The following is a 288,358-nucleotide window of genomic DNA, read 5'->3' as shown; positions in this document are numbered from 1 at the left end:
ACTTTATTATAAAATAAAGCCTTCTTATAATATAAGAAATCATCAAGGGAAATACAAATAGCATCAAATGAAGTAATTACACTATGCCAGCTGAGGGTAATCTCGATACGAAACAAATAGGAGGTCTTTAATCAGGATCACCAACAATCTATGAATAATGATTATTGCAGTCACTCTCAGAAGCATTTTGTAAAAAAAAATCACTGAACATATGCAATACGTGGTTATCTTTTGCCCTGGAGTGAAAAGAGTCCTTTTGTTTGTGATAAGTTTCTTGCATCTGATCTGAGCTCAGGAGCAAATGTGTATGATGATTCTGAAACGAGTAAGATCCCACCCTCTGAGGTCATGGACTTCTGAAGGCAGTGCTGAGAAAACAAGTCCTGGTAAGGACTAGTAACTTCTTGCCCTATTTGTGGGCTTGCCAGACCCACTTGAATGGACATTTGCTAGAAACAGGTTTCTGAATTAACTGGGCTTTTATGCTTTTAGGCTATAATTTTGTGTACCACTGAACAAATCTTACAGTGGGAGTGTCACTATGAAGGTTTAGCATCTGCAACTTACTCTGAACCACCCACTTAGCAAGTTAACCAAAAGCACATTTTGTACTTGGAACAAGATGGAGGGCTTCTGATTCCCCCTCCTCCAATTGGAGTGTCCAGTGCAGACACAGTGAGGAACGTGTATAAGTTACAAGTACTGTCTGGGCAGCACCTAAGAGTTTATAAATTAAGAGCAGTCCATCTTCCTCCTATGACTGCTCTGCTCTCATTAAATATTTGGAAACATTTTTATAAGCTGGGTGTTGTTGTTAGTGTTGTTCCAGCATGGGATGATGGAGGGGAGGGTGACTTTGAGCGGGAACGGCCAGACCTAACTAAGGCAGTTGTCTGCGGCAGCAAAGTTACCTCATCATGAAAGGGCAGCAATGGTTAATTATTGCGTATGTTATTTCTGTATTTTTCTGCTAGGCCCTTGTGGGATTTTCTGCCTCACATACTAAAATAACTTGGCTGGCTTGGCTACCAGGCAGATTGATTTGGGTGGATGATGGGCCAGCATTTGCTCCTTCAATTTGCTTTAAAAGTTGGCAAGGGCTAAACGGCAAAATGAATGGAATGACAAATAAAAGACATGAAATGGTTTGGGATGAAAATGTAGTGGTGGAATCTTGGGACATATATTGGAGATACTTTATGGGAATGATCGTGGGTTGTTGAAGAGTAGAACTGAAATATTAGCCTCTAAGAAAAAAATCATGATCAAAGTCATTAACTGTAGTGAGTCAGGAAGATGGTCTTGAGGCATATATTCAGAAACAGTTATGTAAACAAAGAGAGCAGAAGCATCCCTTAAGTCCTGGGAAGGGAGTGAACATTAAGAAGAGACTCAGCTTCCTGACTCACTGAGGCAGACTAAGGAGCAAAGGAAAAACACAATCAGACTTGCCAAATGCTGTTATTATAGCCCATCTCCATAAAACATACTATTGGAAGAAAAATCCGCCCTGGTGCCAAGCCAGGAGAAAGGCGTTGGAAATAAAATGGAGGTTGATTGGAAAGAAGGACTCTGTTTATTGATGAGCAGAACCAACAACAGCATGTAGTTCTGGGACAGCTGACAAATTAGCCTGATGAGTGCAAGGATTTTTATAGAGTTCTGAGATGCTGCAGGGGGTTGTGCAAAGATGCTTCAGGGGGTTGTGCAAGGTAGTGAGCCTGGTGCCATTTGCTATTATAAAGCTGTGGGTTAATCTTATTATGTCCTAAAGGTTATGTCCTGTCCTTCTTAATCCCATCAGCTGGAATTTAAGATGTTTTGCTTATGAATAGATTGGCTCAGATTTCCTAATCGGCATAAGATATCCATCTCTAAAGACTTCAGGCATCTGCTGGAGGCTGTTGGGACTGCTTTCTGCCTTTGTTAAGATTTTTTTTTTCCATTTGGGGAAATATAATATTCTGCCTCTTTTAATATTCCCCAAAATATTTCATTCTCGAGGTGGGGGTGGGCTTCCTACAGTTGTTTTAGTCTTCTTACTGAGCTGGCTTCCTGATCTCGTCTATCTTGTAGGACTAACATTGCTGTGAGAATCATGAAAAATGGTATGGTTACATGTTAGATAGTGTAACTGGGGAAATATTAATATGTGATTGGCCTACAGAATGACTTGTGAATTCTTTAGCTTATGACAACTGCCTCTGTACCTAAAAACTGGAAGCATGATGTTAAGATTCCCCTCTAGAACGGGAAAGATAGCAGGATTAGTTTGCTTGAGGTGTTTGGGAAGATATTTGGCAGAGTTCTGACTGAAAAGATACAAAAGTAACAATGAGCCAATTTTAGGAAGCCAATATGATGTTATGTGAGACAAAGGGTGTATAAGTCAGATTTTTGCTCTTCTTCAGGTCATTAAGAAACATATAACTGTAAGGAAAAATGTATAGTGCATTTATTCAACAATAAAGTTAAGAAATTTCATTTGCAGAATATTTTGTATGAATATGAAGTTGAAGGGAGGTTGCCAAATGTGAAGAGTGAGATACAATGAAAGTTAAGTGTGTGAGTGAAGAAATAAAATGCTCAATGAATGACACAATGTTGACTAGATAATAATAGAAGAACATTTGATGTCTCTGGTTGTTTAATGTGTTAATAAATATATAAGGAATACATGCAGTGACTTAAACATGTGTTGTTTGGAGAAGTAAATGTGCATTTAGATGATGCCATGTTAGTGGCTGAGAACCCCAAAAGCTAGAGGAAATTTTAGACCAAATATATGATAAAATGAAGAGTACAGATCTGAATATGAATGTATGAAAGACCAATGTAATTGTGTTTGACAGGGAAAATGGAATGAATAATTTCAAGTTATATACAAATAGTGGAATCTAGAAGTAGTAGATACATTTCTGCCTCAGTAGATACCTATTCTGTTATATAAAAGTAAGAATCCAGTCCAATCTCATTGGAGGCCTTTAAGAAGAGACTAGACAGCCACTTGTCTGAAATGGTGTAAGGTCTCCTGCTTGAGCAGGTGGTTGGACTAGAAGACCTCCAAGGTCCCTTCCAGCTCGATTGATTGGGTTGGGTGTATCAGGAGAAAATAATATATTTCAATGGAGCTAAGGTATGGAACAATCTTATAAGAGATAGGGTAAAAAAATGAACTGAATATAAAAAGGAATGACCAATATAAAATGAATGTTGAGGCAATTTGGAGAATTAATGAACATCAAATTGCAAATGAAATATATGAAGTATATTTGTTTATCACCCAGAAATAATTATATGATGGATATGTGCTGTATATATGTGTGTAAGTGACAAACTGACTTGGGTCAGTCCTATAAATATGAATAAAGCAGCAAGACTTTACACCTATTTTTTTAAAAGACAATTTTCTTTTGGATGCTATGCCTATCATCTCTATAGTATTAGTATCCATATTTGCTTTAGTTATTAGCATTAGTATTTTAAACCATAAATCCATATTTGCATTAGTTATTTTAAACAAAAAGGCAAATTGTTTAATTTCTTCTTTCAGCCTGTTGCAGCATGAGAATCAAATGTACAAATCATGACTTTAACCTTCAAAAAAGGTTAAACCAATTAATGGAAGCCATTGGGATCAATGGCTATGTGTGTCCATTGTGTTCCTCAGAAGGACGTTTGTTGGGAGACCAGTTGGCTTCCTTGTGAAATTGGTTGTCTACTGTGAGAACAGACTGTTTTAAGAACATTCTTAAGGCTAGTGAGAGCATCTAATCAATAAAACCTTCCCCTCCATTTTTAATGTCATTTCGATAGGTAGGTTTCCTAACATCGATAAGGACTTTGAAGAATTGGATCCCTAGATTGTCAGGAGAGCTTGATTATTAGTTTTCTGGATAGAAAAGAAGTAGAATAAATGTTGAAAAATTACTAAAAATATGTTTGGCCATGACTGTAAGTGGAAGAGAGAAAAGGGGGGATTGTAATGATAGGAAAATATGTGATGTATTTGCAAAGACCTATAAGTCAAAGAAGAACCTGATGTTACATTAACTAGAGGAAGTAGGGATGTTTAAAAACCCTTCAGTTTAGGATAAATCTTGCCATACACAGTTTGATAGTGACAGAGTTGTGAGGAAAATTCAGAGGCAAACATGACAATGGTCAAATTAAAAGATCTCTGGGGAGTATGTGCATGTAATGTTACTCTATCTTTAAAATAAACAAATTAATTAAAAAGTGTACATTGATAATCCTGTCAAGCCCTGTATTTCCACAGGTAGTCCTCAACTTACAACCACAATTGAGCCCCAAATTTCTGTTGCTAAACAAAACAGTTGTTAAGTGAGTTTTGTCCCATTTTACGACCCTTCTTGCCAGAGTTGTTAAGTGTATCACTGCAGTTGTTAAGTTAGTAGCACAATTGTAATTGAATCTGACTTCCCCATTGACTTTGCTTGTTAGAAAGTCGCAACATGACTCCGGGACACTGCAACAGTCATAAATATGAAACATTTGCCAAGCATCCCAATTTTGATCATGTAACGTGGGGATGCTGCAATTGTTATAAATGTGAAAAACGATCTTAAGTCCTTTTTTTTCAATGTTGTTGTAACTTCAAACAGCGACTTCGTGAATGGTTGTAAGTTGAGGACTATCTGTAGTTTCCATAATGTGATTTTGAGCATGTACTCGTGTTCAAGGAGCACATCAGGGATGGCTGTGAAGAATGTAAAAAGAGACTGCCAAAGACAAAAAAATGAAACCAACCCCTCCCAATCCAGAAGAAAGCACACTGGATGTTAGACAAATAATGGTAATTGCCAAGAAGAAAAGGGAAATCAAAGCCAAGGAAGGCAAAGATCACAGGAAGGAACATAAAGTCCTATATAAAAACAGAAGTTGGAATTTGAAGAAAGAAGCAGGATAGAAAGAGTATCAATGCTTGTGAATATCGGTGTTTGAGAAGACTCCCAAGAACACTATGGATAGCCAAGACAACAAAGAAATGGATTTAGAAAAAAATCAATCTAGAATTATTATTCATTGACCAAGCTCAAATTATCATATTTTGAACATTACTTGAAGATCTCTTTTGACAAGTGTATACTGTAATTTTTGGAAAGGTAGAAAAAAATAACCAGCAGCAATAGGCGAACTGTTGGAAGATCTGAAGGGTCAGGTGGGGACAGATCATTATTTATTTATTTATTTATTTATTTAATTAATTAATTAATTAATTAATTAATTTATTTATTTATTATTTATTTATTTATTTATTTATTTATTTATGTGATTTGTCAAACGCTTACAATATAATAGAAATAAGAATAAACATAAGTATAAATATATGAAATAGGTAGGAATAATTGGAGACAATAGGACAGGGATGATAGGCACGACTGTGCGCTTATGCACGCCTGGAAAAGATACAGTACTGATTTGATGGCACATAATACACACTAATTAAAACTGTTAAGCAATCTTATACTCCATAATTCAGGAAATATTATATTATTACATTTTATATGGAGTATATGTTTACTTCTATTCTGTCATGCTCTCATCATATGCTAAATAAATAATAACAATTCCATGTGACTTTCAATCAAACCCCAAAATACTCAATTGTTGGGTATTTTGAAAAATTATTAATCTGGAAGATTACCCTGAATCCCAAAAGGCATTTGTATCTCCAGAGTTAGTGAATCCTCTGGCATGTTTCTCTCAGACTATGCAGCTATTTTACCAGTGAAGTCTTGGCATATTGATTTAGAAATTTGTTATTGTACATGTTATGTTATGCTAATGTATTGATATACTCCTTTCAGATTGATTCCAATGCTAATATGATATACAGTATTTGAGTCTACAATAGGGTTGGGATTTTTTTTTAGTAAAAAGGAAGAAATCTTTTGAATTACAATATTATTTGAGAATAAAGTATTACTTGTCTAGAAACAAATGTTCCATGAAAATTTGACTGCATATGTCAGGATTCTTATAATAGGTTGGCTGATGGCTTAGCTGTAATAAAAATACATTAAAAGAGAATCTTATCATCAGGTTTCTGTTTTAAATAGAAAGACAAACTTTTATTACAAGCCGCAACACTCCCCTCCACTGGTGGATGGATGGAATGGGGGGGGGGGAGTCTGTATTTGTATCTCTTTTGTATTTATCTCTTTTTTGTGTTGATGCTCAGATTGGATGCAAAGTTTCTTCAAACGGTATGAGAGAAACCTGATGTACTATTACCTTTTAGTGTATTAATAAGCAACCAGGATGGATGTGAAATTACTGAAGGCAATGCTTTGTTCAGTTTAAATTTTTAATCAGGCTCTTATTGTAAGTGGTGTGATATAGTCACAATAAAATGTATGTAAAATCAAGAATACATATGTTGATTTTTATATTAGAAAATCCAGAATCACTTTGGATAGTAAGATAGTAAACTAAAATAAATAAACAAATAAACAAACAAATGAATATGTAAAAATGTAAAGTAAAATTAAGTGGGTAGCTATTTACAAATCTAATTGGCATTCCAATTTTCTAGTTTTTAGGAAGTGCATTACCATTCAACTGGAATTTTGCTATGAATGCTGTTTATATAGTAGGTGATGGTCAGGTGACTATAAAAGCCGCTAGACTTTGTGGAGAAATGATGTTTTTGTCTCTCTTTTATGTGTGTGTCTGTGTGTGCGTGGTGGAGGGGGAGGGAGGGAGGGAGGGAAAGAGAGAGAGAGAGAATTTTTATAAATTCTGGTTGCTGCCTAGAAGTATAAGAACTATTTTTTAAATAAAGAAGAACATAAGCCTATTTTCTAAATAGCCCCTCTCATTTCCACTTAAGCTCCCTTTCTTCATCCCATCTTTTCTATGGTAATGTTAGTGCATGCTTAATACTCAGCTGCCCTACGTGGCTTACAGATTTCATAAGTCTGCCCAGCTTGAGAGACAGTGTTATACCCAGCCTCTTTCCTGTCCACAGGAACTGGATATGTCAGTAGAGAACATCTAAAAATATCCTCATTTCCTTTAGACATCAGGGATAGCTGCTTCCTGAACGCAGGGATGCCTGTCTTTACCGCTAGGTCTATCCTATCTTGGTCTTCCTCTCTTGCACCACCCGTTATCCATCCGTTTACGGGTAAGATCTGTGAAGTCTTTGCTTTAAATCCCTCCTGTACTTTTATGTCTGGAAAATTTTGCTCATGGCATCAATATGCCAGTGCTCATTAAATAAATGTTCCAATTCTCATTAGGGATCCTGTTCTCTAAAATCATCATAGGATGACTTGAGTATGTAGTTGCCACCAAGTGTTTGATGTGCATATGAAAGACAAGCCTTCTAAGAAAGTTGCATTTTCCAGAGTTGCCAGCCAGCTGGATGTAGTCGTGGTGCTGAAAGAAGGAGGAGGCAGAAGTCTGGTCTCTCTTTCTCTCATATAAAGGGCAGGCAGGGATGTTGCTCTCAATAGTGTAGTCATATGCAGGACACATCAGGTAAATAAGACCAATCATGTCCTCCCTAAAATGAATGGATTCAAATTACTAAGGTTTTTAAACAGAGCAAACTAAAAGGTGGCATACAAAGCACTTGAAGCAGAATCGAACTAATTCAGCATCGAACAAGTCCATTTCCTGAAGTATTTTGTTTGTTTGTTAAAGCAGCTCTTTACCCCTTATTTCCCCATAATATAAAAGTTGATTTCTGTAGGCACTTTTTCTTAACATGCAGACACTGGAATAGCAGACAGCAAAATAGCCAATCCCACTCTCACTGGTGGACTTGAGAAATTTGCACACCCAGTGGGAACGTATTTATTACCTTTATTGTCAGAGTACAACATGTGTACAATGAGATTGGCTGAGCCTCCCTTCATGCACCCCCCCCAACACAACTCACAGTGAGGACAGAAGTCCCTAAACCAGTCCCAATCTTATTACACTATGTGACCTTGTTGCACAACGCGCAGGTCTATCATACTACGTTGACATGAAGTTATTTTCCGTTCAGAAGTCTGATAGCCCATGGTAGAAACTGTTCTTCAGTCAGTTGGTGCAGCTGGCTATGCTTCTATATCTCCTGCCCGATGGTAGGAGAGTGAAGAAGTGCTGACTGGGGTGTGATTCGTCTCTGAGAATTTTTCCTTACTCTTCTAAGGCAGCGAGCCCTACTGATGTCATCTAGTGGTATCAGGGAAGAGCCCACAATGTTTTGTGCTGTGCTCACCACCCTCTGTAATGTCTTTCTATCCGCAGCTGTCAAGTCAGCATACCACACCATCATGCAATATGTGAGGACGCTTTCTATTGTGGACCGGTAAAAGGAGGTCATCAGTCATTGTTCCACTTTATTCTTTCGCAAGACCCTAAGGAAATGGAGTCTCTGTTCGGCCTTTCTGACCACCTGGGTTGTGTTGATTTTCCAGGTAAGATCTTTGCTGAGGTAGATTCCTAGGAATTTAAAGGAGGAAATTCTCTCCAAACAGCCCCCTTCAATGTAAAATGGGGTGGGTTCCTGGCTGACTGATGAGAGGCTATGACAAGGAAATGGTTGCATAGGTAGTTCTCAACTTACAACAGTTCAAAGTTACAACTTCACTGAAAAAAATGTAACAGGATCATTTTTCACACTTAAAATCATTACAGCATCCCCATGGTCATGTGATCAAAATTCCGATGTTTGGTACCTGGCTTGTATTTATGATGGTTGCAGTGTCCTGGGATCATGTGATCACTTTTTTAACCTGGTTCGATCTATTCAGGGCATTCAGTACTCACTTGTGAAGGCTGGCCATGATAAAATACTTCACTAAAGATGTGATAGCCAATGAAGGAAGAGTTTTGTAGTAGTACTGTTTGATGGGAAATGTTGTTGTTGGGAGCCATTTTCTGTAAAGGCCTGAAAAGAGGCTGCAGCTCTGATGCTGAATTTGATGCTCACCAAATATTCTGAAATAATTCCTATAACTAGGCCAGTGTACTGTGATTTCTAGTTGGCAGAGGCAGGTTGCAACATCAGTATACACAGAAGAAAAATTTGCTGCTCAGGAAAAACTGCAGGAGAGAATAGAGTCATGGAGAGCTAGTCTTTGGTCACCAACAGGAAACGGTCCTGGCTCTTTGGACTGCAAGGGTCTCAAAAATTGCCCTGAAGTTTTGCTGGAAGAGCTGAAGTGGCAGGGTAACTCATGGTATTAGAATGTCCAATTATTACCCATCCGAGTAGATGAAAATCCCCATTTTCCAGTGTACAAAGAAGTTGAAGCTCCCCAACCTGAGATGCTCTAGGCCCATGATGGCGAACCTATGGCATGCGTGCTGGAAGTGGCATGCAGAGCCATCTCTCCGGGCATGCCAGCCGTTGCCCATTGCTCTTCCACGCATGGGCGCCAGCCAGCTGGTCTTCGCACATGGAACTACTGGACACCGGAAGAGCAGCTCCCTGGTACGCATGTGTGCCAGGAAGCTGAGCTTCCAGTTTCCAACATGCCAACTGATCTTCACATGCGCATGCATGCCAGAAACTGGAAGACCAGGTGGCCAGCGTGTATGCGCATGCCGGAAACCAGAACCTCAGCTTCCCAGTACGTGCATGCACAAGCAGGGGAGCTGCTCTTCCAGTTTCCGGTGCTCCTGCAAGCGTGTGCCAGGGAGCTGCTCTTCCGGTTTCCGGCACTCCCCCAAGTGCATGCCCCCCCTTTTTTGCACTTGGTGCCCAAAAGGTTTGCCAACACTGCTCTAGGCACTGTCCCCTTTTGTACTGGAAAAAATAAATAAATAGGAAATGGCATTTTGCAAAGAAGACAGGCTGTTTTTAATTGAATTTTCTCTTGAGTTCCAAGCCACAATTTCTTTGGTAAGAGTCCTTGGTATTTTGTAGAAAATGTTATAATTCAGGGCTATAGCTCTAAGGCTTTGATGGAGGTAGGAATTCCAGTCCCTTGTGGCTTCCCCAGAAAGCTTCATCTTTAAATTCCTGAGTCATGGTTTTCAATTCCTGGTCATGAGGTTTGGATTTAAGCACCATCTCTTATGCTAACACAGGGATTTTTACACAGGGAGAAAATGCCTAGCAAAGACCGAAATGTTACATTTTCCAGCCTGGGGCAAATCTCTTGGCTCCCTAGATTTAACTGCTGATGGTACTAAGGAGATGCAAGGAGTCTGGATTGTGTGATCGCTGAGCAACTTGTATCCTCCAGCTGGCAAACAAAATGGCAGGCTTTGTCTAGAGTGAAAGGGCATAAAGATGGGGGATGTGTAGCATTTGGCAATTTTAAAACTTGGACTCAGTGGCTTTATGGTAGGAGCTTTAGACAACGACATTCCATTATGGAATAAGCACAATGCCTTTTGGATTATAATTACTGTATAGCAATTTAATGTACAGCAAGACTATGTGTAACTATGTGCTTGTTCAATCAGCTTTTTTGACTTTAGAAGAGGTTGCAAAATAAAGAAATGCTGTGATGGACAGTTGTCTCTAGAGGGCTCCTGAATGCCCATGTGTTCTGACCCAAGTCATACTGGCAAGTTAAAGAGGGTCTGTTTATTGCTTATTTATGGCAGTTACAAACAACCCCAATGGTGCCGGTGAAGCTCTGCCCCAGCCCTGTTTTCCCTCAGTCTGGATTCACAAACTAAGCACCAGCTGACCTAGGAGGCAAGAGGGAGGTAACAATACTAACAAGTCCAGAGTTCCAGTGACCACAACACAATGCAAGAGTGTGAAGTCCTGGAGCCAAGTCCAGGTCCACAAGAGTCTAAGATTCAGAATCCAAATCACAGTCCAAAATTCAAACAACAGGATCCAGGGAAGAAGCACATTAAAACAAGCAGGAGTTCCCAATAAACAGATTTTCCCTCAGCGCCTTGCTAAATCACCCTTCCCAGCTGCTCCTTGTGAGGACGGAGGGACTGCTTCCTCACAAGGAACCTCGCTGATCTCCTCTGTGCCTCTTTTCGCTCTGCTCTTCACATTCGCAGATTGGAGGGGAGGGAGCTGTTCCTCATCAGAGATGGTGTGGAGTTTGTCATCTCTGCTGGCACTCTGCAGCTGCTCCACTCCTGCAAGTGGCTCTCCAACAGGTTGGCCACCACCTTCCCCCCCATTGCCAGATGGCCCTGGGACTGCCTTGTCCCTAGCGCCTAGACTCTCAACTTGTTTGGAGAGGATTGTATCCTCCCCCATCTTCCTCCTCCTCTGAACCGGGATCCAACGGAGCCATGACACCATGCCAGCCCAGATATGATCCTGAATCGGTTGCTTGTTCATTGTTCCTTTGGGGAACAGTGTCCAGCCCTCACTATTAGGCTCATATAATATAATAAGGTTACTAAAACTATTTGCATTTATATTTTAAAATGTACAGCTCTTTTTAACAATGTAAATATTTCCCCACATCAATCTTGCAAGGGGGGGGGGGGTTTAGATGGAGTGAGGATGATGGTATATATCCTGTTCACACTAATCTTGTCTCTTTACTATTGTAGTAGCTAAAGTAGAAGTACCTTGGTTTAGGAAATTATCCAGGAGATCAGGGTAAATGGCATACTTGTCTGCTGGGCAGATTATTATGAGTTCTTGTTAATATTCTGTGTGAGTATACACTTTTCCTGAAGTGTCCTACTTCCTAGAATTAGTTGCTTGCATGATGGAAATGGGACATTTCTTTAAATGGAGACCAGATTAAAACACTAATACCACAGAGTACAAGTAATCAAATGAGATTCAGAACCCGCCCCAAAAGGTTAATTCTTTCAACACATTATTTCTCTATATCAGCAAATTAGCAAATTCATTCTACCTACCTTATTCCTTCTACCTATAATATGCAAATATCATGCATCAAGTATGATGCAAATATAAAATAGACAACATGAAACCATATGCATTCTTTTTAATCTTTATATCTTTTCCTTCTCTAATGTTTGTATTATATATGATACATGCTTTTATTTTTAAATACCCCTTTTCTTTTTTCATTTTGTCTATACAAGAAACCATTTGTATGTTTATCTGTACTTACGACCTTGTTTGAAAACAGTAAATTCCAGAAAGTATCTTCTAGCAAAATAAGCATAAAGTCAGTGTAACCATTAAAAAAGCACAAAGTGTAAGTCTTACCTGCATTGTATAGAGAATCAGTTTTATATGCTACTGTTGGTTCATTAGATTATATAACTTAGTGTGAAAGGCATTTATAATTAATTCCTGCTACTTTCACATTGGACCATCCTAACTTGACTAGTCTGATTAGAGCAGTCTATAGCTATGGACCTATGGATTAATCAAAATATTCAGAGGTGCTGTTCCTACTCCAAATTTAAGGTGAATTTTTCATTTTGTTATCCTAATGTAGTACCTAAAGTATCAACATCAAACACATCATTGGCAGAGGCTACTGAGTGAAATCTGTGAGTGAAGTAGTCAACATGTCCAAAATGGGTTTTAAAATATGAAAACAGCAGATTAATTCATTGATATCGTCCTTTTCTCAACCTATGCAAATATTTGTGACTGCATGAGTAATTTGCTACTTTCCCAATACATGCATTTCAAAATGCAAATATTTTACTACATGAAGTCTTATATTTTTTTTTTCATCCAGATGGTAGACAATAATAAATGACTCAGGGTTTACTTATACACCTTCCTTCCTTGCCGTTTCAGAGATGTGATAAAAAAACTACTTTCATAGTAGTGGGAAAGTGTGTATTGAAAGAGTGTGAGAAAGAGACCTGAATGGAACACACGGAGGGCATTGTAACTTCAAGTATGCAAGGAATATGGACATCTTTATCTTGCCATATTAATATGATTTGAAGGAGAAATATAACCACTCATTTCAAGACAGTGTCATTTGTTTAGGTCTGGAGTTAAAAGTATTGCATAAAAGCTTTTGTTTGGACACAGTGACAATATTTCTGTTCTCCCAAAATGCTTTGTTTATGGAATAGACCATGCTTGTTTGGGTTCACATAAATGAGGTCATTTCCCTACTTGTGACTTTAAAGTGCTGTTGTGCCAGAATCTGAGTAGCAAGAATAGGCTTTATATTGATTCAACAATAGTTGGGTGACATTATAAAAACGTTGTAAATCATTAGTGAGGAAATGACCCAAGTCAAACATAGGCTTGTTTGGTTTTCATTAACAGGTCTATCTGGGCTCACCAGCAGTCAGTCTTTAAAAGCTCCCTTAGTAGTTTGACATGGGTGCTCAAAGTGTTGGGAGTGCCCTTTTGGATCTTCTTCATCAGGTCTGAATCTCCCTCCTCCCCCCACATGCTTGCTTCTTGAATGTGCTAAGAAAAGGCCATTCAAAGATTATTCCTGGGGTACATTACAATTACACCTACAGCAATATTGTGCCAGTGAGTAGAGGATATACCTTCTTTCCAGAACAGATGAGATTGCAATGGTGTCTGTGGAAGGGGAGGGAGGAGAGAAAGGAAATTGCAGGGCATGACAGTGCTATCACAATCACTTATGACAGGCCACATGGGAAGCTTCTGGGAATCTTACAAGATAAATAAAGACCATCACTTTAAATTAATTCTGTGCAGAAGCCAATAGACTGGATTTATTGGAGCACAACTGAAGGAAATTGTGTAATCAATTAGGCTGATATTTTTTGCATTTTCACGTTTCTCATTGTTTTGCAAACTAGACTCCTTCAACAAATAGAGGGTCCAACTATTTCTAGGGTAGAATGCACACAGTAACAACTTTCCTTAGCAGCAACAATAGAAAATTGGCAGGATTTCTATGGCCTGGCATTTGGCCAAAGGTCAAAATGAGTGTTAGAATGGCTGTTGCTCTGAACCTCTTTCCCTTCTCTTCCTTATAACAAGGTGTGACATGCTATCCTTAGACAATGTTTTTGTCCTGCCCTCACTCCACCGCAAACTATGTTAAGTAGGGATCAGGAGGCATACAATGTGGTGACATCACACAGGATTGTTTTAAGTTTTTAACTTCCTCATAAAAAAATGAGGAAAATAGAGATGAGATGCAAAATAATGAGCCACTCCCAGCGTCTTTTAAAAAATAGTTTGGCCCCGTAATGCCAAACCAGTGCTTGCAAAACAACAACTCCTGCCAAGTTTTAATTACTATGCCTAGCATGTAGGTCATCTTATTTGGATAAGAAATCACTTTCCTACATAACTGATAAGGGAACAGTGGCTAATCTGAATTAGGATTATGAAAAACTCTGGAGGACAAGCATATTTATAAAAAGGAAATTGCGAGACAGATTCCTGGAAATCAAATTTAGGTTTGCAAACTCATACCTCTTCTGAGGGTATAAATGGGATTACCTTTTGAATTATATAGAAAAGGGCCCAAAACATGCATTTTGGGCAACTGTTAAGTCTTGCTGAAGCCATGCTCAAAATTTCTCTCCTGGCCCGTTCTTAGGAAATACAAGTAATTTGCTTGTGCTAATTGTTGATTTAATAAAAATTCAGATTCTGAGTGTGTGGGTGGAGAGAATTTATCTTGTTTCTGAATCCCAAGGCAAGATTTCAATGAAATCACAAAATTATAATCAAGATCAAAACCAAACAACCTAAATCCCACAACTTTCAACCTTAATTCTTAAAGAGCTCATTATTAAAATAAGTTACCTAGGAAATTCAACCAAACTTCCCCCCCAAAAAATTGTTGGTTATTTTTTCTTCATTTTTCCCCTTCCTTTTTTTTTTTTTTTAAAAAATTAATGCTTGGAACATGATCTTACTGAGCCATTAACTTGGAAGTGCCCTGTGATACATGTGATACCTTTGTGACATAAAGTCACACCCAGACAAGTTTGAAAACTAAAGTGAAAGCTCTAAATTTAAGGTTTATATTTGGCACTTCTAGCTTGCCATGAGATTTCTCGTTTAAATTTCAAATGCCTTGAAATGTGATAGTCTTGTCAAAATTACATTGTACATGATTTTGCGCAGCTATTTTTGATGGATGTGAAAGAAATGAGTAAGATTTTCATTCTGATGAAGGGAGGAAACCTGAAAACAGGATGAGTTTAAACTCTATTTGTACAAACTTAAGAATGTTTTAGTTTGAGGTCTTCATTTAGAGTTGTAGGCATAGGAATTGATATTCTATAGATTTCTTTAGAGTTAGTCAGCTTTTAATTGAGGACTCTAATTCTGTGGGTCTATTTAATAATGAAAAAAGAACCTTTCTGGATCTGAGAAGATTCCCAAGCAGGACAGGAATACGAATCTTCTCATGCTACCTTATCCTGAAGGGAATAATTATGAATAGTCATTATCTTCCACAATTTCTTCTTAGAACTATCCACTGTATTTCTTCTAGTACCCAAAGTTACTACTGTATATCTAGAATAAAAAAATCTGGATGACCACACGATGGCAACAAATGATTGGATTTGTCTCCCACTGCTGCTACCTAGTGGTATTCTGAATTTCTGCAGCCAAATTCTGCATTTGTTTTGAACCAATTTAGATTTGTAGCTTTTTCAACTAGGACCAACTTGGTGCTTGATCATAGTTTACCTTGGACCGAAGCCCCCCCGGGGGACCCGGCGGACGTCGGCCCCAAGCCAGCCCCCTCCTCCCCCCCCCCACCCACCCCCGCCCTCGGGCGCAGAGCCCGGGGGGGGGGGGGGAGGGGGCCCGGCCGCCCCCCCCCCCAGCCAGCCCGACGAAGGCCCCACGGGGGGGGGACGGGCCCCCTGGCCGGGGGCCCCCCCCCTGCCGGGCGGGGGCGGGGGGCACCGCGGGCCCCCCCCGCCCCGGCCCGGGGCGGGGCCCCCGCCGCCCCCGCCCCCCCCCCCGCGCGCCCCCACCCCAACCCCCGCCCCCGGCCAGCGGCCAAGGGACCGCCGACCGGGGGCCAGCCCCCACACCCAGCATGGCGCGGGGCCCGACTGGGAGAATACCCCAAATGTCACAATCTCACCGCACTCCCCCCCACCCCTCCTCCCAGGGGCGCCGGGGCCCGACTAATCAACTTTTCATCCTAACATTGTGAGTGAAACACCTTTCCCAATAGTGCTTTTATTCAGTTGTCCTTTCCCACATCTAATAGACTTCCCCCACCAAAAAACAAGTTTTTCAAATGCTTACCTGCTTTCTTCTAAAAAAACTATTTGTTAACAAACTTTTGTGGAAAAGTACAGGCAGGATTTATTTGATTTGCTAATGCTGCCAAATTCAGAATGAAGTATCAACATCCTTCAGGATGTACACATTTCCCTCCCCATATTTATACTTACATACTAGCCCTTTCCTCATTATCTGGTTTCTAATTTCTTTTAACATATGCTACTGATTTACAAAATTTTCATGGAACCCTGTTTCTAATACACTGATCTGTAACCATTTAATTTATTAATGCAAGTTGAGTGGTGGAAAGAAAAACATCTTACCTAAATCCAGATGAAATTACAAGTTTGCTTGATCATAGTCTATGTAAGATAAAAAATATTCAAGGAAACTGAGGGATATGACATTATGCATTAAAACCAAAACATTCAATATTATTTTACATCAATAAGGCTAGAAATCATTTCCAAACTGACTTTTTCTTAAATGACTGTTTTCTGGGTTAAAACCCAATGGCCATATAGCCTGATTATTATTTTACTTGAAATTATCCTATTTCGGCTTAGTGACGGTGTTGAAATTATCCTTTCAAGATCAACTGTTCTTTGGATTTTCTCAGCTTTCCAAGGTATGGGAAATTACGCCAGAGATATATTTTTGCTGCAGCACTTACATCAGTTCTGAAAGGGTGTGGAACATTTTGAAATAAAAGGTTTCAAATATTCCAAATTCAAACTTACATTGTTTTGAAATTGGACAAAATAGTTTTATTTGGATTTTGGTATAAATTCAGTTGTTTCAAATGGTGGCAATTCTATGCTCCAATCACAGAATGCAATGGGAAGCTTCAAGTAGTCCACTTTCTAGAAATATTTCAAAAACTTCCTTGAAAGGTTGGGGGGGGGGGGGCAACCTTGAGAGTGGCTTTTGAGTTTTTGTTTTGAAAACTTTCTTAATCAGTTTAAATAAAACAGGTTTTGTTTCATTCTTTCTAATTTTAACATAGGGATCCAACATTTTTGGTTTGGTCAACCAGACCTCCATTTATTGCTTTTAAGCAGGCTCACTAAACAACCTTATTTTTAGTGGTCTCAGATCTGACTCTGCTCTTCCACAAAAACCTGTGTTTAAAAACTCAGTGGAATGTGATGTATCTTCTGCTACTTTTTATAACGTTTTGTAGAAAAGAATGAGCGATAGATTTTGGTGTGCTCCTACCATGGGAACTCATTCTTACAATTAGAATTATGGGGAAGATGTCATAATGAAGAAAAATTTCTCTAGAATCAGGGTAGGATTTTTCTCATAGAACTAAGCAAGCACTAAGCACTTGCTTAATTATGCCAAAGCAACCCTGAGCAAACTTCCCTTCAAGTAAGTTAAGTTTTGAATGCTCTGGGTCTTTGCCTGAACAAAACTACTGTATATACCCCAAATGATATGCTTTGTTCTGAATTATGTCTATAATTAAAAATAAGTTTTTTTTTGTTAGAGTGTGACTAAGTCCCTTAGTGGACAGCTGACTTTTTTATTTTAAAAATTTCAAGTAAGTAGCTATACACATCTTGATAAAACTATTAGGTTAAATGTACTTGTATATGTTCGAAATGAATGATGATAATAAATAAATGATTGATGCTGTCAATAACTTTATGGAGTGTATAAAATTATATTTTCCTTGATCTAAACAATAACAAAAATGTACTTGTGGCATGAATATATACAACACAGGTCCTGACATATATTTAAATTACCTTAGCCAGCAGTGCTCAGTTCAATTTTTTTAAATGGAGAAAATATAATAATAAATAAAAATGTTAAATATTTACATTAAAAGAATATGTCGAATCAGTAGATGAACACATATATCCAATTTTCACAGAGAGAAAAAAGGAAAATTAGCCTTGTGTGATCTCCCTCCCCCCCAAAATTCTTAACGTTATTTGTGAAACAAATATTAACATCACTAGATCACAGAAGATAAATTATATGCACACTGAGATGATCTGCTGACATTCAATGGTACATACATGTTTAGATTCCCAGATAGACTTCTCAAAGACTGAAATTTAGAAGTTGGGAATCATACTAATAGATCTTTGGGCTTTTTAACTTCTGTGTGATGATTTATTTTGAAGTGGTCACAATTCTTCCTCTATCAGTTCATTTTCAAAAAGGGTACATATCATTTTTCATACATTTCCTTGTTTTAAAGGGTGATTTAGGACTGTGACCATCGTAATCACAAAAACCTGTTTCCCTTCCAAAAAATGCAAATAATGTTTCCTAGCTGCAGCTACAATGCAATGTTCTTATACTTTTTTCTATCTATGTTCATCAAAGAGGAATGGGTTTCATTTGAGATTCCTAAACCTGGTATCTTCATACTTCCATCCACAGCTTCATAGTGGAATTTGAAGTCCATGCTAGGTTGTGGAACAATAATTTTAATTAAGCTGCTCTATTTCTGCAATTTATGACTTATCCAGTCAGTACAATATCAGGACTACCTTTCCATATTCTATGCATATAAACAGCTGCAGCTGACCCAAAGATGTACTAACTAGGAAAATCTTAGGTATGAAACTCTTTGTGAACAAGTAACTTAAGGTCTAGTCTTTCCTTCTAAGATACCTGATTAGCTAACATTGCCTTCTCCAAGCTATGATCATTCAAATGAGTTGGCTTAGAAATAGTACAATCCCCATCCAGCAATATGGGACTTGAAGCTCAACACATCCAAGTTTCTACCTGTTTGGTAAAGTTGGGTATAATACACCCAAAATATTTTAGACAGTCCTGTTTTCCAGAAAGGCTTAACACTTTTCTAAAAGGTTTTAGGAACACCTGCTTCCAGTAAAGTGTTGACTGAAGTTTCAATGTGTAAATATATTGAGTAATTATATGTTCAAATAATAAAAAACAGACATGATTAAAAGCACAATGAAATATAACACACTAAATTGGGACCATGAAAGTTGCAATCCAAACTTACTCAGTGAAATAAGTTCCATTAATTTGACAAAGTTAGCTATATTTCCAAGAAAATGCAATGAGGATGGAGGTATGGAGAAGTGTGCAATTCACATATTTAACCAGATTAAATCATTGTACTGCTTGGTTTGTCCTCACTTCACCGACACTGTTTCTTTAACAGCTACCACATAACGGTGGCCTTTAAAGCTTAAAAACCCTGCAACCCTTGTGATATTGATTTCTGATATAGCATATTAAGAGGTTTTTCATCAAGCCTGAAAAACATGTGAAAAATATGAAAGCCATTTAAATCAGAAGTGGAGTGGGGCTTTTTAGATTTACCCTATTAAAAAAAGAGTTTTGCATAATACTGAACTAGCAGAGAAGGCACATTTGCCTTATCTGGAAGCTGGTTCTGCAATTAACTAATTTTCAAAGGAATGATGGAGGAATAAACTGCCCAAACCAGCACAAGGAAACTTAAGGCAGATGGTGTCACTTAAAAAGGAGCAGAATGTAGGCTCAGAGGATAACTAAGTTTGCAATTGGAAGGCCCCCTTTACCATACTCATTAGTCTTCTTACAAATGCCATGGCAGCCCATGTTATTTACACCCTTATACTTTCTTTAAGAGACTGAATTATGTTACACTTAGTTATATTGAATTTAATCTAAACTAGACAGTCTAAGCCATTAGTGGAGAAATCATAATTTGTATCTATCCCTGATTTAAAAATAATATTGCCAACCCAAACCTACATTATGTTTTTCAAGAAATTAAAAAGGGTTTAAATGAAGACATTTTGTTGCATCTACACATTGAATTTGTTGGATACAATCAGTGACCCAGTCATTGTTTTTCCTCTGTAGCTTATAATACATATGCTGTTGCTGCCCCATAACCCGCAATGCCCTATGCTTGACATAGCCCCCTTATCTTGTAAATATTTTTTGGAATGCCCCTAGATAAAATGAACTCAACGGAGGAAGTTTTTGGTGAAGGGGGAAAGGTTGGGTTGTCTATTCCTTTCACCTTCGGATATCAGAGAAGTCAGAAGGTTCATCTCTCTGTTCAAAGGCCTCATGAGTTGCTTTGGAATTATGACCCCCAGATTTAGTGCGAGCGTGAGCATTCATAGGCAGCCTGCTACCTCTTTCCCCTCTAGGATTTTGAGAATTCTCTCTTGTACCAGACTGAGGGTGAATGACAAGGTTTCCTTGGCCAGTGGATATTCTTGAGACTTCATTTGGCTTTTTCTCAGATTCCAGGGTAGACTCTCCATGTGGAACCACAGTACAGAGGCTCAGGATGGAGCATAGACTTCCCCAATTCTGCTCACACTGGGCCTGGACACTCTGGGTGATGGCCTCTTTGACTTCTTCTCCACAAGTGAGCAATATATTCACCAGATCAACATACGGTCTGAGAAAAAAAATAAAAAGATATAAAGTTATGGAAGAGTAGCAGAAGCACTCAAATTGACTGCAGATCAGTTGCTATATATTTATTATTTTATCCATTAGACCGATAGACCATATTTTCATTAGGAATTGTATGTTTCTGTCTCTGACACACACACGAACACTCCAATTTTATCTACGTTCTCCAATTTTCTCCCTTAGAAAGAAATCTTATAGTGGTTGGCTGGACGTAGAGATAGTGACTAACCCAGACCAGGTTTCCTCCCCTTTCAAGTGGAAATTCTGATCCCCTCATGATTTACTATTTCTCAACCATTACTGGGAAATCACTATCTCAATAGACTATATCATTCTAATGATCATCTAGTAAGTTTGAATTAATCTTTAAAATCCATGACAGCTTTCACTGAAGAAAGCAGAGTTACAAACCAGTGAGCACTACAGGATGCGCAAAATATGTTTTAACAGAAAGCAGAGCAAACTATCATGTTCTAGAATTCTGGTCAACCACTTCATATTGGAGGCAGATCAGCCAGAAAACAAAACCAAGGATTCTTGCATTGCTCTTGAAGATCTATCATGATTATATGTGTCAACTAGGGTAGGCTTGATGTGCAGCACCCACTTTTTCCTTTCTCACCAAAGCATGTACACTGGTCTTCCTGCCCCATCTTCCCAGACCTTTCTGCTCCCTCCGTCATCAGCCAATGCCAATGTCCCAGTCCAGCATATCCCACTATGCCTCTCTTCATATTTCTCCAGTCCTCCTGTCCTTGCCTTACCTTGCTTTAGCTGACACCAATGTATTGGTCTCTTCCTTAGTGCAATGGTCTTGGGAGTGAAGAACATATTTCAAACATGACATGCCTCACCCAGCCTGATCTTCCCACTATCTTCTTACTTTCCTCTCTCTGCCTCAGCTATCTGAAAATCTGACTCCATTTCTCGTGCTTGCTCCACTTTTGAAACACTTCTGCCCAGGACAAGTACATTTTGGTCCATATGCTCACCAAAACAGCCCTATTCTGTTTTGTTAAGCGGATTAAAGCATCCAAATTGCAACTTTCAATTTAGGCCACGGACCATCCAAAACAATTTTATGGAATACTTTATGCATCGAATATTTGCATGTCTCTAGAAGAAAATACAGTATAAACTGCCTACAAAAACAACAACAGTATGATATCTCCACCTACTAATCAATTATCTATGATTATGTATGGTAATTACAAGTAGTGAAAAGGTAATGATTCCTCAAGATTCTTTTCAACTGGATGTAACAACGTTTCATATGATTCTAGATATTAAATGGGTAGTCCACTTTAAATTTCAGCAAATTTATGATGTGACAAGTAATCCCATCGCCACCTTTAGGTTATTTTATCTGCTGCAGAATCTTTTAGGTTAATGAAGGTATTCTGTTTAACTGTAGATTTTATATTGGCAAGAACATTATAATAATCAAGAGGTCTTTTTTGCCCACAAATCTCAGACTTTTCAGTGCTGGGGAATTTGCTCAGTTACTGGTTTTGAGATGAATGACAGAAACTGAATACATTCCAATGTTGAGTCTCTTCCTAGAATTATGGTCCACAAATCTTGCTAATTATCTTCCAAGTCCACATAATATAGGATGACAGCATCAGCCATATAATTGCATGATACTTCAATGTAAGACCACATTTTTCATTAATCTAAGACATAGCAGTTAAACATACGATAAACAGCCAGTAATTTATGTTATTAGTTTCCACTACTCTTCGAATATTTAATATACTGTATGAGCACCATGGCTAATAAAGTATTTGAAATACTTTTATATAATGCTATGAACAACCACTGCAGAAAAATATAAAGACTATAGGTAGTCCTTGAGTTAGGACAGCAATTGAACCTAAGATTTCTGTTGCTAAGCAAAATAGTTGTGAAGTGAGTTTTGCCCCATTTTACTTTTCTTGCCACAGCTGTTAAGGGATTCACTGAAGTTACTTGCTAAATTAATAACAAGGTTAATAAGTCAATTTAACTTCCCCATTGCTTGTCAGGTCACAAAATATGAACACATGACCCTGGGACACTGCAACTGTCATAAATATATGCCAGTTGCCAAATGTACGAATTTTGATCATGTGACCGTGAAGATGCTGCAATGGTTGTTAAGTGTGAAAAATAATCCTAAGTCTCTTTTTTCAGTGCTGGTGTTAACTTTGGTCACTAAATGAATGGTTGTAAGTTGAGAACTACTGGTGGTATAAAAGTCAGTCTCAATTGGCCTATTTTGAATATGTAATTATAGTTTTTTAATATATATATAATTATTTTGAATATGTAATTATAGTTATATATATATTCTTAATATATATATATGGGCTTAAACCTATTATGGGCTCATTAAAGACAGTACCCAGTGAACCCTATGGAGTCAGGATTTTATCAGGAAGCCAAAGCGAAGAAGGAAAAGCAGGGAGTTTCTTTTCGCATCGTGAAGAATGTTGGTTTTTTTCTTTTGTTCTTGTTACAAATGACTTAATCCTCACTAAACTTCAAATTATACTGTTGCTTACAAACACAGTAACAGACGTAGCCTAGATATAGTTTATAGGGGATGGGAAAATCTGGGGAGAAATGGGCAATTCAAGCCTCTTTAAGATGTCATGAAGTATGAGCTGTATATGTGTAAATGAAAAAAAAATTTTTTTTTTCTTAAGCTCCCTACCCCGATCATGGAATATTTCCCAATATTTTCTTTTTAAATGGCATAAATAAAATTATTTCTTAAATGCCATATAAACAAAAAATGTACAGACCTTCACAGTTCCTGTGCACAGATAACTACCCTGTTTCTCCAACAATACGGCCTCCCCCAATAGGAAGTCCCAGCATGTTTAATAGGCATGAAATGAAATTAAGCCCCTCCCCCAAATTAAGGCCTATATTAAAACATGCGAAATGGGGGAATGGTGGGGGCTTGCCATTAGGAAGTACTTTTGTTGCACACCCGGATATGGTGCTGCCTGCGTTGACCCCGATACGAAGTGCCCCACCAACGCTGAGGTCAACATCCAGGCCATCGCTGCCCACCCGCCCAAAGATGCAAGGAGGGGAATTAAGTCACCCCCGAAAAGACGGCCTAGCCATTTTTTGGGCTCAAAAAAATAAATAAGACCCGGCCTTATTATATGAAAAACACGGTATATAATACAATTGCTAATATATATTTCTTACTCCAGGGTGCATTAACCTTTATAGTCACAAAGGAAGAACGTTCCTGCACTTGCTTGCTCTCACTGAGTTCTGACCGGTTGTTCTGGCTCTCCACTAGGCCCTAGCGTCCTGGAACTGGCCAGAAGCAGCACCCACTGATTTAGAGTTATAAAGGATAATTTTAAAATATTATTGCGGTATTTCAACTCTTTGTTTCCCAATTCTGTTTCTTTCTACAAAAATATTAGAAAACTCCATATTTTTCTACTGTTTTACAAATTTTCCAGAATCTTTACATCTTTAGGTCAAGCTAAAGGAAAAATAATTTATTTATTACTGTTGTCTAAAGCCAAGTATTGGAAAGTTGAACATTTGGCCTGAAATTTAAATGCCCTCCCTTTTTGCGGTTAATTATGTGAAGAGGAGAGTAAAATTCCAGCCTTACACAGCATATAAGTAGATTTTTTCTCTCCATTTAGGTCTATGTCTATCTTCTTTCTTTGAATAATTCTTGCAGCAGCGCTTTTTTTTTTTGGCTAAGGAACAGTACAATCCTACTAGAGAAGCCTGCTGTGGATTTTGGGACACGTTCTCTTGTGTGTACTTTGTTTTGTTGGGCCATGATTAGGTGTTGCATCTCACCATCAAATTAAGTGAGTTGGGAAGAGCACATGGCGTTGTCTCCTGGGCCAATTCAGTGATGATGTGCAATCTGTCAGCTTCTCCATCTTGCCACAGAACACTGTCTGCAAACCACTGAACTAAATGATCACATTTAACTACCAGTCATTTATAATTTAGTTGGTTGCCAATTTCATGGAAGGGGCCCACAGAAATCTGAAGGGCGTATTTGTCTCACTCAGCATGCAAGAGGCATTTGTCTTGGCACTCCATGGCAGAATTACTCCAGGAGGCAAAATTACTTAAGACATTATCTCACCCAGCATGCAAGAGCTATTTGACTTGCCACTCCAATGCAGTATCAGTGCTGGCCTGAATGTGAAGCAAAACCTTTATTATCCCTAGCACCACTCCATCTTTCAGGAAAAGGAAACAAATCCCACAACCCTATCTGCCATTAAAAGATGATCCGAGTTATATTCTCTACAGGACGTACATAATGCAACATGTTCCACAAATGAATGATACATTGCTTGCATACAAAGCGTTAAAAAATTCAGGCACATTTGGGTCTGTTGCGGAGATGGCATTCAGCAGGTTCTGACCAGTTCTGGAGAACCAACAGCAGGAATTTTGAGTAGCTCGGAGAACTGGCAAATACCACCTCTGACTGGCCCTGCCCCCATCTATTCTCTGCCTCCCGAGTCCCAGCTGGGTCTTCTTTTGTTGCCCTGCACAGGAGAACAGAGCTGGAAAGCAGGTTGGTGGGGTGGGGAAGGAATAGAGATTTTACAGTATCCTTCCCCTGCCACGCCCACCAAACCACGTCCACAGAACCGGTAGTAAAAAATTTTAAATCCGACCACTGTTGCACTAGGACTATAAGTAAAACACTATATGCCATTTACGTATCACTAAAGTAAACTGCAATGCATTATTACAAATTCTAAGGAATAGCCAGTAAAAAGGATTGTAAAAATGGCTGTAATTCTGAACTAAATAACACATTTGAATGCACAACAGGTGTTCATAAATAGATTCTTGTCAATAAATATATAAGCAATATCAATAGGCCTAGGATTAATTTATTACTGTGTTGTATTTTTGAGGATTCTACTGTTTGCTTTTTGTTGGTTTTAGTTTGGATGGTCTATCTGTTTTTATGGATTTTTTGGGTTTTGTATGCCACCAACAGTCCATTGGAATTGGGTGGCTGTAACAAATATGAATAATCTAATAAACATAAATAAACAAGGCAGATTATTATTTTCTGAAATAATGCAGAGAAAATGGTATCTCTTTTAAGATAAAGTTTTCTGACCTATCTCCATCTTAGAATCAACTACTTAGCGTTGAATTTAACCATACTTCAAAAGATGTAATTATGTCCCCTGATTTTTACTCTTTGACCAGATACCATGTGCAGACAGAAAGTATTACGTAAATGTCACGAACTATTTTATGGTTGATAATATTTTATAATTTGTGACCTTGTACTAAGACATTGTTTTATATATAAGACAAGAACTATACAATTGTAATATGCTACAATTATGCACAAGTTACTGGAAAAAGTTTTTTCAGGATAAACAACTTTACTCCCAAGTTCCTTTGTTGTTTCCATACAGCTATATAACCCTAACCCTTAGCTTACAGATATATGAGTAAAAGGAATTCTGCTCCTACTTCAGAGCAGAAATTCTATTCCATTTCTGCAGCATGAATCTATTTGCAAAGAGCAAAAAAGTTCCACAAGGAAGCATTTTCCAGAACAGATAAGGAGAGTCTATTCTCAAAGAGCAGCATGTGGAGCTGAATGAACACAGTTGCAGCTAAGATCTTCTCCCACGGTGATTCAAGTATTTAGTTTCCTAGTGCCAGTGAGATGATTTTTACTAGTTTTTTATTATTTAATGTATTTGCTGCCCATCTTGCACTTCAAGGCTATACTGAGCGTCTCTACTATCTGTTTAAGAAACACAAATTTATTCCACCTTATCTCCAACACCAAGCAATGCAAAGCAATTAATTAAGTATGGAATTGTAAATGAAGTAAGAAAGAGTACAGGGAGAAGTTATTTCTTCAACAACTGTTGATGTTAATTTTAGAACCATTAAAATGTTTCCAGATTTAATGGTTTAGTTGCTGTCAAAACTACATTATTTTTAAAGGTATTCTGATCCAAATGAATGTCTAACACAGAATTCACTGAAAATTTTAATTTAAAGGGCTCATAACTGTAGGTTTTAAGTATCTGTTTGTTGTCATTCTTGGAGTAGAAAAAATAAGCTTCTGAGTAAGAGATTGGAGGAGTTAAGTAGAGTATTTGTACCTATATTTTGGCAGGTTAGATATTAAAAGTTAAGGTTTCTGCCAGCCATTCACAAAAAGTTGGCTTCAATAGAATTCTACATGTTTTAAGCTTCAGCAAATACTGAGAGGTTATGTGTTGGTGAGGACTGGCATTTTTCTTCATGTGTAAGCCAATTATGCAATATGTGATGCAGCAATCAGAAGCACCCACAGAATACTTACAAACAGCAATGGGAGTGAAAATGTCGAAATGGTGAGCATAATGCAAGCTCCACCTCTTTTTAATATGCTTTCCATGCACATAAAAAGAGTATAAGAGCTCTGTTGGCACAGTGGTTAAAACATGGTATTGCAGGCAAATTCTACCCATAACCTGGAGTTCGATCCTGACAGGGATCAAGGTTGACTCAAGCCTTCCATCCTTCCGAGATCCATAAAACGAGGACACAGATTGTTGGGGACAATATGCTGACTCTGTAAACTACTTAGAGAGAGCTGTAAAGCACTATGAAGCAGTATAGAAATCTAAGTACTGTGTTTCTCCAACAATACGGCCTCCACCAATAGGAAGCCCCAGCATGATTTATTGGCATAAAATCAAATTAAGCCCCTCCCCCAAATTAAGGCCCATATTAAACATGTGAAATGGGGGGAATGGCGGGGGGAGGCTTGCCGTTAGGAAGTACTTTGTTGCATGCCCGGATATGGTGCTGCCTGCGTTGGTGGAGCACTTCATATCGGAGACCTTCCGCCACCGTTAATTTCCCTTCTCCCTTGCTGCCGTAGCGTTACAGCAACGCCGCTGCGTTTGGCGCAGCCACGTGCAGCCAGTCAGGCTCCTCCTGTAACCGGAGCCCTGAGGAGACCTAGCTCAGGCGCTCTGTGGCGCTTTTCCCTTTGCCTTCGATGGTAAAGTGAATTATTTTAAAACCTCCGCTCATCCTATCAGGGCCGTGCGAGCTGAGCAGAGCCGGGAAAGCAAGCCGGGGTGTTTCCTGGTTCTGCCCAGCCCGTACGGCTCTGCTGCCCTGGCGGGATGAGCGGAGGTTTTTAAAATAGTTCACTTTACCTTCTAAGGCAAAGGGAAGGCGGCCACAGGAGCGCCTGAAGCCAAGTATACCAACAACAAAAGGCAAATCCTCAAGGTGGGCTGGAGGGAGGTGGCTACGTGCCCCGGCTGCTTCAATGCAAGGTTCTCTAGCCGAGGCTGACAGGAAGTGCCTCCAGGGCCGTGGCAGGCAAGCCGCGGGTGTTTCCTGGTTCTGCCCAGCGCGCGCGGCTCTGCCACGGCCCTGGCGGGATGAGCGGAGGGCCCGGCGGGAGGCACTCGTTGCCTTGGTGACATTTCGGTGCCTCCGCCGCCTCCTCGCCCATTGCAGGTGGCGGTGGCAAGCGGCGGCGCTTCGCTGAGGGAAAAAGAAGACAGCGCAGCCACCTTGCTTGCTTTCCCACCTGCCCGCCCCAGATGGCCTCAGGAGCGGCGGCAGTGGCAGCAGGCGCGCACACTCCTGCCGGCGAAGGAGGAGAGGCGAGGAAAGAGAAGGGAGTGCGGCAGCAGCGGCTGTCACAGTATCGTCTCATAGCGGGCAAGGCTGGCAAGGAATCTCTATCCCACTCCTTTATCCTCACGACGGGGTCGGCAGTTAACGGTGGCGGAAGGTCTCCCGAACATCCAAGCTGTCGCCGCCCGCCCATCCGAGGATGCAAGGGGGGAATTAAGTCACCCCCAAAAAGACGTCCTAGCCGGTTTTTCGGGGTCAAAAAAATAAGGCCCGGCCTTATTATGTGAGAAACACGGTATTACTGTTATTGCTATAGGACACAAATAGTATAGTTATGCCTGCCATTTTATTTTTTTCTACTCCACTGGTGGATGCCACTGCTTCTTCATATAATAATGTGATTATTTTTTTTCTCTCTTACACAGAAATTCTACACTATGGCCAATTCTCACATTATAATAGGAGCAGATCTATATTCAAACTCGTTTCTGTGTATGAGATAATCTTATTTTTCTTCTTCCTAATGCATCAATCTGAACAATAAGTTACAGAGCAGAGGGTTTTCACATAGCAAATAACCAACAAAAAAGAGAAGCCATTTTATATGAAAAATATGATTTTATTCCATTGCTATAATAAACCTCAGATCTCACTATCGTATCTGAGTATATTAAAGGGAAAAATCTGAGAATGATCATCTATTTACTCAAAAAAGGAAAGGAAGATAGTGGGCAATACATTTTATATAGAAGGATTCTAAAAAATTAGGCACGGCCATTTCAGTTCACCTTTTGTGACATGGCTGCAACTCTACAGGCTATCTATAGCTCATTTGTATCGCTAAATGTTGCAGACTAAAATTTTCCTCTGGTTCAGATGAATAAAATTAAGGGACATGCAACTGTCTGGAACTTACACTAGCAGATTAGATGCTCCCTCTCTTTACTTACTCAAGTTGTAGCAAGTCTTTGAAATGAATCATCTCCACAATGACCTGGACATTCTCTTTGGCTGCAGAGCAGAGATCGTGCTTCTGATAGCATTCTCGCTGTAGCTGGAACACCATTTCTTTGATAGCAGGACATTTGCGACTGATACAACTAAACTTGTGCCGCAAAGCATGTGCCTTGCATCTCAGGGCGTCTTTAATGAAGGATTTCCCCTGAGATGAGAAAAGAAGAAAAAGAACAACTGAACTCATGTCCATTTAGCATATACCTTGTGATCCATCTGCATTTTTCAATTAACACCTGGAAAAGAAGTTGCTTATTTACTCTTAAAAGACACGGGTATCAAACTTAATTGCTTCAAGTGATGTATCGTGACATTTTTTGCCTTTGCGCAGCCAGGGTGGGCGTGGCCTATGTGTGATGCATCCGGCCCCTGGACTGCCAGTTTGATAGGCTTGTTCTAAGATAACAAATATTTTCCTCTAATCCCAATCAGATAATTATTTCCATCTTTGGTTATAGCAGGTGCTCAGTATCTGCCAGACATTTAACCTTCATTAATATCTACCCTTCCTTTGCTGATGCCTAAACCAAGCAATTCTGAAAGTATAGGGGGAAAGAGAGGTTAGAGGGCTATTAAAAAAAAACCTGCTCCCCAAGAGCAACCCTTTTGTGAGGCAAATTCTGGAAACCATATTTACCACTTGGGCTCCTTGTGGCAGGAGGAGGCGGGCCCTTGGTGTTGGCGGTAATAATGAGGGCAATTTCAATCCCAAAATTCTGGGGGGTTTTGCCATAAAAATAAAATTTTATTTCATTTTTAATACCCTGTCTTTATTATTTGTATAAATAAAGCAGGAAACACATTCAACACACCTTATTCCTCTTATTTTTCCCAGAACAACAAATCTGTGATGTGAGTTGGGCTGAAACAATGTGACTGGCCCAAAGTCAGCATTCATGGTTAAGACAGGACTAGAACTCTGTGTCTTGGTTTTTAGTCTGGTGCTGTAACCACTAGACCAAACTGTCTCTTTTAATGTCTTCCATCCTGCAAATTCTAACTAGCCAGCAATATAAGAATTTCAGAAAATGGTGTAAGACACAGCAGAATTGTTCCTCTTATTAATGATACTTGGAAAGTTATACATAGGCATTGGATATGATTGTAACATATCCTGGTGAGGAATAGTTAATTCAAAACCAATGCATTATCTTAATGGCAATATAGAGTTCTCATTTTCATGCCAGCAGAAAATCTCTCCATGAGACTGTGAGACTATGTTGTGATAGTTTGGTACAAAAATACTGATCTGCCATTACTATTATTGTTGTGCTGTTGCATCCTTCTGGAAGCTGACCTGCCAAGCTGACATTACTCATTATCCTATTGTGTAGCGTCTTCACTATTTCAATAGTCTGAAATCAAGCAGTAGCATGTAACTAACATTCTTTGGGTAGCTGTTGTTGTCAATAGTTACACTGTCCTAGTGCCCTGCTTGCCACCTGTCATGCCTAGCAGGTGAAAGCAACCCTTTCAACTTTTCACAATGTATTTGAGTGATCCTGTCCTTATTACTGTGGAAAATCCAACTAATGCACTATTTTTTATTTATTTATTTATTTATTTGATTTGCCAATTGTTTACAAGATAATAAGTATAAATGTATACATAGTTGTGAATACATGAAATGGTTACATATAAGAAAAATAAAAGAATAGGAGAAACAATAGGACAGGGACGGTAGGCACATTGGTGCGCTTATGCACGCCCCCTACAGACCTCTTAGGAAAGGGGTGAGGTCAATAGTAGACAGTCTAAGGTTAAAGTTTTTGGGGTTTGGGGAAGAAACTACAGAGTCGGGTAGAGTATTCCAGACATTGACCACTCTATTGCTGAAGTCGTATTTCCTGCAATCAAGTTTGGTGCGGTTTACTTTGAGTTTGTATCTATTGTGTGCTCTTGTGTTGTTATGGTTGAAGCTGAAGTATTCATTGACAGGTAGGACATTGCAATGTATGATTTTGTATACCATGCTTAAGTCAGACCGAGGACGGCGTAATTCAAGGTTTTCTAGTTCTAGAATTTCAAGTCTGGTGGCATAAGGTATTCTACAGCGAGTAGAGGAGTGGAGAACTCTTCTTGTGAAATATTTCTGGACTTTCTCAATTGTGCTAATCAAGTAAGCTCCAGGAAGCAGACTGCAATCCCAGTCCCGTGCTATTGAAGAGCGTCTAGGAAGAGACCCTGATTTTATACAGTGTGAGAGAACTCCTGCTCAAATGAGGCTCTCCAAATCTACTTCACACAACTTTCAGAAATGATGCAAAGATGAAAAGAGACTGCAAGGAGAACAAAAGTCTAATGTGTCCATGCCACTTGTTTGTTCCCTTCAGGACTCTGCTTGCTCACTTTCACTGTTTGGATAAGCTTTTCAGAGTTACTCAGACAAACTGGAAAATACTTCATTCATCATGATCATGGAGGGAAATGAGGCTCTGTTGAAAAATTGAGTTTTCCGAGTTTAAAGCTTCATCACAACCTGAAGCTAAAAAGATTCCACAGTTCTGCAGAACCCAGTGAGTTGATTTACCAATGTGCAAAGCAATCTTGCTATTAGTTGACCTCTGTGAGGCTCACGCCTCCCCATCCCACCCTGGTTGGGGCCAAATCAAGATCTGAACAGGGATTTATTTTCCACTCTGGAGAAAAACCTTGATGATAATGGTAATTGGCAAGAATCCGATTCCGATATTAAATTGGTAGCACAACTAGTACCACAGTAATGCTCTTGAAAGGTAGCCAGTATATAATGGATGGATTCACCCATTGCACAATGCCATGTTTGTTCATGGCTTAACATAATTATGTGGGCCCATCCATTATAGAGATAATGACAGAAAACCTTTGATATACTGTACCATATTTTAGCCCTTAGAAAGATGATTTTAAGGTATATTTCAATTGTTAGAGGAATCATGGAAGTTGAAGGAGGTAAAAGAAGACTAAAATGATTTTTTAGTTTTTAGAAGACGGGGATTTGCATCCTAAATATCTTCTTCCGCACTCTGGAGGTTAAGTAATGCAATGTGGCTTTTCTCTTCAGAGGCACAATCCTAGTCATGTGTGGAAATAAACCCAAATGAATATAGTGATGCTTCCCAATGAAAAACAGTTATCCTATGCATTGACTAAGTCCATTAAATTCAGTAAGATTTGTGGACAAGTAAGCATATATTCTAGGACTGAGGTTCTTTCTCTTCTAATCATTAGTCTATTTCTCTCTTCCTCATTTTTTCCTTTTGCCCATGACCATCCAGATAAACTTTTTGATGCTAAAAAAGATCTCCCCCCAAGCCCAACTAACAGCATTCTGATATGAATGTAGATTGATGGGAATATTTCTTTTTTAACTTCTGCAAAAGGTTAGGAAGAAGATGGAAGCCTTAAAAAATTACAGAATGTCTGATTCGCTTCTAACTACACTTGTCACAGATGCAAGGAACAACTAAGCAAAGTACTAATTTAACTCCACCTCCTTTTGCTGCCAATTCTGAAAGTCAGCCATACTTCAGCGATAAACTATGTTTTGAATAACTGGATTATTTTTGCTGAATAGGACATGGCGTGCGATCCCTCCTTTTAAAACTTTTTCTCCTCATCCTAGCTAATGAGCAGTCAGTCACTAATCAATAAGACATACCGGTAGAAGCAGGGGTGTCTGCTACAGGTTCGCCCGGGTTTGGGAGAACCAGTAGCTAATGTTATGGCCGGTTAAGAGAACTGCCAAATCCCACCCCTGGCTGCCCCTCTCGCCCACTCAGGAGTCTCCACGCAGCCTGCTTTGGATGCGAGGTAAGTGCAGGGCTCATGCGGAGACTCCGGAAGACCGGAAACAGGGGAGTCTGTTTTTGCACTCCCAGAGGCTTGAGGAAAGCCTCTGGAGCCTGGGTATGGTGAAACACCCCCCCAAATGATGAAGGAGGCTGACTAGGCCATACTCCCCCAGCAATCAGGCAGAGAACCCGTTGCTGAAATTTTGCCCACCCCTGGGTAGAAGCTAACTTTCTTTTTCCTACTCCAATTTTATGGCAATATAATTTTATCTGTTAAACTGGAACTTCTTCTGTTGATCCTTCATTTCTTAAGCAGATTAGATTCAAATTGTTTTTGCCTTATAAAACTACCGTGCATTTGAAGGGAAAGATACTCTCTGGTAATCACTGACAAAATATTTTATTCCGTTAGTTTGGTTTTGTAATAACAAAGGAAGAAATTTCATTATTTGGAATGTATAAGATATTATTTTGTCATAGAAACAGTCAGCAAGAATATGAAAAATATTGAAATGACACTTGAATAAACATACTGTTACTTAGATTTCTTTACTTAAAAATATTATGGGATAATGCGCTATAAACTTAAACCTATTAATTTGGAAGGAAACTTTCATTGTTATATTTTTGGAAAAGCAAACAAAAGATTTCTATAAAAATCTGTTTTTAAGTCCCTAGTTTAAACTTTTAATTATCAATGCACGTTCTGTAAATTGCCAGTCAAGCCAAATACATCTGACCAATGCAATCTTTTTCCCAGAAATGGGAAAATTGTTGTACCAGGCATAATAACAGGATGCTTCAACAATCTACAGTTTGGAGAGAAAATGAGAGAGGCAAACTTAATATCAGATTCTTGCTAAGGAATGTACTTAGATGTTGGTGGGCTGCCAAGGAATCACTAGAATAAAGCAGCAGAGACAGTTACTTCCAATGACACTGTGGCTCGGTATTCATCTGCAGAAATGAATTCAACTGATCATATAAAGGGAGTCAGAGATAAGATTGAGCAAAAGAGAATTCCTCACTTGGTGTCCTTGGCCTGAGGCATCCAGAATAAATCCCTTTCCATTTTAATGTGCCAAGAAGCACCGAGGGCCCAGTCACTTTAGTAGTGTTTCAACTTCAGGTCTTTAAGCTAAATTGAAAATGCCGGCACTTCAAAGCAGCAAGAGCAAGATGACATTAAAGGATGACCCACTGTTATATTATTGCATTATCATCCAGAATTAATTTGTTTAAAATGTCACTATGGCTTGGATCTGCCATACTAATTTGTACCTGGAACAATGAGATTTCCAAACCAATAGCTCTTCTCCTAAATTCACAAGGGCATCTATTATATTGTTTAGGCATGTGCTGATTTTTTCCCCCTCTTCATCCAGGCTTCCTCTGTGTGAATGTTATAAATAAATAGTTCTATATTCCTTCCCTCCTTGTAATATGTTTTCATATTGTTTGTATTTATTGTACTATTTTAATATTTCTAATTGTAAACTACCTAAGAAAGAGGCTGCATGAGATATATAATAGTAAGATCAAATAACTAAGGAATATCAATAAAAGAGAATATTTGTAGCTCAGGGTTGAAATGAGGGGTCCATGGTGCTCTTTGAGCTTATTTTCTTGCAGACATTTCAATACCATAACTAGGTGCAAGCTCAGAGAGCACCAAAGACCCCTCAAATAAGCAATATTGGATGGGAAAAAGTATAATCCAAACCTATTGTTTGCACTGGATCAGTGATGCATCCTTAACACAGGAGGCAAAGTACTTTTCAAACCAAATAACAGTTTTCTTTAGCAATGGGACTTTCTACTATGTAGTCTTTTCACAACTATTTGTAGGCTGAAAATTATTTCCCATATACATTAGCCTACCCTCAATCAGCCCTTTGCTAAGGAGATGATGTGTATTTGATGTTTCACATACAGTAATAAAACTGTATAATTCTGTAATATCCATTCTTATTTTATCTATAGATCTAAAGGCTCCATATGTGGAATTATGATTTAACTGGAAGGGCTTGAAAGGGAGCTGCAGTATACCTCATGGCACTAAAAGAGGGTTGAATAGGTGATAAAGGTCAGATGGATTAAAAGAGAATATTTACAAAGAATTAACATTCTACATTGTAAGTATATTCTGTTCAAGGAAGTTTGAAACCTGACTGGTTGCTCTGTTTGATTAAAACCTTAACTAGTAATTTTCATAAAAATCCATACTATTTTATACTTTCATATTAGCTGATTCTGGGTCTAGTTATCTATGCCTCAAATTGTTGCATTTGCTTACCTGGGCATCAAACTTTCCAGCATTGTGGAGAAATGTCATGCAGATCTCATGCAAACCTCGAATCTCACAAGAGTTGTTTTCAAAGCATTCAAATACACTGCAGCCAACATCACCAGCACTGACCAGGCAGTGCTGGATTTCAGCTGAAAATGAACAGTCACCACAGTAAATGTCTACAACTATTATATATACCTGTAGGCAAAAGAATACTTGTTAACAACTTCTTCATTTCAAAAGGGGAACAGAATAGTAATGTAGGAGATTTTATTGCTTTGCAAACAACTATATATGATCAAAAGAAAAAGTCACTGTTAAATCCATATCTGAACTAATTTAATGACACAAGTCAATATGATGCAGTACTTTAAATTATTACACTGAACTGGAGAGACAAGTTAAAGTCCCCACCCAGGTCATGAAAATCACTGGGTAGTCACAAAAATCACTGAGTGAACTCTCATTTTAATCTACCTCAAAGGGTTGTTGTATAGATAAATGGAATGAGATTCAAGAATACCTTTTTCATCATCATGTAAGATAATTAAAAATATTGGGTTGATTTGATCATTGTGAATTAAGATTCAAAATTAGCTCAAAGAAAACTGCATCTGATAAAGTTATGCAACTATTTATTGGGTCTTCTTATCTGAACCAGTGTCCCCAAATACTTCCTTTAAAGTGCATTTTGAAATTAGTGAAACCATTCACAAAGTTTCAGGTAAATTTTCAGGTCAGAGCTCCCCACTGCTAATTTTCTGGTTTCCTTGACTACTCTTGAAAGTGGGTTATATTTTTTTCTATTCTATGAATAACCCTAACCCTAACCAGCCTACAACAACATTGTGTTAAATTAGTTAAATATCAAAGTGAAACCCTGATCAATGACAACAGTAATAGAAAAATTAGACATTCTACAACCATCTCCTCCAAGGATATTCAAGATACAGAATACTCCAGAGATTTCCTTCTGATTAACATTACAAGAAACAGGAATGTCTAAAAGGCCAAGTACAAGCCAATTCTGGGATTACTTGCATAGAAATAGAATACTGCAAAAGAAATAATGCAGCTAACTCCTCCTTTAAGGGGTGGGAAGGAGATCTGACCAGAGCCTTAAAAAGCAAAAGGAGATATTGCCTTCTTTTCAACGAGGCTGCCTGCGCTGTTTTATACAGAAAGGGGAAGCTGCACATTAGCTAAGAGTTTCTTCGTCCAGCGTTGTGTAAGTGTGTAGCTTGGATTTAGGTGTTTTTAGCTTTACGCTGGCACCGAGTCCGATGCAGGAGTTCCGTTCACATGCCCCGGCCTCCGCGGGCTGAGCGCTTCCTGGAGGAGTGATTCACGTGTGAACGCAGTTGTCTACTTCTGACATCAGGAGCGTCTATATATCCTGCCTGACCTGTGAATAGCTGAAAGACTTGGGCAGCCAGCGCCCCTACTGTGAACAAGTGAGGAATAAACCGGGAAGGGGGTCTCCCAAATGTCTTTCCATTTATGCTAGGCAAAGGACCCGGTAAGGTTATTTAAAAAAATCAAAAAGGCCGGGAGAAACTACTACTAGTTGGATGACCTCGCTTGCTGCCGAAAAAGGATTTTCAGGACTTTTGTTCAATCTGAACGTCTCCCCGCTTCTGCATTAAACCTGCGCCGATGCCTTGTGTCCTCCCCTCCTTCTGCCTTCCTTTTATTTAAAGGATGGGAGCTGGGCAGTTTAAGACGTGCAAAAAGCAAACATAGTTCTGCAAGTTGCCCTTTTATTTTAAAGCAGAGAAAGAGAGCGGGGTGGGGGTGGGGGGGTGGAGCGCCCTCCTTCCGATGGAAGGTTCACAGGCGTCACTACGATATTGCATTCCCTGTGGGACGACTTTCTTTGCCTAGCTAGAAGATGGAAGGGTTGCCTCTATTACAGTAGTTCAAATGGTGGAACACGTGCTTGGCTGGCTAGCCAGAGCTTCCAAGCTGCTAGAAGCACTTCTATTTCCTTCGCTGACTTCTGCTTGTCACTCCCAGCGCCTATATGAACGATGCTTATCACCTAGCGACGCAACTCCTATCTCTGGCACACGCTGCACCGAAGTCGAATATATATATTCGCATACATACACACATCGAATATATATATACACACATACATACACACACATACACATATATATATATACACACACACACACACATATATATATACACACACATACATATATAAAACATATAAAAATCCCCGCACGCCTGGTTCTGGCCTTAACCCGCAGCTTCCTCGCCTCAGAAACCGAACCATGCCCGGATGCGTTTTGCTCCTCAAGAAATAACCGCGTACCTGAATTTTGCAGAGACATCCGCCCTTTTTGCTGAGGAGCTCTGTCCTGGGCACCTTCCGGAGGATGCGTGGCTTCGGTGCCCACCACCGCATCCACACTTGCAAAGACCAGCGCCAGGGTCACCAATTTCCGTAAGCACTCTGCACACATGGTCCTTGTGTGTACCCAAACCACGCCGACTGGAGGCCGCCAAGCCCCCCGCCCGCCCTTCTCTCTCGGCTTCTTTTGCGAAAGACCCAGAATCTCCTACCGTCCCAACTACGCAGAGAAGCTCTGCGAAGCGAACGCCGCTGATAGAAGTACTGAAAGTGGCCCGGAGGGGCAACGGATGGTTCCTCAAATACGTCTCAAAGCTCGGGTGTCACTTGAATGAAGGAGTCCAGCAGATGTTGTCCGCCAACCCGACCAACCGGAGCCTCTATTTCACTCTGACACCACGCTCGGGGGCGTGGCCTCCCCCAAAGTATTACTACGCACTCCAGGGAGCAGAGATTATATCTCGGGATGCGAAGTTGCTGCATCGAACTGCAGGTTGCAAAAGCAAGCGGCGGCGGTCGCGTTAAAGAGATCGCCACAAAGCCAAGGGCTTTGCATCGTATGCAAGATCGGCGGGAAAAGGCACGCTATTGCAGTGGAAGAGAACAGGATTTGGAGTGATTAAAATCCCCTCCTCCATTAATTTAGTGTACCCCTCTCTTTACGTAAGCAGGAGACCATACCCACCGGTGATGCTAGCAGAATTTTTTGAGGGGCAAGGTAGACAAAGGACACTAGTTCATAGGAATTTCTTTAGGTAAATGGAAGATTCTCTTGTCTTGTGTAACAGCACACTGAATTAGTACGAATAGCAAAAGGCGAGACCTGGTGGGTAGGTTGCCAAGATCCAATTTCGAACGAGAGACAGCATTATGGTGGTAAGAGAACCCTAAAAAGCATTTGCAACCTTGCTCGGGTTGCTCTGAAAAGGAAGGGAAAGACGGCTGAGATCCACTTGAGTTTCTGGATCCGACCAGGACTCTAAATCGGGAAACGCGCGCACAATACTCATGCACGCCCAGGTTGATGGTACGAGCAGCCTTGGGATAATCTGGATTCATTTTCTTTATAACTTAGTTGGCAACACGAGCCAACTGCCTTAGAACTCCTGTTCCCTTCCCTGAAACGGGGTGGGAGGGCTTGTGCCTCTTTACTGAATGGAAAAATAAAGATGGACAATGTTCCAATGGGGGGGGGGGGGAAAGTTGGGTTTGCTCCATATGGAACCATCTCCATCCCCGATCTTATCGCGCTCCCGGTCACGAGGATTTCAATTTGCAGGCCTGCGGATTATTATTGGGGAGGGGAGGGGGGGGGGCGGGAACAGATGAAAGAAACCTTTTCTTCTGTAACTTCACCGCAGTCGTTGCATCATCTGTTTTATACTCACGGATTTGCTTTAAAAAAAAAAAGTCCTCCCCTCCTCCCCCCACCCTGGTCCGCTTGGAACCTGAAGCAATTGAAACCACTTCTAAGGACGGTGAAGTGGGTCCCACTTCGCAAACCTTCCGGGCTGAGTCATCATCCGGCGTCCGCTAAGTGCAAACTATCGATACCGTCGATTCAAATCAAGCGGCCACCTCCCCGTTTGCTTAGAGAACAAGGCGGGAAAAGCAGGTGGCGGCGGCGTTGGCGTTGATGGGTTGCGGGAGCGCGCCTAGTTTTTAACCCTCTCCCGCCTTCCTGCATTGAAGCTGCGGCAACCGACTTGGGAAATTTCATCAGACACGCCACCAACTTCTTGCCTCCAGCGCTGTACTGCGAGGGAAAGGCGACGCGGACTCCCCGGGCCTGTCTGGCTAGTGCGAGTTAAGCTGCGAGCCGAAGAAGAGGAGGAAAAAGAGCAGGCGGCTCGGTCCCGGCGCTCTAGGATAGGGCCGGGCCGAGCTGACTTGCCGGAGGAGGAGGGGCGGCGCAGCGCATGGAAGAATGTCTTCAGCTGCTGCTGCCGCCGCCGCCGCCGCCGTGGTTCTCTCCTGCTCCCAGCTGTCAAAATGCAGTTGAGAGAATCCACTCACACCTCCAGCAGCAAGCGGTGCTCTGGGAGGAAGACGTGACGCTGCGCGGCAGAGCCATGGAGGTCCCTTCAACTCCCCCGCCTCCGCCTCATCCAGCGCCAGGCATAGAAACCACGCTTCCTTTCAAGCCGCCTCCTGTACAAAGCATCACAAAGTTTCTTTGTTAAGATTTTTTTTTTCCAGGCCCTGCGTTGTGGAGAGAGAGAGAGAAGAGGGGAGGATAATTCGGGGGAAGATTATTTTGTGCACTTTGGCTTTTTATTTATCATGGATCCCACGTGATTCCTTCCCATAGTGACCTGCCTTTGCAAAAACCATTAAAAGCCGAAAATAATTGTTGTATGCCACAAGCCAGCACTCAGAACAGTAGCAGTTTAAAACAATAGACAAAGGCTGCCGAGTGCAGTGTTTAATTAAAAGCAAGCCTGGAATAGAATTGTTAAGACACTTCTGAATGCTAGTAAAGATGTGTTTTTTTGCATATAGGGAGAGGGGATATTAAAAAAAAAAAAACTGGGCCGCCATCACTGAAAAAGGCCTATGTTCAAGAGATTAACATGCCACCATATTCTAATATAGTTCCCCAGTCACGTCCCCAGTATGTATGACTGAATTGAAAAAAATATATTTTGAAAAAAGATGGAAGATTTACAGGTTTAACCAGACTCACAAAAAGAAGGTGAAGTTTACTATAAATGCCCATCGGTAGTTTACTCTGCTAAATACGCTTAGATTTGGATTCATTTAAAACTTGGTGCTTTCACCTTGTTAACTGAAAACACAATCAAAAGACCTTGCAATTGCTTCTGAATTTAAATTGCTACTGAGTGGGTACCAAATAATGCTAGCATGAAATTGGGTCTCCCATTCTGAATTCCCGCCCTTTGGTCACTGCCTCTGCTAAATTACTGACAAATGGTATCTTGATTCAACTGATACATCCGCTATCGTCAAAGTGATTTCTAACTTTGTTGCCATACCCTTTTAATACATAGGATGGCTCGTGGCTATTTCCATACTCTCTTTCAATTCAGCTCTCTTTCTGGGCCTTTGCCCACTACTGATAAAGGGTATTCCTCATGCTTGTCTAACTGTGTACAAACATGCTCTGACAACACATTTTTCCTTTCCTGTCTCCTGATGTTGCTTTGATCTGAAGTGAAATGGTTTTAAGTTGTCTAGCTGTAACTGATGTTAAAGTAATGGCTTTCCCCTCAAGCTCTCGGCGTAACAGTAGCCATAATTTGTCTAAAATCTTTTATACGTCACCATTTTGGAAATTAAGTCAGGTAATGAGTAGTGGATGGGATCAAAACAGCCGATAGTGGCTGTTTCAGACTAATGTTGGAGTGCTTCTATTCCCTGAATAACCTCATCTACAGGTAGTCCTCGACTTATGGCCACAATTGAGCCTCAAGTTTTTTTAAAGTGAGACGTTTGTTAAGTGAGTTTTGCCCCATTTTACGACTTTTCTTGCCACAGTTGTTAAGTGAATCACTGCAGTTTGTAAGTTAGTAACGTGATTGTTAAATGAATCTGGCTTCCCCATTGACTTTGCTTGTCAGAAGGTCGCAAAAGGTGATCACATGACCTTGGGACACTGCAACCATCATAAATATGAGTCAGTTGCCAGGTGGCTGAATTCTGATCACATGATCATGGGGATAGTGCAAAGGTCATAACTCTGAAAACCAGACAGAAGTCTCTTTTTTTCAGTGCTGTGGTAGCTTTGAATGGTCACTAAACGAACTCTTTTAAGTCAAGGAGTACCTGTAGTTGACTCCAAAAAAGCTAAACCCAGTGCTGACAACCTGTCAGAGTTGTGTGATAATGCCAGAGCGCTTAGCACACAGAACTGTTAAGTATTTTAACCCTGTGGCCCTTCCTGTTTTTGTGCAGGCCTAAAGGAACAAAGGAGTGCAGTGATGGGACAGCCTACCCTGCCCCTTTGCCTCTGAAGGATAAAACACAGAGAAATTCAGAATCTGGGATTTGTTGTCTTTGTAAAGAAAGGAAATGAAGGAGAGGAGAATCTTAAAAGTGGTGCTTGGGATTGATTTCTTTTCCCAAGTCCACTCTTCTTTTTTTAACCACCTTATATCACGACAGGATGGGCATATGAGGATGGACACAGGAGAGAGCCCAGGTCCTGAGAGAACATCTTGCTGCAGTGCTATGATTGGCAGATTTCCTGGCTGGCTGGCTACATATAGAACAGAGGAAAGCAAAAGAATCAACCAAACTGTAGCTGTGCACATGTCCAACATTGAGATAGAACCTTCCAGTAGTGAGTTACAACAAGATGCTGTAGAAGCAGAATAGAGATTGGCAGGTAGATAGCAAATTTCATGCTCCCCCCTCCCCCCCACTCAATGAATGGGTAGCACTTTAATTCAGGAATGTTGAAAGTCTTTGAACTGGCAATACTGGAATAATAGTGGTATTTTTTTTTATCTTTCAGCCAATGCCATCTTATAGCTTCAACATTTTCAAAATGTTAATGCTTTGTCACCTTTTATTTATGTGCAAATAATCTCTCATCTTTCTTCTAGGAGCTCAAGGTTTGGGAATGCATCCAAAAATACTACTGTCATTCCAATGGAGCAATTGACAATGTAGTCTTTCTCCACTGCTGAATTGCAGGCCATCTGTCTATGAATCATCACAATATATTTAATAAGAATAAAATAAGAATAAAATAATGGCAACATGAATGCTGTTCTTATGATCAGTTTCTATCCTTTTCCTACAGCATTTCTTCAGAGTCACTGCTAAATGGTGAGTACACCAGTTGTAATATCTGGGTGATTGGTTTTACTGGCTGACTTTGTTACACTCTCTTTTAAGTACTGTATAACACTACAGAGCAGGAAAACATCAGCCAGTTGGGGCACCATGGTAGAAATAGGAGCTAACCAACTCCTCAAGGTGGAGAGTGGCAAAACATAACAGGTTTTGGACACCTTGAGTCCAGCCCTGGATGATGGAATAATGAAGAAAATTTCTTAATGCCGGTATAGCTTATGACTCAAGTCTGTTGTTTCCTTTCTGGGCTGCAGAGAAAATAATAATATAGTGCTTTCTCTTTTGAAGTGCTTTCCTCCCATTGATGAGCTGGCAGCAAACTATACCAAGATAAAATTTGTTGCTCCCTCATGTCGATATCTATCCTGCCTCTATTACTCCCAATTCCAGCCTGCAGGAAGTTTTACTTATTTTTTTATATTTAAATCCTACCTTTTTATTGGAGCTAGTGTGACCCTTTGCAGCTGGATAAACTCTGAATCCCTGTCTCATCTTCTGTTTTCCATATTTTTGAAGTGCTTTTTTTTTTAACTCTGAAAATTTACTTTGCTCCTCTCCCTCTTCCATTGTTAAATGTTGATTTGAGGTTGTGGCTGATCCAAGTCTGATTCAAATGGGAAGAAGCAGCACATAGCAAAAGCTTCCAAAGACCAGGTGAGCTACAAATTGCAGGTAAGATAGTATATGTTTAAATATTTATGCATCAACACCCCCCCCAAGTAAATATTTTTTTTTGTAAATTTTATTTGAGTTTTCACAAAAAGAAAGAAACACAATTAAAACATCTTTTTTGAAAGCAGCATAATCCCGGGTTACATTTCTTCGTGCAGACACAATTTCAGGTTCATGCTCATTTTTATATTCTATTCCATATCTTATTACAATTTTACATTTTCTACATAACTTCTCCCCTCTTCTAATTTCCTCGATTTTATTGTATTTATTTCATCTCAATTCAGATCATTATATTTATATTCTTTGTCTGTCCTGTTTCAATTGTCTATTATCTTTTCTCATTAAACAAAATTTCTCCTGTAGTTACTGATTGGAGAATGACGCCTTTATATCTTTCCCCTAAAGTTATGTCCAGAAATCTTTATTGTTCCTTTGGCATTTAGTTATATTTTCAGCTTAATTGCCTATTGATGCCATTTTATCCCTCATTCTAATCATATGTTGTTTCCAATTTTCTAAAGTTATTTCTATTACAAATATAACAATACAATCTTATGTACCTTTACAGAATCCTTTTTTCAGTTAGATTTTCACCCATTATCTCTAAATAGGTCCTGTTTCTTTATATCTTGCTCCGGACCTTTGTAACTTCTTTTCCTTTCCTTCTTCCCTCTCTTCTTCTCCCTCCCCTTTTTACCCCTTTGTCTCTCTACCTCTATTTCCCTCTTCTGTATTCCCCTTTTCTGTTGCTTTCCAGTATTATACTTATTTTTTGAATTATTTTTCTTTTCTTTGGTTGTTTTTTTAAGTCTTAAATTCTCCATCCTCTTTCCCCCCTTTCCTTTTTCTTCCCCACATAGAGTTACTTGGTCATTAAAGATGGCTTCTTCTTTGTCCCAGTCTTCTTGTTTTGCAGTCTTTTCTTGTTGTTTCTCATAGTTCCAAATCTCCATTTCTAAGAATTGAAAAACGAAGCCAAAAGAACCCTTCCCTTCTTGTGCATCTTCTTTGTACTTTTTAAGTTCCATTTTCAATTCATCCAAAAGTGATGCCATTGTAGAAATTTTTAAACAACCACCCGATTGATTTTAGTCATTCAAATATAATAACCAAAAATCCAAAAGTCACCAAGTAATCCAAATACACGCAAGCTGTTTCTTTTTGCTCTTTCTTTTTCCCCCCACTTTCTCTTTCTGGGGTTACTGTTTAGTTGCAAAGTTTCAGTTAAAATGTATCTTTTAGAAGTCTTATTAAAATTTTACTTTGGATTCTTTTAAAGTCCAGGCAGTCTCCTCCCTCTTCCAGATCCTGTCCTTATTCTTTTTTTCTCCCTTCCTGCTTTTAGAAGAAAAATTTTTTAATGTCCAGAAATCTTTATTGTCCCTTTGGCATTTAGTTATATTTTCAGCTTAATTGCCTATTGATGCCAAAGCGGATTTTTCCAATTTCTTATTTAGGTCTCTTAGTTGTCAATATAAGGAAGGAGAGAGAAGAAAAAAAAAGCCAAGCCTTTCCCTTTTCACTTTCTTTCGCTGCTTCCAACTCTTTGGGAGCAATGTTATTTCTTGTAAAATTTAAATTCCAGGGTACCTTAGTTATTGCTTTTTCAACTTAGCCCGGTCAGACAAAACTTTCACTTCTTATCTTCCTCCTGCACGTTCTTTTCCGGTTGAGTACTTCTTTGAGGTGGCCATTTCTGACCGCTCCTACCGCCTTCGGGGAAGGGAGTTTGACCAGCTGAGGAGGAAAGATGTGGCTCTCCTCGACCCTGCTGGCAGTCTCCCCCTTCTTCACCACCTCTATGGTGTGGCTTAGCCCTGAAACCAGCCGGCTCGGGGCGCTCCAGCGGCGAGCCCAGGCAGAAACCGCACACGATCGCGGATTCCTGTCTGTCGCCGAAGCGGAAGTCCTCCCCCCCCCAAGTAGATATTGACACAGAGCACATGGGAGGCTAGGATGCCACAGAAAAAGATTATGCAATGATACATAAATTCTTCCCATAGAATGTCTTATCCATTTTGTGGAGAACCATTGTAACATGAAGTATTCATATGATCAGAAATAGTGCATTCCAATAGGTTATGGCTTTATGTGCTTTTAGGGGAGAGAGCAGGTCTGGACCTCCTACCAGTTCCTGAAGCACCCAAATTATTACATCAGATTTCATAATCCAGGCCGCGATGTGCTTTCTATTCTAGAAGCTGTGAAAGAAGTAGTCAAATGGAACAAATTCAAAAACTGCAAACTGTAAGCTAGTTATAGTTTATATAGTCTCATCTACTGCTTTTGCTTTTCTTTTAATGATGCGTTAGACCTAAAAATGCCTTTAGTCCCAGAGACCGTATATATATCATCCTAAATGAATGCTGAAAATACCCTAATGCAGTGCATGATGTTCTAGCAAACTAGTGTTCCCTGGGGTGCTTTTATTCTTGGACATTAGTGTAGTTTTTTCAGCAGTAAGAATCACATAGTTCAGATAGCAAAGCTAAAACATTCTTTTTTTTTATTATTGTGTGTGCGTGTATGTTGTAATATATGTGAAACACTTCTAGTGATTGACATATTTGAGAATAGAATCGGGAGAACACAAGGCCCAAGTGTTTCTTAAGAATTAGACCATTGGGACAGTTTCGCAATCTACCAAACTAAACTATGCTATTCAAACTGTAATGGCAGGTTCTTAGATAACAAGCGAAACCCCCAAACCTTACAAACCTCATTAGGATTAAGTTCAGTGTAGAGTAAAGCGACTGGGTAGTGTGACATACAAATTAGTAACTTTAAAGGTAAATGAGAACTTTATGAGGAGAAACAACATACACTTTCACATGCTGAATTTCTTGTCTCCCTTTATAGGAAGGGAGAATGTATGTAATATTCATTAGGAACACCTATATGTCACTCAGGTCAGAAAAAATTTTTGGACATGTTTTTATCCTTTAAGGGGACTTACCTGTTTGGGCACTGCGGTGTTTCAGATGCAATACAGGGACCTCAGCTTGAAACCACATTTGAGACCAGAATTTCTGTTGCTAAATAAGGTGGTGGTTAAAGTGACCGTATTCCATTTTATGATCATTTTTTGCCATGGTTGTTAAGCGAATCGCTGCAGTTGTTAAGTAAATCACACAGTTGTTAAGTGAATCCTGCTTCTCCCATTGGCTTTCTTGTTGGAAGCTGTCTGGGAAACTTGCAAACAATGATCACATGACCTTGGGTCACTGCCACCATCATAACTACATGCTGGTTACCAAGCGGCCAGATTTGATCATGTGACCATGGAGATGCTGTGACCATTGTAAGTACAAGGATCAGTTCTAAGTTACTTTTTTCAGTGCCGTTGTAATTTTGAATGGTTGTTAAATGAAGGATTGTAATTTGAGGTCTTATCTGTACCAGAAAAATGCTTTGGAGTGGTAGGAGCAAAAACACAGCTCTTACACAGTACGCTTCGCAGTTCTTTTGTTGAGATCACATCGCTGTTGTACTTGGCAGATGTTTTAAAAGAGATGCATATGAGTATTGCATTTGCACTGCTGTGTGCTCTGAAGCATTTTTCTGGAATCAGATCCAAGCCATTGCATAGCACTATTATGTAGTAAGTGATATATAGCAGGGGTCCCCAACCGCGGTCCACGGACCGGCACCGGTCCGCGGAACAAGTCTTACCGGGCCGCTGGTTGCTGGGCGCCGCCATCTTTTTGGTAAAAAGCTTCCGGTGAGCTTTTCCGGTAGAAAGCCATTTCTACCCGAAAAGCTCACCGAAGCGCTGGCGCCGCCCAGTTGATGCCGGGTACGGGTCGCGGCGCCCAGCTGATGCTGGTACCGGGCCGCGGCGTCAAAAAGGTTGGGGATCACTGATATATAGTATATGAAAAGTATGCATGAGATTGTTAAATGAAACAATAATGATCTGGTCTGTGTTTTAAAAATTATTATAATTACTAGGGTATATTAAAAGCAAGCACCAGAAACACTCTCAACATTTAAAAGAATTATTGTAATTGGAGTCATAGAAATATTGTATGAGATTTCATATATTGTATTTAAACTTTTGAAAGTGGAACATGGATAGGTATCAGGAACATGATATACACAATAGTTCTTGGTTAAGAGGATAAGAATTAAACTTACAGCCGGTAGATCAAGTGGAATAATAAATAACAGAAATTTCAGAACATTTGAAGCATAATTATTAATATATATTGTTTTAATTTGTAAACTAATGATGGGGATTTCTTCAGTTTGCTAAATAATTTTCTTTTTGGCTTCCTCCATTATCCTTCATACTAAAGTTCCAATAATAATTATTGATATTTTCAATTTACTGCTGGCAAGAAACCTTTGAATATTCCAGTTATTAAATATATATGCTGTTTTTGGAGATTTTGAAGGAGATATTTAAATTTCTTCTCCAACACTAAGATGTGATGGTGAGACCTTGCTTAAATGTTGTAATATTTATCCATTCTAAATGAGTGCTTGTGAGAGACTGTGCTTAGCCCCACATGTTATAGAGTTCAGTTGTCTCTCTCTTCTGGGTGTTTCCTCCATGTTTTCCACTGTGAGTCATCACAAAACAAAGCTACCGGTAGCATAAAATTAGCTGTCCCCACTGCCAACCTCTATCTTTTCTATTTTGGGTCTATTCAGAGTAAATTGCAAAATGTTTTTGTCTCCTGTGGGTGTGCTACTTATGATAGTTAATGGTGATTAGAGTTCTCTGATTTTGCTGAAGCTCCCTTTCAGCGTCACACCAATCAGCAGGAAAAACATCCACCAACCACAGCATTACACCAGTTGGAGAAGGAATGGCTTTGACTTCAGAGCAAAGACCTGAATATTTTGTTATCTGTGATAAGAATAAAGTGGGAAATAAGGATTGATTCATCTCATACTTTCCTATATTAATTGGTGGAGGCCTGCTCCTTTCTCCACCTTTCTGGAATTCTGGTAAGATGGGGTAGATAAAGGCATTGGAGACATAATGGATCTGGAAGAAATTCAAAAAATAAAATACTTAATAGTGCAATGGTTTGGAGAGAAATAATACAGTAAAAATGCTGGCTAGAGAGGAGATGTGCCTGCAGCAGACAGATACACTCCAAAACACTTCTGTTTACTCTAAGAACTTGATATCTGATATCTCCAAAATTAAGGATGGCAAAATGTGACAGGTTTTATATACTTTCATTCTGGCCTTGGATTTGTGTCAGTATAGCTAATGATGACACAGCCTATTTCATACATCAGCTATGGATGAATGAAAGTAATTGATGAAGGAACCATGAAGGGCTTCAAATGTGAGAACCAATATCTTGAATTGCACTCTGAAGGTGACTAAGTCATGAATTACAATAATGCCTGCCTTTTCAAGAAAATTTGCAATAGGTGCATAGGAGGGAGCTATGCAATTTCTTCACCATCGTTCTCACCTGCTCTTCAAGTAGCAGCCCCAAATTGAGAAACAACTCTGCCCAGAGGTGTGTAACCAAATTCAGAGTTAATCATAAAACCTTGCTGGAATTGGTGGATTTTGGAATCCACAAGTACTCTGCCTTGTCAGAATTGTGTTTCAACCTGTTTGCCCCTATTTAGAGAGAGGTGTACCGTACAATTAGATACCATCTTCTTACTGATGAAATCTGACTCCAGGCAAATGGATGATCTCATCCAGCAATTTCAAGTAGATCTTGAATAGGAATGGGGTAAGTGTTGAACCCACTTAAGGGGCCTAGGACTATCCTGTACCATCACCAGTTGGAGCTGTCCCTTGAGGAAGGAGGGCTACTCTGTCCCTATTCCTAACTATTGGTGACAGCTCAGAAGATAATCATGATTGATGGCACTGAAAGCTGTTGAGAAATTGAATAGTACCAGGAGACTCACAGTAGCTCTATCTTCGATCCATCCAGCCAAAGATCAATAAGAGTGCTAACTGCTATCTCTCTATTTATTTATTTATTTATTTATTTGATTTGCCAATTGTTTACAAGATAATAAGTATAAATGTATACATAGTTGTGAATACATGAAATGGGTACATATAAGAAAAATAAAAGAATAAGAGAAACAATAGGACAGGGACGGTAGGCACGTTAGTGCGCTTATGCACGCCCCCTACAGGCCTCTTAGGAAAGGGGTGAGGTCAATAGTAGACAGTCTAAGGTTAAAGTTTTTGGGGTTTGGGGAAGAAACTACAGAGTCGGGTAGAGTATTCCAGACATTGACCACTCTATTGCTGAAGTCGTATTTCCTGCAATCAAGTTTGGTGCGGTTTACTTTGAGTTTGTATCTATTGTGTGCTCTTGTGTTGTTATGGTTGAAGCTGAAGTATTCATTGACAGGTAGGACATTGCAATGTATGATTTTATATACCATGCTTAAGTCAGACCGAACACGGCGTAATTCAAGGTTTTCTAGTTCTAGAATTTCAAGTCTGGTGGCATAAGGTATTCTACAACGAGTAGAGGAGTGGAGAACTCTTCTTGTGAAATATTTCTGGACTTTCTCAATTGTGCTAATATCAGATACGTAGTGTGGGTTCCAGACTGATGAACTGTATTCGAGTATTGGTCTAGCAAATGTTTTGTATGCTCTGGTTAGTAGTGTGATATTACCAGAGAAAAAGCTACGTAGGATTAGGTTAACAACTCTTAATGCCTTTTTGGCTATGTAGTTGCAGTGGGCTCTAGCACTTAGATCATTAGAGGTGAGTATTCCAAGGTCCTTTACAGAGCTTGGGTCATCAACAAGATCTTGACTATTCAGCTTGTATTTTATTTTCTGATTTTTTTTTGCCAGTATATAAGACAGAGCATTTATTTGTTGAGATTTGAAGTTGCCATTTGTTTGACCACTCTGATACATAGTCAAGATCTTTTTGTAGGGTAGCAGTATTGTCTGTGGTATTGAACAGCTTTACATCATCAGCGAAGAGAACGCAATTGCTCTTAATATGATCACAGAGGTCGTTTATGTAGAGTATGAAGAGAGTTGGTCCTAGAGAATCTGTTCTTTTTCCTTTATGGCAAAATTTCTCTACAGAGAGAAATTGTGTCAAAAATGGGGCAGAGGAAGCTGGTATATAAAAGGAACTCAGGATACAAAGGAGTAACAGAGAGGGTAGAGACTGGAGGATAAATACTAGTGATGAGATGTAAGAGACTATGCCTTCATCACCTGAAACATTCAAAACACCTTTGATCCTATGTACCTATGGTCTTATTTTCAAGAGAATACTGATAGAGCATTTCAAATTTTACACGTTTTAAAGCTGTGGTGAGATAATATCAACTTCAAAGGGGAAGTAATTTGTACAATGATAAAGGATAGCAATAGCACTTAGAGTCTTAGACTTATATACCGCTTTACAGCCCTCTCCCTCTCTAAGTTGTTCACAGAGTCAGCATGTTGTCCCCAACAAGGATAACTGATGACTGTTCTACTCATTGGCTGGGGATGAGATAGAAGCAATGTCTTGGAGTCTCATGATTTTCCAAGGCTAAGTGGAAGTATAGACAAGATTTCTCCCCCTTTCTTTCTCTTTGTTCATAATGAATGTTACTACTGCAATGCTATACTACTATACTACTGCTACTATTATAATCACAACAATTAAATCTTGAATATTATTCAGGAATGATTTATTAACACTTCTGAAAATGTTGAATCCTCTTGTCATATTTTTTTATTTATCTCTTCTGAAATCTTGACATGGTCCATGTTTGTATTTTATTATTAATAGGAACTTCTAAAGAATCAGATTCCTATTCTAGTTTTGTATTTAAGTGGCTTATAAACAGTAAATCAGCAATCTATGGGAATAAAATAGCAGCTGAAGCAATTTAGTTCACAATGTGATTTAAAAGCATCATGGGAAACCCTTAAGAAAAGAACTGCATCTCAGAATAGTTGCCTAAAATAAATCACATCTGATTAGGTAAATCGGGACAGCCATGTGACTAAGTAGACATTTCTTGGAAGTCCATTATGGATTTATTACTTCAAAAACTGTAATGGCCATTTACTATATATCTTATGGGAAGGGGGCAAACTCAGAATAACTAAGGAAATCTTGTGTACAGTTTTTGAGATATTAAAATAAACATCTATAATAGCATCTGAACATACTGCAATTAGTGAAGCTGTTAAAAGGTTAATAAGTTTCCATCTTCTGACTCTTTGTATTCAATAATTGGTTTTTTTCCCAAAAGTACTTGGTGATCAAAACAAGATTTAGTTTTGCAAGAAAAGAGTGGGCAGAGGAAATCTGAGAGATGGTGATCCTGCACATCAATTTAATACTCCTAGAATTTGATTATCATTTAGCAAGCATGATTCATCTCTGTTTTAAAATTTCCAGTGGTTCTTTTTGTTGTTGTCCCGGCTTGAATTAGCATGTAATGCAAATAACATTACAGAAAGTTATTCAATCTTTAATTTACATCTCTTGTGACATATGCAAATCCCTTGTCCTGAAATATCAACTCAGTGAAAGGTGATGATATCCAGTCTTATGCCGTGTCCTCGCTTGACTCTCCATGGCGCAAATGTGCCCTGATGACCGTGATCTTCTCTTTGGCTCATGCAATAGTATCTTGATCTCATCTTGCCCTTGAGTGGAACTGCCTTACAGCTCTTCTGTACTTATTCCTCCTGATGAGGATTTGCTCAGTTCCCACTGCCCATTTTAGGTTGCTACAGACACAGTCCCTCCTTCCAGTCACTAGCAAAGCATTCTGCAGCCATTTTGGCTTAGGAGCAGAAGAGATTGTACAGTTGGTACATGGCACCTGCCACATAATGCCTGATTGATATTGCTATTAATGTACTACTGCCCTTGTAGTCATTATCATGTGCTGAGAGGCATGTCATACAAGGGTCAGAAGGATAGTGACCTTCTCTGATTGTGCCAATAAGGTGTCTTAGCACTCTTCTTTTCCCAGGATTTGTTTCCTTAGTTCCCTAGTTGTTTCCATGAACAACTTATCTCGTTATCTGTGTTCATGACAAAAGCTTGTGTAAGGGAAATGCAGAGCATTCTGGGTGCAATTACATAACCCTTCACTTTTGTACTTCAGTGGTGGTTAAGACTTTATTCATGTCTCCTAGGCATTTAAAGATGAGTAAAATGGTTTCCTGTGTCAAAATCACAGGAATGTTTTTTGTATGGCTTTTGAATGGCTTTTGTAGTTGGTGGGTGTCAAGCTCTTGAGGCCATATTGCATTACAAAGTTTTGATGATTTGTACTAAAAGGGGAAGGCAGAAGATCAGTCTGAGGCAGATGTAAATCCAGCCAATCAGGATATGAATTCTAGTGCCTGGGTGCTACTGGCAAAATTAGGTGAGCTTTTATGTTAATTATGACCACAACCTTTCCATTTGTTTCTAACATTATTTCTTTTTAATTTCTTTCCTTGAGTCCTTGAGACAGTGAAGTTAGCTATCATTCCCAATGCCTTTAAATGTTCTTCATAAGTTTTTCCTTCCAAGTCCCTTATCACCTTAGTTACCCTGTTCCAGATATACTTTAATTTGTTATTCATATTCCTAAAAAGTGGTGTCCAGTATGAGACATGAAGTTCTAAGTGCAGCCTGATAAATGCAGAATAAAGAGAAACGATGATTTATCTTGTTTTTGATATTACATATCTGCTGATGCAGTCCAACACTACACAGTTTTTTTCAGTTGCATCACAGGTTGCTTCATGTTCAGTTTGTGATCCATTAAATTACCCTGATGTATATATTACTGCTTCCTCCATTCAATAGTCATGCCTTAAATCTTTTCCACTAAAATGTAGAACTTTGCATTTATGCCTATTGATGTTCATCTTGCTAGGCTTATCACAGTGATCCAGCTTATAAAGGGCTTCCTGAAACTCTCCTCAAGTTTTTTTTTTTTTTTTGCTATTCCCTTATTATTGTGTCATCTGAAGATTTGGTAATCATATTTTAATCCATCACCCAACTCTTTTATTAATAGGTTGTACAGTATGGGGCCTAGAATGGAGCATTGTAGTATCCTGTTCAGTATTTTCCTCCAGCTTGAGGTGCACTTGTTGGATGCCCACATTTTGTCATCTTTTTTACCAGAATCTTCAAGGGAGATTTTGTTAAATGCTTTGCTAAGGTCAAGATACACATTGCCCACTACGTTCCCATGGTTAAATAAACAGGTTTATTGGGCATGATTTATTTTTGATAAACCAACTCTGGCTCCTGTCAGGTACTACATTATTTTCTAAATTCACATGAGTGGATTGCGTAATTTTTTTAAATAAAATTTTGCCCAGTATGATTGTCAAGATGATTTTATATATAATAGTGGCCAAAATTGTGGAAACGTTTTGGGAAAAGTGTATTTTTGAGGTTTGATGGCTAATAACACCACTTTTTTTGGAGTGGTTCCATAAAATTATATATCAATGGAAAGATAATTTAATCAAGAATGTAATGCAATAACTTTTATGAAGGATTTGCTTTTTTCATGGAATTCTAGATTTTAGGCCAAATTCCTGCAGTCTGCGCCGAATAGTCCTTATACTCAACTTCACATTGCGTTGCACCATTTCATCTTGTATACACTCAGATGATTTTCTTCTGTCACGTAGGCAGAGTCTCTTAATTCTTCTATGATCACTTGCTGTTGTGCACCTTTTCCTGCCTTTACGAGTGTGGTTTTATAGTGGCTGAGTCTCCCTATACCTTTTCAAAAAATTAGAAATGCCACCTTTGGTTAAGTTTCCATCAATTTTTCTTCTAATTTCTTTTATAACTGTAACCTTGTTCACTTAATAATACTATTTTACATCGCTTTCTGGGTGACCAGTAAACTCTTTGCACTGTTACTTTAGTTTTATTACATTTTACAAGCTCACTAAATGGAAGAACTCAAAAAAACCCAACCAGCTTGATAGCGATCACATAACACACTGACAAATATCTTCCTCTCAGCTCCAGTACATGACATCAATAACTGAATCCTACTGTGATCTGATTGGCTCATTGCCTAAACAAGATGACACCTGATTGGCTCTCTAAACACTCATGCTCATTGGCTACAATTGGATGAAGGAAAGCTACCTGATATCAACCTAAGCAAGTTGTGCTTCCTTTTTCTGGTTATTTGGCTATAACTTTTCATAGAATACAGATAATTGAAAAATGTTATTGCATTGCATTCTTGATTAAATTATCTTTCCATTGATATATTATTTTATGGCACTACTAAAAAAAAGTGGTGTTATTAGCCATCAAACCTCAAAAATACACTTTTCCCAAAAGGTTTCCACAGTTTTGAACATTACTGTAGTTGTATGGGTCCTACTGTTTCTCACTTTCGAAGACATGAACATTGTTCAGTCCTTGACCTGCCCCTATTACAATTTCTTGAAGATCATAGAAAAGCTTAGAGATGACATCTACATTTGTTGATTGTAACTGGAGAGGTAGGACTGATCCTCTTCACCAGCTTGCTTCAGTGCAATTTTAATGCAATTAATTACAGTGCAATTAATTATGACCATTTCTATAGATATAGGGAAGATAGCATGGTTTTGAAGAACAGGAGGAAGAGCTTACCAACAAGACAACAGTCAGATAAGAAGGAGCTGAGCCTTGGCCAAGGAAGTAACTTGAGAAAATGTCTCAGGTAAGCCCCTCACATGAAGTTCATATGTAGGGAGAAGCACATTCAGATTTGCAAGATTCTGTTACAATAGCAGTTACAATAAAAGTAGTACTGACCTACATGCCATTGGCTTTTTAGCCTAGTTTATCTTGTAAGGCTGATAATCTCTTATAGACAAGAATGCATGATATTATTCAGTCCATTCAGAAGGCAACCTTCACCCATCTTTTTCTGTTTCCTGACAGATGCTAGATCAGCAGTCGCCAACCGGTGGGCCGTGGAAAAATTTTGGTGGGCCGCAGAAGAAATGGCCCCCAAAAGCAACTAATCTGGGCCGCGCAGTTCTTGTGCCTCCTGACTCTCCGAGGGACCCCGAGATGCACACGCCAACCAGCTCCTACACCCGCTGGCGGCGGCAACAGCAGTCCCCTCCCCCAGTGCCTGCTGTCAGCTCTTCCCCATTAGTTCTCTAGCTTTGAATTGCTCCCAGCGCTCTCTCTTTCCCCTCCCCCCACGTGCAGGCAGGAAAGGAAAGGGGGACGGAGCCATGCACAGATTCTTCCCTTTTCCAGCCCTTGCTGCCTCTCCCAACATTGAAGCCTCGGAAATGCAGGCAAAGCCGCCGCAGCGGTAGTGTCCTGAGTTGCCTTAGCATGCTCAGTTAGTTAAGAATCTCCCTACCCAGAGAAGGAAGTGGTGCTGGAGGAGGAGGAGACAGATCAGATCGTGAAATTCGTAGAGGAGGTGGTGTTGCTATCTTCTATAAAAAGTCCTTACATCTAAAAAACATCCAAGTTACCCAGGAGCTTGCTCTTCTGAAACCATCATCTGTGAACTATCCTTAAATATCACAATTCGATTCTTACTATGTTACAGAGCACCTGATTATGACATCGAACATGTAAACAAGCTAAATGCATTACTAACATGGGCTGCATCCTGCCCATACCCTTTTATCCTTCTTGGTGATTTCAATCTACCTCATATTGACTGGACCCTAAATGACTGTACAACTGAAATCATACACACAACCTTCTATAATGCTACTACAAATCTGGGACTGGAACAACTAGTTACCAACAACACTAGACTAAACAACTGCCTCGATCTCATCTTCTGCAACAGTTTGAATTTAATTTACGGAATACAAACTAAAGAACCCTTTTCAGTAGTGACCACAATATGATTGACTTTTGTCTCAACATAGGTCCACACAAAAATCACCACAATGATGTAATCCCCAAGTGTAACTTCAAAAAAGGCAACTATGATCTTATAGACAACGATCTCTCATCCCTTGATTGGCAATCTCTATTCACTGGATGCAATACTGTTGAAGACCATTACAACATATTTTTACTTGAAGTCAAAAGAGTCATCAAACTATATGTTCCAACAACAACTCCCAAAACAAAACAAAAAAGCAGATTACCCATATCAATAAGGAAACTTCAATCCAAAAAGAGATCACTCTGGCGGAAAAACAAATCTGGTCACGTTGCCAATTTCAAAAACCGATACAAAAATTTATGCCACCAGATAAAGACTGAATGCACCAATTATCACATTAAACAAGAGGAAAACCTTCTAAGCACCAATTCCACCCGTGCTTTTTACAATTTTGTAAACAACAAACTAAAAGACTCAAGGTCCATCCCTCCTTGATAGGACCTGATGGTAAAGACTGCAACGACGACACCATAAAAGCCAACATCTTTAACACATTCTTCGGCTCAGTATTTGTAAACAGCAATGGATCATGACCAGTATTTCCTAGCCGTACCACAGATAACAACAATGATCTAATACATATCGATTTCACAGAAGACAATGTTGAAAAAGCACTACGCAACCTAAAACCATCTCTATCTATTGGACCGGATGGAATATGTGCCTACTTCTTAAAAAGCTATCCACTGCCATAGCCAAACCTCTAAGCATAATCTTTGAAAAATCTTTCAGGACCAGCTCCTTGCCTAACCTATGGTCACAAGCCACAGTCATCCCCATCTTCAAAAAGGGAGACCCAAGCCTAGTTGAAAATTACAGGCCAATCTCCTTATGCTGCATCACCTGTAAAGTCATGGAATCAATTATTAACCAATCCATCATGCTCCACTTAGAGACAAACAACCTACTCTCCAATAAACAATTTGGTTTCAGAAAAAAACTATCCTGTAATCTGCAACTCTTACACTGCAAAAACATATGGACGACACAACTCGACCAGGGCAAAGCAATAGACGCAATCTACATAGACTTCTGTAAAGCCTTTGATTCAGTGGTACACGACAAACTACTCCTAAAAATAAAATCCTATGGTATCTCTGGACAACTGAATAACTGGATAGAAGCATTCCTATCAAACAGACAACAAATGGTCAAAATCGGGAGCGTCCTATCAAATCCAGTACCTGTCAATAGTGGTGTCCCTCAGGGCAGTGTTCTAGGACCAACTCTCTTCATACTCTACATAAACGACCTCTGTGATCATATTAAGAGCAATTGTGTTCTCTTTGCTGATGATGTAAAGCTGTTCAATACCACAGACAATACTGCTACCCTACAAAAAGATCTTGACTATGTATCTGAATGGTCAAACAAATGGCAACTTCAAATCTCAACAAATAAATGCTCTGTCTTACATATTGGCAAAAAAAATCAGAAAATAAAATACAAGCTGAATAGTCAAGAACTTGTTGATGACTCAAGCTCTGTAAAGGACCTTGGAATACTCACCTCTAATGATCTAAGTGCTAGAGCCCACTGCAACTACATAGCCAAAAAGGCATTAAGAGTTGTTAACCTAATCCTACGTAGCTTTTTCTCTGGTAATATCACACTACTAACCAGAGCATACAAAACATTTGCTAGACCAATACTGAATACAGTTCATCAGTCTGGAACCCTCATTACGTATCTGATATTAGCACAATTGAGAAAGTCCAGAAATATTACACAAGAAGAGTTCTCCACTCTTCTACTCGTTATAGAATACCTTATACCACCAGACTTGAAATTCTTGAACTAGAAAACCTTGAATTACGCCGTCTTCGGTCTGACTTAAGCATGGTATATAAAATCATACATTGCAATGTCCTACCCGTCAATGAATACTTCAGCTTCAACCATAACAACACAAGAGCACACAATAGATACAAACTCAAAGTAAACCGCACCAAACTTGATTGCAGGAAATACGACTTCAGCAATAGAGTGGTCAATGTCTGGAATACTCTACCCGACTCTGTAGTCTCTTCCCAAACCCCAAAAACTTTAACCTTAGACTGTCTACTATTGACCTCACCCCTTTCCTAAGAGGTCTGTAGGGGCGTGCATAAGCGCACCAACGTGCCTACCGTCCCTGTCCTATTGTTTCTCTTATTCTTTTATTTTTCTTATATGTACCCATTTCATGTATCCACAACTATGTATACACTTATACTTACTATCTTGTAAACAATTGGCAAATCAAATAAATTAAATTAAATTAAATTAAATAGTGGAGAAGCAAGCAACTCGGCACTACCGCTGTGGCAGCTTTGCGTTTCCGAGGCTTCGATGTTGGGAGAGGCAGAACAATTCAAAGCTAGAAAACTAATGGGGACAGCTGACAGCAGGCGCTGGGGGAGGGGACTGTTGTTGCCACCGCTGCCATGTGTGGGACCGTGCATCTTAGGGACCTGAGTCGGGAGGCACGGGAACTGCAAGTGGGAGCATTTGATGATTTCGAAGAATTCCTGAAACCCCAAAGATAAAATTGACCTGGAAAACCAAGGCATATACGAAGTCCCCTGTGCATCATGCCCGGCCACATACATTGGACAGACTAATAGAAGAATAAGTACCCGCCTGGATGAACACAAAAATGCAGTAAAAAAGCTGGAACACACTTCCTCACTAGTCCAACACATGAAAGCCACAGGTCATAGCATCAACTTCAATAGCACCAAAACCCTAGCCATTATAGAAAACCCCAGCCACAGAATTATCTGAGAAGCCATAGAGATTGAAAAAAGACCTGAAAGCATGAATAGAAGAGATGATTCCACCAGACTCAATCATTTGGAAGCCTGCACTCACAAACAAAAATATCTCCACACTGCTAGCCAGGCAAACACCTGAGCACAAACAGATCCCCCCTGATACCTCCAGCTCAAACACACCCCAACCAGGCACCAGATGAAACCTAGCTTCCTAATAAATGATAGCCGTCCATTTACTTGGAACCAAGCTGCACTAAAAGCCTCCAATACAGGAACACAATGTTGCCAGCCAATCTAGACACAAAAAAAGCCACAAAACAGACAGAAGATATTAGAAACACCAATCAAGCAGAACACAGCAAACTCCAAGACCAATGAACATAGACCAAGACTCCCAACCAATCAGGATGAAGAAAAAACCATTCTGGCACAGCAGTAGGCTAGCCCCATATTTAAAACTGAAACAACTGTGGAGGCCTGACTCACAGACGAACACAATACAGAAGCCTGATGATAGCAGATGAGATTCTGCCAAAATGTTGCTACAACTTTAAAAGCACAATTATGACATGGGAAAATACCCGAACAAAGCTGAATACCATATATATAATTTTATTTTATTTATTTTGATTTGTCAATTGCTTACAAGATAATAGGTATAAGTATATACATAGTTATGAATACATGAAATGGGTACATATAAGAAAAATAAAAGAAACAATAGGACAGGGACAGTAGGCACATTGGTGCGCTTATGCACGCCCCCTACAGACCTTTTAGGAAAGGGATGAGGTCAATAGTAGACAGTCTAAGGTTAAAGTTTTTGGGGTTTGGGGAAGCAACCACAGAGTCAGGTAGAGTATTCCAGACATTGACCACTCTGTTTCTGAAGTATTTCCTGCAATCAAGTTTGGTACGGTTAACCTTGAGTTTGTATCTATTGTGTGCTCTTATGTTGTTATGGTTGAAGCTGAAGTATTCATTGACAGGTAGGACATTGCAATGTATGATTTTATATACCATACTTAGATCAAACCAAAGACGGCGTAATTCAAGGTTTTCTAGGCCTAGAATTTCAACTCTGGTGGCATAAGGTATTCTACAATGAGTAGAGGAGTGGAGAACTCTTGTGAAATATTTCTGGACTTTCTCAACTGTGCTATCAGATACGTAATGTGGGTTCCAGACTGATGAGCTGTATTCAAGTATTGGTCTAGCAAATGTTTTGTATGCTCAAGTTAGTAGTGTGATATTACCGGAGAAAAAGCTACTCAGGTTAACAACTCTTAATGCCTTTTTGGCTATGTTGTTACAGTGGGCTCTGGCACTTAGATCATTAGAGATGAGTACTCCAAGGTCCTTGACATAGCTGGGGTCATCAACAAGGTCTTGATTATTCAGCTTGTATTTTATTTTCTGATTTTTTTTTTGTCAATATGTAAGACAGAGGATTTGTTTGTTGAGATTTGAAGTTGCCATTTGTTTGACCATTCCGACACATAGTTAAGGTCATTTTGAAGGGTAGTAGTATTGTCAGTGGTGTTGAATAGCTTTACATCAGCAGCCAACAGAACACAGTTGCTCTTAATATGATCACAGAGGTCATTTATGTAAAGTATAAAGAGAGTTGGTCCTAGAATGCTGCCTTGGGGGGCACCACTATTGACAGGTACAGGATTTGATAGGGTGTTCCCTATTTTGACCATTTGTTGCCTGTTTGACAGGCATGCATCTATCCAGCTATGCAGGTGTCCAGAGATGCCATAAGATTTTAGTTTTAGGAGTAGTTTGTCATGTACCACTGAATCAAAGGCTTTACAGAAGTCTATGTAAATAGCGTCAATTGCTTTGCCCTGACCAAGTTGTGTAGTCCATATGTTTTTGCAGTGTAGGAGTTGCAGATTACAGGATAATTTTTTTCTGAAACCAAATTGTTTGTTAGAGAGTAGGTTGTTTGTCTCTAAGTGGAGGATAATGGATTGGTTAATAATTGATTCCATGACTTTACAGATGACGCAACATAAAGATATTGGTCTGTAATTTTCAACTAGGCTGGGGTCTCCCTTTTTGAAAATGTGGATGACCGTGGCTAGTGACCATAGGTTTGGCAAGGAGCTGGTCCTGAAAGATTTTTCAAAGATTATGCTTAGAAGTTCTGCTATGGCAGTGGATAGCTTTTTAAAGAAGTAGGCACGTATTCCATCCGGTCCAATAGATAGAGATGGTTTTAGATTGCGTAGTGCTTTTTCAACATTGTCTTCTGTAAAATCAATATGTGTAAGATCATTTTAGTTGTCTGTGGTTCAGCTAGGAAATACTGGGCATGATCCATTGCTGTTTACAAATACTGAGCCGAAGAATGTGTTAAAGATGTTGGCTTTAATGGTGTCGTCGTTGCAGTCTTTACCATTAGGTCCTATCAGGGATGGGATGGACCTTGAGTCTTTTAGTTTGTTGTTTACAAAATTGTAAAAAGCGCGGGTGGAATTGGTGTATAGAAGGTTTTCCTCTTGTTTAATGTGATAATTGGTGCATTCGGTCTTTATCTGGTGGCATAAATTTTTGTATCGGCTTTTGAAATTGGCAACGTGACCAGATTTGTTTTTCCGCCAGAGTGATTTCTTTTTGGATTGAAGTTTCCTTATTGTTATGGGTAATCTGTTTTTTGTTTTTGTTTTGGGAGTTGTTGTTGGTACATATAGTTTGATGACTCTTTTGACTTCAAGTAAAAATATGTTGTAATGGTCTTCAACAGTATTGCACATATATATATGTTGTGGTTCCGATTCCCGAGCCTGTGCTGTCAGAGGAAGAGGACTTGGAAGATGAGGAGGAGGAACTGGGAATGCCTTCCTCCCCAGGACCTTCCTCTCTGGTAATGCCTTCCTCCCTGATAATGCCTCAGGTTTCATCAGACATCCAAGAGGAACAGCCTGAGATTAATCAGGAGGAAGGCATATCGGAGCAGCCCCTGACAGGGAGTCAAGAGGAAGAATGTTGGCTTGATCCTAGGCAGCGTCGTAGGGAGAAACGTGAGCAGCAACGTAGGAGGCTTGGGAGGGTCAGAGAGTGAGCTGAGTCATTGAGCCACACCCCACAGGGGATAAAAGTGGGTGTGTTGTCGGCTGGAACTTTGTACAGGACAAAGTTTGATCTTACTTCAGGTTTTCGTTGTGAATGATTCTTGTAGTCTGCCTTGTAATTTTCTGTAAGTAGCTTTTTACTTGTTATCAATTTGGACTTGGCAGGCAGAGTGTGTTGGAATGCCAAGGACATTATCAGTGCCAAAGAATTAACTCTGTGAAGTCTGAGTCAGGTTGCCTGCCTGTGTTTGTGTGAGTTTGTACTCTTTCATCTTTTGAGAAAGAAGGAAGGTGAGACAGAACATACATACATACATATATGTAATATTTATATTTAACATAAAAATTTATATTAAATATATTAGTTTTTTTAAAAAAATCGTATTAGTGGTCCTCGGGATTTAAAAGTATGAGTTTGGTGGTCCCTGAGATCCAAAAGGTTGACGACCCCTGTGCTAGATCAAGTGGTGCTGTCTAATTTACAGTACCTGCTGAACTTAATTTAATCATAGGCAAACAACTCCATTCCAGATGACTATTCTGGGCAGTGGCCAGGCTGTCTCCTCCCTTGTGGCCACTGATTAATAATGATTTTCCTGCTAGCTTGTCATTTACTGAAGGAGAACAGCAAACTCAGGAAAAAAAACTAATCACATGTAAGGAGTGGCACACCCACAAATTAAAAAGGACAATGCCATTTAGTGGTATTGATTTAGATCACATGCAATAGAGACAGGATAAGAAATGTCAATGTATACAGCAAAATTTTATGCTGGTGTTGTTTTCTATTGACTCAAGATCAGGGATAGGATTCTACTGGTTCAGACTGGTTCGGGCAAACCGGTAGTTCTGGTGATCATTTGGCCCTGCCTCTGCCCTTTTCCGTGTTTAGTTCCTTGTTTTTGAGCACAGCTGATTCTCGCAGCAGAGCGATTTGCCATGCATCAGCTGTTTTACTCACCGGGGCTGCAGCAGAAGGTAAGTATTATAGCTAAAAACGGTCTTTTTAAAATGCTGGGTGCGCACACGAAGCGCCTGTGTGGCAGGCCACTCACTGAACCGGTTGTTACACCAGTTGAATTCCACCACTGCTCAAGATGGGATATAATGTTTTTACTCAAAGATGGGAAAGGCCCTTAGTACACTTCGTTCTGAAATTATTTTCAGGTTTAAAAGAAAGCCAAGTTGTAGTTATAATTGTATATGCATGTTGTGAAAGCTTGAGTCATACTGTCAAATATTTTACTACTTCAAATAACAAGTAACACGTGATAAAACTACAGAAATCTTTGTCAGAGGCTATAATGACAGATAGTATGTTAGCTGACTTTCCAAGAGTGTTAAGGAAATTCATAGGAGATAAAGTTACCAGAATGGCTTTGAATCAGAATCAGTACACATTACTTGTAGGATTAAAGTCCTATGCTTTACATTCAGCTACTGGAGGGCTCACATAAAATGGCACTATTGTGTCCCATATCCTGGTGCTAGATTCAATATCAAGTAGATCTTTACCCGATCCAGGAAGAACTTTTGTTTTGTTGGTTGGTCTTAATATTGAATTCCTTTTTATGAGCACCGAAAGGCTGATCAGAAAAGTCCAATACCTTTCCTTTGAATGATAAATACTGTAATTCGCTGGGAATAGTATAAATAGGATTGAGTAGTCTCCCTCCCCCTCGCCGTTAATATCTGTAGCTACAAGGATTATTTCAGGTACTTTGCTACTTTCATATCCTTTTCTTTACATTTTGAAACTCTGCTTAGTAATTATTTACAATAAATACCAGAAACTACCAGTATTTTCACATGCCTATAAAGTAAAGGAAATAAAGCTAATGCTATGAAGAAGAAAAGCAGAAGGAATGATATTTAAAGTGATTTGGAATATTTTCTCCCCTCTCCAGTTGGTTTATGAGTGTTTGAAAAATTATCTCAGGCAGGAGTTATTTTCTGAATTTATATCACGGCCTAGTCATTTATTTGATAAATATGAAATTTTTGAAAGATTTATAGGGGTCAAACCCTGCCTAATATTTTTCACATATACTTAGCACAGTAGGAAGTTGCCCTGAGATATTTTAAAAACAGGTTATTTAATCAATGGCTTTTTATCTGAGAAGTGAATGCTTGGTGTTTTTATTAGTCTGAAAAGAAAGAAGTAAGGATGGGAGGGAATGTACAGATTGTACCAGAGCTATTTTAAGGACAGCTCCTACAGATCAAAAACAAAGCAAAGATTATCTGTGTCCATAATTGCAACCTCTTTATTCCTGAACTTCTGATCAGGTGGCAAAAACCCCCATCACTTGCCTTCAAGTCAGAAAACAGATCGTGTGTGTGTGTGTTCATTTTTAATTATAAAAATAACTGAAATAACCTTCAGTGAGGATCTTTTGCATAATTTAGTTCTTGTTCTAATGAAATAATTTCTGGGCAGAATAGTGATATGCTGTCTTGCTTCTGGTAGCTGCTCTGAGAGTAGCAAAATGAATTATTTTAATTGTTGAGAGATAATATTTTAAGAGTATTGAATAGCCAGTTAAGGCCATATGTTGCTTGTCCATCTTTTGAAATTACAGGCATCTCATAGGGTTCTTACCAAAGTTAGATCAAGGCTAGTCTGTTCACATGAACCTCCTTTTCCCAAAGCAGAAATAATCTGCATTTGTGGGTTCGGGTACAAGATAACAGTAGTGTCATGAGATCAAGTGTTACCAGTGTGTTCTGGTGCCAATTTAAATGGCAAGTAAGGAAAGGATTTTACTTAGGTTCACAACTTTTAGAAAATAGATTCTTCCTGGATATTGAGGACCAACTGCTATTCTGAACATGAAGTAAATTATGCCCTCCAAAAGTTCAACAATGAATGATGAGCAAAGAAGAAAGTAATATATTTACATGCAGATGGAAGTACCATGGAAGGAAAAAACCCCAATTACATTAATTTGCATATTTAACATGCATAACTATGTATGCCAATGATTATTTCCAGAAAAATTAGGTAGCAACTCACCACTGCTTAACTGACTAATGCTTTCACAGTAGATTAGGTCTAGTTAGTCTTTTAAACTTGTGGATCATCAAACACAATTCTTTATAGGGGTTTATCCAGATCATCACCAGGGTTCTGGAAAGTCAAAACAATTCTTGATTCTCAAAAGGCAAACTGATTATCTTGATCCCTGCCACACCCTTTAGTCTCGCTGAGTGGTCTTCACCAACCTCAACTTTGTGTGCGTTTATTTGTGTGTGTGTGTGTGTGTGTATCAGTGAGTGAACCTTTTTCCAAATAACGGAGATGCAACAATGTTTATTTAAAAAAATATCTCTGCATTCATCAAGTGAGTGGGTTGGGAGATAGAGATATTGTAAACATCAGCCAAAAGTTTTGTACTGCAGCATTACAAGTAACCATTTATTGATTTATTTAAAGACCAAAGCATCATTTAAAAAGTCAAATTCCTATATGCTGATAACCATTATATTGCAGTTCCCTGACTCTGATCCTAGATTTAAAAAGGTTTAATGGTTGTAATATCTGCTGTAGATGGGATATGGTGGCTCAGTGGCTAAGATGCTGAGCTTGTTGATCAGAAAGGTCATCATTTCAGAGGTTCGAATCCCTAGCACCGAGTAACGGAGTGAGCTCCCATTATTTGTCCCAGCTTCTGTCAACCTAGCAGTTCGAAAGCATGTAAAAATGCAAGTAGAAAAATAGGGACCTCCTTTGGTGGAAAGGTAACAGCGTTCTGTGCACCTTCAGCAATTTAGTCATGCCGGCCACATGACCATGGAGATGTCTTCGGACAGCGCTGGCTCTTTGGCTTTGTAACGGAGATGAGCACTGTCCTCTAGAGTTGGAAACGACTAGCACATATGTGCGAGGGGAACCTTTTAATATCTGCCGTACAGATTCAGAATATTGTTCCTAAAGTATTTTTATTGGATCAATTTGATATTATAAAAAGTTAGGCAGTCTTCCACAACCCAGATTCTTTCAGATTCAGGTACGTGTGTTTCAGTTTCCAGAATTAAGCAACAATATCTTAGTTAATGTACAGTAAATACAAATATAAATTGCTTATTGCTATTTCAGGAATTAGCTCAAGAATATCATTATAAGTTATAGGTGCCTGCTCCAATTCAGAGATCAAAACCATATTCTTATATAACTCAGAGGTGATGAGTAGGTTATCAGTCATCTTAATGGTGGTTGTTTTTATATCATATCTAGACTCTCTAATGTGCAGATTTCTGAATCAGACTATGCAGTGAGTTTGAAGTTGACTGGAAGAACCAACATTTTATTCAGCCTATCAAGATTAAATTGATTCTGAAGTTTCAAGGAATCACATTTGTGCTGTACAAGGAGAGGCCTACACTACCACAGCAGACGAAAGAGTTGAAGCAAATGACAAAGTAGCTAGGAAGATTTCTTCTTGCAGTGAGTGAGCCCATTCAAGGATTTTAGTTGAAGCTTCATTTGGAAATCTGTCTCAGACCTACAGTACACAAGAAAAGATCCATAGGCTTCAAATTGCATCAGACAAGTATAAGGAAGAAGGTAGGAATTGAAATCCCTTCGAAAGGCAAAACAAATTTGAGGAAAAAAGGGGTTCCATTTAAAATTCATAGTCGGAAGGTACCATCCTGTTATAGATGCAGTAGAATTGAAAGGGAAAGCAGATGTTGATTTCATAATAAATTGCTTGCAGGATTGTAGTTTGTGCCAGGCTCAAGAACAAGATGCCATTCTCAGTCAAGAATCTCCTTGTAAGGTGAGAAGAAAAGAAAGGAAATGCTTCATTTTAGTGGTTTGGGTCATTTACAACTCAGGTTTTGTTTTTTTTTAAAGAGGGAGTCCTGTTACACATGTTACTCTGCATTCCAAAGATGATGACACACATTTGCCCAGTATAACAAAGACCAGAAAGGAGATAAAAGTAATGGGAGGATGTGGGTCACCAGATGGTGTATGTTTTGATTCTGCCATAGCCTCTGACTTTTTGTAAAGAAAAAGAGATTCATTGAAATGGGTGAACATACTGTAAATCTAATGTTCATTTGATGAATGGGCTAAATGGGCACCACCCTCAGGTGGGTGCAGCAGCTTTGTAAGATTCTGTTATGTGGCAGGGAATGGAGAGGTGCTGAGTTTAATGATTCCTTAATTCAGGTTTGGAATAAGGTCTGCTGTCAGTAAGATGGATCAGTATAAATAATAACATCAGTGAAAACACATTGATAGGTGAATATATAAAATACAAATTTTGCAACTTATTGATGAAGTACTCGAGAAATTTACAGAATGTGCAAGATTAGCAAGCAAAAATTTGGAAGAAAACCTCAGGTATCATGTATGTAGATCTGGGATGATTATATAGTAGACAACACGTAAAGATTCCTGAAGGAGGATAAGATTGTGTGTGAAAACACAGTGGCCTGTACCCCACAACTGAATGGGATGAAAAAAAAAAACAATTGTTCCCTGATGAAATGTTGAAGTGCATATTGCAAGATGCCACATAAATACTGAGGAGATGCAGTTGACATGGTCAACTACTTGCAGAACAGGCATTGAAGAACAGCCACAGATGCTACACCTTATATTTGGCACAAAAGTAATCCAGCCTATGGTATATAGAAATATTTGCTTCTAAAGGGTATGCATATGTGTCAAAAGACAAGAGAACCAAGATGGTCTGCAGTTGTGAGGAAGGAGTGATGGATACTTATAATCTGCATGGGATATAGGATGCTAGATCCTGGGACATTAAAGTATGCTATTTGTTTTATTTGATAAAGGGGAAAAGAGACAAAGAAATTTCCTATGGCCAGGCAACCAGTGAGCAGAGAACCCAAGCTTTGAAGGAGGTCCTCATCACATACTTAGACTTTGATTGCATAGTAGACCCACAAGGAAAAACAGGCATGGAACGCTAGATTCTTCAAGATGTCCAACAAAGAGATTCTACTAACGAAGGCTGTCCTACATTGCCAAGAAGGTAATGGAAAAAGTATTTACAACTAAAGGAGACAAATAGAGAAAGACTGCAGAAGTGGAGATTGAAGCACATACACTATCACTGTGTGACACACTCAAGAAGAGAGATTCAGTATCCATCAGAGGAGATGTTGGCAGCTGAACTTTTTATGATCTAAAATTCTTTTGAAGAAGATGACACTAGTATAAATGTAAGACTCTGACATAGCTATGATCACCATAATCTTGCCCCTTTTTCTGACTAATGATGCTTAAATGAAGCTTTCTTAGTACATTTTGTCACATCTCAGCAAAGTAACAATTCTGTCATCTGTGTGTGTGTCTATGTCTTCTGGTCTTTTAAAAGCAAAAGCATCAAGGCATAAATATTTTAATTATTGAGGACCTTTCAATATATCTTTGAATTTGACCTTTGATCAATTCCTCGCCTTAAAAGACGAAGAGACAAGAGTCCCCTTGAGCCAATCAGTTGACAAGATACTGTTGCATGTGGAATGAAAAAGCCAGGAGTCAAACAGGTTTCTAACTCCCAGAGCTCCTAATAACAACCTTTTGCCTCCATTCTTCTCACACAGAAAGAGAGAGAGCAAAAAAGAACAAACTGCTACAGCCCTGTGGAATGTACATAAACAAGGGACCAAGCAAAGGAAAAGTCAGCTTTCAGAGAGAACATCATTCCTTCATTTCTGTTAAAAATACTCCGCTAGCTGCGAGGCTTGGAAAATAGTAATGCATAGGAACATTTTTCCACCGGACACTTGTTATAATAGCTCACATTGTGAGTGTGGGCTGCATTACAGACATCAATGTACATGCAAAGGGAGAGTGACTAATGACTAGCCAACTTTAGCCCAGAAGGTGGAATGGAAGGTGAAACGAGTCTGGAGTGTATTATTTACAGCATACAGTATAAACAGAGAAAAGCTGACCAGGTATTTACAGGTTTGTGAAATTGTTTAGGAAAAACTGCCCGAAAGCATTAAGGTTCACTAATAAGTTGTATATATATTTTTTCCCTATCGTAGCTAGGTTGTAGAAGACATTGAACAAGGATTTGCTTACATATAGAACTTGAGAAGTAACGGAAAAACAAGAACAAATAAGAAAATACACTGTCTACAATTCCTAGCATTAAAAATAAATCAGTAAAGGATTACAGGTAAACTTAAAATCAAGTTGTTTAGAAATTGTTCAAAGTTATAGGCAGCATTGAAAAAAAGTGATTTACAGCTGGTCCTCACATTTATGACCATTGCAGTATCCCAACAGTCATGTAATCAGAACCAGGACACTCAGCAACCAGAATATATTTATGGCTGTTGCAGCATCTGGGGTTATGTGATCATCATTTGCATCCTTTCCATTTGGCTTCTGACAAGGAAAGTCAATGGGGGAAGCCAGATTCGCTTAATGGCTGTGATGATTCCCTTTATGTTCATAGCAAAAATTGGGCGTAACTCACTTAAAGACTGCCTTGCTTAGTGATAGAAGTTTCAGTCCCAATTATAGTCATAAGTTGAGGACTAGCTGTACACATATTTTGAGAATGTCATGTGGGTGAGCATGTCGATGATTGGGGAGACATTGTAGTGCATTTAATCTCTGTGATTCTGTAACCTGTTCTTGAAATAGTACGTTGAATGTCAAAGGTATTCTAAGTCCAACCGTATTGCATATAGTTCAGAATTGTTCTTTTCTTCTATAGTAAGATTATCTAACTTAAAATCTCCTGAAATTCTATCAAGATTCTTTCATTTTGAATCTCCCCTTGATTAGTTCAGAATTTGTTATGATCTTTATAGCCATTACTATGATTTAAAACATCGGTAGATTATGCAAAATGCTCAACATCAGTCAGTGCCCTAATTGCTTAATTTTTTTGATTTCTAAAAGCAGCCTTTTGTTTTCTCATGAAGCCAAGTTAGATAGATCTTGGTGGATTTCATGGGCTTCTATGACCTTTGGTAAAAGCAAGTCGTTTCACACAACAGGAATCTCTTGGGTGCAAATTATGTATCACATTTCTGACAGGAGATAATCACTGTTGATTTCAGCAACAGCAAAGATGAAAGGTTAAAAATCTGTTCTGCTTTTGCCTCATGGCATAAATGAGGAAACACAGTTGGAGTTTTTCTTCTGACTCAGCCAAATTGAGTGGAAAAGCCTCTGCTTCCAGAAGACAATCTTACTGGAGCATAGAAAAAAAAAAACAAGAGATTTTTTTTTCATGCTTGATTTCAAAAGTGCAGCACTGCTGGCCTTCAGGCGAGAGTACTGCTTTTATCTCTAATGTATGTTGGTCTTTCTCTATATATCATATATGCAAGTTGATTTGAATTTCTGACTAGAAGTCTCTTTATAAAATGGCTGTGACTTTCAGGTTTTATTTATTTAGTGTAGGCCAGGCCTGTTAAACTGGCGGGCCATGGGCTGGATGCGTCACGTGCAGGCCACACCCATCCCAGCTCCGCAAAAGCAAAAAAAGTGTCTTGATATGTCACATAGCGCGATCAAGCTTAACACCCGTGGTATAAGGGCATCTACAGTGGTCATGCAATCATTGATGTATAAGTTTAATTTAAATAAAACATCAGCAAATCTCTCTCTCCCTCCTAGATAAGATATATGGAAATGCAATATAGGAGATAATAAATTAAGTAAAACTATAATAAAATCACCATAATATGGAGCCATAGACTTTCAATGGAATACATGTTATGATTCGATATCTAAGAAATCTAACCAATTCTAACTGATTCTGGTGTGGTTGTGGTGAGATCATCCCAGGTCTCTTCAAATTTCCTGAGGGACATTCTTGAATTATATGTGTTATATAGTTTGTTCAGATACACCACAGTCGCATTGCGAGATCTTAGCCATTCCCCACTTAAAGAGCTTTGTCTTAGTTATGGCATGGCCTGTTCTGATTCTATACAGACAGCTCCTTATTTCTTGGACAACTGCATTCCTGGAAGTAGTTTTGTTGGTTCTGTGTGATCTGTTTGGTTGTGGTTATTAAAAGTCGCCCATCTATCTTTCAGGTGAATACAAATAACTATGTGTATGTACAGTCACTGAAAAGTTATGCTTAGTTGCTTTTCTTAGTAGAAGGCCTCCATTAGCAAGATCTCATCCTTCTGAGTTCCTCCTTGCCCTGTCAGTCCTCCTTATTCACTGTTAGAATTTTACTATTGGTGGCAAGTTTGAGGGAGGGTCCTTTGGAGCTTTACCTTCCAGAAACCTTTTCTGGTTACTTCATGTGGCTGATGTGGCCCATTACCCATGATATCCTCTTGATTATGATTATGTGTTTAGTAAATGGCACTTAAGTTATATCCTTCAATTTTTGATACATACATATATTAGAAAGGATTCAGGCAGAAATAAATAGTCTTTGTGAAAAAAATCAGAATGTGTGTATACCCTATGTACACCAGTAAGTTTTTTCCCCCTCAGCTCTGCCTTTCCTGATATGATTAGATTGGGTTTCTCTTACATTTTACATTTCATTCAAAAATAAAACAGAATTTAAAAATTCCCCAGTTGTTTCCTGCTATTAATTCCCCCAATTACTCAGCACCAACTTCCCAACATCTCTTGGGAAAAGGAAGGAAAAGGTGACTATTGCCTGACTGGGCAAATGAGAACTTCTGGGGAAAAAAAACTCTGGGTGTTATCCAAACAGGAAGCATTTCCTTTTCTCACACTACTGTCCAGGGTATTGCCCATCTCTTCTGTGATGAGTTGTGCACTTTTCAGCCATGAGAGCAATGTCAGGCTTTGATTAAAACCACTAAAACAGGTACAATGGTCAAAATGTTTCCAACAGCATTCTCTTTTGAATAAAGGTAGCTTTCTATACTTTTCTGCTCTTTTTCCAGTACTTAGAATGACTTAGATTGAGACTGCTAAACCCAGACAACTGGTACCGGTAAATAGTTGTAAAGAGATTCAGGAAACCTGAAATCTTTGTTGCCATTTAGATGTTTTCTGTTTTTTGTAGCCTAGTTGTGTTAGTGCTTCTTAATTCCACTTTGTTTCTGCTTCAATATTTTCACTTAAAACATGTAAATCTTGCTTGCTTAAACGCTTTGCTGCAGCAAGTAATGATAATTAATTTGAAACTCTTAAGACTCAAAATCTCTAGTCAAAATGTTATCAAACTTATTAAGTTATTAAAATGTTATTAAACTTATTAAATAAATTATACCAATAGTTTATAGGCATGCCAATAGTTACATGGAAACTAGAAGCTATTGTATTCTAATTAATTGACTGAAGTTGACTTAATTCATCTTTTTCCTAGTTATCTAGAGAAGATTCTTACTTAGCATTGTTTTATAACTCTTAGCAGTTTTGCGATGGTGCTTTGGTTTGTAAGTTTATAAAAAAATTCTCTTGTTCTGAGAACACCTATAAGATGGATAGTAATGTTTTCACTTAAAAATATGGATATGTATTCTCTGAATCCTAAATACTTTTTTCCTGACTCTAGATTACCTCAATTGTGAGGTAAGTGCTCACAGCATGATTTTTTTAAAAAAAAGTGTTGTATCTTTTCTGACATTTTGAGGCATGAAACAAACAATAACACAGTACTGCAAGCCAAAAACAGTCTTGCCATAGTTTAAAAGCAAAGACATTTCCCTTTTCTCCCCCCCCAAAAAAAGACAAAAAAGAAAGGTTAACTCCAGCCATGCCCATTTGAAGATACAGCATTTTTCCTCACTGTTGTGCCAAAGTATTATTTAATCTTTTTTGAATTGGTATAAAATGCCTGCATAAAATGTATCAATAGCTATCCTGTCTCTGTTACATTTGTTCTGAGTCACTGCCAAATGCTGTTCTCATGATTTGTGAGGGATCCTGTCATTAAAATGATCAACTTTCTCCTCTGGCTTTTCTGCTGTTTCTTTTAACCCATCAGGGAAAAAACATTGATCACTGAGTCACCTAGGTAGGAATTGTCTTTCAGGAGTCTTACTGCTTTGTTCAGAATTTTCCTTTTACATCCCATTTGTGCATCTTCCAATTGTAAAAGAACCTGGAATTAAGAAACATAGATGCCACTACAAAAATAAATTTAGAGGGAAGAGAGACAGCTTCCGCCATGATTGTACAACTAGAGTTGGTTTCTTTTCCAAAATAAAAATAGCTTTAATGCTTCTAATGCCTCTTCTCAATTCAGACCATCAGCAAGTGCCACCAATACCCTAGGTTGATTTACTAGATTTACACTCATTCAAAGTAAGTAGTTTTTTCTTGACTATGTTTCTATCAATCTGAAGTTATAATCCAATAGAAGAGAATACATGTAGCTCAAAGTTGACCTGTCTAGTCCTTGGTGCTTGCTTGTTTACTTGCAGATGTTTCATTACCTGAATAGGTAACAACATCAGTGCTATCTAAGTAATTAGGCAACATCATCAGAAGCTGTAATCCTGCTTACTTATTTTACCCTTTGGTAAATACAAAACCAATTCTTAAATCTTAAGTAAAATTACAATTAAATTAAAATTTAATTTTAAATACAAAAATCTATTTTTGATCAAATCAATATAAAATACAAAAACTTGCTGCAAAATATGTCTTCTAGCTCAATCAATTGAATTTCCCTAATTTTCCTTGTCACCTGTAAGTATTTTACATCCTCATAGAACAGAAACTGCCACACAAATTGCTTTGCCTGTTTTAGCTCACGGCACTGCTTCAAAAACGCTAAGTATAACTCACCCAACAAAAGATTTCCCATTCCAGTCAACATCTATGGACATGGTTTTAGAAAAGATAAACATGTTCCTTTTTTCTTTACTTCAATCAAATATATTATAGAAGAATTAGTTGATGAAATGTACTTACGTTCAAATATTCATGTGGGAGAAAAAAGTCTTGAGTGACTTGCTACTCAGGAAAACCTGATGGGGAATGAAGGTATATTTTTCTATTCAAACTAGCTGATTGATGCAATATGCCTTTGTAGCATGTAGATTAATACTTGTGGAGTCTTCTAAGACTATTTATTCTTTGTTTGTAGCCCAGTGTAGTTATGTTCCATAATTCACTGGAAGTGCTACTATAAGTCAGTATAGATGTTACTGAATGAAGTAGCTGAAAATAAGTTTGCTTTTTACAGTCAGGAAGCATGTAAGCAGATGACTACTTAGTAGATTTGTACAAATGGCTATTCAACAAGTAGCATTTTGCTTTATTCATAATAATGCTAGTTTTTTTGTATACTTACAAATTTATTACAATAACATACTTTTTATTTGTACTTTTCTATGAACATCTGCTTGTTTGAAGAGCCTTGCATAGTTTGGATGAAAGAAGCTGGTTGAGCAGGCTATCTTAGTTCCACCTAATTCTCTCAAGGGCCTTGTAAACTTGTGGGTTTCATGTAGTCCTTACATGGAAACTGGATGAGGTCACGTGTTTTGTAATACATTTTTGGTTCAAGTAAAAAAAAAAGTACAAACATAGTATTGGTTCCAGCAATTTACTCCAGAATATCTGAACCAGATGCTGTTAAACCATAATTCCAAGTAATTTGCCAAAATTATGCATCTCCTTTAGTGTTTTGAGTCAAAGTTGGGCTATGCATGGTTTGTATTACTTGTAGATATAAACAAAAAATGTGATGCAATTGCAACTAATATGAGGTAGATAATGATAAACAGGCATGATTTCATTAACTGCTGCCCTAACTGGTGGAAAATTGCTGCTTTCTCTGCTGAGGACAGGCTGTCATAAGAGCTTTTGAATTTGGCTACATAGATGAAGAATTGTTCAACCAGCTTATTATTCATTGCTGTGTAAAAGAATGTTGAGATTCAGCAGATTTATATTTTTTCATCAGGCATCACAAAAGCTTCCTATGAGAGTACAATTATATGTAGATCTAAAGTAGGGGTATCAAACTCATGGTATCACAGTGGCATCAAGTGACATATTGGGACTTTCCCCCCCCCTTTGTTAAACTGGATATGGGCATGGCCAGCGCGTGATGGATCCTCCCCATAGGCCGTGAGTTTGACAGCCCTGATCTAAAGAAACAGAGAAATGTATAATGTATTAAGATAATGCCAAATTTAGGCAAAATCATAGAATAAAGGGAATTTCTATGACAGTGGGGTTTAGAATAAGTACGGCAATGATTTTTCAATTGGTAATATGTAATAGTGGAAAGTAGACCAAGAAACAGTGATAGAAGGAAGATGAAAGTCTGAATTATGGATTTGGAGATGATCACTAAGGGTACTATCAGTTGCAAAAAAAAACAACCCCTACAGTCAATAGATTCTGGATAAAATAAAAACTGATTGCTCTCTTGAGCTGATGATTAGCAAGCAGAAAGTTGTTCCTTGGGTATGTAATGCAGACAGATGGTAGACTAGTAAAATGACTGTGCTTGGCAAATCTGAGGAAAGTTGAAGGGAAGGAAGATGGACAGGATCAAAAGCTATCATTTAAATGTCTAGAAGGGCAGGTTGGGATTGTGAGTATCTATCCATATAGTCAGCTGGACTCAATGGCACCTAACTAATTGTTCCTTGAAAACTTCCTTCCTTTGAAGAATTTCTAGTGTGACTCTGTTCATACACTACTTACTGTATTCTCTGCCTTAAACACTGTCTTCACAGTTGTATGGATTTGCAAATGATTGCAGACATTTGTCACCTTAAATTGTAAAAAAATATAAATTAAATAAAGATGACAATACTGAGCCTTCTGACCCTCTAGAAGCTATAGATAATGTTCTGCATATATCCACTATTCAATACATTCTGAAGTAATAAACTTTGGCAATAGTTTACTTTTTTATCATAAAAGTAATTAATGTTTAAATTAATCTAATGTTTAAAATCCAAACTAAATAATATTATTGGAATGTTAGATAACCTTGATTCAATTGAACACTCTGGATTGCCACTATATAAACTGGAATTTGTGTATTTTCTTTTGGAGTTTTTCCATGATCATTCATGTTCCATTGCAAAGCCTTGGAAAGATCCAAGTTCCTTATTAAAACGATGGAAGCTCCTAACTTAAATTCCATTGGGTCATCTTTCAGAGATAGTTCCTTACCTAAACAGAATAATGACATATAATTGCTATTGTTTTGGTTTTGAAATTGAAGAAGAAAACATCATTTTGTTAAAAATAAAGTTGAATAAAAAAACAAATATCGATGCTTTTTGTTTAACAAAGGACACTTTTGATAACATTTGTGGTTGATCTGCTATTCTTTAAGAATATTCTAATGTTTTCACTTCTTTTTCCTCAGCTTAAAGCAATACTGGAATTCTATTTCTTCAGATAAATCAGCACAATCTCCATGGTTTGTCCTTGTACTTTAAGTATATTGAGAGCAAAATATGACTGTATTGGGAGTTGTGTCCACTGAAGAGGGGCAACTTCACCTTCTGATAAATTGAGCAATATTCTTGGAATAAGTAATTTTTGAATGCACCGATGTTTATCTTTGCTAAATGAGATTCTTGTGGAATTCTTCCATGATTATCCACGTTCCATTGCAAAGCCTTGGAAGATCTAAGTTCCTCATTAAAATGATGGTAGAACCTAATTTCAATTCCAGTTTATATGGTACCAATCTAGAATATTCAACTGAGTCAAGGATTTTTTGGAAAATGAGTAGAGTTAGCTTCTTCACTGACAACAATGAAGGAACAATATACTTTCATCATTCTGGGGAAATGTCTAACACAATGTGGAAGTGATTCTTCCATTATTTCCTTGACAGGAATCAGGAGAGTTCTCTGAGAGCGGTTCTGTAGGGTTATCAAATGTTGGGTATATGAAATCTATACGTTCCTCTATAGAACCTTTTATTTTTTATTTATTTTTGTCAATTGCTTACAAGCTAATAGGTATAAGTAAAAACATACAGTAGTTATGAATACATGGATACATATAAGAAAAATAAAATAAAAGAAACAATAGGACAGGGATGGTAGGCACGTTGGTGCTACAGACCTCTTAGGAAAGGGGTGAGTGAGGTCAATAGTAGACAGTCTAAGGTTAAAGTTAGAAACCACAGAGTCAGGTAGAGTATTCCAGACATTGACCACTCTGTTCCTGAAGTCATATTTCCTGCAATCAAGTTTGGTGCGATTAACCCTGAGTTTGTATCTATTGTTTGCTCTTGTGTTGTTATGGTTGAAGCTGAAGTATTCATTTACAGGTAGGACATTACAATGTATGATTTTATATACTATACTTAGATCGGACCGAAGGTGGTGTAGTTGTAGGTTTTCTAGGTCTAGAATATCGAGTCTGGTGGCATAAGGTATTCTGCAACGAGTAGAGGAGTGGAGAACTCTTCTTGTGAAATATTTCTGGACTTTCTCAACTGTGTTAATATCAGATATGTAATGTGGGTTCCAGACTGATGAGCTGTATTCGAGTATTGGTCTAGCAAATGTTTTGTATGCTCTAGTTTAGTGGTTCCCAAACTCTTTCAGTCCACCGCCCCCTTGGTGCTACAAACTCATCCTCAATGCCCTCCACCCAGGGGTGGGATTCAAATTTCTGAGGGCTTGGCCTAATTAGGGGGGCGCTGAGAGGCAAGGGGGCCGGCAGGGGGTTGCTAAGAGGTGGCAGGAGGGCGCTGGAAGTGAGCGGCAGGGCACAATTCAGGGTGAGAAAAAATCCTGCTGCCACCGTGTTTGACACAAGGCCCCGCAGGATCATCCCACTGATTTGCACGCTCTGGTGCAAGGAGCTCTGCCCCCCGAACGCAGCACTGGGAAAGGAGAGCAAAGCCAGAGTGGCTTTGATCTCCTTTTCAAACATCCCACCGCTGCCATGTTCCACCCCATTGAGCCCCTTGCACCAGAGGCACCTGCCCAAGCAAGTCCGAACAGAGCTGTGCATGAAGTCAATGGGGTGAGCCTGAGAGAGGGAAAGAGAGAAGGAAGAAGAGAAAGAAAAGGGAAAGAAAGAAAAAAAGGGAAAAAGAAAGGGGGGGATGGAAGGAATGGACAGAAAGAAAAAGAAATAAAGAAAAAGGGAGAAAGAAAGGGGGGATGGAAGGAAGGGACAGAAAGAAAAAGAAATAAAGGAGGGAGGGAGAAGAAAGATAATGAGATATCTGTTCTAGTCCAATCACCTGCTCCAGCAGGGTTAGAAGGGAGTGTGTGTGTGTGTGTGTTGTGTAGGTGTTCTTGTAATTTACCAATACATTTTGGTTTTGCCTTCTTCAGAATTGGCACTGCAATACATTGGAGAAAAGTAATTTTTTAGGGTGGAGGTCTGGTCCAATGGATCCTGTTTAAAGCCTCAACAAAATCCTGATAGTCTTGGCCATGTTTCGTCCACAAAACCGCCCATTTTGGGAACCACTGCTCTAGTTATTAGTGTAATATTACCAAAGAAAAAGCTATGTAAGATAATTACCTTCAGGTAATTATATAGTTTATAATTTGCCACCATTTTGATTAATTATACCATTTGTTGGTTTTGGTAGGTTATAGTCAAGTGTTTTTTTTCTGAATTTCTCAAGTTCTTCTTGGAAATACAGAAGAGCTTGTTTACGATGTTTGTTATCGATCATGACAGTTCTCTCAAGGTGGAAGAAATCTTCAGACATTGCATTTTTGGTTTTACAATTGTCATGAGTTGTTGATTTCAATATTTGTTAGCAGGATGATTCATAGTTTGTTGCCAATTTATTTATTAGATTTTTATCTTCCCTTTACTACTTTTTTAAGTAACTAAAGTGGCAAATATATATAATATTCCTTCCTCCCTCCCTCCCTGCCCCCATAACAATCCTATGGTTTGGACTGAGAATGACCGGATCAAAACTACACAGCTGGCTTTCGTGCCTAAGACGGGACTCCTCCTCTGGAGTCTTTGAATGATGAAAAGATATGTCCCTTACGAAGAGAGCATAGTGACAAAGAATGTTGCTGAGGCCTGATTAGTATAATGATAAAATAGTGTACATATATTAATAATGAAATGGATTAATCTCCCTCCCTATTGCCTTCAGAACACAACAGAAAATAATCTGCTGTCATAGTTAGTGACTACATAGAAAAAAAAAGAAAGGAAGCAGAAAGAAATCCTAAATAAAATGCTTCCCACCCAAAAAAACTGCTGCCTTCAATTCAGCATCATTTCACAATACTTATCTTTCTTTCCCCCTCACATTTAATTCAATGTGTTATGACAGGATGAGGTCAAGGAGGAGAGGCAGACAAAGCAGCCTAGAAGTTCCTTTCCAGAATCCTGTTTTTAGACACATCCTGTTCCTGCTGTAGAGCCATGATTGGTGGATATTATCCCTGCTGGCTAATGGTGAACTGATGGGAGAGCAGCAAAGCAGAGGAATCAGTGAATCGCTTTGCCTATCATATATTGTGCATATATAATGGGGATAGCTCATTTCCTGTTGGTATAATTTTTTCAAATAATAGATGGATGGGGAAGGCCAAGAGAGGTTAAAGCAGCAATGATTAGAAGCTACCAGAACATATATTGAGTATTTTGGATTCTGGCCAGAGCTTTCTGGCAGCAATGAAGGGCTGCTGAATTATGCCGGGTGCCAATTGTGGCAAGCGTAAATTGTGTGGTGTGTTTTTATATATATTTTATTTTGGTTGCTACTGTTGGAGCTGATACTTAGTCAATAGCCAGATAATCTGCTTTAATTTTCATAATTTGCTTAAAGTTTACTTTTCAATTATTCAGTTAATAAAGGAAGAAAATAACCTTGGTGATAAAGTAGTTGTAGGCCAAATCTGTTTTGGGTTTGGTTTTTTTGTACACACATAAACACACACTCATAAACACACACACTTTTTTCTAACTGATTGGCATGGGGAACAAGGAAACAATTGGGCGAAGAGTTCTTTTTTCTTTCCCAGAAGGAATCGCCTGGGAAATCTACATGCCTGTTGTGCTTAGGAAGCGCCTTCCCATTGGTGCCAATAAAAATCTTTCATTAAATTTGATTGCCAAGTTTAGGACAAGGTAGGGATGTTTAGGGAGTCACAATGTGAGGGGCCAGGGGAGGGTAGAAATAGTTAACCTCTTCTCAGAAAAAAACAATTGCTACCAACCTGCCTTCCATTGAGGACCTGTATACTGCACGAGTCAAAAAGAGGGCTATGAAAATATCTACAGACCCCTCACATCCTGGACATAAATTGTTTCAACTTCTACTCTCAAAATGACGCTATATGGCACTGCACACCAGAACAACTAGACACAAGGACAGTTTTTTCCCAAATGCCATCACTCTACTAAACAACTAATTCCCACAACACTGTCAAATTATTTACTAAGACTGTATTACTATTACTCCTCTTATCTTTCCTAGTACCTATCTCTTCCCACTTATGACTATAACCGTGTTGCTTGTATCTTTACAATTTATATTGTTTTGTTTCCTAGTGTGATTTGATTGCTTATTAGTAACCTATGACTATCACTAAGTGTTCTATTTTATGATTCTTGATGAATGTATTTTATTTTTTCTTTATGTACACTGAGAGCATATGCACCAAAGAAAAATTCCTTGTGGGTCCAATCACACTTGGCCAATAAAGAATTCTATTCTATTCCTTCCCAGCTGATGGCTCCACATTATTTGCCCCTGATATTTAGGTTTAGAAGAAATGCTTCCATTGACATCATCTTCATATCTAGTTGTTTTGAAGAGTATATTGTAGGACTGTTGGATTGTGTGAAGTTTTGTATGACTTTGTGACATTTGACAAGTCAGATGACACCTAGGGAAATCCATGTAAGGCCTGTCCCCAAAGATCCTAGCTCCTTTGTGTGGGCAAGAAGAGTTGGTGGTCATGGAATTTCTATTGAAGCAGCAGCTACTACTGTGGAAGCCTAGACAACCATCATCAATGAGAAATTGGTGTGGAATGTTGCATCAGAGTGGCAAAAGGGAAATGAGAGTGCAGGCATGTGTAGGGCCTTGAAAAGTAACAGTAGAGCTCAAGCCCATTCACCTAAGCCCTAGCAACACCTCTAGGCAATGATGAAATTTCCTGACAGAACAATTGATCAGTGGAACAACTTGCCTCCAGAAGTTGTGAATGCTGCAACACTGGAAGTTTTTTAAAAGATGTTGAATAACTATTTGTCTGAAGTGGTGATAGGGTTTCCTGCCTAAGCAGGGGGTTGGACTTGAAGACCTCCAAGGTCCCTTCCAACTCTGTTATTCTATTCTGTTCTCTTCAAATAAAATAACAACTAGCATAACCCAGTATGTGTGCAATATATCTAAGCTCAGGATGCTGATAGAAACAAACACTACTTCTTCTTAATGCCTTCTGACTTTTAGAGTGAGGAAACCTGGAGGCATTACCTACTTTTATCATTGAGACTGTTTAGGTCAGGGGTCTCAAACTTGCGTCGTCATGTCTGTGTTGCATGACATATCAAGACTTTTTCCCCCTTCGCTAAACTGGGCGTGGCCAGTACGTGACGCATCCGACCTGCAGGCCGTGAGTTTGACAGCCCTGGTTTAGGTCATTTTCAAGAAGTCAGCTGGGCATTATGACTATCAACTGAGACAGTTCAGTTAGTATCTTCAGGGCAACTAGGGATAGAAATTGAATAGAAAAATACTGACAGCTGACACTTAACTACTGTCATTATTATGCCAGGAGAACTTGCAAGAACAAAGCAGCCTTTAAGTTTTAATACAATTGTGTACTTCTGAACATTCATTGCCTGAGTATATTTGGATTTTATAAGAAGCAAACGTTCACTTGAATTGGTTTGACTTGTCTTGGCATTCTAAAACCATACTTGCTTCAAGATCGATAGCATTAGATTAATAAAATAATTAAATGTATTAAGATTATTATTTATTATTAAATATTGTATTTAATAAAATAAATTTTTATTTTATTATTAAAATAAAAGATTCCAGATATTGGGCAATGGGAACATTTAGAAAAATTGCTCTTCCAAGTCTATTTTATAATCAAATTGAGAAAATAACTTAGAATTGTCTTCAAGCATTTAGTAGGAAAAATTACATTAGTAAGAAAAATCCATTAAAACATGAAATGCAAGTATGGATGTGTATTCATTTAAGGACAGTGGACAATGGCATAGAGCAGCGGTTGCCAACTGGTGGGCCATGGCCCACTGGTGGTCCTCGAGAAAATTTTGGTGGACCGCAGAGAAATGTCACCCTCAGAGCACCCCCCCCCCAAAGCAATTAATCCAGGCTGCACCGAAACACAAGGCTGCTCAGCCCACATGGCCCGCAGGAACCCTCCCCACCTACTCACTCCTTACCCGGCAAACTTGCCTGCTAAATTGCTATTTTTCCTTTTTTTCCCCGACCATCAGCTGTTCTGCTGTGCGGGGAGATTTAGATCACCTAGAAAGCAGGAAATGGTTGGATTTCTTGCTTTCTAGCTAGTCTTTAGATCTTCGGCTCTGCTTTTAAGCACAGCCGAACCTCCTTTAGGACTGAAGGTTCTATTATTCAGTGCAGACTCATGGCAAGCAAATTTTATGTGACAGACTGAGCTAGCTGATGGCAGATAGATAGATCACTGAATGATTCTGTGAGCAACTCAATCTGCCTGCCTGCTTTGCCTGATTTTAGGTAAAAGTTGCTCCTTTTTAAATAAAAAATTCAATATTTACACACATGGTGTGTTGTGAGTTAATTTTGTGAGTTTGCTTGCTAGCAAATTTTATGAATTTACTTGCAAGCAAATTTTATGTGACAGACTGAGCTAGCCGATGGCAGATAGATAGATCTCTGAATGAATCTGTGATTCTGTGAGCAACTCAATCTGCCTACCTGCTTTGCCTGATTTTGGGTAAAAGTTTCTCTTTTTTTTATAAAAAATTCATTATTTATATAAATATTTATAATATTTACATACAAGCCATGCCCAGCCAGTCACATGACCACCAAGCCACACCCACAAATTAGGCCATGCCTACAGAACCAGTTAGTGGTCCATGGGATTTAAAATTATGAGTTTGGTGGTCCCTGAGGTCCAGAAGGTTGGCAACCCCTGGCATAGAGGAAAAAATGGAAATAGAAGCAGGTATTTGATTACAAGGATTTTCAACCCTGACCTAGTGAATTTTTAAACGTAAGGTGTTTTTTTTTAAAAAAATGGCAATGTTTCTAAACCTTTATTCTATAAAGTAAAAATGGAGCATTCTCTATTGGATCTTAGTAGTAGCTATGAGAATATTAGAAGACATAAACTGTTTCAACTCCTATCCTCAAAATGACGCTATAGAGCACTGCACACCAGAACAGCCAGACACAAGAATAGTTTTTCCCTGAAAGCCATCACTCTGCTAAACAAACAATTCCCTCAACGCTGTCCAACTATTTACAAAGTCTGCACTACTATTACTATTCATCTTCTCATCCTTCCTTCCACCCATCTCATTCCACTTATAACTGCACGAATGTAGCTTCATTGCTTGTAACCTTAGGATTTTTTAATTGGCTGTTTACTAGTATAATTTGATTTGATTTGATTGCTTATTATGTTTCTTAGTATGATTTGATTGCTTATTTGTACCCTTTGGCTACTATTAAGTGTTATAACTATTATATATATTATATATATGTTATAACTATATCTTGATGAATGTATTTTTTTCTTTTTCTTTTTATGAACACTGAGAGCATTTACACCAAAACAAATTCCTTGTGTGTCCAATCACATTTGGCCAATGAAGAATTCTATTCTATTCTATTCTATTCTATTCTATTCATAAGAAGTTACAACTTTTAAAGATAAACGAGCTTGCACTTTTCATCTTGTGGCGATTTAAAGATACATAGGTATTTTAAAGATTAAGGGTACTTCCATGTGGCATAGTTTTAAATGTTTCCATCTCCCAGTTCTGCCTAACCAGCCTGAAACTGATCTTCAGTTGTGTTAAAAGTTTTGTTGGTCCCAATATAGAGAAACAGCAAAACTGAAACAATCCATTTTTCTCCACCTATTCAATAGAAGCTTTTACAAGAGGGAGCTCAGGGTCTGCTACCCTAAGCCAAGTTTGGGGGAAAAGCCAATTTATAAGTTTTTTTTAAAAATGGCCAAATGAATCTCCTGGGGTATGTGTGTTGTTCCAGAGGGCAGGTACTGTGACAGTGAAGACATGCTGCCTATTTCTTATATCAAATGAAATAATTAAGATTAAAGCCTTTGAGTCTGATAAATGTTACAGGGAATATTTAATATAGTATATGTAACTTCTTCCAGTCAAATCAGTGGAAACTAACAATATTTATCTTAGGTTGATTGTGCCTAGAGCAGTTGGAATTTACACAACCATTGTATTAAATTATTTCCTCATTTTATACTATCTACTTGACTCTGCGGTTTCTTCCCCAAACCCCAAAAACTTTAACCTTAGATTTTCTACTATTGACCTCACCCCTTTCCTAAGAGGTCTGCATAAGCGCACCAGCATGCCTACTATCCCTGTCCTATTGTTTCTTTTTATTTTTCTTATATGTATCCATGTATTCATAACTATGTTTTTACTTATACCTATTATCTTGTAAGCAATTGACTAAATAAATAAATAAATATTTAATTATTAAACTGCAATGTATCAATCAGTTACAGGATTCACACATACAGGCACATACAATCAGTTACAGGATTCACACATCACACAATTTTGCCCTCTATAAAAGAGTAGGCCTGTACATTGTTGGTTTTATCCAGATGAACCAGAGCCCAAATGTAATTGCTAAAGGGCATCCTGATGTATACCGAGAAGGCAGTAATACCTGTGCAGGCACAATTATCCAACATTCAAGCTCAGCGTCTTGTTTCTGGGAAAAGATGAAACTTCTTTTGCCCCAGGTGTTTCATCAGTAGTGACAGGAAGTGTTGTGCAGAATGTAATTGTGGGAGTAGCATGGTGGCATCTGCTAGGTAATTTCTTTTGTTCCATTTTTATGTGCACTCATTCCACTTGAAAGACATTTTAGGCACATGTGCTCTAAATTGTCCCCAGCCATTATTGTGGGAAGGAGCGAATGATAAAGAGATACCAAGAAATTTAGGCATGAGTGGAAATGTCTGATTGTGCCAAGTGATCTAGGAAAATATGTGGTGGTGGAATCTGCCTACCGAATACAAAATGAGGCTACTTGTTATTGATAGATTAGTTGATTGATTAATCATTCAGTATTTGTCAGAAATGGATTGACCATGAAGGGGAATTACTGCTACATGTCTGGAGGATTTGTAATAGGTTTTTTTTTTTACTTTCAATTGTTTCAGAATAAGAAATGATTGCTTGACTGCTGTTGATTATGAAAATGTCCATGTGGTTTTCTTTGAAGATAACCAAAGTGATTGGTCATTTCCTTCTTCTGGTTTTGAGTGTCTCAATCTAGCCTATAACTCTTGGTTTCATGGTGGTACCACATCCAAATGTTCAAAAGATCTAGCTGTGCTTAGCTGTTTCAAGATCTGCCAAGGCCAGCTGAGTGCTGCCATCTGCTGTGGCCCTTTTAACTACAGCAGTGTGGCAATTGACAATTGGTGGTGCCCCTAATACGTTAAGGAGAAATATCTAGATTTTCTATGGATAAAAAAAGATGGGGGAAAAAGGAGGGGATTTTTGATACTGATCACAAATTCCTGAAAAGTACTAAGCTAGGAGTTCTGGAAATAGTATATGCCAAATAAACTATACATTGATTAGTGCTGGGAGATTTACGGACAACTGCTTGAAAGCTGGATCTTTTTATTTTTCAGGAAGGCGGGGGACAGCGAGAAGTCTGCGTTCCTGGGCAGGAACGCAGACTTCTCGCTGTCCCCCGCCTTCCTGAAAAATAAAAAGATCCAGCTTTCAAGCAGTTGTCTGTATCCTTGCGCCGGAGCTCTCCCAGCGGGAAAATCGAATCCTCGAAAGAAAGGCATTTTGACACCTTTCAACAGAACTTATTCCTAATATCTCTTCAAGCTTTTCAACACAATTTCCAGTATCTCCATTGTGATCCTTGCGATAGAAATCAGTAAATGTTTCCATTGGCTGTGTTAGTGTATTTTTCAAACATTCTTATTGTTACATATAGACGTAAGAATATAAGCTGTCTCTCTGCACAGCTAATAATGTTCTTATCCCACAGATGGTGCTTATTTTTATCAATCAATCATCATATACTAAAAGAGACAGCCAATCAGTACAGTATGGCAAGTTGCATCTTAAAATAGGTTCAAATGAAGGGGAGGGGGGGGGTTCCCTTTTGACATTGAACATAGTAATATTTTTGACAGTGTGAAGGAGAAAGCATGTTCATTCATGCATTAGTAATACATAATTACATACTTTATAGGATAATACAGTAACTATTTGATAGTCCCAGTTTAAAATGTGGATAAAAATCCCTTCTTGCATATAAAATTACATCCAAACAATGATTTGATACATCTCAGAACCAACAGGCATGCAGATAAGAAATGCTACTTATTAACGCACAAGTCTCCTTATTTTTCAGTGTGCACAGGTAAAGTTGGTAGTGATTTTTAGTACTAATTTGAGGGTGGAGGGTGGAATACTGTAATTAATGTGTAGAACAAATGCCTGAAGCGTGCAATATGTTTATTTAGTTTCCCTTAGAATAATACCACTCAGGTCATATTGCGACTTTATTTCATGGTACCGAACTGATGACAGATTCCGAAGGAAGGCAATAAGGAAAAAGGGAGATTGACTTTCCATTTTGCCACTTTGACTTAAGATGCTTCAGCAATACAGTAATTGCGCCTCCCTTTCTGCCTCGCCCTCTCAGCCAGTACTCAAAATTTCTCCCTTTCACTCGCTGGCTCAAAGCAACCCGCCTTACAGTCCCTTCCTCTCTTGATTTATCCAAACGGGTGCGGAGCAACGGCTCCTCCTGTGCTATTGGGGGGGGGGTGTTGTCTGCAACTCGGAGCCACCCCCTTCCCCCACCGACTCAAATGCAAGCCGATCGGCTTGGCATAGCACGTACCGCACGTGCGTCTGCCAAGCAGAAGGGCGGGGGGGAAGCAGGAACCGGCTGGGTACCCTTGTCAAAGGCAAGGCGCACAATAGCTTTTAAACCACGTGGGCGCGCGCAGCTCCGACCCCGCCCTTTAGGGCGACACACCCCTTGGGCTCAGCCAATCGGGAGGCGGAGACGTGCCGCTGCCCAGCGCTGAGCCGCCCTGTGGCACCACATTCTTTCGTGCCTCGGCGCTTCCCCGGGCAGCTGTTGGAGGCCCGCGCGCCCAAGGACGGAGTGGGCTGTGCTGGCTGCGCGCCAGGCGTGGGGCGGAGTGCGGGGCGGCTGCAAGCGAGGGGGCGATTGGAGGTCGCCTGCTTCTCCGGAACGGCGATCAGGGAGCGCGTGTTCCGAGGAAAGCTTCCCCCCCACCCATCGCATTCCCCGAAAGACCAGAGAGTACGTTGCCCGGAGCCACGTTAGGCTCATTCAGCCCAGCGAATTGTGGGCGCATCCACGGAGCGCGACCCGTGTCTTTCCTCCCGACCCTGAGACAGTACTTTGATAAATGCTGCTACTCCCCATAGTTCATCTGCACAGCCGCCTTAGCCCAGTTCCAAGATGCTCTTCATCTTGGATGCATTTTACAGAGAGCGTGTATTTCCTCACATGGAAGCTTCATCTTGGAGTTAGACCTCTGTTCATGCTAGATCATTTTCCATAGAAAAATGGAAGAAAACTTCCCTTGCAGGCATTCTCGGCAAGAAAGAGTCTCTAAAAAGTGCTGGTCTCTGGGGCTCCAACGAGCTTGCTGTAGGCCTTCCTTCTTATTGTAGGAAGGGTTTAGTTAGTTTTCCAAGAAAAAAAGACTCCGATTTCCTGATGAATCACCTTGATTTGCTTTCGGCCTGCGTTGATGGTAGTTCCATTGTGAGGAAAGGCTCTCTAAAAATACGAGAGGAACAACTTAGCAGCCTAGGGCAGTGGCCTAATTGTACAGCCAGGGTGGAATGGGAGATAAGTAGAAAATCTTATCTCTTCTTAGCACTTGTTCTAAATTGTGATTGTACTATTAAATGTGTTGGGGCTGCAGATCTGTCTTAGCAAATGAAGAGGCGACAGCCTTTTTCCTTTGCTTTGAGCTTCAGGCCAAACCTGCTGGGTCATGGTGTTCCCTTATTTCTCACTCTTGGTGGATCTCCAGACTGTTCTACCAAGCCAGTGAAGAGTGTCAAATGTTAAAAATGTCATCGGTATCTGTCAGTTTGTGGGACAAATAATACTTTTAAATGGGGACTAGATAAAGATAATGATATGGGGCTATAGCAAAATAAAGAGTTTGACAAGGCATGTTAGCACTGAAGTTAGATATGAGTGAGTAGTATTGATTTTGATACTTTTGATTTTCTTACATTTCCATTTAGCTGGGTCAAGCCACCTTCTTAAAATAATGAGAGTATAAAACAGAAAACAAACAATAGTATTAAAAGTTTCATAATAATGTTGGACACGATTCAAATTCAGTAGCATTTTGTTCCACAATATGAGACATTAGAAGTAGGTGCTCACATTAGTAATTTGTGCTTAAGCCGTACAAGGTGTAATACGCCATCATGAGTTCCTTGAGCCAACATAAAAGAGCAACCAGCAGAGTTGTTTAACATGGAAGTAATGCAGGACCACTGAACACCCCTTGCTCTGGTCTGTTCGGCTGTCACATTTTGGGTCAACTACAATTTCTGACTGCTTTCAAACCTCCCCCCCTCTCATCCAATAGTGCATTACAAGTATTGAGCTTGAAATTATTAGCACATGAATCATAAATTAGATTGGTTTCCTCCAGGTAGAAAGTCTAATAAAACTGAACATTCACTGCCATATAGGTCATGAGGCTGTACAGTATCAGTGCTGTTTCCTGGAGGACTCCACTCCAGGAAACCCACTTCTTAAGAAGCAGTACAACTCCATCTAAAACAAGAACATCTCCATTTCTGGAAATCCACCCCACCCACCCCAAGATCAAAGAGAGAATGAGAGAGAGATAGACTCTGAAAATGTCCAGCCCCCCCCCCCCCAAGATCAAAAGCAATACCATTTTGTTTTAGCTTATTGTCCCATTTCCAGTACTTTAGAGGAAAGAGGGAGTGAGAGAGAGAGAAAGAGAGGAGGAGGAGGAGGAGGAGGGAGGAGGAGGAGGAGGAGGAGGAGGAGGAGGAGGAGGAGGAGGAGGGGAGGAAGAAGAAGAAGAAGAAGAAGAAGAAGAAGAAGAAGAAAGAAAACTGAAAATGACCAGCCTGAACTTCTGGAAACATAAAGAAAAGAAGAATAAGAATAAGAATAATTTAAAAAGTGACCTTTTAAGTTTTACATGTGGAAAACAGAAATATACATATTATGCAGTGTGAGAGAAGAAAATGGCAAGCAATACATTGTAGATCTGTAGATATGCAGTCAAAGGTAATAACTGCCGAAATAGAAGTACAGTATTAGAAAAGGTAAAGGATAAGATGCATGATTCAAGCAAGTGATAAAAACTTATTTTCTAAGTTTACTTGAGAAGGGGAAAGCTATTGATTTCAAAGCAGCCCCTCGGATTTTTGAAATGGTCCTCCATCCTTTTTTCTACAGGGCCTATCTTTCTTCTCTGCTTCATTTTTTCCCCCTGGCATTGCCTTGTTCTCTGGCAACAGCTTTAGATTCCATCAGACAATCAGCGTGTCTAGACAAAGTGATAGCACTCGGGCAAATGTTCCCCATTTCTTCATCTCGTGTGACGTAACATGGCAAATAAAACTAGCAGAACACAGTTTCCCTCATACTCAGTTGTACGATAGTCAACTTTTAAAGTAAATATGCAATGTCAAGTCTAAATCAGGGTAATTAAAATATGACACAGTGACACACCAGTGCACCGAAGAGTAGAAGTTCAGTTCCAATTGTTGGTTAGTAAATAGCCACACAACATTGCAGGTTGGTACATGCCAAGGCCCTGAAGACTTGGTTTGCTAGCGGGCCTGGAGAACCCAGGGATGGAGCCTCTCAAATGGCCCATTTGTTGCTGGGAGGGGAGGGTTTGGGGTTTTTTTTAAAAAAATTTCTATTCAGTGTTTTGATTGCCTGTAAGCTGCCTAGAATCACCATGAGCAAGTAGGCAGCCATATAAATTTCCTAGATAAATAAGTAAGGCATTTTGCATCCCATAATCCTACCTTTTTAAAGACTTTGCTTACACAATGAAATGTGTGCATAGCCAGGAGGAGAAGTAACTTTTTCTTAAATTCCTTAGGTACGGACGACTTTTTTTTTTTTTTTTGCAGCTACTTTACATTTCAAAAATGTTCAATTTCCCGCCCCCAAAAGATAAAGGATTGATTTTGCCTTAAACAGGGAAAAATGGGATTTAGTCATAAAAAGACCTTGACTCTGACTAGCTTTTGGGCTATCCCAGGAGGAGAAAAGTCAAGTGATTGGTGAATTCTTAGAGAGCATATTTAAGGGAGGAAAGGGAGAGTATCTGTGAACCTTGGAGTTCTGCCAAACTCTTGAGTCGACAGAAGCATGGATTTTCCAAGGCAGAACAAAGCATTGATTGGCTGACATTTTCTGAAAGCCCATTCATACATTCATGTGGAAGGTGGAAAGTTCATAGGCAAACACCCGGTAATGTTTGCCTGACCAAGCTTCCTTATGTGTATATTCTAGATACAGCATCAAATAAAACCTTAATGTAATTTAGTTACAGTAATTAGAATATTTTCAAGTAGGGTCTGCTTTAAAAATAAACTGCCTTGTATAAAAATATGGGGTGGTGCACTTGGAGGTAAGCCTTTAATCATATTCCACCAAATGTATTTCATTTTGGTAGAATACCTAAGAATGTTTCCACTTCTAAATGCAAATTAGCACTTGACTCTTTATGTTAGCTTTGATATGGATCCAGTGAAATCATATATTGGCCTTGTTTTTGAATATACAGTTAGTCCTCAACTTATGACCACAACTGAGCCACAAAATTCCATTGCTAAGCAAGTCAGTTAACCTGGAAATAAGGAGAAACTTTCTGACAGTGAGAACAATCAACCAATGGAACAGCTTCCCCTCGGAAGTTGTGGGAGTGACATCACTTGAGACCTTCAAGAAGAGATTGGACTGCCATTTGTCAGAAATGGTGTAGGGTCTCCCACTTGGGCGGGGGGTTGGACTTGATGACCTATAAGGTCCAGAGGTGGTATTCAGCAGGTTCTGACCAATTCTGGAGAAATGGTCGTGGAAATTTTGAGTGGTTTGGAGAACCGGCAAAAATCACCTCTGACTGGCCCCGCTCCCATCTATTCTCTGCCTCCCAGTCCCAGCTGATCGGGTGGGTCTTCTTTTGTTGCCCTGCACAGGAGAACGGAGCTTGAAAACAGGTTAGTGGGGTGGGGTGGGAATGGAGATTTTATAGTCTCCTTCCCCTGCCATGCCCACCAAGCCACGCTCACAGAACCGGTAGTAAAAAAATTCGAATCCCACCACTGATAAGGTCCCTTCCAACTCTGGTTATCTGTTATCAGTTCAGTGAGCTTCTCCCTGTTTTACCACCTTTCTTGCCACAGTTGTTAAGTGAATCACTGCAGTTGTTAGGATAGTAACATGGTTGATAAATGAATCCTGCATCCTGACTGACTTTGCTTGTCAGAAAGCCAGGAAAGCTGGTCACATGAGCTTAGGACATTGCAACCATCATAAATACATGCCAGTTGCCAAAATGTCAGAATTTTGATCATGTGATCATGGGGATGCCACAACAGTCACGAACGACCATTTTCACTGTCATCGTAACTTTGAACGGTCATTAACCAAATGGTTATACGTCAAGGACTACTTGCACTGTAATTGAAACATGTTTTTTTTAAATGTAACCAATAGAACTGGTGGAAGGAAAAAAAAATCCTACAATCCGTATCTTTTCGCTATTAAAATATGTAGAGTTTACATTGTAAATGTCAGACTACATGTTACTTTAAAATGTTACTGTTGAGGTAATTCCCCGTTAGGAGAATGAGCACATACAGGGAGACATAGTGAGAGAAGTGTTGGAATACTACTCACACAGCACACAGATACACTGTACAGTAAATGTAGGTTTTTTACTTTCAATAAAGGTTTAAGCAAAGTTCAAAATAAGTAGTCCAAAGTCATTCACAGGTAAGTCAGTCAGTTTTCAGTCCAGGGATAATCCAATAACAAAGTCCAGTGTCAGAAACAGTTCAGTAACAGACTTACATCAAATCCAAGAATAACAGTCCATTTAGGAGGAACGGCAAAATTCTCCAACAGAAAGAAACAGAGACTCACTGAGACACACTCTCTTCTGAGACTAAGACTAAACAACCCAGGTTTCTGGCTCCATCTTATGGCCATTTGAGAAACCACACCCAATTACACTTTTATGATTCTCTTAAAGATACAGTATTAAAATGTCTATCCTGGTTTATATATTTCCAACCCAAATAACTGTTAGGTGACTTACATTCCTAACATTCTCCCCTTTGGGTAGGACAATATATACAACCTTACATTCTAAGGCCATAATCTTCACAGCTAGCTTTATGCTTTATAGAGCCTTGGGCCTTTGTAAAATGATCTTCTATATTGTTTTCTGACATACAGTATTCTAGCTTAATCATCTTACTTTGCACACATTGTCTCACATTTAAATATCTTAAATCTGTGTGTTTTGTTCTTGTCTTAACAGCAATATTTGAAGCCATCTGTATTGCTGATTGGTTATCTTCGTAAACAACAATAGAATTTGTTACATCAATTCCCATGTCAATAAATAGTTGCTTATAACAAACTAAATCTGTACATAATAAAGATAAACATGAGAATTCAGCCTCCATTGTTGACAAATTTAGATGTTTCTGTCTAATAGACCTCCATCCAATCCATGCCTTTCCCAATAATACTACAGTACCCGATGTAGATTTTCGTGTATTTATGTATTTTAAATAAAAGTACTTAGTGACATGGATAGGTAGGAATGGGCAGTGAAGAGGGATTTTTTCCCCAAGCCAGATCAGCTTCAGAAATAAGATTTTTGGCCACACACACACACATAAAAAAAACCCTCGTCCCAGTGTGTTTATTTTGATACCTATAATGATTTATTAGCCAATGGGTCTGAGGTGATTTCAGTTTTTAGAAAAGTGCACAGATTGTATTAAAAGAGAATTAAGATCATGAATACTGCATATTCCCACAAGCTAGAGGTTGTGCCAAATGGTCAGCCAAATGACCATTGTCTGCTGAATGATCAGGCAAAAAGGCACCAGGAAAGCTTGACTTTTACAAGTGGAGGAAGCAGTTTTATTTATTTATTTATTTATTTGATTTGCCAATTGTTTACAAGATAATAAGTATAAATGTATACATAGTTGTGAATACATGAAATGGGTACATATAAGAAAAATAAAAGAATAAGAGAAACAATAAGATACAATGATTACAAGAAAAATCTACTTACAGAGGAATGCTGGCCTTATGGAACTAACTAGTTGTTGGCAAAAATGCTAGTGCAACAGAATTGCTTCCTGAAAGAGGACAATGGAAGATGCTTAAACATGAGAAATTTAGGGAATCAGAACACAGTTTGAGACCCAGTTTGACCCAGCTTATTATTTTCATGATGCAGCAATTCAAGAGTGGGGTTGTTATGACTATGATCGTACTATTATGGAGGTGAACCAATATGGAACCTTTTCTTCCCTGAGGAAGAGCTTCTGAAGGTCTGAATAGTTTTCTCTCCTCCACCTGGTTGGCAGAGAGCCTTCGTTGCAATGCAGTGGAAGGAAAGCACTGTAGAATTTAGATATATCGAAGCTGGGATGGACAAGGCCACATTAACGGAGATCAATTATTTTTATTTCGATGCACAGAATGATAATAAAAACTGTAAAGTCTGGATTGGTGTTGAGATGAAACCATATTGTATGTAATGCTGGGATAGTTCTTATATTATGATAGCAATAGCACTTAGTCTTATATACCACTTCAAGTGCTTTTACAACCCTCTCTAAGTGGTTTACAGAGTCAGTGTATTGCCCCCAACAATCTTGGTCCTCATTTTACCCACCTCGGAAGGATGGAAGGCTAAGTCAACCTTGAGTGTCTCTGAATCGAACTGGAGTGGAGCAGTGAGGTAGCCTGCAGTACTGCATTCTAACCACTGCACCAAAGGACTCGAGTATTATTTAGTTCAATATATGGACTTTCAGTCCATTTCTAATATCTATGTTTCCTTGGACTCCAAGGGAAACGATTTTGTCTGTTGGTATTCTCAGAACAGCCTTACGGCTTTGAGATATGCTGATCAGATATGCTTTACTTTCAAGTAGTGTCAATAGATCTTCTCCTGGAATGAGCGGTGGGTGAGAGAGACTTAATGGCTGCCTTTCTCTTGCTTTGAGGAACTGTAGCACAATAAAGGTTTACAATTACTTCTTTCTCAGTAAGCCTGGGATTAAAAAAAAGAGAGAGCCACAAGCAAGAAAGACAGGAAATGAGTGTTTTTTTAATAAAAAAAATATATTTTAAGACAAACACACACAGACAATACATTAAAAAAAACATAAAACCATCTTCCATTTTGTACATACAGTGTGTCAGTTGGTTTAGAATCTTTTGTGTGATCCTTTCATAATCATTGTTCACAATTTATATCAATCTCACATTGTCAAACTAACATATGCGTATCTATTTATCAATTATTAATTATACTGCTGTTTATTCCATCAATATTGTATTATGCTGTCATCCAATGGTTATATATGTCTACATTATATTTTGTATCAATCTATGAAGCTTCTATAACAAAATTATCTATTCTGTTGCCTTACCATGTCTTTTTATCCAACCACTGATAAAACAAATCCCATATCATATAAAATTGCTTGTCGTCTTGTTCTCTAATTTCAAATGTCAGTTTACTCAGGAAATGAGTGATTTTTTGTGGGACGGTGCTGTAATTGATATTTAATGGGTTTTACTGGAAGATCTGTTTGACCATATATTTTTCCTCCTCCTTCGTCATCGTCTCAGTTCCCATTTTTATAAGCATTCTAATGTGGAGAAACGTCAATTCTGGGCATATGTTCATGTCCCTGGAGCCTTGTTCAGACATTTAGTGGAACATTTTCTAATTCAAAAGATAAATACTTCTGTTGGGCTTGTGGGGCGGAAATTGTTTTTGTCACAGCAGGTGTTGCCCATTAGTTCTACTTGAAGAGAATATCTGAAGCCAGACTTTGAATGGGATGCATAACTGAACCCTTTCCTTACCCGAGCCTCCTCCTTGCTGAGACTAAGTTTCCTCCAGGAAACATTTTGATGTACAGCTCTTCATCTTCGTTATTTGCCATGCAGAATTGGGATTTCAGCACTTCCCAGGCACACCATTTCTCCTTTCCACAAAGGACCAAAGGATTATGGGAAAGCTGATAAACGGAACCAGAAGTTTTCAGCTTTTCTGCCCAAGCTGTGTACACTATACTCCAATGATGGTATCAGAATTCCAGAAATATGTGGATGACATGATTATAGTGATACATTTGGAGTACATAGCCATTGGCCCTGATTGGACTTTTAGCAAAGGGCAGTGTTTATCATTCTAAATTGGGCCCAGCCAGATCCATGGAATCTGGTTTAGAATTTTTCTTGATCTGGAAAAAGTTACGCGTGCTCAGGTTTTACAAAACAAAAAAAAAATGATAAAAGCTACTATTGGTGAATAAATATGTACATATAAAAACAGGTATAGATCACATCCATGTTAATGTTAATTGTTCTAGAAAATGTAGCTATCTTGGAATAAAACGAAAAGCAACAGAGAAAATAAGAGCGAAAATTGTGAAAAGAGCAGTTGAGCTTCCGGTAAATACTACAATGCTTCCTTTAAGCCTTTGAAATATTGTTCTAGAGAGAGAAATATTCATGAACATTTATACTGTCAATGCCTCCACTAGGAGGGAATTGATTATCTTGTGTAGTGTAGTAGTATGTGTATTTTAATTGGAATTTGATTTATTTAAATAAATGAAGATATTAAAAATCTTTCCCTTGTCAGGATCTTTAGGAAATTGCTTTAGTATCAGCTCTTCATTGATGTTCAGATACAGTTGCCAATGCCATTTAAAGTGCTATGGCTGTTCAGGTTACTGAGAACTTATTTTTTGATATAATTTCAAATTGCAGTGTAATACATTGCTTTAGCAAATTGTTCATGTTGCGTATCACTAGTTTTATTGTACTTAATTAAAGGCACATAAAAAATAAAACCATGACCATATTGTTCCCATATGCTGTGAGTGAGGATCTACCTACCCTTGAAGGGTATTATTTCTGAATTAAAAAGGAACAATGGAGGACGGTGTTGGGGGATTGGGGAGGGAAGTGTGGTGGTGGAGCTTCAAAGGTTTAAAAACTTTTAGCAAAAAGCTTAACGAAGATATAGTAGTTTTTACAAAGAACATAAACTAACACAAGCTAATAATAAAACAAAAGGTAATGAGAGAAAATAAAAGAAAAAAAGACAAATGCCCAAGAACTAACTCAAACCAATTAAAGGAAAAGCATAAATAAGAGTAAAGGAAAAGAAAGAAAATTGCAAAAGAAGAAAAAGAAATAGAAGAAAAATTGGAAACCATAAATCCATTTTTTCCATTTTATGCAAAAAAGCCTCCAAAGGATTTCCAGTCAGCCATAAATATAAATACTGTTTTCTCTCTAAACAAAGAAATTAATTTAGCTATCTCTGCGAGTTCCAAATTTTGGTAAAAGCACATCTGAAGAAATGGGAATTAAAACAGACCAATGGGCCAGACCTTTGTGTGAATGTTATTTGTTTACTATTAAAGAGAGCAGACAATTGGTGAATGTTGAATGCACAAAGATGGAAAGATTTGGTAATACCTACTATGGAGGAATGCTGGGTGAAGATGATCGAATTCCTTGAGATGGCCAAAATTGACTTGTGTTTATTGCTGACTGGAAGCCCCTTAGGGAATTTTCATGTAAAACAGAAAAAATGAACCTATGATTTATAGTTTTTATGATTACACAGGATAAATTATAGAAATAAAAGAGTCACAATATAACTTTAGAGAAAGAGGCAGATTTATAATTGTACTTATAAACAAGATAGGAAGCCACTTCGTTGTGTCTTCTTTCTTTCTTTTTCTTTCTTTCTTTCTTTCTTTTTCTTTCTTTCTTTCTTTCTTTCTTTCTTTCTTTCTTTCTTTCTTTCTTTCTTTCTTTCTTTCTTTCTTTCTTTCTTTCTTTCTTTCTTCCTTCCTTCCTTCCTTCCTTCCTTCCTTCCTTCCTTCCTTCCTTCCTTCCTTCCTTCCTTCCTTCCTTCCCTCCCTCCCTCCCTCCCTCCCTCCCTCCCTCCCTCCCTCCCTCCCTCCCTCTTCTTTCTTTCTTTCTTTCTTTCTTTCTTTCTTTCTTTCTTTCTTTCTTTCTTTCTTTCTTTCTTTCTTTCTTTCTTTCTTTCTTTCTTTCTTTCTTTCTTTCTTTCTTTTCTTTCTTTCTTTCTTTCTTTCTTTCTTTCTTTCTTTCTTTCTTTCTTTCTTTCTTTCACTTTTAGTTTTCTCTTTGATTTTTTTCTTTTTCCTTTCATACTCTGTATTAGTTTGTATTAGTTTTTACCTTAATTTTAAGACTTTTAACTGCTTATGTATATATACACAAACTGTAGTTCATGTTGTGGTTTGCTAACAGCCGGTGCGGACAGCAGGGGTGTCGGACAGTGGGGAAGAAAGGGGACCAGTCAGGGAGTCTGGAGAGGACTTGGATGAGGGTCCTGCATCCGATGCAGGGATGGGGCCAGGACCATCTGGGAGTGGGGTGCTGCCTTCAGAACCTTTGGAGTCTGGCAGCAGTGAAGGTGAGGACCCAGGGGAGCCTGTTTCCAGTGTGCGTGTGCACAGACCTGCCAGAAGGCAAAAGCAGCTGAAGCAGAAGGGGTGACTCGGGAGTAAGGCTGGGAGGTGATTGCCCCTCCCATAAGGGGAAGCAAAGAAGTTCAGTAATTTCCAAGTCTGTCTTGAAGCTCTGTACTCTGGTCGGGTTTTTGAGTTGGTTTATGTTAAGCCTTAATTGGATGTCGGTTTGTTGGCAAGCATTCCACAGCACTGAAAAGCGTGCTCTTATCTGAAGGAACTGTGTATAATTAGTTTTGGCTAGGAATGCAAGTAATTCCCAGTGTTGCATTTAAATAGGTATTACTTTAAAAATCAGTTTGTGTTTTATTAAGTTTGACAAAGCCTGGGTCAGAACAGTTCATGTATATATATTTGTACATATACAAACTTAATCTTAGCATATTATGACTGATAATAGCCAATTGATAGCATCCAGACGTACAGAATCAATCATTCTACTTTTTACTCTTTATTCCCCGTAATTCAGTATAACTTCTTCATGAGGCAAAAATCAAAACAATGGAAAACTTTATAAACCTAGTCATGTGAGGATTTTGTGTTGAAATTTTGTGAGTCTATGCCTTTCATTGCATGAATCAACAGAAGAAACTCTTGGGCCATTTTAAAAGTAGGGAAAAAAGGAAATGAACAAAATAAGGGAAATAAGAAAGGGATCGGAATGGTGTGTTGCTAGTTCCTGATGGGCACAATAAGCTGGTTCCCTTTTGGGAAATAAAAAGGGCGAGTGCTTCCAGATGGAAGGTTCCAAGAACAACACATCAAAGGCATTGTTCAAAAATATTCCATCATTCTCTCCTTAGAAACAGGAGAGAAATAAAGATGGGGAAATGTGATGGGAAATAAGGGAAACTTCAAATTGAAAGAGGATATTGTCTGGACTCTTTGTAAAATTGTCTGCATAGAGCTGGGTGATGTCAAGATGTATATCAAGCATTTAGCGAGAAACCCTCTTATTAAAGAAAATCTCTAGATACAAAAAATTATCGGAAAAAGAGGCATACTAGGTAAAAAAAAAGAGGATGGTAGCAGAACTACAAATTCAATCAAGCATCAACTTAGCTAAGCTATTTAGCATTTCCTTCCTTGCGTACTCTGTTGTGTTGCAGCACATGCCATTTGGAAAGAGAAAATAGAAGTCTACAGATTAACTTTTCTTCTTATTCGTGTATTTCCCCCCCCCCACTTTCTTCTAAGCATTATTTTCAGTTTGATAGACTATAGTAGAAAATTGAAAGCCTTTTTGGAGACATTGACTGTTGCTTTACGTGGTCAAGGAAAATACTACATCATTGATGTGCCCAGCCAACCAATCAGAAGTTATTTAGGAACCTATTTTCTTAATTATCTTGAGTGGAATAATAAAACAACAATCCAGTTTTCACCCAGTTGTAATATCATAAGAGTGGGGTTATTTAGGAGAGGCTTTTCTTGGGGAGACAAGAGCTGAATTCTGTTTATTTAGGCTGCTTAGTCGGAATTCACCAGATGCTTTAGGGGGCACTGTAATCCCACATCAAAACTAGGACTTTGTCACAAGGTGTCAATAGCCAATTGATAGTATCCAGCTTCGCATTTTTTATGCTCTTTCCCAATGATTTCATGTATATATTGAAGAGGAAAATAGAGAAGTAGGAATGGAACAATTACAAAAGGAATTCTCCTAATACCTGATCACTTCAGTGAGTCAGAAGAATACCCTGGTTGATTGTATCAAATGTTTTTGGAAATCAAGAACTATTAGAATCACAGCTCCTCTATGATCTCCAAAGAAATATCCATCAGGTGATTAAGGTAATCTCAATCTTATAGTTCACTTTAAGGCTAATTTAAAATGATTCATGGCAATCTACTTCCTCTTTCATCTCAGAAACTATAACTATAATTCTTTTGATCACCTTACCCAACCATTTAAGACTAGACTGTAAGTGTACATCTTCAAGAGATGCAATACAGTATTTTTTAGAAGTGGTTCAACAATTGCCTCCTCAGGCAACCTAACCTGGGCAAGAATCCAGAGGACAAATGGTGGAGCATAATGTCTAAGTAATCTAACCACACCCCTGGGTGTCACAAATTGAGGCAAGAGGAATTAGTAGACATCTTCATAATTAATTTTGAATTTGTGAGGGCATCCAAACCAGCTTAAATATAGGAGGCTTTATCCACCAGGAAAAAAAATTCATAATCCGCCTCTGGGGATTTTGTAGTCAAATTCAAGAAGAAGCTAGCAAGGTTATGAGTTGGTCCCTCACAACCCAAAAGAATACAGAAAGCTGTGTTTTTGTTGGTGCAATATATTTATAAACTGCCTCCCTGTACCTTTAGTAACATTTTTTACAGTAACGTAAACTGGCTAATGAACTTTACCTGTACTCTGTTCCCTTGCTGCTTCAGCTTCTGTATTTGCAGACACATAGCTATCTTTCAAGTAAAAGTGTTTTGGTGTGTGTTTGTTTTTTGCGATGGGCCTGGTCTATCAGGGCAACCTGGTCTACCCAATTATGGGATGGAGGAGCATACTGCTTCCGCTTTTGCCTTTCAGCCCCAATCCAGGAGCCTTAGCAGGCAATCGCTTTCGCAACAAACTATTTTAGTGTTGAATTTATGTTTTACTGACAAAGAAATAAAGGGAGACTAGTATAGATCTATTTCAAGGTATTTAGCTAACCATACCCTTCTGGGATTCAAACCTGGTCTACTTGCATATTAGGTAGATGTATTAACCTCTAAACCATAGGCTCTCACTTTGTTGGCTATACCAGGGGAGAGATTAAGTATTTTATCTATCAGGGCAACCTGGTCTACCCAATTATGGGATGGAGCATACAGCTTCCACTTTCTTTCAAGGTTGGAAAGATCACCTAGCCTAGCACTAGTAGCTTTAATGATGACAAAGCAACTACAAATGGATTTCATTCACTGTCCAGCCACCCATCGTCTAGAGAGAATGAATGCTAGTTCTTGCTTTACTACTATTAAACCAGAAGCTATGTAAGCACTCCTACAGCACTAGAGAGTGGGTGCTGCCTGAACATGCCTATAAGCAATTTTAACTGGCTTGGCAGGAGCCATTGCAGGCTCATGAGACTAACAGGGCCGGGGTGACTGCCAGAAGCAGTAGGTGATCCATAAGAAAACATACTATTTTGAACTGCACTGCAGTAAAAAATCAGAATGCTTTAGGGTAAGAAGCCATCAGTAGCTCATGTTAAAGAGATTTAACTATAGTTATTTTTTTGTATACGGTTGCACAATTTTATATGATTGTGGTATGGCATTGCTCAATTGGCCAGGTGCAAGATTCTGAAGATTGCTCAATTCTTCCCAGACGTATCAGGGCTGAAATAAATACCTTGTTTTAATACATCTTTTATTAGGTCCTGGTAGAGCCAGAATAGGAGAGTAAAATGGTTCTGCTTTCTTGGCTATTCATTTGATGAATTCCAGAATGTCATAAATGAAGACAATGCGACTTAAAGACACCAGTAAATTGTGGCAAGCCACATGAATACTTAGTTTATTGTCCAAATAGATGACCTGCAAAAAATGGAAGATAGAAAAGGCCAGGTTCAAAATATTTTTATGATCTATTGATATCATTGATATTTATAACAGTCTGTTAAGGCTAATGAACGCAATACTTACTTGTTTTTTTTTCTTCTTCTGCTATTTTAAAATTTAACCTTATAGAGGTGTTTAAAGTTTCCAGGGGGTGCCTAACTTTGAAAATGTCTTGACCAAAGCATCTCTTTGAAGCTGCGTAATAAAAGAACACTAATCTCAGAGGTGGTATTCAGCAGGTTCTAACCAGTTCTAGAGAACCGGTAGCGGAAATTTTGAGTAGTTCAGAGAATCGGTGGTAACCTTCCCCTAGGAGTGGGGAGGGAATGTGTCAGTGTTCCAGCACCACTCCATTCCAGCCAACTCTGAGACAGACATCTCTTGAAGGTTCCTTTTATTTTGGATAGTAAACTGGCACAACTGTGGAATCCCAAATCTGAAAGTTCTGGGCTTCCTTACAGTAAGTAAAAAACTACAAAATCCATTCCCTGCACCCATCATCACATCACATGGCCCAATCACCATCTGTCCCCAGTTAAGACTATCTCTCCATTATGCGCAACACAACCTGACCTTGAATCAGAAAAAGAATGTTATTATGTCTAACTAGATATACTCCAATATATTCCCCCCTCCCGCTTTCCCAGGCTGAGATGTGGCAGCATGGGAGCATCTGGTCTCAATATGGCTTCCAAAGCTGACAGAATAGAAGAAGGTTGCGTGTATGGGTTCAGTTGTACATTCATTTAGGGTCCAGTCAATGTGAGGTAGATTGAAGTCATCAAGAAAGATAAAAGCGTGTGGGCAGGATGTGGCCCATGTTATTAGTGTATTTAACTTGTTTGCATGTTCGATGTCATAATCAGGTGCTCTGTAACATAGTAAGAATCGAAATGTGATATTTAAGGATAGGTCATAGATGATGGTCTCAGGAAGAGCAAGCTCCTGGGTAACTTGGATGTTTTTTAGATGTAAGGACTTTTTATAGAAGATAGCAACACCACCTCCTCTACGAATTTCACGATCTGATCGGTAAACATGATAGTCTCTTATTGTGGTAATGGAGTCAGGGAGTGATGCGTTGAGCCATGTTTCACAGACAAATATGATGTCGAATTTAGCCATATTTAGTAAGAGGAGAAATTCAGGTATTTTATTTGCAAGGCTTCTTGCATTGAGTAGCTTGCATTTAAGGCCAGCAGTAGTTGGAATTGCGGTAGTTAGGGGCGTGCGATAGGATTTATGTTCTTTAATCTAGCACAGCTTTTTTTAAAGCTTTGAAAGTGTGGACAAAGTTGGAGATTTATTACCTGGATTTGTTGATCTTCTTTTATAAGATTGTGAGTCTTTCCAACCCTATATCTTATGTTTCATTTAATAATAGCCTTGAGACTTCCTAAGAAGCACATTTCCAGGAAAATGTTACTCTTCATAGGAGCTGAATACCATTCCATCTTTACCATCCTCACCTTTGACCTTCTCTTCCCCTGTTGAACATACCAGAGGGTCACATGTAAGCACACTCATTGGCATGGTCTCCACTGCGCAGATATCTTTTAGCAAGGAGGGCTGAATTTTTCCATGGGGTTACTTGGTAGGATTTTGCATATGAAATTGCCCACTGCTGCAATTTTCAGCTGATAGCTTGCTTTAGTGATGAAGGACTGCTTGCTGAATTTTGACTGCATGTTTTAGGGTTGGGATAGAAGAACAGGTCCAGGGATGTAAGTGATAGTACAGGTGGCTCTCCCCTGAAAATATCTTGCCCTGATAGATTCCTTGAGAAGATTGTGCTTTGAAACATTACTGGTGGATCTCAGTCAATCAATTAAACATTTAAGAAAATAAAATCTTGTTTGTGGTAATAAGACCTTCTCCCTCTTCACATAATCACAATAAGCTTAATGTTTAATTTACTTCCAACTGGGAATGTACTTGAATTCAAATAAGAATTCAGCCCAAGTAGAAAAGCAGTATCATTTCAGCAAACTTTAAAAATTTGATCTAAAATACTAAATTATATTAGTGGTTGCATTTATTTGAATGAAAGTAAGATAATAAATATCCAAAGTGTCACCCAGGCAGATGTGCTAAAAAAATCCCTTTGAATTTTGTCTTGATTTTTGTTCACATACCAAAATGAAGTTGAAATTATTTGTCAACAAGAAAGGGATTTTTGCTGCTGCTTTTTTTCTTTTTTGTCTCTTGTCTACCAGCAACCAAGACTTTTCACTCCCTTTCCATGCTAGAATTAACTGAAATAAGTGTGCATCCCTCCTCCCTTTTTCATGTTTCATTTCAAAAAAAGAAAGAGATTTTTGCTATCTTCTTATATGCCCAGGGGTCCTTTAAAACTACTCTCCAAAAACACCAATTTACTCCAAAAGGGAGCAGCAAAAATACTTGGTGTAAGTTGGGCATTTAATCCACAAACTAGAACAAATATAGTAAAATGATTTCAGAATAAGAGGTTTAGGCTTCCGCCTTCTTGCTAATAAACAGTATTCACACTTTATTTTGACAAATTCATGCTTACTATGGACTCCGCCTTAGGTCTCAGTTATGAATCAACACACAACAATGCCTTCATTGCCCCTTGTTTGCTCTCCCCCTTTCTTTTAAAAAATCATATTGGCTATTTTTCAGTCCTTGGGAGCAATTAATGGTTTTAGGAAAAGTTATATATTTTGGAGAAAGGATGAACAATTTTGTATTTAAGATTTAAAGAGCTCTTTAAGGATACTCTTTTGACCCAAGAATTACTTTAATTATAGCATGTCGGTTTGCTTTATAACTTAATTTCTTACCAATTCTGTTTGTTTCTGTTCATCTGTTCTTTCTCCTGAATTCTGTTCTTCCTCCTGAAAAAGCCAGCTTTGAAATAGGCATCTGTCATATGTTCTTAGCAGTGAAAAAAAAAAGTAAAGAATTTATTCTACTTGCCTGCTCTTACTTTATCCTCCATTAGAATACCTGTAATGCTTCCTGGCTGGTTTCCTATCCCAAATATATTTGAAGATTTTTGTTTTTGTTTTTCCTAATGTCTATGGAGATTCTCAGTCATCCAGGTCATGGTTTTTCAAGAAGCAAATGGACTTTCTGGTTTTTCTTTGAAGATGTTTTGCTTCATATCCAAGAAGCTTCTTCAGCTCTGTTTGTTCTAGTGTGCTATGCCCATAGCTATCCGGTGGGAGGGGAAGACAAGGGAGCAAATAGCAAACTATGTTTTAAGACTTAATGACACAAATCCTCTGACTAATGTACTTGGGTCCAATATTAGGACCAAGTACCCAGTATAGGCTTTGCATTGTGACTGCACCACACATATTGCCACTTGTTTGTCCCTGAGGCTAGCTCTGGATTTGATGCCTTTGCCTTGGGCAAAGTCTCTGTTCATCTTTTATTGACTGTTTACAGTTTGTACAGTGCATGTGAAAATAAGGTACATATGCAATAACTGGTAACCTCACAATTTGATGAATGGCCAGAATGGAATTAAACTAAGAAGATGTACTGCATAAAGCAAATAGACTTGTAAATCTGTTATGGTTGTCTTTAAGACAAAATTATGCTATCTATTGATATGACTCTATCTCAATAATATATACAGTGTATATGTGTGCACACATACACATACAATATACATATGCATATCCACAAACATACGTGTGTGTGTGTGTGTGTGTGTGTGTGTGTGTGTGTGTATTCCAACTTGATATTGTATTCTTATTGTTAAACTGGAACTGGGGGAAAAAAGAATAATGCAGCAAAGTGCTTTGTACTGAATACCTGGATAAACCCTTTGAAACTCTCCAGTGTTAAAGAGGATGGAGGAGGTAGAAAGACCAGAAAAGAAAGAAAAGAAAGAAAAGAAAGCAAAGCAAAGAAAGAAAGAAATGAACTGGGGCAAATAGCTGCAAATGAAATGAAAGAGTTATCCCTCACAAAAAAACAAAACAAAAAAAGCTTGTTTTAGGTTTAATGTGTATCTGCCAGAGAGTTAAACACATTCTTGCTGTGAAATCAGGCTAAAGTTAAACAGTTAACTATCTCTGTGGCTTGATGTTGTAAACTGTGTTACAACAATCTTAGGATGATCGGGTTGTTATATTTTATCTCCTCAGCTTGCAATCTTCCCCCTTTTTAAAAGTCATTTCACGGTTTATGGCATGATATAAATTGATAGCATTATCTGACAGTCTTGAAAATGACCTAAGTGGCTTTTTTGATTTCTTTTAAACCTCATGTCGTCATGAATTATTGAGACTAACATGATGTCCTTGATGTAAACATGGACTTTTGAACCGACTGTGTACAGAAATTCATTATGTTTATATTGCTAAGCAGGGACAGGGGTGAGAAAAATAAAAGGCTGGCTGGGACCCAAAGAGTTGGAAAAGCAACCTGTGTCAGATGTACCTATTGATAAACACCACTTTGAATACCAGCTTGGAATGCATGAGTACTCTTTGGAGGAAGGCAAGAGCCAGCACATTCAGATATGCTTGGTGTAGTTCCCATTCCTACTTGCCAAATATGCTTCAGTGAAATCTTTTTCAAAGGCATGACTGATAGTACTTTAATGGGACACATGATTCATAGTTTAAAATATTCAGAGCAGGGTAACCATATACCTTCTCTGGCCTTAGTAGGTGACTCTCCACCAACAGCCAATCCATGCATGTTGTGTTACCCAGGCATTGGAAGAGGATTTAAAACTTTTCTTCATACCACCTAGTGAGGATGAAAACAGGCACAATCTGATCAGATTGGTTTTACAGGAAACCTCTTCTGCATACAGACCACCATGCCATCTGGATTAAGGCCCCATATAAACATTGATACACTAGTGGTTCTAAGCCATCTTTCTTATATTATGCTCATTTGAGGATTGTGGGTGGGTTTTTTTCCCTTTTTTCTGCAGGTCAGTTTCTGTATTGTATTTAATGTCTACAGCTGAATACAGCTGAATTCCCTGCTTTATGCAATGATGATCATCAACATTATTATGATGATTATCAACATTGTCTACTATTGACCTCATCCCTTTCCTAAGAGGTCTGTAGGGGGCATGCATAAGCGCACCAAAACATGCCTACCGTCCCTGTCCTATTGTTTCTTTCTTTTCTCTTATTTGTATCCATTTCATGTATTTATAACCATGTTTATACTTATACCTGTTATCTAATAATTGTTTGACAAAATAAATAAATAAAATAAAATAAAAATAAAATTATTAAGGGCATCTATCAGAGATGAAACACAAAGCTATCAGCAGATGTTCTTGGACACAGTGTTTTAGAGTATAGTTTAATACGGGAAAAGATATTAAGGGGAAAAGGAAACCACAAAAGTTTCATTATGTTTCAATATGTTTTCACAGTTTAAAGATACTTACCCAACTGCTTGTAATTTGTGTTGCTGAGCAATCATTCACTGAAAACTAGAGGTGCTTATACTTTAACCCCCAAGAGTAATTTTAAATGTAACAGAAGGGAGAAATAATTAAATATTAAAGAGATTGTTTACAGTACTTGTATTTACATTTAACGAGAAGTAGCTGTTTTGGGGGCTGCATATTTGTTTGCTCTAGCGCCATGTTTTGAGATACAGGGCCTAGCCAAAATTTTAGTAAAATGAAATAGATTATGTACAAGACTGGAGAACAAGCAACCCCACACTGTTCTGTTTGTGTTCCCACAGCTGTTTGGAATGAGAAGGCCAACAGTTCTAGAAGTGTGTGTAAGTATGTGTGTGTGTGTGCATGTGCATGTGTGCATGCCTGGACGCACGGGTGCATGTTACAGTTATTGGATTAGGCTCAATGATAAACACTGGGCAACCTCATCTACCCATTCTACCATCCTGTTTTGTGCATTTTAAAAGGCATATAGGCAGGAGTGGGATTCAATTTTTTTTAACAACCAGTTCTGTGGGCGTGGCTTAGTTGGTGGGCGTGGCTTGGTGGTCATGTTATTGGCTGGGTGTGGCCAACTCAATATCACTCACATCAAGGCACCATCTCTTCGCCTGGCCTCTCATGACTGTGGGGATGCTGCAACTGTTGTAAGTGTGAAGAACGGCCATAAGTCACTTTTTTCAGAACCATTGTAACTTTGAATGGTCACTCCACACAAGCAAAGTACCACCAAAGGAGGGCAAAAACCTCCAGAAACGTTCCTGAGATAGGAAGTCTAGTCCTGCCAAGAATGTAATAAGGGTTAACGGAGAGGCAGTTTCTGTAAGCAACACCAGAATGTTTCCTTCCTGCTTTCCTTACAGGATTAGGCCAGTAATTTCTTCTAACAACCGGTTCTCCAAACTGCTTAGAATGTTAGCAACCGGTTCTATCTATTTTTCACACTTAAGTTGCAGCATCCCCACAGTCATGAGAGGCCATGTGAGGAGATGCATGCTTCGATGTGAGTGATATTGAGTTGGCCACACCCAGCCAGTCACATGACCACCAAGCTCTGTCCACCCAGTCACATGACCACAATGCCACACCCACCAACTAAGCCACTCCCACAGAACTGGCTGTTAAAAAATTTGAATCCGACCCCTGAGACTACCTAATTAATTGCTGCAAGAAGATCCTACCAACTGACTACAAATGACTAAGTAGTAACAATGGTACACTAGAATATCTGCAAGAAATATACTTGCCTCCAAGCAAGAACTGGTGGGACAACAAAATAGAGAAAATAATAGAAAATGAAAAAGCTAAATTGCTCTGGGACTTTAGAATTCAAACAGACAAGCACCTGCCACATAATACCCAGACTTAACAAGTGTTGATAAAAAAGACAAAAAAAGTCTGTATAGTGGATGCTGCAGTACCTGGTGACAGCAAATTAGAAGAGAAAGACCTGGAGAAAATCATATATCACAATGATCTGCAAATAGAAGTAGAATGACTATGTCAAACAAAAGCAAAGCTTCTACAGTAGAGTATCACCTGAACACCATCAACACTGACAAAATCACCACTGGTCAATTGCCAAAGGCAGTTTTACTTGGAAGAGCTTAAATCAGAGGTGGTATTCAGTTCTGACAGGTTCTGGAGAACCGGTAGCAGAAATTTTGAGTAGTTTGAAGAACTGGTAAATACCACCTCTGGTTGGCCCCACCCCCATCTATTCACTGCCTCTCGAATCCCAGCTGATCGGAGTCCCAGCTGATCTGCTGGGTCTTCTTTTGTTGCTCTGCATAGGAGAACGGAGCTGGAAAGCAGATTAGCGGGGTGGGGAGGGAATGGAGATTTTTCAGTATCCTTCCCCTGGAGTGGGGTGGTAATGGGGATTTTACAGTATGCTTCCCCTGCCACGCTCACCAAGCCATGTCCACCAAGCCACGCCCACAGAACCGGTAGTAAAAAAAAATTAAATACCACCACTGGTTTAAATCCTGAGACAACACCTTTAACACCCTCAAACAATATATGCCTATCCCAGGTCCTTGGGAATGATTTCATAAGTGGATAAAAATGCCAAATCCAGTCTATACATCTGGCTGAGCAACATAATAATTGATTAAACTTGCATGCTGTCTGACTCTCAATGACTAGGAGCCTCACAAAAATCAAGCAAGGAAATTACTGTACAATAAAAATCAACAAAACATTAAAAATAAAGATAAAAATGGCAATGAAGTAAAGGTCTGGATGAAGAGGCAAGTCTTTGTGCATGGCTTTTCCAAACCACAGCAAGGGAAGGGGGCATCCAGAGCTCAGGGAGAATGTAATTCTAGAGGGTAAGTGATGATATAAAGGCACGCTTCTGATATCCTGATAGATGACATTGTTTAATTGAAGGAACTGGGAGCATGCCTGCAGGGTCTAATTCAGCCGGGCAGGTGTTATGTGAGATAGCCAGTCCCTCAAGTACTTAGGCCCTATGCCATGTATAAGAATTCTAAAACTCAGTTTGAGATATTCAGGGGGTGGCTCTGTCTTTGATACAGCCTTTTGTAAGCTGTTGTATTTCTAGAGAACAAATATTTTTCATTAAGGGGTTTTAAAAAGGGGGAAGATTTTTTTTAGAAAAATCTAACCTTCAACTGTTCTAAATCTCCAACAGTAGTAAAATGTTGCCTTTCCTAGCCAGAAAATCTTTCAAATGATAAAAGTATTTTCAGCTGTTGAATAAATCAGCACCTAGGGTCTTTTTTTCATGTTCCTGTTCATTATGTGCTTTTTTATACTTGTTTTTAAGCTTTTTTTGTGGTAAAAATATACATGAAGTAAATTTTGTTTAATGGCCTTGATGTTTAAAGTATTTAGGCAACTAAACTTTTGGTACATGCTTACAGACTGCAAGTTGTTGTTGATAACATTCAGCTTGCATTGGTTCTTTTATTATTCCATTAAGTGTTTATTATTTCCACATTATTTATTTATTTATTTATTTATTTATTTATTTATTTATTTATTATTTTCCACATTTATTTACTCTAATTTCTTAACCATTCCAATTTTGCAACAGTGCAACAAAATAAAGCAAACCAGAAATAATATTGAAAATAAGATATTTATCAGTGAAGTCAGTGAAATCTTTTTTTTGTGTGGCAACCATAAATGTAATGAAAGTCTCTCACTATTCCATTTTAGTCTGACTTCAAAGAAGTCACTTTGTATGTTGGCTTTGGAATACAGCAACTTTACACTCATGCATATTGATATAAATGCACATTTAAATCATCAGGATGGAAACTAAGTGAACACCAGGTTAAAGCCATTTTGAACATTAAAGGCATGCTAATATTAGAACAAAGGTAGCAGAGATTTTTTTTTAATTTTTACCTGCACATGTGAAATTGCCCAGAAATTGATAATCATGGAATATCAACTAAATATTTGTATCTCACTTTTCCTGCAGGGAACTTGCATAGCATGCCCTTATCTATTTGTTCCCATAATAAATACTCTGTGAGGTAGATTGGGCTGAGATTGAATGTTGTTTTTAAAGTCACCCAGTGAGCTTTTGAGGCTGAAGGTAGTCTAGATCCTGGAACTGTTTTTTTCTCTATCCCTCTGTATTTGTTTTAAAGTGTTGAAAAACACTTTAATTTCCTAGTTTATCAGACTCAGTTCTTGCCAGTCAGCAAAAATGAGATTCAAGGAACAAGTGACCTTAACAAGAATGTTGCTGAGTGGGAGGCTAGCAAGACAAGGTTTATGGAAGGGGGAAAAAAGTTGAGAGTTGTTGGTCAGACCAGAGACTGGCTGCCAATGTTGATGGGGAAATCTGTCCAGTGGCCTCTAGCCAAGAACACAGTTGAAAGGCTATTTAGACACTCATATCTGGCATGTAGCCTCTCCAGACAGATCTTAAAAGCTCCTGTGAGATTCTGGGAGTTTTCTCATACTTTCTACAAACTTTCCTACATCAAAGTAAGAATGTGAGATACTAGGTTCCTTATCACTTTGTAGGATAAAAATATATTCCCAGTCTTGAAACAACGGGGAGTAAGAGCAGGTCAAGGTTACAGAGAGCTTGCAAATTTCCAATTTGGCATACTCCAATTTCTTTCCTGATAAAATCCTACTTTTTTCCTGATAAAATCAAGAGTTACTCTATGATGTGTAACTGGGTAGGTGCCACAAATCCATTCTGTTCAGGCTTTAATGGTGGCTAAATTCAATTCTGGATAAGTGGAAACACATGGCTATAGGAAATGTGTGAATTTCTGGATAAACAAAGGACACTCATATAAAATGTATTGAATTATACTGTAGCATGATAATGATTATACTAGCAAATTGCAAATGAAGTGTTTTAAAAATATTATTTTTGGTAAAATGTGGTGTGTGAAATAAGAAAAAGGGGGTCTATTTCATTTAACATCTTATTTCTATAATGGTCAGCCAGAGGAAAACTGACAAGAAATTAAACTCTCCTTTTCAAATTCACTTGCAAATCAGAATTGAGAACCCATTCCCCTTTGGATGGAGGTAATACAAATCCATTACGACAAATAATAATTCATATTGATATTCTTCATTTCTCCCCTTATCACCTTTTAAAGCCCTGGACACTGTCAGTGAAAAAACAATTCTGTCTTCTGAATTCACAAACTGGTGCCTTTGAACTGAAGCACTGAATTAACTACTACTCTCTTGGCACAAGCATTTGGGTGTATAAAGACCCCATGGAAAACTTGGACACAATGTGTCATATATTAATAGTTGTGAGAGTTTGATGGAATTGTTATTAGACATGATTAGCTACTTTCAGCTAAAATTTGAATCCTGCATATCACAAGATGTATGTGACCAGTTTCATAATAGCTGAATTGGGTCAATATTTTAGGTAATGCTTTATAAATATGAAAACATACAGGCAAATAGAGGTTTCACACCACAACTCATTCACCCCAAACAGTATGCATTTGAGAGCAATTAAAGACAGCAATTGTTTGTCTAAAGTTTGTGAATGCTTATGTTGTTAGTTGAGAATTACTTTAGTACACCTTTAGAACAACAAGGAAATCTTCCTGGGCACAGGTGCTGTTGTAACCTACACTTGTGGCCACACTTTTGTTAGGCAAATTCAAGATAGTAAAACCAAACATCAACAAAACATCAAACCATCAGCATATGCAAAAGGCAATTCATACAATTCCACTTTTATTCATCTTTCATCAAAAGAAGTTAGTTCATATCAGCACTTGTTAGTCATTGAACTGTTGGGGTCATCAGGATGATAAATTGGTAGTTTTCTTGCTCAGTTTTATCTAGTACTTCACTAACAAAGACTGTCTTCATTTCCTCTTTCTCTTCCTTTCCAGGCATTTCTAACAAGTCATATAAATACTTATGCCACCCTGTTATTTAAACCAAACCATTTCCAATTTAGTAGAAGGCCTGCATATCCGAGGAACTGATTGTCTTCAATCATTTCTGTCCACCAAGCATTCCAGCAGAGTAGGTGAGCTTTAGATCCACTGTATTAAATGTTGTCACCTTGTGGGTCCAAGGAAATGTGTCTGTTCAAGGGAACATCATTTTCTCAGAGATGTGGACCCTGCCCTTTCTTCTGGGGTTACGGAAGCTCTTAAAACCTGGCTTTGGGGACTTCCGGTTTGCAGGACTTTGGCGGCAGGCAGGAATCTGTGATCGTGCGCGGTTTCTGCCTGGGCTCGCCGCTGGAGAGCCCCGAGCCAGCTGGCTTCGGGGCTAAGCCACCCCGTAGAGATGGTGAAGAGGGGGGAGATCACCAACAGGGTCGAGGAGAGCTGCATATCTCCTCCTCAGCTGGCCAAACTCCCTTTCCCGAAGGCGGTAAGAGTGGTGGTCAGAAATGGCCACCTCAAAGAAGCACTCAACCAGAAAAGAAAGTGCAGGAGGAAGATAAGAAGTGAAAGTTTGGCTGACCGGGATAAAAAGCAACAACTAAGGTACCCTGGAATTTAAATTTTATAAAAGATAACATCGCTCCCAAAGAAGAGTTGGAAGCAGCGAAAGAAAGTGAAAAGGGAAAGTTTTTTTTTTTTCACTCTCCTTCCTCGCATTGACAACGAACAGAGCTGAATAAGAAATCGGAAAAATCCACTTTGGCACCAATAAATAATTAAGCTGAAAATAAAATTTGCCAAAGGCACAATAAAGATTTCTGGACACTAAAAAATCCTTTTTTTGTTATAAGTAGGAAGGGAGAGGAAAAGAATAAGGGCATGATTTGGAAGGAGGAGACTGCCTGGAATTCAAAAGAATTTAAAGTTAAATCTCAATAAGACTTCTAAAGGATACATTTTAACTGGAACTTTGTAACTAAATAATAACCCCAGGAAGAGAAAGTGAAAAAAGAAGAAAGTGTAAAAAGAAACAGCTTGTGTGTATTTGGATTGCTTGGTGACTTTGGGATTTTTGGAAATTATATTTGAATGACTAAAAACAATTGGGTGGTTGTTTAAAAAATTCTACAATGGGATCACTTTTCGATGAACTGAAAATGGAATTTAAAAAATATAAAGAAGAGGCACAAGAAGGGAAGGGCTCCTTTGGCTCCGTTTTTCAATTCTTAGAAATGGCGATCTGCGTCTACAAGAAACAACAAGAAAAGACTGCGCAACAAGAAGATTGGGACAAAGAAGAAGCCATCTTTAATGAACAAGTAACTCTATTTGGGGAAGAAAGGGAAAAGGGGGGGGAAAGAGAATGGAGAATTTAAGACTTAAAAAAACAGCCAAAAAATGGAAAATAATGTGAAAAGTGGATATAATGTTGGAAAGCAACAGAAAAAGGGAATACAGAAGAGGGAAATGGAGGTGGAGAGACAGGGGGGTAAAAAGGGGAGAGAGAAGAAGAAAGGGAAGAAGGAAGGGAAGAGAAGTTACAAAGGTTTGGAGCAAGATGTAAAGAAACAGGACTTATTCAGAGATAATGGATGAAAATTTAATTGAAAAAGGGATTCTGTAAAGGTACATAAGATTGTATTGTTATATTTGTAATAGAAATAATGTTAGAAAATTGGAAACAACATATGATTAAAAAGTGGGATAAAATAGTCAGTGTAATTTAGTGAAACTTTTGTGAACAAAATAAATGAAATAAAATAAATGAGAGAATTGAATTAGGAAGGAACGGGAACATTTTAATTACTCAATGTTTTATAAAATATAAGTGAAGTGGGGGTGGGATTAACTATGGAAAGTTTATAAGTGTTCCCATAGAAGTATGATACTTATTTGGAAAGTAATGTGTAAAATGCTAAGATTTAAATGAATATTAATATTAATGATAGGATTGAATTGGTATGGATTGTTGTTTTAATTATATTATATATTTATAATTTTTTCTTTTTTTCAAAATACAGTGTGTAGTTTTAGAATGTACCAACCAGAATCCGAACGGAAGTTATGTATTACATTAAGTGTTATAATTGTAGGGGAAAGATATAAAGGCGTCATACTCCAATCAGTGATTACAGGAGAAATTTTGTTTAATGAGAAAAGATAGTAGACAGTTGAAACAGGACAGACAAAGAATATAAGTACAATGATTTGAATTGAGATGAAATAAATAAAATAAAATTAAGAAAGTTAAAAGAGGGGAGAAGCTATATAGAAAATGTAGAATAGTAATAAGATATGGAATGGAATATAAAAATGAGCATGAATTTGAATTTGTGTCTGTACGAAGAGATGTAACCCAGGATCATGCTACTTTCAAAAAAGATGTTTTATATGTTTATGTTTATGTTTTGTTTGTTTATGTTTGTTTTTAAAAACCAATAAAATTTTCAAAAAAAAAAAAAACACAAAAAAACCTGGCTTTGGTCCCAGGCCTTATTTTTTGTTTGTTTGTTTAGGGTTCCTGTTTTGTTTGATTTGTTGTTAAATCAATTGTTTTAATCTGGTTATATGTGTGATTTTAGGTTTTATCTGAATTTATGAATCTGAATTTATGGATGGGAGGTGATTTGTATGCTACCCAGAGTCCATTAGTCTTGGATGGCTATAATAAATTTAAATAATAAATAAGTACGCAAACTCAGTACCTTCTGGTCTACGAAAATGCCACATTGGTACCAAGATAGTTAATTCTAGAATTTCAAAACAGTTGTATTTATACAACTCTGAATTTTTTTATCTCAATGGGAAAATGAATGCATATTTTTAAAGCTATACTTATTAATGGACCTAGTAAGTGGAATGGCCTAGGATGGGGAAGAATGATTTAGGCCTTTCATCAGTATTAGTCCTTCTTTTCCTAATGCTTTCTACGCTGGGCATTAATTGCTTGCCATGTGGAGACTAGTTTTGGAAGTCATTCCTGGAAAGTGACATTTAAATAGGGCTAAATAAGTCAATGATCATGTGGACATTAAAAGCTTGCAGGAGATGTATAGCATGCAGGATGTGAGGACTTTAAAAGAAGACTGACACTGTACAGTTAGAATGATGGGAGTGTACAAGAAGCAGTCCAGAAACACTTGCAATAATCTAATTCATACATTTCCAATTGGGGCCTGTCTGATGTATTAGATTACTGTTTCCAGAATTTCTAGCCAATGAACACTCCAACTAAAAAGCCTGTGAGTTGCTCCAATACATTTAGAGGGCATCAGATTGGGAAATTTTAATATGGTTAAAGAAATAGACAGAGGCTTCACAAAGATAATTATAAAGCAAATAAACTAGCCAAACAATCTCAAAAGGAAATATTGAAAGGAAAAGGTAGTTGAATGAAAAACTGTAACAGAAAACAAAATAAATATGATGGCTAAAGCTTTTGTATCAATCTGTCTAGGGCAAACTTGCTCAGTTATGGGCTTCTTGGGATACTCAATTAGAAGTGTAGCAAATGTATCTTTCTCAGCAGTTATGTGAAATCTAGTTGTCTTTTATTTTGCTGGACTTCACACTGCAATGTAATTAGTTTTCTATCTACTACAATTGGATAGAATTTATTTGACAGCATGAACATCTGTAGTGTGATTTAGTGATGCTATTTCTTTCCCCTCTCTCTCCTTGATTTAACTGACCAAGATTAATTAATTAATTAATTAATCAATTAACTATAGACGTATATGGTTGGCCATTTTGCTCAACATGAGTGAACTGAAGAGACAGCTAACAAAAATTGAAAACAGTACAATATTTATGGATTAATTTCTTAAATTTTTATGCCACCCATCTCTCCTATAAGGCGTCTCTTGGCAGTTATACAAGAAACTACAAGAGCAACAAACATAACATGGGCCAAGGAAACCATGCAACACCAAAATAATATGGGGTCAGCTACTCTTCTTACAGGCTAGCAGGGTCAGGCTAGGTGGTATGGTATTCTACAAGCACCATGACAGACAAGGCATATTCTTCCGAATCCTGCAAGATGACATTTTCTAATCAAAGCCGCCTTAAGCAGCTTCTCCTACTAAATCTAATCAGGTGAGTAGGAACAAATGCAGAAAGGGCTGAAAAACTGAAGTAGTTCTCTTTATTAAAGAAAAAAATGCAGAAAATTCATGCGTTCATTTCATATCTGAATGACAAAGGTTTAGAGCAGTTTCTCCCTCATGAAATTTCAGATGTGTCGAACTTCTTCTGGCCGAGCAACCACGGTCCTGATTTCTCTCTACCATAGTCTTTTGTAAGGATGGGCAGCAGTTTGGAGTCAGTTTCTAAAAAGTGTTTTTAAGTGCAGAGGAGCACAAATGTAATACCTCTCTGCAGTATCTTAAAGCAGCCACCCATTTCCCCTCGGATTGCATGGCTGGACAGTCAAGGTAGGAGGTCCTCAAAGCTTTCCCCTTTTGTCCCATTAAATAATGTATTCTTGACCTTGGTGCCTGACAAATTCCCTTGACTTTTCGTGTATAAATTAAAAAAATAAAGTAGTTTATTAGTTTAGCATGCTTCAAAGTCTGATGTTAATTTCTAAATAACTCTTCTAGCTAAAAAAAAAAAAATGTCTTGCTTCCTGCTCATGAATCTTCTTTAAATAATAAAAAAAAAAATGTGGGTGGCTGCCGCCAGGCGTTTGAAAAGCTCCATCTGAGCAGAAAACAAGAAATATGGGAGATGTAAGTAACATTCTGGAGAATTAAGTGGGTGGCATCCTTACAGGGTTGTTTTGGGTAAGTGGAGGCTGCTTATTGTACCAAGGCAGCCAGTTTCTGAATATGTGAGCTTTCCCATAACAGCTACTTTATGAGAGTACAGTCATCCTTTCCCCCAAATTCCAAATATATTCACTGGCTTCAAAGATTGAGAAAGATCTAGCCACGACATCACACTAGTCTTCAAGAGAAAAGGAAACAGAAGATGTGGTTTGCCTTCTTGTGTACATACGCTATAAGAGTTTCTTATATTTATTTATGGTTTCATTCAGATAATTGTTTGCTGTGTTAGAGAAACATAGTATTTGTTATATTAAACCCAAGCTTTTAAAGCTGTCCCAATTTAACAACTGGCCTCCAGTCTGGTTTGTCACTAGCAGTGGTTGTGACAGCTGTACAGGGAATAGAAGCTAAGCAAAGATTGTAATCATCTATGATGTGGGACTATTGGCATCTGGCTTGTATATCAATCTGTGGGAATACAAGGGACCTTGTAAGCAAGTGGACAGTTCAACAGCTGGAGATATGGCAGGGGGGGTGGCTTTAGCTCAGCAAACTGTAGCATTTTAGCACATGGTTTGCATCTGGCATGATTTTTTTCCTCTAAAGTATTGAATTACACAAAACTCCCTCCCCCTCACACTATGAAACACTTTGAACATCCGTTCAGACTCTTTTGCGTGGATACAAAGAGTTTGTTTTGCTGAAACAAGCACAAAGATTCTGCAAGGTTGTTGTTTGGGCTGGACAGAAGGATGCAGGGAACTCAAATGCTCTTTTAGAGTGTTGAAAAAGTGACAAGTTTGGAATTCAAGGGTAAATCTGAACTTAAAAAACAACAACAATCCACCTTTATAGTGCACTACTATTGTCAGTTGCCCAGATGTGGCTCTAAAACAAAAGACACCATAAAACCGTTTTGCTTATTAATGGAAAATAAATTGAAAAATCTAATCTAGATTAGGAAAGTATTGTTTCACTGAGATTTTTTTTAAAAAAATCAGCTACTAATGCTAGAAACTGCTGTTATCTTCAGCAATAAATGTGTATAGATGGAATTTTAGAATAGATAATATAATTGTAGAGTACTATTGAAACAAAAGATTAAATATTACTGCCAGACATACAAGCCCAGTGAATGAAGCAGCCAGAGTAGATTGACTCACTAGCTCCAATAGGATTGAAATTATGTTTAGAATTACTAATGTAAAATTAACCATGGCTTTTTAATAAGAGATAGCCACTCGATTATCCTACTCTACTATCACCCTAGGGTAATGGCAAAATTTCCCAATGCAGTAAAACTACCAGTGTTCATTTCTGAGGCAAAGTAACCCCCAAATTGTCAAAAAATAAATAAATTACTTGGACATGTCATCAGAAGTCAAGATTGACTCAAAGTGACAAAAAAAACAACAACAAAAAAAATCTTAAATATAAATATAAGGATGTATGAGTTTTAAAATGTTACTGTTACTTCTCTGCACACACACACACACACACACACACAGATTTTCCATTTTCACAGGACTCAAATGTTTGTAGGCTCTAGTCTTTTGTGTGTGTGTATATGTGTGTGTGTGTGTGTGTGTGTGTGCCTTCTCCTGAAAGCTTCCTAGTCTTTGCACCCTGCAGTTTTCTTGACAAAATTTTGGAAGTGGTTTGCCATTGGCTTTTTCCTGGGAGAGTGACTGGACCAAGGTTACCTAGCCATCTTTCATGCCTAAGGCAGGACTAGAGCTCACAGACTTCTGGTTTCTATCCTGATGTCTTAACCACTACACCAACCTGAATCTCTCTAGACCAGGGATGTCAAACTCAAGGCCCATGGGCTGAATTCATCCACTTTCCAGCATTTGGTCTTTTGGCGCAGTCCCAGTAGGACTGGGTAGAGGGACCAAAATAAAAGACTGCCCTGGCAGGATGTATTCTGCTACAATGGGCAAGTCAGTTGCCTTCATATTGCAGGAAGGAGAAATTGGTTTATTAGAGGGCATGATACTGAGGGATCAGGGCAAGGCAAGTCAATAGCTGAGCATTGATTAGCTGACTAATGGCTCACTCCCTGATTGCCCCGGAAGCACGTATTCTGAAGCACCTGCATTACAAGTGCACAAAAATACCCGAAACAAAGCTCATAGAAATGTCAATTCTGAAAGGAAAATAAAGCCCTGTTGTTGATCTGCAAGGTGTGGAGGAACCTTTAACTTTGTGGCAAGCAATTACACATTAACAGAGTGGTGGCATACAAAGGAAGAAACATATTATTTCATATGAGGCAGTGCTAAATTTAAAGTACAGAAGATCTGTCCATCACATCCTATTGATATGAATACAAGAAAGTCTCCTTTCCATTTAGTAATATGGGTAGTCCTTGACTTACAACAGTTCACTTAATGACCATTCAAAGTTACGACACTGAAAAAAGTGACTTGTGACCATTTTTTAAACTTACAACCATTGAAGCATCCCCATGGCCACATGCTCAAAATTAGATACTTGGCAACTGACTCATATTTATGACGGTTGCAGTGTCCCAGGGTTCTGTGATCCCCTTTGGAGACCTTCTGACAAGCAAAGTCAATGGGAAAACCAGTTTCACTTAACAACCGTGTGACTAATTTACCAACTGCAGTGATTCAGTTAAATAACTGTGGCAAGAAAAGTCATAAAATGGGGCAAAACTCACTTAACAAATGTTTCACTTAGTAACAGAAATGTTGGGCTCAATTGTGGTCATACATTGAGGACTACCTGTATACATTTTAAAAGTGAATATATCATTCAAGCTTGATTTCTGGTGCTCGCCTGAATGTGGCTGTATAACTTTCTTGGAAATAATATGGAGATCTGGTAGAAATAGCATGAACAATTGAGCACCTTACAGGTAAGGAAGAATTTCAAATCAAAGCACAAAACACTGCAGTCCTCATGGAGTAAATGCATGAAGCCCTATCTAGTTCTTGAAGGACAGAGAAGCAGAATGAGGATGATCAGAAGAGAGGAAGTTTGAATATCTGACCTCATCTCCATGGTAATGGCTTTGAGGTGTAACAGGTTAATACCTTGAAGCTATCCGGGGATGGTAATGAAATAAGAGGAAAATGCTACCTTAATATAGTACAGCCGAGGGTGGCATAAGTCTATTGACAGTTTTGAACAACAAGATGGGTATCATATAAATGTAATTAATAAATAAATAAAACTAATTTCATTCATGGGCTGTGGAAGAGATGGAGGCAATGAGAACAAGGAAAAACATTGATGATTTCAATCAGGGAGTGATTGTGCTGTGCTAAGATGCAAGTGGAAACTCAGTCAGAGCCTAAACATGTGAGCACAATGGAGATCAGGAGATCTTATGAACCCAGAAAATCTGTTTAATTAAGAAATCCTGGATAATTTAGCCATGAGGAAACATGTTATAGGGACACATGACATGTTTAGCTTCAGAAATCTTTTTTTAGCCTCAGAAATCTTCTTTTTCTTATCCATCAGTATGTTTGCTTGATAATTTCAGCAGAGTTAATCCTAGCATTCCCCTTTTGCTCCAAATTACAAACTTCTCTCATGGGGCCTATCATGAAAAGAGTTTCAGCAACAGAAGAGTAAACATCACATACAGTAGCTTTCCTTGCACCAAGCCCTCCATTAAAACTTAGTTCTTTTAGTTTTAATAAAGATAAAAGCAATCTTTCAAGAAAAAAACACATAGCTGTGTACAACCTTATTCATATTCTGTAGTTTGATCCATTGCCAAGAATAGACAACTTGTTCACTGTTCCTAATATGCAAGTTTAGGCATCAAAATGAGAACTGAGCAAATTTTTATCTAGTCTAACCTTATGACAAAATGCCAACTTGACTATCTGGCCACTCATTCAATAACCCAGTCAACCATTGATAGTGACTTGTCAAATATACACCACTGCATTATGACTGTGTATGAGTTAAATTAATGATGGAGCACGTGACCACATTATCTGCTTGAATCAACATTCATCTGACCTAGAGCCAAAGGCCAGATTACCAAAAAGAAAAGAAAAAAAGCATCTAATATTTCCAAAGTACAACACTGCAAAATAAGTGAAGATTCATTAATGAAAATCTGCAAATGTGTGAAGATCTACTAAGGTAATTCTAAAAGTCTGCCAATACACATAATACATCTTCACTTTTCCAGAAATATGATCTCATGTTCCACAGCACCACTATTCCCAAGAGTTGCAACAGCATATCCAGTTGTGCAGGCTTCATAAACAATTAAAATATGTATTTCAGACTGTGAATGCAGAAGCACCTCCCTGTTATTCATAGAAGCAACCTCACTTTTTCATCAAAGTTCTGCATGAATGTAGGGGAGAAAAGAGGGTGCAATTGCTTTAAGCCCTGCATGAATTTAATGGCTGGATTCTTGAAATCCACTCAACCTTATTCTTTGCATGTCAACACTTGAAAAAAGACTGGATACTTTAATACATAAGAGCGAGAAGTGTTGCACTTCCATGAGGACTGAAGCACTTCTTCTGATCATGTGGGAAGCATGCGCAACCTAAAGCATGCACTGCTAACGTTTAGTCCAGCTGCTTCCATCTCTTACCAGGGTGGAGGTTAACTGCAGCTGGCTAATCCCTACCAAATGACTATTCCTGAAAATTATTTACTTATTTGAGCAGAAGGTGGCTTTCTGATGAATTGCAGGGCTACTGTGATTTATAAGACTGGAGTGGGAGGGGAACAGGCAGGGGAAGCATTTTCTTTATTCTTATTGAAATGTACTATCCATATTTTCTGAATTTGGATATTGGTTAACACATAAATGAAGACAAGGTTTTCAGGTATTATCCTATGTCTAACCTCCATATTCCTTCCCTATCTGGTTTTCCACATTACTTCTGAAGAACTACTTTTTTTTTTCATTTCATTCTGGAGGTTGAAAAATCTTGGCTTCTTCTTCATACATTCACCCTTTTCAGTAGAAGTCTTGTAAGATTTACCCAAATAACATCTTAGAAACAAGAAAATTGCAAAGAAGAGAATGACAAGAAATCCATCTTAGGCATCAAGTACATAAGTTTTTTTCTCTGCTGTTTTTACCACACAGCCCTAGCTCATAATAGAGAAATTGTGAATTTTCCTTACCTGTTTGAATCATGATGGCAGCTCTTTAAAATAAATTACTTTTAATTAAAAGCAGGTCTCCATGATTTGTAGCGTTGTATACTGGAAATGGGGCCAGAGCTGTCTCATTTCATTTCTGCAGAAGAATGTAACCCTAGTCTCTTGCCAGTTTATACCACTTCAATGTCCAGCCATAGATAATTTCTCATGGGCTCAAAACTTTCAACAATACCCCATTATGTTTCATGACTCATAAAATGGGCTGTTGCCCATGGAAAACCATGTGTCTTGGGGAAGCTTGAGCTGCTCCCTCCAGCATGTTTGAACGGGTTGCACACTGTTCAAGATCTTGCATGGTTTATTATGCTTGTGACTTGCATACTCTTTGCTGTTGGTAAGAGCATATTGCATCAGAACAGGAAATAAAAATTATAGGCTGGGATGCATTTCAGTGGGAAATTGTACGCTTACAAAATCTGCCACAAACAAACATCAAACAAAGGACAGAGCTGGGATAAACATCAAACTTTTTTTGACATAGCAAACGTTCTAAAGCTGTGTTCTAAGATGGCCGAAAGGAGCATGTGTTCATTCCTGCACAGACATTAATTCTGTTTTTTATTTCTCTACTAGGCTGTCCCAGTAAAAATGCGTATGAATTAAGGCCCCCTCCAAGACAGTGATGAAACTGTCCTCACTGACTATTTATTCAGATAAGGTTCTGGCAATCCTTATTTGACTTTTAAATGTACTGTTTTATGAGAAAAAATTCTGCAGCAACACTTAATATTTGAAAATAACAGTATTTTTTTCTAGATTTTGTTGCAAGGGACATTCAATGACATCAGTTGTTCTCCAGTGGGGAAATGGGTCACCTTCAAGTTTGGCCAAGCTCTGGCGTTTCCACTGAACACTGCATTTCAGAGCAATGCCTCTTTTGTACCACAACCGAGCTAAAAGTAAAATAGTTCAGTTGCGTATGGTCACAGGGGCATGGAGCCAGTTCAAGAGCACCACAAAGGCCAAGAATGTAAGTGCCCTGATTCTCCATGCGGTAAATAATTCCCCCATGGCAATCATTTGCCAATGATACCTGTGAAGCTGTGACACTTTTTCAGATTTCCAAACAGACTAAAAAATTGTGGAAAACAATTCTGCTTTAACCCATGTTTGTACGATGAAGTAATAGATTAGAAGAAACAAACCATCTCCCTGCATTAAATTCCTCTCTCTGCGTTAAAACGAGACCACAGATTATATGATGGAGAAGGCACATTTAAACATACTTTAAAAAGACCAAGGATGGAAACACACAAACATTTCAGAAACAGTAAGCGGGCAGAATGTCCTCACTCCGTAGGCACACACTGGCTCTGCTACCAAGTAGGGAGAGGGAAGCCAAAGAAAATGTTGGTTTTAATTTAATTAACCCAATTATGTCATATTAAGTAGCTAATAGGGTGGCTTTTCTATATATTTAATAAAGTTCAGCATAACAATTTGGAGCAACATTCAAAGAGTCTTAAGCAGTTGCAACCAAGCCTTTAAAAACCATATTGAGGTCCCTGCTGTAAAGAGATTGCATATTTATCTATTTATTACTTTTGAAAATCTTTATTCCATAATCATAGGCATGCATACTTTATTTTAAATCTTAAGATTTAAGTTATTTAAGTTATTAAGCTCCAAAAACTGATTGGAGTTGTTTATGCAAAAACACCGATGAAAAGCAAAACCTTCAAATCCTAGTCTTGGAAAGTTGGCAGAAATAAGAGCAGGCAGGTCTATTATGGTACAAATAATGAGTTAATTTAACTTGGGTTAATGGTTATATGAAAAATTATAGCTTCAGCCAAGAGAAGAAATAAATAGCTCCAGTACCCAAACAATTTCATGCACTTTTCCAAGGATTAATTAGTAGAAGCCAGTTTATGGCTAGTTCACATAGCTCAGAGACTATAACTCCTCAAGGTTAGAGAACAGAGAAGTGGGAGCTTATTTTGTTTTGATTGATTTGTTTACATAGCAACCAACCAAGGCTAAAATAAAGTCAGTTCAATCCAGAGTTGAAACAAGGGTTCAGGTTAGTTTAGTCTGGAGTTTCTCTCTCTCATTCTTTCTCTCCACCCTCCCGCTTTCTCTCTCCCTCTCTGTGAAGGAGTAATTATTACCCCAAGGCAATACTTGTACAGGATCAACCGAAATGTCCAGCAATTACTTATAAGACTTGAGTTCTTCTGCACTTTTCATCAGATTGGATGGGAAAGTGAATTGCAAAAGGGCAGAACAGCTACAGGAAGCTCTAATACAGGACTGTCAAACTCGTGGCCCGTGGCCCAGATACGTCTTGTGCTGGCCACGCCCATGCCCAGTTTAGAGAAGGGGAAAAAAGTCGCTATACATCACATGATGACACCATGATGACACGTGTTTGACATCCCTGCTCTAATAGATCCAATTTCACAGTCCCAAGAAGTGACACTGTCTAGCTGATTTTGCTACAGAGGTGCATGAAACACTGTTACCTTCCCACCAAAATGGTACCTATTAATCTACTCACATTTGCATGCTTTCAAGCTGCTAAGCGGGCAGGAGCTGGGGCAAGTAAAGGGAGGTCACCCTGTTGCATGGAGCTCGGGGTCTCAAACATGGGCTGTCAACTCTCCAGCTGATAAGCTCAGTGTTTTTAACTGCTGAGCCATTGTACCCTCTTTTTTGCATAGTATGGCAAGATAAATACTGTAGGGCAGTATTTTTTAAACTTGGCAATGTTAAGATTTGTGCGCTTCAATTCCCAGAATTCCCCATCCAGCATGCTGGCTGGGGAATTATGGGAGTTGAAATCCCCACATCTTAAAAGTTGCCAAAAAACAGCAACAACAACTGCACTACTCTAGAGCAGAGTTCCCAAACCTTTCTGGCTTTGTGGACCAGCGGGGTATGGGGAGGCGGAAGGGGAAGAAGAGGGGACGGTTCCACTTGAATGGCTGGCAAACACTTATGCACAATTTTGTGTGAGCAGTGGACACACACACTGGCCGTTTGCACAAATGGAGGATATGCACACATGCGTGCTCACTCACTGCTCCTGCAAGTGGAGATGTGCGCACACTCACCTGCCATGAGGGCTAGAACAACTTACATGGTATCTTATGACTTTGGGGCTGGTCTTATTTTCCCAAGAAACATCCATTCCTAGGGTTGAGATTCTACTATACTGTTGAGAAAAGGACCAAAACATTTTTCTTTCTTTCTAAAATTGCAAAGTAAAAGAATAAAAGGAAGGCCTCCATAATCTTACATTTAAATGTAAGATTTTCCCTCTCCGTCCTGTAGTATTTACTCTAAAAACTGATTTGATTTCTGACTGGAATAATTTAAAATTCCATTTTTTCCCCATCTAAATCTGCCCACTTTTCAAATTAATAATTGGAGACTAGGAGATGCTGCTCATCTCTATGGCCTTTTCCATTGTGGTCTCAAAGTTTAAAATTCAAATTTTTGGAAGCTTGCTTGCATTAATTTTACCAGCTGGGTGAATTTGAGCCAATCACCAGGCATTCTTTCTCACTTCACCTCACCTCAGATGATTCTTGTTTGTAGGGAAAATAGGATGAGGAACATGTATTGGGAATGTTAGCTGCCTTGCAGTATTTTAAAAATAATAATAAATGCAGGATAAAAATAAATAAATAAGTAAATTTCCTTCATGTTAGCTTCCTTGAGTGTTCTTGAAATTAAACTTTGAGATTTTCTAAATTATTGAATAATTAATTTTGCATTTACAAAATACTGTAACATTTTAGTTAATACTAATATAACCACTCCAGCATATTTTGCAATCTACAAAACATATGTACAAAATAATTCTTCTTAGATCATTAAAGCAGCCTTGGCTTTTTCCAAGTTCACATGAAGACTTTGGAAGTTGCTCCTGGCTGTTTCCATATTTGTGTGTATGTATAGCCACTTTCCATTGCAGTTCCCCCCCCCCCCAGCACAACTATTTATTTATCTTAAAAAGGGCATGGCTTAAACTCATTGAAAGTATTCTTGTCACACTTTTTTCCCTGCTGTCTTATCAGTCTCTCCTTATTAAGTGCACCTTCCTCCTCCAGCATTTAAGTCCCCTGCAATAAAGTCTGACTTCCAAAATAAAACTGTCTCCTCTCACTCATTCTCTTTTCTCAAAATCCAAAAAAAGGACAGCAAGGGCAAAGGTCTTGAAATTTGCCTAGTTCCCATGGACAGTGCTGGGACCCAGAACTTGTTCAGGTTCTGGGAACAAACTATTCCTGACTGTTTTTAAAGCTTGTGCATATCTGGCAGCTATTCATCTTGGTTGTTTGGTGTCTCTGTTTGCAGAAATCCATAGACCCATTTGTAATAAAGTCAAGAAGTTAGAACTGCCAATTTTGTAGGCACTAGTTAAATCAGAACAAATTACGCACAGATTCATTAAAAGAACTGATACTTAAGAAGGAAAGATCTCCTTGGTTCTGTTTTGAATATGAGTAGAGCAGGGCTGTCAAACATGTGGCCCCTGGGCTGGATGCATTATGCGACAGCCTTACCTATGCCTGGTTTAGCGAAAGGGGGAAAAGTCATGATACGTCATGTGACGCCACCATGACAACGGAGTTTGACATCCCTGGAGCAGAGGATAGTAACATGGCTGTCAATTTCACTGAATGCTATAAGTACTTGCAGACTTCACATGTGGGAAAGTCTATTTATTAGAAGTGTGCAAAACTGATTCAGATCTTGGCTAAATGCAGTATCTCTCTGTCCCTTAATGAAGCAGCTGGACTTTTGTTTCTGTTTAGGTTTTCACAGGGTCTGCTGCATCAGGAAACCCACCCATTAAAATTAATGTAACTTTTGAAGTAGCATCACCCTTTTCTCAAGATCACAGGGAATAAAGTCAAGCTGCTTTAATGAGTGGTAGAGAGGTGCTGAGATTGGATGAGATTGCCAATACTTCATCTGGATGCTTTGCCAAGTGTATTCAGGCTTATGGATCCGAGGGGTTCTCTCAATTGCATACAGTCTCCAACTTTTTAATTTTTGCCTCCCAAACCCATTATCCTGGCTTTTCCTTCCCAAGGGCTGATTAATCAACCTTTCGTCATGTATTTAGCACGTCCAAGTGATACACATGTTTTCAATAGCTTAATTCTTTTATAAAAGTAGAATACCAATAAAGGAGAATAGAGCTCAGGGTTGAAATGAGGGATCCTTGGTGCTAATTTTGAGCACTGATATTACTTAGTTTGGGTAATGAAGCATCTGCAAGAAAAAACAAAAACCAAGCTCGGAGTGCACCAAGGACCCCTCAAAAGTAAAATAAAATAAACTCCCAGTTTCTGATCCAATTAAACTCTGGCTATGGTATACTGGAAATCAATGGGCCATATAAGGGATGATCCCTGGGCCAGTATAAAAATATCCAGTTTTACTTCAGTTTTACATCATGATGTTAAGTATTTTCAAAGCTATTATAAGTGAGATTTAATAGACTTGTGATGATGTTTTTTTTAAAGGATGGAATACCTGTGATCACACACACACACACACACACACACACACACACACACACACAGAGTATATAAGTATGCAAATTTTAGAGGCAAGCATTTTGAACATTTTTTCCCAATCTTCTCTTAGTAAGGAATAACAAAACATGTGCGCATTTGTTCAGATTTCTTCTCTTATCCCTTTGAAATAAACCAGAGAGGAAGCTTGGGTAGATGAGCTAAATCTATTTTATTGTAAGGTAACAAAAACTTGCAGATTTGAAGGTTCAAATTTCCACCACTTTTAAGTATCTGCTCAGTTAGGGTAGGTCCTTCCTAAGTTTATTTCTCTGACTGTTTAGTTCTTGGGAGCTTCTTTTTCTCTGCTCCTAGACAGCATCTCTTTTCTTTGTCCTCCCCAAGGTTGTCCACACATTCCATTATAGCATTGGTTAAGTTGGAAGTGACTACAGAATGGTACAAGCTAAAGTGAAGATAGACTGTCAAAAAGAACATATGAAAATGATAAAGACGTCACAAAAAACAAAAATAAAGAGTGATAAGCTGTTAGAGGAGAACAGCGATTTTGAGATTAATCTATCAAATCACTTTCATCTATTTCAAGTTTTGGAAGAGATGAACATTATGACCTAATATCAACAAATATTCAAAAACATCCTTGAACCTGCTACATCTATAGCACCACCAGAAAAAACACTTTGTACAGTCAAAAATCTCTGATGAAACTATTGATTTAATGAAAAATATCAGACAAGGAAGAATACTGGAAGTTTCATTAATAAACTGGAATATGTTAAATTTTGCAAGACCATAAGAAAACATATCCAAGAAGAAACAGTACAGTTTAACATGAAGCTTGTGAAAAAGGCAGTTGAAGAAAACAAAGGGATTAATAGTGCAAAATGCAGGATTATAAATACAAGAAAGAAAGTTTTTGCATTAAAACATGAAGATGGCTCTGTGTGTAGAACAAAACAGGAAATTTGGAAATAACTTGGAAAATTCTATTCAGAGCTATACCAAGATCAAGATCACTCAAAAGTAATAACACCCACAAAAGAGGAAATGCCAGATATCTTAGTGGAGAAAGTATCAAGTGCCATAAAATCAATGAAAAATGGCAAAGCTTCAGGAAATGCTGGTAGTCACAGATTACATAAGATACTAACAAAACTATACTCAAGATGCCTCAGAGAAGTGATTCTTATACACAAAAAAGGGGCCCAAGATGATTTTAAAAACTATCACCCAATAAGCCTTCTTTCAGTCATCTACAAGGTTTTCACCAAGATAATAACAAAAAGATTATTGAGTACATTAAGTGATGCACAGGCAAAGGAACAGGCAGGGTTCAGAAGCGGCTACAGCACAATGGATCATTTCCAGGTTGTTCAGCAAGTCATTGAAAGGCACAAGTACACCATGTCTATGTGCATGACTTTCATTGACTATGAAAAGGTATTTGACTCAGTATTCCAGCAGGCAATAATTAATGCATTGCTCAACCAAGGCGTAGACACTGCTTGTATAAACTTACCACAATCAATATATGAAAACACAATGGCGACAATTTGCCTTAATGAACATAAAGTGGAAATCAATATAGAACGAAATGTATGACAAGGTGATACAATATCACCAATCCTTTTCTCAACTTGCCTTGAAGAAATATTTTGTAAATTAGATTGGGCAAAAGATGGAATAAAAATCAATGGTGCCTATTTGAATCAGTTAAGATTTACAGATGATGTTGTTCTTGTCTCACAAGATCCAGAAAGCTACAAAGACACATACAAGAACTGCACAAAGCAGGAGAATCATTTGGCTTAAAAGTAAATCTGAAAAAGAGCCAGGTTATGTTTAATAAATTCACCAAAGAAAGAAAAATATTTCTATCTGGAAAAGAACTAGATGCAGTAGACCACTAACATATACCTTGGCCACCAAATTTCAATGGTAGGTGATACAATAAAGGAAATTGATGGCATGTTAAATGTGGTTGGCAGGCATTCGGCAAGCTGAACATAATTTTCAAGAACGACCTCCCCCTATGTCTGAAGAGAAAAGTTACCTGCTCTAATATATGCCAGTGGAAACATGGATACTAACCTCACAATCAATACGAAAGCTGCAAGTGGAGCAAAGAGTGATGCATGCTCAGCATCACAAGATAAGATACAAAGACTTGCACATGGATTAGAGAACAAATGAAAGTATATGATATCATCAAGAGAATAAAAGAATTGAAATGGAAATGGCTGGTCTCCTCTGGAAGAAGTTTTCGAAGTATTTCTTGCAGGACTACCAGATTTTGTAAGAGCTTTGTTCCCTATGCCATCCATCTAGTAAACTCGCAAGATTCATTTTTCTCGCCATGTACATGTATACATCTGAGCTAGACTGGGTTGTTTCTCTGTGTCATATATTATATGTGGGTATATACATAATTTTTATTTATTTATTTAGTCATGTTTATGTAGTGTATATTGGAGGTGGTGACCTTTTGAAAGCTATATGCAATGAAATTTTATTTTAATAGATGCCGATTAGTGTATTATTATTCTACTCTGTTCTGTTCTACTCTACTTCTACTCTGCTCCTATTCTACTCTACTCTAGCAAGAAGAACTTGGACCAAGACAGTCATAGAATGCTTGATAAAAAGCATCCATGAAAAGAGACCTAAAACAAGATGGATTGATGACATCAGTAAGTATTGTGGGCCCAATTGGCAAAAGAAAAATCAGGACTGTTTTGATTGGAAACATGCAGAAGAGGCCTTCATCCTGCAGTGGAGAGACAGTGACTAAAATGATGATGATGATGATGGTGATGATGAATATAAACAAGCAAACAAATGGTGCTGCAATCAGAGGTGGCATTCAGCAGGTTCTGACCAGTTCTGGTGAACCGGTAGCGGAAATTTTGAGTATTTTGGAGAACTGGCAAATCCCACCTCTGACTGGAGATTTTACCGTATCCTTCCCCTGCCACACCCACCAAGCCACGCCCACAGAACCGGTAGTAAAAAAATTTGAATCCCGCTACTGGCTGCAATGTGACAGAAGCAAATACTCCTCTAGTGGAAGCTTAGAACACACAACTCAGAAGCTCTTTGCATGTCCTATAAATATTTCACCCAAGAGCCTTCCAGCAATCTTTGTGATGTTTGGATACCACCGCCTATCAGAGACTGTGTGGAGAAAAGGAAAGGAATGGAAAAGAACTCAGACATCAACAACTAAGAGGCAGGAAAAGTTAGCTGGTGGCTTAACTGATCAGAGCATTTTAGCCCAGGTGGGCAGAAATGTTTCAGATCCTTCTAAGAAAGTCTGTCTTAATGAACACACAATAACAGAGGCAGGGAAATGCTTCCAGTGCTTTCCAAGGTTTTTAGAAGTTTTGACTTCCTTGATCTTGTCCAGCTGTGTGTGGTTTGAATCTGTTTCTCACATTCATCCTTGGTCTTTCTCTACCATTTCACCAATTAATTAAAAGCTGCATCCCTACCTCTAAAAATGCTCTTCTCTGTGCTTGAGGATAAATACATATTATAAGTGTTACATAATATTAGGCATTAATATTAATGTAAGGGAATAGATATCTGCGCTTAGAAGATGTTTGCTTTCTGAGCCCAATGATCCAGCATTATTCTTTCTGTTATAATAGCTGTATCCCACATTTTTACTGTCTTCCAGTTAAATGAAGGAGGGTTCCTTTCTCCATAATGATTAATGGACGATATGACTATTCAAATCTTACTTCAGTGCTATCAGTTTTCATCATGCTTGGCATTTAGAACACCTGGAAAGATAGGTCTCTTTCAGCAATCATTTAATTGTTAATTTTGGCATTAAGTTTAATTGTTTTACTCTGTTTAGATATAGAAAAATAGGATATAAATTGAATAAATAAGTCATCAAGGATAGGGTATGAAATGCACAGGGCTGTTGTCTGCTGCCAAATAGCTACTTCTGTTCCATCACTTCTCAACAGCATCTTCTGCTTAGGGAAAGAGACACTCTCTATTCACTTATATTCTGGAATAGAAGGCACTGCATTCTGTTTTTATATTTATAACAATGCAACTTCTTCAAGTCTCTTTCAGATGGCTTGTACTAAAGATCTTCCCCTTACTCTAGGAGCTGGAAAAAGGAATTTGACTTGGAAGTTTTGGATGCTGCTGCTGCTGTTTGATTGAGAGCTTCACTTTAATCTTTTGAATGGCTCCATTTAGGAAATTATAAGCGCAGTCACCAACGTAGGAGGGTGGGTGTGGACAAGGATGTTAGCAGAACAAAGTCAGCCAACAGTCTTGTGCAATTGTGTCTAAGAATAGAGCTACCTGCGTCATGTAAACATGTGGTGTATATTTCTAGCACTTCTGACTTGGTACAGAAATCAAAGTGGGGAAATTTGGTCACCATCAAACACATTAAACCCAAAGAGTGAAACCGATTCCAAGAATTCGCACCCCGAGTGCTGGGAACTGAAGTCAATGTCTTGGTGGCGTGATGAGCAGTGCTAGCCAGACCTACCCGACTAAAAACAGAGCCGCTCCCTGCCACATAGCAAGGCAAATTATCAGGAGAAGATGCAGATCTGTAATCAGGATATTTTGGGAAATGTTTAAAACGGAGCTGGTGAAATGAAAGTCTACACAGATTTCAGAGATGCAAGCTCCAAACCCAGGTTAGAGAGGCAGGAGGCTAATTATAACTCAATTTGGTAAGTTAGCCACAATACTAACTGGCAAAAATATATTTTAGAGATGTGCTCTATGTTTCCTCCATGCACACTTGGTATTCCTAAGGAGCATCTATAGATAGCATTTTATGGGCCATATGTTCTCACGCAATGTGTGACATTTCTGCAAGACCTTCAGTTTGTATTAGTCGGGCATCTAGTCACGTAGCTGGCTTTGCAACTAGACGGCACAATTTACATGACTAATTATTGTTATATTGTCTCCAGAAAACAGCTGCATTCCTACAAAGTGCTTAACAAGGGTCTTTCCGAGGAATGGCTTTAGTATTTCTTTTATATTGTTTGAATAGGACTGCAGAAAGGGAATGCAGGTAGTCCTCGACTTACAATCACAATTGACCCCCAAAATTCTGTTGCTAAGCAAGACAGTCACTAAGTGAATTTTGCTCCATTTTACAACCTTTCTTGCCACGGTTGTTAAGTGAATCCCTGCAGTTGCTAAGTTAGTAACCCGGTTGTTAAATGAATCTGGAATCTGGATACAAAAAGTGATCATGCGACCCTGGGACACTGGTTATAGATAAGAGTCAGTTGCCAAGAATCTGAATTTTGATCATTTGACCATGGGAATGCTACAACAGTCATAACAGTCACAAGTCACTTTTTCAGTGTCGTAACTTCAGCCACTAAATGAACTGTTGCAAGTCAAGGACTACCTATGCTTATACTTTTAGCAGTTGCTTCCTAATTTTCTTCAATAGAATTCTGCGACTTGAGCATTTACTATTTTAAATCAGCAGTTGATATCTAAACAAAATGAAACTTGCAGTTGGAGGATATATTTTATAAGAAACTAGACAACCCTGGGACCTATTGGGTCCTCTTTCGAGAGAAAGATAGTGCAGTCTGATGTGACCAGAATGAAAATTAAATTTTAGGCTATTTTTTTCTCGCCTCAGTGCTATGCTCATCTAATAAGACTATATATTATAAATAGGAAAAAAATAATTTTAGTGGCAAATGAACTTCAATAATAAATCAATACATATTTACCTAAACAGATAGATAGAAAGACCACAGGAAGGCAAAAAAAAAAAAAAAAAACTTTGCTTGAGGGAAACTGGATAGGGGCATTGGAAATTATGACCATATGACCGGGGAAGACACTGCAGTGGCCACAAATTTTCAAATAAAACTGGTCTGAACATCATGGAAATTTCAGTTCCTCAGGAATAATGAACCCCAGATCTTTTGCACATTCTTTTAAGTTCGTGGATTTTAGGTAACTTGATTGAAAAATGGTTGTGTTGATTGAAAAATGGAATGTGTGGATCAGTGGTGAGATTCAAATTTTTTTTTTACTACCAATTCTGTGGGAATGGCTTAGTGAGCGTGGCAGGGGAAGGATACTGTAAAATCTCCAGTCAGAGGTGGTATTTGCCGGTTCTCGGAACTACTCAAAATTTCCGCTATTGGTTCTCCAGAACTGGTCAGAACCTGCTGAATGTCACCTCTGGTGTGGATGACTTTGAAGAATGAAGGGAAGAGAGGTTGCCTCAGAAACAAACAGACAAGAGAGGCAGGACTACTCAGTGGTTTAACGGTCAAGAGATGGAAACTTAGGAAGAACCCAACCTAATGGATGAAACATTTAAAAGTGGTGGAGGGAAGTTTGTACGTTCCAACTTACAAGAATCTGCTAATGTAGCCCTTACAATAAAGTTCATCTGGTCAAGTTTCTTGTCTGATATACCTAGGAAGGCTGGCATTGTGGCATAATGCACCATTTGGGCTAATTTGGAGGTATGAACAAACAAACATATAAACAAATGAGAGTTTTAGTGGCATATAGATACATACTTTTGGTAGCTGGCTGATGGGAACACAGGTATTGATCAATTTGTTTTATTGGTTCCCTCCTCCCTATCCAAATTAAGCTTTCCATAAATTGACCTAAAAGATCATAGACATCACTTGAAGCTGATTTATGTACCTATGGACTGGCAACTAATAAACTGAAACACTTACTAGCATGGCTTTCTGGAATCTCTGACAAAACACCAGGGATTGATTGAGTGGATCCACACGCAACGTAAGTGATTCTTCCATAAAGGAATTATTTACTTATTTACTGTATAAACTTTCTTTTCTCCAACAGTTTCATGGAATAATCGATAACATTTTACAGCATTGCCAAACATGGCTTCAATCTTTACAGGAAATTGATCCTGCTGCATATTTATTAATATTATCATGGGGTGCTGGTGATGATGGCAGTACTCTCTTTCTCTTGCAACGGATCTATCCTATTTTCACAAAACATGCAGGGGGAAAAAGTCAAAGATAGGCATAATGAGCCGTGGTGGCGCAGTGGTTAGAATGCAATATGGCAGGCTACTTCTTCTGACTGCCGACTGCCTGTAATTTGGCAGTTTGGCAGATCGAATCTCATCAGGTTCAAGGTTGACTCAGCCTTCCATCCTTCCGAGGTGGGTAAAATGAGGACCCAGATTGTTGGGGGCAATATGCTGGCTCTGTAAAAAGCTTAGAGAGGGATGTGAAGCACTACGAAGTGGTATATAAGTCTAAGTGCTATTGCTATAATGGAAAATATCCAGTGACACTATCAACACATGCTAAATTCACATTCAGAATGGACTGACTGATAATGTTCTTAAACAGGCCTTTTATCCAATAAAGCCTACATTTATTTAGCTTCAGTAAGAGTTAGATACCACATGTAGTCAGTTGTACTGCAGGATAATACTGACACATTTTTTTGCTTATCGGAGAGGAGCATTATTAAAATGTTCCTCTCAAAGTCTGTCTGTACACTGCAAGAGCCGGTTCTTAGATTATAAAGCAACAAATTAATAAAGCAATGAATCAATTGTATTTATTTATTTAGCCAACAAATAAAACAAAGAGTCAAACACAAATAAGCACGCACAACACTTCATCTTAAATCTAAGGATCCTTTGCCAAAGCTTTGATGCTAGATAAGAAAATTTTGCAACACTACATTGTAGGTTGTGTAAAAAAAAAAATGCTTTATCTTTGAGCAGAAAACCAACCTAGAAACTGATTGTCCTAACTAGATTAATAAGAAGTTCTGGAAGAATTAATAGATACAACTTGCCCTTCCTTCACAACAGCCTAAGTTGCCAATATATACATTCCTCCTTGGAAAAGAGAGTCCTTGACAAAATTCTTAGATTCTTATTTCAATCCTCTTCTACATAAATCTTACCCATCAGATCTCAGCAAGGCTTTTTGGAAAGATTAACTGCTTCCAGAAGCCTGACAAATTACCAGGAAAACAGGCAAATTACAGGCTGTTAGTTTGATGTGATTAATCTGACATTTGGCTAGAATGATGAAAATTCATTCAAAGTTTATAAATGATAAAAGAGTTATGTATCCCTTTTGAATCCAGTTCCATGTTAAATGTTTTACAATTAAATGTCTTGTTTTCATTGAAAGAACCCTTAGCTCAATATAGCAAGCTGGTAAATTTTAAAATTCAGCTGAAACCAGTGGCTCCTATGATTTATTATATCTGGAATATTTAAAGATAAATATTTAAAGTTACTTTTAGCAGAATATGATCTGGCAACCCCTTTCTCACCAAACCTTTATGAAAACTTGATCTCTTTGAAACAATATTTCCAATACAGTAAAGTATTCCTGGGAATCCCATGGCCCAAACTGCTGCTATTGCAGGAAAAACTAAGAAGGGATGTTTCTAAAAGAGTTTGGGTTATCTAGTTCTTTTGACTGGAGCAGAAGCAATTTGATTTCTACCAGCCTTCCCAAAAATCCTCTTTTAAGTAATCCTTCCCCTCACAGGACCCATTTTGCTGACTGTTAAAGACTGGACCGCCTACTTAGGCTCTAAGCAGCTACAGAGTTTGAGACATTCACCATGGGAGGGCGGTGTTTAGCCATTGGAGGTCTTTTCTTTACATGGGGCCTGAGGAATAGACTTCAATTTTGCCAAATGCTAAGGACATTTCCTACAAGTCAGACAGTGAATTCTCTTCGGTGAAGTGGTCTTGCCTTCTGCACCTTCCTTTGATCCAGTCTTCCTAGAGTTGCTCCAGCATTATTTACTCTTCATGCTTAAGAGAAGATCCAGTCTCTGGCCTCCAGAAATACTCTGGATGGACAATCTGGATCAAGAAGAAACAGAGAGGTAACAGAAGCAAAATTAGAAGAGAAGAGTTGGAAGGGACTTCAGAGGTCTTCTAGTCCAACCCCCTGCTTAGGCAGGAAACCCTACACCACTTCAGACTAGATTATCTAATCTCTTCTTAAAAACTTCCAGTGTTGGACCATTCACAACTTCAGGAGGCAAGTTGTTCCACTGATTAATTTTTCTAACTGTCAGGAAATTTCTGCTTAGTTCTAGGTTGCTTCTCTTTTTGATTAGTTTCAAATCTTTTCCTTCAGGTTCTGAAGCTAATTAAATAAAGCAGCAGGGACATATGACGGCTTGATCTACCATGACAAGAGCAGAACATATGTGTGTGAGAGACTCCCAACAGCAAAAGGGAGATGGGATGGAAGTCTGCACTTTTCTGAGCCTTAGTTCTCTTTACTTCAGTTTTTGACAACTTACCTCTGGCCAAAGTTAGCTGAGAGTTGTTGAAGTTGCCTAACATATTTGGAGATCGCTAGGCTGTGGAAGCTACTTTAATTACTTGCCTTTAATTACATTTTTCTACTTGTCCTTTAATTACATTTTCTTACCTGTTCTGATATCAAAGCTAGGTACAGAGTTTTTGAACACAGGGGTGAAGGCTGATATAATGTGCACATACAGGAGGGGGAAATATCAGGATCTTTCTTATACTTGCTCCTTCTAATTAAAAGGAAACTCAATCCATCTCTCCCTTTGTATACAAATAATATAGATCTTAAGTTATGATCTTATACATCTTCTCTAATTATAGAAGAATAGATTGAAAAAATATTGAAGAACACAGTTGTTTTCTCTTTTCAACTTCTTCACTCCACTCCGCTTCACTTCAGTTCTACTTATTTTTGATTTGTATGGAGATCTTGGCCTAGCCAGTTTATAATTTGTTTTGATCTTTTTACTTCCCCCTAGAAGGATGTGGTACAGTTCAAAATAGCAGATCAGTAAACACAATAATAGACTTTTGGTAGACCCAGTTTCAGAGGTGTTTTTGTAAGGAGAAGGTAGCAAATAAATGAGGAATGAGGAAATGGCAACAGGAAAAGCCAAGTCAGCTTGTCTTGTGTTCTTAAGGTGAAATTGTTTCACAGGGAAGTGTGACCCTTCCCAGATGGCTTTTCCCAGACGTCAAAGCTGCTGAGAACATTTCAATACCAAGGCATTTTAATGATGATCCCTTAGGGCTAGCAGCTCCATAATTCTCTTCTAACAAGTGCACGGGAACATAATGTTCTTCTCAGTCTACATGTGAGCAGAAGGCGGGGGTGTTGGGGGGAGGTAACCTTGGCCCTGTGGGAAAACATTGCTTTTCTAGGATACGGCATTTAAACAATGCCAGATCATGGAAGTGTAGATTCATAGATGCTGTCCGTGTGTAATGTCCTTTCTGTGCAACTGTACTCTTTCTACTCTTTATTTGTTGTGGCAAACTCTAAGGAGATATATAAAGGAAGTAATTTGATGACTGGAAATAAATGTATCTATGTTTCAGACAAGAGCTCTAAGCAAAGAAAAGAAAGAATCTAATTCAACTTAATTCAGAGCACATCAAGGTAATCTTAATTGCAGGTTAAATACTAGTGGCAGCCATTGGAATTCTCACAAAGACAACACTAGCAGATAAGGGAGAAATAAATCTAATACTAGCTTGATTAATCCATCATAGAAGGAAATTCCTACTAAAAAACCTTCCAGTGGCTAATCTTTCATAGAATAATTGGTAGGTATCAGGATGTTGAAGTGAACATATATCAGTCAAAGATTTTGCAAAAATAACATTTTCAAAAATTGATAAAATATTTTAAATAAAAAATGCTGTTCCTAAGAACTTAGGAAGTTGTAAGGTATCAGCGTAGTACACATGCAGGTCCAAGCATTGTGCCTTTTGTAATTGATAGATAAATTTTGCCAATGTGCAGCTTTTCTAAGTGCTGTCCAAGATGTTTTAGTATGGCGCCTTATGTACCAATAATCAATGGAACCACCATGGTTTATTTATCCCATAATCTTTCAGTTTTGATGATGATTATTATTTTACTGAAGCTGATATGTTCACCAATCCCATAGAACTCTGGATGGCTTACATTCCCTTTTACAGTAAAGAAAATGTAAAGATTTCCCCATCGGGTCATGTCCAATACTAACAGATTTAACAGATAATCAGAGTTGGAAGGGACCTCGTCTAGTCCAACCCCTCACCCAAGCAGGAGACCCTACACTATTTCTGACAAATGGCAGTCCAATCTCTTCTTGAACGTCTCAACTGATGGCGCTCCCACAACTTCTGAGGACAAGCTGTTCCATTGGTTGATTGTTCTCACTGTTAGAAAGTTTCTCCTTATTTCCAGGTTGAATCTCTCCTTGTTCAGTTTCCATCCATTATTCCTTGTCTGGCCTACAGGCACTTTAGAAAATACCTTGACCCCTTCTTCCCTGTGGCAGCCCCTCAAATATTGGAAGACCACTATCATGTCTCCCCTGGTCCTTCTCTTTACTAGACTAGCCAAGCCCAGTTCCTGCAACCGTTCATTGTATGTTTTAGCCTCCAGTCCCCTAATCATCCTGATTGTTCTTCTCTGTACTTTTTCTAGAGTCTCAACATCTTTTTTATAATGTGGTGACCAAAACTGGATGCAGTACTCTAGGTGTGGTCTTACTAAGGCTTTATAGAGTGGTATTAGTACTTCCCTTGATCTTAACTGTATCCCTCTGTTAATACAATTTAGGATTGCATTAGTTTTTTGGCTGCTGCTGCACACTGCTGGCTCATATTTAGTTGGTTGTCCACTAAGACTCCAAGATCCCTCTCACAGTTACTGCTATTGAGCCTGGTTTCACCTAGTCTATATGTGTACTTTTGTTTTTTCTTGCCTAAGTGTAGGACTTTACTTTTCTCTACATTGAATTTCATTTTGTTATATATGGCCCAGTGTTCTAGTCTGTCAAGATCCATCTGGATCTTGAGCCTATCTTCTTGGGTGTTAGCTATTCCTGCCAGCTTAGTATCACCTGCAAATTTGGTAAGTTCCCCTTCTATTCCTTCATCTAAGTCATTAATGAAGATATTGAAGAGTACTGGGCCTAAGATGGAACCTTGTGGCATCCCACTGCTTACTTCCCTCCATGTAGACATAGACCCATTAAGGACTACTCGTTGAGTACAGTTTGTCAGCCAGTTGCGAGTCCATCTAGTGGTGGTGCTATCTATTCCACTTTTTTCTACCTTACTAAGAAGTAGGTGGTAGTCTACTTTGTCGAATGCCTTGCTGAAATCTAACTATATTATGTCCATAGTATTTTGCTGGTCTACTAATTTAGTCACTGTGTTGAAGAATGAAATAAGATTGGTTTGGCATGATCTGTTTTTAACAAACCCGTGCTGACTGCTAGTTATTACTTTACTTGTTTCTAGATGTTGGCAGATCTGGTTTTCTATTATCTTTTCCAGTATCTTCCCAGGTATTGATGTTAGGCTGATCGGTCTATAGTTTCCTGGGTCTGTTTTTTTTCCTTTTTTGAAGATGGGAACCACATCAGCTCTTTTCCAGTCCTCTGATAGTTCCCCAGTGCTCCAGGATTTTTGAAAGATGTGGTGCAGTGGTTCTGAGATGACCTCTGCCAGCTCCTTTAAAACTCTGGGATGTAATCCATCAGGCCCCGGTGATTTGTTTTCATCAAGATCAGGTGTTCTTTTACTATTTTTTTGCTTATTTTAACTTTTATTTCTGGTCTGTCTTTTACAATGATGTTTTTGGTGGGTTGAACTATAGTTTCTTTTTGTGTGAAGACGGATGCAAAGAATGAATTAAGCAGTTCTGCTTTCTCTCTGTTGCCTGTTACTTCCTTGCCATCTTCTCTCTGTAGTGGACCAACTATTTCCTTGATTTTTTTCTTGTTATTTATATGTTGGAAGAAACTTTTTTTTTATTATCTTTGACTTTTGTTGCAAGTCTTTGTTTGTTCTGAGCCTTTGCTATCCTGACTTCGTCTTTGCAGATTCTGGCTTTCTGCTGATATTCTGCCTTAGTTGTATGTCCTTCTTTCCATTATTTGTACTTGTCCTTTTTTTCTTTCAATTTGCCAGAGAGATCTTTGTGCAGCCATGTTGGTTTCTTCTTGGATTTCTTGTTTTTCTTTCTCAGTGGTATTGTGCTGGTCTGGGCTTCTATGATCATACTTTTTAGAGTTTCCCAACATTCTTGAGTTGTTTTTCCCTTTAGGATTTTCATCTATGGAATCTTTCCCAAGTTCTCTCTGAGTTTATTGAAATCAGCTCTTTTAAAATCCAAGACTCTGGTGTCATTATGTTCTGTTGCTTGTGTTTGTGTTATGTTGAATTCTAGCATGACATGGTCACTCTCACCCAAGGTTCCTGCAGTTTCAATTCCCTCTACCACTTCTTCTCTGTTTGTAAGAAGTAAGTCCAGTATGGCTGTCCCTCTAGTTTCACCCGCTACCTTTTGGACAACAAAGTTGTCAGCTAGGTTGGTTAGGAACTTATTTGATTTTTCACTTGGTGCAGAATTAGTTTTCCAATTAATATCAGGATAATTGAACTCTCCCATTACTATTGTTGTGTGTTTCCTGCATATGTTTGTTAGCTGGCTGGCAAAAAGGACATCTATATTTTCTGCTTGATTGGGGCCTATAATATACGCCTATGGCCATGTCATTCTTTTTTTCTTTTATATTGACCCATATGCATTCTAGGTTTTCATCTTTGGTTTCATGCATTTCTTCAGCAATATAGTAGTCCTTTACATACAGTGCAACTCTACCTCCTCTTTTATGGGGTCTGTTTTTTTTTGAATAGTTTGTATCCTTCTACCAGTATGTTCCAGTCATGGGTTTCATCCCACCAAGTTTCTGTTATTCCAACTATATCATATTTACCTTCATGTATTCGTAGTTCGAGTTCGTCCTGTTTGTTCCCCAGACTTTGTGCATTTGTATATAGGCACTTGAGATCTTTATGTCTGACACTGTGTTTACTGTCTACATAACCTGTGTTGTGCCTGCCTGCCCCTACTTTCTTGCCACCTGTTTGATTAAGGGGTGGTGCTCATCTCCATTTTCTATCAAGGGATTCAGTGTTGTTCAAAGATGCTTCCGTGGATGTAACTATATAATTGGCAGAACACTGAAGATAAATAGGTACCAAAGAGGTACCTATTTATCTTCCCTCATTTACATGTTTTTGAACTTCTAGATGGGCATAAGAAAGGTTTACAGTAACAGGCCTAAAACCCAACACAGAATAACAAAAGGAAACAATAATACAAAAGAATAACAACAAAAATTGCTCCTGAAGAAACTAAAGGAGGCCCTCCTGCCTTCTCTGAATCTAAGTACTATATGGATTGACTTCTAATTCTCCTCCTACAACTTTCTTAAACTAACAAGTTTTCACAGCTCTCAAGGTGAAACAGGATGGAAGCTAGTCAGATAAAGGTTGTAGATTAATTCAGATAACTGGAACAACAACCATATATTTAACTGTTGGGATCCTGTATAAGTGACAGTCCATAAGGGAAGGGACATACTCCACTTCATTTTATTGGATGCAGAGGAAAGGAAGTAAAACTGGAATTAACGTAATAGTTACGCACGTACAACTTGGAACAACAGTAATGGTATATTAAAGAATATTAAACAAGCTAAAAGGCTAAATTGGAAACGTAAATGGAAAGAGATAACATTGCAGTAGTAAGTTATGATTTCCTTCCAGAAGATCAAATGCATGTCCTTTTTGTGACTCAAAGAGATGGAAGATGTGCAATAGCATTTTCTGAGACACAGTGACAGATCTAGTTTTCTTATAAAGAATTAGAAGTATGAAGGAGTCATAAAGAGAACTTGGCATGTGGCACTTATTTTCTTTTCCCCAGAATGTTTGAGCAAAAGCAAAGTCTCACTTGATTAGGAAAAGCTATTGTCTGCCTAAAGAGTTCAGCAAACGTTACTATATAGGATTTGAACAGAGGTATTCTTTGACTATGGCAGAAGTTTTCCCAAGATTTTGTTGGAGATTTTCACATCACAAAGCTTTGCATTTAATCCAACTCTCCAATCAATGAAAGGGCTGTTACAACCATCCTCAACCAATGATTGAGGAAAGCTTACTGCTTCTCTAGGCTCTGTGTCCCAGCGATGAGACACTCTCCCCATTCGGAAATTTATGCTCTTATTAACTGAAATCTGCTTCCTTGAAGGGAGCACATTAATAAAAATAATATAGCAGCATAGGAATAATAAAACAATATATGGAAGCCAGTGGTGGGATTAAATTTTTTTACTACCGGTTATGTGGGCGTGGCTTGGTGTTTGTGGTGTAGCTTGGTAGGTGTGGCTTGGTGGGAGTGACAGGGGAAGGATAGTGCAAAATCTCCATTCCCACCCCACCCCATTAACCTGCTTTTCAACTCCCTTCTCCTGTAAGGGCAACAAAAGAAGACCCAGACAATCAGCTGGGACTCGGGAGGCAGAGAATAGATGGGAGCAGGGCCAGTCAGAGATGGTATTTGCCAGTTCTCCAAACTACTCAAAATTTCTGCTACCAGTTCTCCAGAACTGGTTAAAACCTGCTGAATGCCACCTCTGGTGGAACCCCATTTAACATGTTCAAAATGGCAGCTATTAAGGATTGATGCTGTATTCATATCAACTGCATAGTAAGAATGTCCTATTTTCCTACCTGCTAATAATGGAAGAAAGCTGGATCACAGGGGAGCAATTTGTGTCCCTTCAAATGATGTGTCCCTTCAAAAGTCCCACTCCCAGTAATTTAGTTTGTGTTATCAGTTTCAAGGAATGCTAGAAATCATTGCCTGCCAACAGCTAGAAGGCCAAGATTTCTCCCCACTGCAATTAATTTTTTTGTTTTAGTAAGTGTTAATAATTTATAACATCCTACTGGTATATTCATTAATTTTTGGTGAGGGGGAAATTACAATTGCAGGCAAAAGAAAGAGCCTGGGCCAGAGCACGTCTTCAACTAAAGTAATTTGAATATCCGTTCTATACCAAGGTTTGAGAATATATTTGAAAATGGAAATACTAGAGATGTCAGAAAGAAAGAAAGAAAGAAAGAAAGAAAGAAAGAAAGAAAGAAAGAAAGAAAGAAAGAAAGAAAGAAAGAAAGAAAGAAAGAAAGAAAGAAAGAAAAACAAAGAAAAACAAAGAAAAGAAATAAAATTTTCTATGCCTTTAATTGTCTTTGTTGCATTGGAAATTCTTTTTCCTTCAAATAAATATTTTTCTTTGTTCTGAGAAGAAAGGGAAGTCTGGATGAAGGGACACCATGACCTTTACAAATAAAAATAAAATAGAGATAGAAGTTTCATTAGGAATAGAATGGAACACTTAAAACTTTGCATAGTGGTTGAGTGCCTTTGTTTAACTTTTGCATAGTTGTTGAATACCATTTAAAACCCCAAAGCTGCAATCTTATATCTTTATAAATTCTGCACAGCAAATTGTTTCACTCTTTCTCCGTCATATTCAGTGTGGGGAAGGAACTCCTTTTTCATGTTGGCAGCATTCAGGTTTAGAAGTCGGGGTACTTTCCTTGCAACCTGAAAATATTATATAAGCACAGTCACTTTGCATTATTCATCGTATGTAATTCCTGCACAGGAAACAATGATATAATTCCTTTCCACCAGTTTTATTTTTTCCAACAAAATTGAACACCCAGCAGTTACTGAACGTGCTCACACCTAATTCAGATGATTTTATCGTTCTTTCTTTTTATTGGCTTATTGGAATAAAGAAGTGTTTCTCTTCCCGATTCTCTCCATTTCTTCAAGAGGCTGAAATCCTAGGCGGCTTATATAAAAAGATAAAGCTTTCCTCTGTTCAGTTGTGTCTTACTATAGGGAGGCATGCTCATCTCTGTTCTTAGCCAAGGGAATCAGCATTTTCTGAAGACATTTCATAGTCATATGGCCAGCATGACTACACATCAAGGTGCATGGAACGCTGTTACCTTCCCACCAAAGTGGGAAGGTAATCTGCTCACATTTCCATGCTTTTGAACAGGTAGGTGGGCAGGAGCTGGGCCAAGTAACGGAAGCTCACTGCATCGCACAGCACTTGGGTCTTGAACAGGGGTGGAATTCAATTTTTTTAACAACCGGTTCTGTGGGTGTGGCTAGGTGGGTGCAGCCATGTGACTGGGTGGTCATGGCTTCTTCTTCTTCTTCTTCTTCTTCTTCTTCTTCTTCTTCTTCTTCTTCTTCTTCTTCTTCTTCTTCTTCTTCTTCTTCTTCTTCTTCTTCTTCTTCTTCTTCTTCTTCTTCTTCTTCTTCTTCTTCTTCTTCTTCTTCTTCTTCTTCTTCTTCTTCTTCTTCTTCTTCTTCTTCTTCTCCTCCTCCTCCTCCTCCTCCTCCTCCTCCTCCTCCTCCTCCTCCTCCTCCTCCTTCAGCACCCCTCTGCGCTCCATTTTTGGGCCTCCTGGGCCTCAGGGAAGCCTCCTGGGTGAAGCAGTAAGACAGCGAGGGAGATCCTGGCACAGCTGATCATCAGGAGGGGGGAAAAAAAAGAAAGACCTTAAGGACTGACTGTGCAGGGAGGAGAGGGGAGGGCGGAGAGGGGAGGGCGGAGAGGGGAGGGGCCAGCCAGGGGCATGATTTGCTGGTTCTCCAAACTGTGCAGAATCTATAGAACTGGTTTGAACTGGTAGAGTCCCATCCCTGGTCTTGAACCTGGGCTGTCAGCCAGCGTAGTGTCTTTAACAGCTAATCCACCATGCCCCCTTTGGGGAGGGGATTACTTTATAAGCATAGTCAGTGAAGCTTGTCTTAGCTTCTAAATATATGGACATTGTGGATGAAAACTGATTTATCTATATATGCCCTCTAGTCAAGAACTGGTCATTTTTGAGTATTTTGCAATGAGCTGGCTAGCTTGTGTCCTTATTATACCAACAGCAAATGTCTCCATATCATTAGAGTTTTCCATTGTGGCTGATCTTTCCCCCCACAGTTCACACTAATAGCTCACCTCTTTGCTTTCTGTATAATATAAAATGGAAAATGTTACTAACTTTAAAATGATGACTACAGAGCATATTGTAATTCTGGTGTCTGAGTCATACAGCAAGAACTTTTTTTTTATAACGTCTCATGTTTGTTCTCCCTACAAATGATTACATTTTTTGAATCTCAAGAAGACATCTAAGATTCATTTCCTGCTAAGGGATAAAGATGCTACAGACCATGTTTCTCAACATATGAACCTGCTACAAATCTTCTGTTGTTGAGTGTCAATGGCATAAATACATGTTGTATCTACAAATAATGTAATTACACACAGCAGGTTCTGAATGATATAGGAGAGATGTTCCTTACCATGTAAGGAATGTACAACTTTGATAGAAGGAAGCTCATTTGAGAACCCCAAATAAAGAATTCTAAGAATGATCTAGGACTGAGCATCAAAAGATGCTCTAAGAAACAGCTGGCCAAGAGTTTTCTCATGCAACAAATTGATAACCATTATTAAAACAGATTCAATAAATCTCATCCTATTATTTGCTTTTTATTGGTGTGATGAAGCAGTAAACCCACATTAAATGTTGCACTGAACTAGTAAATGAAAAATAAATTGGAATTGCCGATAAACACATATTCTTGACACAAACCTACTCTGTGAGAATTATATGAGAATTAGGCATATCAAGAATTATATGCTAAGTGTTATCATTCCTCCCAGCTTCAGTGTTTCACAGTTATATCTTCCAAAGGTAGGTGTCTGAAATGCTGACAAATTATAATTGTACAGGATTTGTCATGCTATATGCTACAGAGTAGCACAATGTTTTGTGCAAAGGATCATATTTATTCTTAAAGTGGAGGCACATAGAACAAATCATTATCCTACTCACTTGAAACATTTAAGAAATCTTTAAAATAACCAAAAATTAGAAAACCATTGCATAGCATGCAGTACTTTGCATTCTTTTAAATTGTTTGTTGTACTTTCTACACCTGAAAGGTAACTCAAGAAACAAGATAGCCCATCTCTATTTTTTCTTGCTTCTCTCTGTCATTCTTTCTGAAGATAAGTTGTAATAATTCACTCTTGATAAATGGGATATGCATTGCTTTGTTCCAATTTAACAAACAAGATGACACAGTATCTACTACATTAAGAAATTCAAGTGGTGTAGGCTCCTTCATAGAATCACAAAGAATCACAAAGTTTGTATTGGGCAGGTGCCAGTACATTTGACCTTCCAACTTGAGATGAAATTTTAATTTAGGGGATGGTCCAAAGTCAAAGAGTAATAGCTACAGGTCCTTTTTAATAAACTCTCATCTACAAACGCACTTAATCCTACATAAATATAAGCATATCCAAACAAAACAAACAAACACGCATACTACCTGAGAATAAACATGACATTTTCCATCACAATCTCAATCCATGCTGATGTGAAGAGTCATACATTCCTTCCTCAAGAACCTCAGATTGGTATGATATTCCTCTTCATTCCTCATGGCCCAGCTGATCAATGCTGAGAACACTAAAAGTGTATGATAGGTGTGCTTTGTTGTCTGCTTCCAACACTATCAACTTGGCACTGTAGGAGGAAGACATACAATGGATTCAGTGTCATTAACTGTAGGTACTTTAAGACAGTGATTTTCAACCTGGGGTCCAGGGACCCCTGGGGAGCTGTGATGTCATCACAGGAGGATCCATGAAGGCTTGAAGAAAGGTTATGATTTGCATCTTGAGTTAAGTCTTGGGGGCTACAAAAGGTATTTAAAGGCTGAAGAAAATGTTGAGAACCACTGTCTTAAGATATAGGATTCTGAAGTGCTAAATATTGTAACAGTTCATAAGATCAAAGGTTAAATCCCACCTGAAATGTGTATTTTCTCAGTAAAGCTACTTTCTTGGCATACTTCATAATTTTTCATGGGCTTCTCAACTTTATCCTTTGCTTCATACATTAAATGAGGTCTTAGTTGCTCTCCAGTAACTTGGCATTACTATATCATTCTTTCTCTCTTAGCAAAACTTTTATTTTGTTTACCAAATCCCAGTTGAATTGCTTTATAAGGGAGTTTATAACTACATGGCTAAGGTATGGGGGGAAAAAAAACAAAATTCCAGAGGCATAGCTTCGTCGGCTAAGTCTGTCAAGGATGCTCTTAACCAAATGTCTAGCAAGCCGGGGATGGAGGTGGGGGGAAGGAAAGGGTCATTGTAAGGTACTCACCATCTAAAGAAACAGAAAACCAACATCAGTCACATATTTATCAGGAGGAAAGAAAGGGAAAGGTATTGAGAGAAGACTGCCAAACAAAATAGCATGGTGTTATTTGATGCAAAATGCAGTTTCCAACAATAACATCCTTAGTTTTTTGATACAGTAAATATGTAAGCTCTTCTTGATCCCTGTCTGTGAGTTGTAGCTACTTCTGACTCCAGATTCTTTGTTTTTTTCCAGGGTTAAGGCTAGGTCAGCTGATTGCATTTGACAGGGCTAATCTGGAAATGGAACTCCCTCAGTTAAATATTTGAAAATATTTTCAGATGAGAAATATTTGTCAACATAATTTATATAGCTGGGGAAAATAATAGGATCCCTACCTACTTTTTTGGTTGCAATAATGCAAAGGGACATTGGAAGCTGGCACTAAATTCAGTATAGATAGATAGAATTCTTTATTGGCCAAGTGTGATTGGACACACAAGGAATTTGTCTTGGTGCAAATGCACTCAGTATACATAAAAGAAAAGATACATTCGTCAAGAGTCAAGAATCATAAGGTACAACACTTAATAATAGTCATCAGGGTACAATAAGCAATCAAATCATACTAGGAAACAGTCAATATAAATCGTAAGGATACAAGTGACAAAGTTACAGTCATATAGTCACAAGTGGGAGGGGATGGGTGATAAGGAGTGATGAGAAGATTAACAGTAATAGTAGTGATTATTACTATAAGATTATTACTATAAGAGTAGTAGTATTACTCTTATGTGATGATAGGTGATAGATTACAGAAAAGGTGATAGAATGATAGATAGATGATAGATGGTGGATGGGTGGAGATAGAGATAGATAGACAGATGATAGATAGAGATTGATAAAGATTGATAGAGATAGATAGACTGAAAAACAGATGATAGATGGATAGATAAATGGATAGATAGATAGACAGATAGATAGACAGACAGACAGACAGACAGACACAGATGATAGATAGATAGAGATAGAGAGAGGCAGACAGATATTTAAAGAAGTTCTTGGAACTTCTGGTATAGTGAAGCTGGACAGAATATGAACAAAGTTGTCAGTAAAAGTTGTCAGTCTCCTTGGCACAGCATACACATCCAACTTTGGTTATGTCCTTAACAGAGTTATATCCTGTACCAGTCATGTTTCAAATAGTAATTATATAATTAGCATTTTAATGCAAGTAGTAGTATGCTTTCTAGAAGAGGGTGGCCCACACCACCTCCTGCATGTTCTACACAAGTAACACAGCACCTTTTATGGACCCCCAGGCATCTTTCTCAACCTACGCTGCCTCTTCCTGACCCCCAGAGCATCCCTACCTTTGCAGCACTTCTTGCACACCCTTACATATGATTCATAGCCCACATCTCTGTACACTTCATTCCCTCTCCCTTTCATCATGCCCTTGAAATTACAACTTCCTGCTGGCTTCCCACATAAAAATAAATGGGGAAGCAAGCAGGAATTCGAAGGAGGGAGAGAAGGAGGGGAGGAAGGAAAGGAAAGGAAAAAGGAAAGGGGAAAGGAAAGGAAAGGAAAAAGGAAAGGAAAGGAAAAAGGAAAGGAAAGGAAAAAGGAAAAAGGAAAGGAACTTAATGAGAAAGCCAACAGGAAGTTGGGAGTTGTTCAGAGTATTGCAGCATAAATTCAGTGCCAGAAAAGTAAACACAGATGGCTGAGGCTTCATTTAACTTCTTTATAAACATATAAAGTAAAATTTACAATACCAGTTGTAGATTTCCCAAACATGGAGCAAACTCAAACAGAAGCAGACATGTTACAGGTTCAGATCAGAGCTCTAGTTTTCAGCAAGCAAGCAAGCAAGCTAGTTTCTCTTTCACTTTAGAGCTGAGCACAGAACAGAGGTAAAACACACCCAGATTCTCTCTTTAAATTTCAGCCCTCAATTCAGCTCTCATTGGCTGACCTTGTTACTAAGCTCTAATCCAGTTCATGAATAAACTCTGACAGAAGTCACTCCTGCTTCCTTTGCTTTTTTCCCCATTCATGGTCATTCTGCATCTTTATTTAGTTAACAAAATATATCTGAAACAATGACCCAATGAGTTGCCTAGTTTTTATTAGACTCAAGTAAAATATTACAAAATAATGAGAAAAGGTCCAAAATTCATGAATTGTGAAGTTGTGTTAAACATATCAGCCACTTCACGCAGCAACAAAAACAAGGACAGACTTGCAGCTATTAATTTATGTTTATAAATGTACAACAAAAATAACAGAAAAGTATTCCTCACTTAGTGATTACCATTAATTGGGACTAGAAACTCTATTGTTAAGTGCCATGGTCATTAAGTGGAAATTATGTGACCATGATAGGTTTATAAACACACTTCCTTTTGGGTCATTAAGAAAAACATCACATGACTGTGATTTACAATTTTATCTCTTCCTTCTCTATTAACTCTGGCAAGCCAGTTGCAAAGCACAGAAATGGCAACTATGCCTTTCTTCCTGTTCCTCAAGCTTTTTCCCCACAGCTGATTACAACAGGGAAGGGGACAAGACACATATAGAATAGAATAACAGAGTTGAAAGGGACCTTAGTGGTCTTCTAGTCCAACCCCCTGCTTAGGCAGGAAACCACTTCAGACAAATGGTTATCCAATCTCTTCTTAAAAACTTCCAGTGTTGGAGCATTCACAACCTCGAGAGGCAAGTTGTTCCCCTGGTTAATTGTTCTAACTGTCAGGAAATTTCTCCTTAGTTCTAAGTTGCTTCTCTCCTTGATTAGTTTCCACCCATTGCTTCTTGTCTTACCCTCATATTTTCTTGCCAGTTCTGAAAAAAGAAATCCTGCTATTACTCTAGAATCAATTTAATCAAGAGAGATAAGGATAATCAATGCCATAAGGTAACAGTGTATAAGCCTAGCCTTTTTGGGTTTTTATCAAGTGCTCTCTTACTTGGCATCCCTCAAACAAATTTGAACTACAATCCTTGGTAGTATTTGCTGTAATTCCTTCAAGATACAACTTGGGCCCTGTGAGCAGATCCTTCCTCAGTGCTCTTTTGTACATTATTGAGACTTTTTAAATAAATAAATAAATAAACGAACAAACAAATAAATGGCTCTGAAAAATCTCTCTAAATTTAATAGAAGACATTGGGGCCAAGGTTAACCCATGTTTTCTGACATACTGTATTATGAGTAAAGTTTTGTGGAGGATTGATTACCTGGTATTCTGTGGAATTGCATTGTGTTCATTTTATTTCATGTTTTTATGCATTTCTAGCCATCCACTGTCACAAGGTTGAGACAGATTTTTAAATTCTTTATTTAGCCAAATCTATATTCTATTGCTAGACCTTTGCCTTTTGATCAAAGGACTTTCCCCCACCTTTGGTTTTAAACTACCGTAATAGCTTGAGAAAGTTTGAAAAGGCCTGATCTGTATAAATTGTTCCAGTGTCTAGAATGGGCTAGATCAAGGGGGAGGGTAAGTTGTACGACAAAGTTTGAGGGGTTGGTGGGTACTATCAAGCTCTTCATGATAGACTTGTCTTGTTCCTGTGGTCTTGTGTTAAAGAAATTGTTTTGTGTAATAAAAAAGTTAATTTTTGGTCTTTCTGTGCCCATTTGGTATCCAAAACTACTGCTACTGATAACATTTCAGACATTTTATCTTTATCTTGTAGAGGTCATGTGGACATTTTCACATTCTAACTCGATTTCCAATACCTTCTTTCCCATTGAATGATCTGACACCTCCTAGTGCAGCTTCCTCTGACCTTTTGCACTGGTTGTTTTACCCCTACCTTAATTATTTCTCCCTGAATCTTTGAGGGTTTAATTCCATTAGAAAAAGTGCAAGTGTTCACGGAACCTTTCTAATTTGCAATTTAGCAGACAAATCCCTGACATGCATAAAGTGTGAGTTTTTCTTAGCTTGGAGCAATTTAGGGAGGGAACTCTTTTTTGCAATAGCAATAACAACAACAATGTTTTTTTTTTTTTTACCAAGGCACCTGGGTGGAGCACAGAGTGGGTAAAATAAATCAAAATGGTAACTGGGGCCACCATCTTTTAAACCCGGCTCAAAAAAGTAACTGTGAGAGGAACCTTGGAGTCCTACTGGACAATCATTTAAACATGAGCTGGCAGTGTGTGGCAGCAGCCAAAAAAGCTAATACAATCCTTGGTTGTATAAACAGAGGCATAGAACCAAAGTAACATGAAGTATTAATACCGCTTTATAAATCCTTAGTAAGACCACACTTGGACTATTGCATCCAGTGTTGGTCACCACATTACAAAAAAGATGTTGAGACTTTGAAAAAGTACAGAGAAGAGCAACTAAGATGATTAAAGGCCTGGAAACAAAAACATATGAAGAATGGTTGCAGGATTTGGGTATGGCCAGTCTAGAGAAAAAAAAGGACTAGGGAGGACATGATAGCAGTATTTCAGTATTTGAGGGGCTGCCACAAAGAAGAGGGGGTTAAATTATTTTCCAAAGCACCAGAAGGCAAGACAAGAAATAAAGCATGGATGGTAATGGGAAGGGGGAATTAAGGGGGTCAACTTATTTTCCCAAACACCAGAAGGCAAGACAAGAAACTATAGATGGAAACTAATCAAGGAGAGAAGCAACCTGGAATTAAGGAGAAACTTAACAAGACAATTAACCAGTGGAACAACTTGCCTTCGGAAGTTGTGGTTGCTTCATCACTGGAGGTTTTAAATAAGAGACTGGACAGTCACTTGTCTGAAATGGTATAGGATCTCCTGCTTGAGCAAGGAGCTGGACAAGAAGACCACCAAGGTCCCTTCCAGCTCTATTCTGATTGATAGATTGATTGATTGACCTACTACTGGACATTCAAAGTTTCAAGAAGTTGAGACACCCTTTGTAAGCCCTTGAGACTGAAAGAAGTTGCAGCGGCTACAGAGCTGGTCTCAAGTTGCCTCTCTTTTCTCCTTGTTTATTTTTATTTATTTTATTTGTTAAATGTTTATGCTGCCCATCCATCCTGTATGATGACTTTCCTTCTTACAACCCCTTGGAACATCAATTCCATATTTGAGACTCAGGGAAGGGTGATGAATCTCTGCCATGGTTTATGCTCAAGATTTTTTTTAATATTTCAAGAGAGATACTTTTCTTTCTGCCTCCAGGTTCAGGGACGAGGTCAAAGCCTGGTTATGCCCTTGTATAGATAGGTTACTGCATTTATACATGCCATGTGCAAGCTCCAGTGATGAAGTCAGTTTCTAGCAATGCAGAGAATCAGAAATGATATGTGTTTATTTGTAGTAATACATGGCACTGTTGAGAAATTCTCCTGCTTTAGCTAACTGCCCAATTATTTTAGATTTACAGCTGAAAAGTCCATTGTATTCAAACCTTTATTCGTGTAGGTTTCTGGCCCACCCTGAAAAAAATGTCAAATTTGCTCACTTACTCTTACTAGGGATTGTACATCTGAGGGGAAAGCCTCATCTGTCACACTGACTAGGATGCACTCTTAGCATACTGACATTTCTGGACTAATACGAAGTAGAAGATGATGTACATCAAGCTAAACAAAAGACTCCAGTATGGAGCCTAAATCAAGGTCCTAAATCATGAGCTGTGGTGTGACAAACTACACAGCCTTTGCCAGTACTTTTAAAATGGGTCTTTCTTGCCAGGCAGAGAATCCATAGAGCCTAGCCAAAGAAAACAAGTCAGTGGGAGCCAGGATTCTCTCAGTCTTGGCCTCCAATCAACAATAGTAGCTTTGGATGAGATCCATGGATTGGAGCACATGCTCCTCAAGGTCACTTCAGAACACCATATTTATTTGGTATTTACTTCAGGAGCTTTGCAGGCAAAAACAATGTGGACAACAATACCGTTTAAGGCCCAGATCGCTATCCCAGGACCCTTGGCTAATCTCTCTCAACCCAGAGAACAAGAGCCAGATCATCATAGTCAGTTCTTGACATCCTTTTTTTTATTCAAACAAGGAATTGTTGGCAAGAGGCAACCTGGAAGGTTGTAATGTAACACATTTTATAGTCTTTCTAATGAATTGCATTATGTCAAGCCATATCAATGAAGACTATATGGAGCTTCACATCTCCAGATCAGATCTCCAGACCAAATCACCTTTCTGAACTGAAAAACAAATTGAATCACTGAATGTTTCTGGACTGCAGCGATTGATGATCTGGTAAGGATTGCATACATCCTGGGAATCAATCTGATTTTCCAAATTTATTTGTATTGTAGAATGAGATTGGATTAACAACTGAAGCAAAATAGATCACAACAAATTGCACATACTTGGAGTATTCCTCTTGTTTTAAACTTGAGGGAGGGAGGGAGGGAGGGAGAGAGAGAAAGAGGGAGAGGGAGGGAGAGGGAGAGGGAGAGGGAGAGAGAGATAATCCCTCTTTAGGCATGAAAGCTGATTGGGTGACTTTGGGCCACTCACACTTTATTTATCCTGCCCACCTTACAGAAATGTGTGTTAAAAAGGAGGAGGAAGGAGTATTATCTATATCTCCTGCCTTATTTATAAAAATAATAAAGACAGGATAAAAAAAAACAACAAAATTTAATATTGCGTCTGACTCCAGCTAGATCTTTTGTTGAGGAGAGACTGACAAATACAACATCCTGACCCTTGTAAATTCCTTACTTTTCTCCTACATTCTTCTCAGACCCATTAAGCAAGCCTTCTCAGCACTTAGGTTAGCTTTAAGAGCTGCAATATTTGTGGAATATTGTAGAAAAACAGAGGGGCCATAAAAATAGAATGCTACATAATGTTTCATTCTGTCCAGTGGTGGGATTCAATATTTTTTACTACTGGTTCTGTGGGCATGGCTTGGTGGGCATGGCGGGGGAAGGTTACTACAAAATCCCATTCCCTCCCCACCCCACTAACCTGCTTTCCAGCTCCATTCTCCTGTGCAGGGCAACAAAAGAAGACCCAGCCAATCAGCTGGAACTTGGGAGGCAGAGAATAGATGGGGGTGGGACCAGTCAGAGGTAGTATTTGCCAGTTCTCCGAACTACTCAAAATTTCCACTACCGGTTCTCTAGAACTGGTCAGAACCTGCTGAATACCACCTCTGATTCCGTCCTCTTATAAGGGTTCTTGCTACTTCTGACACCACAATCACCACTTCATATATCTTCTATAACCTGTTCAATCCAATTATTCCTTTTTTCTATCTCAAATAATGTTATCCCCACCAAAAGGGAAAAAAACCCATCCAGACTGTTGTTTTATACAAGCATTTTGACAGTGGCAGTCCTAAACAGGATCCTCAGCTCTCACACACACAATTTGTAAACTATTACAAACTGCTCCATTACCTGCAGGACATGACCAAATCAGTCCCATGGTAATTACTCCCAATTTAAGAACCATTGTTTTATGAATTTTTTTGAAACAAGTATGTGTGGCCTTAATTCTAATTTCATTCATATTTATCAACCTGATATCAAAGCCACAGAGAGTCTTTTTGGATAGTGAGATGGGCAGCATATAAATTTAATAAATAAGAAAGAAAGAAAGAAAGAAAGAAAGGAAGGAAGGAAGGAAGGAAGGAAGGAAGGAAGAAAGAAAGAAAGAAAGAAAAAAGGAAGGAAGGAAGGAAGGAAGGAAGGAAGGAAGGAAGGAAGAAAGAAAGAAAGAAAGAAAGAAAGAAAGAAAGAAAGAAAGAAAGAAAGAAAGAAAGAAAGAAAGAAAGAAAGAAAGAAAGAAAGAAAGAAAGAAAGAAAGAAAAGAAAAGAAAGAACCTAGCTCTTTTGCAATTTTCCAACCAGATGCAGATATGGAAAATTCTGTTAACCAAGAAGATTATCTAAAGTCTCCTTTAAAAAAGTGACTGTAAACTGGAATAACGTGGAGAGTAAAAGAATATAGTTCATCATTAAAAGAGATTATACAATAAAGCATTATTCATAAGAACAGATATGCATTTGGGCTTTCCTCATTATTCGTAACAAGCTATTATTGTCAAACTGATTAAATGCTTGGGAGATCCACTAAAACTTCAATTAAATCTCCTGTCCTCTTTTAGTTTTCACACTCTGAATATCTGAAATTTGAGATTTAAAAAAAGGACACAATATTTTACTTAGACAGACATCAGTTTGATTAACATGTGATCATATTTGTAAGACCTGGCTGCCTGAGTGCAGTCTTCTTGGTAAAACAATGTCACAATTTAGTTTGCCAGAATAAGCAAACTTCCAGACTCTGCATTGCAGCAGAACTAATGAAGAGAGAAATAAGAGCTGGAAGCCAATAATCAGATTCAGTCTGTGTCAGGCAAACCACACCTGTTTGGTATCTCAGGAGCTAAGAAATGAAATTCACTCAGCTGCAGAATCTATGCCAAATCTATATTAGAATGAATTCTTTTCTTTACTGTGCTATAGGGAAGTACTGCATAAAAAACGCTTGGCTGACTTTTGGAAGAACCTTCAATACTCTACACTTTATTCAAGCATGCTTTGGAATAATTTGATTTTAATAGGCATTTTATCACCAGGGGTCAGATTCCTCTTAAGGCAGATTTGACAAAGGTTCATCCCAAAAAGTTGGAAGGGATTTTGGAGCTTTTCTACTCTACTTCCTTACCCAGTTCAGGAATCCACAGCCCATGCCAGACATGGGGTTGTCCAGTCTTTTTTTGAAGCATCTCTCGTGATGGAGCATGCAAAGCTTCTGGAGACTGGCCGGTCCATGGCTTAATAGCTCTCACAGTCAAGAAGTTTCTGGTTTGTTCAAATTTGTTTCCCTCTCTGTAAAGATTTCATTCTTCATTCTTGCCTTGCCACTGGGTGTTATGAAGAATGAATCTACACTCACTTCCCTATGATATCCCTTCATGTATCAAAACAATGCTGTAATGTCTCCCCTTGTCTTCTTCAGTTTAAGAATGTGCAATGTTTTTAACTACTGTTTGTAGGAGTTAACCTCCAGGCATCTTGCAATCTTTGTTGCTCTTCTCTGCATTTCCTCCCTCAATATCTACAAAGGCTTTAAGAGTTGTTAACCTTATTTTGCTTATTCTTCTTTGGCAACATTGAATTGTTAATTAGGGCATACAAAACCTTTGTCAGACCAATTCTCGAATACAGCTTTTCCGCCTGGTACCTGCGCTGTATATTGGACATTAACACAATTGAGCGGGTTCAGAGGTATTTCTTGAGAAAAGTACTCCACTCCTCCACTCACAATAAAATTCCCTATGCCTCCAGGTTTGAAATTCTGGACCTGGACAATCTAGAACTGCGCCGCCTATAGTCTGATCTAAGTATAGTTCACAAAATTGTCTGCTACAACATCTTGCCTGTCAATGACTTCTTCAGCTTCAATCACAATAATACACGGGCAAACGACCGATACAACTCAAGATAAACTTCTCCAAACTCGATTGCAGAAAATATGACTTCAGCAACAGAGTAGTCAATGCTTGGAACACCCTATCCAACTCCATTGTTACAGCCTCAACCCCTCACAGCTGCAACCTCAAACTGTCTACAGTGGACTTCACTCCATTCCTAAGAGGTCCTTAAAGGGGGCATGCACAAGCACACCAGCATGCCTATCGTCCCTGTCTTACTGTCCCCATTTATCTGTATTTACTTCCTTTGTTCTTATTTACGTTCATACTTATACTCATTATCTTGTACATGTTTGACAAACAAATAAAATGAAATATTCCTTTTGTATTATGTCAACCAGAAATGAATATAGTATTTGTGTTGAGGATGTTGTTGCTATAGACTCATCAGATTTTACTAAGCCTGGAGATTCTTTGCTGTTTTTGCTGATGCAAGATAATGCTGTGAGGCCAATGTATGCGATCATAACCACACAAGAGGGCTATGGAAGAGTTAAGTTTTTATGGAGGTAGTTAGATGTGGTGGCATGTTGATGTGACTAAACCAGAGCTCTGTATTTGAAAATATATGGATACAACTGGTTTGCGCATCTACTAAGGGTCATAAGATTTTTGTGGAATTTAAATGGCTGAGAGTAATGGGGTATTTACATTTTTAAATTGCATAGAGATTATTGTATGGTTGGTTGTGTTTAGTTCAATTTTTTTTTTTTTAGTGGTGTTTGTCCAGTTTTACTTTGTGGAAGAGCACCTCATTTCGTTGCACCCGCTAGCGAGTGTAATGACAAATAAATTCTTATGTCTTATGTCTACTAAATATTCTACTCAAGTGAAAATACCTGGGATTAGACATGTATGAGATTATATATTATCCTATTTTCTTCTTGCAATAATTCTGATAGATTACCTATTAGAATCAGAATCAGAATAGAGCTGGAAGAGACCTCGGAGGTCTTCTAGTCCAGCCATTAGATAGATACTTACAAGGCAGATGGTATTTTGTGAGCTTAGTTCAGTCCTCAACATCATTAGGGAAAGAATCAGAAGATTATAGGAAAAGCTTATTATCTTAAATTCAGGGAACTATAGCCACTTTAAGTAGACAAGAATAGACTAAACAATATTTCCAGTATTGTTAATACTACCTATCTACTTAGTTTCTACACTTAGAGGAATGAGTATGGAGCACAAACATTCTAGGGGTAGCTTGCTCTACAGTTTGCAGTAAATAGGAGTAATATACATAGTTTTTTTTTTAACAGGGTCCAAAGAAGACCATTAAGGCCAGATTGTATTGGTGGTTTTAGAAAGAATGTTTATCCTGCAGTGAAGTCATTGCAATTTTAGCAGAGGTTTTTCCCATGCCCTAATTACTTACACAGCCCTGGCAATAGAGACTATGTTTCCCCAGTTAAGGATGCTTAGTGTCCTCTCATTGGTGACTTCTTCAACATTTTTCTTAGACAGGTCACCTGCCCCAAAGAAATATATTTCTCTCCCTGTGATTTTTAATCCTGACTTGATCAAATCAGAAGGCTGTGAAATTATTCAGGAACCCATCAGATATGCAGACTGACAAACCTGTCAAGGAACCTGAAACAATGCACTGATGTTCAAGCAGGGGTGCCATTAGATCATTCTAGAACAGGGGTGTCAAAATGGTGGCCCATGGGACGGATGCATCACACACAGGCCATGCCCACCCCAGCTTTGTGAAGGGGGAAAACAGTGCGAAACGTCATGTGACGGCAATGTGACGCCACGAGTTTTACACCCGTGTTCTAGAATGTTTCCAGATGGATGGTGCCTATCATGATGTTATAATAATTTTTCGTTCCCCTATCCTGCACTTTAGAAAGAAAGAACTGTGGGGAGATGAAGTTAAAAATGGAAGATAGCTTTAACTGTAATCCTATAGGTTTCTTCAAAGAAGGAAGTGGGATCGTAGAAGAAGCACCTCATCTAAAAGTACAAAGATAAGTTTGGACTTAATGTTCTTATGGGCTGACTTAATTAAATAATGTGAGCTACTGCAAGGTATCTCAAAATGTGACAAGCCATTCCTATTCTATCTGGTGTTCTTATAGCTCATTTCTCCACAGCTTTCCCCCACCATCTGTCTCCTGATTCTTTTCCTACAAGTACTGAGGTCTGAACCTATACCTTTTGCTTGCAATGCCTGCCTTGTCCCTGGTGATGATGACTGTAGAGAATAATGATGCAGTTATCATATCAATCTAGTTATATGTTAGGACATATTGACATCCAGACTCCATATCCATTGCTAATGGTATAATAAAGCTTCATGGGGGCAACCATGTTGTGCCTATGGCTGCAAGGTTTAACAATGGGTAAATCTAAAAGAAAAGAAAAAAAACCTTGTTCCTTCATCATCTTGTATGAACAGAGGGTAAAAATCCAACAAACATCACAGTGCACACAACATCCAGAAGCTCTGCAAATCAATACGCTTCTTCGGGATGGCATCTCCTGTGCGAAATGCTGTGAATGTGCCTTGAAATGGTTAATAGAAATCCTCTACAGCAGGTGATTCCCACATGTGGTGATGCATCCTTTTGTCCCAGATGTTTCAAGCGATAGGAAAGCATGCGGTGGGAAATTAAGCCAAGGATTCAGATGAGGAAGATAAGGAGTACCATGAAATTGACCCTTGCTGCCCTAAGACTGCAAGAGGAAATGTGAGCAGGTGGTGGGGGTCGGGGGGTGGGGGGCAGGGTTTTGCATGCCTGGAACCTTGAAGGCTGCTTGAGTCTGAGAGGCTAGTTTCAAGTTGAGCAGAGCCATCTGAGAACCTGGATCATAACTCCAGACTTCAAGTCCAATATAGCTTGATAATGTTTGCACGTCTGTCAATAATACACAACAGCCAACTCGTATTTTTGCAAGGACAGACAAATAAAGAAGAATTTGAGCATGGTTGGCAAGTAGCGAACCCCCAAAAGGACTTTGTTTAGAGCTATTGGTTTGTGCACCCATTAATTTCTCATTAGTGTCATCTGAGCTATTATATTTGACTCTCAGCTGTAAGTAGATGCTATTTGGATTAAGATTCTGATGAAAGAACAGTTGGAGAGACTAATGTTTCAAGGCAATTAAGATAAAGAGGCCAACTTCCATAATAATAATAATAATAATAATAATAATAATAATAATAATAATAATAACAACAACAACAACAACAATAACAACAGCAACAGCAATAACAACAGCAATAATAATAATAATAATAATAATAATAATAATAATAATAATAATAATAATAATAATAATAATAATAGCATTATCTGAAAAAGCTCAGTGTTCTATTAAACAGTATCCCAAGTAATTAACTGGGTTACCATTCATCATTGGGGAACATCTCAAATAGGCGGTCTCTGCTTTCCAAGTTCATTTTTAAAAATGTAGAACACAGAATGATGGTATGCAATATTTCTTACATTTCAAGCTCTAAAGGCTTAATGAATATTACCTTCTGCATGAGTCTCTTTGGCACTTAATATCTTTTGACCTTTGCAATCTTGCTCTAGATTACATTTTATGGGATGGGGTGATGGAGGAATTTTGGGAGTCACGTTGCCCCAGTTTTACGAAGTGTTATTTCAAGGAAGCTTGGTTTTGTTTTGTTTTGCTAGCATACCATATGTATGCAAACATACATTTCAGCTGACCAGTGCTCTACCTGATTCATTATACTTCTGATTGTATACTACATTGTGTAGTATGTTGAGTTTTTATAAATTGCTATGAATATATGCAAACCACTATGAAATATCAGATAAAATGACTATTAAGCTACAGAGCATCTGCTTAGTTTTATGGATCTGAAGAATGCAAAATGTGTATGTGACCAAGTTTGTGTGCACAGCTCGCATAAGTGTCTGCACATTAGTCTTTTCCTCCAGCTAACTTTGATATAAAGAACTGAAAGTTTTTAAACACTGATTTTTTTCTAGTCTAATAATACTAGAAATATGTTCTTATTTGTGTACCGTATGCCATTTAAATTAACCTGCTCATGTATGGTGTTCAGATACCCTGTAAAGAAAGACAGAACATGATTTATGAGAACAAACCCAAAGCCAAGGTAGCTTTTGCATGCTTTGCTTCCTTCAAATTACAAAACGACACTGTTTACACCATCAATTTAATCTTTGCTGCCATGGTGCAAGACTGTTTTTGAGGCAACAGGTTCACACATGGAACCATGACAAGATTTAATTAGCATTCAGAAATGGAAAGGCATGTGCCAAGTGTCATTTGCTGCAGTAACCACTGGTGCTTTCAGCCATGTCCTGTTGTTCCCTGAGTACAAATGTGAATTATGCACTTTTGTTTTTGTGCTCGTTCGAGAGTGGAAGTGCCCTTTGTTTGACATAAAGTGTTACCAATGTTCCAAAAGCAAGGAAATAGCTCTGCTTAAATAAAGTTCATAACAGTTTAGGTTTCTTCTTGTATGACAAAAGCATGTCAACGTCGGTCTTTCATACTCATCATCACTTAAACATTCAGCCCAGGTTTATTCAGTGCCCATTCATTCTTAACCTTCACTCTTCTTGTTTTACCACTCATACTTCTTAAACAGTGGTGGGATCCAAATAATTTAACAACCAGTTCGCCCAGGGTCAGGTTGGCTGTCATGGGAGGTGTGGCCCATCCCTGTCCTCCAGCTCTGGTGCACATGTGGAATGAGCCTCCTGCAATGGCCAACCTGATCCTGGGTGAACCTGTTGTTAAATTGAACTGCCCCCGCTATCAACTTTCAACCACTCAATATTTAAGAACAGTGGTAGGATTCAGCCGGTTCTCACTGGTTATTAAATTACCCACCCCCCGCTATCAAAGTGGATCCTAGGCGCTTCACTGCAACGGAGAAACGGGCAACGGAACAGCTGGAACGAGAGAAGGAGGGAAAACAGCCTTCTCCTTCCCTTGCGCTGGCCGCTCCATTGCCTATTTTTCCATTGCAGTGCAGCGCCCAGGATCCACTTTGATAGCAGGGGGGTGGGTAATTTAACAACCAGTGAGAACCGGCTGAATCCCACCACTGTATCTTAAATATCCCATCCCCAATACATTCAATCTACTTTTATGTTTCTCCTGCCATACCCAACTCACACTTCTGTATTCATTTAATCAATTTACATTTCCTCCAGTCCTGCAAAGCATATCTTTCTACTAGTATTTGCACATTTTAAAATGTCTCCATTTTCTCATTTTCATAAACCTTCTAGCAATTCATCTACTTGCTCTAGGTGTTTGCCATTTACCATAAATATAACTTTCAACCACTCAATCCATGTTTTCCTGGCACAACACATTAACTTATAGATGTATACTTCTTTTTGAGTCGTGCTTAACATTTGCTTTAATTCTTTTGGGTTCTCAGCAAACTACAGTGCAGCTCCTTGCATGCAGAATTACATATATATTTGCATCCCAAACTAACACAGCTATAAGTTTGCTACAAGCATTCCTTGTGTATATTAAGAACTTCTCATCCACTCTTTTGCCCTTTATTAATTTCCTATATCTTTCCTCCTGAATGATCAGTTCAGTCATGCTCTTAGATTTATATTAATTCCTTTTCCATGCATACATACAATTAGACCTATTCTTAAAACACGTACTCGAAATAGTCGCTATTATCCATTCTTGGGTTTCCAAATGGCAGGATTATTGCTGATCATTGTGGCTTTGTAAATTCAGACCTCACAATATCCTTTTCAGTAATTTAAGGAAAATATAATCTAGACCACCAGTGCATGTTGCACTGCTGTACTCATGCACCAAGTCAGCAAGGATAATCTATAATAGTTGTTGTAGACTACAACTTTTGTTGTAAATTTACAAGAAAAGACTTAAAGCAGTTTGGAGATGTTTGGACAATATGACCAAGTGTGTACAATTAAAGCCCAGTTACCCCAAGGATATTCATGGCATTCTATGAAAGTTAGGAATTCTGGAAATTACTTGGAAAGCCAATTTATTACTCCCTGCACCCTACCACTAGGCGGGATATGCAGTGAATTGATGTACACATAGAATATACTTGGTATTGGGATACCTTCCCTTTTCATTCTGTGATGTTCACAAAGCAAAGATTATCCAGTGAAGACTGAATCTTACAATTCGTATTCTATTTTCTTTAGCTTCTTGATAAAGGCATTGCAAACCACTCATGGTCTCTCACTGTAGCTGAACACTTTTTATTGCACTATTTTAATTTCACAAAAAGTACAATAAATTGCCAGTAAACGAATCCATGAGTTTGCCATATTCGTGGTCTGCTTCAAGCAAAAGGGGCTATGTAGCTAGACACGGTCAAGCACACACACACACACACCCTATTCCTAATCCTAATCCTAACCCTAACCCATGGATATGCCCAAGAATCAAGTGGGGAGGAGAGAGCAAGTGACATTATGAAGTGAACTTTATGGTGTAGGTATTTGCATTTATCATCAGGTTGCAAAAAAAGAAGGGTGGAGTTTGCCTCATGACATTCTGAGGCATTTTTTTGTCTTTTTTTTCATCACTCCAGCTAATAGTGGTCTCTCATGGCAGGATGTGCAATGCACACATGTGCATTGCAGATTGATTAAAATCAGGAATAGTACTAAAAATTATAGCTCAAACAGATCTGAACTCAAGAATGCTTATTTGCTTATTTGCTTATAAGAATGCTTATATGCTTATTTTCTTATCAGTAAATTCTCTTCTGTCTGCCAGTGTGAAAACAATGTATTTCTTCTGCAGGGAACATCTAGAACATATGAGTAGCTCAAGGTAAGCTGGATAGTGGTTCTAGTTTGCACATTCTGTATTGCCAGCATTAAGTATACATTAGTTTAGTTTACTTTATTGTCATTGCACTTCATACAACAAAATCAAACACCATTTTCAGTGCACATTGAAAATAAAACACAAACACAAACACACATCCTTCACCCTCCACACATTGAACCAAAAACTCCCGATACCGCACCAACACTGCACTATACAGCAGAATTCAAAAGAGCTACTGCCCTGGGATAGAAGCTTTTTTTTTCAGCCTATTTGTCCTTGTTTTTATTATTCGGTACCATCTGCCAGATGGTAATAGTTCAAAAAAAAAGGGTTCCCAGGATGAGATGGATCTTTGAGAATGTTTTGAACTTTCTTAAGGCAGCGGGAGCTATAACGCTCTTCATAGAGCTGGTTGGGGAAAAAAAAGTTTCATAGACATTTTTTGTCTATATATTTAGAGATTTTATTGGTGTTTTGGGATCTAACATTTCAGTTGTAACTTCCCAACTTTTCTTTGTACTGGCTGTAAAAAAACAGTAATAATGAAACTGGGTTAGTCATGATTCCGAGAACTGAGGTTTTCAGAATGATGCCATATATCACAATAAAATGGTGAGATCTGACTGCCCTTGTAAATCTGAGCTTAAACAAATCATTTTAATGTCAGTTTATGGACAGTTTTTGTTAGACAAGCGCATTGTTGCATAATGATTCCCTGTCAAAGATGCCACAGAAGTCAGTTTGCCATGCTGAACACATTAAGTGGGATGGACGTTTTGTCTAATAAAAGCAGTCATGCTGAGCAACAGCTGGCTGGTTTTCTTGTGTTTTGAATATTAAACTTTCAAAAGAGGGCTTTGCATTTTTAGAAGGAAAAAAAAAGGAATAACTGGCTCATCAGTTTAAAGTTGCATCTAGATTGTAGTCTAGAAAATAGAATAAAATTGAAGAGTTATGTTGGTTTCAGTGTTTCTGTATGTAGTGAAATTTATTTTCTTTCTCTCCTGTCCTCTCCTCTCTCCTCTCCTCTCTCTCCCCTCCCCTCCCCTCCTCAGTTAGTTGCATGTGATTATACTATTCCTTATTTGATGTAATGGCCTATGACTACAAATAAGTTTGTACCTAAATTCAGTGCCATTACTATAATCATTGTCAACTTTGCTAGATCTGGCATCACCTTCTGAGATGATGCCGTTAGTTTTGGGATGAGAAAAATACATGATGCTGTTATTTGAAGAATCTAATAATAGAGTACCAGTTGAGCCAATATTTTCTCCTGACACTTGTCTCAGCTTGGATATACAAACTGACAATGTTTCTTCACAAAGAAGAAACTTATACTATATAATTAGTATATTAGTATTATAATATACTTAGATTCCTGCTACCGTAACACCATTGCCCCCTAATTACTGTAGTGTTTAGCTAATTCAACAAATAATTGTCCTTAGGTTGTATCTGCCTTTATATTCATTTGGTTAAATCAATTTCATATATTTCAATCAGTATTTCTGTGTGTGTGCGTTTTCCTTATGGCAGTAACTAATTTTGCAGTACTGGCCTAATATTATTAAACTTGTATGGATGAAAAGGGTAATCCTGTCAAACAGATTTGGCAATATTTTCTTATCCTATTTTTCAGTTCCTCTATGTCTATGACTGAGATGTTTAGCAACTTATTACTGAAATTATGATTCATTTTTCAATGTTTTTCAACATGGAGCAGTTTCTGTGGTTCATATGGTAATGATTTATGCCCCTGGACCAAGCTCATAGGTGTTATAACTCAAGTGAATTGAAGTGGCCACAACTTGTAAAAGCAAAAAAAAAAAGAGAGAGAATTCTATTAAGATCCACAGTGTAAGGAGTGAGAGCACATCAAGATCATAGATTATTAAGATAACATTGTTTTTGGAATTTGTGTGTGTGTGTGTGTGTTTAAGTGTGTTTGTTCAAAGCAGTGTTCCCTGGCAACTGATTGGACAAGACCGTGCAGCAATTTTAGAAGTGGTTTGCCATTGCCTACTTCCTAGGGCTGGGAGAGAGAGTGGCTCGTAGACTTTGCACCTAAGTGGACCTGGTTTTCTAGCTGGTGGCACAGTGATTAGAATGCAGTATTGCAGGCTAGCTCACGGCCAGGAATTCAGTTCTGATCAGCCTTCCATCCTTCTGAGGTCGGTAAAATGAGGATCCACATTATTGGAAGTAATATGCTAACTCTGTAAACCGCTTAGAGAAGGCTGTAAACCACTATGAACACTATATAAGTCTAAATGCTATTACTGATGCCTTAACCACTACACTAAACTGGCTCTCAATGGACATTTAGTTGGATCAAACTACCTAATCTGTTATATTTAGTCAAATACTATTATGATTTAAACCAGGGGTGTCAAACTTGCATCATCACTGTGGCGTCATGTGACATATTGGGACTTTCCCCCCACTCATCTAAACCAGGTGTGGGCGGGGCCAGTACATGATGCATCCGGCCCATGGCCTGTGGAGTTTGACACCCCTGATTTATGAGGGAGCAATATCAAGTTCATTTTTCTTAACATTCATGTTGCAATATACAGGCACTCTGTATTCTCTTCCATAGTCATGAAACAAATGTGTAGGATGCAACCTTATGAAATTAATTAAAACAGAATGTGAAAGGTCACAAATGCCCAAGCTCTCCACATTCTCTGAAAGAAACAAACATAGTTAGCAGCAACTATCCACCATCCCTTCTATTTACAAAGGAGCCATTATCGAAAGGAAATCCACTAGTCAAAAAAGTCACTCTCCTGATTCTATATCAGTGCTTCAAACAAGCGCATAAACTTCAACACCCTTTGCAAACCGACCTGTAATTTCAGAAAAGCATCTTGCCTCCATTTTGGAGGATCTAGGAACATCTGCAAGTCCTGGCAAAAGGGAGCAACTGAATTGTAGCAGGGGAAAATATGCTTTCCAGTTCTTTTTGGCAAATGGTGAATGTTATACTTGGCTATTTTTTTTTTTTTTTTTTTAATGAAGAGGGGAAGGGAAAGAGGTCGACCAAATCTAATGAAAGCTGGCTGGGATGAATGGCTGGTCTGTCTGGAGATCGCCTTGTGCGCTTCTTTCTATTCAGGTGCTTCCTCGTCTGCAGAAGTTGATGCTTGTCACCTGTGCTGGGAAAGGATGGGGGGAGCAGCTGTCTGGCTGGCAAGTGCTTGCTGATACTAATTTCATCATTCTCCATTTGTTGCCCTCGGGTCAAGCCGGAGCTTCCCTTGGGAATCGTTGTAATAAAAGGCCCTTCACATCACCCACGCAGCTGTACAAACTACAGCCACCTTAGCTCCTTGGCTTGGCCTGGAATGCAACTGGGATTTGGAAGCGGTGACTGAGCACTGCCTTTTTGAGAGCCTGGAGGATTCCTTTTAGTCTTGTTTATCTAATCTCTGCTAAGGTCACCTTTCAGAAGACAATGAACATTCAGACAACCCTGATTTGTGGGGCGCGGGGGTGGTGATGGGGAGAAACGGGATAAGCTGTTTCAGGACTTAAAACTCCTGTCGTTCTCCCATCAGCAGAGTGCGTATAAAGGGACTTCCAGGTTCTGCCTAAGAAAGAAAAGTGAATGGCATAAATTAAAGTCAGCAATTTCTGAACAAACGTTCACATGGAGCCTTTTCTTTAGGCCTTAAGGTCACCAGCTGCAGCCCATGACATTTGGGGGCTGTTGAGGCAGCAGTCAAAAATAATGCTGGGCATTCATTTGCAGGTGTAGAGCTGTTGAATGATCCCATTGGCCAAAGAGCCGCCCTACATTCTGGTCAGCAAGTAAGGAAACCATTTGGAAGCTGGCTGGTTGGCTCTGCTTTCTTCAGCATGTGAATTGCTGGCAATTCTAATGCCAAAGCTCTTATTCCTTCCTGACCCTTTTTTAAAAAAATCTCTTCCTGATCATTGTGGAGAGAAGAGCTGTATACAGATAGTCCTCGATTTACAACTGTTCATTTAGTAACCGTTCAAAATTACAATGGCACTGAAACCAGTGACTTATGACCTTTTTGCACTTACACCTTTGTAGCATTCCCAGGATCATGTGATCAAAATTCAGATGCTTGGCAACTGGTTCATACTTAGGACCGTTTGCTGTGTCCCAACGTCATGTGGTCACCTTCTGCAACCTTTTGACAAAGTCAATGGGGAAGCCAGATTCACTTAACAATGGGGTTACTAACTTATCAACTGCAGTGATTCACTTAACAGTTCTGGCAAAAGTCATAAAATGGGGCAAAGCTCACTTAACAAATGTCTCACTTAACAATAGAAAGTTTGGGCTCAGTTGTGGTCGTATGCTGAGGACCACCTGTAAAAAATGCACAAGAGATTACTACATTGTCAGCCCCACTAAAAAGACCAGACGAGAAAATCAACACCACAGGAAAGCTAATGAAACTTTTATTAAGTCATAATAAGAGAATCTTGCAAGCCTCATTCTGCTGTATCTTCTTCCCCTTTTTATACTGTAGTGAATTGTGGTGAACGGCATCTGTCTGAGTTGCTTCCACATATTATCTCCTTTCTCAGGATTTAAAAATCCTGAAAAACATTTCATCCATCCATCAAGGACATCTTCCTTACACTCTACAATCATAGAGGATCATTGCATGTTATTGCTCTTGAAAAAGGAGCCAAACTAGGAGAAGGGCTATATGAGTACAGCATGAAGAAATGGGCTTTGAAGAATCAAGATCAGATCTGGGGAAAATGACATCTTCGCCTTTTTTAAGCAAAGATCAAAACCAGCTAAATCTATGCTGGACTTCTGGACTACCAAAACTTAACAGAGATCAATGTGGAAACAACTTGTAATTTGCATTTCACAAGGCTTTAGTTACTTCTCAATGGAGGTGGGATATGATTCTTTTTATCACTTGGTACAGTCCATCAATAGCTGATATCTGAGGTGAGAAGAATTCAGTAGACTAGATTCAGGAACTAGTACAAAATCATTCCAGTCTTCCAAAGCTCACTCTGGCTGATCAATGGTTGACTTCATTAAGAAATCACTGAACTTGAACTTATCAGAAAACTTGGCAGTCTGTTTGGACTTGAATCACAATAATTTTCTATATCCATGCAGGTATTTATTTTTATAGAAAAAATGGAACAACTATTGTATGGTGTTATCAATTACTGCTGCTGTGAATGTTAACTAAGCAATTTTAATTTTGTTTAGTGGACATTTTCTAGTCAGACTGTAGGAAATCTTTCATTCTATATATAGGGTTTTGAAAAATACAAATATAGCATAAACTGCTAAATGTAAATAGCAGTTTCAGAAAATCAACTTGGAGGGACCTCCATAGCAAGAAAAGGTTTCCACTTCCCTACATCTCCTCTGTTATTTCTAATTCTTAAAATGAGGTCTATAATTAATCTATACATATAACATTTTAAAAGGATGGACATTATTTAGCTTTGGATATTAGTACTATCAAAAATACCTCGGATTAGCAAATAGTGTTTTGTCTTGAGGCTTTAATATACTTACAGCTTTCAGTGTCTGATAAAGCTATTAGAAGAGTTCATAAGCAACTTAGCTAAAGTCAGGGCTTTAAAAAATGGGCAGAAGGGTGATTGATAACTTGTCATGTGACCAGTTGCTTAAACCAAGGTTTATCTTATCTTGTCCCCCCCCCCCTTTCTCTCATTGGGCCTTTGGTTCATGTGGCTCCATCAGCCACTTGGTTTTAGTTCTATAGGAAAATTTAGTTTGGATTTGACAAGAACCATCCATTATGCTGCAGTGAAGCTGTTCAAGTGAAGACAACTCTAAATACTTCCAGAAATTGTTTGCATTCATTTGCAGACATTCCTAGCTGGACCAAGAATGAAGGAGTCAGAATTGCCTTCTTTTTCCTTGGCATAGAAGATGAAGCTTCTATCACCTTCATCACTGCTGGGTTTGTTCTCTGACAGGCAGGGATGTGAGGAGGATTAACTTTCTTCTTGTGCTCTGCACCATTGATCCTAACATCAGTAAGGAGGCTGTATGATGAATACCTGAAATCTTTTCCCTCTGTCATTTATGAATGGTATGTAGCAATTGCTAATGATTCCTCCTTTCACACAGTAGGACTTCACTATTTTAGTAAGGCAAAGTCTAGACAAGTAATTTCTCCTAGGTCGAGAGTGATTTTTCAAGTTGTTTTGGCTTGAAGCACAACATTCTTAGTGAACACACCTAACATTTGCTCTTACCGTATCCAAAATTAGCATTGGGGAGCCCAAGCCATCTTGCCTTCCAAGCCAAAATAAATTAACTCCCTAAATTTTCAAAATTTTCCTTTACAGCTGTTTGTGTCAGCCATCCCTCTTAAGAACTAAAATAGCCTCAGTATAGTCCCTGAATACTGGAAATCCATAATCTTTACCCCAAAGATGTTTTGCATTATTGAATAGTAGATGAATACAAGCTGGTCATCCTCTTTCCTTGCATTCTTTCCAGCACCACAATAACTGTGATATGCCCTACCTTCAGGTTAATTGTCAACATTGATATCTGCCTTAGAATATTTTCATTATGAATGGGCTGGATAAAATAATGGGACATATTTTTTTTTTGCTCAGTTCTTCACTCAGGGCAATGAACACTGTCCATTTTGAATAGATCACATGCATAATGTTTGCTGTGAATGCATTTCTTGGAAAAAAAGATTAGTAATGGAGACCAAGCTATCTAGCTGCGTTGCCTCCCGTGGAGGGAATCCTGATTAACTTGCAAAGTAGGTTCCTGGAAAATAATTTCCAATGCAGAAATGGGTATATCATACTTCATAGTTTTTGATGGAAACCAATTAAAGTTTGCCGCAGTACACATTAATCATATCTATGGCACTTTTTAATAGAAGACATACTTATAAATGATATCAGGTGTTTGGGGAATATTTGGAAATCTGCTAATTTTTTCCTGCTCGCAATGTAAGATTTTCGTTGAGCCAATGCAATAATGTGATATTGCTGACATTTTTATATAAGCATTCATTCTTATTATATACTATATATTTGAAAGCTTTCCTTCTGGCAATCTTTTCCCTGGTGGAGCGATGACAGTGTACTAAAGATGAATATTCATAAGGGCTTGATGTAGCTCCTGAAGCATGATCTAGCAAAAATGTCAGACTTCTTTTTTTTTTCTAAAACATTTTTTAATATGAGTGGATCGATCTGCCGCAAAAGCAGCCAGAGGGAAGTCCCCCCACCCCCGTGTTTAAGTTTCAAGGGAAAATTCTTCAACTCAGGTTTTTGACAGAAGAAAGAAGCTACCTTTGGTTCTGTGAAAAGATGTTCTCCACATCAAATGTGGAACTGATTACAAACAAGAACAGCAGAAATAGCATTGTCCTATAAGAAGGAGCAGTTCCTCTGTGTAATTGTTCTTTTTGGTAACAGAAGGTATAAGGTCCCTGATGAATAATAAAGTCAGTTGGTCAGAAGCAGTGAAGTATTCACCTTGATTAAATAATCTGCAAGGGAAAAAATATAGTACCAAGGATGTGCATGCTTAATTTTAAACAAAGCTTTTGAAGCGATTTCCACTCTAGCATTTTTGCAACAAGTAATACTATGAACCTGACCACAGTCAGCAATGCAGAGAATTTTAAAGCAGCAATGGTTTTTAAAAACATTTTAAAACTGAGAATGGGTGGGGCTGTGTCTTTGTTTCTTCTGATTTCTTGGCAAGAACTTGAACAAGATGGTACAGCAATAGCACTTAGACTTATATACTGCTTCATACATCACTCACTTAGTGGTATACAGAGTCAACATATTGTTCCCCACAGTCTTGGAAGGATGGAAAGCTGAGTCAATCTTGTGCCGGTCAGGATCGAAGTCCAGGCTGTGGGCAGAGTTTGCCTGCAATACTGCATTCTAACCACTGTGCCAACCGTGTGCAGTGGTTAGAATAATATTGTGGGAGAATTGGGAGATGAGGGGATGGAAAACATGATTGCTTCTTGTTTGTTCATAATTAAAATTCCAATTTGTTTTTTTTTGAGTTAGGTTACCAATTTCATTTATTTAATATTGGACTTTTCTTTCTTTCTTTCTTTCTTTCTTTCTTTCTTTCTTTCTTTCTTTCTTTCTTTCTTTCTTTCTTTCTTTCTTTCTTTCTTTTTCTTTCTTTTCTTCCTTCCTTCCTTTCTCAACCCATCACGAACAAAAATGATTGCATCATCATCAAAGGTACCAAATTTATATTGCTATAAGGATTCATGGAGCACAATCAATTTCACTAAATGCCTGGAGAGATGAAAAAGACTTCCACTCTCAAACTTTTAAGCCACCATACCTTTATTAGTCTTGCAGATGCCTCAAGGGACTTGCCGTTTTGCCTCTAGCAGACTTGCTTGTTTACCCCTCTGGAAATAGTACATTAGTTAAATGATAACAAAAGAGGCTATTGCTTTCCAGCAAAGTAATGATGTGATGCTATTGACAGATCCATTTTTAAACCTTTATGGAGAGGGAAGAGACTCTGTGGACATAAGAGAACAAGAGGCCAGGGTGTTATGCAGATGATTTAGAGGCAATAATATTTGAGCAGCTGCTTCTAGTATTTGTACTATCTATGGACATGTTATAAAGTGGGACTGTTTTTTTTCCCTAGTAAGATTTAGCATTTTGATATTGCAGTATCAGTATTTATACTGAGATTGGGAAGGGAGATTTACTTTCAAGGCTTCATCAGGCTTCCCAGGACTGCTTAACCCTTGCTCCACCCTCTTACTCCTTTTGATCACCACTTCCAAGATGGCGTTCTCCTTTTTACCACTCTTCTTTACTTCCCAAATCTTCTTCCCTGACTTTCTCTGCTCATTTGCTCATCTGGTCACACTGGTCCACACCCTTGTAGATTACACACACTTTTCATTTAGACTTTAATGTATGAAATAATTATAATAGGGCAACTATTTTAAAATAGGTACATAGATGTCTATCCCCTTTGTGTATCATAACTGATCCCCTGTGACTAGCAAAGCATAGCACATGCTTGTAGCATTGATGGTGTTTATCTTTCCCAGTCCAGAGCAGTGGGACTTGTGTAGAACAACCAAACTGAACCTTCTGTGAATGTATTGTTTATCATTGAGCCATTAATCTGTATCTTCATGGATTCCACCATAAACCATTATAAATGAAGTAATGTTCAGGATTCTGTCTGTAGACCCAGGTGCACACTTTCTGTTATTCTTAAGAAAATGTCTTCGATTTATGCATGGCTAGTGTCAGGTCCAAAACCAAGAATGGCAGGTGTTGATTCTTCCAAGCTGAATTCTTTACTGTTTAACACTCAGAGACAAAATCTTACCAGACTGAGGACTCTACTGTCTGCATCTACAGTATATGAGATATTATCTCTACCCTTTTTCTCTCAGAAGTAACATCTGGACTCAGTTGCCTCTTATTTCTATGTACTGCACCCATCAAGCTCCTCACTACTTTCTACCGCATCTGGCTTTTAAAAGAATTATGAGCTGCTGCTCCCTCCTTGCTTTACTTGTCGTGATGAGCCATGTTGGTGCAGTGATTAGAATGCAGTACTTCAGGCTATGTCTGCTGACTGCCGGCTGTCGGCAGTTCAATTCCCACTGGCTCAAGGTTGACTCAGCCTTCCATCCTTCCGAGATCAGTAAAACGAAGAGTCATATTGTTGGGAGCAATATGCCGACTCTTTAAACCATTTAAAGAGAGCTGTAAAGCACTGTGAAGCAGTATATAAGTCAAAGTGCTATTGCTATTGCTATCTGGTAGAAGAGTTGACTGGTAAGAACATACACTGCTTAAAAGCACCATTTATCTATGTACGTAGGTATGCAACAGAGGTATATTTCTCTCCATAATACACAGACTAATGGAAGTGTTGCTGGATAAGCTAAGGCACTACCATGGCCCAATTCTGCTCATGTTTTTTTTTATGTACTGTAAACGTTTATTGAAGCATTAACACTATTCTGCTTTTTTGTATCACATACATCTCAGAAAGTTAATCCTAGACATAAAGTCAAGGCCCCAGGAGAAGAAAGAGATGGCCCAAGGAAGGGGTGGTATTCTACCAGTTCGGCCCAGTTCAGCTGAAGTGGTAGCTCCAAGGATCATCTGTGAGCAAACCAGTTCGCTCCAACGATCAGCTACCCGCTCCGGATCTATTCTGCCTGCCCCGGATCTACTCTGACCATTTCCTGGATTTTCCTGGTTTTGAAGCTCAGCTGCTTCGCATGGCACAGCGGATTGCTGCACGTCAGCTGCTGAAGACACAGGGAAAGTGCGGGATTGCAGGAGAAGACCATTATCAAACCCTCTGTGCACGCACAAAGCACGCCTGCCAAGCCACACCCATAGAACAGATGGTAAAAAATTTTGAAACCCATCACTGGTCCAAGGCAAGGAATTTAAATAGTACTGTACTGCATTACTTTAAGATCTGTAGGGACAAACAGAAGGAAAGCCAGAACAATCAGTGGGAAAATTTCTGATACAGAGTGCACACTTTTTAAAATTTTTTACCAAGATCATCAAGGAATAGATTACAATTTTCAGAACTTGGCCCTGTTAATAAATTAATAATAAATTTGTTGTGTTAAACTTGAGGGAGCTTATTGTATTCTGATTCTTCTTTTAAAATAAAAGTTGTATTATCAAAATTTGGTGGTGTCCTTTTGAGGAACAGAAAAAGGGGCAAAGGACCAGGGAACTGCATGCATTTCCTTAGAAATTTCCTTGGAAATCTATGTAAGCCTAAAATAATCAATAATTTTGAATATTTCAATGATGTATCTGAATTAATTTAAGGAACATAATTAGAAAGTTTGGCCTGCACAAATATGAATGACCGCTAAATGGCAGAAAAAAGGTACAGAGTCTCTAAATCCATCTGGCTGGAGCATTCTGGGAGTTGAAGTCCATATATCTTAAAGTCACCAAGTTTAAAAACCTCTGCTTTAAATTATTACTGCCACCTAGTTATCATCTGGCTTTTTGTACATCTAGATCTGGTGACCTTGATTACAGACCCAGAGTTGAAAGAGATATCAGAAGTAATCTAGTCCAAACCCTTGCAGGATCCACTAAGCATATTTAAAAAATGACTACCCAGACTCTAGTGAAGGACAACTCATGACTTTTTTTGGCAGCCTCTTCGACTTGTATATTTAACAAATTCCTCCAGATGTCGAGCCTGGATAATAAGCCCATTCCTTTTTTTAAAAAATATATCCGAAATCTGAAGACTCCTATCTCCTTGTAGTCATTTTCTGAAGACTAAAAACATGCAGATCTTTAAAATGTTCTCCCTTGATTCAGGAGAATTATATGTGACTATCCTAGATTTCTAGATACTAAAAATCTTCTGGATATTAAGATACCAAATTATCCAGGGAAGTTGGTTGTCACAGGGAAGGGCTGAAAGCTAATAATTGAAGTTGTGTGTCTGTTCAGCAATTGAGTTTCAGTTAAAAAATATCATTTGCAACACTTCAGTTGAGGTGTAAGGGATTTCCCTTCCTCCAAGGTCTGTGCACTGTTGATGAGAAGAAATGTTCTTTCTTTGAATCTTACAGCTGCTTACCAGTCTTCTGTTCTTCCATTTTGGTCAACCTGAAGCATATGTAGCATATCATACACAGGCCATTCCTTTTTCCTGACTGACTCTCAGCAAAGCCATTTGCACAGAAGCTGTTGGAGTGAGGAACTAGAAACTTAGAGATCCTACTACCTCAAATCATACAAAAGAGGCATGCAGATGAATTAGGTGTCTGACCCTGGATCCTTAGACAAATGAAAATAAAGTGTGTTTCAGAGAGCAATTTGTTCCTCGTAACTTTGGGAAAATAAGGCTCAGTCTCAGATAGAAACAGACCTATCAAATTAATGATCCCCCCCTTTCATTGCACTGGAATCCCTGGCTTGCAGATGACAAATTATTTTGTTTTCTTCATAGTCTACTCCAATATTTTTTCAGACCACTTTTATGACTTGTATTTATTGCAGTTTCCAAATTATATTAAGCTGTGTAGCAAGAGCACAATATTGTTCTTCATTCCTGTGGCAGTATCAACAAAGTTATATAACCCATTTGCAACATTTTCCCCACCATTATATTTGACCTGAGACAGAAGACAGCTTATGAAGACAGGATAGTTGTGGTTGGCCTGGCCTACAATTTCTCCTCTTTTACAAGAAGTGGGTCATTGACAATTATTGTTTCAGCAAGAGAGACTTATTCTCAGTATGTAGCTGCAAATAAATGTCTAAGTTTTTAATTTTAAACTGTGCTTTGTAGGAGATGACCAGACTGAACCTGAGGGAAGGGGTCAAACGCATCATCAGTCATGAGTCCCTGCGTGCCCACAAGAAATCCAAGTCCAACCCACCTTGAATCCATTTCTATACTTAATTCCTGCTAATTTCCTTTGACCATTAGTAGTTCAGATTCTTGTAGAGTGTTTAAGCTTGTGATACATTTATATACTCATTTGAACTGCCTGAATCTCTTGATTTCCCTGGTGCTTGACAACTTGTACATACATTTCCTGAAATGTTTTGCATGATCTCTCATCTCTCCTGGTATGGTCTTCTTAGGGCATGAATTTCCATTATAACTACCAATGATAAGTGTTCTGTGATCTATCAAAGTTTTTCCTCTCTGTCCCCCCCCCCCCCACACACAATTATAATGGTGTGCATTGGTGGATTATTTTTGGAACTAACATTCTCAGATCTTAATCTAGGAAGCTTCCATAAATCAAAATGAGAATTTGGTTTTTCCAAAATATACCAATTTTCAAACTATAGGGTCAACAACAATCCCTTGTAATAATCTACAAAACTCTGGCAACCAACCTTTCCGATTAATATAAGTCTACATAAAGAATGTGTCACCCTTCTGCATGCAAAAATAGCTGCATGGCCTTTGTTTTTATGTATTTATTTAGAAAATTTATATTCCGCCTACCTGCTCACGGCAATTCACGGCTTACCCACCAGTATGGTACCATTTCACTTTCAAGAGCTTTCGCTTGTAGCAAGAGAATGACTGCAAGACAGCTAAGAAGATCTTTATGTCTTCTTGCATAGCTTTCCAGCAGAGCAAAAGGGATTTGTGGGTGGCATTAGCAAATCAATTTTAGTTTATTGGAGGAGGGGGGGGAACACAGATTAACTAACATGATTTCTACTTCCTGTTGGCCAGCTGGAGAGACTATAATTGGCTTCTGATTTTCATTGAGCAATTTGAGCAAAGTAAAAGCAAATATGATTGGTTGGTTGGTTTCAAACTCTTTGGAGGGATTAAGGGAGTGGGGGAAGTCAGACAATGGAAGTGACCTTGGCAAATCAGATTACAAACACAGGTCCTTATTGGTTTTCTAAGGCTGAAATTGCAACTTGCCTGGAATCAGTCATTTCTAGGCGCAGATTGCAGAACAGTGTTATACATTCTTATCTGAGATTCAGTAACTATTTATGAATACCAGGATATAGGGTGGGGTGCTAACATTTCAGAAATTGAATGAATTACTCTTATAGTTTCCAAACTATTGTAGCAAAGGGTTCTCCCTTACTGTTTTTTCTACTTTTGTAAGGAGAGGCATCTGGTCAAACCAGAGAGATTATCAGTCCCAATCAAGTCGAGCATCAATTGTCTTTGACTGGCTGTGTGCGATCTTAGGGGTTTTTTCTCTCCCTTTGGCAACTGCTGCCCCTGTCTGAGACTTAATTTCTATATCCTTGGCCTGAGGTGCAGTAGAATAATACCTGAGGTCTGGAATTCATTTATGAAATTAATATATGCCTAACATCTTTAGCCTGTTTTACCCTGGCAAGCAATCCCTAAAGGGGACCGGCCTTCTAGAATCAATGGGAAAACATGCCAATCTCATTTCTTCATTGGACCTGCCCTATGTTAGATAAGACTATTTGCTATATTTTAACTAGCAAGCGAGATAACTTTTCCATAATCAAATAGTGAATTTTGTTTTTTTAAAAGAAATTATTTCAAGAAAAATTACTCTGATGGAGTGATCAATCTTCAATGCGCATCTTAATGAGTTGAGTGACTTGGCAAAGCTTGGCTGATGTGCAAAATGGCCCATATTCAAACCCCACTGTTTTCAGATAAGGCAAAGAAAGACTCCAGCTTGCTACATAGCCAACTCTGAACCAGTCTGATTTGATGATTCTTGGAGAAGAAGGCACATTTTTCATAAATCACTGATTTCAGGAATGTACATCTACTTCATTTGGAAAAAACAACCAAAAACCACTGATGGGAAGTAGGAGTCCCTGCCTGTAAAATTACTTCCATTTGCACTACAGCAGGGGTGTCAAACTCAAGGCCTGGGGTCCAAATCCAGCCTGTGGGGTTGTTAGATGTGGTCCCTGAGGCTGTGCTGGAAACAGCAAAGGACCGGCTCACAGTGCTTCGGCCAGTGAAAAGACAGCTCAGGAGGGCTGCTGGCAGAGGGCTGCAGGAGGCTGTTGCAGCCAAAAACGGAGAATGCGAGAGATCCATTTTTGCTGCAGAGGGTTGTGAGGCCATCAGAGCCAAAAACGGAGCTCAGCTGTTTTCATCACAGGCGTCCCCAAAATGAGCGGCATCAAGCTAGCCATGCCCACCCTGGCCCCCAAGGTCAAACACAACCTCCTGTGCTGGTTCAATGAAATAGTGTTTGACACCCCTGCACTAGAGGAAGGTGAGAAGTCAACATGGCAGGACTTCCTCAGCTTAAAAAAAAAAAAAGGGGGGGGGAGGAGGGATGTAGACTGGCGCAATTTTACAAGGACAATCAACTCTGCACCCTGGCTGTTCACTGCCACCAGCTTTGTGTCTCTGCAGACACTTCTTCAACCTCCAATCCTCTGCCTCAAAGCAATAATTATATGTTGAACACAATTTATATCAATAATGATTTATGATGTAAGCACAATAGAATCTTAATTAAATTCAATATGCAAAGCTTCAAATGTGGACAATTAGATGGTTCCCCTGGGTTCCTGTAACCCTCAGCCTTTTCAGTATATTATCTGTCTCTAAGGCGGAAAAGCTTGGTTAACTAAACCTCCTTCTTACTAATGGAGGGAAGGGGCCTCATTAGTGATGCTTTTAAAGCATGATTAATGGGTAATGACGGTCCAGTTCTCTTAGTACATAGTGATCCCACTTTAAAATGCAAAAGGGCACTAGGCTATCAGCTGTTTCTCAAGTTGTGCCAACTTGTTTGGGTGGTTATTCTTAAAAGGTTGTGAGCCAATATGAATTCCTAAAGCACTATGGGAAGAATCACTTTATTTGTGACTTTCCCCTGGCTACCAACACATTTTACTTCTCCCAATATAGATACAGTGATAGAGATATGCATACACACATATACGTGCGCTATGTGCCCTTTCCTTTAGGCATGTTGAGGGCCCCATTATGACAAGATGGAGCCGAGAGAAACACTAACCTTCTGCTTAGGCCCTTTTGTTTTGATAAATCAATTCCCTGTATATTTGCCAAGGGTTAACCACAATAGAAACTGTAAAGTCCAATGTGGCAGGAATGATTTTATTTATTGGCTGGTCCTCTAGCTATCTGGGTAAACCATGGAAATGTTAACCTTAGGCATTGAATATATATTTCAAGCAGATATAACATTATCTATGTGTTATATGTGTGGAAAGCCAGCAACAAATCATGGCTACGTAGCATGGTTAGATATCCCAAATTTAACCATTTCTAAAATATGCCTTGGGAAGGTAGGGCTGACTGTTGTATGGACATGTCAATATGGACATAACAGGAGCAGGAATAATAATGTGTCCCTGCAAGAAATTTGGATTTCAGCTCTCACAGTTTTCAATACAGTTGTGCTAATAGAGGCTGATAGGAATGGATGTTCAAAATCTCTGCAGAGGACACCAGATCATTTTGGAGAATTATTTCATACATATAGTTTATGGAGATGTATGAACTGTGATGATCCAACATTTATTTGTGGAGGGTGATGAAGGGAAGCGGGATACAACTTTTCTCTCTTGATATATTTTCCCCTCTTGCAGGACCTCTTTTTAACGTGTAGCAACTTAGGCCTCTACCTACAACATAAAGAATATTGTTACTTTATGCTGGCAAACAAGAACTTTAACCTTAGACTGTCTACTATTGACCTCACCCCTTTCCTAAGAGGTCTGTAGGGGGCGTGCATAAGCGCACCAACGTGCCTACCGTCCCTGTCCTATTGTTTCTTTTATTTTTCTTATATGTACCCATTTAATGTATTCATAACTATGTCTATACTTATACCTATTATCTTGTAAGCAATTGACAAATCAAATCAAATCAAATAAATAAATAAAATAAGTTAATCAGATAGTTTAAGATGAAGGCAAAGAATCTACCATTCAAGCTGAAAGAATGAAGCCAGATACTGTAATGTAATTATGTGAAAGAAGATAACAAATCTAATGGAGTCTATTTCTTACGGCTTTTTAAGACAAGAACAAAACGTTCCTACATTTCAAGGTAAAGTCAGTTAAAAATGAAACAAACTGATTTTAAAATCATGAGGTGTATGTAACTATGTTGGGTTGGACAAGAGAAGTAATTATGTTGGACTCCACATATAGAGGGAATCCCATCCAAAGGATGTGAAATGTTTAGATGGATCAATATCTTTCCTTTCAGGATATAAAACTAACAATGAAAATATAATTCCAAGACTCATTTCAGTACTTAAATTTCCTTGCACAGTTCGGTTGGATGGGACATTGATTTCAGTAAGGGAAAGAAGGAAAATCACACTAGATGCAGAGGGAAGAAAATTTGGGATGGTCCAGGTTCTTCAATGAACATTCTGGACCTTTTAAAAAGTTTCTTGTGTCTAGGTGGGCAGTCTAAGTGGGTATTGTAATAGAATTTCTCAACGGCTTTCAGCCATGTGTAAGTAAATTTGAAATACAATTTTCAGGAGCAATGAACTACAGTAGTGTCTAACCGCCTAGCCTCATCAGCATGAAACCAACCTATAAATCAGCAGAGAACAAAGTAGTTATATATTCTGCTGAAAATAATGGAATAACAAGTGATCTATGGAAAGTCCTTTACTAGTACATATCAGCTAGCATCCTATTCAGGTTGTCCAGCTTCAGTTATCTCTGGACCCATAGGTTTGGAAGGGATGCTGGAAGGCATCATGCAGGGATTGTTTTGAAGACTATTTAGAAAATGAAGCTACATCCGCTAGATTGTTGAGATGAGGCATTAGAATCACATTATACCAGTCTGCAGGAATTCTGTCTGTATGCGCACTAAGCTCTTCATCTGAGACTCTCCTCTGAATGTCCCTATGAGCTGTGGTAGGTGAAGGGTGGCTGCCAAGGAGAGGATGTTTCCAGTGATGGATTCCCAGTAATTGAGAATCCTGCTTTGGCTTGCTTGATTTCTGCCTAGCCTGAGGACATTCTCCCAACTCTGACCCCCCCCGCCCCGGCCTTCTGATGTAATGTATTTACCTATGTGGCTATTGTTACACTATTATTTCTACCACATATGTGATTTCATTTCTGCCAATGATGTTAAGTTGTACTTGGTCTCCCACTCTCTCTATCACATAATAAGGACCTAAGTATTTTTCCTTGGCACCAAAAAAGTACAGCGTGTATTTTATGTCAGACAGACCACAGAATCTGAGAGATTGGGGGGCTGCATTGCTAAATTCAATCATTTTTGGGTGAAGGGGGAAAAACAATAGTAGTACAACTTGTTATTTATAATTTCAATGTGTTTTTCATTGACAGTTGCATTTTCTGGAGCAGGAAGTGAAAACCACTGACAGAGATTCAATTAAAGACACACACACACACGCACACTTTTAAGTATCATGGTTTTCTCCCACTTTTTAACCCCTGGTTTGGTAACTATGTGAAGAACTTGCAACCTTGGCCATAAAATGAAATTTTCAGTCTTCATGAAAAGACTAAAAGAAAATTAAAGTATATAATACAGACATAGTGACTCCTATTTAAATTAATGAGACCTAATGGCATTTAGCATGATGGAATGGAATGGGCAGGGAGAATTATCTTAAATAACACCCTAACAGCAATTTAGGGTAGCAAGGCTATATGAGAAGAAGGTTATACAAGGCTAAAGGGATTGGCAGGAAGGCAAATTTAAGAGTTTACTTCAAATTTCATATAGTTGTTTATTTTATTTTTTTACCATGCCTTGTATTCAATTGAATGTGTCACTGAGTAACTTCCAACTCCAAACTACATATACAGATAAAATCAATGTGACATAAGACATCAGAATGTACCATCAAATACTAACAACTATCAATGTTAATTTTCTCATTGAGGAACCATGACTTTGCACAAAGCTGTGTGTGTGTGTGTACAGATTGATAATTACTGAATGAATCCAGAAGTTTATTTATTTCATTTATGGTGAAAATTATGCATATATTTAGAACACAACTGTGCTGTTGAGATCAAACTTTCCCAGATCTCCATCCGTTTTATCTCTGTGGTATTAGATATCCATGAGAGCCCTTTTGGTGTGGTGGTTAAAACACCAGGCTAGAAACCTGGAGACAGTGAATTCTAGTCTTGCTTTTGGCACAAAGACAGATGGTGATCAAGTGATAAAGAATTCTTGCTCAGATAGAGGTGCCATTACGACAGAAGGGTAGAAGTCCAGAATGTGAATGAAGTCCTGTCATGAATAAGTTGGGCTGCTGACCACATTTCAAAGTCAATTAAATATTACCCTTAATCATTCTGTAGGGATGGGCAACTTAGGGCATACCAGATGAGCCAAACACCAGCAGGCTCAATCAGAAGAACCAGTTTTGAAGGATGTTGGAACTTATAGTTCAGAAAATCTAGAAGCTTACAGATTGCACAATGTTGATTTAAAAGATCTGCCTGCATAAGATTATTAAAACTCACAGTGTAGAATTCCCCAGCTCCAGCAGTGCTCTGGAACCCGAGTGCTTATTCATGCCTAACTCCTAATTCCAGAAGTAACTTTAATGGATGTTGTTATTCTCTTTCCAGTTTTCTCTTGGATAGCTGTAGCTATAGTAGTCAACTCTGTCCTAAAGCCAGAAGTGAGTGCCCTCCAGTGGACATTAGAAGCAAATGTCAGAAAATTGGACCATTAGTAGTAAGAGTATAATAATACTGTAGTCGTTTTCAGAGATAATGCCTAATTTCTCTGAGGTTTAGTGAGCATCTGTCTGCATGTGCTTAGAAGAATGTATTCAATAGAACGATTGCAAGCAGAGTGTGAATAAGTGAATGGCATATGTCCAGGAAATAATTAATATGTATAATATTTTCGCTGGATTTACAATGCCGTTTTTGCATTAATAGGAAGCTATGTAGTTATCCACATTTGAGTGAAATTTTGGGACCTGAAACTTAGTGATGGATAATGTAAAGATTTCAGACATGTCATTATAATATATGCTGCTAATGACCGAGTGAGTCTTTTATGGGATTCTTCTTACAGCAATGATAGGGATGCTTGAGTCTAAAATATTGAGTTCTTCATTTCAGTAAGAACCACTAAAGATGCATTCAGATACCAGAAAGTCTTACAAATCCATATTTTAAGCAGGCCTAGAACCCAGGAAAGGTCCTGGATAAACATAGTCCATCACCGATCTATTCTTGCATTTGAATCCACTAAATCTCTTATACATATCATGCATATAAGATTATCTGCATTGTTGCTTGAGATCTATAAATTCAACTAATGAAAGATGGACTAAGCTAAGCCTACCATTCATTTCTCAGGTGGAAATTCACATGAAATCCCCCCCCCCGAAGCCCGTTACCTAATACTGCTGGGCAAGATGGTTCCTTCCATTCTGGGTCAATGAGCAGCCTGTATCAGGACATCTTTTGGCTCATGTAATGTTTCACCTCTGGAAGTCTTCCAGGCTAAGGACAGGCGATTTGAATGACATAAGAGACTAGATATAATCATGATTTGGAAGATGTTTCTTTGCTTCAAAAAGAATCTAACCCTTCCTTCATGCAAAACACTATTTTATGAAGCCTATGAGATCACATAGATGTTTCCCACAACAATTATGTTTAGGGTAACTACATTCCAGGCTTCGTGTCAGTTTCCTACTAAGGAATTTATCAAGGCTTTATTCTCTGTAAATCTGTATTTTATGGGATGCATCTTAAAATTAGCTGGCCTCCCTGATGGATTCTTCTGAGAGCAATTTTTATTGCCTTGAGATTGCCCTGGATGCTTTAATTAGCACTGACTCCATCGTGTTTTTTAAAAATGATATCACCAACTTGTGGGACTGTTTATTTATACTGATGTTCTATTTATATATAAATAATATGTTTGCCAGTTTCTCATCAGTTCTGAGAAAAGCCACTGAATGTTCAAAACATCATCTGGATCTAGAAGCCATTTCTGAATTTCTTTCTGCATTGGACTTAAATGTGTTCTTATGTCTATTCACAGATTGATTTTATTTACATAGAACATTCTTGAGCACACATCTTCTGCTGCTTTTTAAAGGGACAAAAGATGTTTCTTCTTGATAAATGCTAATATAAAACTGGATTCTTATGGGTTCAGAGCTACAGTTGTTAATAGTGACATGAGTGGTGGCAATTATTGCCCCTAAACAGATAGAAAAGATGAGGATAAAGGATAGGAAGAAGACTTACATTATTTACAATTATATGCTTTTTCCCTTATGTGAAGAAAACGTTAATAAATAAATTTCTTGAGGATTAAATGAAGATGGAAAGGAGATTAAGTGAAAACCATTACAATGGAAACATTATAATGGATAACTACTGTCTTTAAACAAAATCAAGTGTTGGTTGAAGTACCTGTTCCACACACAAAAAAATATGTTGTGAGCAGTTTTATGAATTTGTGATGCCAAAGTGATGATAAAAGCAAATTCTATTTCAAATTTTAGGAGCTCGTAGCACAGGAAAGTTTCAGGCTCCCCTGTCAGAATTTTCCAGTTAACTATTTTGATATTTCTCTTTTTGAAGGACTAACAGGATGAATTATTGCTGGAAAAGATTGCTGCCTAATTTAGATAAAGCCCTTGGCAGAACGTCCATTCTGTCCAGTATTTCTATGCTTTGAGTGGGGAGATTGAAAAGAAGATTTCCCCCCTATTCTCCCCCCTCCCCCAAATTGTGTTGAAGGGAGCAGCCTTGATGAAAGGGGACAGCATTCCTCAACTAGACAAGTGAGAGATATGGGAAAGGTCAGGCTGGCTGCTGACTGTTTTAATAATTATCTTTTATCAGAAATCGCTTGGCAGAAGTGGTCTGCCTGAGTTACCATTCCCTTCAGCTCATAATCAAGAGAAATGGAAAGTTGGATGATTTGGAGAGTGGCTGAAGGAGGATCAAGAGAGAATGAGAACTGGAATGAGGATGATGAAAGAGTTTAGCTGTTTTTTTCACAAGAGAGGAAGCGTCATCACATGGAATCACTCCAAAAGAGAATCTAAGAGACAGTGAGACATAATTACAAGGGAAAACGAACATGTATTTCTATTTCTTCACGTATACATAATTTTGTCATCCTCATTCAAAAAGCTGCATTTAGGACCATCAATGACCACACAGATAATTTTGAATAGGGATGGGCCTATGAATCATCCACCCAATATTTCCCCTCCCTTCCTAACTCTAGCATGGAGTCGGGGGATAAAGAAATCCTTTTATTACAGTTTCTTCTCCTTGACTCCAGGTTAATCTTGACAGTAGCATGTAATGCAAAAGCCCCACTCCTATTGATTTGAATTTAATGCTGATTATACAGAAGGGCATATGTCTTTAAATCTCTCTCTTTTTAAAATTAAAACTTTATGACCCTGTAAAATTTAAAAGAGTCAAGTAAGAGGTGTTAGGAATGTAAGTAACCTAACAGCTATTTGGGATGGAAATATATAAACCAGGATAGACATTTTAATACTGTCTCTTTAAGAGCATGCTAAAAACTGCAATTGGGTGTGGTTACTCAAATGGCCATAAGATGGAGCCAGAAACCTGGTTTGTCTTAGCCTTAATCTCAGAAGAGAGTGAATCTCTGTTTCCTTCTGTTGCAAAGTATTGCTGTTCCTCCACTTTTCCTAATTGACTGATATTCCTGGATTTAATGTAAGTCTGATACTGAACTGTTTTTGATACTGGAATTTGATATTTGGATTATCCCTGGATTGAAAACTGACTGATTTAACTTGTGAATGACTTTGGACTGCTTATTTTGGACTTTGCTTAAACCTTCCTGGAAGTAAAAACCTACATTTACTGTACAGTGTATCTGTGTGCTCTGTGTGTATTATTCCAACACTACTCTCTATACGTCTCCCTGTATGCGCTCATTCTCCTGACAGGGAATTACCTCAACAAGAGGTTCAAACATTGCCAAGCTTCATCTCTTCAAATGTTCTGATGTAAAGGTTTGTCCAATAGCTATTAAAGTATTTCTAGAAATATAATAAAGTTTTTTAAAATTATTTTGCAAAAGAGTAATTTGCCACTATAGAATATGAAAACACTAACCTGTTGATTTACGTTAATACCTTGTTTCCCTGAAAATAAGACCTATCCCAAAAATAAGCCCTAGCATGTTTACGTGTGCCTAATATAAGCCCTACTCCCAAAATAAGCCCTACTCAAGAGCCTGCACAGCTGGCCACCTATTTCGTCTGGGTGTTCATGGTGCCGCGACCATGAGGCAAGGTGGGGGAGTGGAACTGCCCCACAGGCCCTGCACTGGCTTACCTCAGAGCCCCACAGCCAGGCCAATACCTGCCTCGCGGCAGCAGTACCAACAACCATGGGCAGTAGGAGCCCACATGGCTGCCGACCCACTTTTTCTGCTTGCAGCTGCAACGGAACAAGAGGCCAAGTGGTGTGTTGGTGCCACGGCTGAGAGATGAGGTAGGTGTTGGAGCATGGACAGCCTGATTGTGGGGGCCCTGAGGTAAGCTGATGTGGGGCGCACGGGGCATCTCCATCACGTGGCCTCCTGCCCTGCTGCAAGCAAGCAGAAGAAATGGGCCTCCCGTGCATGGAATAAAAACTAAGAAATTCCTAAAAATAAGCTCCAGTGCATATTTTGGGGCCCAAAGAATATAAGACCAGGTCTTATTTTCAGGGAAATACAGATAATATTTATATTTAGTTTATGCCAATACATTGTCTTGCACAGAGTGATCACAAGTTATACGTGTATCTTTGAGAGGCAACTTCCACTTTGGAGAGGCCCCATATCTGAACTGAAAAAAAGTCTACCAATGTATAGTATCATTAATAATTATCTGGAGTTTTGCAACCCAGATATATGCTTATATTTCAAGATGATCACTGCCAGAATACAGGTAGTCCTTGACTTGCCAGTTTGTTTAGTGACCATTCAAAGTTACAACAGCACTGAAAAATGTGGCTTATGACCGTTTTTGATAGTTGTGACCTTTGCAGCATTCCATGATCATGTGATCGAAATTCAGATGCTTGGCAACTGATTCATATTTATGATGATTGCAGTTTCCTGGGATCACTTGATGACCTTTTGCGACCTTCTGACAAGCAGGCAATGGGGAAGCCAGGTTCACTTAACAACTGGTGATACTCACCAACTGCAGTGATTCACTTAACAACTCTGGCAAGAAAAGTTAAAAATGGGGCAAAATTCACTTAACAAATGTCTCTCTTAACAACAGAAATTTTGGGCTCAATTGTGGTTGTAAGTCGAGGACTGCCTGTAGCTACCTAGTCTATTTCAGAGACCAGGATCCATAACAAGGGAAACCAAAGGTCCTTGAGTTGGCAATGAGCAGTCATTGGAGTAGGAAAATAGGTCACAATCAAATTTCATGCGATTTTTTATAGAGTGAATTCCTTTTTCAAATATGATTTTATGCACATTAAAAAAAAAAGATTAAAAAACCAATCCAAATGAATATAAAGTAGAAAGTAAAATGAAAAGAAAGAAATCAAAGAAGGCAAAAAGTGCAAGAAAAGAAAAAAGTTTAAGAAAAATAGAAAATAGAAATAAAAAAGTGGCTTCTGACGTTCTTCACAGCAGTTATAAATACAATTATATCTCTCTCAATTTGACCTCTGATTCTAAAGTTACATCATATTACTCTTCTTTCTGTTATCTATTCTTGCTCTCATTAAAGCCATAAATCACTTTTTATGGTTTTGAAAAGATTTTTGTTCAAAAAGTCTGAAAATAGTTTCCAGTCACCAAGAATATAGATAATATCTTTTCTCTAATTGATGAAGTTTATCCAAGATCTGTCAGTTTTCCCAGTCATTCCTCCAAAATGTAGAGCATCAAATCTTTTAATCTCTGTATATATAATAATCTTAATTCAGTAATAGTACATTGAAATAATCCCCAGGCTTTTTTTCTAACAGTCCATTAATCGTAAAAGGACACATTCTGGTTTCAATTGAATATTAATCTTTAAAATCCTCTGTATCAAATATGGATTTGAATCTAAAACTTTTATTCTTTTAAATTGCCACCAAATGTGCTAAAATGTCATGCTGGGTTTATATTTATTCCATATTTTCAATATGGCTTTTCTAATAAATGATTTTTGAAATCTACATTAATGTTATTGTACCATAAATATCCACACCACCGAATGGTGCGGTGGCCTAGAGGTGGAGTTCTCGCCTCACAAACAGGATGCTGTGAGTTCGATCCTAGGTAGAGGCAGATATTTCTCTCTTTGGGCACACTGAGAATTTATCTGCTGAATAAAACTCTGCATTGGTGACAGGAAGGGCATCCGGCCATTAAAACACTCTGCTATCTCCATTCAGTTGCTCCACCCCGCAAGGGATTATGGGGTCATTAAATGAAGATGATAAATATCCATGCCACCCAAACCTTAGGCCATTATCTTCCAACTCTAAAAATCTCTTGTTTCCCAGCAGTTTCTCATCTATTTTTTTCATCTAGATCAAGCACCAAGCAGTAAAATACAATTTCAGATCTAGTAAGCCCAATCCTCCACTTTTCTTTGCATCTTGTAATGAATGACAAGGGAACAAAACATCCATTTTTATAACAGAGGTTCTCCCCAATAGTGACTGTTTTAATTTCACCTATCTTAATATGTCTTCATTTCATTTCATGTCTTATAATTATTTTAAAATAACATACAATTCATATTTATCATAGTATTTTATTTTTGTTAACATTTTTGTCTTCTGATTATTAATCTTAAAACCCGATAATATACCAAAGTCCTTTATTTTGCCAATTAATGCTTCTACACCCTCTAGTGGATCTTCTAAAACTAATACAAAATCATCTGCAAATGCCCTGAACTTAGTTTCTTTTTTCTTTAATTAGTTCCTGCAACCGTTCATCATATGGTTTAGACTTCAATCACCTAATCAGCTTTGTTGCTCTTCTCTGCACTATTTCTACAGACTCAACATCTTTTTTGTATCATGGTGGCTAGAACTGGATGCAGTATCCCAAGTGGTTGTCTTACCAGTGCAGCACAATGCCTTTGACAATGTCAAAGCCTTGTGTCACTGCAAAACGAGGTGAATTCACCTGGTGCAAAGGTTTATGGCAAACTAGGCATTTGTTGGAGAAAATGGATGGGGTCTCTCACTAAAAGACTATGACTTTGTACTTCCAGAATTACTGTACGAAATTATGTTGTGTGAACATGTCTTTCAGGATGGGTGAAGTCCAGGTGAATTAATTGTTCATAAGCTTCAAATCTCATATTGTAGTAATGCTGTTGATTTAGATCTGAAGTGGAATTATTGTTGGTGGTTTCTGAGATGCTCAAGTTTTGTCGAGGAATGTCTGCCCCAGCTTGCAAATCAGAGCAAACGTTTGCCTGATATATCTTAGTGATGAGGATAGAGATGTTTCTACTAGCCAGGAAGCAAGTAAGAATCCCAGGAATAATGGCAACTTTTCACAAAGTTTTTTGTCTTCTGCATACAAAGGCCTGCTGGATATATAAAGGAAAGGAAACAGACTCAACATTTTCTTTTTTGTCCTATACATATATAGGACACCCCATGACCTAATCTTAGTATTTCTTATGGGGTTGGGACAGCTGAAAATTCTTACACGTTCCATTAAGCAGATCAGATTACGGCTGTGACAGGAGGCCAAGATTCTCAGTGCAAGAGCTCGGAGTCCTGATACGAGGCCAAATGTTTGGGGTCACATATTTGAAATCCTCCCGATGAAACTCAATATTGAGGTGGATCAAGTAGTGTTCACCACATGAGACTAATATCTTCCTGTACTGTCAGACTTTGTCTAATCAGCCAATCAGCTTTGAGAGAGCCAAGTTAAGAGGTTAACCACATCAGTTCCAAAAGAACAAGGGCCTGTAGAGCCAGGTTGGTCTAAAAACATTCCATAGGTGATACCTACCTTAACATTATGGGAAAGACATCTGGGGCAAATATACCTTATGCTACCAGGCTTGAAATTTCGTACCTGGACAACTTAGAACTACATTGCCTATGGTCTGATCTAAGCTTAGTACACAAAATTGCCTGCTACAATGTCCTACCTGTCAATGACTACTTCAGCTTCAACCGCAATAATACATGGGCAAACAATAGATACAAACTCAAAGTAAACTGCTCCAAACTCGACTGCAGAAAATACAACTATAGCAACAGAGTGGTCAATGCCTGGAACTTACTACCTGACTCTGTTGTTACATCCTCAAACCCCCAAAACTTTAACCTTAAACTGTCTACCGTGGACCTCACTCCATTCCTAAGAGGGGGCATGCATAAGCGCACCAGCATGCCTACCATCCCTGTCCTACTGTTCCCATTTATTCATACTCATTTATTATGTATGTACTTATACCTGTTTATACTTGTATGTTTATATGTTATGTTCATGCTTGTTTTCTCATACATGCTTGACAAACAAAATAAATAAAAATATGATTGTGCCCTTGCTACAGTTGTGTTGCTGCTTACAAAGTAACTTCCACTCCAAACATTTCCAGAAGCAGTTTTAAAGCCTCCTTTGTTGTGCTAGCTTTTAAAGCAGCCAGGAGGTCAATTGTGTCAGGTTTAGAGTCATTGTTATATCCATAGAAGGGATACAATATGTATCCTTTGTTGTGACCCACACGGGTCCCATTACCCTGCAACTCAAAGTCCAAGCAAAGCCTTTTCTAGCATCTGAATTAATAGAAGGCCAATCAATTCCTTAGAAATGCATCATCACTATTATATTACAATATGAAATGGGTCATTAAATAAAGCAGTATTTAAACATGCTGAGCTTGTCAGCTGGAAAGCTGACAAGACCCAAGCACTGTGCAATGACATGAGCTCTTAACTTAACTTGCCCCAACTCCTGTCAACCTATAGTTTGAAAACATGCAAATGTGAATAGATAAATAGGTATCACTTTGTTGGGACAGTAACATGAACCTAGAAATGTCTTTGGACAAGGGGGAAACCTAAATGTTTAGATTTTTAAAAAAAAATGCAGACTGATAATTGATTCATAAACTTAATTATTACAGAGTTAAAGTTGTCTGAGAAACAGATTAAAATGGATGTTGTGTGCTAAAACTCACATTTTCCATAAGAACCTGGTGAAAAGGTAAGCTATCTTGATTGTTGGGGACTTCAAGGTCACACTGAGAAATAGCTTGCTTCACCATCCTCTTTAAAGAATGTGCTCCCTTATTAATCTTGATTAAATATTTTTCTAATTTCTGTCACGCAAATTTCTGGCTCTTGACATCTCTGTTTCTATCCAGTTTGGCAACTAATAGAAATAAGATGATCAGAATTTGAAAAACAGAAAAGAATTTTTATCTTCACATTGCCAAACCCTGACATTAAAGCCTCTTGAATGGGGAAAAAAAAATCTTGTATTTCAAAATAGTAAACAGAAGTACTCTACTATAGAAGATTGATCTTTTGTCAAGAATGTAAAATAGCCAATTTCTCCACCCAGAAAAAAACAATCTTCATTTTCCACTCACTACCAAGACCATATTCTCTTCTTTAAGTTTTAGGAGTAATGTTAATTTTTTCCTTTATGTCTAATTCAATTTTCACTATCAAAAACATAAAAATAATCTTCCTTCTAACATAGGTAGAAGGGCAAAATGGTTAAGTCCAAAAACATCTCCATGGTTCAAAGGTTTTTTTACTGCATAATCAAATTTGATGTCACCATCAGAAGAATTCAATTAACTGCAGCCCATTCTTAAGATGTTTATTTCAAAACCTTCACTAAAAATGTGCAAAATTACAACCTCACCTGTTCGGGAATTGTCTTCTTTTCAAATTAGGAGACCATAAAACTTAACCGAAGTTATTTGCTATGCTCTGATAAAATGTTCCTGTTTTTGATGAAAAGGAACCTTTTTAATAGTGGAAAAAGTATTTTGCCAACGAAATCAAGTGGAATATTTTAAATGGTCAAATAACCCTTTTATAAAAACACAGAGTCTTTAAAGCTTAAAGAATGCAACAATACTTGTCCATATCTTGTTATCTCCTTTGGAGGAGGATGAAAAGGAAGAGAAAGAAGATGGTTCGTAGTCCTAAGCAGTATCTACACTGTATGCATACAAGGTTAAAGTTTACTCTTCACAAGTAATAAAGAAACCTTTTTTTTTGCTGCCCTTTCCTTCTTGGAATGCATCCTTAGATTTTGCATGTTGGCCAAGTGCGCATAAAACTTGCACCTCAGTGATGACATTCTGAACTGGAAGGCTGATCGGCACACCTATAATAGATATGCTGTCCATGATCTGCATCTGGAATTAACTTTGTGTTGTTATCTGTGGTGCTTATTTCTTGTTAATTAGTTTTGCTACTTTGGATTAAAAACCTTTATTTGGCCTCAGGCTGGGGTACCTGAAAAAGGGAAATCAAGTGGAGTTCCACATTTTATCTGAGAAAGCTCCAGCCACAATTAAATATAAACAGAGAGAAATGAGATCTAATCGTTGAACTTGACTTTGAGTGCAGCTTCAAAGGATTTGCAGAGTTAGACGCAGGACCCTTCCCCACTTGCACCTGACCACAATACATTTTTTTTTTTTTTGCCATGTCTATATGATGTAGCTTTTGTTTGTCCCCATCTCATGAGTGAAATAAACTAGAAGATACTGCTTTGGGCAAGTATAGCTTCAGGATGTGTAAAATCTTCTAGGTTTTATCACCATGGGAGAAAGTGAAGTGATCACAGTGATTTGAAACAGGAGCAAAAGAAGCATGATGGGCACCAGCAATGGTGATAATTTTAGCCTTCATTGAGGAAAGGCAGGGTGGAGAACAGTTGTACTCAGCATTGAGGAAATCTTAGTCTGAAGTGTTGTATTGAGAGGGAAGAACAGAAGAGAAAGTATGTATTTTCCCCCTTTAGTTCTTTCTCTATTCCAGATCTTTTTAGGCATATTCATTCTCCCTTTTCTCTGTTTTGTCAACAGAGGTACGCAGATGGATGTCACCCAAACAATTGGTACTCCTATAACAGCTGACTTAGCATATAGTTTGCTCAAACACATAGCTCTTTTGGATTATTTTCAATCCCCTGGGAATTAGATGAAAGATCCCTTTTTAGTGCTCCCACCAGAATGTATTCCTCTACAACTAACCCAGTTCAGTGTTTCATGGGAAAAGAAGCATGAGATTCTAGCCTTCTGTCTGTATCAGGCTCTCCAAACTGGTATTTTATTTATTAATTATAAATTATATATTCTTTTATAGCCCTGGTACTTTTTTCACTCCTCTCAGCAGATTGTGGGAGGCTTTTTTTTTTTTTTTTTTACTACCGGTTCCGCTGAACTGGTCAAAATCGGCATCACTGCCAAAGCTGCTTACCTTTTTGGCAAAATTCAGCCCTTGGAGCAAATGTCCTAGTACTAGGTTGTTTCTCCATATCTAGCAAGTCTCCTGTGATTGCTTCAAAGGCTAGGGCTGGTTGCAGATGCTGAAATTTCCCACCTTAGCAGCCACTGAAGCAAGAGTAGGCAAAGAGGAAGCAAGCTATATGTCTCAAACCCCCTAATCCCCTGCTTCTTGGGCACTGTCTCCTGCAATCCTCCGCTGTTCTTTTAATATATTTCCTGAGCAATATGGCAAAATGCATGAACACCCTTATTTTGACCATAGTCTTGAAGGCCGACTGGAAAAGCAAAAAGATCTATTTTATATCCAAGTATTTTAAATGTAACTATACAGAACGTGTCTCTACTTCTTGTGGGGCCCTAAAGGTGGCAGACAAAACTAGTATAGGCCATTTAAATCTGAAGAGGGGAGTACTGGATTAAAATCCCATTCACCTGTGAACATAATTCAAAATCCCATTCAGTTCTGAACATAATCTACTTCACAGGAATGTGAATGGGTATATGATGGATACTCTGTTCCTTTGAAAAAGTATAGGTTAAGCATGGATGTGAAAGGCATCTACTCGTGGGAGAGCTACTTCAGTAATGACAGAAGTCCCATTTAGTTTGCTACAAAGATTTGATAGTGTAGCTTTGAATTTGCTTTGTGTAAGATTTAAGAGTCAGATTTAGAAATTTTGGCAATTCTCAGCAGTCAATCTAATTGCCAGACTCTACCCGTACAACTCATACCTTCCTGAGATAAGGTGGGTGGTGGAAATTTGAAGTCAGTGTCCTGTGAGCGGTGAGTGTTGACTTGTGTGAATTATTTGAAAGCCAATAGTGGGAATAAATAAACAGTTCCTTCCTTTATTCTTTCTGTGCTTTGATTCATCACATCCTCTCATTTCCTCTTCCTGTTAAGATTTCCACTAAGGATTTCCTCAATGCTTTCTGCTGAGAAAAACTGAACATGCCAAGCCCGTGGCATTTTGGAAGAGGCTGAGATAGTCTATCTGCCCATTACTTGATGAAAGAACCCACAGGAAGTGGGAGAATGTGTGTGTGTGGATAATAGTTGATTTTTTGTGCATTTAACCTTTGTGGATGATGAAAAAGAAATCTCTCTCTCTCTCTCTCTCTCTCTCACACACACACACACACGACTCCTGGACTTTGCAGCTTCCATTTACAGTGGCTGCATTTGCCACTAAAGGGTTGGAAAAGCTGGGAGAGTATTCTTAACAATTCTGTCATTTACAACAGCATAACCAGCTTAGTTTTTAGCAGAAAGTAATGAGGATATGGGAAGAGGGCAGTTCAATCCTCTACTTTTTCAGAATGGGTTCCCATTCTCTTTATTTTTATTTAATTTTATTCTATAGTATTCGGCTACTCATCTCAAATAACTCTGTGAGGCTAATAACATTTAAAACCAGTGAAAAGCACAAAATACACAATCAGCCAAGATAAAACTAACAACACAACCACTGTGATGATCCAGAGTGTATCAAAAATATAACAAAAACCAAAACGCAAATAAAGGTCCTTTAATGCCTTCAACTTAGCTTCACTGTTTAATTGTTCACAGTTGAAGATTAAACTATATTCAAAATAACATTCCAAACGAAAGAAACACAGTTCAAATTCAAAGAGCAGATAACAAAGCAAAAACCAAAAACAAACCGCACTGAAGAAAGTTCCACGATAGACCAGGATAAATAATTACAAATTTCAGGAAGGTAACCAGGTACAGTCTGTTGGAAGAATGCCAACCAAGATAAACCTCATCTAGGAATAAAACACTAATTTGTCTCCACCGTTTGTTAGTACGCAGGTCCAAACTCTTATGCAGATCTCATACCTGTAACCCATGAAGAGGATCATGGCCCTCTCCTCCTGAGTAGACCATGTTTTCCCTCATCCTCTCCTCCCTGCGTGCCCTAGGATGGAGAGGGGATGGCCCTGGGTCCTCCTCTGACTGCTCAGCCGGCCTCTGCCCTTCCCCAGCCTCCTCCACCACCTCTGGAGACACACTTCCACTCCCTGTTGGCTGTTCCTCCCTTCCCTGACAGTCAGTCTCCACCAGGGGCATGACAACCACTTTAGAGTATCCAACTGATACATCAATCTCCCTGCCCACAACACAGGCAGAGAAATGCGGAATTAGTGCACATTCCCCTTCATACAGTACATGTATTTTATACTTTTAGACCACCTGAAGAAATATGTTTCTTCCATATTAGGACTCCATAGATAAAGGAATGCATCAAATTAACTCGAAGTTTGAAAATTCTGGATAATTCAGAATAACAGAATTGAAGGGACCTTGGAGCTCAACCCCCTATTCAAGGAGATCCCATATCATTTCAGACAAATGGCTGCCCAGTCTCTTCTAAAAAAACTTCCAGTGATGAAGCACCCACAGCTTCTGAAGGCAAGCTGTCCCACAGGTTGTTCTCATTCTTAGAAAGTTTCTTAGTTCTAGGTTGCTTCTCTCCTTGGTTAGTTTCTATACATTGTTTCTTGCCTTGCCTTCTGGTGCTTTGGAAAATAGGTTGACTACTCTATTTAACTGAATACCATACTCAATATGGGATAGCTGTCTATCTTCCTTCTAGATCAGGGGTGTCAAACTTGTGTTGTCATGGCGGTATCATGTTATGTATCAGGACTTTTTCCTCCTTTGCTAAACTGGGCATGAGCGTGGCAAGCACGTGTCGCATCCAGCCCGCAGGCCGCAAGTTTGATAACCCTGCTCTAGATGTATATGACAACGATGAATCTGCATACAGACAGGAGGTTGTACAACTTGCCTTGTGGTGTAACCGGAACTAATCTGGAACTGAACACACTCAACCGTAGAAATGTGGTAGACTTTAGAAGAAACCCTCCTATACTACCACTTCTTACAATACTAGACAACACAGTATCAACAGTAGAGACCTTCAAATTTCTAGGTTCTACTATATCACATGACCTAAAATGGACACCTAACATCAAAAACATCATCAAAAAAGCACAACAAAGAATGTTCTTTCTGTGCCAACTCAGAAAGCTCAAACTGCCCAAGGAGCTGCTGATACAGTTCTACAGAGGAATGATTGAGTCTGTCATCTGCACCTCTATAAAACTGTCTGGTTTGGCTCTGCAACCCAACAGGACAGATACAGACTTCAAAGAGCAATTAGGACTGCAGAAAAAACAATTACTACCCATCTGCCTTCAGTCGAGGATCTGTATACTGCACTGTATACTGCACGAGTCAAAAAGAGGGCTGTGAAAATATTTACAGACCCCTCACATCCCGGACATAAACTGTTTCAACTCCTATCCTCAAAACGACGCTATAGAACACTGCACACCAGAACAACTAGACACAAGAACAGTTTTTCCCCGAAAGCCATCACTCTGCTAAACAAATAATTCCCTCAATACTGTTCAACTATTTACAAAGTGTACACTACTATTACTGTTAATCTTCTCACCACTCCTTATCACCCATTCCCTCCCACTTGACTGTTTCCTAGTATGATTTGATTGTACCCTATGACTATCGTTAAGTGTTGTACGTTATGATTCTTGATTCTTAATGAATGTACCTTTTCTTTATGTATACTGAGAGTATTTACACCAAGACAAATTCCTTGTGTGTTCAATCACACTTGGCCAATAAAGTATTCTATCCCATTCACATAGCTACATCTGATGGCTACTATGGAGACATCAAGAAGCTTTCACATATAAATGTCCCAGTGTTACCAGTCAAAAGATATTATTGTCCCTCAGTTCTTTTCTGGTAAACAAAAACACACACACAAAAAAAATAGGCAGGAAAAATGGTGAGCAAGACAGAGGACAATAATTGTTGAAATCCCCATCTGGAAACATCCTAAATTCAGTAGTCCTTTGAAAAGCTTCTCGTGGTCAAATTGGGAGGTTTTCAATGTGTCTTCTGAGGAATTTGGGGTTTCTTAATTTTTGTGTGTCAGTTATTACAGGTCCACTGTAAAGCAAACAAAAAAACTAAAAACTCTCCACTATTATCATAAATCTTAAAACAGTGATAACTGTCACCATTTGTTTGTTGTTTGCCCACCACTGTCCCTAATATTACAACATTATACTAATATTAGAATATTATTACTTCAGCTTGATTTCATAGATATCATTTGAAGCAAAGGCATTTCTTTTCTGATTTTTTGAATATATAATACACTATAGCTATATTACAATTTTAACATGAATCTTAATCCCACACTCAGAACCTAATATCTATATGAGGATGTTATACTGACATTTTACTTAATTGTACATTCATTTAACACTGTATATTCATTTCATTCTACACCTTGAATTCATCCTTTTCCCAAGTATCTGAACATGTGGTTTACTTTAGCTTACGTTCATCACTAATTTGAAATGTTTGAAACATATTTCCTTTGACTAACCTTCAAGACAATTCCCACATTCAATAATCAATATTCAATTATGGCAGACAATTTAAATCTTGAATTAACTGGAGACTCAGATATATATTGGGAAACTCAACTCAGCAAGAATGCCACAAAAATGTAGGTCAAATGCTTGGAGTCCAGCTGAATCATGTCTTGAAGAATTATATTTGCCAGGAGAACCAGCAGGAGAAATTTAATTAGCATACTCTCCTAGCTATCATTGTGACATTCTTGACCAAATCACAACCCGCTGTGGGCTGCTTGAATTGCACCTGGCAACTGAGCTGAGTCAGCACATGCTTGTAGTTGAACTGCTTCGAATAACAAAGGTGCAGATTTCTTTTTGCTCATGAGTTACTACCAGCAGGACTAAATGCAGCCTGTTGCATGAAAACCTGCTTCTTGTCTGTAAGGGATCAATCTTGCTTTGAAACATTGAGAAGCAACTGGTCCAAGCTGCAGTCACCAAACCATTTCCCTGTCTCCATTCCTATATTTCGAGTAGGAGAGTTAAATAGGAGAGGGCTGGCACTTCCAACATTTTTGCATCAAGAGCTACATTTTGCAAGGCTGCCTCCATTTCCGCCAGAGATATATCCAGAGGGCATCATTTTTACCACTGGGTTCAGATAGGGAACGAGAGACTTCAACTCAACCCTAGCAGGAGCAGGTGGGTCTGGAAGTCCATCTTTAGTTGTGGATGGGCTTGCATTACTCCAGATAGAATGGTGTGTAATTTGGGGGTCATCCTGGACTTACAGCTCCTGCTCCAAGACCAGATAGGGTTGTAGCTGTGGCTACAAGGGTCTTTGCAGAGTTGCATGTTGTGCACAAATTATGCCTGTTCCTGGACCATAATCATGGTCACTCATGCCTTGGTCACTTTTCAACTGGACTATTACAATGCACTATACATGGGGCTGTCTTTGAAAAGTACTCCGAAGCTTCAGCTGGTACCAAATGCAGTGGGTGGGCAGTTACATGCACTCCTCATTTGGCACATTGACCTTTGTTCCACAAACTGCACTGGTTGCCAGCTGAAGTATATTTCTGAGCTCAACTCAAGGTGCTGGTGGTTACCTGTCAAGCCCTTCATTCTTGGGTTATTTTGTGGGACCATCTCTCCCTGGTTCTCTTTTCTATTGGGACTCCCACTTCTGAAACATCATTCCTTCAGAGATTTAGACTTCTCTGATCCTTCTGGCTTCCTATAAGACTCTGAAGACCTGTTTTTTGTTATCAAACCTGGGCCTCTGGGTTTGAAGTTTAGCCTATTATTGGTTTGTAATGTTTTTATCTTATTTTTAACTGTTGTTATTTCCCCAGAGTTGTTTTTCAGATAGACAATCACATAAATTGAATGAATAAATATAGAGCTATCATTTTAGAGTATCTACGAAAAGAAGACACTTTCTTCTTTATAAGGAACTCAATACAAAAAGAGAAAATCAAAGTTAATAAAGAAAATCAGTTTGGGAATATCTTATCAGTGGTGCAGTTCAGTAGGATCAGCAAAAGTCACAACTTTTCCAAAGCCCTTTCAAGGTCAGTTTTGGAATTTGCTTCAATTAAAAGTCTACTACCAGAGCATTTTTGGAAAGTGCTTCCCTGCTCAAGGGTTACAGCAGTGGGATCTTGCACTTCTATTGCCTAGGTTCTGCAATTGTGGGAACAATTTTCCCAGGAGCTGGAATCATCCACACTGGGGGGACTTACAAAGCGTATTGCATAATTAGAAAGAGAGTGAGAAAACAGGTGACCACAGATATGATATCTTGCACCTACATTCTGGTGAAGGATGTTGGCTTTGATCCTATTTTAGTCTGGAACTGGAACCATTCCCTTCTACTTTGTTAGCTTTGACACATGTGAAAATATTTCTTCCATGGTTTTTGCAACTTCTTGATGTCTGGAAGTTTCTTGTCAAAAAGACAAAACTGGAACTTCTCCTAATGTTAACACTTCAAAGGAAGTTATTAAATGTTTGTCAATTGCTTTCTCTTCTTTTGCTGAGGTCATGGCAGAAGAAAGGACATTTTTATTTAGAAGCAAATATATACATTTGCAGTGGCCAAAGTCCTTCTTCTACATCATTTCAATAATCCTTATTACCAAAGGTAAGTCTTTCTATAAAAGTCTTCCTCTATTCAAATTGCCAATTGTAGCAAAAAAAAATTCTTGCTTGGCTCACCTAGGAAGTTCATGGCAAGGGACTTGGCAAGAATTGATCAAAGGATATAGATGGGATCCCCCAGTCTTCCTCACATCGTTCCTTAGCTTATCCTTTGTTTATTTCAACAATATGCTTAGAGTTTACACATGCATGAATGACAGCTCCCCATTACTAGGCTTTGAATAGTTGGGAGACAGAAATCATTTCCTATCAGTTTTAGCTGTGGTGGTGTAGTGGTTAAAATGAAGTGTTGCAGGCTAAGTCTGCATTCCACTGCCAGGAGTTTGATCCTGACTGGTTCATCCTTCCATCCTTCCGAGGTGGGTAAAATGAGGACCCAGATTGTTGGAGGGCAATATGCTGACTCTATAAACTGCTTAGAGAGGGCTGCAAAGCACTGTGAAGCAGTATATAAGTAAGTGCTATTGCTATTACATTATAAATAAATTAGAGGAAATACTATTACAATACTAAGGGATGCATTAGAAAGCACATTGACTGTTCTAATGTTCTAGCTGTACAACTGATTTCTAATCATGGAATCACTGACTGAAACATATAATACGTTAACAAAATGTAAGTTGCTATATTCATATATCATCTATGCTCAAATTGCTACAGGTGATTTTGTAGATGACATTGTTTCTTTCATCCTTCTATATCTTGTCAACTGTAACAATTGCAACCCATTCTAGGCGGGACAAACATCACGTCAATTAACAACCAGGATCCACAAACACTGGCTGGCATTCAAACGTCATGATCCCAAATCCATGAATCTTGACCCACACTGACACCAAACTGCACCAGTTTGATTGGAGCAACACAAAAATCATCGGCCATGCTACCATACGCTTTTGAGGTCATCGAAGACAGGCATTCCACAAGCAATTCCATCAACAGACACATTGACCTACAACGAGCCTGTGAACTCCTCAGAATCTGAATCAATCGCACAGCCAACCAGAGATAGCACCAACCCTTAACCAACCCATGCAAGCCTCCCCAACTAGCACTTCACCTCCCAATGACCCTCATCTGATGTAACCTCCCCATCACAAGACTCTCACTTGACACTCCCACACCTGACCCGTCACAAGACCTCTCACCACACAAAACCCTTATAAACAGAATACCGACATCCCCTAAACTCTGCTGAAGATGTTATCTAGCCTAGTAACGAAATGTTCGGAAACCAATCCACAAGCTTGGAGAACAAACCTTCACCTGCATCCTACACTCGAGCTAGATATTTGCCACTAAATTAAATGGGCAAAATACGTATCAATAACTAGGTTCCCACAAGACATTGAACTACAAATGGTCCAACTGCAATTTAATTGACTCTAGCCCATACTTACATCCACAAGGATGATTTAGAATTATCTTATCAATATTCGCATTAAAAAACTCCAAATCGATTTATAAAGGTTATTTCTCACATTCTAGGTTTACATGGGCCCACCCCACATCGGATACTTAAATTTACTTATTTTCATTTTAGTCAACTCATCCTTCTTCCAAACATGCATAATTGACACAAGGTCTTATAGTTGGACTGCTTTTCTGTCTTTATACTAATCAGATTTGTAGAGCTCATTCATTTTGGTCAGTGTGCTGTATGACATAGGTGAATGTCAACATCATATATCCAAATTGCAAATAAAAAATAAAAAAAATTGAATAATTGCTGGATTTTTCTTTGTCATTTAAATTAAAAGGGATTCAAATAGCCTAGTGTATAAAACATTTTTCACCCAATGTGATGGTTAGGGCTTGAAAATGAATACAAGCAGAGTTCATTTGGGTATGTAAAGTACTTTGAACAGATTATATATTAACCTCAGTCACTCTGGCCACTTTTAAATATAGTACATTAAAAAGTCAAAAGACCCAAGAACTTTCTGAAGGGAATGGAGGTGTGGGGAAGAGATACAATTACAGTAAAACTACATTTTCCATTCGGCTGAAAACTTTCTAGCAAAATCTGCAGCTATAATATCAGAGATGCCTGGCTGTTTCCTATTTTTATACATATTAAATCCTCAAAGGCACTGTGCTGCTTTTGAAAAATACAATCTTCAGTTTGTGCCCAAGGTTTATTAATTTATAAATTAAAAATGAAATCACAGCTGGTTTCTCATGACTAAGCAGGCTAGTATATATGACCATGACAGGAGAAAGTTGAGAAGGCAGAAAATCTTTTAAGCTCTTTCACATTATAAATGTATCAGATGAAAAAATGCAACAATTTCCTGAGGCCTATTAATGGCACTAGCACACTCTTCCAAGAGAGCACATTCAAGGTATTAAATGACTGCTCCAAGAAACAGGAACCAATTCAATTAAAACCTATGAAGTCTTCTAAGAAGCAGTCCACTTGATCCTATGAGCCACATCATCTGAAATATCTTGCTTCTTGGACACTATCTATTTCTTCCTGAGTTACATCATTTGAGTGGACAAACTATAGTGTTTCTGCTTGGTCATTTTAAATTTAGACTTTTTGTCAAAGACAAGCAGACAAGATCAATGTTTCATTGGGTAGCTTCCCATGAGATATTGTGCAATGCACATAAAAGAACAGGCAGTGCTTTGATTGTATCATTGTGTTTACTTTCTTGCTTGCTTTGACTGCAATCCATCGATACCTCTGCTTCTCTTGTTACAATTTCCTTTGAAGGCCGAGCAAATGCTGCTTCCTTCAAAAATATAAAAACAACAAAGTCCAGCAGAAATCTTTCAAACCTTCCTCAAATTAACTTACTTAGCTCATGGCAGGACTAAGGACTAAATCGTTCTGAACCATTTTGGGGGATTTTGAGAGGATGTTGCTGGCACTAGCACTATGAAGAAGCAGCGGCCATTGTCAGTATGACTCAATTCACCCGATGCCACATCTTTACTAGGAGGCACATTGGTGAGTTTTTTCTCTGCTACTCCTAGATGCTTAAGGATAACATCTACTATCCAAGTGTCACAGGCCTTTCTCTAAGAAAGAGACAATTTCCAACGTAAATTTTGTTTTTAAGAATACCCTTGGCCACCCAAATTAAACTAGGACAAAGAATTTACTAGGTGTTCAGAAAAATATCAACAGATATAGTAGGTACCGGCTTAGTTAAAACTCAGGTTTGTCATGAGAACTGATCTTTGCAAATATAGGGGCATTGACATGCGTCACTGGCTGTTTAATATCTTTGAAATGTTAAATTGAAGAAAGCTTAAAATTCATGACCTAAAGGAAATCACTATATTGTCTTGGAGGTTTTCATTCACGGCTGTCACCATCTAGATAATCAACATATTTTATTTTCTAGAACATCTTTTCTCAACCTTCCCAAGCGCTGGACTACATCTCCCATCTATCTTAACTTGAGCAATACAATTAGAGAGAGTAATTTGGGAAAGACACTAGGATCAGCATAAGACTGCAATGTTATCATAGTGCAAGTTATCAACAACCCTGGAAAACTTGAGAGAATAGCTTTAAGGTTATTCATATTAATTGTGCAAATTTATGCATTTTTGTATTATTTAGAGACACTTATTTTCCCTGAAAATTTCATGAATTTATGCTTATTTTTGACTTAATACAAAATCCACCCAAGGACCAACTTTTCCTAGAAGTTGCAGGTTTTAAAAAAAAAGAAATCGCAATTAAAAGAGCTGTTTGATGCAGCATCAGAATAAGTATCAGAATACTTATACAATAGACTAAGGCTGCCTGAGGAATTAGCATTAATTATTAACTATTACTTCAGTTACTTTGACTGCCCACTTGACACTATACCTTAAAATAACTGTAAATAAAAAAAACAAACACATCAAGCTCAGGATGACTCTAAGATATAAAATTACATCACCAAAGACAGACAGACAGTCTAGCTCACTGTCCAGAAGAACTAGTCTTCAACACTTTACAAAAGGCCAACAGGTTCAGGACCATCTGAATCTCAGAGGGTATGCTGTTGCATAGGGCAGGTGCTGTGACAGAGAAGGCATACTTCTGGATTCCCATCAGAGGACAATGTTTAATGAAAGACCCCTGGAGAATGGTCACCCTGTCAGATCTCATGGAATTGCAGAAATAATTGGAGACAGGCAGTCTTGCAAATTATCCAACCTTGTGCCATGAAGGGCTTTACAGGCGATACACCAGTAACTTCAATTGGATCCAGAAGCCCAACGCAGCTCACAATATAGAAGCTACATGGGAATATTGAGGCACCCCCAGAATTATGTACTCTGCTTGCAAGATCACTTGCAAATTTCAAATGATCTTCAAGACCAATCTTACTAGAAAGCACCGACAATAATCCAGATAGATGGTGACCAGGGCATAAGGAATGGTGAATAGCGCCTCAGTCTAGAAGCATGCATAATCAGCACCTAAGAAGGATATATACAAAAGCCCTCCAAGCTATAGCAGCTACCAGCTTTTTCAAGCAGTGGCCGTCTAGGTATCCCTTTTTTTCAACTAGTGACTAACATCTCAGCCAAACTCTATTACAGTCTCAGAATAAATCTCAAACTCCCGCTCAATAAGTGCACTTGGGTAGAATAAACTAATAGGTCTTACCTCTTTGGAATAAATGGGAGATGGCTGTGGAGAACTTCAAAGCCATCTAAAAGTAATCTGATTATGACAAGGGACTGATCCTAATTTTCCCCATATCCAAATGATCTTACCACAATCCCAATATAAAAAAAAAAACAATTCTAGAGATCTCTGCTGTGCATTAGGCCCTCAATAATCTGGATTACATTTATGGTTGCCAGCATACATTCCTAAATCACCTCTCACTCTGCATCCAGAAAAGGCAATTTTGAAGTGTCCCAACATCATAATACTAGGAAACTCCACCATTAATCCGGTCAAATTTGAACAAATCTGGTGGGGAAGCTGACATAACTGAATAGCAATAGCACTTAAACTTATATATCGCTTCACAGTGCTTTACAGTCTCCTCTGTAAAGCCCTCTCTGAAGCAATCCCAAATGATCCCCAAGTTTACTAATGCCACCTAATATCCATTATTTGCAAAGCCACAAGAATCCTCCAGATAATAATAACCACATCCCTGACCCCTATTCTGGGATTGTGGCTGATCTCAAACTAAGAGACAAATCTTCCAAGCCTTTTAAGTTTTAGTTAGCATCTGCGCTATCTATCCTTTTGTCATAAATACTATGAACAAGAAATGTTATATATGTTACCTCAAGTGCCTATAAAAATGGTCTTGTGTTGTCTTCTGATATGTACGAGACATACACACATATCAGAAGACACGACCAGTCTTCATTCTTTATTATTCTATAAACAATACCTCAATCAACTAACAACTCAGACTAACAGGCTTACAGTATACAATAATTTAATCAAGGAATCACCAAGACCACTCCCTACAACACTGATAGGCTAAGCCACTAATATATAAAAATAAGAGCAAATCCCACTTCCTTCTAATACTGATGATGTTACCTAGTTTGATAATGAAACTTCTGCAAGAAAACAACCAAGCTCAGAGACCACTAAGGACCCCACAACAAAAAGATTATCAGGATAGCACTCACAGAAATCTTCCTAACACATTTCAGACAGCTTTCTGGAGGCTAAAAATGACAATTTTAGAATCAGTCACTACAGAATTTTCAAAAGATTAAGGATGCCTAGCAATGAAATAAAAATTAAATAAACAGAAACCATAAAAACAGCACTGATATTGGCCTAAAAGAAAAGGCAGGTTTTTCTCTTTTGGCTTTTCCCACTTTTTCCTTTTCTATCTGGAATCTTTAGTCCCCTCTAGTGTCCAATTTCTGAAATCACAAAGTCTCAAATTTCTGTTATGACTTTAAACAATTTGGTTCCCACAAAGGTGTTAACTATTTATATATAATTATTTCCAAAATCTTATAACAAAAGCACTATATTCCAGATTTGTGTGTCCCTTAATTAATTTATAACTTTGTGTTAAATGCTTATTTAGCTTTTTGTTGTTTATTTCAAATTCTTTAAATCTTAGATTTATGGTTAATTTTTCTTTTATTCTGCAATGAAGGTAAGCACACCAGATGATTTTGCTAACTTGTCATTTTGAAGTTCCCTATTAGTTTTAAGATAGTTAAATAGTTAATTTCCAAAAGTGATTCAAAAGAGGTTAAATCCAGTGTTCTTAAAAAGACTCCACCACTGTTGAGTTTGATGATGATGTTGAGTTTGATCTCCTTGGGCTTAAACTCATGGGAAGCAGCTGTCCCATGGTCTCCTTGTGAGAAGCAGTCATCCGGAGCACAAATGGGTAATTGCTTTTCTTTTTCTTTTCCAGGGAGGTTTTGTGGGATCAGCCTACTCACCTGTTTCCCAGAGTCATGGCTGTGACATCATCTCTACTTGTTTGGAGATATGTTAGCTTGTTATTCCTCAGTAGAAGTTGATAAATTCAATATATTCAAAGCGGAAAAAAATATATTCTACAAATTATTTGGAGATAATGGATTTTTTAAGAAAAGCTAAAATTCTACTGTACCTCTATTATAATTTGAAGAATAAATTTAGAATGAACATAAGTTTAGGCTACAATGTTAGCAATTATAGAACTAGTATTATTTTTTGCATGTAAAATATGGAAAGTGAAATAAAACATTACAAATACTTATTGTAGAGTAAGAACAATACAAATAGTCCCTAACAAATTGGCCTGATATTGCATTAAACTAGTTTATTTAACTAGTGTTAAGAGACTGCTCTTTGGAAGCATAATATGATCAGAACATTCAATTTCCGAAGCCTTCTCATCCTCTCAAATTCCTAACAAATCATTAGAAATGGACAACAAATACCACTGAGCAGAAACATCAGTTCATTGTGATAGATATCCATATATAAAAACACTTCCACAACTGAGATTTTTTCTAACATTTTATTATTAAAAGTGTTCAGATATTTGCTTGTCAAATATTTGCACACAAATGTCCATCAGAGAGTTTTTGAGGCTCTCTAAGCAGCTTTGAACAGGCACCTGAAGAATGTCACAAACGAGACAACCGTCTCCTACTGTAAAGCCCCCAGAAGAAGCCATTTCTTGTTCCATGCCAATTCCTTTGATCAGACTGTAAGGGATCTGAGCATCAAGGTATAAAAGACATCACCTCCAGAAATCTGGCACAGACTTTGCTTTGGACACTGGTAAAAAGCCAATTATGAAAAATCCTTGTGGTTGAAAGAGACTTGGATAGGCACTGCAAGTGAGGTATTACTTAAATTCAATAGTGATCTAGACCCAAGAATCATTTTCTAGTAAATTGAACTGCTTTATACTTGCATGCTCACTGCTCAATTACCTAGCCTTCTGGGTAATTCTGACACAGTGGCCTCTAAGAAAACCAAGCATACTGAAAAATGTACCCTTTCCTGTTGCTACATTTCCCAATACCAAATCCACTAACATCACACCCGAAACCCTTTCCCCCTATTGTGGCTCCTTAAAAAGATGCCATTCCCCAAACACAGAAATAGCAAAACAGATGCTACTTCAGCATATAGCAATACTCTTCCACATCTAGCTGATCCCTCCATACCAAACAGAAACCACTGGTGACTTTTGCCAACCCTGTTCCTCAATCGCAGTTGATAATAGCTGACAATCTGTATTCCTGCAGATATGTAGCCCGTTGCCAAATTGTCAGCCTGGGTTTTGAAACTGTAGCCACCTTAAATCCAGAAATGCACTGCAAAAGGAAAAGATAAAAATCAGTTTTGCTGTACTGTCATTAAGCCAGCTGCTACTTCAACGTAATTAATAGTGAAACAAAAAGGCTCTAAATTCAACATAAACCTGGTTACTTGGTTTATCAATGGTAAAATTGATGCACTAATTAAAACGCTGTGATAACAGAACAAAGATTAAGGAGTGTGCCCTCAATGTTGTATCAGGGTTTGGCAACTGCATTTTCTCTTGACAAATGACTAAAATACAGAGTTATTTTATACACTGAGAAGTGGAGTTTCTTCACCATTTGACTTACTTTTAAAAGAATTCTAGAAGCAACAAAACCTTGTGCTTTCCAATGCCTTGAGGTGTAGCTTTAAAAGGGAATCTATTCTTGTTCTATGTCTAAGTAAGGGGAGGGGTATGTCCTAAACTTTATATGCACACCACGTGTGAAAACAGAGAAAGCCCTCTGCAGGTAGAGGCCGGATTTTCTCTATGATGCAGCCTACAGGGTTGCAACTCATGATTCTGGTGAAGAACAGAAGCTCAAAAACCAAAAGGCCAATTTCCTATTCCTATCTTTGAGCAAGTTGGACCTTTGCTGAAAATAGGGACTGTAGAGCTAGTTCTCTAGGTTCTAAAAGAGGTTTCCTAAATCTCTTAACATCATGATAACAACTATTCAGAATGGCAAGTTGTGTTATCTGAAGCACCTCATAGAAATGGTTAGTATTTACCAACATTGGGATGCTCTATCTGGAGTCTGCAAAACCTGTCAATGTCTTGCAAGATGAGAGCTACTTGGGAGATAGCTATTGACTGTATCAGTTTGGTTAGTTAAGATAACTGAGGCTCAGCTGAAACAGCACTCTATACATGAATCTGTCATTCTTCACATTTTTAATGACTGGTCCACTTTTTTTTTCTTTTTTCAAGATTAATGGAGTCTTAATAATTAAGCCTTTACTCAAGGATAATTTCAGCTGCAATTCTTCTGGCATCTTTGAGTAGCTACTCAATAACCAAATTGCTGCCTCACCTGGTTAAAAAATGTGCTATTACTAACAGAGAGGACCAAGTACAATACTGCAGTCCTTTTAATGACAAATATAGACTTTGAAATCACAGCTTGTTGCTACTTTTGCAGTAATTTTGGCACTGACCTGACAATCAAGTACTGTCTTTTGGCTATTTAATATACACGAGTGGCTCACAAAAGGATTACAAATGTGTGCAAAGAAAGACGTGCAGCAATACCAGACCTTACGAGGCATCTTGGGGTGGAGAAGGATTCTGACTCTCAGGTTCTGGGGGAGGAGGAGCTGGCACCGACTCCTCTTTCTTCTGTGCAGCCAGGAAATCATGAATTGCCTTCTCTATCTGTGGCCTGAAGATGTGGTTAAGTTTTGGATCCACCACCTGAGAAATAATTCTGTCCACTCCAGCTTCCAGCATCCCTGACCTGGGGCAAAGACAAAGAGCCATTCAGCTTCTGTCAAAGATCTTCTCTGCAGCCCCCACCTAGAGCTCTCTGGAGCCATCATGTCAACTGCAATTAGCCTCACAGTGGTAAGGATGACAGTATTCTTGGTAGCATTTACATGGGAGAAGCACCCCACCTTTTGTAAAGAAAACCCAGATGGCTGTGAACCTGCACTTTTGAGGGTGCTTGCAAACTGGACAACAGATATGTGGTCACACAACCACTTAAAAAGTATTGTGGTCCAGAGTTCCATTAGGATGATTGTGGGATGCAAATAAAAACAAATAAAAACATGCCTTCACACAAAGCGGGGGGTGAAGCACACCCATTGGTAGAGATAGGTGGGGGTGGGGGTGAGGGAAGTGACCTTTTTGGCTGGTATAAGAGAAGGAGAGAAAGGTGGCCTTCACCCCAGGCTCTACCACTGTCAACTGCTCTTGACCTCTGCCAAGTCTAGACATATGAGACCTTTTTTCACAAGACAAAAACAAACACTTGCAACACATGACAAAGAACTTTTTTGAGAACAGTGTGTCAAAATCCAAGAAGTGACATTGCTTCAAGGCTGGGCTGGATAAAGAGAGCAGGGAATCAGCTGTCTGGTTGGGTTAAGTCATGTCTGCAACAAGCTAGGAAGCAAAAACAGAGACACTGAATAGCATTTGGGAACGCAAATGCAAACCTAATGTGACCCTACCTCCTGGGCAGAAAACTAACAGTACCTGCTATTTTGAGCCTACGTGGGCACTTAAGAGGATCAGTATTCTTTGACACTCAGCCTTTCAGAAGGGCAGGTCTAATCTGGCATGAACTTCGATCTGCTCAAATGCTTTTCTACCTCCTACTTGGTGAGCCATGCCTTGAACTGCAAGGGTAGCTCTATGCAATGCAGATAAAGGCTGCAATATTGCTATTATAGTTGGCAAGTTTTCAGCAGGAGCAGAATTATACCTAGAAACCATCACTAGGTGCTCTGAGTATCCACAAGATTAGCACTGGCAGAATTCAATTGATGATATTATATTTATCTTATTTCTGAGGCAAACTTATTAAGTGAAAAAGGAGGGGATTAAGATTATGTGGTGTATATTTTTGACCCAAGAAACAAGAAAAAGGATATCCACAATCATAGAACAAGCAAAGCTATGAATTAGTGAGACAGATGCTGTTTTCTTCTTAGCATTTATTCTATTACATCAAGGTTTGCCTCAGATTAAAAATTAATTTCCCAAACTGATTATATCTACAACATAAAGATGGCTTACAAAATGCATCTTGGAATAAATTTGTTATAACAAGTATTGATTGGTGTTGCAAACAATTAGTAGATCTGTTTATATTGTGTCTTTCTGTCCATAAAAAAATCGAGAGAAATGCTTAGTAGTCTTTGCCCTACCTTGATTAAGCCATACAACAGTTAATAAACTAAACTGAATTATATTTTGAACTCAGTGTGTGCTCCTGCTCTATTTATATAAAACACCCACATCTTATTTCATACAAATGAGGCCTGAAGGACTTGCTATACTGCAAGGTGGGTTCAATGGGGACTGTATTTGAAAGTATAGCACATGAAGCTAGGGCAAAATTAATGTCCTTTAATTCGCACCAACATTAAATTAACATTAAATATGCCAATAGATAAGACTATTTTTCAGTCATGGATTTAACATGTTCTTTCTGTCATATTAAACATTACAATCTGGTAACAGCTTTACTTTATTTTGTGAATTGAAGCTCTTCTCACTGTTGCCCCTAGAAATGATTTTCAGTTAACATGCTAAATGCCTTTTTCCTAGAGAAAGCTAATTTCATTGCTTCCACATTTGTTAATTTTTCAATTGAATTTATAAACAGCCCCAATGTCTCTGGGTAACCTACAAAATATACAGTAAAAAACAAAAGAGTAAAAACAAGAATTACCTCACCAAAAGAAGAATGTCCATGACCATTAAACATGTATTGCTTTAACCTAGGGTCCAGGTTTTAAGGGCTCATTTAAATAGGGCCGATGTGGGTTTCACCAATTAAGGTGTTCCAAAGGGATTACATGCCAGTAACATGTTTGAGGTGGCACTTTCCCTTAATTTTTTAAAAAAGAAATTTCAGCAGCATGTATTATACAAGTTTCAATCTATTTTGCAGAGGATATTTTTATGACTGTTTTGGGTTACACAGACTTTCAATCTGAGCATAACTGAAGTTGTTAGTATTTTGTGACTGAAACAACATTAGATGAATAAATAACATTATCCACAAACCCTATATTGTCTATGTCCAAGTAAATTGTGGTCTTCTGTCTGTAAAATAATAAAGGAGGAATATATATATATAAATAAATAAATGTGGGAACTGAAGAAGCTTCTTGGATGAGAAGCAAAACATCTTCAAGAAAAACAAGGAAAGTCCAGTTGCCTTTTGAAAAAGCACCTCTGGGACAATCATGACCTAGATGACTGAGAAACTCCATAGACATTTAGATATAAATGAATAAAATATTCATTTTTAAAATTGCCAGTCAGAGCCTTAAGTCCTTTGCCTTCTGAGAGTCTGAATGTTAGAATTTAAAACAGCACTTGATCAATATGACTTTTGAAGTTCACCACTCATTATTATGGCACTTATAGCATATTTAGACACAGAAAAAGAATCAGGTCAGACTTATTATTCTTTATGTCAATGTTAAATTTCCAAGAAAATAAAAATTTGATAAGTGTAGTAATTTTACAGGTTGCAAGACACTTCTTATAAAAACCCAAAGGCTAAATCTTTCAAAATTCTTTCTTCAGAATGGTCAGATTCTCTTTATTATTTTCAATACCTCCAAATAAGCAACTTAATTCAAAGGGAATTATAGAAACAAGGCAAATGGTTAGAGTTATGACAATATGTGAAAAACCTATTTCAGAACATCTATTGGACTCATTACTTAGAAACTGAACAAATGATATGATTAAATGAATAAAGAATTTAAACTATACAACTGTTATGCAACAACTGTAAATGGAAGACAAATGAATGTTACACATAGAGAAAAATAACACAGTAAGTTTTACCACTGGTATATTACTCTAGTGAAGAATGCCAAGATTGGCACATTTTCTAAAAAATTCTGGAAATGCAACAATTAGGTCAGATAATACTTTTCCACCTGTGGCATTGTTGTAAAGCTCAACAATTCTGAAAGATGATATATTACAGAATGAAGTATCTTTAAAGGCAGAATTATCTTTTCTGTCAATTGTTTTCATTAAACATTACCAAACTTTTACCTTACCAAACTTACCAAGCCCCTACACCAGAGGTGCTACTCCTCCCTGAATACCCCATAAACCCCTTATTACCAAACTTTTATCCTACAGCTGCCAAGATTCTTTATGCCTTTTACCAGAGATCACATATAGAAGAATGGCAAATTAAGCTATGGGAGTACTCATCTTTTAAAAAATAATCTTATATTTGAAAAATAAATTTGATACATAATGTAATTTATCTCAAAAAACATTTGTGGATTATAATTCTACATATGGATATGACCTACATCTGAAGTTTAGGTTTTTCTTAACATAGGTTTTTTATATTGGTTTTAGCTTGATAAATATACAATTTGGATGTTAAATATTTTGGTTAATAGTTATTTATGATTCTTATTACTCTGATCACTTTTTAAATCAATGAACATTGGCTTCATTCCATAATGGTTTTAAAGTCTTAAACTGATACAAGAGATTTTCATATGCAATACTAATCTTACGTTACTTTGAATTTTTATTCAGTTTTGTATAACTTTTATATCTCTTTTCTACTTTATTTCAGTTTTTATTCTGTTTCTTTTTTTCTTTCTTGGCTATGTTTTTAAATATCTGCTACTAAATACATATACATTTTAGCACATGTATGGCAACAGACTGTAATCCATTATTTCCTCTTCACTGCATGCTTCAAACAAAAGATCCGTTCCTCTCATTTCTCTTGAATAATTTACTATAGTAAAATTAAAAAGTTACAGGAGGCATTCAAAATCTAATTTTACTTAAACCACAGGATATAATGAAACTAGTGGATATTCTCTCTATATATATACAAAAGAACACATGCTGTGCTGTGTAAACTAATTAACTGCAATAACTATTCAGGAAACCGTACAAAAAGTATGTTACCACTGCACTCTGCTGGACAAAAGTACACCATACAATTTTAAGCTGATAGAACTATTGAATCTTATTTGGGATTGGAAGTAATAAAAGAGAATGAGATTTAAAACACTGCAAATTATCAATATGCTGTTTTCTCCTCAAAGGAAGGGTTGCTTATAATCCTCCATTATGTGGTCGCTTGTTCTAGAAACACGAGTCCTGTAAGAATGCTCAGATGGCCCATCATATTACATTTATACAATATATTGCATATACTGTATGTTCAGGCTTTCTCTGAAAATCCAACAAAGTATACGGGGATTTCCATTTAAACTCTGTGATCTCTCCTTAACTGAAACAAGCTGTTTTCCTGATTCTATATGACTATAGCATGAACCTATGAAAAGGCAGGTATTTTTAATGAAATTTACAGGGCAGAAAACCCATATCCAATTGGCTGCACAAATAGCTGCACCACATCAAAATATCTACACAGGCTATCTGCCAAACTGCAAAGATGCCCAAATAATATCTCAATAGGTAAAACATATATAGATGAAGGATTACAAACCACCAGGAAGTATTCTTCTAATTCTTATCCAAATATAAGGGTTTATTTATCCTCAATGATTTTTATATTTAGTACCTTCTACTTACTGAATCACACTTTGTCTGAGCCCATTCCGGAGTTGGTTTTTGTTCATTGCTGGGTTCCATTCTTGCTTATCCAGGTGGGTAGATACAAAGTTATCCACTTTCTGTCTCAAATTCTGATAAGCTGGCTAAACAAAATTGCATAATGAATACAACAAACTTGATGGGTTTCTTATAAAGCCCTCCCTGGGGTAAAAATTTATCCTGGGCAAACTTTTGACAAGCAGTTCTAAAAGAAAAACAAAACAAAGCCTAATAGCAAACTGAAACATAAGAAAATGAAACAAGCAGGGGAAAGCATGGAAGCAAACAGGAATGCCTCCTAAGGCACATTCTGCTTGTCAAGAGCATGCCGTACATCCATTCTTTTGGAACAGCACACACAAAGAATATTCTTCAAATAAGATGATGCAGTGCTTTAGCTCTGAAGGAAAAAAAGATACTTCAGTTTGTAAGGCTCCTAAGGTAGCCCTGTCAGTTTCTGCTCTTAAAACAAGCTCTTTGCACTGCAGAAGACAGCCACCCAATTATGGCAAAGGTCTTAAAGGGTTTGAAGGGTTGCAGCTGGGTGTTAAATTCATGCCTCCATTTGCTCTGAAGCACCCTTTTCCCTGATATAGTACTTCTGTATTGATTTATATAAATGCTTGTCAAGTAGGATTTTTGGTAAAGGCTCCCAAAATATTCCCTGATACAATTCAAAAGATCCTTCTATAAATAAGTAGAAGAAAGACAGCAATGCTTGCCATTTGGCAAGAAGAAATAGTAGAACAGTAAAGCTTCTTTAGATAAAATATTATTAGCAAAGGGGGCATTAGACCACTTGAAAGTAGAAAGAGTTTGTATGGCTTATTAGAGAAAGAAAGGATACATAGAGGAAAATAAAGCATACACTATTGTCTTTTGAAAATTATATATCTAAAGAACTTTAGACCAGGAATGCAAATTCTAGATATGGCTGGATTTCAGTCTCTATCATCGCCAGCCAGCACAACTGCCCCAAATTTAAAGATTGTTCTAATATTCATTTATAAAAGTATGACAATGGTTTTATATTTAAAAATACATGATTAGTTTCAAGTATACAAACTTTAATACATAACACAATTTAACAAATTTTGAGCATCTTCTAATCTGCTAACTTTTACGTAATGCTGATAGAAGAGAACTTATGATTATAAACTTTCTATATAATTTGATCCTGAAAGAGCCTATTTGTTCATTAAATATATTTTCTGAATTTCTACATTTAGAAGTGATATTGTACTTATTGAACAATAATTGTTGAAAGTACAAAATATGGACTGACCATGTTGGGCAAATGGAATAAAATATCATTCGCCAAAAATTGTCATGAATTCAGAATATGATATTCTATTGAACTGATACTGTATAGAATCTTTTAAACTCCTATCTAAACTAGCCATTTAATGACAAGGTGATGAATATTTATTTTACAGTTTTATCAATGATATTGCTGTTTGCTGTTTTATCAATGATATTGCTGTTTGCACCTGGAGTTAAAAAAATATTATGTATATTATTTGTGTTATTAGTGTGTTTACAAAATGTAGTTACAAGGAAATGAGACTCAACTCCATGAAGGGAAGACTTGTAGCAGAAATTGGAGACAGTATTATATATACTAGAAATAGAATATAGGATAAAAACAATTGTGTACTGTTCATCATGAGACTAGAGATTGTGTTGTTAGAAGGTTTCAGAGATTGAATTATCTGTTTTTGATAAAGCTTACGTTCAATCTGTTCATCTGATTTTAAGCCTCTCATGATACAATATATATTCAATCATTATATAATATTGGGTCAGTATGAAACAAATCTGAGACCTTGTATTTGATCTTTTAGCTTACATTAAATCCTTCTATCTTTGATAGGTGTTTTATTCTTCTTCTGCTCAATGCTTTACCTTTGGTTATCTAGAAAGCTATTATCTTTTCTTTTTACTAGCTTGGCTTACATCAACTTTCCCCACTCTTTTGGGCTATTTTGTTTTATATACCTTTTCCTTTTATTTCCCATAGTTGGTAGCTCAGACCTGTGACAGTAAATGTACAAAGGACTCATGTCAACGTAACCAGGTTTAAACCTCAAGCATATCCTATTACAATGATGGCTAACCTTTTCCGTGTTGCGTGCCAAAAGTGTGTGTGCTCGTCTGCACCCATGATGCAATGCATGTGCGACTTCCCTCACCCCCCCTGCACACCTCTGCACATGCGAACACATCTCCCACGTGTGCGTCTCCCCCCGTGCATGCGCGGCAGATATCCGACAATCAGCTGGTTGGCAGGGGTGCGCGTGCATGCACAGTGGGGCTCTTTTGGGCGACCACTTGAGTGCCGGCAGAAGTGGCTCTGTGTGCCACTTCCGGCATGCCTGCCATAGGTTTGCCATCATGGTCCTATTATATTGGGGACTAATACTGTCATGCAATTCCCTCCAGTTTTTACAATCTCTGATAGTCTGTCAAGTTTTATTAATTGCACATGGATTTTATCAAATATGCACACTAATGTATATGCTATCTACTTATATAATATTTACATTTTATTCCTTATCTCTTTTAATTCTTTACTAATCCTTTCTGCTAATTTACATCCTTAGAATATACTTATGCTTTTCTTTTTTCCTTCTTAAAACACATTGGGAATCACTGACATAGCACATTAAACCCAGTGCTTTCTTTAGGACAATTTGTTTATCAGAAAAAGGAATCATTTTTCAATGGATGTTTTGGGTTAATCATACCTAATCTTTTGTTTAAATTGATCAGAAACATTACCATATCACAATCATGCACTCTGATTAGTATATGTTCTAGAGTCATGCACTGTAGAATAGGGGTCGCCAAACTTTTGGACCTCAGGGACCACCAAACTCATAATTTTAAACCCCGCGGACCACTAATATGAATTTTGACTGACGGTGGCTTGCTGATGTTGGTGGGAAAGTTGGTCCCATATTCCAGAGCTGCAGTAGTCACAGGACTGGCCTGCCATGGATGAGCTGCTCCAGGATGACCAAAGGGCCAGTCTTGTGACTACTGGAATATGATGACCAAAGGGCCAGTCTTGTGACTACAGCTCTGGAATATGGGACTGGCCCATGATGGGGTTGGATATCTCCACCGTAGGGGCTGGCACCTGTAATGTGCAAATTTGTGGGTGGTGCAATGTGCAAAAAAGCAACGCAGCCCTTGCCGGCCAGGACGAGGTAATGGTGCTGTTGTAGCAAGAAGGGGCTAGCGGTACAGGTGGGCTGAATTGGTTCCTCGATGGCCACGGGCTGTAGGGATGGCCTGGGGCAGGAAAAGTACCGGCTGGTGGTGATGGGAGGCAGCAGAATGCGCAAGTCTGTGCTCACCATTCAGTTCAGAGGCCTGGAATGGGGCGTTGGCATCATAGTCAGTTTTTTCGTCCCCCTCGGTGCTCTGCTCTGCTAAGGGTAAGGTGCAGCGCAATGGCCAGGCGCCTGGAGCCCCTTCCTCTTCTTCTGACCTGGGCTCACTGCTGGTGGGTGGGTGCCTCCTCGGGAGATGCCCTCGCCCTGTGGGGAGAGCCCAGCATGCTCCTGCTCTGGGGAGAGGCTTCGGGGCCTGGAGGGGTCGGAGGGGGTGTTGAGCCCAGAAAAGCTCGAGCTCTCGCCTGCAGAAAGTGACGAGGCAAACTATGGGGCTTCCAAGGCGCTCAGCTCAACCAACCCGGAGTTCTTGTTGGTCCCACAACAAGCCGGCAGCTAAGGTCAGAAGGTCAGACCAAAAGAGCACCAAAGAAGATGGGCTCCTAATAACCAGGCAACATCCCTCCCCTTCAGCCTCCACACAAGAGGACTCCCTGAGGTTAAGCTCCAGGTTTCTCCTGCCGCTTCCAAGCAGAGAAGGGTCCCTCCCTCCAGGCCCTCGAAGCCTCTTCCCGGAGCGCATATGTGCTGGCCTTTCCCCATGGGGCGAGGGTATCTCCTGAGGAGGCACCCACCCACCAGCAGCGAGCCCAGGTTGGAGAAAGTGGAAGAGGCTCTGGGCACCTGGCCGTTGCGCTGCGCCCCACCCTTAGCAGAGCGCCGAGAGGGATGACAAAACTGACACCACCACCGCCGCCACATTCCGGGCCTCTGAATTGGATGGTGAGCGCAGACTTACCCACACCGCCTCCTCCCACCACCACTAGCTGGTACCTTTCCTGCCCCAGGCCATCCCTACAGCCCGTGGCCATTGAGGAACTGCTTCAGCCCACTTGTGCCGCCAGCTCCCTCTTGCTGCAACAGCACCATTACCCCTGGCTGGCGAGGGCTGTGCTTTTTGCATGTTGTACCACACACAAATTTGCACATTACAGGTGCCAACCCCTACAGCGGAGATTTCCAACCCCATCACGGGCCAGTCCCATATTCCAGAGCTGCCGTAGTCACAAGACTGGCCCTTTGGTCATCCTGGAGCAGCTCATCTATGGCAGGCCAGTGCACAGGCCAATCCTGTGATTATTGCAGCTCTGGAATATGGGACTGACTTTCCCACCAACATCAGCAAACCACCCCGGGGCGGATTTCCCTCCCCACCGTTGGTCTTACCTTCCAGTTGCAGATTGCGTGGCTCTACTCCAGGTTTGCGCTTGGCCGAAGGGTATGGGCCAGTGGGTGGGCGGACCTTGTGGGCGGCACAGCCTTGTGTTCCTGCACAACCTGGATTAATTGCTTGGGGGGGGGGGTGCTTTGGAGGGGACATTTCTCTGTGGACCACCAAAATTTTCTCGCAGACCACCAGTGGTCTGCGGCCCATCAGTTGGCAGCCACTGCTGCAGAATATGAATATTAGTATATAAATACTAATATATTTAAGGCATATATTTGGTTGGGCTATTATTGGGTATATATGGTCTCCTTTTAGAGTCTCATGATCTGGGCACTGTAACTGAATGAGATGTCCTAATGTGCGCTATCTTCACGTTTTGTCATCTGACCATAACTAAATTTTCAATATGTTTTTATTTTACTGATCAGTACAGTTTTAATAAAATATGTATTGTTTATTTGTGTTCATGTGTTTTGTAATGGATATTAACTTTCAGCAAACATACATAGCTTTCCTAAACTGGGTTTTGACCAAGATCACAGCTGATGAGGACTTGTAAGGAAACATTGTCTAAATTCTTAAAAGTGAAAGCCTTCACAAGACAAAATTGATTCTGAAAGAGCAGATGGCTGTCAAATGGTCATAATACAGCTACTACTGGAATGGCTTAGAAGGGAAAATAAGGAGCTTGTAATGGGGATCAGGTAGTGGATAAGCAGCCAGTGCAAGGATTTAAAGTAGATTCTTTAACAATGTCCTATTGATTACATTAATCTGACGTAGGCTTAATGAGGGTCTTTGAAACCAAAATGTTCCAGCTCAAGTATATTAGCTTGCTATGTTATACAGTATAACTTAAATCATTGGTCCATCTCTCTTTGGGGTTTTAGACAGCACTATTTAGGGATACAACTGTTGTTCAATTGTATTAACCCAGTAAGGGTTGGGGTGTTGAATACAGAATATCATGTCCCTTGCACTCTCCTCATGAAACTGCTGTTAAAAACATCATAGCTTGTTAAACATCTTTCAAAACGTCTACACACTTTGGCTAAGGAGCAACTTATAATACCAACCGTTTCCCCCCAAAAGAACCCAACCCCAAAGTTATTTATACCTATAACAATGCTTAAACAATTGTTTATACCTATAACAATAATTTACGAATGCGGGTTTTCCAGAAAGTAGTAAAAATGGGAAAAACTTTCATAATCATCTTGGTTGGTGGTATTATTTATTATGGACATTTTAAATGTTAGATGTTACTCCTAGATACTGGGATTTTGTTGTCTATTTCTTTTGCATACGTTTATTAAGTTCCTTAAGTGGATGTTTTATTATGCTGCCATTCCTCATGGTTAGACAGAATTTCTTCACAGAAAGAGTAGAGGAATCTTTGAACCAACTTCCAGCAGAGGTAGTGGGCCAATAATCAGTAACTGAGTTTAAACATGCTTGGATAAATACTTGTCTATCAAATAAAATTAATAAACTAATAATAAAATAAAAACACAAACAACCCCCCCCCCCACCAAACTGCAGATTCAATGGACCATTGGGTCTTTTTCTGCTATCAGTTTTCTATGTTTCTATGTTCCATAGTTGCCTTGAATCTATTTGGATTTGGCAACATACAAACTAATCTAATTAAATAACTATGAGCCCAGGACTTATGCATTGACTTAAATACACAGTAACTTATTTGGCTGCTTACAATAAGAGGACAACTTTACAAAATTGTATCTTTCACCATCCACATTACAGTATAAACGGCAAGCAAGAATGTGCATAGGCAGTTTAACTTTTACCAACAAAATTAGCAGTTTCAGTTCTTCATTACAGACTAGAGACAGTGACTTCTGTACTGAAATTTACACTGCACAGAAAGAACACTAAGATAGATGTCTGATCCTACATGACAACCAGGCTATGGAAATTATAATTTAATACCTAAAATTTAATGTAGTATTTTCTTGCTCCTTAATATGACACAAAGTCCAGTAATTTCTCACATCCAGAACACTGGTTCTCAATGTCTCCTATTTTAAGTCTCACCAGTGACTTATACTGAAAGAATCTGAGTCCCACCATGAAAGAGGACAAAAGCTCATCTTCCCAATGGACTTAACAGTTTTATTTTATTGCTCATTTACAAGCACCCCATCTAGATTAGTTCTAGTTGAAAAACATATGGCTGTGGGGCGATCAGTCCCGATAGGGAGGAGAAACGATGCCCACATTCAAATCAACAAAGGAGCCCAGGTAAAAACTTGTTACTGGCAGAGACAACACTGGAGTGCCCTTTTATCCCCGTTTTCCCTCCAAATCCGGATCGCCGTGCGTAGTAGCACAGCCCCAAGTCTATTGAACGGGGCTCCTTCTGGATGGGCAGCCCGGGGCCAAAAGAACAACTGGATTTGCTGTCTGGGGAGGAATGAGAAGAAACGGGTGGAAAGGGCAAGAAAACACGGGAAGATTCAAGAATTAGAATTCTTTATTGGCCACGTGTGATTAGACACACAAGTCGCTATCGTTCCCATTTTCTTCCGCCCTGGAGCAAAACAATGACCTCTCCCTGGTTGGGAATAAATACCCCATTGTGTGTTTCCAAGTTTTCTGAATACCCCAAAACAGAGACTCCCTCCCCTTCCCCCTAATTACCGGAGGGGGTTATTAAGCTCCCTGCAATGGCAGCAGAGGTGTACCTTAGTATCGACGTCGGCCAGGCAGTCCCGGCGAAAAGCGTCGAAGAGGCCGCGGCTCTTGAGCTGGCCCACGATGAGGGCAATGAGCTGCGCGTCGCCGGGGGGCAGCGAGGCCGGGTCGGTCCCGCCTGGCCCCGAGGAATTCCCACCAGCCCCGCCCGCGCCTGAGGATGTCCCGCCGGGCTCCGCCATCCCTCTCCCCGCCCGGGTCCCCGGGGCCGCGTTGCCTTTCTACTCCCGGCAGGAGGTAACGCCGCGGCCGCAGCCACAACACAAGTGGGAACAGCAGCAGCTGTTGGCGCCGTTCACGCGGCGGTCGCAGGCATTCTGCATCACGGTTTCCCGCCGCAGGTTGGGACACGCAGACGCGTCAAGGAAAAGGCGACCATGGCGCGTGTTTATTACGTTTCCAACCCGGCGGCAGGGAAAAGCGCGGGGATGCTGGGTATTGTAGGAGCAGGTCTGGTTAGAAAGGGGAGGGGTGTTTGTGTTGATACAGCCTGGGGGAAGAGCTTCGTGGCTTCGGGGAGGCAGAGAAGTAGGTTTGTAAAGCTCGAGTCCCACCACATTTAGAAGAGCAGCCGTCATCCAGTTGTGTTAAACCATGACTGCCACCATCCCCTTAGATAGAGGAATGATACCAGGATAATGGGAATTGTAATCCATTACTAGAACTAACTGTAGACATCTGCAGCGCTTATTGTTTTATTTATTTATTTGTCAAGCAAGTATTAGATAACAGATATAAGTATAAACATGGTTATGAATACATGAAATGGAAACGAATAAAAAAAGAAACAATAGGACAGGGACGGTAGGCATGTTGGTGCGCTTATGTATGCCCCCTACAGACCTCTTAGGAAAGGGGGGAGGTCAATAGTGGACAGTCTAAGGTTAAAGTTTTTGGGGTTTGGGGGAGAAACCACAGAGTCAGGTAGTTGTCCTCCCTCTCTCCCAACACTTGCTGATTTTTCACAATAATTCACATTTTATTAATAAAATTATTATTCTGCAGATAGCGGTGCTCTTATTTTGTTGAATGAGTTGAAGCAACCCCAAGCTATAGCAGCTTATGTGGTCATTAGTAGGCCACACATATTAGCACTCACAACAGCATATATTAGCACACCCAAAATGTGTAACACTCCCTTGAATGAGTCGGTGGACAGAAGAATCATTCTTGCACTCTTTCACATATTGTACACGTATGCCCAGAGCAATATTACCACAGTAAGAGACTATCATGTTTACCGATCAGATCGTGAAATTTGTAGAGGAGGTGGTGTTGCTATCGTCTATAAAAAGTCCTTACATCTAAAAAACATCCAAGTTACCCAGGAGCTTGCTCTTCCTGAGACCATCATCTGTGAACTATCCTTAAATATCACATTTCGATTCTTGCTATGTTACAGGGCACCTGATTATGACATCGAACATGTAAACAAGCTAAATACACTACTAACATGGGCAGCATCCTGCCCACACGCTTTTATCTTTCTTGGTGACGTCAATCTACCTCATATTGACTGGACCCTAAATGAATGTACAACTGAACCCATATACGCAACCTTCTACAATGCTGTTACAAATCTGGGACTGGACAACTAGTAACCAACAACACTAGACTAAATAACTGCCTCGATCTCATCTTCTGCAATAGTTTGAATTTAATTTACGGTATACAAACTAAAGAACCCTTTTCCAGCAGTGACCACAATATGATTGACTTTTGTCTCAACATATGCCCACACAAAAATCATCACAATGACGTAATCCCCAATTATAACTTCAAAAAAGGCAACTATGATCTTATAGACAACGATCTCTCATATCTTGATTGGCAATTTCTATTCACTGGATGCAATACAGTTGAAGACCATTACAACATATTTTTACTTGAAGTCAAAAGAGTCATCAAACTATATGTACCAACAACAACTCCCAAAACAACAACAACACCCATACCCATAACAATAAGGAAACCCATACCCATAACAATAAGGAAACTTCAATCCAAAAAGAGATCACTCTGGCGGAAAAACAAATCTGGTCACATTGCCGATTTCAAAAGCTGATACAAAAATTTATGCCACCAGATAAAGACTGAATGCACCAATTATCACATTAAACAAGAGGAAAACCTTCTATGCACCAATTCCACCTGCACTTTTTACAATTTTGTAAACAACAAACTAAAAGACTCAAGGTCCATCCCACCCCTGATAGGACCTAATGGTAAAGACTGCAACGATGACACTATTAAAGTCAACATCTTTAACACATTCTTCGGCTCAGTATTTGTAAACAGCAATGGATCATGCCCAGTATTTCCTAGCCGAACCACAGACAACTACAATGATCTAATACATATCGATTTTACAGAAGACAATGTTGAAAAAGCACTATGCAATCTAAAACCATCTCTATCTATTGGACCAGATGGAATATGTGCCTACTTCTTAAAAAAGCTATCCACTGCCATAGCTGAACCTCTAAGCATAATCTTTGAAAAATATTTCAGGACCAGCTCCTTGCCTAACCTATGGTCACAAGCCACGGTCATCCCCATCTTCAAAAAGGGAGACCCCAGCCTAGTTGAAAATTACAGACCAATCTCCTTTTGCTGCGTCACCTGTAAAGTCATGGAATCAATTCTTAACCAATCCATTATCCTCCACTTAGAGACAAACAACCTACTCTCCAATAAACAATTTGGTTTCAGGAAAAAACTATCCTGTAATCTGCAACTCTTACACTGCAACTCAATCAGGGCAAAGCAATAGACGCAATCTACATAGACTTCTGTAAAGCCTTTGATTCAGTGGTACACAACAAACTACTCCTAAAACTAAAATCTTATGGTATCTCTGGACAACTGCATAACTGCATAGAAGCATTCCTGTCAAACAGACAACAAATGGTCAAAATTGGGAGTGTCCTATCAAATTCTGTACCTGTCAATAGTGGTGTCTGCCAAGGCAGTGTTCTAGGACCAACTCTCTTCATACTCTACATAAATGACCTCTGTGATCATATCAAGAGCAACTGCGTTCTCTTTGCTGATGATGTAAAGCTGTTCAATACCACAGACAATACTGCTACCCTTCAAAAAGATCTTGACTATGTATCAGAATGGTCAAACAAATGGCAACTTCAAATCTCAACAAATAAATGCTCTGTCTTACATATTGGCAAAAAGAAAATCAGAAAATAAAATACAAGCTGAATAGTCAAGATCTTGTTGATGATCCAAGCTCTGTAAAGGACCTTGGAATACTCATCTCTAATGATCTAAGTGCTAGAGCCCACTGTAACTACATAGCCAAAAAGGCATTAAGACTTGTTAACCTAATCCTATGTAGCTTTTTCTCTGGTAATATCACACTACTAATTAGAGCATACAAAACATTTGCTAGACCAATACTCGAATACAGCTTATCAGTCTGGAACCCACATTACGTATCTGATATTAGCACAGTTGAGAAAGTCCAGAAATATTTCACAAGAAGAGTTCTCCACTCCTCTACTCATTGTAGAATACCTTATGCCACCAGACTCGAAATTCTAGACCTAGAAAACCTACAACTACGCCACCTTCGGTCCGATCTAAGTATAGTATATAAAATCATACATTGTAATGTCCTACCTGTAAATGAATACTTCAGCTTCAACCATAACAACACAAGAGCAAACAATAGATACAAACTCAGGGTTAATCGCACCAAACTTGATTGCAGGAAATACGACTTCAGCAACACAGTGGTCAATGTCTGGAATACTCTACCTGACTCTGTGGTTTCTTCCCCAAACCCCAAAAACTTTAACTTTAGACTGTCTACTATTGACCTCACCCCTTTCCTAAGAGGTCTGTAGGGGGCGTGCATAAGCGCACCAACGTGCCTACCGTCCCTGTCCTATTGTTTCTCTTATTTTTCTTATATGTACCCATTTCATGTATTCATAACTATGTATATACTTATACCTATTATCTTATAAGCAATTGACAAATCAAATAAATAAAATAAAATAAATAAATAAAATATGACTAAAATCCAATTAGCAATCATTTGGGAGGAAGATACCATGGAGAGGCATTAACAAAATAGCAGTTAAGCTGCTTCATGTGTCCAGCCTGCCATGTCTCTCTAGAAGGGATACTACCAGTGCATTGTATTCTCTAATAACATTTCTTAAAGGTACCAATCTAGGTTCCAACCACCCAAAAAATGAATGAGGGAAAAATTATCGCTGAGCAAATTAACACAATTTATTGCAGGCAGGCATGGGAAAGCTTTGATACTTGGTGGCTTTTTCATGATAATTGAAAAATATGTTGTTGGAAGTTTGATAAAATTCCCATTAAGTGCCCCATGGAATTGCAGACAGATTTGTGTGAAAGTAAATCCCATGAGATAACCAGTTTGATACAGTGGTTAAGACCCAGGCTAGAAACTGGGAGACAATGAGTCCTAGTCCTGCTTGGGCAGAAAGCTAGTTGGGTTACCTTGGATCAAGAATTCTCAGCCCTAAAAAAGGAGGCAGTGGCAAACCACCTAATAATCCTTTCAAGGAAACTACAGTGGCTTGTTCAGCCATTCACCAAGAGTCAAAAACTCTTTGATCTGAAGCAATGGTGGGATTCAATTTTTTTTACTCCCGGTTCTGTGGGCGTGGCTTGGTGGGCATGGCAGGGGAAGGATACAGTAAAATCTCCAGTTAGAGGTGGTATTTGCTGGTCCTCTAAACTACTCAAAATTTCCACCACTGGTTCTCCAGAACTGGTCAAAATCTGCTGAATGCCACCTCTGATCTGAAGGCACAAAAAAGAAAAGAAAATCCCACAAATTCTTAGGAAAAATGGATACTTTACCTAGGACATAGCCTGGATTTTTAGCTACAGAGAACCCCACTGTATGTAAAAAGTCCCAGATATAAACATAGATGAATACTACAATTTTGATTCCATTCCTGATAAACAAAGACTGACCTGTTATCCAAAATGGGGTTTGCTCATTGATGGTTTCTACCAAAAGAGATTTTTGGTGGTTTTGAAAACTACTTATGATTTATTTTGGAATGTCACAGTATTCATGATGTTACCTTTTTTTTCCAGAACCATGACTATTTTATCATATTCTATTATACCCATGGCTAACTATGCTTTATTCAATTAACCTATGTTTTCACTTCTTACAATAGAGTTAATCAAAGACTAGCCACCCATGTTGGATATATACAATATACTATGTGTATCATTTGCAAATATCAGTTTTTAGGTTTTCTAATTTTTATACTTTGCACTGATCTACCTACCACTGATTAATAATATGATTTTATTACATTTATGCCAAGAACGTGACAAAGAAGCCCCTGCCCTTAATACCAGATATTTCATTAGTGGCTTGGATTGAAGCAGAACACAGTTTCTATTTACTTATTCACTTCATTATTACCACATAAGATGCATCTAAGCCAGAGGTCTCGAAACTTGGCAACTTTAAGACTTGTAGATTTCAGCTCCCAGAATTCTCCAGCCAGCTGGTCCACAAGTCTTAAAGTTGCCAAGTTTGGGGACCCCTGATGTAAGCTGAACTCAACAATATAAAAAGATTTCCTGTTTGGAATCCTGGTTATCTACTGGTATGAAAGTGATTTCTGGGTCAGCACAATCTGTTCTAATGTCTATCCTGGGATAGCTGTGCCAGACAGATGGATGTACAATCTTCCATTGACGTCTTAATGCATCTAACATAAAGCTTTGAATAATATCCCTGTGTGGCATTGGTTGAACTATTTTCTTTTTCATCTTTTGCTACACTATTTCCAATTTTTATTTATCCACCTCAGCTTCAAAAAGATAAACAAATAAACAAAGGTAGTTGGAAGGACTTGTCTTGACAGTTTATGTGTTCAGTTTGAACTGGGGACTTCTACTGATTGATTGTTATTTTCCCTCAGTTTAAACCACTTTTTCCCAGTTTGGTCCCTCAGTTTAAACCACTTTTTCCCAGTTTGGTGCCTCTCAGATGTGTTGGATTATAACTAATATTTCCCCAGCTAATAAATATGGCCATTTGAGGACACTTTTTAGATTCAGTATAATGTCAATTATACTGCAAAGTGTGATCAATAAACTGGCCATGAGAGGGCACCAAGGCGTTGCAGTTGACAAAGCTTTTTCTCTTGTAATCCTAATTTCAGCAGTGTAGAGAAACATTTTACAGTTGGGGGAAGGGGCTACAGTATTCAAAGCCACACAAAAGCCAATGTGCTTCCTTTTGTCTTTTAGGCAATTCTACGCATATGCCTTGGACTTTGAAGAAGCAGGATAAAAAGAGTATTGACACTTTTGAACTTTAGTGCTGAATAAGATTGCTGAGAATACCACTGACAGCCAAGAAAACCAACAAATGGATCATTGAATAAATCACCCCAGAGTTTTCCCTTTAGGCACAGAAGATTAAGCTCAGATTATCATACTTTGGATACATTATTCGGAGAACCCAGATCTCTGGAGAAAACCATAATGCTGGGAAAGGCGGAAGAAAAGAAAAGATGACGAACAGCATCAACTGGGTGGACTCAGTTACAATGTTGATAGGTGCATTGTTGGAAGACCTGAAGGACCAGGTTGAGGATGATTGTCCTGAAAAAAACAACTGTTGAATCAACATTGATTTGATGGCACAATCAACTTACATGCATTTATACTACTGATCATGCTTTTCAGGATAAACAATGTTATGCAAAGTACAGAGAAGCATTAACAATGAGCCAAATAAATATTAATAGCAATAGTATTTAGACTTTATACCACCCCATAGTGCAGGAGTGTCAAACTCATGTCATCATGGCAGCATCATGTGGACATGGGCGTGGCCAGGGCACAACACATCTGGCCCGCGGGCTGGGAGTTTGACAGACCTGCCATAGTACTTTACACCTCTCCCTGGGTGATTTACAATCTTAATGTTTCCTATCTCATATCTTCATTTCACTTCACCAGGCAGCACATCTGGCCTGCGGGCTGGGAGTTTGACAGACCTGCCATAGTACTTTACACCTCTCCCTGGGTGATTTACAATGTCAGCTTTATTTGCCCCCAACAATCTGGATCCTCATTTTACTGACCTTGGAAGGATGGAAGGCTGAGTCAACCTTGAGCCCTATCAGGATCGAACTCCAGACTGTGGGCAGAGTTTGCTTGCAATACTGCCTTTAACCACTATGCCACCAGGCTGCCTGGTGAAGTGAAATGAAGATATGAGATAGGAAACATTAAGATGGCTTCTTTTCTCTCATACACACGTAAGTTCTACTTCCCACAGCATTCAATTTGCACCCCCCCCCCAAGAAATCCAAATATCATTTCCACGTAAGATAAATAGAAGTCTATTCTTCAAGAGCGGTTGTCCTACTTTTGCTTTACATTCATTTCTCTCTGCAAACCATACACCACCCACCACCTTTTGACCAGCATTTGCATGTCTTAAAATTCCTGTTTCCCTATTTTAGCATACACTTCATTAATGTTACATCTATTGATCAACCTGCCCTACGTATAAAATGTAACATTTTTCAGTCAAACAATGTTTTTTATGTTTCTTGTTGCTATATGACTTTTGCTGCAATTCATTTATATTCTCATACAACCACACACTATTGACTATATTAAAAAAGATACACGCGTAAAGCCAGATGGCATTTCCCTGGTATTGTTCCTTGTCACCTCTTTTATCTTTTCAGTCAGAATTCTGCCAAACATCTTCCCCAAAATACCTAATAAAAACTAAGATACACCCAGCTCTTCCCAAGATTTTACATTCATTCTTGCTACCTTTCCCTTTGTACAAGGGAACAATAATGGCAGTCTTCCAATTGTCAGGCACAGATGCCGTCTCTACACAGATGTTAAGCAAGTCACCCAGCCACTCCATAAGCAAAGCACATCTTTATTTTAACATTACTCAGATTACCACAGGGAAGGCAGATGATCACGGGCTGTATGACTGTGCACTTGTTGCATGGCAACTAATCCACAAGAACAATCCTGAAACTCTGCTGCAGGAACAAGACAAATACAATGCAGACACCCGCCCAACTGCACAACATAGCAAGCTTTGCACATATGGACATCGCCCATATATACCCATTTCTCAATGGCGACTAGTAATTACACACATATCTATAAAATCTGCAGCCTGTAACAGTGGGTGTCTATGCATGAAAGAGGGCAGAATGTTCAAACAGAAGAGTATACACCTCCATTTTACAGCACACTGAAAACTGCTTGCCAGTCCAGTCAATTTTAGTGCAAAAGTGGGTTATTTGGGCTGGTAATGCTGTTGCTTCAGGTATTTAACATAGAAAACCAAAATATCTTTACTGAATGTGTACAGTGAAAGCTATTGAGGCAGAATGCTTTGTTCCAAAGTAAAGGGCAAATCTGACATTTCTCAGTCCTCATAGCAACGCTAATCATTTGTCCTTCCGGGATAAGTCAAAATTTTGGATAGAGGAACAGAGGCAAAATTGTATGCAAAGGAGAAGCTACATCAAACAGGAATCCAGGTGACCTCATCACATACATTAATCATTTCTGCTCCTCTATGGACACCCATGCATGTATTTTTTTTTCTCCTGAAATATAATTATTGCTCTTTGTAGTAAAAATTGTAGATATTTACTTGTATGTCTGTTTCTGGTGCAGAGTCTTGGTTATTGAGCAGAAGGAATGCAGAAGAATGTTCTACCACAGAGGTGTCAAACTCAATTTCACTGAGGGACACATCACCGTTGTATTTGACCTTGGTGTCTGGGGTGGGCATGGCCAGCTTGACATCACTCGTGTTTGGGGTGCCTGTGTTGGTCTGAGTGCTCTGCCAGCAAAAATGGGCTCCCGAGCTCCGTTTTCGGCTAAGATGGCCTCCTGCAACCCTCTGCCAGTGAAAACAAAGCTCTGTTTTTGCTGGCAGAGCCACTGAGGGCCGGTCCTTTGCTGTTTCTAGGAGGCCCTGTGGGCCAGATTTAAACACCCCGTGGGCTGAATTTGGCCCCCAGGCCTTGAGTTTGACACCCCTATCCTACAAGATAATTCCTAAGGTCAACAAAACTTTAATTGGAAGAATTGGTGCTATTGACAAAGGAATCCTCAGAGAAAGCTGAAACTGTCAAAATCACCAAGAATTCTAAAGTCTCCCCACTTGCAAATCAGCAATGTAAAAGGCAGGAATAACAGAAATCAAATTGCAGGCTGAATGCTACCAAATTAAAAGTTATTTTCCCCCAGAAATTAAATTCATGTGCTGAGTCATGTTTCCCATGTAAATACCATTTTCTACATGGCTAAATGAGCCTAGAAAGGCTGGTACAAAAGCATGATGCTTCTTTTTTCAAGAGGGGCATGATAAAACCTATCACGTCACCTATCCTGTGACAGATTCTTATATATTTGAGTTACAAAATCTTGTAGTACAGGTAGAAGAGTAAAATAAGAAGAGAGATTGGCTGACATGATTTGAAATATCTATGTTTTCAATGACTAGTTCAGACTTCTAGAAGCAGAATATAATCTACTGTGAGGTGGCCGTGTTGCTATCAGCGTTGCTAAGTAACTCTATACCTATTGATTTGTAACAGTTTCTTTCATATACCTCTCCCAATTCATGCTATGATTTTGCATGAAGCATGAACTGAGCTTTACAAAGATGGAATACATAGACTCACAAGGTCTGCCATAGCGGCTGAAGGTTTGTTGTGGAAGATTTCAGCTGTGTGGCTTGTGAAAAAATACAGAGAGAGAGAGAGGGAGGGAGAGGGGGAGGGGGAGAGGGAGAGGAGAGAGAGAGATGCAGAAGATTACCAAGACATTTGCGAAGAGCACCAAGATAGGATTGGATAAAGCCTTGTTGGAAACAGTGAAACTGGACGGCGGTGGTATTATTTCAGCACCATCTTTAAAAACTTACTCTGCATGAGTGGTTTCCTTCCACCCTTGATTCTTTTCGAACTCAAAACTACCCCAACCAGCTAGACCAGTGGTTCTCAAACTTTTTAAATCCACTGCCCCCTTGGTGCTACAAACTCATCCTCGGTGCCCCCACCCAGGGGTGGGATTCAAATTCCTGTGGGTGTGGCCTAATCTGAGGGTGTGGCTTGCTGGTCATGTGACTGGGTGGGTGTGGCTTGCTGGTCATGTGACTGGGTGGGCATGGCCAGGTGATTAGCAAACCAAATACAAGTGGTCATCACTTAATGGCTGGTTGTTTAGCAAGTGTTCTAATTTATGACTGGCCTCCCCAGAGCTACTTGACCTGTTTTTGGAGTTTTGACAGCTTTAGATCAGGGGTCTAATTCCCACCCCTGCCTGTGTGTGTGAGAGAGAGGGAGAGAGAGAGATTGGATCAGATCTCTCTCTCTCTCTCTCTATCTCCCATCAACGCCAGAAAGCCACCGTCAGTCAAAATTCATATTAGTGATCTCCAGGATTTAAAATTATGAATTTGGTGGTCCTGTGGTCCAAAAGTTTGGTGACCCTTGATCTAAAGGGGTGAGCCTGAGAGGGGGAAAGAGAGAGAGAAAAGAAAGAGAGAGAGGGGGGGAGAAAAGAAAGAGAAGAGGGAAAGAAAGAAAAAGGAACAGACAAAGAAGGGGGGATGGAAGGATGGGAGAGAAAGAAAAAGAAATAAAGAAGGAAGGAGGGAGGGAGGGAGGAGAAAGATAATGAGATATCTATTCTAGTCCAATCATCTACTCCAGCAGGTTTAGAAGGGTGTGTGTGTGTGTGTGTGTGTGTGTGTGTTCTCCTTGTAATTTACCAGTACATTTTGGTTTTGTCTTCTTCAGAATTGGCACTGTAATACATTGGGGAAAAGTAATTTTTAGATACACTGTACAGTAAATGTAGGTTTTTTTTTTTTTTACTTTCAATAAAGGTTTAAGCAAAGTTCAAAATAAGCAGCCCAAATTCATTCACAGGTAAGATCAGTCAGTTTTTAGTCCAGGGATAATCCAATAACAAAGTCCAGTATCAAAAACAGTTCAGTAACAGACTTACATCAAATCCAAGAATAACAGTCAATTAGGAGAAACGGCAATACTCTCCAACAGAAGGAAAACAGAGACTCACTGAGACACACCCTCTTCTGAGACTAAGACTAAACAACCCAGGTTTCTGGCTTCATCTTATGGCCATTTGAGAAACCACACCCAATTATACTTTTAGGATTCTTTTAAAGATACAGTTTTAAAATGTCTATCCTGGTTTATATATTTCCAGCCCAAATACCTGTTAGGTGACTTATATTCCTAACATTCTCCCCTTTTGGGTAAGACAATATATACAACCTTACATTCTAAGTCCATAATCTTCACAGCAAGCCTTATGCTTTACAGAGCCTTGTGCCTTTGTAAAATGATCTGTTATGTTATTTTCTGACATACAGTATTCCAGCTTAATCATTTTACTTTGCACACATTGTCTCACATTTAAATATCTTAAATCTGTGTGTTTCATTCTTGTTTTAACAGCAATATTTGAAGCCATCTGTATTGCTGATTGGTTATCTTCATAAACAACAATAGAATTGGTTACATTAATTCCCATGTCAATTAGTAGTTGCTTATACAAAACTAAATCTGTACATAGTAAAGACAAACATGAGAATTCAGTCTCCATTGTTAATAAACTTAGATGTTTCTGTCTAATAGACCTCCATCCAATCAATACTTTTCCCAACAATACAGCAGTACCCGATGTAGTGTATTTATGTCCGTAGCAAAACTTGCATCAGCATATGCAGTTAAACTCAGTTCATCTTTAGGCTCCAAATACAATGCATAATGCATTGTTTATTTTAGATATCTTAACACACGCTTAGCAACTTGCCAGTGCCTTTCAGTTGGCTCAGCGTTAAATCTTGCTAATTGATTAACACCGTATGCAATATCTGGCCTTGACCAATAACTGAGATAAGATAAACTACCAATCAAGGACTGATAATTGTTCTTATCAAAAATAGGACTTTGAACATCACTATGGCTAAACTCCTGGTTCATTGGTGTTTTAGCCAATTTACAAAGTTCCATTTTAAAACTTTTTAGTAATTGGTTAATTTTATCTGCCTGTGAGATTTTGTATCCTCCCCTAGTTCTATCTATCTTTAAACCAAGATATTGTTTGATTTCTCCTAATTGTTTTATTTTAAATTTCTTCTCTAACAGTGAGATTATTTTAGTAGCTTCTTGTTCAGTTTTGGTGATTAATGCTATGTCATCAGTAAATAATAGCAACAATGAAATTACACCATTACTTTTTCTTTTAAACAAACATGGATCGGCCATGCCAGCTACAAAACCTATCTTAGTTAATTCTTTAACTATACACTGGTTCCACTCATATCCTGATTGCTTCAAACCATAAAGACTCTTTTTCCACCTCCAGCAATCAGTTGTATTATCATTTTTGAGACCTAAAGGTTTCTTTAAATAAATTGTGTGTTGCAATGGTGCATGCAGATATGCCATCTCTACATCCAAAAGATTTACAATGTATTTTTTCTTAGCTGCCCACACTAATGCTGCCCTTAATGTAGTAGCCTTCAGACTAGGTGCAAAGACCTCATCATAGTCATTTGCTGTCTGATTGAACCCTTGTGCTACTAACCTGGCTTTATGGGTAACAGTCCCATCTACACCTGTCTTCAGTTTATATATCCATTTACATCCTATGGCATGTTTACCTGGTGGTAACAACATTTTCATATACCTCCAGTCTTTTTAATGATTCCAGTTCCTTATCCATTGCTTTCTGCCAAGCAGCCTGATCCTTAGCAGGATACAGTTTTAGTTCATTATAATTACTTGGAACTGTATTCACTTGGCATACAACACCAGCCTGATATCTATCAGGTGGTCGTGTTACTCGGGTTGAACGTCTTGGTAATACAGGGCTTACTGGTGAACTCACCTGTGCCACCTGCTCCTGTTCTTCTACCTCCTCCTGTGCCTGTTCTCCTACTTCCTCCTGTGCTTCCTCTTTAATGGTTATTTGTGGTTTACTTATTTTATCTTTAGGGACTATTTGGGTGTCAATAATAATATCATTGCTGGATTTTTGTTCCAGTTTATTCCACCCAACATGCTCAAGAAATTTTGCATTAGCACTACAATAAACATGAGCTGTGCCTTGATCTCAGAATCTAAACAATCTATGGTTGGCCTCGCAACCTAAAAAAAATAACTTCTTAGCTCTATGTTGCCCTTTCAGTCTTACTTGTGAAGGAATATGCACCCATGCTAGAGCTCCAAATGTGTGTAGGTAACTTAAATTTGGCTTTCTCCCATGCCAGCGAGTGAAGGGCAATTCTCCAGTTGTTGTATTAACTACATTGTTTAAAACATGGTTACTACACATTATGGCCTCACCCCACAGTGTTTCAGGTAAACCTGAATCAGATAACATAGTACGAGCCATGGCTTGTAATGTTTGCCCTCTTCGTTCTACAAATGAGTTATGTTGTGGTCTGTAAGGTGCAGAACGTTTATGCTCAACACCAGCCAATTTCAACATAGTTTGGAATCTTTTGTTAACAAACTCAGTCCTGTTATCAGTAACTAAAGTAATTACTTTACTTTTCATTTTTCTCTCTGCAAACCTTAGCCAGTTAAAGAAATGTTGGAATGTTTCTGTTTTGTTTTTCATAAGATAGCAGAAACTGTATCGTGAGTAATGGTCCATAATACTCAAAATATAACAGGCACCTCCTAAACTAGGTTTCTTAGGACCAATTATGTCAGCAAAAACAACCTCTAAAGGTTCTTTGGTTTTAAACCCATTTAGTCTGTTTGCAGGAGTAACCTTGCTCTTTTCTTGACTACAAGCATTACAGTTTAAATACTTGCTACAGGGTTTCAATTTTACTCCCTCTGACAATTCGACAGTTTGTTTGAGCATTTTGAAATTAATGTGCCTAAGACGTCTATGCAATAAATGTATACATTCATCATGTGGCTTAACATTGTTATAAACTGAGTTAGCCATCTTCAACTGGTCATCATGTATCACAAATAAATCATTCTTTAAAGTAGCAGTAACACTTTTACCCTCTTTCTCTATCATACAGTTATCTCCCCTAAAGGTTACTACATAACCAAGATTAACTAAAGCCCTTACTGATAGTAAATTAAATTTCAGTTTAGGTACATATAACATAGTTAAATGTTCGTTTATACAAGAACAATATGCAGTACCTCACCTGATGCTTTAATCTTCCATCCATTTGCCAATGATACATGTTGTTTACTCGTGGACATCTTTATAAACCTTTTTCTATCTTTAGTAATGCATTGTGATGCTCCACTATCAACAACCCACAAATCATGGTTTACAGTTGAATTGCTAACTATAGCTAAGCTAACATTCTTCTTAGCCTTCTGGTGTTTACCAGTATTCTGTTGTTTTCCCTTCTTAAAGAATTTAGCTATATGTCCCCTAGCCCCACAAGAAAAACATTTCCTAACATTATAGGCAGTTGAACACAAATCCTCTTCTTGTGGTTGTTCCTTTCTCAGTAAGTCCCTATCGAGCCATCTTCTCGCTTCTTCTAACAACCTTCCGGTTATGTCAGTCAATGTCAGTTCATCTCTGGGCAGGACTTCCAGTGAAGATACATAATCATCATAACTTTCATCCAATGAGGAAAGAATGATGTAAACTTGATGCAGCTCTGAAAATATCAGTTCCTTTTCATGTAGCTCTTGAAAAGTTCTTTTCATGAAATTCAAATGAGCTAAGATATCTCCACCTTTCAGAAGACGTGCTCTAAACAGTTTACGTGTAAGATGTATGTGTGCACCTACACTGTCACGAACATAAATCCTCTTCAAATTCTCCCAACACCTAGCAGCAGACTCTTCTCCATGAATATGGACTAGCTGCTGGTCACTCAGTGTTAGTCCAATTATACAAAGAGCTCGTTCGTTGTTCTGTTTAAAGTCAGCAAGCTTCTTGGCATCGTCCTCATTTTCTGGATCCCAAGCATTTGCATCCAGTGGCTCTTGAACTACATTCCATAACTCTTCTCTACGTAGAAGTAGACTGCACTTCATAGACCAGGAAACACAGTTTGTTCCATCCAACTGGGTTATTAGTGATAGACTTGTTGACGTGTCTTGTGCCATCTTTTCCAGGATAGTAACCCACAATTAAACAGTAAACAGCTGTCTGTATACAGTACTGTGTATTCACACTAACTCTCAGTTATCTGAGCCTGGTATGGCCTGGGCCCATAACCAGTGTTTAGGTAATTCCCTGTTAGGAGAATGAGCACATACAGGGAGACGTATTGAGAGAAGTGTTGAATAATACACACACAGCATACAGATACGCTGTACAGTAAATGTAGGGTTTTTTTTACTTTCAATAAAGGTTTAAGCAAAGTTCAAAATAAGCAGTCCAAAGTCATTCACAGGTAAGATCAGTCAGTTTTTAGTCCAGGGATAATCCAATAACAAAGTCCAGTATCAAAAACAGTTCAGTAACAGACTTACATCAAATCCAAGAATAACAGTCAATTAGGAGAAATGGCAATACTCTCCAACAGAAGGAAAACAGAGACTCACTGAGGCACACTCTCTTCTGAGACTAAGACTAAACAACCCAGGTTTCTGGTTCCATCTTATGGCCATTTGAGAAACCATACCCAATTATACTTTTAGGATTCTCTTAAAGATACAGTTTTAAAATGTCTATCCTGGTTTATATATTTCCAACCCAAATACCTGTAAGGTGACTTATATTCCTAACAGATCCTTTTTAAAGCCTCAACGAAATGTGAGAGCTTCCTGATAGTCTTGACCATGTTTCGTCCATAAAACCTTTAATAGAAGCCAAAGAGGTTTCAATGTGGAAAAGGGCCTCAGTCTAAACTAGGCCTCATTCAATCTGATGCATCAGGTATCTGTCTCTTTCTCTCTGTCTCTCTCCCTCCCTCCTTCCCTCCCTCCCTCCCTCCTTCCCTCCCTCCCTCCCTCCCAGACTGGCTTTGCTTTACTTTCCCGATGTGCCTGAGGGGCCGGCGTTTCAAACATGGCTGGAGAGAGAGAGAGAGAGAGAGAGAGAGAGAGAGAGAAGAGAGGTAGGCAGGCAGGCAGGCAGGTGGTAGGCAGGCAGGCAGGCAGGAAGACAGACAGACCTTTTGGATGGATGGATGGATGGATAGGTAGATAGGTAGGTAGTAGGTAGATCTATATTGGTAGAAAGGAATTAGGTAGGTAGGTAGATAGAAAGACAGGTAGGTAGGTAGACAGGAAGGCAGGCAGGCAAACAGACAGAACTTTTGGATGGATGGACAGACGGACGGACAGACAGACAGAATGCGACAGCAGCGGCACTTTGGGAAAGCAGTGGCAGCGGCTTTTCCCATTGTTCTGCCACATTCGAGGTGCTGGTTCCAGGGCGGTACAACAGTCAATGGGGTGAGCCTGCAGGGCTGGCACCTTGAATGCCCCCCTGCCTCCTATTAGCATCCACAAGAGGGCTGGCAGAGGGGTGCTAAGAGGCAGCAGGGGGGCATTCGAGGCGCCGGCCGGCCCTGCAGGTTCACCCATTGACTAGCACTGCTCTGGAGTCAGCGCCTCCAATGCAGAAGTGGTGGCACATTACATGCTGCCTCAACCGCATTCGATGCGCTGCCCCCCTGCCACCTCTTAGCGCCCCTCTGCTGGCCCCCTTGGGGATACTAAGAGGCAGAGGGGGGTGTTCGAGGCGCTGGCCCTGCAGGTTTACCCATTGACTGTAGCACCGCTCTGGAGCCGGCGCCTCAATGGGTGAAACTGCAGGGACGGCCGGCATCTCAAATGCCCCCCTGCCGCCTCTTAGTGCCCCTCTGCCAGCCCCCTTGGGGACACTAAGAGGTGGTAGGGGGCAGCACATCGAACACGGAGGCACATAATGTGCCACCGCTTCCGCATTGGAGGCACAGCTCTGGAGCGTTACTACAGTCAATGGGTGAACCTGCAGGGCCCGTGCCTCAAATGCCCCCCACCTCTTAGTGTCCCCAAGGGGGCCAGCAGAGGGGCACTAATAGGTGGCAGGGGGTGGCACGTTGAACGCGGCCATGGTGGCATGTAACGTGCCACTGCTTCCGCATTGGAGGCGCCGGCTCTGGAGCGGTGCTACAGTCAATGAGTGAACCTGCATGGCCGGTACCTCAAACGCCCCCCTACCACCTCTTAGTGCCCCCTGCTGGCCCCCTTGCCTCTTAGCGCCCCCCTAAGGCATCCCACCATCCCCCAGGGGGCGGTACCACCCACTTTGGGAACCACAAAGCTAGACTTTGAGTTGGTTGGTCATTAATTCTGTGTGTGTGTGAAAGAGAGAATTAATGAAGTCTTTATTTTGGAAAATGAATAAATCTTGTAAATGCATATTTATTTCTAAGTGTCTTCAATTTAAACAACAGCACTGGAGGAATGATAAAAATGTATAACCTGTCATTATTACATTGATTCAAAAATTGTGAAATTTTTGAAAAACAGCATTTAAAAAAAAATTGAATTGACTCCCTAGGTTAGGACCATACCTTAAAATTGTTTTTAAAATGTCTATTATATGAACAAGAGCAGGACAGTTTGGATCAATAATTTGATGATGGTGATGAGTTTTTATCATTTTCTATGTGGAAAGTTAAATATTATGCATCTATTAATGCCTACAACTCAAAAATCTATCTCAATTTCATCCAATAGCATTTCGAACTTAAGAGATACCAACATTATTAGAAGCGATTCCCAAATCTTATAAGATAAAAAACATCAACTATTCCTTATAAGCACTTGTTACAGATAAACCAATATGATACAAATGCTAAAGAATGAATGACACAAGGAATTGGAGAGCTCCATTTTATCCAAACTGTAAAAAACAATCTCAACATCTAAAATAAAAAACATCTAAATAAAAAAATTCAGTAGATCTTAAGAGTATAGCTTGTTCAAGATTTGACCCCATTCCATTTGTATGGAAATGAGAAGAGTAAATCTTCATGTTGTTTAAGATAGAATAAGAATAACGCTTCATTAAAACATGTTTTTGCAATGACCTAATATTATTAAAAACTGGGAAGGAGTAATTGCACATATTACTTTGGTTTTTAGACAGGGTCTGATACTTTTGTACGACAGTATTATTTGGAACTACATACCAATTATGTGGAAATTGATGGTTGAACAATGGAAATGGATTCTTCTCATCCCTCTTATTGCTAAGACACTTGTCTCTCAGCATTAAAAAGATAGATTTATAGCCCAAATTATTCAATGAATCAAAGACCTGATGTTACTCATGACTTATGAATGAGTTGCTTACAGATGCAAATTCTGTATGGATAAGAATAATAATATATGTTAATGAACTTTACTGAAACTGTTTTGTAAAATTTATATATTGAACATGTACAAGAAGTACTATACTATATTTTTCTTTCTCTTACTATTTTCATTTTTTATTATTTTCCTTTTTTTGTTCTGTTTAATAAAATAAATAGTCCCTCTTTGTAACAGTGATGTGCTCAAGCTGGGCTCACTCCCACAACACAGCACAACACAGCACCGTCTATCCCTGGATGTGGCAGTTTCTTGACAGCAATTTCTTCTTTCAGACCTTTTTATACTGTAGAAATAATCATATCTTTGTGCATGCAGCTTGTAGTGGATAGAACACCAGTCTGAATGTACACCTTTAAGTATCAGAGTAACATCTCCTCTGAGGATTAAAGCAGGTGGCAAGGGGCAAAATTCTACATGTGAGCACCATCCTCAGTGCCTGATTAAAATTCAGCAGCCCTGAGCAGCACTGCAAGCTACCCCATACCATCTGGTAGCAATGAGAGGGGAAATAATATAGCCATATAAAAAGGCATACAGTTATACCCACACACAAAAAAACCCCCAAACCCTTTTGATCTAAATGCAAGATTTGATCAGAAAAGCAGTGTATGTGAACAGTGAATCATTATTTATCTGGACAAGGGAATTCAACACTACAAAAGGTCTTGCATTATATTTCTATACAGATTTATGTGAGGGAGCAGGTTTTCCTGCACATTTACTTTGAACAGTTAATGTTCCTTAGCAGCTGATCATCTGTGCTGACCCTTTATAATAGAGATGGCCGGAAAGTAAATTAGGACTTACTGGTATATTTCTGGGAGAAAATTTGCAGTAGACTACTAACTAACAATGTCTAGTTCTTAATTAATTACAATAACTACTCAAAACAGGTAAAATTAGATAAAATGAAAGTAGAAAACTATACTACTATAGTATTTGATTCTTTTCTTCTTTCTATCACCTCTATTCTGTCTTGCCATAAGTATTGTGATGATCAGATTTCGGGTGGACAGAAATAAACAAGGTCTTTGAGTTTGCCTCTGTCCCTTTTCTCGATGTTACCAGTGGCAGGAGATCATCACCTAATCGCAGCATAAGGTGGCAAACATCGCTGAAAGCTAGTACCTCCCCATACTGCCAGGCAGCTAATCTATAGGATGAAAGGACTGCCTCTTCATAACTTCTCTCCAAACCAGGAGAGGACTTGAGATCATTCACAACTGCTCCAGACAGTTGCTCCTCATACAGAGATTACAAGACAGCAGTCTCTGGTGGATTTAGAGCTCTGGGAGATGGGGAATAGCCATTTTGCTCAAACCACAGTGGACATCTTCAACTGAAGAGATTATTTTTGGAAATTGCTTGGGACTCCAACTAGAAAATATTGCTGTTTTTGTAAACATGTGTGACTGAGGAAAAAAATAATATGTTTTGGGAAATTCCTCCTATAGTATTTTCTTAGTAGGCCAGATTAGAATCTAAATTAACCTGAAAGTGGTCCAGATGTATTTGATTATCCACTCTTGGTTATTCTGGCTGTGGAAGATTGAAATTTTACTCTAACTCTACTTTAAATGACGTCATGGTATAGAAAGGGAGTCAGATTGGTTTAGTGGTTAAAGCACCAGGCTTGAATCTCAGAGATCATGATTTCCAGTCTGCCTTAGGCACAAAGCAAGCTGTCTCTCAGCCCTGGGAAGCATGCAAAGGCAAGCCACTTCTCAAAAAATAAATTGCTGAGAAAACTGCAGGGACTAGTCTACGTAGTAACCAGGAGACAACATTGACTTGAAGGGCACAATATTCACATAATACATACATGTGATATAGAACAGTGGTCACCAACCAGTGGGCTGGGAACCACTGGTGGTCCACAAGAAAATTTTGATGGTCCGCCGAGAAATGTCACCTCCAAAGCACGCCCCAAAGCAATTAATTCAGGCTGCGCGGGAACACAAGGCTGCACCACCCACATGGCCCACGGGAGCACAAGGCTTGTGTCACTTGTATTGCAAACAACACGAGGTAATGGGGGGGGGGGGAGGCAGAGGGGGGGGAGCTTGCCCCACTTGCCCGATGCACCTGGCCTGGCCACCAGGCTACTTCTTTCCACTTCTTTCTTCTTCTGCTTTTGGCTGAAAACAGCAAAAGTCTTTCTTTCTCTCCCCAAACTCTGTCAGAAATGAGTCTTTGGTACCTTGCAAGGCATCCTGCTCCAAGTTGCTACACCGGTGCAACAAGTCTCACATAATAAATTAACATTTATTAATTACCAATATTCATTAAGTAACTGTCTACCTAACACATTAATAAGTTATTGTAATTGTTTAGTATACTATTGTCATTGACCATGCCAGCCAGAAACTCCACAAACTCCAAATCCTCCACTACCAAACAACAAAATAATAATAATATCTCTACCAATGACCTCCCAGACTCCTGTACATGCTTCAGATGTCTTAAAACCATCAATGAAAGTGAAAACAACATCAAATGCTACCTATGTGACAATCAAGCCCACCTTGTCTGCTTAAACTAAACAAAAACGTAGCTGATCTCCTAAAAGCATCAGATACATTCCCTTGTCTATGTCCATCATGTTTTCCTAAGTTAAATAAACCAAGCACCCTGCCTGACAGAGTTGATAGCATAGAATCACTCATGTACTCAATAGAAAAACGCTTAGCAACACGTTTTGAAACAATTATACAAGAAAGCTCTTGGAAAAAAATACAGCACTGATAAGTGACTACCTATCAGCTCAAAATCAAATCCCAACTCAACAACCACTACCATAACTACTACCTCAACTACAATCACAACTACAACCAAAAATAATCGCCAAACCACAACCACAAATAATTACTATCCCATCAAATAATTCCACAAATGATATCCCCTTGCTCATCAGAGACATCATGGAACATGATCAGAAACGTCCAAATGCCATCTTATTTGGTCTTGAAGACATCAATGATTCAGACGACATCACCAAAGTTTGCAAAATCATAAGCAACTCCAATACAACAAACATCTCTCCTGATGATATCATTGAAATAACCAGAGATGGCCCTCAGTTCAAATACAATGATGGCTCGGTGGTCCCAAAATTTTGTAGAGTTGTATGCAAAAATGAGTTCAGCAAACGTATATTCATTCATACAATAAACACCATTGCAAAAACCAATCCCAACACAGAAAACTTCACTCAAGACCAGACTTAGCCATACTGCAAAGAATCTGCTCCTGTGAACTCCGCAATGGACTCAGAAGACGTCTAGACAATGGAGAGAAGGACTGTACATAGACTACCGCACTGATTGTATCAAAAGTAAGTCACACAACCCACAACTCCGCATCCAACCCTACCTCATCCAACTCAACATCACTCAAAACTAAGCACACACACCCCTAACTACCTCAATTCCAACTACAACTGGCCTTAAACGCAAGCTACTCAATGCAAGAAGCCTTGTGAATAAAATACCTGAATTTCTCCTCTTACTAAATATGGCTAAATTAGACATCCTATTTGTCTGTGAAACATGGCTCAATGCAGCTCTCCCTGACTCCATTACCACAGTAAGAGACTATCATGTTTACTGATCAGATTGTGAAATCTGTAGAGGAGGTGGTGTTGCTATCTTCTATAAAAAGTCCCTACATCTAAAAAACATCCAAGTTACCCAAGAGCTTGCTCTTTCTGAGACCATCGTCTGTGAACTGTCCTTACATATCACATTTAGATTCCTACTATGTTACAGAGCTCCTGATTATGACATCGAACATGTAAACAAGCTAAATTCACTACTAGCATGGGCAACATCCTGCCCACACACTTTTATCTTTTTTGATGACTTCAATCTTCAGGAATAATGAAGGAATAATGGATGGAAACTGAACAAGGAGAGATTTAACCTGGAAACAAGGAGAAACTTTCTGACAGTGAGAACAATCAACCAATGGAACAGCTTGCCCTCGGAAGTTGTGGGAGCGCCATCAGTTGAGACTTTCAAGAAGAGATTGGATTGCCATTTGTCAGAAATGTTGTAGGGTGTCCGGTTTGGGTGGGGGGTTGGACTAGATAACCGACAAGGTCCCTTCCAACTCTGATTATCTGTATCTGTATCTACCTCACATAAACTGGACCCTAAATGAATGTAAAACTGAACCCATACATGCAACCTTCTACAATGCTGTAACAAATCTGGGACTGGAACAGCTAGTAACCAACAATACTAGACTTAACAACTGCTTCAATCTCATCTTCTGCAATAGTTTGAATTCAATTTACAGAATACAAATTAAAGAACCCTTTTCCAACAGTGACCACAACATGATTGACTTTTGTCTCAATATACGTCCACACAAAAATCAACACAACGAAGTGATCCCCAATTATAACTTCAAAAAAGGCAACTATGATCTTATAGACAATGATCTCTCATCCCTTGATTGGCAATTTCTATTTACTGGATGCAATACTGTTGAAGACCATTACAACATATCTTTATTTGAAGTCAAAAGAATCATCAAACTATATGTACCAATAAAAACTCTCAAAACCAGAAAAAACAGATTACCCATAACAATAAGGAAGCTTCAATCCAAAAAGCGATCACTTTGGTGGAAAAACAAATCTGGTCACGTTGCCAACTTCAAAAGCTGATACAAAAATTTATGCCACCAGATAAAGACTGAATGCACCAATTATCACATTAAACAAGAGGAAAACCTTCTATGCACCAATTCCACCTGCGCTTTTTACAATTTTGTAAACAACAAACTAAAAGACTCAAGGTCCATCCCACCCCTGATAGGACCTAATGGTAAAGACTGCAACGACAACACCATTAAAGCCAATATCTTTAACACATTCTTTAGTTCAGTATTTGTAAACAGCAATGGATCATGCCCAGTATTTCCTAGTCGAACCACAGACAACTACAATGATCTAATACATATCAATTTTACAGAAGACAATGTTGAAAAAGCACTATGCAATCTAAAATCATCTCTATCTATTGGACCGGACAGAATATGTGCCTACTTCTTAAAAAAGCTATCCACTGCCATAGCAGAACCTCTAAGAATAATCTTTGAAAAATTTTTCAGGACCAGCTCCTTGCCTAATCTATGGTCACTAGCCATGGTCATCCACATTTTCAAAAAGGGAGACCCCAGCCTAGTTGAAAATTACAGACCAATATCTTTATGTTGCGTCATCTGTAAAGTCATGGAATCAATTATTAACCAATCCATTACCCTCCACTTAGAGACAAACAACCTACTCTCTAAAAAACAATTTGGTTTCAGAAAAAAAAACTATCCTGTAATCTGCAACTCTTACACTGCAAAAACATATGGACAACACAACTTGATCAGGGCAAAGCAATAGACGCAATCTACATAGACTTCTGTAAAGCCTTTGATTCAGTGGTACATGACAAACTACTCCTAAAACTAAAATCATATGGTATCTCTGGATACCTGCATAACTGGATAGAAGCATTCCTGTCAAACAGACAATAAATGGTCAAAATTGGGAACGTCGTATCAAATTCTGTACCTGTCAAGAGTGGTGTCCCCCAAGGCAGTGTTCTAGGACCAACTTTCTTCATACTCTACATAAATGACCTCTGTGATCATATTAAGAGCAACTGCGTTCTCTTTGCTGATGAGGTAAAGCTGTCCAATACCACAGACAATACTGCTACCCTTCAAAAAGACCTTGACTATGTATCAGAATGGTCAAACAAATGGCAACTTCAAATCTCAACAAATAAATGCTCTGTCCTACATATTGGCAAAAAGAAAATCAGAAAATAAAATACAAGCTGAATAGTCAAGACCTTGTTGATGATCCAAACTCTGTTAAGGATCTTGGAGTATTCATCTCTAATGATCTAAGTGCTAGAGCCCACTGTAACTACATAGCCAAAAGGCGTTAAGAGTTGTTAACCTAATCTTACCTAGCTTTTTCTCTGGTAATATCACACTACTAACTAGAGCATAAAAAAACATTTGCTAGACCAATACTTGAATACAGCTCATCAGTCAGAACATTACGTATCTGATATTAACACAGTTGAGAAAGTCCAGAAATATTTCACAAGAAGAGTTCTCCACTCCTCTACTTGTTGCAGAATACCTTATGACACCAGACTTGAAATTCTAGACCTAGAAAACCTAGACCTACGCCACCTTCGGTCCGATCTAAGTATAATAGATAAAATTATATACTGCAATGTCCTACCTGTCAATGAATACTTCAGCTTCAACCATAACAATACAAGAGCACATAATAGATACAAACTCAAGGTTAACCGCACCAAACTTGATTGCAGGAAATACGACTTCAACAACAGAGTCAATGTTTGGAATACTCTACCTGACTCTGTGGTTTCTTCCCCAAACCCCAAAAACTTTAACCTTAGACCGTCTACTATTGACCTCACCCCTTTCCTAAGAGGTCTGTAGGGGGCGTGCATAAGCGCACCAACGTGCCTACCGTCCCTGTCCTATTGTTTCTTTTATTTTCCTTATATGTATCCATTTCATGTATTCATAACTATGTCTATACTTATATCTATTATCTTGTAAGCAATTGACAAATCAAATAAATAAATAAATAAATAAATAAATAAATAAATAAATAAATAAATAAATAAATACATACATACATACATACATACATACATACATACATTTATTTCTGGCAGAGTTTGGGGCAGAGAAAGAAAGTCTTCTGCTGCTTCTGCTGCTTTCCTTGCATGAAACAAAAAGAGCCTGCCTGCCTGCCTGCCTGCCTCCCTCCCTCCCTGAGAACGGAGCTGGAGATGGTATCTTGCGATCCCAAATAAAGAACGATCAATCAGTAGGAAAATGGGGTGGGGAATTTCCTGCAGACTTTTTTTGGGATTTTCCCAGGGTCTCTGCTGCTTTTTGCAGAGACCCTGGGAAAACGTCAGCAAGCCACCATCAGTCAAAATTCATATTAGTGGTGCGTGGGATTTAAAATTGTGAGTTTGGTGGTCCCTGAGGTCCAAAAGGTTGGCGACCCCTGATATAGAAAGCTTACCTATATTATTTCATCTCATGATCTTCGTTTTACTCTTTTTTAAAACCAAGAATTATTTTTGAAATAAAAGTGTTTGTTCATTGAAAGTACTTGTAAGAACCTTTCTTATTAAAAATGTGAATTGGTATTTGTTTTTGTTTAAAACCACAGGCATAGGAGCCCTTTTTGAACTGTTGCTTCTTACTGTACATCAGTGACAAAATTGCTTGTCTTGGAGATGTAATTGGCAGGTTTTTCTGTCTTGACAACCTCTGGACATGAAATGGAAAAGCCAGTGACTGATTTTCAAAGGGCTTTGTCCTTGCCAATGATTAGATGTAGCAATCTGGAATAGGTGACTTTACTTGCTACTTGTATCTGCTATAAAACTAGCTGAAATTCATAAGGAAATCACAGAAGAAAGCTGTTGTGTCCATAATACAAAGCTTTAAAGGCAAGAAGACTTCTTGATGGTTACCTATATGGCACTTACTTTTTATTGTGTGGATCCCCAACATGAATGAAAGGGACATGCTGCCATAAAAGCAGAAGAACAAAAAGGCAGAGAATGTGGGTGACTGGGTACGGGAAATATGTTATGGAAAGCATATGTGTGGTTGCAGGGGAGGAAACTGTTCATCTTAATTTGGATTGGTAATGTATGTCCTCCCACTCTATAATTGTTTAAATTAAATCTGAAATTATGACTGAATGCCCTCACAAAGAAAAAGGAATGGAGGAGAAAGCAAAGGTGCTTGCCAACAGCCATTTCCTGCTTAGCCCCAGGACTGTATTCGATATTGCTCTGGCAGGTCAGGGAAAAGCTATCTTGGGCATGCATTGCACACAGTTTAGTACACCAGAGACAGTGTGATGCCTGCTGTTCTTTCAGCAGCTTTTCAGTGGCAACGAAGCTAGAAACCCTCGTGAACCAGCAAATTCACTCGTACTTTTCTACCTTGGTGTGCCCAGCTTACATGCTCAATGACTGCACGGTAGGTTGTCATTTTATGTGAGATCATATCCTTTCCATGTGAACTGGTGGCAAGTCTGATCACTCACATCTCCAGTTGGGTTAGAAAGATTGCCATCTGAGGAGTCACTGCTAGCAGACAATATTAAATTATAGGGTAGAATGGTTTGACTCAGAATAAAGCAATTTTCTTTGCCAATGACTTTCCTTCTGTTAAGAGTTTTCAACACCAACCTTGGGCTTTATTTGTTTGCTCTTTTATTGAACTACCTCATTCATTCAGAAATATTTCAGTGCATGGTGAGAAGCTAGCTTAACTGTTTACCTCGTTTCCTCTGTCTAATGGTAAGGTTGTCCCTGTAGGTGGCAAAGGTTTATCAGTGAAAATGGACTATTCTCAAATAATTCTTTATTTGGATAGGTTTTTTTAAATTAATCATACTTGCACTTCTGTTTGTACAATCATTGCTTTTAAGTAGTTGAGTGACTATGAGGATTGAATAGCTGGGTATTTTTCGTTGCTCCTGATGTAGAGTAGCAATTTTAATCCATATTGTGATAGTAACAACACTTCAGGTTAATTAAACCTGAATACAAAAACCCTGTATTATTAAAATGCTACCATAATGCAGGGGTCATAATCTTTTATGCAGTGTATAAATGGTTATCCAGAATGTGGTCACAATTTTTGTCCTATTCTTGGGCTATTGTGGAAAATCTTTCATCAATTGTATTATTGGGCAACAGCACTGGGAACAGAAGGATCTTCTATTATAATCATACTTGGATGACAGTTTTATACAGAAGTGAGAAGAGCCATTTAGCAAAAAGTAGGAAGTTGGGAGAAACGACATACAATAATTACAATCAATACTGAAACCTCCTGAGAATGAGATCCATTAAGGCTGAATTTGATTGTCAGGAAGTATAGAACATGTGAGAATTTGGTTTTATCTGTATTAGTCATGGGATGGATTCAGGCATTTCCTATTTTGAGAGGTCCTTGCTGCTCTCTGAACTTGTTTTCTTCCAGACGTTTCATTACCCTAACTAGGTAACCTCATCAGTGCTAGTAAGGAGTGCTGTTTGCTGTCAGTTTGTATTCTGATGTCTTGCCTGTCTGTGTGGGTAGTGGGACTCTTAGAGATTTACTGATGGCTCTTTGGCCATTTCTTGACTGGGATATTGCTTGCTTGGTTGTTGGTCTGAATTTGACCTTGGAGTTAATCTATGCTGATCTGAGTGCTGATTTCTGGTGGAGAGGTGTTGGAGTCTTTTTCTCTTTTGGGCTGGTTGATTGTCTCTTTTGCATAGTCTATAGATGTTGTTAATGTCCGATTTTTCTATTTAAGAGCTGACACATACCCAGTAAAGATAAGTTTTGCCTTTAGAGAAGTAACAACACACTTATATTTATAAGGTTAATATTTTTTTGCCGAAAAGGTCTGCAAGAAATTATCAGAACCATCCCTGATAACTTGGGAAACTCCAAATCATTTTGCTGAACTCTTGTTTCCCCCCATTCACAGACAGCATTTTTTGAGCATTAAGCAAATCCAATTCTCTTTGGACTTATAGGTGATATTTGCCTCCTTAATATAGTTTTCTATCAACATTTGATTTATTTTTGTAAAGCTTGAGATTCCGCTGAGTATGCATCATAATATACATGCTCTTTTTGTTAGACAAAGGAGGTTTGTTTTAAAAAAAAAACTTCATGGACATTAAATAGTCATTACCTATATTTACTTAGTATTTGAAGGTGAATAATACACTGTTAGTTATTCCATTTGAAAAAATCATCCAGGAATTTTTTTAAATTTCAAAGTACTTGATTCAACCCCGTCCTCTGGTTCCTTAGTCTTCCCATTTGGTTGTGATTCTCTGTCTGCTAAGCATGGTTACTGGGACACCACTTTATGTTTCCATTTGGCACAATATTCAAGGGATTATGGGAGGAGGGGAACCCGACCACAGAGTTAGACAGAAACAATGCTTTGCTAGCATGCTGATCTCTGCAGGATTTCTGCCCAGAGATTCTTTGCAGCTGCTAAAAGACGAGACATACCCTTATGGTGTATACGGTCAGCTCTTAAATAGGAAATGCCTGGATTCATCGCCATGGCTATTGTTATCAGCATTATATAATGTTCTTTGACTTAGGCAAACTGGTGTCCCCCATTGCTAGATTATGACTCATCTATCGAGCTAGAAAGTCTAATCACTGAATAAAATAGGAACTTCAGGAAGGATTAAGTTATCCACCCTGTTTTTCCTGTTTTGGTTCTTAGGTTTCACCAATGGGAATACTTTTAAAGGAGTCATATCTAATTAATATATAGTTTTTTTTCTTTAAAACCTGCCCACTGATTTGGGTTTTATAAGATCAAGAAGCTATCTAGGCCAATAATCTAAAGATGGTTAGTTTTGATTCTGCAGGTGCATTTGTGAGTGCTAATTATGACAGGAAAATCATATCAGACTCAAAAGCATTTGAAAGTCTTTCAAAAACAAATCAAAAGATTCTACTGCTCAAAACAAAATGCAAGCAGCTATTTTGGAGCTAAGTAGAGATAAAGCTTTGGGTGGTATTTATAAGATTAATAGCTACACTTTAATAATGATATTCTTCTTTAGATTTTAGACAACCTTAACCAATATGTTCAATATTATATGTGGTGTGAGTATGACTCATGAAGGAAGAATGATAGTGTGCCTCAATCTATCAGCTAGAACACAGGTGTCAAACTTGATTTTGTCACATGACATATGATGAATCACGAAGTTTTTTGCCTTTGTGGAATTGGGGTGGGCATGGCCTGCACATGACGCATCTGCCCATGGGCTGCCAGTTTGACAGGTCTGAGCTAGCAGGTTCTACAGGCACTTCTTAATAAAAAATTAGGAAGTCAATTGAAAATATGAAAATCAGTTTCATCCAATAGGAATATATTCCAAAAGTCAAGAAAGGACAATATGGGACACTATGTACTATACATACAGAGGCCTAAAAAAAATCTCCCTATCAACAGCCAATAAAGATTTGATTATGCCGAGTCACTAATTGTCTAACTTGAAGGGAGGACAGAAGGCAGGAAACAGGAGAAGACAGATAAGACTGTCACAGAACTGTTTGGATTGTATACTGTGATGAGAAACTACTGATGTGGCTTCTCCTAGCATTACGACCCCCCCCGCCCCCCCCAAAAAATCAAGCTTCCTGAATTTCTTTAGGGCAGACAACTTTTGGTGTATACATAAAATGTATGGATAGATGAAAGACACGTGTTCTTTCCCAACTTGATGTTATCCCAAAGTGTCATGCCCCATCTGAGTCTGAATCTAAGGAGGAAGCCGATCAGCTGACAGGGAGTGAGAGTGTGGCTCCGTTGGCTGTGGAGGAAACTGGGGAAGGGCAAAGTCTGGCTGGGCAGAGCAGGGAAGAGGCAGAACAAGGGAGAGACAGTTCAGAGGAAGACCCAGGCCCACCCCCACTTCATCCCAGGGCACTCAGGGAAGAACAGAGAAGAGAGCAACGTGGGTTGGGTTGCGTGGCTTACGGAGGAGGAAAGGGCCTGTTTCCCTTCATTAACCACAGCTGGGAAGATAGTTTATAAAAAAGGCAGACTGTGTGCGACATGCTGCTGGGAGCAAATGTGACGTTATCTTGTGCTCTCATGGCTTATATGTGTTCCTGACATCTTCCCAACTGTGTGAGTTTTGCCATGCCTTCAACTCTGAAATTCTTGCTCCTGCCCTGCCAAACTAATTACTTCAGTTTGGCTTGTTTGTACTGAAAATTACAATTTGTGTTGATGACCTTCTTCTGGACTTAATTTTCTGCAGTCAAAGGCTGTTCCTGGGAGAGTTTTTCTCCAGCCAGAAGGTAACCTAGACATTGGGGGCAAAGTTGGAGATAATAAAGGGATTGATTATTTGATTGTGTTGCCTTTATGCCACACCCCGGGTCATCACACAAAGGGTTGAGACTATGTGGATTGGAGTCTAGGGCAAAGGGAAGGGTCCAGTTTGGGGAAGGCTTAACAACTTTGTAAGTCTTTAACTGCCCTGAAGAGAAGGGACAGCAAGATAACTGCTATGTTAGGAAAAGGAGGCAGGAAAAACCTTGGATGGGGTACTTAGTTGCAATATATCCCCGCAGAGAGTTTCACAGGGGTGAAGGAAAGTGAGTTGTAAAATGGGGTCACTGTAGAAAACTCTCTGTTGCTGACAGAAAATGGGGTGTGTAAACCAAGCATTGCCTTGCACTGCTCCATGAGTACCTGAAAAGGTAGTTTTCTGAAAAGCTGACTCCTAATAAAAGAAGAACTGAATCACAGTGTGGATGAGACCAAGCCTTGTAATGAATCATGCTATTATCACATGATATCTGTCTGCCACCTGCAGGTTGCAATAGTTATCTTAAGACAACCCCAACATGAAAGATCAAATGCAACATATTTAGGTGACCTCCTTTGGCAGATGTCTCCAAACTTGGCAACCTTAAGATTTGTGGACTTCAACTCCCAGAAATCCCCAGCCAGCATAGCTGGCTGGAGAATTCTGGGAGTTGAAGTCCACAAGTCTGAAAGTTGCCAAGTTTGGGGACCCCGTCCTTTGGTATAACAAAACCAGTCATCCTATTTAGAGGCAATATATCTTTGAAAGAGATTTTGTTTTAACATCTCTGCATTTTCTGTTGTTGGTGCAAAGCTTGCACTTGCATCTATTTTTGGAGCACACTCTTCATCTGTGCTATTAATAAGGGAATGGATCTTATATATAATCTATAGTTATCTGTAGCACAGGCATGATCAGAGAGGAGTTAAAATCAGTAACATGGTGGATGGTGCTTCAGAATGGAGGATTCCTTTTGAACATGTGTATTATGACATACAAAAGGGGGAAAACTTGCAACACAATGCACTGTCATCATCTCGCTGATTTGTTAACCCCATCCCATGCAAGGACACCTATGTTTCCAGGTTACATTTTTAGCTCCTCCTGCTGCAACATGCTGCTGACTGAACATTGATAGAGGAGAGGCAATTGGAATATGTGATCTCTAGACTGCCTTAGTTATCAGGGCATTTCCAAGTCCAAGCCAAAATCTTTCCCAGTATTTTAAGGCAATTTAAGCTTGAGACCAAGTTCCTTGAAGAACTTCTTCACCCCAATATCAATCTGCCTCTATGTTAGGATTGGAATCCCTTCTCTTTGGCTCTTTTGAGAGCTTTTACATTCATTAATATGAGAAAAGGTGATCTCTTCGTGATAATCTACTGTTGTTTCGTCTAACTTTGGAATTCATCAGATCTCACTACAGGTAGTCCTCACTAACTGACAGTAATTGTGACCAGGAGCTCCATCGCTAAGAGACACAGTCATATAGTGCAATTTCATGAGATCATGTCAACTTATGAGAGCAGTTCCAGCAGTCCCAACTGCCATCGTTAAGTGAATCTTGCATGGCTGCAGCACCCTGTGGTCATATGATAACCATTTGCAATTTATGGGCAGCTTCCTCATTGACTTTGCTTGTCAGAAGCTGCCCATGAATGTGGCAAATGGCGATTACATGATATGGGGCCACTGAAACATTGGGAGCTGGTTGCCAAACAACCAATCATGTGATCATATCATAGTGTGGCAAATAGCTACAAGTACAAAGAGTCTGTAATTCATTCAGCACCATCATAATTTTGAACAGTCACTGAATAAACCCATATTAAACAAGGACTATCTCTGCTACCCAGTTGTAAGAAAGTCCTAAGGATATAATTGCACAAGACTTCCTTTTCTCCCCTTGTTTGGAGCTCTGATCTAAACTCCCACAAGGTCATTTTTCTTAACCAGAAAAAGAAGTCAAGTGAATGGCTGCTTTAGCAGCAGGAACCATTCATCTTTGTGTATTGTTCCTTTAAAGCAAGAATTGGCAACACCGGGCCATCAAATATTGTTAGGCTGCAACTCTAGCTCTGCTGGTATTGGCTCATGAGAACAGGAAATCAGCAATATATGAGGAACCATGCATTGCCTATCTATTTTGTAAGGCTTTTAGCTTACCTGAAAAATTCTGCTCTGTGTAGCTACTATGCTTGACTTACAGAAATTAGCAGGTGACACTTTTCAAAGGAGGAAGAGAAGTATGTCACTCATTAGCATCAACTAATAGAGGGAGAGTGACAAAAATAGGCAAGTGTCAGAAGTGGGGCTACTACAGCAGACAAACAAGCATTTTGCCCTTACATTTTGAACATCCTTCATGCCTTATGAACACTATTTAATCTTCGAACCGTACATCTCTCTCTGGTTAAAGTAACATGTGTTTCATGTTCTGAAAGGTTAAGGTCAAAAGACCTGTTCAGTTTTTCTTTGGCAGACAGAGAAAATCAAGTGTTTTTTTGGTATTTTTTAAAAGAAGAACTTGGAGATTTACAGAGTAAAAAGCTTGGCTTTGTAAGTAGCAAATTACTGCATCTGCTGAGAAACTGAGGGAATGTTTACTTAGCTCATAATTCTTTCCCCTCAAATGCAGAGTTTCTGTTGATCTTGGCAGCCTTTGTAAAAGACCAAAACTGATGGAGTCAAACCAAGTTAAGCTTCTCCTTGGTATGTTACTCATTTCATGGAACACAGTCTCTGCGCATTGTATATAGTCTATCTTCAAGATGGGAAGCTTCCATAGCATTTCAAATTCTCCTTGAAAGCACAGACAAAGTGGTTCCATGTGATATATCAAACTTTCTTGCAGGAACTGAAAACTTAAATGTATATGTGCTTCAGCTAACTCTGAGTTAAAGCCTGCTCTGTTGTTGATGTAAAACCAGAATTATTGGTTGAGATGGATGGCTATAGAAATTGAATAATAAAAATCCTGATTATTTCCCCTCTTTAGAAGAATATGATGTACAAAAAATGTTAATACTACCAGAAAGGCCTGCTCAGATTGCAGAACGGAGAGTGAGCAGATTGGCAGCTACAATATTGGAGTAAAATTTTGCTGCAGTAAAATAAATGAGAGGCTTGCTTCTGAGGTCATCAGTAATGGAATGGAAGCTAACAGTCCTGGTTCTCTGCTTGTCTATAGAGATTCTCTGTCATCCAGGTAATGGTTGTCCCAAAGGTGCTTTTTCAAGAGGCAACTGGACTTTCTCATTTTTAATTTTGGAGATGTTTAGCTTCTCATCCAAAAAGCTTCTTCATCTCTGACTGGATGGTGGGGAATGGAAGGATTTATACTCCTCGCAGACAACTGGTCATTTGCATTCTTTTTAGAACAGGGGTGTCAAACTGGTGCCCCCTGGTCTGGATGCATCATGCACAGACCCCACCCACCCCAGCTCAGTGAAGGGAAAAACATTGTGATACATCACATGATGGCAATGTGACGTAGTGAGTCTGATACCCATGTTTTAGAGAGACATTGAGGCCACCTGGATGTTTATCTGTGTAGTCAGGATCACCTGAGTAGTGCAAACGGGGGTGGAGTCTTCTTGGAACTGTTGAAAGGACTGTGTTGAAGACTGGAGATATGTTATGTTCTGAGCATGGGCGCAAGGAATGGAGACGAGGCAGTGAACAGTGAACTTCAACTCTTTATTAACGATTAAGAAACAGAGCAAAAACCCTGGGCAGCAGCAGCTCTTTTATAGAGCTGGCTGCTGACCCGTTAACCAATGACTTGCGTTAAGACGTTTAAATTGTACCCAATGAGAGACGTTCAGCTAATAGCCAATCAGGTTGCTCCGTAAGGACCAATCCCAGCTCGCTATCCATGGGCCAATCAAAAGTGCAGGATTACGAGCCTGCTTTTCTAGTAAGGTTGACAAGTTTTATTAAATAGTTTTTATTTGTTTATAACAAGATAGATGATGTCCTCTGCTTATTTGAGTGTTCCTTCCTCATCCTTTTCTCTGTCTTCTCTTTTCTAAGCTTGGACCTAGGATTTGGTACAATCTAAACCTTCCTTCCTTCCTTCCCCCTTTTTCTCCATAACAACCATCTGAGTTGGGTTGGATTGAGAGTGACTGGCCCCAAGTCATCTAGTCAACTTTCATATGTATTGTTTGTGGGATACAAATGCACAACAGGTGGAAGTTTGATCACATCATCCTGGCCTGCATCTTTACTCTTTTACCCCATCTCTTTGTACTGGACATTTCTTCTGCTGAAGGCTAGAGTGTCCCCATTCCTTTAAGAGAATGTTTTAGTACATTTGCTCCAAAATGGCAGCAGTATAATTTATACAGATACCTTTTAGGTTAACAATATTCTCCTCAAAGCAGCTTCCAGAAATAAAATTCTATTCACTAAAAAAGCTGATTTCAATAATGGATTGATAGGTGAACTACTTATAGAGATTCAAAACTCTGAAGCTTTTCTTAAAGGCAAAATGGCAATATCTGCTTTAAAAAGATGGCAGAAGCATTTTTGCATTTTTCCCCAACAGATCTTATCCTTGAGTCATAGTTAAAAACGAGAGCTAGCAAAGAAGCTGGTACCTGTAGTGCTATGGCTGGCAAATTAGCTTCTTAAAGGGTACTGTTAATCTGATGTGAACATTTACTGAATATTTGTTCCTCAACATGAAAGCTTCCCTTAACTGCTAACATTACTGGAAGGTGAAGCTGACCTGAAGGAAGATAAAACTGTCAGATCATCTAGGAATCAGGAAGGGGGAAATTAGCTTAAAACCCAGATAATTTTTACAAGTAATGGGGAAAAGTATATTTTGACATATAAGGCAAAATTCCAGCAATCAATCAGTCAATCAGAATAGAATAGATAGAATAGAATGGAATTCTTTACTGGCCAAGTGTGATTGGACACACAAAGAATTTGTCTTGGTGCAAATGTTCTCAGTATATATAAAAGAAAAAATACATTCATCAAGAGTCAAGAATCATAAGGTACAACACTTAATAGTCATAGGGTACAATAAGCAATCAAATCATTCTAGGAAACAGTCAATGTAGATTGTAAAGATACAAGCGACAAAGTTACAGTCATACAGTCACAAGTGGGAGGGGATGGGTAATAAGGAGTGATGAGAAGATCAGTAACATTAGTGCAGACTTTGTAATAGTTGAACAGTGTTGAGGGAATTATTTGTTTAGCAGAGTGATGGCTTTTGGGAAAAAACTGTCCTTGTTTATTTATTTATTTATTTTATTTATTTATTTTGTCAAGCAATTATAAGATAACAGGTATAAGTATAAACATAGTTATGGATATATGAAATGGGTACATATAAGAAAAAGAAAAAATAGGACAGGAACGGTGTCCAGTTGTTCTGGTGTGCAGTGTAGGAGTTGAAACAGTTTATGTCTGGGATGTGAGGGGTCTGTAAATATTTTCACACCCTCTTTTTGACTTGTACAGTATATAGGCCCTTGATTGAAGGCAGGTGGGTAGTAATTGTTTTTTCTGCAGTCCTAATTATCCTCTGAAGTCTGTGTCTGTCCTGTTGGGTTGCAGAACCAAACCAGACAGTTATAGAGGTGCAGATGATAGACTCAATAATTCCTCTGTAGAACTGTATCAGCAGCTCCTTGGGCAGTTTGAGCTTTCTGAGTTGGCACAGAAAGAACATTATTTGTTGTGCTTTTTTGATGATATTTTTGAGGTGACCATTTTAGGTCATGTGATATAGTAGAACCTAGAAATTTGAAGGTCTCTACTGATGATACTGTGTTGTCTAGTATTGTAAGAGGTGGTAGTATGGGAGGGTTTCTTCTAAAGTCTACCACCATTTCTACGGTTTTGAGTGTGTTCAGTTCCAGATTGTTCTGGTTGCATCACAAAACAAGTTGTACAACCTCCTGTTTGTATGCAGATTCGTCATTGTCTCGAATGAGACCAATCACTGTTGTATCATCTGCAAACTTCAGTATTTTAACAGATGGATCATTTGAGAGGCAGTCATTGGTGAAGAGAAGTGCAGAAAGCACACAGCCTTGGGGAGGGGCTGTGCTAATTGTACAGAATAGAGCTGGAAGGACCTTGTAGATCTTCTAGTCCAACCCCCTACTCAAGAAGGAGACCTTACACCAGGGGTGTCAAACTGGCAGCCCGCAGGCTGGATGCATCATGTGCAGGCCATGCCCATCCCAGCTCCGTGAATGGGAAAAACATCATGAAACGTCACATGATGGCAACATGACTCAGCAAGTTTGACACCCGTGTCCTACACCATTTCAGACAAGTGACTGTCTAGACTCTTCTTAAAAACCTCCAGTGATGAAGCACCCACAACTTCTGAAGGCAAGCTGTCCCACTGGTTAATGGTTAGAAAGTTTCTCCTTAATTCCAGGTTGCTTCTCTTCTTGATTAGTTTCCATCCATTGTTTTTTGTCCTGCTTTCAGGTGCTTTGGAAAACAAGTTGGTTCCCTCCCCCCACATTACAGTCCTATCCTATGGGGTGAAAACCTATGTTTGTGGTCTTGACCTTGCATGCTTGCATTGGAGCATGTTTTTTTTTTAATGGTGGAATGCACACCTATAAGCGTTGGTGGTGTCCAGAACCAGGTCTTCCTTGCCCTGATCTCGTTGCTGTAAAGTTTGCCAGCAGACTGCAAAACTATCTGTGGTTCTCTTCTTGTTTATTTTATAGCTCCCTGTTTTTGTCTGTTTCTTCAGGCTTGCAATTCTTAACCTTTTAGGAGTATAAATTATTTATACATCTAACTCTGTAGGCAGAAGATGGATTGTGAGATGATGCTGGGGATTTTGTTGTGTTATATCCCCTGTTTGATTTTATTTTTTTAATTTGGAGGCTAAGAATTTGCTTCAGGGTTCGTTTAAATTTGCATTTTGAATTTTGTTTAACTTCTTAAAACAATTTTTTTTTTAAAAAAAAGAACAACAAAGAGAAGGAAAAATGGTGCTGGGATTATTGCTTGAAAGCTAAATCATTGATGGTATGTAATATCCCACAAGGTTTTATATTCTCTTGTCCTGTTTTAACATCTACATGAAAGTGCTGAGGGAGGTTCTTTGGAGTAGGCCACTATCAGTATGCTGATGAGACTAAGCTTTATTGCCCCCTACCATCTAATCCCAAGAAAACCATCAGTTCCCGTGAGTGTTGATTAATCTCAGTAATAAGCTGCATGAGAGAGAACAAGATGAAATATGTATAAGTATATTGGAGAAGTGGGACTTAGGGACTGACACAAAGCCAGTTTTGGAAGTGGCTGCACATCCCTAGAAACAGCTGGTCTGCAGTGTGTGTGTGTGCGCTTTTTGACCCCAGCTGTCAATGGCTGTATAGAGAGGGTAGCTATGGTGAGGGAAACATTTGCACAAATGCAGCTTGTGTATTAACTACAACACTTTCTGAATCACATTTCCAGGCATAGTTTACAATGCATCTTAACTCCTGCAATGTGCTTCCCCCCCACTTCTTTTAATTCTGAAAAGTATTTGGAAATTGCAAACCCAGTGAAAAAACATGGCAGCTGGAGTATATTTATACTGAAAGCTCTGCACTGGTTGTCAAATCCTTAAGGAACACAGTTTAAGGTATCAATATGGACGTTTCGAGGCTCCACATTACATTTAAAATAATGTTAGTGTGTTCCATATGCTACTGACCACACTGCGCTTCACTATTTTGTTATTGCTTTTTTGGATATGGAGCATTTCAGAATGAAGCTGAACTTAACTATGAGAGCTAGTGGACCTCTGTTGAGTTTATTACTCCTAAGTCAGCAAGACAACAAAATAAGAAATTCCTTCAACCAGCTCAATCAGGAATGACACAGATTCATTTCTGAGAGAACAGTTACTCTCCTCTGTGTTCTTAAGGCAAGGATTGGGGAAGACACTCCACAGGAAATCAATAACCTCCTTAGTATCTTTTAAAGATGTAGGCCATGCTATTTGGTACAGGTATTTTTAACTCATATTGGCGTTAGTGTCACTTCAAATTATGATTTGATTCCAAATGTATTCCCCCCACCAAACCTATCAGTTAGAATGCATATAAAATGAACGTATGAATAATGATTACATGGAACATTCTTAAGCAAAAGTAGACAACATATAAGCAATTATTTCAATGTAAGACAGGAGGTATGAATGTCATACCTCATTCAGGCAATGAGAATAACATGGATTCAGATCTCCTGAACTATAGCTGAAAGCAGTTGGATAGTTGTGTTTTGCCAGAGGCCTAAGACAGATCTTTTTGTAAATTTTGTAAGAATAATAATGGAAATCTTGAACTGGATTTAGATTTATTCAATTTAATTGGCTGGCAATGAAAGCAGTTGAGGTTTGATTTGAGGCCGTGGAATGTTCCTGGAAACAATATTACCAAAATTGGTAAACATAATGCTATAATATTATACTTATTAATATATATTGATACAACCAAATACTCAAGGTTTGGAGATTAACAATCCTCGATCCTTAATTTGTCAGTATGTAAAGATACAGTAAATTTAGAGGTGGTATTCAGCAGGTTCTGACCAGTTCTGGAGAACCGGTAGCGGAAATTTTGAGTAGTTCGGAGAACCGGCAAATACCACCTCTGACTGGCCCTGCCCCCATCTATTCTCTGTCTCCTGAGTCCCAGTTGATCAGCTGGGTCTTCTTTGGTTGCCCTGCACAGGAGAATGGAGCTGGAAAGCAAGTTAGTGGGTGGGGAGGGAATGGAGATTTTGTAGTATCCTTCCCCTGCCACGCCCATCAAGCCACGCCACAGAACCGGTAGTAAAAAAAATTTGAATCCCACCACTGAGTATATTATATGCTAGGCATTTATGCTGGAAATAGAGGGACTGACTTGAACAAGTACATATTGTTGAAGAGAGACAGACTGATTTTAGGGAGGGTCACTCCCTTTATTAGCCATTATTGTATTTGAGATTTTATCTTAAGAATATGTGTTTCCTTATATGCAGCTTTTACAGATATGAAAGCAGCATTTGATTTTATTTCCTGAACAATATTTATGGGGGGTGGGGTTGTATTAAGCACAACTTACATTGTGGTTCTTCCCTGAAAATCATATGCAGTCTTCAAGGGCACTTATTAAACACTTACTGTAGCCCGGAAAGTTGTTGGAGAAGGTTGTATCTTTGATTTACTTTGATTTAATTTTTATTTAAATGATGAAATGAACAATCTGAATAATTTGAATTTCCACAACTCTAAATTAGTAGGAACATATTCCCAGTTTAGTCTACACAGGCAATGTGGTACTTACTTCTAGTATCCCCATAGGACCCAGAAGAGCCTTGGGGGGGTCCTCATTAAGTACAGCAAAGAGAATCAGCTGGAGATAAATAATAAAAAGACTAAAACTGTTAAGTATGGAGAGTAACGGAGACCAGACATCTGACCAGTGACTTCAACTCTTTAATAAAGTAATAGAACATAACAGAGCAACCCTATGGGCAGCAGTAACCCTTTTATAGGGTTAGCTGCTACCTTATTAATCAATGAAAATGTGCAACAAGTTCAAACTACTAACCAATAAGAATAGTCCCAAAAGTGGCCAATCAGGGACTAGTTCTGGCCCAATCCCAAGTTGTTGTATAAGGACCAATCAAGTGTACAGGTTTTCAACCCCTAATTTGCATTTAGGTTATTCACTTTTATTGATTCACAACACCCTCCCCTTGGGTTCCGTTTGAGGGGAGCTGTAATAAAATCTCAAGATAGGCAGGCCGTTTGGTCTGCCTGGATGATTTCCGAGGCTCCACTGGGTTTTGTCTAATGTCCGGTTCCGGTGGAGCGTTTGGATGACCTTTGTTAAATTCTATTTCGCTGCACGGCGATTCCGTGCTGCATTCACTGTGGTTGTCTCTGCTACTCCGTGTTTCTTCGGGTTTTGCAGTTCGTTTTCCCCGTATTAAAGTTCCCTGAAAACGTCAACTCCCTCCCCGCTTCACGCCCGGTGCTTCGCTGGGCTGTAGGGCTCCCGCTGACCTGCTATTAGTTGTATCAAAGTCAATTCCCTCGATACTTCCTCCCCTTGAGTTGGTGAACCGGGAAGTCATGGCCGCTGGGTGGTAATCTCGATCGGAGCTGGTCTATGTGGCGTTTCCACACCCTCCCATCGTCTGTTAGCAGGCGGTAAGATCTAGGCCCGTGAGGTGGGTAACGGTTGCGGGTATCCATAACGGGTCGCCGGAAAAGTTTTTGGCAAAGATTAAATCGCCTACCTTAAATTCCCGGCATTTGCTGCTGGAGCCGAAAGGTTTTTCCGGTGCGAAGCGGGTGGAGCCGGTCAAGGTGTGATCGTATTTTCCGCCCCATAAGAAGTTCAGCGGGTGTTTTGTTGGTTACGCTGTGGGGCGTGATGTGCTGCAACAAGAGAATTCGATTGATTTTCGTCAATGTTGCCAAATTCCATTTTGTGAAGGGTCTTTTTACAAATTGTACCATGCGTTCTGCACGTCCATTCGCCGCAGGGTGCGCGGGCGAGGTTAGCGCATGGCGGATGCCCGATCAGCAAGATATTGTTCAAAGGGCAATGCAGTGAACTGTGGGCCGTTGTCCGAGACCAACACGTCCAGAAACCCGTGTGTGGCAAATAGTCTGTTTAATTTATTAATAACTGAGTCTGTTGTAGTTGTGTGCATTCGATAAATCTCGAGCCAGTTAGAATAGGCGTCGACAGTAATCAGGAAAGTGTGACCTTTGGTAGGCCCCACAAAGTCAATATGAATACGGGACCACGGTCCCTCGGTGTTTCCCATTCGGTTGGGCTTGCTTTAGGTGGGGCGTTGCTGACGTCCTGGCAACGTTGGCAAGTAGCGACCCAGGCCTCGATTCTTTTGTTGATTCCTGGCCACCAAGCATAGCTGCGTGCGAGTGATTTCATCCGCACAATACCCGGATGTCCCTCATGCAATACCGCCAAAACAGTCTGTTGCAATTTGCCAGGGATTACGACTCGATCGCCCCACAAGATACAGCCTTTTTGGGAAAACAGCTCGGTTTGGCGGGCTTTGAAAGGCGCCCATTCAGGTGCTATTTGGTCCGTCGGCCACCCCGTTCAACCCAGCGTAATATGTGTTGCAGAACTGGGTCACGCTTCGTTTCAAAAGCAATGTCTCTAGCCGTCAAGGGTGGTGCATGTAGAGCTTTGATCTGTAGTGTTGAGAGGGTTGGGGCTGGATCCACAACAGCGTCTGGGAGCGGTGTTCTGCTCAATGCATCGGCGTGGAGAATCGATTTCCCGGGCGGTGTTGCAAAGTGTAGTTGTAGGCCGCCAGGAATTCAGACCAACGGGTCATTCTGGGGGACAATATATACGGGTTGGTTTATTACCCGCAATGATCCCCAGTAGCGGTTTATGATCAGTGATTATTGTAAACGCACGGCCATAAACATATTCATGAAATCTTTTAACTGCAGCAACAATAGCTAAAGCTTCTTTGTCCAGCTGACTATAATTTCGTTCAGCTTTAGCTAAGGTTCGCGAAAAAAACGCGATGGGGGCCTCCGCTCCGTTGGTAACACGTGGGCCAGAATTGCCCCAACCCCAAAGGTGATGCATCACGCGTGATAGTGAGCGGCAGAGTCTCGTTGTACTGCATAAGTACTGAATCAGAAGTTAGCAATTTCTTTACTTGTTGGAAAGCATGTTGTTCCTGTTGCCCCCAAACCCACGTTGCTTTTTGTCTAATAGTCTATGCAATGGTTCAGCTACTGTTGCTTTGTGGGGTAAAACACATTATAGAAATTGATAAGTCCAAGGAACGCCTGTAGGTCTGCCTTGTTCCTTGGAGTGGGTGCCTTTTAATTGCTCGTAATTTGTCTTCGGTGGGATGAATTCCTTGGCTGTCCAGGAGATATCCCCAAAATTCTACTTTTCGGTACATAACTGGCATTTATCTTTTTTTACTCTGAGGCCTGCATTTTGGAACCTTCGTAAAACCTCTCTGAGTCGTTTTTCTAGGATATCTTTGTTAGGTGCGGCGATGAGTACATTGTCGAAATAGGGGACAACGCCTTTTATCCCTTGTAACAACCTTTCCATTAAACTCTGGAAGATTCCAGGGCACGCTTACCCCAAATTGGAGCCGGTTGCATTTAAATGCGCCCTATGTGTTACGATCGCTTGCGCCTCGGCTGTGGTTGGGTCTACAGGCAATTGTTGATATGCCTGGGCTAGATCTAGTTTGGCGAAAACTTTCCGCCGCCCAGGGAATGGAGTAAATGTTGCACTACCAGTACTGGATAAGCACTTTGCTGCAGTGCGTGGTTTAATGTGGCCCGGTAGTCTCCGCAAATTCTTAGGGACCCATCAGGCTTGATAGGCGTCACTATCGGGGTTTCCCAACGGGCGTGGTCGGTGGGTTCCAGTACGCCCTGCGCTATTAGTTTATCGAGTTGTTCGTCGATTTTAGGCTTCAAGGCGAACGGCACCCGACGCGGCTTAAGGCGGATGGGTGCTATCTCAGGGTTCAAGTTAAACGAGATTGGGGTCCCCTTATACTTGCCTAGTCCGTTCGCGAAAACATCTTGGAATTCTTGCACGAGTGCTTCCTCCCAATTGACGCTCTCAGCCTTGTGGACTCCGGCTACAGTGATTCCGAGTGGCCTGAACCATTGAAGGCCTAGAAGACTAGGCCTGTCTCGATCCACGACCGTTAGTGGTAGTGCGATGGTGCGGTGTTTGAATGAGACCTGGAATTTGCGGGACCCGACAACGGGAATTCTGTTACCCTGATAGTCTTTGAGTACAATCCTTTGAGGGTTAAGGTCTTGGCGGCGGATCGTGGGAATGAGCTGTTGGAGCGTTTTCCACGATACCATCGAGAGGGAAGATCCCGAGTCTACCTCCATCACACAAGGTTTGTTTTCGATGGCGACCTTTACTCGGATTTTCCCGGCATCAAGGGATGTAGCGTGACCTATGGTGATTGTTTGGTGGGTCTCTTCCCGCGGGTTTCTTCACGCCTGGTGGAAGTGGTGGATGGTTTGTTTCTGTAGGAGTGGTTCAATTTTTCTCGGTGTGTGCGAAGAATCCTGAAGACTGGTATTCGGCCTGTCGGGGTTTGGAGTTCTGTTTGCTTCTGCAAACCTTTGTGATGTGACCTCGTTTCCCGCAATGACGGCAGAGTGCGTCGAGGAATTTGCAGCCGGATCGTGGGTGATTGGCTCCACAGCTGGCACACGGTCGCAATGAGTGTTGTGTGGACTGGTCTCTCTCCGTTCGAAGTCGGTTGACCTCTTCCTCATCGCTGTCGGACGGGACTCTAGGTCTTCGTGGTGAGTTGATACCAGGTGTCTCTCCGAGCGAGGCGAGGTATCAGTGGCGAGTTTACGTAACGGTGCATTGGTGCGGCGCATTTGGGCTGCCGACTTCTTGGTCGCCTCCGCTGCCGAGGCTTCTTTAAGGGCATCGGTGAGGCTGATGTCCCCCTTAGCCATAATTTTGCTCTGGATCGCGCCGTCTTCTAGGCCCAGAACCAGGCGGTCCCGGAGGGCTTCTTCTAAGTCTGCGAACCCGCAGAGGCTTCCTAGGTTCCGGAGGTCCGTGATGTAATTGGCGAGGCTTTCGCCCTTCCGTTGGTCCCTCTGGTAATATTCGTGTCTTCTTACTAGGGTTGGCACGGTGGGCGCATAGTGAGCCCGTAGTAACGGCTCGAGGACGTCCCAGTCCATTTCTTTTACCTCTGCTGGCTTGGCAGCGACTTTGCCATTTTAAACACGGTTGGCCCACAATGAGTTAGAAAGATAGCTCTTTTTGCCGGTTGTCGCATCTTTCAAATTGTTGGTCTCCAGAAACATCTGGAACCGATCCATGTAGGCCTCCCAGTCTTCGGTTTCTGGGTTGAATGGAGCGGGTGGTACGGCACCGCTGGCCATGTTGCCGTTGATGGTGCGTGTTCGACCACGTGCTCTGTTAGTTGCTCTGTAGGTTAGTCAGCTCTTCGGTCTCCGGATCCCATCCTCGTCGCCATTGTTAAGTATGGAGAGTAACGGAGACCAGACATCTGACCAGTGACTTCAACTCTTTAATAAAGTAATAGAACATAACAGAGCAACCTATGGGCAGCAGTAACCCTTTTATAGGGTTAGCTGCTGCCTTATTAACCAATGAAAATGTGCAACAAGTTCAAACTACTAACCAACAAGAATAGTCCCAAAAGTGGCCAATCAGGGACTAGTTCTGGCCCAATCCCAAGTTGTTGTATAAGGACCAATCAAGTGTACAGGTTTTCAACCCCTAATTTGCATTTAGGTTATTCACTTTTATTGATTCACAACAAAAACTGTTGTAACTGCCAAGAGACTAAAGATCTACTGGTGGCATATCAATGGAAATTTAATTGAACAAGTGCCACACTTCAAATATCTGGGGATGATTTTCTCTCCTTCTGGTCATGGGAGGCTTATAGAACATTTGTAACTCAGAACGATCAGTTAGAGTACTTCTGCTGCGGTTTAAACTTCTTTTGGAATAAAGGAAGCTATTATGTCCCCATGATTCTCAAACTTTGAAGCCGGATCTTTGGTATAACTTTAATTTGGAATGTGGTGAAGCTCTTTTTCTGACTTTCCTTCTCTGGAGATTATACATTTTTTAAAGGTCTGTCTTTCAGTCACTTGTTTGGTCTCAAGTACTAGATAATGTTTGTAGGCTGGTGTGATAAAAGCTGAGGCAAGGGTTAGAGTTAATCTGGTTAAGATTATCTCTAGTAATGTTTGCAGATGGATGCCAAACTTTGTGAGAAAAAATGCAGTTATTGAAAAAGTTATTTTTTTTACTTGGATCATCTACTGCCTATGATCCATGGGATAGGACCAAGTAAGAACTCTCCTAATGCAATCTATAATGGATAAGGAGCATCAGTCTGACTGGTTGGAGTCCCCAATCTTCCTAGTAGTGAAACTGAAAATACACAATAATATCTGCTAAATATGTTACATGCCTCTAATACACAGAAGGCCCTTCATTTTGTTTATTTCAGTACCATCCACTTTGTTGTGCTAGAGCATGGGTGTCAAAGTCATCGTGTCATGTTGTCAGCCTGTGACCTATTTGTGACACTTTTTTCTCCTTTGTGGAGCTGGGGTGGGCGTGGCCTATGCATGATGCATCTGGCCCGTGGGCTGCCATTTTGACAGGAATGCAAGCACCCTATACAGGAGTTCTTCATGTATGAATGTTTTCTATAGAGAGAACATTCATACATGAAGATCTCCTTTATAGGGTGCTTGAATTTATGTGAGGATGGCCAAACCAAAGCTACTGACCAATTGGGCTAGAAATCCTATTTTGATCTCAGTTTCTTTGCCATTTAGAACTGTAATTTAAAAATGCATATTATTTTAATTTGACTAAGTATTATTTTAAGGTATTTTAGTTCATTTTAAAAACTTACCTTATAAGTTTTAGATGTCTAGTTCCACTTATTTCTGTTTTCTAGCTTCATATGTTCTCTAGTGTTATTTTACACTATAAATTTTATTGTATCCCTCACCTATTTTATAGTTTTACAGATTAAACATTTTACAATTTCATTAACATTTATTATAAGTCCCCTTTAACAATCACCTGATTTTGTGATGAATGATTCTGTATTGTCTATTTTATTATTTATGCTAGTTAAAGACCCAAACCAGTTAATTAGTTAATTTTTAAATGTTTGAGCTTTGCTTCTGCAAATAACCTCAGTCACAACGTTACATTTTAAAAGTGTCCTTCGTAACATTGCCTGCATTTTCCCCTGCACACACAGTGTTAGGTATTCCCATATGCATGTTTTAGATAACAGCAGATATTTCATTTAGTCTTCTGAGCAGTAGTTGCATTTCAAAGAAACATCTCCAGTGCTGGGCCTCTCCTCTAAAAGGGCTCCTATTTAAGTCCCTCCTTGAATGCTTCCAGAAAGCTTGCTTGAGCTACCAATCAAAGAGCATTGGTGAAATATTCCATCTTTTTTTTACATTTACTTTTTTTCCCCTCATTGCTTACTAATGATTTAAGTCAGTTGTAAATTTTCCTTCCTTTCAGTGAGTGGGAGAGGATTTTGCTGTATTGTAAAATTGTACAAATGTTTCTTATCCTTACAGTACCTGTGTTAAATTTTAGCAGATCCAGTAATGTGTCCCCCCCCAATTCTCCTGGCCCTTTACCTTTTGCTCAACAATAGTTGCTAGGGAAGTAGGTTCTTTATCCCATGCAAGTAACTCAACCCTGCTTGGTTTTTAATTCATTGGATGCCAGCGATATCAGATCTGGGAAGCAGATACATGTGAAGAAATGCAAGCAAGAACGGAAAATCTCATTAATTGATGATCAGAGAGAGAAAGACTATCCCTAATGGCTTCTCCTTCATTCTTTGACAGGACTTCTTTGATCCTATTGTAGTAGCATGGCACATTATTCAACATCCTCTAAGTTTTTTTTCAATCTTGCTGGCTGGGGAATTATGGGTGTTGAAGTCCACACTTGCCAAGATTGGGGGAAAAAAACCCTCTATAAGCTCTTGTTTGCTATGGTAGAAAAAATGCAGCCTTGGTAAGAAAATAGCAGCTCAAGAGATGCAAAATATAAACAAGATAAACAGGATTAAAAAAAATTGATCCTAATCCAAATGTCCTTATTTTTGTGGCTAGCTGTTTTCTCCATCTCTCCAATGAGATTCTTTTAATAGATCAGTCATGTCACATTTTGACTGGCTCCTGAAAGAGCAGAACAACTTACCTTGGAATAACTTTCAGAGCATACATACTAATGACACTAAGCCAGTTTTTTGTAACATAGTTAGGTGTCCATTTGTGAGTATGATAATTAGCCTTCCTGTCTGTTGCATTAGGAACTGAAAAGAGACTTGTCTGTATTCCTACAGAATATGATGATATCAAGCTTGTTTTTTTAAAGCTCAGAACTATACTATCTGGAGTAGCAGCCCACGTTGTCCTCACCTTTGTCCCCATTAACGTTTCCCAATACACTTGATATCATTGCAAGCTTATCTGGCCAAGGAAACTGATCATACTAGGAAAAATTCACTGCATAAATGATGAAGCTACATTGTGCACTTTGTAGACATTAAACAAAACAAAAAGAAGACGCAACATCTTTTAATGCGAACAATATGGTAGGCATATTAAAAAGGAGGTAAATCTATTTTACTATAAACTTATATTTATCTGAAAGGAAATATAATCTATCCCACCTATAATGTAGCTGTAAAAAAATAGTAATAAAAGCAATGGGTTTTTTTCTGTCTAATTCTGGCCTTTGGGATGGGGGAATCATCTTACAATTCATTTCCTTTGGGCATGTAAATATCAATGGTGAGATTAAATTGTTTTTACTACCAGTTCTGTGGGTGTGGCTTGGTGGGTGTGGCAGGGGAAGGATACTGTAAAATCTCCAGTCAGAGGTGGTATTTGATGGTTCTCCAAACTACTCAAAATTTCCATTACCGGTTCTCCAGAACTGATCAGAACCTGCTGAATACCACTTCTGGTAAATATGTTCTGCTCTTAACATGAGCAAGAACAACAAGACAGAAAGCAAGGCAGAAACCAAACACAGGCCTGAAGCTCAGCAAAACTGAAATGTCTTCCCCATATGACCCAAAATCATAAGGATCGAACAACTGTGCTCTTCTGGAGAACAAATAGGATAATTATTAGGGGATAATACTCTAGTATTGGTCTCTTGATTGAAGTGACATAAAAGCATTTGTATTGAATACAAATTTGTAGAATTGTCAGTATTATTTCAGAAAGAAAGAAATAACCCACTGAAATATGTAACTCATTAAAAAAAAAACCATACAAAGGTGTAGAGACAATAAAATCAGGAGCTGAGTCAATGAATATTACATAAATATTACCACCAATCTTTGATGGTTTCAAAATCCCCAAGGTGTTGGCCATTTTTATGTTATAGTTTGTAGACTGAATGGTTCCAAGACATACCTGCATTTTATGTGTTTTCTTCTCAAAAATACATTCTATTCTATTCAATAGAATTTCTCCCCAGTTCAGAGCTATGAGTGCACATTCAGCTCTGACTATAGTAAGATTGCCTTTTTAAATATCTGTAGCTTAGAGCTACCAGAACAGGGCTGTAGAAATCCAGATGAACACTAAGCTGTCAGCAAAAAGTTGGAGTTTATGTAGCTTGGCTCTATTATAGTCCAATATACAGTAATTAACAACTAAAAGTCTTTCCATCGCTCCCTACCTGAAAAGCTGCATCTTCTAAATGTCTGTATGTTACTTTCTCACTGTATAGAGTACAAGGTACAGAGTTACGCAATCATTAAAAGTACATTTACTCTGACAATTAAACAGGTTCTGGTAGAATTCTCTTGTGCCTGTCTTACAGAAGATAATGAAACAGACATTGCATTAACACAGCAAACAAGTTGTGAAGGAAGCTTATACAACTTAGTCCTTTTTTCTTAACAATATGCAGTACCAAACAGTTTTATACAATTATGATAAATAGCAGGGAAAAAGAATCAAAATTTTCATACTCATAAATAGCCATGCAGTTCAGGATGCACAAAACAATTCATAATGTATCAAGTCTTGAAATGTTAGGAAGGCAACTGGCATGGAAGATTTTTTAAATGATGTAAATTTCAGGAAGATAATTCTGTTCAGTGGCTCATAAAAGAACAGTGTTAAACTTACCAACTTTGATTACCAGATGCTGGATACAATCATTGTAGATCATGTTTGTCAACTTTCCTTGGACCTCTCATTCGATGAATTTGGCTTTGGCCTATCAGACATGGCAGATTATTTTTAGCAAGCTGTTAACTAAGATAGCTTAGGAATCTGCACATAGAGGGCTGTGCAACCAGTAAAGGAAAATATTGGTAGCACAGGGTTGAGATGAGGGGTCTCTGAGCTTGCTTGTTTTCTTGCAGACATTTCATCACCCAAACTAGGTAACATCATCAGTGCTATTGAGAAGTGAAGTTTGCTGTCAAGCTTTATATTCTAGAGCATGGGTGTCAAACTCCAGCATCACATTGCTGTCATGACATTTCACAATGTTTTTCTCCTTTGTGGAGGTGGGGTGGGTGTGGCCTGCATGTGACACATCAGCTCACCGCCAGTTTGACACCCCTGTTTTAGAGGCTTGCCCTGTCAGTATTGTTGTTGGTTTTAGATACTTTGGTTGAGTTGTTTACCATTGGCTTCTTTGGCAGTTTCTTGACTGGAGTATTGCTTACTTGATTGTTGGTCTGATGGTAAACTTGGAGTTAATCTATGCTGTGTAAAATTGGCCCCAAAGCTAACCTGTTTTAAGGCCTGCTCAGAATACCTCGTGCTGGATAGATGTCTCAATTATCAGACTAAAGCAGTTTGTGTGTCTCATTATCCAGTCAATGTATATTCTTTGACAAACCTCTTAAGTAACTTTCTATACCTGCAGGGTGCAATACTGAAAATTGGCTTTCTTAAACCTATTTAGAAATTTGCCTTTCACAGGGATATTTGCATGTGATGCCAATCTGGGTCTTGTTGGATTTTTGAATGCAATACCATCCTAGTATTGCGGTAATCACAGGAAGCAGCTGGATGTGATTTGTTGTCAGGGAGGGGATTCTATCACATCAAAATCAAAGAGTTCCTTAATGACACATCCTCAAGATTCCTACGGCATCATTCAGAGAAGGAATATTAAAGTTGTCAGGGTCTAACTGCATAAATAGATGGGACCTAGTGAACTGGTGACCTTTCATGCTTTTGACAAGAACTTTGGCAATGAAAAAAAATGCAACTTTTATTTCTGGTGATGTAGCAAATGGGAACCCCCTTTCAGGAAGCCCAATGGCTTAAAAAGATAGCAAGATATGCCATTAGCATGAATCCTATAAATCCCATGGAAGTTGACACCAAATCATGTGAGCTATAGTACATAAATATTCCTGAATCAAAGGCAAGAATTATGGTAGACAAAGTCATCTTTCCTCCCACAAAGCCTCATCCAGCACATGCTGCTAGGAAGATAAAATTCTCTGCAGCTACCCAATGTTTGGATGTTCTGCTGCAGTGTCCTTGATTGACCTCCTCCTAGTCTACACCTTTTGGAAGTGTAATGCATTTTATGAAGGATTTTGGCTTGCATCTCTCTGCTTCATCATTCTTCTCCCTTGCTTCTTCCACATTGTCCTTACTGGTTTCTAGATTAATCTTTCATTTGTTTATCATACGTTTCCTACTTTTCCCTGTGGCCCTAATAGCATAATCTAGAACTGAGCCTCATTCAGTTCAGTGAAATTGACACCCAGGTGGATCTAGTACTGAAACCTTCAGAGAGCTGCTGATTTTAATTTGAGAACTTGAATACATTTTTTTAAAATAAAGTTTTATTTGGGTTTTCACACATACAAAATACAAGTAAAACATCCTTTTTGAAAATAGCATGGTCCCGGGTTGAACTTTTTTATACAGACACAAAACTCAATTTCATGCTCCTTTTTGTATTCTATTCCATATCTTATACTATTTTACATTTTCTGTATAGTTTTTCCCCTCTTTTAATTTTCTCAATTTTATTTTGATTATCTCATCTCAATTAAAATCATTATATTTATACTTTTGTCTGTTCTGTTTCAATTTCATATTATCTTTTCTCATTAAACAAATTTTCTCCTGTAGTTGCTAATTGGAGTATGACATCTTTATATCTTTTAATTACATCCATTCAACTCTTATTTAAACTTCAATATATACCTTAAGTTTATGACCTTCAATATAATACATAATACATAACTTCCAATCGAATTCTGCATGGTACATTCTTATAATACACACTATATTCTTTTTTTAAAAAAGAAAGATTATAAATATATGTAATTATAAACCCTCATTCCATTCCAGTTCAGGTCTATCATTAATAATCATTAACATCTTAACATCTTTAATACTTCTTTTCAATTAAATATCATACTTCCTTAAAAACACATATAATCTCCATAATTAATTTTTCCCTTATTTCTCTTCACATATGTTTTATAAATCATTAAATATACCTTTTGTTACATTTATTTATTGACAAGCATTCCACTGAATTATGATAGCTATTTTATCAGACATTTTAATCATACATTGCTTCATATTTTCTAAAATTATTTCTGCTTCTAATATAACCATACTATCTTATGTACCTTTGCAGAATCCCTTTTTCCATTAAGTTTTCACCCATTATCTCTAAATAGGCCGTTTCTCTATATTTTGCTTCTGTCCTTTATAACTTCTTTTCCTTTCTTTCTTCCCTCTCATCTTCTCCCTCCCCTTTTTACTCCCTTGTCTCTCTAGTTCTAATTCTCTCTTCTGCATTTCCCTCTTCTGTTGCTTTTATACTTATTTTTCACTCTATTTTTTGGGGGGGGAGTTGTTTTTCCCAATCTTAAACTTTCCATTCTCTTTCCCCCCTTTCCTCCCCCCCCCATCTAAGATTACTTGTTCATTAAAGATGGCTTCTTGTTCTGCAGGCATTTTTTGTTGTTTCTCATAATTCCAAATCTCCATTTCTAAAAACTGAAATACGAAGCCAAAAGAACCTCTCCCTTCTTGTGCATCTTCTTTGTATTTTATAAGTTCCATTTTCAGTTCTTCTAAAAGTGGAGCCATTTTAATCAGTTTTAAACAACCACCCGATTGATTTTAGTCATTCAAAACAATAACCAAGAATCCAGAAATCATCAAGTAATCCAGATAGTCCCGAGTTATATCTTCTTATTTCTTTTTCGACTTTCTCTTCCTGGGGTTTTTGTTGCGATATTTCAGTTAGAATGTATCTTTTGGAAGTCTTGTTGAGATTTTGCTGTAAGTTCTTTTTTAATTCCAGGCAGTCTCCTCCCTTCCAGATCCTACCCTTTTATTCTGTTTCTCTCCTTTCCTGTTTTCAAAAGCTTTTAATTATCCAGAAATTTTTATTATCCCTTTGACTTTTTATTTTCAGCATTAAATGCCTATTGATGTCAAAGTGGATTTTTTTCCAATTTCTTGCTTAAGTCTCTTAGCTGTCAGTATAGGAAAAGGAGAAAACCAAGTCTTTTCCCTTTTCTCTCTCCTTTGCAGCTTAAAAATCTTCTTAGGGAACAATGTTATTGTTTTTTAACAGTTTCAATTCCAAGGTACCTTATTTGTTGCTTTTGCTGTTTGACCCGGTCAACCAAAACTTTCTCTTCTTACCTTCCTCCTGCACATTCTTTTCTGGTCAAGTTCTTCTTTGTGGTGGCCATTTCTGACCACCGCTGCAACTGCCTTCGGGAAAGGGAGTAATGGCCAGCTGGGGAGGAGAGATGCGGCTCTCTTCAACCCTGCTGGCAGTCTCCCCCCTCTTTACCACCTCTATGGGATGGCTTAGCCCCGAAACCAGCCGGCTTGGGGTGCTCCAGCGGCGAGCACGGATCGAAGCCTCGCAGAGACAAGGTTTCAGTCTGTCACTGAAGAAGCTCAAACTGGAAGTTTTCAGAACCTGAAGACTTTTTTGATGTTCACAGAATTGGTGGCATAAAATGAACAGTGCTAAAGGACAGACTGAGCCATAATACAACTGCCTAATATTGGAGGTCTTCTAGTCAAGCAGGAGACCCTATACCATTCCAGACAAGTGGCTGTCCAGTCTTAAAAGCCTCCAGTGATGGAGCGCCCACAACTTCTGAAAGCAAGCTCTTCCATTGATTGATTATTCTCACAGTTAGGAAATTTGTCCTTAGTTCTAGGTTGCATCTCGTCTTGCCTTCTGATGCTTTGGAAAACAGGTTTACCCCTTTTCTTTGTGGCAGACCTTCAAATATCATGTCATTCCTAGTCCTTCTTTTCACTAGGCTTGAAAATCTCAATTCCTGCAACTGTTCATATGTTTTAGTCTCCAGTCCCCTAATCATCTTTGTTGCTCTTTTCTGCACTCTTTCCAGAGTCTCTACATCGTTTTTATAATATGATGATCAAAGCTGGATGAAGAAGTCTAAGTGTGGTCTTACTAAGGCTTTATAAAGTGGTACTAATACTTCATATGATCTTGAGTCTATTCCTCTGTTAATGCAACCTAGGATTGTGTTGGTTTTTTTGGCTGCTGCCATACACTTGGCTTTACACAGAACTGTCCTACACAGGATAGTTGTCAATCTTGCACAGAAAGATCCAGTATATTACAATGGGAATGACAAGCACTGTGCATTATATATATCATACCAATTTTGAAATAGGACACCCATCTTATGGCTCACTCTTACTGGAAATAACTTATTCCAGAAATACATATTTCTGAAACTTGAGATATGCTAGCTGAAGTTTGTTCAGGCATACAATTTTGTCTTCTCCCTACAACCAAAAAAAAGAAAAAGAAAAGGAAGAAAAAAAGGATATATGTCATCTATGATGCAAAAAAAGCCCTGGTTTAGTTCCAGGGAGAAAAACAATTCAAAATCTATCATGGCCAGCAATGGTGTGAGAGCCAATCAAATGACACAAGAAGCTTTACAAGTTTTCCAGGAGTGTTCAAGTTGTGGAAGAAGCAAGGTAGCTTTAAGATCTGTGCTATATTTTGGGATGCAATTTGAAAAGAGAATATGAAAGAAAAGAATTGGATCCTTGAGTCTTCTTAATATCAGGAGGATGAAAAATTCTAAGCATGGATACATAGATAGTTTCTAATGCCTGATCTCTCTCCCCCTCTCCTTCTACCACTGGTGTAGGAACAGGTAGAATGAAGATTAGAACAGGGAAGTAAAACTGGCAAATGTGGTTGAATGTTTTTTCCCTCTTTTTCTGTTTAGATTTGGAGCCTACTATGACAGGTCAAAAATAAAAATAGAATTGGAAATAACACTACATTGATTGTCAGTGAGTTTCTACTATTTTTCCTGTAGATTAAACTTCAATGAGGCTTAGCTCTATCCAGGGAGCTAATCATCAACATCGTACATTATAAATGGTCTTAGGGTGCTATGGTTCATAATTTAAATGAAATATGTTAGCTTAAGTTGACCTGGTATTAGAGTGGTTTTCAGGCTTTTAGAGACCCTCCCCCCCATCCAATAAAAATCTAAGAGATATAGCTGCTCCAAATTCAGGAGACTGACAAGAATTTAGGAGGGAGAGGCATGATCAGGTTAATTGATTGGTTTTCTGTCATGCGTTTAAAGGTGTATTTTAAAAAGTTTGTTTAACCAAGCTAACCGGACATGATATTGTGAATGTTTCCATTTAATCTTCCCTAGAGTATGTTGAGCTGGACCTTGAGTTATAAGGCAGCCTCACCTCTGGTTGATTTATGTGAGTCTGTTCTGTTGAGAGGCCAGCTGACCACATCAAACCAAAGATTAAGCTTTTATTCCTAGGACATCTATATAAATAACCAGAAAGGGAACATATGTAGCTGCCAGAGTTGCCATTGCATCACATAAACATAGGAAGCACAGCTGTTTCATTCCAGTTTGGTGGATGCTTTTAAATACCCAAAGCAAAACTCAGGGATATTCTTAAAATGAGGGAACTGTTAAGTTTGGAGAATAATGGAGACCAGACATCTGACCAGTGACTTCAAACTCTTTAATAACAGTAGATAGAACAGAACAGAGCAAGGCTATGGGCAGCAGTAACCCTTTTATAGGATTGGCTGCTACCCTATTAACCAATAATATGTGCAAACAAGTTCAACTAATACCCAATAAGAAGTGTCCTAATATTGGCCAATCAGGGGCTTGTTATGGACCAATCCCTGTTCGTTGTTTAAGGACCAATCAGGTGTGCAGGCTTTCCAAACCTGCTTTGCATTTGGGCCTAGTTACTTTTTATTGATTCACAACAGGAACATTTAAGGAACAGGTCAACAAATCCATAGTCAAGTGTCATAAACTGAAAATGTCTTTTTACTTATCTCTTTTGTTAGATAAGCAACTAAACCTCGGCTGACAGCAAACCAGAATTACAAAAGCCTATTTTACTTGACACGGGCTTTCTCTCTTTTTGATTAAGCTAAACCTTTTAGACATTGAGAGTCCATAAAGATCAAAGTGCTTTGAAGCATATTGGAAATTAATGCTATTGTCCAAATGGCTGTCTTCAGAGCTGCTCTTTCAATCAGTCATTGCAACCACCGTCTTCACTTCCCCTGAAGATATAACAGAAACAGGTAGAAAAATCTTGACTTTTTTGCTGCCTTACATGTAAGCTTTATAGCTAAAGAATATCTTGGAGATGCAGCAGAAGAACAAGACAGTAAGCAGCGTCTGTAAGTATTTGGTTTTCTTCCTGTAACATTATGGATAAAGCTGTCAGAAATGGCATCTATAAATACCCTACAATATTGCAAAATATGTTTCAGTCAGTTGAGAAATTAGCACACAGTGCAGACTGTTATTTGTCAAGTCTCTCTTCCCTGTCCTAATTACTTGAAGAAAGGTGGCTGTGTTTTTCTGCCCTTGAAGCAAGTCATGGTATCTAAAAGCATATAAAATTCAACCAAATTGCCCAAAACATTACACCAATTTCTTCCATAAAACGTTGCTATAATTTCCTTAAACAAGTAGTTAATATTCTGGCTGCTCCATAGAGTACAACTAAACAACTGAGATGACTATAGGATGGAACTAAACAGATCATATGACTATTCAACCAATCTTTCCTCCCAAACTAGAGACAGAAATCCCCTCTGGAGTTAGGAGGGCTGTGTTTCTTCTCTATCCACAGTAGCTGCTGCTGACAGCCATAATATACACAAAGCAGAAAGCGGAGTACAGTTTGATTTTTCTAGGAAATTGGGTTATTATAGCTGGCAAATTTGAGCACAGAAGCAATCTGAGAAACAGGCATTTTTGACAGGCCAATCATAAAGTGAGATCTCTATTTGCTTCATCTGATGCATTTGCTTTGGAAGAACTGCAGTGCATAATCAGTTTGCCTGGAGTCCTGGTGCATATTCCTTGATTTTAGCAGACTTGCTCCTAACATAAATTCCAAACACAGAGTAGAACGTGTATGGCTGTCAGCAGATAAATCTCAAGTATTTATAGAATTCAGGAGCAGCCAATGTTTTGGTGATGCTTTGAACTGGCTTTATATACGATGCATGTATTTTGATGTTATTTAAGATCCATTGTTTCCCTCTTCTTCTTTCAGCTCTTGTTTAAATACTAAAAATAGATCATTTTCTTCTTCTTTTTTTAAAAACAAGCCTAATGCATTTATCAATTGTCTCAGCATCCACTGATATTTCTTCTCTCCCTGCCTTCCAAAAGCTGGAGTCATTGTGGTCATCAGATAATTATATTTCAGAGCCCAGTGCATGCCTCGATCCTTGGAAAGAAACTGCTGAAGCAAGCAAGAAAAAGCAGGAAAATTGCACTGAAACAAATGTATCCCCTGATTAGGGGCATTCAAGGCTGCAGCAGAGCCATAATGGAAAGATAGGAATGGTAGAACCAATACAGTATCTGATGCAGGCTTCCATGGAGATTGTTCAGAATGAAAGGTGTGAATTAATGAACAGGACTCAGTCGAGTTCCTGAAAAACAATCTGTATGCTGCTCCTTAGAAGTTCAATCATATTAAAAGGGGATATCCATTCTCTTTTCCAGGAACAATTTCCACATTATTCTGAGCAGCAAGTACATCATTTGGAGGGCTTAATTTGTCAAAGTGAATGTAAGTCGCACCATAGAAATTCTTGGTTTTGTTTTGGGGGTTGACAGATAGAGAACGATGGGAGTCAGGGGTTGAAAGGAACACCGTGGGGTTCATATGGGAGCAAAGTCTGATAAAGTGCTGGGTTGCTGCAGATCCAGAGTAAAGGTTTGAACAGAGGGTTCTGCTGGGTGGAAGTGCTGAAAGGAAGATATCAGCCTGCCAACTGCACTGAAGTGGCCATTTGGATGGACTTAGAATGGGGCTTCAAGCACATGGACTTGTATACACTTACCAGTGTCAGAGCTGAGAAGCAGAGGTGGTATTCAGCAGGTTCTGACCAGTTCTAGAGAACCAGTAGCAGAATTTTTGAGTAGTTTGAAGAACCGGCAAATACCACCTCTGACTGGCCCCACCCCCATCTATTCTCTTCCTCCCAAGTCCCAGCTGATTGGCTGGATCTTCTTTTATTGCCCTGCACAGGAGAACAGAGCTGCAAAGCAGGTTAGTGGGGTGGGAAGGGAATGGGTATTTTGCTGTAACCTTCCCCTGCCACGCCCACCAAGCCACGCCCACCAAGCCATGCCCACAGAACTGATAGTAAAAGATTTTGAATCCCACCACTGCTGAGGAGGTTTAGCTGGAGATGGTTCAGTATGGGAACCAGGACTAATTGAGTGGAGCTGAAGTAGTATTTTGTAATCTGAGGATTTTGCTTTGGGGATCAGGAGGCAGAAATGGAACTGTGCCAGCAGCTGGTTCAGACAATCTTTGTTCATCAATCTTGGGGGCTTATCTGATTTTTTAAGGACTCCAGGAATTGAAATAAAAGAAGAGATGCCTAGAATGCTGATGAAATAAATCCAACTGAGCATGTTTAAGTGTTTACACAGGGGTGGGATTCAACTGGTGTTACTACCGGTTTGGTGACTATGTTTTGCATGTGCGCGTGTGTGTGTAAAAAACCCTTAAGCTGTGCTGCCCAGAGAGCTGAAAAGCACTGCATGCAGGTGCACTGCATTTGAAAAACCTCTTCTTTCCTGCTTTTTCAACCTCAGCTATGCCGCGCAAAGCAGCTGAAGTCGAAAAAGCAGTAAATAAAGGACAGGTAAGAGCCCGGGTGGGCGGGCGGGCCAAATACCAGCAAACACAGAACTGGTTCGGTGTCTGCTGCTCTTCAGAGCTACCAGTTCTATAGAGCCGGGCAGAACTGGTAGCATCCCACCCCTGAGTTTACATTAAGGATGACATCATGGCAAAACCAATAGCAAATCATATGTAGTTTTCTGTTCTTACTGTTCCTGACAAATAGCTGACAAGTAGCTCTTTTTAAGTAGCTAGGGTGAGATGGCCATAAGGATCACTGTGAAGAATATTCTAGGTATCTGACATATAAAATTGCTGGGATCCGCTCAGAGTAAGGCTATGGGGAGTTTCAGTTGAGTGACCGAGGCACAGACCTGTTTGATCACCCGGGAAAAGTGCTTCCTGAAGAAATGGGCATATCCAGGGGTGTGATTCTACCTATTTGCTAGAACCAGTTGTTAACATTCTAAGCAGTTTGGAGAACCGGTTGTTAGAAGAAATTACTGGCCTAATCCTGTAAGGAAAGTAGGAAGGAAACATTCTGGTGTTGCTTACAGAAACTGCCTCTCTGTTAACCCTTATTACGTTCTTGGCAGGACTAGACTTCCTGTCTCAGGAACCTCTCTGGAGCTTTTTCCCCTCCTTTGCTGGTACTTTGCTCGGGGGGAGTGACCATTCAAAGTTACAATGGGACTGAAAAAAGTGACTTATGACCATTTTTCACACTTACGACTGTTGCAGCATCCCCACAGTCATGAGAAACCAGGCGAGGAGATGCGTGCCTTGATGTGAGTGATATTGAGTTGGCCAAGCCAAGCCAATAACATGACCACCAAGCCATGTCCACCCAGTCACATGACCACCAAGCCAAGCCCACCACCTAAGCCACGCCCACAGAACCGGTTGTTAAAAAATTTGAATCCTACCCCTGGGCATATCTCTTGGGACCATTAATTCAGCCATTGTTGTTGACTCAGGCCCTTCTTGGCTGGTGAAGGTATTTCTGATGGAGGCCTGTGTTGAGGTGCTGATTTCTCTGAGGAAGGGAGTGGTTCTGCCTGCCTTTAAGGAACATGTATGTGTGTCCTCCTGAAGAGATCATTGTTGGACCCAGCAGTTTTGGACAACTCTCACCACCACTTTCTCTCTCTGGCTTCATTAACTTTTTTTAAAGTCTTCCTTCTTCTTTCACTCAAAACAAAACTAAAAAGAGTTGTACCTTGTCTAATGGGAGCCTGGATCAGTTTTTGAATACATCTTACCTCGTTGGCTCAAGTTTTTCTGGAACAACAAATAGCAGTGAAGAAAGTTAGCATCCACCCCTCTCCTAGAAGAATGAAGTATTTTGAGAAATATTAAAAAGGCAGAATATTATATTTCCCTGGATGAGAAATGGAGAAACATGTTTTTTTAGAGGGAGAAAGCAGCTCCCACCTTTCTTAATAGCCCTCAGCAGATGTCAGCACTAAAGAGATAAAGAGATAGATAGCTCTATTCACAGGCAAAGCAAATACTGCAGGCAGAAATCCATTCAAGACAGGATATTTTGAAATTCCTGGCAGAAAAGTCTGAACAAAGGCAGTGTGATAGGATTAGCCCTCAACTCAAGATCCAAATAAGGACAAAGTCATTAAGCCATAATAGGGATTGCCAACACCCTTTCAGAACACAAGCCTTTTCACTGCATCATCTCAGCAGTCCAAACTTCAATCAAACCTGAGACTCAGACAACCTATAGAGCCAGCTATGACTCCTACATAACCCCTACAGCAGCCAATAGAATACATGTTCTTGCAACAGGAATGGTAAGCTCAAGTGCAAAGCTCAGAAAAGGTATAACTCTCCCCACTCTCAACTCCATGTGGTCAGCTGAACCAAATCTATGTGCTTGGTGGTTGTGTTCAACCATCTTTCCAATCAGCCTCCACGTTTCCAGTGTCTTTCTCCCAGCCCGGCTTGGAACTGAACCAGATGGATATTTCTTCCAACAGCAGTTTCAAGGAAACACTTTACATCGGGGGTGTCCAACCTTGGTTACTGTAAGACCTGTGGTCTTTAACCTCTATGCTGTGTTGGCTGGGGAATTCTGGGAGTTGAAGTCCACAAGTCTTAAAGTGGTCAAGGTTGGACACTCCTGCTTTAGATTGTAGCAAATGTTTTAGTAGAAGGCGGAGTATGCACACCTTTCACCAACACCGAAGCATCAGCTATGAGTCTCCTGCTTTCTCCCTTCATTTCATTGTTTACTCTTGCACTTTAGAAAGATAATAACATACCCTGGAGAAGCTAGATAGAAAAGCTAGCATAAGTTCCCCTAAAGTTTACATGTCATCTGATCTTATCTGCCATGCTTCTATTTATGCTTCCGTGTATTTTAAAAAATAAAAATGGAACTGCATGAAATTGTTTTTTATTTTATAAAAAATATTGTTCTATTGTATTGAGGAATGAAAATTGGACTTTCTCTAAATGGAAAGGTTTCTTTTGCCTGTACTATATAGCAATACCGTATATACAATATCCTCTACCTGAGGCACAATCCATGCAGGGTGCCGCCACCATCGCCTACCATCTTATTCACAACTGTCAAATAGAAGTATTTGGAAGTCATCTTTTTGTTGTTGTTTTCAGAATTAGGTACTGGTTTTCAAATTAGGCACATATACTCACATTCAGAAATACTGGCTGCTTTCACTTTAATTACTCACTCCTCCTCACCCCTTTCTCTCTCACACAAATATCCCCCTCCTATTGGCACTGAATTTTCCATGATTGTGAATACAGCATCAATAAGCTTATTGATTTCACAATTGAATGCAGATGGTGGTGGAAATGAGCTCCCATCTATAGAAAACGCTATTGGTTTGCTCAAGTTAACATTGTTTTTTTTCCCCCTGCTTTGGTTTGAAGATGCAAATCATGCCGCTTAATGGTTCAGCTGCATGTTCTTGGGCAGGAATAGGGGCGGACAAAATGAAAGCAATCTGGCAGGCTCTTTTCTAGCACAGATGCTGTAGCTCAAACTCCATGCAATTGCAGAGGCTGATTTAAATCTGGGATCACCCAAACCATGTGTTAAGGGGTGGCTGATTGGTGACGAAAAACAAATAGAAAAGATCAGATGAGTTGCTAGGAAAATTAATACAGGGAAGGTGACCGATGTTATAGTTGGACTTGAAGCTGTATTATTCACTGTATCTGTATTGTTTCAATGGCACTATATTATATCACCCTTCAGAGCAACACTTATGAACAAAAATTTGGAAATGAGCTATTTATTTATTCAATTTAAACAGTCACCGATCTCACATTCATGATTCTGGGCAGCTTACAATTAAAATAACTGTTTAAACTATGCAAAATTTTAAAAGAATTAAATCCATGCAATACTGCTAATGGATTCTCTTCTCTTATAGATAAATTGCAGGGTTGGTCATATGGTTAGGCAGAGTGAGGCACCTGACAAACGTTCAGAAGCTGCAGAAGAACCAAGCTACATGTAACTCAGGCTCCTCCTGCACCATCTAGTCTGGTTGGTGTTATCTTGTCCGGCACAAGATAAGCTGCTGATAAAACATAATTGCCAGCCCACAGAGATTTTATGGATTGTTCTGGGGAGGGGCAGGGACCTTCTTTTTTGTGATCTTGGTCTGGAAAAGGATTTAAACCAGACCTGATGACAAAGGATAACATTGGCCCCCAGGCACCAGGAATTCTGTGACCTGTTAATTCCGTGGCCAAATATGGATGCATCCACCACCTGTCATATAATGAGAGGATGTGTATTGGCTGTGGCCAAGCCATTAAAGATATTGCTCATGTTTTGTTTGAATTGCCAGCTATATGCCCCTCTTTGGCTTACATACTTAACATTCATACTTGAAAGAACAGCCCACTGGGATCTGAATTGTGTATTGCCCTATTTCCTCATAGATTCTAATCTATACACCATGAGCATAACTGCTAAATTGTTAGTTAAGGCTGTTGATCTAAGAATCTGCTATATTGAACAGATTGGAGTATCCTGTAAAGGCAATATATTTATCTGAATTCACCGTATTTACCACATATGTATTTTATTACCATAGTTTTCTTTTTTTTAATTTTACCCAGGACATGTCCTTATGGTCAGGGTTACTAACTGAAGTTTCTCACCACACCCCTAGATAGGATTTAGGAAAAGCCATAGCACAGTGTTCCTCTCTCCTGCCAGCTCATATGGGTCTCAGACCTATTGGCTTTTACATAGGGCTTTGGGCAAGGTTGGTGGGTGGCCCATAGACTCCAAGGCATGACTGGTGGAATTAAAACTGTTGAATTTGCCCTTTTAATTTTTTTTACTCTATGCACCTGTCTTTACTTTTATGGTTTGAAATGCTTTAATCTTCTGTAAGTCGTCCTGAGCACAACAAGTGGATTGCCTCAGAAATTAAATAAATGCAAATGGATTGGGCTTGTAATATCAATATTTTCTTGAAATCAACCCCCAAAATATGTTATTTTTTAATCTTTCCATTTGCTAGGTTCTGTTATGATTCAAAATTTTCTTTCATAAAGGAAAGTAAGCATTCTCCTGCCTGTCATATAATTCCAAGAATTGATAAAAACATTTTCATCAGTGTTCGACTCTTGTTTGTAAGCATGAATCGGGAAACTCTCCTTTTAATAATAATTAGCATTGCATTTGCATGAATGTACAGATATGGTTAATAGATGCCTTGCAGTTATGCAAAGGCAGACCAGGAGTTCTGATTGTCCAGGTGCTGTTAGACTGGCTGATAGTCCTTCCCTAAAGCATTTATGGTGTTTATATCCTTTCTCTCTATTGACTGAGCCAAATTTCCCCTGGAGTGGATTTGCAAAGATAAGATAAAACATAAACTATATTATGATAAATAATAGCAGGTTCTAAAAGCACAACTTAACTATAGCTTTAGAAAAGAAAAAGAAACCTTGGGAATTAATATTTCTGCCTGAAACTGAAGGGATAACCATCTTGGTCCCAGGTAGATTTTACACACAAAAAAGGAATCCATAAATGAGGGGTCACCCAGAAGACTCTCTGTTTACAACCAATCTAATCCAGATTCCAAGCAATAGGCAGGCCAGCTGGTATGGAAACAAAAATATGTTTATATGCTGCCATGCTCAAGGGTCAAAGTCAAGCAGCTGTTTCTAGAAAGCAGCAAATTGAAATTATTTCCCCCTTCTGCCCCAACACACTGACAAAAGACCAGACAATACCTTGTCCCCAACAGAATTGCCCTATCAGAGGTAGGCAGTCATATGCTTTATGTAGTTCTCAGGCAGATTGTCCCTAACTATGGGAACCTACTCTTTCTATCCTCTTTTTGCTTTTCTAGGGTTTAAAATATAAATATGTTGCTTTATGCCACAAGAGAACCTCAATGGCGCAATGGTTAGAGTGCAGTACTGCAAACTACTTCTGCTGACAGTCAGCTGCTTGCAATTTGACAGATCGAATCCCACCAGGTTCAAGGTTGGCTCAGCCTTCCATCCTTCTGAGGTGGGTAAAGGAGGACCCAGATTGTTGGGGGCAATATGCTGACTCTGTAAACTGCTTAGAGAGGGCTATAAAGTGGTATATATGTCTAAGTGCTTTTGCTATTGCTATAAACTGCCCCCCGCAGACCACTCCAAATGCAAATCCCTTCCCACCAAAGTGTCCTATGATTGAAATGGCCTAGATAAATGATTTTTAAGGGACAAAATGGATACCTTAAAACCTCTTAACTTCCCAGTTCCCAAATGTTTTTATAACGTCACTGGTGATATACCATTTGGTCTTTGAAGGACAAATTCTGCTTCATGGCTCTTCTATGGATTTATTTAAGACTGAGTCCATGGTCACATATTGCAGATAAAGCAAGCATGGTTATTTACTAGGTATCTTTCCTGGGTGTCTGGCAGAAAAAAATATATGTGTTACCTGTTTCATTAGACAAAGCATTAATGTGATGTCTTTCTCTTCAGTTTTTGGGATCTAGGCAAAGATTGAAAGAATCACAGAGCTGGATAAATCAAAATTAATGCATCCCAGATTACTGTCTAGTCTCTGCTTGAACATAGCAAATGAAGGAGAAGTTACCATGTCTCCAGATAATTTGTTCCCCTCTGAAATGCACTTACCATTACAATCAGAATCTGTCTTCCTGTATCTTAAATCCATTATTTTATGTCCTGCATTTTGGAACAAGAGAGAACAGATTTTGACTTTCTTCTATTGGAAAAAAAATCTGTAAGAGGAAAATTGTGAATTTCCATCAATTACAAATTTCCTTTCCTTTTTCAACCTGAAGTTCATTTTGTCTCATGGAGGACACTAGAGAACATCAGTTTCTAAAAACTTTATGATGGATTTGCAAAGCCAGGTCCAGCACATCTAAACATGTTCAGTGACATTCCACAGGCATGTATCCAATACAAAAGAAATAGCAGGTATTTATAATCAAGCAACAAGATTATAAATGTGATTGGTTACAAATTAATTATAAAAAGTCAGTTTCAAAATAGGTCTATTTTATAGGTCTATTTTAAAATAGACCTATAAATAGGTCTATTTTAAAACTGTCTTTTTATAATTAATTTGTAACCAATCACATTGGTTGCTAATTGGCCTCACTAAACACATCAGCTAAATGTTAAACTACAGCTTCCACTAGCTCTAGCTATTCTTACCAACTTTTCCCCTAGGATCCTAACCAAAAACAGTAACTGTGAGAGGAACCTTGGAGTCCTGGTGGATGGTCACTTGACGATGAGGAAGCAGTGGGCATCAGCCTCCAAAAAAAGCTAATCCTGGGTTGTATAAACAGAGGCATAGAATTAAGATCACGTGAAGTACTAGTACCACTTTATAAAACTGTAGTAAGACCACACCTGGAATACTGCAACCAATTTTGGTCACCATACTACAAAAAAGATGGTGAGACTTTGGAAGAAGTTCAGAGAAGAGCAACTAAGATGATCAAAGGCCTGGAGACTAAAACATATGAAGGAATGGCTGCAGGATTTGGGTTTGGCTAATCTAAAAAAAAGAATTAGGGGTGTCATGATAGAAGTGTTCCAGTATTTGAGGGGCTGCCACAAAGAAGAGGTTGTCAAATTATTCTCCAAAGCACCAGAGGGCAGGACAATGGTTGGAAATGGTTGGAAATGAACCAAAGAGAGAAGCAACCTGGAATTAAGGAGAAACTTCCTACCAGTGAGACAATTAACCAGTGGAACAGCTTGCCTCCAGAAATTGTGAGTGCTCTTTCACTGAAGTTTTTAAGAAGAGACTAGACAATCACTTATCTGAAATAGTATAGTTTCACCTGCCTGAACAGGGGCTGGACTAGAAGACCTCCAAGGTCCCTTCCAACTCTGTTATTCTATTCTGTTCTGTTCTGTTCTGTTCTGTTCCGTTCCACTCCACTCCACTCCACTCCACTCCACTCTACAGAAACTATTCTTATATATCTACTTGCCTCTAATGCTCACTAAATATTTTCTGTCATATCCTAAAACATTTATTAAAATTTAAATGGCTTAAATTCTTTCACATTTCTGTGTGACATTCTTTCAGATATTTGAATACTATTATCCTACCTCCCCTCAAGTCATTTTTCTCAAGGTTAAACATATCACAGCTCCTTCAATTTCTCTTTATAGTTCTTGGGTGGCAGTCCTCTAATCATCTTTATTGTCTTTTACATCTTTATGTTGTCTTCTTGTCCTTGTCCTCAAGTCAAGAGGATTCTTCCACTTAAATGAGCTGACACAGACTGATTGAATCCCTAAGCAAAAATGCTTAGTCATTGGTGTGGCATCATGCCTCACATTCTGAGCAAAGTGACTGTTCAGCATGTTCCCAATCTTTAGCATTTTCCTGACACTTGACTAATCTCTTTTGGGGTGAGGTCATAGTGACATCTCTGGTGCCCAAATTAGGAACCAGGGCACATCTAAACAATGGCGCCTGTGCTGCTTTAAGCTTTAGGCCCCTAACTTCCTATGATTTAAGCAGTCTTAGAAAGAAAAGCTTCAAGACAATTAAGAGAGAGAAACTCCTTGGCTCCAATTGCCCATTAGAGAGAATCCTGGCCTCTTCCTTCTTTTCTATGAACTTGAGTTCTTCTGGAAAGGAAATGTAAATTGAAGAGCTTTTTGGCTCAAGAATAGCATCTATCAAAAGAGCAGGGGTGAAACTGAAAGACTTTTCTTGGTTTCCTCTTCTCGTTAGCTGTACTTGCAAATTCTCTGATGTTTTATTTTATTTTATTTATTTATTTGATTTGCCAATTGTTTACAAGATAATAAGTATAAGTGTATACATAGTTGTGAATACATGAAATGGGTACATATAAGAAAAATAAAAGAAGAATAAGAGAAACAATAGGACAGGGATGGTAGGCACGTTGGTGCGCTTATGCACGCCCCTACAGACCTCTTAGGAAAGGGGTGAGGTCAATAGTAGACAGTCTAAGGTTAAAGTTTTTGGGGTTTGGGGAAGAAACTACAGAGTCGGGTAGAGTATTCCAGACATTGACCACTCTAT

The 288,358-nt window shown here is 38.9% G+C and overlaps 2 protein-coding genes and 4 long non-coding RNA genes across 8 annotated transcripts; 3 read left to right on the top strand and 3 right to left on the bottom strand.

Moving 5' to 3' along the window:
* Nucleotides 1-17,725: 17,725 nt before the first annotated feature.
* STC2 (stanniocalcin 2) lies at nucleotides 17,726-39,366 on the bottom strand. Its single transcript, XM_026688132.2, has 4 exons — nucleotides 37,533-39,366; nucleotides 35,216-35,358; nucleotides 29,083-29,294; nucleotides 17,726-20,492 (listed from the first exon to the last, which is right to left on the bottom strand). The coding sequence occupies exons 1-4, from the start codon at nucleotides 37,681-37,683 to the stop codon at nucleotides 20,099-20,101; spliced, it is 900 nt and encodes a 299-aa protein (XP_026543917.1). The 5' UTR covers nucleotides 37,684-39,366; the 3' UTR covers nucleotides 17,726-20,098.
* Nucleotides 39,367-62,670: 23,304 nt separating this feature from the next.
* Nucleotides 62,671-186,215, top strand: LOC148132128 (uncharacterized). Of its 3 annotated transcripts, XR_015747617.1 has the most exons (4): nucleotides 62,717-62,753; nucleotides 130,138-130,227; nucleotides 134,163-134,317; nucleotides 185,203-186,215. It is a non-coding gene; the product is annotated as an uncharacterized LOC148132128 (long non-coding RNA). The 3 variants fall into 3 exon arrangements; XR_015747619.1 differs by lacking the exons at nucleotides 130,138-130,227; nucleotides 134,163-134,317 and adding an exon at nucleotides 116,056-116,190 and having other exon boundaries at nucleotides 62,671-62,753; XR_015747618.1 differs by lacking the exons at nucleotides 130,138-130,227; nucleotides 134,163-134,317; nucleotides 185,203-186,215 and adding exons at nucleotides 116,056-116,190; nucleotides 173,896-174,557 and having other exon boundaries at nucleotides 62,671-62,753.
* A 2,689-nt stretch (nucleotides 186,216-188,904) lies between these two features.
* On the top strand, nucleotides 188,905-199,239 carry LOC148132127 (uncharacterized). The gene is made up of 3 exons (XR_015747616.1): nucleotides 188,905-189,480; nucleotides 191,460-191,539; nucleotides 198,750-199,239. It is a non-coding gene; the product is annotated as an uncharacterized LOC148132127 (long non-coding RNA).
* A 3,784-nt stretch (nucleotides 199,240-203,023) lies between these two features.
* Nucleotides 203,024-228,511, top strand: LOC148132126 (uncharacterized). The gene is made up of 2 exons (XR_015747614.1): nucleotides 203,024-203,337; nucleotides 227,990-228,511. It is a non-coding gene; the product is annotated as an uncharacterized LOC148132126 (long non-coding RNA).
* On the bottom strand, nucleotides 206,456-222,122 carry BOD1 (biorientation of chromosomes in cell division 1). The gene is made up of 4 exons (XM_026688114.2): nucleotides 221,701-222,122; nucleotides 214,409-214,533; nucleotides 209,395-209,594; nucleotides 206,456-208,148 (listed from the first exon to the last, which is right to left on the bottom strand). The coding sequence occupies exons 1-3, from the start codon at nucleotides 221,890-221,892 to the stop codon at nucleotides 209,396-209,398; spliced, it is 516 nt and encodes a 171-aa protein (XP_026543899.1). The 5' UTR covers nucleotides 221,893-222,122; the 3' UTR covers nucleotides 206,456-208,148; nucleotide 209,395.
* Nucleotides 228,512-228,807: 296 nt separating the features above from the next.
* On the bottom strand, nucleotides 228,808-270,791 carry LOC148132125 (uncharacterized). The gene is made up of 3 exons (XR_015747615.1): nucleotides 270,757-270,791; nucleotides 270,302-270,438; nucleotides 228,808-228,942 (listed from the first exon to the last, which is right to left on the bottom strand). It is a non-coding gene; the product is annotated as an uncharacterized LOC148132125 (long non-coding RNA).
* Between the last annotated feature and the right edge of the window lie 17,567 nt (nucleotides 270,792-288,358).

The sequence above is a fragment of the Notechis scutatus genome, chromosome 2, assembly GCF_049901735.1.
Source record: "Notechis scutatus isolate UNSWTSFEM ecotype Mainland chromosome 2, rNotScu1.2, whole genome shotgun sequence".
Classification (NCBI taxonomy): domain Eukaryota; kingdom Metazoa; phylum Chordata; class Lepidosauria; order Squamata; family Elapidae; genus Notechis; species Notechis scutatus.
The sequence above is the reverse complement of the archived record's forward strand: the minus strand, read 5'-3'. Positions and strand labels throughout refer to the sequence as shown.

Coding starts and splice junctions, on each gene's coding strand:
- BOD1 (XM_026688114.2), bottom strand. CDS start 221,892: ATGGCGGAGCCCGGCGGGACATCCTCAGGCGCGGGCGGGGCTGGTGGG. Junction 214,534..221,700: donor TGGCCGACGTCGATACTAAG/GTACACCTCTGC, acceptor AATTTTGTTTAG/CCAGCTTATCAGAATTTGAG. Junction 209,595..214,408: donor CTCAGACAAAGTGTGATTCA/GTAAGTAGAAGG, acceptor TCTTTGCCCCAG/GTCAGGGATGCTGGAAGCTG.
- STC2 (XM_026688132.2), bottom strand. CDS start 37,683: ATGTGTGCAGAGTGCTTACGGAAATTGGTGACCCTGGCGCTGGTCTTT. Junction 35,359..37,532: donor GATGTCTCTGCAAAATTCAG/GTACGCGGTTAT, acceptor GTTCATTTTCAG/CTGAAATCCAGCACTGCCTG. Junction 20,493..29,082: donor AAAGACTTGCTACAACTTGA/GTAAGTAAAGAG, acceptor TTTTTTTCTCAG/ACCGTATGTTGATCTGGTGA.